The sequence below is a fragment of the Trachypithecus francoisi genome, unplaced genomic scaffold (genome assembly GCF_009764315.1).
Source record: "Trachypithecus francoisi isolate TF-2019V2 unplaced genomic scaffold, Tfra_2.0 Lachesis_group21, whole genome shotgun sequence".
Taxonomy (NCBI): Eukaryota; Metazoa; Chordata; class Mammalia; order Primates; family Cercopithecidae; genus Trachypithecus; species Trachypithecus francoisi.
In genome coordinates this window covers 47263801-47550512 of record NW_022681467.1, presented here as the reverse complement: position 1 = coordinate 47550512, position 286712 = coordinate 47263801, and the positions used below count along the sequence as shown (strand labels likewise).

The 286712-nt window shown below is 47.1% G+C and overlaps 2 protein-coding genes across 6 annotated transcripts; both read left to right on the top strand.

The window, feature by feature from the left end:
• The first annotated feature begins 69997 nt into the window (after nt 1-69997).
• Nucleotides 69998-89232, top strand: SALL4 (spalt like transcription factor 4). Its single transcript, XM_033186758.1, has 4 exons — nt 69998-70240; nt 81159-83489; nt 84390-84670; nt 86889-89232. Exons 1-4 carry the CDS (start codon nt 70111-70113, stop codon nt 87306-87308), a joined length of 3162 nt encoding a protein of 1053 aa, XP_033042649.1. The 5' UTR covers nt 69998-70110; the 3' UTR covers nt 87309-89232.
• An 18396-nt stretch (nt 89233-107628) lies between these two features.
• ATP9A (ATPase phospholipid transporting 9A (putative)) lies at nt 107629-282455 on the top strand. 5 transcript variants are annotated; one of them, XM_033186753.1, is made up of 28 exons: nt 107633-107790; nt 141891-142035; nt 146330-146443; nt 157576-157684; nt 174940-174998; nt 176242-176293; nt 178298-178392; nt 185765-185845; nt 187414-187489; nt 200571-200647; nt 202418-202578; nt 205478-205620; nt 206641-206753; nt 221299-221511; nt 239278-239439; nt 250135-250227; nt 251527-251610; nt 253851-254021; nt 257017-257115; nt 259791-259880; nt 260005-260149; nt 261254-261318; nt 264898-265053; nt 268956-269020; nt 270487-270595; nt 271494-271551; nt 274099-274302; nt 277879-282455. In XM_033186753.1, exons 1-28 carry the CDS (start codon nt 107723-107725, stop codon nt 278013-278015), a joined length of 3144 nt encoding a protein of 1047 aa, XP_033042644.1. In that variant the 5' UTR covers nt 107633-107722; the 3' UTR covers nt 278016-282455. The 5 variants fall into 5 exon arrangements, 4 of the variants coding, with proteins under 4 accessions (XP_033042644.1, XP_033042647.1, XP_033042648.1 ...); XM_033186756.1 differs by lacking the exon at nt 107633-107790 and adding an exon at nt 111434-111547 and having other exon boundaries at nt 277879-278365; XM_033186757.1 differs by lacking the exon at nt 107633-107790 and adding an exon at nt 124091-124146 and having other exon boundaries at nt 277879-278365.
• Nucleotides 282456-286712: the final 4257 nt, after the last annotated feature.

The following is a 286712-nucleotide window of genomic DNA, read 5'->3' as shown; positions in this document are numbered from 1 at the left end:
CACCCAGGCTGGAGTGCAGTGGCCGGATCTCAGCTCACTGCAAGCTCCGCCTCACGGGTTTACGCCATTCTTCTGCCTCACCCTCCCGAGTAGCTGGGACTACAGGCGCCCGCCACCTCGCCCGGCTAGTTTTTTGTATTTTTAGTAGAGACGGGGTTTCACCGTGTTAGCCAGGATGGTCTCGATCTCCTGACTTCGTGATCCGCCCGTCTCGGCCTCCCAAAGTGCTGGGATTACGGGGTTGAGCCACCGCGCCCGGCCGTTTGTTTGGTTGTTTTTGAGACAGAGTCTCGCTCTGTCACCCGGGCTGGAGTGCAGTGGCCGCATCTCAGCTCACTGCAAGCTCCGCCTCCCGGGTTTACGCCATTCTCCTGCCTCAGCCTCCCGAGTAGCTGGGACTACAGGCGCCCGCCACCTCGCCCGGCTAGTTTTTTGTATTTTTTAGTAGAGACGGGGTTTCACAGTGTTGCCAGGATGGTCTCGATCTCCTGACCTCGTGATCCGCCCATCTCGGCCTCCCAAAGTGCTGGGATTACAGGCTTGAGCCACCGTGCCCGGCCTGGACAGCATAGTTTTAAACTCATAAACAGAGATTTATAATAAAAGGTATTGTGAAGGCTGTACATATAATTTCCTTTTCAGATCTCAACAACATAAAGGAACCTTTATTTTTTATTTTTTTGCTTAGATTTACCTTTTTCAATTTTTTTATTTTTAATTATTATGGATATGTAATCGTTGTACATGTTTATGATAAAGGGAATTTTACCACCTATATCACAGCAGTGGCCCTGTATTCCTGAGATGTGTGCTGTTTGTATCAGAGTTACCAAATGAGGCAGAGTTAGGTATGTTCCAGGTCACTAGAGCCTTGTTTTACTCTTTTGTTTTTTTTGGACATGGTGGGGGTGGGGAACTGCTTTGTACCTGTGATAGTCCACAGCAAATTTGGATATTTAGGCCGGGCGCGGTGGCTCACGCCTGTGATCCCAGCACTTTGGGAGGCCGAGGTGGGCGGAGCATGAGGTCAGGAGATCCAGACCATCCTGGCTAACACGGTGAAACCCTGTCTCTACTAAAAATACAAAAAAAATTAGTCGGATTTGGTGGCGGGCGCCTGTAGTCCCAGCTACTCGGGAGGCTGAGGCAGGAGAATGGCATGAACTCAGGACGCGCAGCTTGCAGTTAGCCGAGATTGTGCCACTGCACTCCAGCCTGGGCGATAGAGCGAGACTCTGTCTCAAAAAAAAAACCAAAAAAGAAAGAAAGGAAAAGAAAATTTGGATATTTAGAATGAAGGAAATATCAGAAAGATTTTTGTAAAATAACTATAAAAATGTTAAATTGCAGAGCTAGTGAATTTTGTGTTAAAGATTGAAGAAAATATCCAACTTAAAAGGTATATCAAATTAAAAGGGAACAATTATATACCATCCTCTACTATCCCTGCCCTCCTTACCACCACCACTGCACAGGTGCATCCCCACCTCCACACAGAACACCACCCTTAAAAACTCTGAGAAAATTGTTACAGACCTTCTTCTATATACACACACACACACACACACACACACATAAAACAATGCATGTATGTGTGTGTTTATATATAATTTTTTAAAATAAAAATAAGATCAATGATGCATCCTGATGTATATCTTGCTTAATTTTTATATCATTTTTTTCTTTTTCTTTTTTTTTTTTTCTTTTTTTTTTTGACATGGAGTCTCACTCTGTCTCCCAGGCTGGAGTGCAGTGGCATGATCTCAGCTCACTGCAACCTCCGCCACCCAGGTTCAGGTGATTCTCCTGCCTCAGCCTCCCGAGTAGCTGGGATTACAGGCACCCACCACCATGCCCGGCTCATTTTTTTATTTTTAGTAGAGACAGGGTTTCACCATGTTAGCCAGGATGGTCTTGATCTCCTGACCTCATGATCTGCCCACCTCGGCCTCCCAAAGTGCTAGAATTATAGGCGTGAGCCACTGCGCCCTGCCAGTTTTTTCTTTCTTGAGACAGAGTCTCACTCTGTCATCCAAGCTGGAGTGCAGTGGCGTGATCTTGCCTCACTGCAACCTTGACTTTCCGGGTTCCAGCAATTCTCCTGCCTCAGCCTCCCAAGTAGCTGGGACTACAGGTGTGCACCACCACGCCCAGCTGATTTTTTTGTGTGCATGTTTTTAGTAGAGATGGGGTTTCACCATGTTGGCCAGTCTGGTCTCGAACTCCTGGCCCCAAGTGATTTCACCCACCCAGCGCCTCCTAAAGTTCTGAGACTACAGGCATGAGCCACTATGCCCAGCCATTTTATATTGATGTTATCAGCATATTCAATAGTTTTTATTGTAAAAATGTCAAGATCACACAGAACAAAGGAATACATCCCAGCCCTCCTTTTCCACTCCCCTTCTTAGAGAGAATCACGGTTTTGGATCTTTTTCTGTGCATTCGTTTCCATCTAAAAATACACAGCTTTATTTTTTGATAAATGCCCAATAAATATATAAAGTGATGATTAGGCCGGGCGTGGTGGCTCACGCCTATAATCCCAGCACTTTGGGAGGCCGAGGCGGGTGCATCACGAGGTCAGGAGATTGAGACCATCCTGGCTAACAAGGTGAAACCCCGTCTCTACTAAAAATACAAAAAATTAGCTGGATGTGGTGGAGGGTGCCTGTAGTCCCAGCTACCCAGGAGGCTGAGGCAGGAGAAGGGCATGAACCCGGGAGGTGGAGCTTGCAGTGAGCTGAGATCGTGCCACTGCACTCCAGTCTGGGAGACACAGGGAGACTCTGTCTCAAAAAAATAAAAAATAAAATAAAGTGATGATTAACCTTATCAATAATCGAGACAATGCAAATTAAAACCACCAGATTGCAAATATTAATAAATTTAAGGGCATCTAGTATTGATAAGGATATAGGACAAAAAGGAAACTCTTTTACACAGTTGGTGAAAAGTGTAGTTGGTACAACCATCTTAAAAAATAGCTTTGAAATATCAGACACGGCTGAAAACGCACATACCCTCTGACCAAACAATTTCACTCTTAGATAAATACCCTAAACATTTCTTGCATACATGTCCCAGGAGCCATGTACAACAATGCTCTTGGCAGCACTGTGAGTAACAGCAAAAATCTGGATACAACCTAAATGCCCCTTCCCGAGAAAATGGGTGAATAAATTATGTGATCATCATAGATTAGAATACGACTGTGAAAATTAATAGTGGTCCTGGATGAATCTCAGGAACATAATATTAAAGCAAAGCCCCTGAGTACAAAAGAATGCATGGTGTTTCCAAAAAAGTATGTGAGGACTAAAAGAATGATTGCTTAGTGATGTATACATGGGCAGGCATTCTATAAAGAAAAGTCAGCCAGGCGCGGTGGCTCACGCCTGTAATCCCAGCACTTTGGGAGGCTGAGGTGGGCAGATCATTTGAAGTCAGGAGCTCAAGGCCAGCCTGACCAACATGGTGAAACCCTGTCTCCACTAAAAATACAAAAAAATCGGCCGGGCGCGGTGGCTCAAGCCTGTAATCCCAGCACTTTGGGAGGCCGAGACGGGCGGATCACAAGGTCAGGAGATCGAGACCATCCTGGCTAACACGGTGAAACCCCATCTCTACTAAAAATACAAAAACTAGCCGGGCGAGGTGGCGGGCGCCTGTAGTCCCAGCTACTTAGGAGGCTGAGGCAGGAGAATGGCGTAAACCCGGGAGGTGGAGCTTGCAGTGAGCTGAGATCCGGCCACTGCACTCCAGCCTGGGAGACAGAGCCAGACTCTGTCTGAAAAAAAAAAAAAAAAAATTAGCCGGGAGCGATGGTGCATGCCTGTAATCCCAGCTACATGGAGGCTAAGGCAGGAGAATCGCTTGAACCTGGGAGGCAGAGGTTACAGTGAGCTGAGATCACACCACTGCCCTCCATCCTGGGTGATAGAGTGAGACTCTGTCAAAAAAAAAAAAAAAAAAAGGGAAGGGTGCTTGTAGAAACTGCCAAGAAAGGAAAAGAGGACAGGCCATGCAGGGCTCTGAAGACTAGAGTGGGTGCTCCAGATTTTATCCTAAAGGTTGGGAGTGAGGGTAGGGGGAGTTTGAGCAGAGGTTTGTGGGACTCTGAGGTTTTTTTTTTTTTTTTGAGACAGGGCCTTATTTTGTCATCCAGGCTGGAATGCAGTGGTATAATCATGGTTCACTGCAGCCTCAACTTCTTGGGCTCAAGCAATCCTCCCATCTCAGCCTCCCAAGTAGCTGGGACTACTGGTGTGTACCACCAAACCCAGCTAATTTTTGTATTTTTTATAGAGATGGAGTTTTGCTATGTTGCCCAGCCTAGTCTCAAATTCCTGGTCTCAAGTGATCCGTGCCCCCGCCTTAGCCTCCAAAAGTTCTGGAATTATAGGCATGCACCACCGCGCCTGGCCCCCAAATTACTTTTTTAAGGTATAATTTACATGCAGTGAGACTTACAGTTCCTTTGGTTTTGTTTTTTTTGTTTTGTTTTGTTTTTTGAGATGGAGTCTTGCTCTGTGGCCCAGGCTGCAGTGTGCAACCTCTGCCTCCCAGGTTCAAGCAATTCTCCTGCCTCAGACTCCCGAGTAGCTGGGACTACAGGCACATGCCACCATGCCCAGCTAATTTTTGTATTTTTTTCTTTTTTTTTTTTTTTAGTAAAGACAGGGTTTCATCATGTTGGCCAGGCTGCTCTTGAACTCCTGACCTCAGGTGATCCACCTACCTCAGTCTCTCAAAGTGCGGGATTACAGGCACGAGTCACCGTGCTCAGCCAAGACTTACAGCTCTTAAGTGAGTTCAGTGACTTTGGATACCTGTAATCACCATCCAAAACAAGACAAAAAAATCATATCCATCACTCCAGAAGGTTCCCTCACACTCCTTTTCAATCTAGTCAATCCCCTGACCATCCCACTAGCTAGGAGCCATATTCTGACATATCACCCTTGAATCATTTTTTCTAGAACCTCATATAAATGCATTCATAAAGTTTACCCAGCTTCTTTTGCTCAGAGGAATGTCTCTAAGATTTATTCATGTTGCTGCTTACGTCGGTAATTCATTTCTTGTATGCTGAGTAGTATTTCGTTGTATAAGCATACTATAATTTGTTCACCTATTCTCCTGTTGGCGTATGACGGCATTTCATCATTATGGGTACACGATGGAGGGAATCTGCACACCCAGGCTATATGGTATGGCCTGTTTTTCCTAGGCTACAAACACATAAAACATGTTACTGCCCTGAATAATGTGGGCAATTGTAACACAATGGTATTTGTGTATCTCAACATATCTTTTTATTTATTTATTTTTTGAGATGGAGTCTCACTCCTTCACCCAGGCTGGAGGGCAGTGGTGCGATCTCAGCTCACTGCAATCTCTGTCTTCCAGGTTCAAGCATTTCTCCTGCCTCAGCCTCCCGAGCAGCTGGGATTACAGGCGCACACCACCACACTCGGCTAATTTTTTTTGTTTGTTTTTAGTAGAGACGGGGTTTTACTATGTTGGCCAGGCTAGTCTTGAACTCCTGGCCTCAGGTGATTCACCCACCTCAGCCTCCCAAAATGCTGGAGCCACCGCGCCCAGCCCTTCTTTTGGTTTTGATTGAATTTCCCCAATGGCTAATGAGCTGAGCATCTTTTCATGCCGAGTTTTTGGTCTTTTTTGTTTGTTTGTTTGTTTGTTTGTCTTCTGGAAACAGGGTCTTGCTCTGTTGCCCAGGCTGGAGTGCAGTGGCACAATCATGGCTCACTGCAGCCTCCAACTCCTGGGCTCAAGCAATCCTCCCACCTCAGCCTTCCAAAGTGCTGGGATTGGCCGAGTGTGGTGGCTCTTGTCTGTAATCCCAGCACTTTGGGAGGCCGAGACAGGCAGATCACTTGAGGTCAGGAGTTCAAGACCAGCCTGGCCAACATGGTAAAACCTCGCCTCTACTAAACATACAAAAAAAAAAAAAAATTAGCCAGGCATGGTGACGAGCACCTACAGTTTCAGCTACTCAGGAGGCTGAGGCAGGAGAATCACTTGAACCTGGGAGGCGGAGGTTGCAGTGAGCCGAGATTTCACAACTGCACTCCAGCCTGGGCGACAGAACAAGACTCAGTCTCAAAACAACAGCAACAACAAGAAGTTCTGAGATTAGACATGAGCCACCACACCCAACCCGGAGTTTCGTTTTTTTCATAGATTTTACATGAGTTGTTGGCAGAGAGCAAACTAGAAGGATTCAAAAGGAGAACAGGGGATCTCGAGGCTAGCAGGGGAGGTGGGGAGCAGAGATTAGAATGGGGATATATTTTGAGATTATAGCTGATGAGATTCCTAACACATTGGCTATGGGTTGTGAGACAAAGAGAAGAATCAGAAGGTGCTCAGTTTTTGCCCTGAAACAGCTGGGGGACTCTGGCGAGAAGAGAAGCAGGTGTGGAGGGGACAGTCCACTTTACTCTGGCAAGATGAGATGTCTCTTAGGCACTGAAATGGTGATGTTGAGAAAATAAATAGGCAAGTCTGGAACTCAGAAGAGTGGTCATAGATGGGGCCTTCTACCTGTGGGATGGACAAGGTCTCCGGAGCAGTAGATATCTACCTTGGCTGGACTTTGGAATCACCTGGGGAGCTTTAAAATATTGATGCCCAGGTCCCAGCTACGGGGCTTCTGATGTAATTGATCTGTGGGTATGGCTCAGGCATCGGAACTGTTAGAAGTTTCCCAGCCAATGCTCAAGTACAACCAGGGTTGAGACCTTGTCGTGGGAGCCAGTGTAGATAAAGCAGAGAATTTTGAGGGAGCTCCAAGCACTCTCTGTGTTGTCTGCGGGTCTGCGGGAGCCAGTGTAGATAAAGGGGAGGATTTTGAGGGAGTCCCGGGAACTCTGTGTTGCCTGCGGGTCTGCTTTGCAGCATTGGCTGCATCTACTGTATCTATTCACTGCAGCTCAGCTTCCCAAGCAGCTCAGGTCAAGCTCATCAGTATCCATGGATTGGTGAATTCATTGACTCCAGAGAGCCGAGTCACCCAGTTGTTGAATCTCAAAGTTTGAACCGACATTTTTTTTTTTTTTGAGACGGAGTCTCGCTCTATAACCCAGGCTGGAGTGTAGCGGCCAGTCTTGGCTCACTGCAATCTCCGCCTCCCAGGTTCAAGTGATTCTCCTGCCTCAGTCTTCCAAGTAGCTGGGACCACAGGCATGTACCACCATGCCTGGCTAATTTTTGTATTTTTAGTAGAGACGCCATGTTGGCCAAGCTGGTCTTGAACTCCTGACCTCAAGTGATCTGCGTGCCATCGCCTCCCAAAGTGCTGGGATTACAGGTGAGAGCCACCGCGCCTGGCCTGAATTCATTTTAAAGGTCATTGAGCCTCTACGATAGCCCCACCAGGACCCACCAGGATGCCAATCTGGGGGACTCCCTGTGGCTCAGGTGAAAGAGCTGTGTGAGCACACGTCAGAGAAGAGCATTCCAGGTAGAGCCTGGGTGGAGAGCTGGAGACAAGAGAGACCATTTGAAGCAGGGCATCTGCTGGGGGTGCAGAGCAACTCAGAGGCCCCTCTGAATGTTCTTTTCTGGGATAAGCCCTACAGGGGATAGTTGTGCTATTCCTGGAGACATCATGGCCTTTCTTGGAAATGGAAGCCTTTTTGGCCTTTCCATTTCTATTCTGTGGGTTGGTTTCCTAGGGATATTGCTCCTGGCAAGAAGACCTGCTCATGGGCCTCCACCAAATCTGACCAGGACCTGTTCATAGAATCTTCCCCGACTCAGATCTGAGCCTAGAGCCCAGGCCAGTGCCTTCAGAAGTTGTTTACGTTGCTTTGAAAGAACGTAATGTTGGAAATGCTTAGAGAAAGACCATACCTTTCTCTCCAAATAAAATTTCTATAATTAGGCAAGGCGCAGTGGCTCACCTCTGTAATCCCAGCACTTTGGGAGGTCGAGGCGGGCGGATGACTTAAGGTCATAAGTTCAAGACCAGCCTGGCCAACATGGCGAAAGCCCATCTCTACTAAAAGCACAAGAATTAACCAGGCATGGTGATGGGTGCCTGTATTCCCAGCTACTTGGGAGTCAGGAGAATCACTTGAGCCCAGGAGGCCAAAGTTGCAGTAAGCCAAGATCACACCACTGCACTCTACCCTGGGTGACAGAGTGAGACTCCATCTGGGAAAAAAAAAATTAAATAAGTAGACTCTCATCATGGATCCATTGTACATACCCAAATTCAGCTACATACATGCATAAAGCAAAAAGAAAAATGGGCCAGATGCCATGGCTCACACCTGTAATCCCAGCACTTTGGGAGGCCGAGGTGGGCAGATCACAAGGTCAGGAGCTTGAGACCATCCTGGCCAACATGGTGAAATCCTGTCTCTACTAAAAATACAAAAAATTAGCCAGGCATGGTGGTGGGAGCCTGTAGTCCCAGCTACTCGGGAGGCTAAGGCAAGAGAATGGTGTGAACCCAAGAGGTGGAGCTTGCAGTGAGCAGAGATGGTGCCACTGCACTCCAGCCTGGGCGACAGAGCGAGACTGTGTCTCAAAAAAAAAAAAGAAAAAAGAAAAATGATGGTGGTGGAGATGATAAAACACACAATTTGGAGAACTTTTACCTTTTCGGAATGTATTTGGTAATGCAATTTGGTCCTCCCAATAACTCTATGGAAGTCATTTATTTTTTTCCCCCATTTCACTGAGGTTCAGAGGTTTTTTTCATTTCCGAGTCCAGGGTCTCAGACCCAGAAACAGTGAAGTTCAGAGACAGCCCCAGGTCTTCTGACACTTCTGCCCAGAGACCCACCTCCGTCTTGCCAGAAAACCAGACAGAGCGTTTGCAATTCAAGCAAAGCCTAGAGACTCTCAATGCACCAGCCTGTCCTTCCGCAGCCCGGGAGTCATGCTCCCAGCAAAAGAGGCAGTGGGAAAAGTGAGGGGCTCAGATATCCTCCCACTGGTTGGACCAAGGCCATAGGAGGGTATGAAAGAGTTTGCTGGTTCTCCCTCCATGGCCATCCCCACTTTTGTGTAGTAATAGACGTGGATACATGGCCAACCAGAACAAAGAGCGCACCTCCCCTGTGTGGCCTTGTGACTGAATCCTAGGCTATGGGAAGAGCATTCCAGTGATGCGAGAGGCCTCGGAGGCACATCCTTCTGGGGCGTGCCTTCCCTTCATTGTCTCCCCTTTCTGCTGGCTGGATGGGGATGTGGAGGAGAGGACCCTTGGACCATGGGGATGGGGGCAACATGCCAGGCATGGCAGCGCAATGGAGGTGGGTTCTACCAAAGGAGCTGCTATACCCACCCTGGACTGCTTCTATCTGGATGTTGGTACATAAGAAAGAAAGAAATCCATTTCATTTCTCATCTCAAAGAAAGAAATCCATTTCTTTCTTTCTTTCTCTTTTCTTTTTCTTTCTTTCTTTCTTTCTCTTTCTTTCTCTTTCTTTCTCCTTCCTTCCTTCCTTCCTTCCTTCTTTCTTTTCTTTCTTTTCTTTTCTTTCTTTTTGTGATGGAGTTTTGCTCTTGTTGCCCAGGCTGGGGTACAATGGTGTGATCTCAGCTCATTGCAACCACCGCCTCCTGGGTTCAATCGATTCTCTTACCTCAGCCTCCTGAGTAGCTGGGATTACAGGCATGAGCCACCATGTCCAGCTAATTTTGTATTTTTAGTAGAGACAGGGTTTCTCCATGTTGGTCAGGCTGGTCTCAAACTCCCAGCCTCAGGTGATCCGCCCACCTCAGCCTCCCAAAGTGCTGGGATTATAGGCATGAGCCACTGCGCCTGGCCAGGCCAAGATTTTTTAAATGGCAGCTCCCTGGAGGCTGAGGAAAAAGCGAGAGGGGAGCCACAGCTCATACCTAAAATGGTTCTCGCAAATGCACTGTGGCTAAAGGGAATCCTGAGTCACTTTCTCTGGTCTGTTCCTACAGCCCCCAACCCTGCTGCACCACCCTCAGAAGGGAAGGCTGGAATTCCTTTCTGGGAGGGCTTTCCTTTGCAAACCCTGTGAATCTAAGGAGCCCTGTTTTCTCTGTAAATAGAGCAAGTGTCCCCAGTGTGACCTAGCAATATCCTCCCAATGCACGTGGTGTCTGATGCAAAATGGAGGTGAAGGAGTTGGCAGAAAGAAGGGAAGAAAAGGTGGGAAGAAGCCTAGAGAAGAATATTTAGGTTTGAAGAGTGTGATTTACTGTCACCTTGAACCCAAATTTTCATTTTGTTTGTTTGTTTGGGGCATTTGCCAAATGTGTACTCTCACCCTGTAACTGACTGTGTGGATGAAGCCTTGGTCATCCACTGAGCTCTGAGCCATCGGGAGCCCTGGGAGGTGAGTGGGTCTCACATATCTTCTTAAATCACCAGGGCTAGACCAGAAACTAAACACTTCCCCAGGTTTCTCTCACTATTTCCTTCAGGATCAGATGCTCCCTACAGCCAGATACCTAATTCTGTCTTTCCGTCTAAACTGGGATCTCCATGAAGTCGGGATATGTCTTACCTGTTTTTATATTCTCAACAATGTGGCATAGAGTACCAGGCAAAGAAGGAATGAATGAGTGAGTGTGTAGATAAATGGACAGATGGATGGATGGATGGAAGGATGGATGGATGGATGGATGGATGGAGAGAAGGGTGGGTGCATGAATGGATGGATGGGTAAATGTATGGAAGGAGGGAAAGAAAAGGAAGGAAGAATGGACAGATAGGTGAATAAATGGATAGGCGGAAGGAAGAAAGGAAGGATGAAGGAATGGATGGATAAGTGGGTGGATGGATGGATAGATAGAGGCATGGTGAATAGGTGGATGGACAGAAGCATGCATGGATGATACACAATAAGAGTGAACAGTTTTGAGCTCTTATTATGTTCCAGGCAAGTTATACACATAATTTCATTTAATTTTCCCCATGACTTTCAACATATGCAAAGTAAGTTCCAGGAAGGTTAAATCATGTGCCTGAAATGGCACTAAAGTCAATTTGACTCTTGAGTGAGTGTGCTAAACTATTATACCCTAATGCTGAATAAATGAATGAATACAAGAAGAAATGATTTATCTGTATATAAATTTTTGTCCGAGGATATACAAAAGCTAGGCTGGGCGTGGTGGCTCATGCCTGTAATCCCAGCACTTTGGGAGGCCAAGGCAGGTGGATCACATAAAGTCAGGAGTTCAAAATCAGCCTGACCAACGTGGTGAAACCCCATCTCTACTAAAAATACAAAATTAGCAAGGCGTGGTGGTGCATGCCTGTAGTCCCAGCTACTTGGGAGGCTGAGGCAGGAGAATCACTTGAACTCAGGGGGTGGAGGTTGCAGTGAACTGAGATCACACCACTGCACTCCAGCCTAGGTGACAGCAAGAGTGTGTCTCCAAAAAAAAAAAAGTTAATTCTGCTCACTTCTCTCTAAAGTGACAGTACAATAACAGGCCAAGGTTTAAGAACAATCTGAATATTTAGATTTCTTGCCAGTTACAAGTGAATATTATGTGGTGAAGTGGTGCACTCACGGGGGAGGACACTTCCAGAAGGCTAATTCTGAGAAGATTCTGGGCTTTTCCCACTCACCCAGCCTGATAACTAATAGGAGCCAGGAAGAAGCCCCTGAATTTCTAAGTGCCGATTCCCGCTGTACCGGCACTCCAAACATCTGAAGGAAAAACAGTTTGTTAATTGCTGTCTAGACAGTTTATTGCGGCAATAAGATCAAAACCAAGAATCCTGAGGTTTGTGGTATGAATCATGCAGACTAAACAATTGTTTTATTGCATTTACAGAGAACTTGATTTATAACTGCACTGGGTAATAAAATTCCTTCATGGTTTATCCGAAATAATTTTGCTTCTTTTACACCACTCTGTGATAATCCCACCTCTTTGGGCTGTTAAAATGTGTTCTCTGTGACATCCAAACAGTTTCTTATCAGATATCTTGCTGTCATCAAGTAACATATGAGGGCCAGGGTTCAATCCATCCTGGCAGAGCCCTGGTGGAGGGTGGTGGCCTGGCTGGGGTGGCCTTTGTAACCCTGCTGTCATGGCTGCATCTGCTCAAACCAACAGGCGACTAAACGTTGGCAGCTCCTGGGCCGGGCAGCCTCTGTCTGCTTTGTTGGCAAAGGCCTGGTGTGATAGCTTCCTCTTTCCCTCATTCACCAGATTTTGGATGAATTGGACAAAGCTGACCAGTTCTTTGGTGCCTCTGAGACCCCAGGGCCAACATCCTTCTTGTGTGCAAACATACCTGTACCCTGACAACCTGTGGAATAGAGAAGGAAGGAACAGGCCCACATGCATACATCCATCACTTCCCTCCATCCCTGCAGCTGTCCAGGGGACACAAAACATCGGGAAAAGCTCAGGAAGTCTAAGCTCAGGCTTGCTTAAGGCCAAATGTCAGGAAGTCTCAGTTCTTCAGGCTCCAAGTCCAGTGCTCTTTGCATCAGAAGTGACTTAAGAGATAAGCATCAGATAAATCGTAGTATCTCTCCTAAAGGAGATCTGCCTGTTTTGCTCTTCCCTTTTTCACCCCTGCACTGGCTACAGCAAACTCCATGGTGAGGGGCAGCAAATTCCCAACCCCTGGAATCAAACATGAAATTTAAAAATTGACATGAAACCGGGCGCACTGGCTCACGCCTGTAACCCCAGCATTTTGGGAGGCCGAGGTCGGCAGATCACCTAAGGTTGGGAGTTCGAGACCAGCCTGACCAACATAAAGAAACCCTGTCTCTACTAAAAATACAAAATTAGCTGGGCATGGTAGCGTGTGCCTGTAATCCCAGTTACTCAGGAAGCTGAGGCAGGAAAATCGTTTGAACTCAGGAGGCAGAGCTTGCGGTGAGCCGAGATCACACCACTGCACTCCAGCCTGGGCAACAAAAGCGAAACTCCACCTCAAAAAAAAAAAAAAAAAATTGACACGAAATTCACATAACATAAAATTAACCATTTTAAAGCAACCAATTCAGGAGCATTTAGTATATTCACAGCATTGTGTTATCACCACCTCTGTCTAGCACCGAAACATTTTCATCACACCAAATGGAAACCCTGTAGCCAGTAGGCAGTTGCTCCCCAGTCCTACCCTAGCCCCCAGGCCCTGGCAACCACCAATCGGCATCTTGCTGTGGCCTTAGCTATTCTGGTTAATATGAACAGATTCAGATTCCTATTTCATATCAACAAAATCAAATGTGGCTTTTTGTGTCTGGCTTCTTTTACTTACCGTAATGTTTTCAAGGTTCATCCACATTGTAACATGCATCAGTGTCTCATTCCATTTTATGGCTAAATAATATTCTCTTGTACAACAGAACTTATACAGTACTTCATTTCATTTCCGCACTCACCAGTTGATGGACATTTGGGATATTTACACCTTTTGGCTATTGTGCATAGCGCTACTCTGAACACACATGTATGTGTATTTAAATGCCTGTTTTCTTTCTTGTTTTTTTTTTGAGACGGAGTCTTGCTCTGTTGCCCAGGCTGGAGTGCCGTAGCGTGATCTCCATCTCAGGTCACTATAACCACTGTTTCCTGGGTTCAAGTGATTCTCCTGCCTCAGCCTCCTGAGTAGCTGGGACTATAGGCACGTGCCACCAAGCCAGGCTAATTTTTATATTTTTAGTACAGATGGAGTTTCACTGTGTTGGCCAGGATGATCTCTGTCTTCTGACCTCGTGATCCACCCGCCTCTGCCTCCCAAGGTGCTGGGATTATAGGCGTGAGCCACCACACCTGGTGTTTTTTTTTATTTTGTTTTGTTTTTGAAATGGAGTCTCACTCTGTCGCACAGGCAAGAGTGCAGTGGAGCAATCTTGGCTCACCGCAACCTCCGCCTCCCAGGTTCAAGCTATTCTCCTGCCTCAGCCTCATGAGTAGCTGGGATTACAGGCGCATGCCACCATGCCTGGCTAATTTTTGTAGTTTTAGTAGAGATGGGGTTTCGCCATGTTGGCCAGGCTGGTCTTGAACTACTGACCTCAGGTGATCCACTCACCTTGGCCTCCCAAGTGCTGGGATTACAGGTGTGAGCCACTACGCCCGGCCTGGTTTTGTTTTTGTGTTTTGTTTTGTTTTGTTGATAATAACCATCCTAGTAGATGTGAAATGATGCCTCGTGATTTTGAAGTGCATTCTCTAGTGACTAATGATGCTGAGAATCTTGTCATGTGCTTTCTGGCCTTTTGTACATCTTCTTCGGAAGAAAATCTGTTCAAGTCCTTTGCCCATATTTTGACTGGGTTGTTTGCCTTGTTTTTGCTTTGCAAGAATTCCTTACAAAGTTTAGATCCCAGGCTGGGAGCGGTGGCTTACACCTGTAATCCCAGCACTTTGGGAGGCTGAAGCGGGTGGATCACCTGAGATCAGGAGTTCAAGACCAGTCTGACCAACATAGTGAAACATCATCTCTACTAAAAACACAAAAATTCGCCAGGCATGGTGGCTACAAAAAAAATTTAGATCCCAGACCCTTACCAGATTTATGATTGATTTGTGAATATTTTCTTCCATTCTGTGAGTTGTCTTTTTCCTGTCTTGATAATGTCCTTTGATGTACAAAACTTTTTAAATTTAATGAAGTCCCAGCTGGGTGTGGTGACTCACTCCTGTAATCCCAGCACCTTGGGAGGCCAAGGTGGGAGGATCCTTTGAGGTCAGGAGTTTGAGATCACCCTTGCCAACATCGTGAAACCAGGTGTGGTGGTGTGCACTTATATTCTCAGCTACTCGGGAGACTGAGGCCGGAGAATGGCTTGAACCTGGGGAACAGAGGTTGCAGTGAGCCAAGACAGCACCACTGTACTCCAGCCTGGGTGACAGAGTAAGACTCTGCCTCAAAAAAAAAAAAAAAGAAATTAATGAAGTCCAATTTATTTCCTTTTGTTGCTTGTGCTTATTTTGTTGCTCACGTTTTGTGTGTTCATATCTAAGAACCCATTACCAATTCCAAGTTCATGAAAATTTCCTCCTGTGTTTTCTCCTAAGAATGTTATGGCTTCAGCTCTTCTGTTTGGATTATTGATTCATTTCAAATTTTTTTTTTTTTGCATATGATGTGAGGGAAAAGTCCACTTTCATTCTTTTACTTATGGATTTCCAATCGTTGCAGCACAAATATTAAATTTGGTGAATACTCTTCCGGTCTGATTTTCTGGGACACTTCTGAGGCATATTTGAAGAACATTTCCTCTAGTGCTTTAGGATTCAAAATCTCATTCTTCCCCACTACTGCTCTGAGACCTTCGTGGGCCACTTCACCACTCAGAGCCTTTGTGGCCTTAGCTATAAAAAGGGAATTATACTGATAGCATATTCCTCCTAAGGTTTATTTAAGCACCCAATAAGAGTAGGTGCAAAGGCCGGGCGCGGTGGCTCACGCCTTTAATCCCAGCACTTTGGGAGGCCGAGGCGGGTGGATCACGAGGTCAGGAGATCGAGACCATCCTGGCTAACACGGTGAAACCCTGTCTCTACTAAAAAAATACAAAAAACTAGCCGGGCGAGGTGGCGGGCGCTTGTAGTCCCAGCTACTCAGGAGGCTGAGGCAGGAGAATGGCGTGAACCTGGGAGGCGGAGCTTGCCGTGAGCAGAGATCCGGCCACTGCACTCTAGCCTGGGCGACAGAGCGAGACTCTGTCTCAAAAAAAAAAGAGTAGGTGCAAAGCACTTGATGTCTAAGTTAGACAATGGTAGGTCATTATTACTTATCCTACCACTGTCATCAAGATGAGGCAACTCTGTTGAGGATGGCAAGAAACCATTCCCATTCTGGGATATGAAACTGATAATAGGAGCAGCAGTAACGTTACAATGTTCCCGACAGAACAGCAGCGTCTACGGTGAGGGTCTCCTGCTCCTGGACGTGTGCTACACCCAGTACACAAGCTGGCTTATTTAAATTCATTAACATAAGCCTCAGAGTGTGTTCGGGAGCCTTTGTTTGGGGAGCCATCAAAGTTACAGAGAACATCAGATGGGAATCTAAAATCAAGGCAGGCACAGTGGTTCATGTCTGTCATCCCAGCACTTTGGGAGCCAAGGTGGGTGGATCACTTCAGGTCAGGAGTTCAAGACCGGCCTGGTCAACATAGTGAAACCCCATCTCTACTAAAAATACAAAAAATTAGCTGAGTGTGGTGGCATGCACCTGTAATCCTAGTTACTCAGGAGGCTGAGGCAGGAGAATCACTTGAACCCAGGAGGCAAAGGTTTCAGTGAGCTGAGATTGTGCCACTGCACTTGGGTGACAGAGCAAAACTCTCTCAAAAAAAAAAAAAAGGTGAGAAGAGAGTTCAGCTAGATTAAGTCTCTTGAAGGCATTGAAAAAAAAAAAAAGGTGTGGGGGGACAGTGGAGCAGCATTGCATTCCAGGATAACACATTTATTGGATCTTCAGGTATCACTTTCCCTCCAAAGCCTTCCCTTTCACCACTGCAGTTGATCCATCCAGATCCTTGCAGACCCCACCCCTACTGGCTGCCTCATTCTCTCCAAAGCACTTATCCCTGTCTAATACAATGTAGAGTTTGTTCATTTGTTCACACCCACCCCACTTTCGGTAGAGTACAAATGGTTTGGCAACAGAGATTTTTTTACCACTCTGTACATAGCACCTATACATTTCCGGAGTTAATGTCATGTGTTACAGCTACTCTGGAAAACTGTCAGTTTGTTAAAAAAAAAAAAACTAAACATGCAACTAGCACACAACCCAGCAGTTGCGCTCCGGGGCACTTATCACAGAGAAAGAAAAACTGTGTTCATCTGGGAGCGGTGGCTCATGCCTGTAATCCAAGCACTTTGGGAGGCTGAGGCGGGCGGATCACCTGAGGTCAGGAATTCAAGACCAGCCTGGCCAACATGGTGAAACCCTGTCTCTACTAAAAATACAAAAATTAGCCAGGCATAGTGGCAGGTGCCTGTAATCCCAGCTACTCAGGAGGCTGAGGCAGGACAATCACTTGAACCCGGGAGGCAGAGGTTGCAGTGAGCCAAGATCAACCATTGCACTCCATCCTGGGTGACAGAATGAGACCCTGTCTCAAAAAAAAAAAAAAAATTCAGCCGGGCATGGTGGGGCACACCTATAGCCCCAGCTACTCAGGTGGCTGAGGTGGGAGGATTGATTGAACCCAGGAGGCAGAGGCTGCAGTGAGCCCAGATAGTGCCACTGTACTCCAGTCTGAGTGACAGAGTGAGACCCTATTTCAAAAATTAAGTAAATACAAGAAAAAGCTGATCTCAAAAGATTATTCACTATATGATTCCTTTTATGCCACATTCTTGAAATGACAAAGCTATAGAAATGTAGAACAGATCAGTGGTTGCCAGGGATGAAGGAGGGGTTAGGCCTGGAGGGAAGTGGGTGTGGCTGTAAAAGTATAACACGAGGAATCTTTATGGATAATGGAAATGTTCTGTATCTTGAATATGTCAATGTCAACATCCTGGTTATGATACTGTACTAAAGTTTTGTAAGAGGTTTCCATTAGGAGAACTGGGTGAAGTTTACACAGTAGCTATTATTTCTTAAAAGTACACATGAGGCTGGGCGGGTGCAGTGGCTCAGGCCTGTAAACCCAGCACTTTGGGAGGCTGAGGTGGGAGGATCATGAGGTCAGGAGATCGAGACCATCCTGGCTAACACGGTGAAACCCCCGACTCTACTAAAAATACAAAAAATTAGCTGGGTGTGGTGGCGGGAGCCTGTAGTCCCAGCTACTTGGGAGGCTGAGGCAGAAGAATAGCATGAACCCGGGAGGCAGAGGTTGCAGTGAGCTGAGGTCACACCATTGCACTCCAGCCTGGGCAACAGAGCGAGACTCTGTCTCAAAAAAAAAAAAAAAATATATATATATATATATACATGTAAATCTTCACTTATTTCAAAATAAAAAGTAAAAAAAGCCCACATACCTATATATGACATTGAAGTACATGAAACTATTGTGTTTATATGTCAAAAATGGTCTCATATTGGTACTTTCACATAGTTCAACTTAATATTTTTTCCTACTCAGTTGGTAGCATCCAAAACAGTTAAGTAGCTTGTGTTTTTCTTCTCTTTTCTTTTCTTTTTTCAAGATGAAGTTTCACTCTTCACTCTTATCTCCCAGGCTGGAGTGCAATGGCACGATCTTGGCTCATTGCAACCTCAGCCTTCCAGGTTCAAGCTGTTCTCCTGCCTCAGCCTCTTGAGTAGCTGGGATTACAGGCATGTGCCACCACACTGGGTTGTTTTTGTATTTTTAGTGGAGACGGGTTTTCACCATGTTGGTCAGGCTGGTCTCAAACTCCTGACCTCTCGGTGATCCGACCACCTCAGCCTCCCATGCTGGGATTACAGGCGTGAGCCACTGCACCCGGCCCCAGCTTGTGTTTTTTTTTTTTTTTTTTTTTTTTTTTTTTTGAAGCGGAGTCTCGCTCTGTCGCCGGACTGGAGTGCAGTGGCCGGATCTCAGCTCACTGCAAGCTCTGCCTCCCGGGTTTACGCCATTCTCCTGCCTCAGCCTCCCCAGTAGCTGGGACTACAGGCGCCCGCCACCTCGCCCGGCTAGTTTTTGTATTTTTAGTAGAGACGGGGTTTCACTGTGTTAGCCAGGATGGTCTCGATCTCCTGACCTCGTGATCCGCCCGTCTCGGCCTCCCAAAGTGCTGGGATTACAGCAGCTTGTGTTTTTAATTTCAGTCTATCTCTCACAGAATATCAATTCAAACACAGCTGCCTCCAGCTGCAGAAATACAATGCCGTATCCTAGATGACCAGAACTTGACAGCTTTGACAGCTTCCGCTAATGGACATTTGGGTTGTTTCTATTACTTCGCTTTTACACACAATGTTGCAATGTATTTCTTTATACATACATCATTTATCATATATTCCTGATTGTGGGTCTATAGGATACATTTCCAGCAGAATAATTTTTAGGTCAAAGAGTATGTACATCTCAGTAGGGCATGGTGGTTCATGCTTGTAATCCTAGCACTATGAGACGCCAAGGCAGGTGGATCCCTTGAGTGTTCAAGACCAGCCTGGCCAACATGGTGAAACCCCATCTCTACTAAAAATACAAAAAAAAAAATTAGCTGGGCATGGTGGCGGGCGTCTGTAGTCCCAGCTACTCTGGAGCCTGAGGCACGAGAATCACTTGAACCCAGGAGGTGAAGGCTGCAGTGAGCTGATTGTACCACTGCACTCCAGCCTGGGCGATAGAGCGAGACCCTGTCTCAAAAGAAAAAAAAAAAACAGTATGTACAATATCCATTTTAGTTTAAGTTTCCAAGTACTCCCAAGGAGACTAAAGCATTTTTAACTCCCACCCTCTTGGCAGTGCATGTCATAGCCTGGTTCCCCACACCCTGCTAAGATGACATTATCAAAAGGTTGGATATCTGTTGATCTGATAAGGAAAAAAAAGACATACTAATTATATTTGCATTTTTCTTATAATGCCTGAGGTCACGTGCCTGCTAGCTTCTTCTACAGTATTCATTTGCAATCTTCTAAAGGGGTTTTGTTTTATATTTCTTCCTATCATGTAGCTCAGTAAAGTATTTGCATACACTGGAAGATTAAGAAATACTCGGATTACTAGACACACCTGGACCCAGTCCCCACCTCTCAGCCATCTTCAGAGCCCCACCTTCACCTCCTCAGGCTACATTGGACAGAATGAAGTAGAGAAATCAGAAATGCGCTTTGAGATAAAGAGTGAATGAAACCAGACAACCAGTGGGATCACTTCCACTGCGAAACCGAGGGTGACTCTGCCTACACTTTCAGGGATATTACAGGGTGCTGGGGTACTAGATCCAAAGACCCAAGAGCTTTGCAAGAACCAAAGAAAAATATCACATTCTAGCTTACCAAAACAAATTTAAAAATAGAGGCTGGTGCAGTAGCTCATACGTGTAATCCCAACATGTTGGGAGGCCAAGGCAGGAGGATGGCTTGAGGCCAGGAGTTGGAGGCCAGCCTGCGCAACATGAAAAAACCCTGTCTCTACAAAAAATTGAAAAATTAGCTTGGTATGGTGGTGCATGCCTATAGTCCTAGTTACTTGGGAGGCAGAGGTGAGAAGTTGCCTGAGCCTGTGAGTTTGAGACTAAAGTGAACTATGATCATGTCACTGCACTCTAGCCTGTGTGACAGAGCAAGACCCTTCCTCTCTAAAAATTAAATAAAAATTTAAAAAGTGATAAAATATATAGAGAGAATTCACAAATGGCTACAAATTGTTGCATCATGCTAATTGGCATCTGTAACTGGTGGTTTTTAGAGGTCTTTAAATCACAAGAGCAAGCTGGGTGTGGTGGTTCACTCCTGTAATCCCAGCACTTTGGGAGGCCAAGGCGGGTGGATCACCTGAGATCAGGAGTTCAAGACCAGCCTGGCCAATATGGTGAAACCCCGTCTCTACTAAAAATACAAAAATTAAACCCCTTCTCTACTAAAAAAAAAATACAAAAAACTAGCTGGGCGAGGTGGTGGGCACTTGCAGCCCCAGCTACTTGGGAGGCTGAGGCAGGAGAATGGCGTAAACCCAGGAGGCGGAGCTTGCAGTGAGCCCAGATCGCACCACTGCACTCCAGCCTGGGCGACAGAGCAAGACTCTGTCTCAAAAAAAAAAAAAAAAATCACAAGAGCAAAATATTCTATCCGAGCAAAATTAGTAATTGCACGTTTCATTTCAGAACATTTCAAAAATTACACACATTTTTTTAACTGAATGTGGAATGTGGTGGTATTTTCCTGTATTAGGGGTCATATATAGTAAGGCCCACCACAGCAAGAAAAGCCTGTGTCAACCACATTCCTAGGTGCCATTAGAACTGCAGTGACCAGTTGTGGGCTGCAGGAGAACACACTTGACCTACAGTCCTCATCTGCCCACTTCCAGGTCCCCTGAAACCATAGCCCTGAGCTTCGCTGGAGTGTGGTGGCGTCAGTGGCATGATTTCAGCTCACTGCAACCTCTGTCTCCCAGGCTCCATTTCCTCCCCTGTAAAATAAAGAAATGATAGCAACCTGGACATAAAATTTCAGAAAGGATGGACAAAACAAAGTGTTCAGGATGGAACATCAGGCACAGTGGATGTCCAGGCGGTGGATAAGACTTGGGTCAGGTCTCCTGCGGTGTTTCTCAAAGCTTTGAAAGGCCCCCAGTGGCACCAGAATGGTCTCTCTAAGCAAAATCCCTGGAAGAAAGTGTACAAGCCTACATTTTTTTTTTTTTTTTTTTTTTTTTTTTTTTTGAGACGGAGTCTCGCTCTGTCGCCCAGGCTAGAGTGCTGTGGCCGGATCTCAGCTCACTGCAAGCTCCGCCTCCCGGGTTCACGCCATTCTCCTGCCTCAGCCTCCCAAGTAGCTGGGACTACAGGCGCCCGCCACATCGCCCGGCTAATTTTTTATATTTTTTAGTAGAGACGGGGTTTCACCGTGTTAGCCAGGATGGTCTCGATCTCCTGACCTCGTGATCCGCCCGTCTCGGCCTCCCAAAGTGCCGGGACTACAGGCTTGAGCCACCGCGCCCGGCCACAAGCCTACATTTTAAACAAGTGTGCCCAGGGCATATGAAAGTGCACTAAAATGTGTTTCTTTTTCTTTTTTGTTTTTTTTTTTTTTGAGACAGAGTTTCGCTCTTGTTGCCCAGGCTGGAGTGCAATGGCACAATCTCGGCTCATGGCAACCTCCGCCTCCCGGGTCAAGTGATTCTCCTGCCTCAGCCTCCCGGGTAGCTGGGATAACAGGCATGTGCCACCATGCCCGGGTAATTTTGTATTTCTCCATTTTGGTCAGGCTGTCTGGAACTGCCGACCTCAGGTGATCCGCCCGCCTCAGCCTCCCAAAGTGCTGGGATTACAGGTGTGAGCCACCGTGCCCAGCCTTAAAATGTGTTTCATAACAGCTTCAGTGAGATATACTTCACACTCAATTTACCTATTGCAAGTAACCAATTCAGTGGTCTTTAGTGCACACACAGTCATTGCAATGCTCACCATAATCTTTTTTTTTTTTTTTTTTCTTTGCGATGGAGTCTCACACACTCTGTCACTAAGGCTGGAGTGCAGTGGTGCTATCTCAGCTCACTGCATCCTCTGTCTCCTGGATTCAAGCGATTCTCCTGCCTCACCCTCCTGAGTAGCTGGGATTACAGGCGTGTACCACCATTCCTAGCTAATTTTGTATTTTTAGTAGAGATGAGGTTTCACCATGTCTGGAACTTCTGACCTCAAGTGATCCACTCACCTCAGCTTCCCAAAGTGCTAGGATTACAGGTGTGAGCCGCCACCGTGCCTGCTGGGGTCTCTCTGTCACCCAGGCTGGAGTGTGGTGGTGTCAGTGGTGTGATTTCAACTCACTGGAACCTCTGTCTCCCAGGCTGAAGCGATCCTCCCACCTCAGCCTCCCAAGTAGTTGAGATTACAGTCATGCACCACCACACCCAGCTAATTTTTGTATTTTTTTGTAGAGATGAGGTTTCACCATGTTGGCCAGGCTGGCCTCTAACTCCTGACCTCAGGTGATCCCTCCACCACAGTCTCCCAAAGTACTGGGATTTCAGGCATGAGCCACCGTGCACTGCCACCATAATGAATTTTAGAACGTTTTCATCACCCCAAAGAGGAAATCCCGGCCTAATTTTAGACATTTTATATAAATGGAATTATAAAATGTATGGCCTTTACTGTCTGCCTTTTTAAAAATCCTAATGTTTTCAAGGTTTACCCATGTTGTATGCAGCTCAAATAAGAATTTTTTTCTTTTTTTTTTTTTTGAGACGGAATGTCGCTCTGTCGCCCAGGCTGGAGTGCAATGGCACGATCTCAGCTCACTGCAACCTCCGCCTCCTGGGTTCAAGCGATTCTCCTGCCTCAGTCTCCCAAGTAACTGGGATTACAGGCATGTGCCATCATGCCCAGCTAATTTTGTAGTTTTAGTAGAGATGGGGTTTCACCATGTTGGTCAGGCTGGTCTCGAGTTCCTGACCTCAAGTGATCCACCTACCTTGGCCTCCCAAAGTGCTGGGATTACAGGCGTGAGCCACCGCTCGTGTCTCAAGTAAGAATTTTATTCTTTTTTCTATTTTGCTGAATATACTTTAAATTTTGAGACCACTGAATTGAGGGCTTTTTGTTTGTTTGTTTGTTTGTTTGGAGACAGGGTCTTACTCTGTCACCCAAGCTGGTGTGCAGTGGCATGATCTTATGATCTCGGCTTACTGCAGCCTTGACCTCCTGGGCTCTGGTGATCCTCCCACCTCAGCCTCCTGAGTTGCTAGGACTACAGGCCCATAGTCACCATGTCTGGCTAACTTTTATCATTTTTGTAGAGATGGGGTTTCAAACTTCTGGGCTCAAGCAATCCACCTACCTCAGCCTCCCAGAGTGCTAGATTACAGTTATGAGCCACACACTGGCCAGTATGAGGTTTTGAGGCACTATCAGAGTATTTTGTTGTTTGTGGTTTTGTTTTTTAAAGAAATCCAGAATTTGAATAGAGTAGCCCGCGTTTGCACAGCCCCCAAGACAGTCTCCTAAAGCCCGGAACATACATCTTTTTTTTTTTTTTTTGAGACCGTCTCACTCTGTTACCCAGGCTGGAGTACAGTGGTGCCATCTTGGCCCACTGCAACCTCCGCCTCCCGGGTTCAAGCGATTCTCATGCTTCAGCCTCCTGAGTAGATTGGGACTACAGGCTTGCGCCACCATACCCAGTAATTTTTGTATTTCTAATAGAGACGGGGTTTCACCATGTTGGCCAGGCTGGTCTGGATCTTCTGACCTCAAGTGATCTGCCCACTTTGGCCTCCCAAAATGCTGGGATTATAGGCAGGAGCCACTGTGCCCAGCCTATAAGTCTTTTTAATAACAGCTCCCCGGAGGGGACACAACCACAGCTACCACTGCTTTGTGCCACTTGCCTGTGTCTTTCCAAATTTATCTCATGGAACCCCCTCCATATGGGCAGTTACCATCCCTACCTGCCAGGAGGAGATGGAGGCCCGGAGAGGTTAAGTCACTTATCCAAGTTCACTGGAACAACCAGAAGTTGCTCTGACTCTAGAACCTACATTATTTAAGTGTATGAAGTCTACAACCTTTCACCTTTGTTGAAAAGTTTGATGGATTTAATATGCTGTAGGCATAAACATCTACATACACATACACATATGTATAGACATACATATGTAATACAATATAACAATATATGTCATATGTGATATAATATGGCAGAGTAACGTAACAAAATTTGAGGAGCTGTTTATTTCACCCAGTCACCTAAGGTAAACAAGGAGACATCTATTGCAACATTCATTACATTCATTGAAAAGTAATTATATAGCTGGGCGCGGTGGCTCAAGCCTGTAATCCCAGCACTTTGGGAGGCCGAGACGGGCGGATCACGAGGTCAGGAGATCGAGACCATCCTGGCTAATACGGTGAAACCCCGTTTCTACTAAAAAATACAAAAAACTAGCCGGGCGACGAGGCGGGCGCCTGTAGTCCCAGCTACTCGGGAGGCTGAGACAGGAGAATGGCGTGAACCCGGGAGGCGGAGCTTGCAGTGAGCTGAGAGCCGGCCACTGCACTCCAGCCTGGGCGGCAGAGCAAGACTCCGTCTCAAAAAAAAAAAAAAAAAAAAAAAAAAAGTAATTATATAAACTTACAAATCTAGGCCAGGTGCAGTGGGTTGCTTACACCTGCAATCCAAGCACTTTGGGAAGCCAAGGCGGGGGAGGATCACTTGAGGCCAGCAGTTTGAGAGCAGCCTGGGCAACATAGTAAGACCCCATCTCTACAAAATATTTTAAAATTAGCCAAGTGCGATGGTGCCTGTAGTCCTAGCTACTCAGGAGGCTGGAACGGGAGAATCACTTGAACCTGGGAAGTCAAGGCTGCAGTGAGCCATGGTTGTGCCGCTACACTCCAGCCTGGGCAACAAAATGAGACCCTATCTCCTAAATAAATAACAAATAATAAATATCCAAATCTCCTGGACAAGACGCAGAGACTTCTCTTGACCCAATAACAGATCCAGAAGAAAATGGCAGAAGTTTCCTGTTTTGAAAAGTGGGTGGGACTCCAAGTGATATGAAACTTTTCATGTATTCATGAATGCTAACTGGAAAGATAGTTGGGAACATTCCAGAAGGTTATTCCTTCTCTCTTTCTCTCTCTCTTTTTCTCTCTGTCTCTTCTCCCTCTCTCCTTGGGAGATCTTCGATAACCATCTTGGCCTTTGGAAACCTCTTTTATTAAGCCGTCCCATTGTATGCTAAGTTATGGTGACTGAGACTGATCCCTTCACAAAAGTCCTTTGTTTGGGGATTCTCTCAATAAACTGGGACTCAGTGAATTATGCTTCTTCTTGGAAGCCTTTCTTAGCTGATTGTATTTACCTAAGGAAGCATTATTTTCTGTCTTGTTTTATTTTCCTCCTTTTCCTCAAGCATAATTCCATAACGGGAAAGCATGAGAAAGACAAAGAAATTACCAACTAACAAGGAGTTTCTGGCTTCTAAGCTTTGAAAATGGTAGAGATTTTTTGTAACAAGCATGTATCACTTACAGAACTTTTTGAAAAATTGTATTTCTTTGGTACTGGGACCTTGTACCACAAAAAATGTTTCTCCCCCAGCCCTGGAGATGACATGAGATGTTCTAATCCTGACATATTTCCCCTTGTCTGCTGTTCCTAGTCACTTTCATTGTTATTTAGTTTTACTTCAATATTCAGGGATGGGAAGAAGGAAGAATAAATAACTCTTTCTTATTTGTTATTTTCATCCTAGAATAAGATCTTCATTATTGTAAAAATTAAAGGAAAAAAAAAGATAGTCGAGTGCTTTAAAAGCAAAATTAGTTTTTAGTTTTCGTTTTGGTGCTGTCTTTAAAGAGAACTGGTGGGAACTTTAAGAAAAAAACGCCGAGCCACATCAAATGAGAGCAGCAAAGGACGAAATGGCAATAAAGGAAGCATGGGTTGGGGGGGGGTGTCCTCTTAGGATAGAGAATGTCCCTCTCTTTCCTTGAAAGGCAGCCTTCTTTTCATGGGAAACCAAGCCCCTGTGTTACTGGACTCACAATGAGTTCCCCAGATGTAGTTCCCAGGAGTAAGGATTTTCAGAGAAATAAAGAATCCTAGAAGCTTCTGTTTGTTTGTTTTGTTCTTGTTTTAGTAAGATTTTGAATAGGTAATGCATCCAAGTGCTTCAAATAATCGCCAAGTTTAACAAATGGTGAAAAGTCTCTTAACCACTGTCCCACAGCCACCCATTTGTTCCCCTTGTCGTAGTCAACCACTACTCCTTTATGTTGTATAACATGATACTCAGAGCTACATTGTGCATATATAACCAAATGTAAATATGTATTCCACTGCCCGCTCCCTTTCTACACAATTGTTAACATACCATCCAGACGGCTCGGCACCTTTGTCCTCGCATGAACCATTTCTCTTGGCCATTGTTCCATCTTAACACATTTAGAGCTTGATCTCTTTTTTTTTTTTTTTTTTAACAAGAGTATCGCTCTGTCACACAGGCTGGAGTGCAGTGGCACGATCTCGGCTCACTGCAACCTCCATCTCCCAGGTTTAAGTGATTCTCCTGCCTCAATCTCCTGAGTAGCTGGGGTTACAGATGTGTGCCACCACGCCCGGCTAATTTTTGTGTTTTTAGTAGAGACGGGGTTTCACCATGTTGGCCAGGCTGGTCTCAAACTCCTGACCTCAGGTGATCCTCCCACCTTGGCATCTCAAAGTGTTGGGATTACAGGTGTCAGCCACCCTGCCTGGCTCTTTGATCTCTCTTTTCTATGACTACATAGTGTTACCCTGTGAATGTCCCTTATTCTATTTAACCAATTCCCAAATGATGGGCCTTTATTGTTTTTGAGACAGCCTTGCTCTGTCACCCAGGTTGTAGTGCTGTGGCACAATCTTGGCTCACTGCAACCTCCACTTCCCAGGTTCAAGCGATTCTCCTGCTTCAGCCTCCCAAGTAGCTGGGATTACAGGCATGCACTACCACACCTAGCTAATTTTTGTGTTTTTAGTAGAGACGGGGTTTCACCATGTTGGCCAGGCTGGTATCGAACTCCTGACCTCAAGTGATCTGCCTGCCTGGGCCTCCCAGAGTGCTGGGATTACAGGCATGAGCCACCATGCCTGGGCTATGATGGGCCTTTAAGTTGACTTCAATATTGGGCTATTACGAACAGTGCTCCTTTGAATTATCTTGGTTGCACATCATTTCTCACATGTGTGAGTAATTCTGAGGGCACCTCCCACCAGGAGGAATTGGTAGGTCAAAGAGAGGAGGGACTTGAGATGTCCACGTTATTTGTTTTTTTTTTTTTTTTTTTTTTTTTGAGGTAGAGTCTCGCTCTGTCGCCCAGGCTGGAGTGCAGTGGCCGGATCTCAGCTCACTGCAAGCTCCGCCTCCCGGGTTCACGCCATTCTCCTGCCTCAGCCTCCCGAGTAGCTGGAACTACAGGCGCCCGCCACCTCGCCCGGCTAGTTTTTGTATTTTTTTTTTTAGTAGAGACGAGGTTTCACCGTGTCAGCCAGGATGGTCTCGATCTCCTGACCCCATGATCCGCCCGTCTCGGCCTCCCAAAGTGCTGGGATTACAGGCTTGAGCCATCGCGCCCGGCCGATGTCCACGTTATTTGTAAGATTAGTTTTTTAGGTCCTCAGTTTTATACTATCTTAATATTTAAATTTAAATTACCCAAGTAATGTATTAAGAAGTTCTCTCTGGCCGGTCGTGGTGGCTCACACCTGTAATCCCAATGTTTTGGGAGGCCAAGGTGGGCGGACCATGAGGTCAGGAGATCGAGACCATCCTGGCTAACACGGTGAAACCCCATCTCTACTAAAAATTCAAAAAAAAATTATCTGGGCATGGTGGCGGGCACCTGTAGTCCCAGCTACTGAGGAGGCTGAGGCAGGAGAATGGCGGGAACCCGGGAGGCGGAGTTTGCAGTGAGCTGAGATCTGGCCACTGCACTCCAGCCTGGGCAACACAGCCAGACTGTCTTTTTTTTTTTTTTTTTTTTTTTTTTTTTTTTTTTTTTTTTTTTTTTTTTTTGAGACGGAGTCTCGCTCTGTCGCCCAGGCTGGAGTGCAGTGGCCGGATCTCAGCTCACTGCAAGCTCCGCCTCCCGGTTTACGCCATTCTCCCGCCTCAGCCTCCCGAGTAGCTGGGACTACAGGCGCCCACCACCTCGCCCGGCTAGTTTTTTGTAATTTTTAGTAGAGACGGGGTTTCACCGTGTTAGCCAGGATGGTCTCGATCTCCTGACCTCGTGATCCGCCCGTCTCGGCCTCCCAAAGTGCTGGGATTACAGGCTTGAGCCACCGCGCCCGGCCAGCCAGACTGTCTTAAAAAAAAAAAAAAGAAGTGCCGGGCGCGGTGGCTCAAGCCTGTAATCCCAGCACTTTGGGAGGCCGAGACGGGCGGATCACGAGGTCAGGAGATGGAGACCATCCTGGCTAACAAGGTGAAACCCCGTCTCTACTAAAAAATGCAAAAAAAACTAGCCGGGCGAGGTGGCGGCGCCTGTAGTCCCAGCTACTGAGGAGGCTGAGGCAGGAGAATGGCGGGAACCCGGGAGGCGGAGCTTGCAGTGAGCCGAGATCTGGCCACTGCACTCCAGCCTGGGCAACAGAGCGAGACTCCGTCTCAAAAAAAAAAAAAAGTTCTCTCTAAATCAATAAATCCAGGTTATCTGGTATATCTGGTAAAATGTAAAAGCCCCCTTTGAATTTCCCACTTACTACCCTTCACCACCACATTCTCCTTGAAATCCTTTCTCCTTCTCAAAATTAACCGCTGTGAGCAGTTGAATCCAGACCTTTCTATGCATTTATGTTTCTATTCATATACACATATCTATGTATGTCTAGGATAATAGATGTATTAGATACATAGATAATGTATTTATCTACATATATAACACACACAAGTGTTTCTGTGTGTGTAGAAATATAGGCTGGGTATGGTGGCTCACGCCTATAATCCCAGCCCTTTGGGAGGCTGAGGTAGAATGATTACTTGAGTACAGGAGTTTGAGACCAGCCTGGGTCATATAGTGAGACTTTGTGTCTGGAAGAAAGAAAAGAAAAGAAAGAAAGAAGAAAGGAAGGAAGGAAGGAAGGAAGGAAGGAAGAAAGAAAAGAAGGAAGGAAGGAAGGAAGGAAGGAAGGGGAAGGGAAAGGAAGGGAAGGGAAGGGGAGAGAGAGAGAGAAAGAGAGAAAGAGAGGAAGAGACAGGAAGTGAGAGAGAGAGAGAGATGAAAGAAAGAAAAGAAAGAAAGAAAGAGAGAAAGAAAGAAAGAAAGAAAGAGAAAGAAAGAAAAAGAAAGAAAGAAAGAGAAAGAAAGAAAGATTGATTAGAAAAAATAGCATGCACTATAGTCCCAGCTGCTCGGGAGGCTGAGGCTGGAGGATTGCATGAGCCCGGAAGGCTGCAGTGAACTGTGATCTCCAGCCTGGGTGACAGAGTAAGAACCTGTCTTTAAAAAAAAGAAAAGAAAAAGAACTGTCACAGCAGTGCTTGTCAAACTTCAACGTGCTGAAGAATCGACTGTTGATTTTGTTAAAATGATTCAGTGGGTCTTGAGTAGGATCTGAGATTCCCCATTTCTAACAAGCTGCATGGTGATGCCAATGCTGCTGAATTTGGGGTGATTTTCAGTTTTAGCTTTTGTCTCTGCTTTGTTTTGTTTTTACATAAATGAGATCATATCTGCTTCTTGTTCTGCAACTCACTTTTTTTCGGTATTGGTCATTCTGGAAAATAATATGAATGTGGCTTTGCAAACCTAAGGAGGCTGTGTGTGCCTGTAGAGCTATAAACTTTTTTTTTTTTTGAGACAGAGTCTCACTCTGTCCCCCAGGCTGGAGTGCAATGGCGTGATCTTAGCTCACTGCAACCTCTGCCTCCCTGGTTCTAGTGATTCTCCTGCCTCAACCTCCCAAGCAACCGGGATTACAGGCGCCCACCACCACGTCCAGCTAATTTTTGTATTTTTAGTAGAGATGGGGTTTCACCATGTTGGTTAGGCTGGTCTCAAACTCCTGACCTCAGGTGATCCACCCACCTCGGCCTCCCAAAGTTCTGGGATTACAAGCGTGAGCCACCGTGCCCGGCAAGCTATAAACTTTTATGAAGGAAAAATCACTTTAATCAATTTTCAACCTGGGAAGCTGAGACCTTCCTAAATTGATTAAATCAACTTTAGAGGACCAATGGTGGTATCTGAAGCAGTCTTTATTTACTAATGAAATTAAGCTTCAAGTGACATGAAAATTGTTTCTGCTCAGCTCATTATCCTACCCTGACACTGAGAGATAGTGTGTCTTTTGAGAATGTAACAGACATGAAGAGAGAAGAGATGAGATTCAAGTTTCTCGATATAATGAATTTCATTGGCCAAAAAAAGGAAAAGTTTCCTTTGGATTGATTTACAAAGGGCATTTCGTTTGTTTATAAATATACATTTTTTTGAGATGGAGTTTTGCTCTTGTCGTCCGGGCTGGAGAGCAATGGCACGATCTCGGCTCACTGCAACTTCTGCCTCCTGGGTTCAAGCAATTCTCCTGTCTCAATCTCCCAAGTAGCTGGGATTATAGGTGCAGGCCACCATGCCTGGGGAGTTTTTGTACTTTTTTTTTTTTTGAGATGACATCTAGCTCTTGTCCCCCAGACTGGAGTGCACTGGTGCAATCTCAGCTCACTGCAACCTCCCCCTCCCGGGTTCAAGCAATTCTCCTGCCTCAGCACCCCATCCCCCTGAGTAGCTGGGATTACAGGTGCCTGCCACCACGTCTGGCTAATATTTTAATTTTTTTGTATTTTTAGTAGAGACGGGGTTTCACCATGTTGGCCAGGCTGGCCTCGAGCTCCTGACCTCAGGTGATCCACCCACCTTCGCCTCCCAAAGTGCTGGGATTACAGGCATGAGCCACTACGCCCAGCCAATTTTTGTATTTTTAGTAGAAATGGGGTTTCATCATATTGGTCAGGCTGGTCTCGAACTCCTGACCTCAGGTGATCTGCCTGCCTTGGCCTCCCAAAGTGCTGGGATTACAGGTGTGAGCCACCATGGCCAGCTGTTACAAAGGGCATTTTAATTAGCATAGAGAAAAACAAATAGGAACACAAAGTTCTGTCTTCAATGTAGACACTTCAATGTTGTTTCTCACCTGTGCAAGGGAGGGAAGGATGGTTTGAATTTAGGAAGATCACCTGAGGATCTACTGTTGCTCTAGTTGCTTGAGCAGGAGGTCAGGGATCCCTCACTCCCCTCCTTATCCCTCATGCACTCTGTCACCAAATCTCCAAGTACATCATGAGTCCATTTGTTTACACCTCGCTACCACCCCACTATCCCCACCGTGCATCACCTGTAGACGGCCAGGAGCTTCCTCACTGGGCTTCCCATGCCCTCTCACCTCCCTCCAGTGAGTTATCCAACTGCAGCTGGCAGGGACTGGATAGAACCCAAACTGAGTCCCATGAATGCTCAGAGTAAGACCCCATGGATGTCCCCCATCACCTGCCTCAGACCCATCTCAAGGTCCTTCCCAGGTGGGCCTCCGGCTTCCTCTCCAGTGTCACTGCTGGACCCTCTGCCCAGAGGCTCTCGCTGCCCACTTTATCCTGTTGCCTCATCCTACAGGTTTCAGCACCAAGGTCTCTTCCTCAGAAAAGCCTTCCTGGACCATTCTCAACTCCTGGTGGTGGTGCCTGGCACTTTTTCTCCATATCCATTATCATAGTGTGCAAGGAGAGCTCTCTATGTACTTGGAGGTGATTATTTAACTGATGTCCACCTCCCTCCACTAGACTATGGGCTAAATGAAGATGGGTACCATGTCTGTTTTTGCTTATTGTTGCATTCCAGTGCCAACCACGGGACCTGGCATATAATAGGCAGTCCAGTAATAATCTTGTTATTTGAAGGAACACAGGAAAGAAGACCCAGGCCATATTGGCTGTTGTTACTGACACTGGAGCTGAAGGCCTTGGTGAGGATGCTCGGGGAGGAAGTGACAGATCAGAGCAGATTGGGTCGGGATGGCAGAAAGGATCAGAAAGCTAAGCTAGACCCGTTCTTTGCAGCTGGGCCAGAGGGTAGGACAGTGAGTAACGATAGCACCTCAGAGGTCACCTTGGGGATGACAGTCTTGTCAGGTCTTGGACTTGACAGGGAGAAGCAATGGCTAATACATCTCTATATTGATAATATAAATAAATAATTTTAGAAGCGTCTCCTTGCACAAACCAATGATGAAAGCAGGCCGTGAATGGAGACACGTGATCAATTCCACTGCATGTCCTGGAGTTTCCTCAAAATAAACCCTGAGGCTCCGTGACCAAATGTCGATGATGATAACAACGAGCGTTTTCCTTCCTAGGGTAGGGCATCTTTTGAAGAGCTCAGACCCTGGACCCCTGATCTGAATGAGCTCTATAGCCTTCAGCAAGTCATCAACACGTAACTGTGCCTCAGAGCTCAACCAACCTTAAGTAATGTGTGGAGTGCTAGAGTACACCCTTATAGGAGTCTCTCGGACCCACGCCATACCTGAATCTTGTCTTGGCCAGTTTTCTCTATGGGTGACCCCTCCCAGCTTTCAGACCTCAGTTTGGAAAGTGGTGAGAATCAGAGAATCACTGGTCCCACCTCATGGGGTATGACATAGCTTGCATTGGTCAATCTATCTATAGTCCCAGACACTGGGGAGCACTCAGAAAGGGGGGCATCCCATTGCCCAAGCTAGTCCTGAACAACAAAGGGCTACCTGGGGATGCAGAGTAAGAAGTTAACTGAAGCAAGACTGAGATCACTTAGTAACTCCAAGCTGAAGAGTAGGCAAAGACCTCTGTTTCTTTTTTTTTTTTTTTTTTTTGAGTCTCACTCTGTCGCCCAGGCTGGAGTGCAGTGGCTGGATCTCAGCTCACTGCAAGCTCCGCCTCCCGGGTTTACGCCATTCTCCTGCCTCAGCCTCCCGAGTAGCTGGGATTACAGGCGCCCGCCACCTCGCCCGGCTAGTTTTTTGTATTTTTTTTTTTTAGTAGAGACGGGGTTTCACCATGTTAGCCAGGATGGTCTCGATCTCCTGACCTCGTGATCCGCCCGTCTAGGCCTCCCAAAGTGCTAGGATTACAGGCTTGAGCCACCGCGCCCGGCCTCTTTTTTTTTTTTTTTTGAGACAGAGTTTCACTCTTGTCGCCCAGGCTGGAGTGTAGTGGCGTGATCCCAGCTCACTGCAACCTCCACTTCCTGGGTTCAAGTGATTCTCCTTCCTCAGCCTCCCAAGTAGCTGGGATTACAGGTGTGTGCCACCACGCCTGGCTATTTTTTGTATTTTTAGTAGAGACAGGGTTTCGCCATGTTGGTCAGGCTGGTCTCGAACTCCTGACCTCAGGTGATCCACCCGCCTCAGCCTTCCAAAGTGCTAGGATTACAGGCGTGAGCCACTGGGCCCGACCTGTTTCTTTTTTTTTTTTTTTTGAGACAGAGTCTCACTTTGTTGCCCAGGCTGGAGTACAGTGGCACAATCTCAACTCATTGCAGCCTCAACCTCCTCGGGCTCAGGTGATCCTCCCACCTCAGCCTCCCGAGTAGCTGGGACTACAGGCATGTACCACAATGCCTAGCTAATTTTTATATTTTTTGTAAAGCTGGGATTTCACCATATGGTCTCAAAACTCCTGGGCTCAAGCCATCCTCTTGCCTCAGCCTCTCATAGTGCTGGGATTACAGGCATGAGCCACTGTATGTGGCCAACCTCTGTTTCTTAACGCAGTCAATTCGGCACCAAAATATCCAGTTCTGAAATGTGGAGACTTGATCATTTGTCCAACTTCTTTTTGTGTTGTTCACTGCTGCAGCGTCAGTGCTTAGAACAGTGTCTGGTATGGAACAGGCACTAGGATGAGACCAGGGAGGCACTGCCGGCAGGAATGCAAAGGGAACCTCACACTAGGGGTTTTGCAGGTGTAGCAGCCACAGAGAGTGAGGCCTTCTGGCATTTTGTGCCTGAGGTGCCTGCCTTGCCTCTGGCTGGTCCTCAGAGTGGTCTGGTACATGGTGGGTATTCAGTACATAGTCATTGAATGAATGAATCCAGTTACATAGAAACAACCAGATTTTTCACTTAACCTTTTCTCCCAGATGTTTTGACCTCAGCTTTGAGCAGCCTCAGGCTAACTTGAAACAATTTCTCTGATTCTGAGAACCCCCCAGGAAATGTAGATATTGTAATCACCAAAACATCCATGATAAAGTTGCCATTCAACCTTTTTGGAGCACTGTGTCTCTGTCCTCTGAGGTTCCTGCAGGCATTTCACATGTGCCAGGGACTATGAAATAGGTCATGGCACGCAGGTGGGAGGAGAGAGAGAGAAAGAGAGAGAATGGAAGCACAGATTGGCTACTGTCAAGGAAGATAATTTCCATGTAGTTAGAAAAGGCTGTGGAATTGCCATCTTCATTACCATTTTAATCTCTACTCTCACTTGCTTGCTGGCTAATGTTGCCTTTGCATTCCTGAAAGCTTTTCACTTTTTTAATTTTTTAATTTTTTGAGACGGAGTTTTGCTCTCATTGCTTAGGCTGGAGTGCAACGGCATGATCTCGGCTCACTGCTACCTCCACATCCCGGATTCAAGCGATTCTCCTTCCTCAGCCTCCCGAATAGCTGGGATTACAGGCACGCGCCACCATGCCCAGCTAATTTTGTATTTTAGAAGAGACAGGATATCAGCATGTTGGTCAGGCTGGTCTCGAACTCCTAACCTCAGGTGATCCACCCACCTCGGCCCCTCAAAGTGATGGGATTACAGGCGTGAGCCACCGCACCTGGCCCAGTTTCATATTTTTTATTAAAAAAAAATATGGCCGGGCGCGGTGGCTCACGCCTGTAATCCCAGCACTTTGGGAGGCCGAGGCGGGCGGATCACAAGATCAGGAGATCGAGACCATCCTGGCTAACACGGTGAAACCCCGTCTCTACTAAAAAATACAAAAAACTAGCCGGGCGAGTGGCGGGCGCCTGTAGTCCCAGCTACTCGGGAGGCTGAGGCAGGAGAATGGCGTGAACCCGGGAGGTGGAGCTTGCAGTGAGCTGAGATCTGGCCACTGCACTCCAGCCTGGGCGACAGAGCGAGACTCCGTCTCAAAAAAAAAAAAAAAAAAAAAAAATATTTTGTAGGCCGGGCGCGGTGGCTCAAGCCTGTAATCCCAGCACTTTGGGAGGCCAAGATGGGCGGATCAGCAGGTCAGGAGATTGAGACCATCCTGGCGAACACGGTGAAACCCCGTCTCTACTAAAAACTATAAAAAACTAGCCGGGTGAGGTGGCGGGTGCCTGTAGTCCCAGCTACTCGGGAGGCTGAGGCAGGAGAATGGCGTAAACCCGGGAGACTGAGCTTGCAGTGAGCCGAGATCCGGCCACTGCACTCCAGCCTGGGCGACAGAGCGAGACTCCGTCTCAAAAAAAAAAAAAAAAAAAAAAAAAAAAAAAAAATTTGTATCACATTACAAATTTTTTTCATTTATATCCTATAAAAGGTTTTAAAAAACCATTCAGGCCGAGCGCGGTGGTGACTCATGCCTGTAATCCTAGCACTTTGGGAGGCTGTGGCAGGAGAATTGCTTGAACCTAGGAGGCAGAGGTTGTAGGGAGCTGAGATTGCACCATTGCACTCCAGCTGGGGCAACAAGAGTGAAACTCTGTCTCAAAAAAACAAAACAAACAAAACAAAAATAATAATTCAAATTTTGGAAAAGATAATACATTCATATGACCCAAAATCTAGAAAGAATGGGCACAGTGGAAAGCCTCCCCAACTCTTTTTTTTTTTTTTTTTGAGACGGAGTCTCGCTCTGTCACCCAGGCTGGAGTGCAGTGGCGCGATCTCGGCTCACTGCGAGCTCCACCTCCCGAGTTCACGCCATTCTCCTGCCTCAGCCTCCCCAGTAGCTGGGACTACAGGCGCCAGCCACTATGCCCGGCTAATTTTTTTGTATTTTTAGTAGAGACGGGGTTTCAACGTGTTAGCCAGGATGGTCTCAATCTCCTGACCTAGTGATCCGCCCGTCTCGGCCTCCCAAAGTGCTGAGATTACAGGCGTGAGCCACCGCGCCCGGCCTGGCCTCCCCCAACTCTTAATCCTCCCAAACCTGGCTCCTGGCAGCTGCAGATATGGATTCTTATCCACCTCTGATTTTTTGTGTGTGAGCCACCGTGCCTAACCTATCATCATCTATATGTGGTTCTGAGCTTTGGGGTTTATTTTGAGGGTACTCTGGGGCACAGAGTGGAACTGATCACCTGCCTCCATTCATGGTCTGCTTTCATCACTGGTTTGCACAAGGGGATGCTTTTACAATTATTTATTTATATTATCAACACATGAATGAGTTAGCAAATTCAAATGGTTCAGGCCGGGTGTGGTGGCTCACACCTGTAATCCTAGCACTTTGGGAGGCCAAGGTGGGCAGATCACCTGAGGTCAGGAGTTCGAGACCAGCCTGGCCAACATGGTGAAACCTCATCTCTACTAAAAAAGCAAAAATTAGCCAGGTGTGATGGTGCATGCCTGTAATCCTAGCTACTCAGGAGGCTGAGGCGGGAGAATTGCTTTAACCCGGGAGGCAGAGGTTGCAGTGAGCTGAGATTGTGCCATTGCACTCCACCTTGGGCGACGGAGCGAGACTCCGTCTCAAAAAATATAGATAGATAGATAGATCGATAGATCGATAGATAGATAGATAATACCAATGAACCTTTTCCTTCCTAGGATGGAGTATCTTTTCTAGAGCTCAGACCCTGAAACCCCACTCTAATGAGCTCTGTATCCTTCAGCAAGTCATCACACTTCTCTCTGCCTCCGTTTCCTCATCTGCAAGGTGGAGGCAATAGTGTTACCTTCCCCAAAGCGGTACCGGGAGGATGAAATGAGATCGAGATCGTGCACACGCAGCTGTTAGAACTATGCCTAGCCCGGATCGCGTGCTTCCCAAAGCTACCTTTTCCTGTTCTCCTTACCGTCTCTCAAGTATTTCAACATAGATCACTTCAGGAATCCAAAGCATTGAACACTAGGAGGAGAGGAAAAAAAGCTTAATTCCAGAGGTTGTTCAAGAATCTATCTACCCATGGGAGGGCTGCGTTTGGTGTTCCCTCTTTGTCTCCGCCTTCTTTAAATAATGAACTAAAGTCTCTGTTTCTGCAGGCTGCACAAGTTGCCTAAGGCCATCGGGCCAGGGCAAACCTGGGCCATTTATTCTCCCTCTTTCAGCCTGTTCCTGTGTTTATACTACCCTGTTTAGTTTAATGCACATCCCAAGATTACCCCTAATACACATCCTCAGAAATGTTTATGGAAATTCTTTATAAGCAAACGGCTTTATTTCCCTTGAGTAGCTGCAGATACAAAGCAGCGGTCACTTTTTTTATTGACAGACTTAAACACCTCGAGATACCCCCAGCCCCCACCCTGAGTAGATCTGTTACCCCAGCCCACCCACACATCCATCGTGGGATTCTGCAGTTATAAGCAGCCAAGACTTGGCCACTTTGGATCCATCCTAGAATCCCAGCCCCTGGCCATTGTTCCAAAGCAGGAATCTTTTTTGTTTTGTTTTATTTTTCTAGAGACAGAGTCTCATTCTGTTGCCCAGGTAGTGGCAGGATCAAAGCTCACTGCAGCTTCCAACTCCTGGGCTCAAGCAATGCTCCCACCTCACCTCGCTGGAACTACAGTCATGTACCGCCATGCCTGGCTAACTTTTTAAAACAATTTTTGTAGAGTCAGGTATGGTGGTTCACACCTATAATCCCAGCACTTTGGGAAGCCAAGGAGGAAGGATCACTTGAGGCCAGGAGTTCAAGACCAGCCCGAGTAACATGGTGAAACCTCATCACTACAAAAAAATCTGCCAGGTATGGTAGTGCACGCCTGTAGTCCCAGCTACTTGGGAGGCTGAGGTGAGGGATCACTTGAGCCTGGGGGGATTGAGGCTGCAGTGAGCTATGATAGTGACTGCACTCCAATGCAGGTGGCAGAGCAAGACCCTGTCTCCAAAAAAAAAAAAAAAAAAAAAAAAAAATTTGTTTAGAGATGGAGTCTTGGTATGTTGCCCAGGCTGGTCTCAAACAGCTGGGCTCAGATGATCATCCCACCTCAGCCTCCCAAAAAGCTGGGATCACAGTCATGACCAACTGTGCCCCAAAGCAGAAATCTTGACAACTCATAGACTTTTTGGTTCTTTCCTCTGCTGGTGGTTTTGTTTGGTAAGGGGCGGAAAAGAGAGAAGAGAACCACATATCATTTTGTGTTTGCTTCCCGTCCCCAACCTCGGCAAAGATTTACTAGATGCCTGTTAAGTACCAGGCACCATTCTAGGTGATGGGGATTTAGCAGTGAGCATGGGCGACCTCAGCTATCAGATCAATTACATTCTGATGGCAGAGGTGGACCATAAGCAAAACAAAGAAGTGCGTAAATATAACTGCTGAGGGTGATTAATGCTGTGAGAATGGTAATACAAAATAAGGCAATTAAGGGCTGGCCGGGTGCAGTGGCTCACACCTGTAATCCCAGCACTTTGGGAGGCCAAGGCAGGTAGATCATGAGGTCATGAGATCGAGATCATCCTGGCCAACATGGTGAAACCCCATGTCTACTAAAAATACAAAAATTGGCCGGGTGTGGTGGCATGCACTTATAGACTTATAGTCCCAGCTACTCAGGAGGCTGAGGCAGGAGAATCGCTTGAATCCAGGGGGTGGAGGTTGGAGTGAGCTGAGATCATGCCACTGCACTCCAGCCTGAGTGACAGAGCGAGAGTCCGTCTCAAAAAAAAAAAAAAAGAAAAAAGAAATAGGGAATCTTGGCCAGGCGTGGTGGCTCATGCCTGTAATGCCAGCACTTTAGGAGGCCGAGGTGAGCAGATTGCTTGAGGTCAGGAGTTCGAGACCAGACTGGACAACATGGCAAAAAAAAATGGTGGGCAAGGAAGACCTCCTTGAAGAGGTAACATTTGAGCAGAGACCTGAATGAAGTAAGGGAGAAAGTTCTTGGAAGGGTATTCCAAGCCCAGAGAACTGCAAGTGCACAGGCACTGAAGCTGGATCTGCTTGTTATATTGGAGGAAAAGCGGGAAGACGTAACTAAAATGTAGTGATCCAGGGGAGAATGGTAGGAAGTCACGTTGGAGAGGCAGGCAGAGACCAGATCATTAGGGCCTTGGAAGAGGGCCTTAGAAAAAAGACTTGTAGATTTTGTTCTAGTTTCGATGGAAAGCAATCCAGAGCCTTATGCAGGAAAAGACATGATGGGATCCATGTTTTGTTTTTGTTTGTTTCTTTGGAGTCTCGCTCTGTCGCCCAGGCTGGAGTTCAGTGGCATGATCTTGGCTCACTGCAACCTCAGCCTCCCAGGTTCCAGCGATTCTCCTGCCTCAGCCTCTCCAGTAGCTGGGACTATAGGTGCCCGCCACCACACCTGGATACTTTTTGTATTTTTAGTAGAGACGGGGTTTCACCATATTGGTCAGGCTGGTCTCGAACTCCTGACCTCAAGAGATCTGCCCTCCTCGGCTTCCCAAAGTGCTGGGATTACAGGCATGAGCCACTGCACCCGGCTGGGATCCATGTCTTTAAGGATCCCTTGGCTCCTGTACGGAGGATGATCTCTAGAGGGGGTGCAGTGAAAGTGGGAAAACAAGCTAAGAGGTTACTGCTTTGTTCAAGAGACTGTCCGAGAGGACAGTAGGGTCATCTCATCAGATCTAACTGATGAGATGAAGAGAAGCAATGGATTCAGAATATAGCGTGTCCTTGTAGGGGTATCCGGCAGGTTCACTGGTGGAGTGAAAGTGGCAATGATGAGAAGAGAAGGATCATGGACAGCTTGAGTAACTAGGCTGGTGAGGGTGCCATTTTCCAAGATGGGTAAGATTGGAAAACGAGCCAACTGGATGGGGAAATTTGAGATGCCTGAAGACACTTAATGGAGTTGTTATGTGAAAGTACACTTTAGGTTAATAATAGTGAAAGTTGGCCAGGGGCGGTGGCTCACGCCTGTAATCCCAGAACTTTGGGAGGCCAAGGCGGGCGGATCACAAGGTCAGGAGATTGAGACCATCCTGGCTAACACGGTGAAACCCCGTCTCTACTAAAATACAAAAAATTAGCTGGGTGTGGTGGCGGGCGCCTGTAGTCCTAGCTACTGGGGAGGCTGAGGCAGGAGAATGGTGTGAACCCAGGAGGTGGAGCTTTCAGCAAGCCGAGATTGCGCCACTGCACTCCAGCCTGGGCAACAGAGCGAGACTCAGTCTCAAAAATGAATAAATAAATAAATAAATAATTTGCCCAAGGTGACACAACCTGGACTGAAACTCAAGGATGTCGGCCTCTGCTACGCATTGAATTGTATCCGGCCAAAAAGGAGATATTGGAGCCAGCCTCTGCTATGCGTTGAATTGTATCTTGCCAAAAAGGAGGTGTTGGAGCTCTGAGACCCAGCACCTCAGAATGTGTTTCTACTTGGAAACAGGGTCTTTACTGAGAGCCTATTCCAACAGGACTGGTGACATGTGGGAGAAATGTGGGCACAGAGACAGACAGACATAGAGGGAAGATGACGGCAGAGTCACAGGGAGAAGACGGTCATCTACGAGCCAGGGAGAGAGGCCTGGCACAGATCCTTCCCTCACAGCACCCAGAGAGCCTTCAGACAACACATCTGTGCTGTGTAAGCCGTTCCATCTGTGGTGCTCTGTTACAGCAACCCCAGAAAACAAATAGAGATACTTAATTGCCACGCCATGCTCCTCCTATAGTACGATTTCTCATCAGATTGTCTATCTTCGCTGCTAAAACAGGTATTTCTGGATGGTAGAGATCATGTGTAGCTTGCATATTTAGTATGAGGTATGTAAAAGTCACCTCACAGATATTAAATTATTTGGCTACAGCTTTGAGCTTGGCCTCTCTCTTAAGGATTACCTTGCTATAGGGATAGGAAGCCATCGTGATATAAAGGCTTAAGTTTCTATAAGATTTTGATTTTTAATCTAACATGATATTAATAACTGTGCCCATCGGGCATGATGGCTCACACCTATAATCCCAGCACTTTGGGAGGCTGAGGTGGTGGATCACTTAAGGTCAGGAATTCAAGACTAGCCTGGCCAACATGGTGAAACCCTGAGTCTACCAAAAATACAGAAATTAGCCGGGCGTGGTGGTGCACGCCTGTAATCCCAGCTACTTGGGAGGCGAAGGCAGGAGAATTGCTTGAACTCAGGAGGCAGAGGTTGCAGTGAGCCAAGATCGCACCACTGCGCTCCAGCCTGGGCAACAGAGTGAGACTCTGTCTCAAAACAAAAAAACAAACAAACAAAATAATAACTGTGCCTATTCAAGATCCCCAAGATAATTAAAAGGCTCACTTGAGCACAATAACTGAGGAGTCTTTTGGTTTTTTGGTTTTTTGTTGTTAGTGGTGCCTTTTTTTTTTTTCCTGGAGATAGTCTCAGTGTGTCGCCCAGTCTAGAGTGCAGAGGCGCAATCTCGGCTCACTGGAATCTCCACCTCCCAGGTTCAAGTGATCCTCCTGCCTCGGCCTCTCAAAGTGCTGGGACTACAGGCACATGCCACCATGCCCGGCTAAGGAGGGTTTAATAAAAGGGGTATTTACCAAGATATAAACAAGGTATAGAGAAACCAGCAGGGTTGATGAAGCACCCCAGGGCTACCAACAACCAGAAGCCCTTCCCTCTCCAAGGCCTCCAAAGGCAGCAGGAGGGAGTGGATATCAGAAAATGGCAAGATCCATAGGAAAAAGGCCACCCCACAGGAGCTGTGGGTTTCAGTAGAGGGACACAGCCATTGCCAGACCATGGCCGGCCAGGGAGTCAATACCCCAGCCCCACCTCGGCCCTCCCATCTCCCACTCCTGCTCCTTATTGGCTGAACCCAGCAAGAAACCGGATGTCACAGAACCAGGAGATGTGGTCCCCACCGCTCAGCCTCTTGGGCACAGAGCAGGGAAGAGAAAATGGAGAGTGGATCCGGAGGGGCAAATGAAGTATTAATATTCTGAACACTCACTCTGTACACACAGAGTGAACACTGGCTTGCCGGCTGACCCCATTTCTTGAAAATCATCCTATCCCTGCAGGTTATTTATGTTGTTACCCTTTTGCAAGAACCACATAAAATATTTTACATGCTTTTAAAACTCATAAATGTAATGAAGCCAAGATGTTTCAGCAAATGTGCTCAATGGACAAATCCTTCCAAAGATCTGCTCTCAGCTGACGTCAGGACAAAAGGCACATCTCACGACCTGCACAGCATCTGACGTGAAAGCCAATAAATTCATCCCCCTGACCCACATGGCTTCCAGAATGTCCAAGCTGTCAGTGGATCTTAAAAATGTATCTATTCCTTCATTCACTTCCTGCGGTTCGTCTCTTGCAAGTATTTACTGCTCTTTAAAAACTGAACTCCACCAGCTGGAAATGCATTAGTGCAGAGAGATGGCTGCACTTTGTTCCAGCAGGAATTGGGCATGCAACTTCCAATCTGACTTTTCTGAGACATTAATAAAAACACATGCGCCCTGAAATTTGGGTTGATAATCTTTGGGGGCTCAGTGTAAAAATCAGTAAGAGTTTAGCACAAAACTTGGCATTCAAAAAGAGAAGCTGGACTGAAATTTGAACATGTATCATGTGTCAAGCATGGCTCTAGCCTTTTACCTGTGATAATCACATTAATCCTCCTAATAGATGTACAATGCAGGTGTTATTATCCCCATTTTACAGATGGGTAAGTGAGGCCCAAGGGAGCTGAACCAACATGACTGGTGCCAGAAAGATTGCAGAGGGGAGAGCTAGGAGTCAAATCCAGGCTGTGTAATTCCAGAGGGTACTCTTAACCTCTGTGCCTCTGTAAATGAACAATATTCTTGAGGCCAGGCATGGTGGCTCACACCTGTAATCACAGCACTTTGGGAGGCCAAGGTGGGCTGATCACCTAAGGTCAGGAGTTTGAGACCAGCCTGGCCAACACGACGAAACCCCATCTCTACCAAAAATACAAAAATTATCTGGGTATGGCGGTGCGGGCCTGTAATCCCAGCTACTGGGGAGGCTGAGACAGGAGAATCGCTTGAACCCAGGAGGCAGAGGTTACAGTGAGACGAGATCATGCTGCTACACTCCAGCCTGGGCAGTGAAGAATATTCTTGAAAAATATAGTTTAGGTCAACAGCATGTGTAGACAGATACGGGTTTTAGTACTTGATAAATGAGTATTGATGATCTCTCTCTCTCTCTCTCTTTCTTTCTTCCTTTCGACCACCCAGGCTGGAGTGCAGTGGCACAATCTTGGCTCACTGCAAACTCCGCCTCCCATGTTCAAGCGGCTCTCCTGCCTCAGCCTCCCGAATAGCTGGGACTACAAGCACCTGGCACCACACCTAATTTCTGTATTTTCAGGAAAGATGGGGTTTCACCATGTTGGCCAGGCTGGTCTCGCACTCCCAACCTCAAGGGATCTGCCTGCCTTGGCCTCCCAAAGTGCTGGGGTTACAGGCGTGAGCCACTGCGCCTGGCTGTTTTTCTTTTATTTACCCTCCCACCCTCGATATGTGATGATGGAATATCTTGAGCCTCAGTCATCAGGTCTACAGCTCGGGCTGAATTGAAGTTCTGATCCATGAGTACACCCAACACCCTAAGTTCTGAGTACCCACTGGGAGCCTGGCACTCTAGCAGGCACTGAAAATAAGGTGGATGTGGCCCCTGCTTGGATGGTGCCTGTAATCTGGAGCAAGAAAGAGGTCTTAGCCAATCTCACAAATAAACAATAGTAACTTCAATGGATGCTATTGGAGAAGTGTCCAGCTCTCCAAGGGTCCTGTGTGAGGGAACCTGACCTAGTCAGGGAGAAAGAAGAAACAAGACTGAAGACAGGTGCCTGAGCTAGGGATGAAGTTTGAGTCATTAACAAGATCAGGGAAGGGGCCAGGCTTGTTGGCTCATTCCCATAATCCCAGCAGTTTGGGAGGCTGAGGCAGGAGGACAGCTTCAGCCCAGGAGTTCGAGACTGGCCTATGCAAAAAAGCAAGACCCTATCTCTACAAAAAATAAAAAAAAAATCAGGCCAAGTGCAGTGGCTCACACCTGTAATCCCAGCACTTTGGGAGGCCGAGGCAGGCAGCTCACCTTAGGTAAGGATTTCAAGACCAGCATGTCCAACATGGTGAAACTGTCTCTACTAAAAATACAAAAATTAGCCAGGCATGGTGGCAGACACCTGTAATCTCAACAACTTAGAAGACGGAGGCAGAAGAATCATTTGAACCCGGCAGACAGAAGTTGCAGTGAGCTGAGATCGCTCCACTGCACTCCAGCCTGGGCATCAGAAGGAGAGTCAGTCTCAAAAAAAACAAAGAAAAAATCTGGCTGGGGGTGTGGTGGCAGATACCTGTAATCCCACGCATGTAATCTCCCATCTTTCAAACATCTTTCCCCTCCATTGAGGTCCCCTGTCCCTGGAAGCAGCACCCCAGAGTGCTTCCTGACTCTCATTCCTTCTCTCTAAATCCAACAGCCCTTTTCCCAGCCCTGACGTTGATCTCTCAGCAGCATCAAGATACTAAGGAGTGTGGACAAGTCCTGCTTTCCAGAGAGAGCCCTCAGTTAACCATCACTCACCTCTCTGGGCTACTGCCATTTCCCAGCACTTTGGGAGGCTAAAGCAGGTTGATTACTTGAGGTCAGGAGTTCGAGACCAGCCTGGCCAACGTGGTGAAACCCCATCTCTACTAAAATACAAAAATGAGCCATAGATGCTCACTTGAACCCAGCAGGTGGAGGTTGCAGTGAGTCGAGATCGTGCCACTGCACTCCAGCCTGAGTGACAGAGTGAGACTCTGTCTCAAAATAATAATAATAATAATAATCAGGGAAGGCACAGTATTTCAGGCAGGGAGAGTAGCAGGTGCAAAGGCCCTGTGGTAAAGGGGAGGGTCTGAATAGAAAGTAATAGGAGGATGCTGTTACCTATGTGGTAGTCAGGGAAGAGCTCTGAAAAAGGGACAGGAGAGCAGAGACCCAGATAAAGTGAGGGACTGAGCCACGTGGATCTCTACAGCAAAAAAAAAAAAAATCCTAGGGCGAGGGAAAAGTGAGGCAAAGGCAGAAGCCTGGTGGGAGGACTCATGGAAAAGTCACGGAGCCAGGGAGCCAGGGAGCCAGAGCAGAAGCGGGAAGAGGGCTGAGAAAGGAAGTGAAACGAGAAAAGCAGCAGGGGACCGGCCCAGCACAGAGGGTTTCCCGGACCTGGGAAGGCCTTGGGCTTCACTCCTTGTCCCCAGCTTCTCTCTTCCGGTTAAAGGATGTCCCTCCAAATGCAATGCCGCCTCCTAGCCCCACCTGCCACCTCAGAACCTTCCTTATTCCTGATCCCCCATGAATACGCAAGATTTCCTTTTGAATTACATCCTTCCCTTCAGCACTTACAATCTCTCCCATCTTTCTTTCTTTTTTTTTTTTTTGAGACAGAGTCTCGCTCTGTCGCCCAGGCTGGAGTGCAGTGGCCGGACCTCAGCTCACTGCAAGCTCCGCCTCCCGGGTTCACGCCATTCTCCTGCCTCAGCCTCCTGAGCAGCTGGGACTACAGGCGCCCACCACCACGCCTGGCTAGTTTTTTGTATTTTTAGTAGAGACGGGGTTTCACCGTGTTAGCCAGGATGGTCTCGATCTCCTGACCTCGTGATCCGCCCGTCTCGGCCTCCCAAAGTGCTGGGATTACAGGCTTGAGCCACCGCGCCCGGCCACCAATCTCTCCCATCTTTCAAACAAAAACAAAACCCTCCCTTGGCCACCATCCCTCTAGCAACTCTCTCCTCCCCGTCTCTCTCCTCCCTTAACAGCCTCCCTTAGCAAAAGGTGCAGGTCCACTTATTTCTCATTTCCCCTCCATTGATGTCCCCTGTCCCTGGAAGTGGCCCCACAGAGTGCTTCCTGACTCTCATTCCTTCTCTCTAAATCCAACAGCCCTTTTCCCAGCCCTGACGTTGATCTCTCAGCAGCATCAAGATACTAAGGAGTGTGGACAAGTCCTGCTTTCCAGAGAGAGCCCTCAGTTAACCATCACTCACCCCTCTGGGCTACTCCCATTTCTTAATGGCTCTTTCTCTGTTTTCATCCTATGACCACACTCCCCTGCGGCACCAAGGCAGACCCAAGGACATTGTCACTCCTTTTTTTTTTTTTTGAGATGGAATCTTACTCTGTCGCCCAGGCTGGAGTGCAGTGGCATGATCTCAGCTCACTGCAACCCCTGGCTCCCGGGTTCAAGCAATTCTCCTGCCTCAGCCTCCCGAGTAGCTGGGATTACAGACACCCACCACCACACCCAGCTAATTTTTGTATTTTTAGTAGAGACAGGGTTACACCATGTTGGCCAGGTTGGTCTCAAACTCCTAACCTCAGGTGATGCTCCCACCTTGGCCTCCCAAAGTGCTGGGATTACAGGCGTGAGCCATTGCGCCCGGCCAACATGGTCACTTCTTACTGAATACTCTCTCCCCAGGCATCTCCTCCTGCAGCCCCAACACCATCCATGAACCAGCATCTTCCCAAGCCCTGTCTCCACCCCAGACATCTCTTTTAAAGTCCAATGACCTTCTCAAGCAATCCCGGGGGATTTGCTTCTTTAGCAATAGTGGCTGCTGTGAGTGGAGCCCTGTTGTAAATGCTGGGATCCAGAAGTGAGAGAAACAGTTCAAACTCCCAGCTCCTGTAGTTGTAGAGGAAAAGAGAGACAAACAAACAGGGAAAGAATGGGACGTTGGGTATGGAACTTTCTTCTATGACAACAACAGAGCAGGAAAAGTGAGCTCCAGCGATGGAGGCGCCCGTCCACTGCGGGGTCACAGTGTCTGTGATCAAGGTGCTCCCTGGCTGCCGGGTTGCACTGTGGATCTCAGTACTTGCAGCACATAGTAGGTGTCCAGGAAATATCTGTTGGACAAGGATCAATCTTGTAGTATTATCAGGAGAAATATGAGATACAGTATCTATATAATGTCTTCCACTAAGAAGAAGGATGATACATGATGATTCAATCAAATAGATCTTTTTTTATAATAAATATTTTATATTAACATAATAAATACTTATTCAAACTTTTTTTTTTGAGATGGAGTTTTGCTCTTGTTGCCCAGGCTGGAGTGCAATGGTGCGATCTCAGCTCATCACAACCTCCACCCCCCGGGTTTAAGCAATTCTCCTGCCTCAGCCTCCCAAGTAGCTGGGATTACAGGCACCTGCCACCATGCCTGGCTGATTTTATATTTTTAGTAGACACGGGGTCTCTCCATATTGTTCAGACTGGTCTCGAACTCCCGACCTCAGGTGATTGGCCTGCCTCGGCCTCCCAAAGTGCTGGGATTACAGGCGCAAGCCACCACGCTTGGCCTATTTTTTTATTTTTAGTAGAGACAGGGTTTTGCCATGTTGGCCAGGCTGATCTCAAACTCCTGACCTCCAGTCATCCGCCTGCCTTGGCCTCCCAAAGTGCTGGAATTACAGGCGTGATATGCAAGCATTTTGTAAATATGATGATGATGATATTCATCATTGTTCCTATAATGCTGTTAGTTTCGTTTTCCCAAGTGGTAGCACACACATGACCTCATCGGATGCTTTGAATAGGTGTCTATGTTAGGTGAAGATAGCCTCTGAGGGAGGTTTTGCAGACTGGGTGGAGCAGTGTTGTTGGGCAATGTGGTCCAGGTGTGTAACAAGGCAGGCTGCCACTCCCTCTCCCCACTTGGTGATTACAAAGCAACATCTGCTGGTACCAAGACAGTCATAATCTCTCTCTCTCTCTCTCTCTGTTTTTTTGTTTGTTTGAGATGGAGTTTCACTCTGTTTCCCAGGCTGGAGTGCAGTGGCATGATCTTGGATCACTGCAACCTCCGCCTCCCAGGTTCAAGCAATTCTCCTGCCTCAGTCTCCCAAGTAGCTAGGACTATAGGCACCCACGACCACACCCAGATAATTTTTTGTATTTTTAGTAGAGACGGGGTTTCATTATGTTGGCCAGGCTGGTCTCAAACTCCTGACCTCAGTTGATCCGCCCACCTTGGCCTCCCAAAGTGCTGGGATTACAGGCGTGAGCCACCGCACCCAGCCTGTTTCTTTTTAAAAGACAGGATCTGGCTCTGTCACCCAGGCTGGAGCGCAGCAGTGAGATCATAGCCTTGAACTCCTGAACTCAATGGATCCTCCCACCTCAGATTCCTGAGAAGCTGGGACTACAAGCATGCACCACCATACCAGCTAATATTTAAAAACAAATTTTTTGTTTTTGAAATGGAGTCTCACTCTGCTACCCAGGCTGGAGTGCAGTGGCACAATCTCGGCTCACTGCAAGCTCCGCCTCCCAGATTCACACCATTCTCCTGCCTCAGCCTCCCAAGTAGCTGGGACTACAGGCACGCACTGCCATGCCTGGCTAATTTTTTGTATTTTTAGTAGAGACGGGGTTTCACCATGTTAGCCAGGATGGTCTCGATCTTCAGACCTCGTGATCCACCTGCCTCAGACTCCCAAAGTGCTGGGATTACAGGTGTGAGCCACTGCGCCTGGCCAGATTTATTTTGTAGGCTGGGCACGGTGGTAGAGACAAGGATTTCACTATATTGCCCAGGCTGGTCTTGAACTCCTGGCCTCCAGCAATCCTCCTGCCTGGGCCTCCCAAAGTGCTTACAGGTGTAAGCCACCACACCAGGCCCAAGAAGGCCATGATCTCTGAAGGAGGTCAAGTGTCACCTTCTCAGAGCAGCCTCCCTAACCATTGGGTCTAAAGTCTTCTCCCCAGGGTCAACTTCATGGGATCTGTGCTCAGAAGGGCCTCATGCTTGGCTAAACACTCTGCTGTCAGCATCTTGCATTTCTTAGTAAGTTTGAACAAGGAGTCCTTATTTTCATTTTGCACTGGGCCCAGCTAATTATATAGCAGGCCCTACCCCACCTTGCTAGGCTTCCCCCTCAACTAGAGAGGCAGGAACTGGAAGGACCAGATGGAAGGTGGTTTCACCCAAGCTTCTGGGGATCAACGGGGGTGAGGCAGGGAATGGCATCCTTGAGGACGGTCTCCAGGTTGCCTTCCATCTCGCCCTCTTCATTTTCTTCTCCACAAGCATCCAGGGCACTCTTTTCCAGGGTGAATCAGGTCACCTCCCTCCCCAGCTTAAAGCCCCCACCACTTAGAATGAAATTCCAACCACAGGCAGGGTCTACAAGGCCCCTGTAATCTAGTCCCACCCACCCCTAACCTCAACTTCTCCCACCTTTTTTTTCTTGGCTGTGCACCAAGGACAGTAGCTTCATTTTTGATGCCTGAAAACTCCTTCCTGCCTAAGGGCCCTTGGTGTTTTCTAGAACATCCTTCCTGCAGCTCTACAGGTCTCCGCTCCAAGGGGTCCCCCATGAGCATCTCATCTGGCCTCCGCCTGCAGTCTCCGCCTAACTCTATTATCTTGTTCCCTTACAACTCCTGTAACAATTCTGCATTTCTTATTTTATTATTATTGTTTTTTGAGATGGAGTCTAGCACTGTTGCCCAGGCTGGAGTGCAGTGGTGCGATTGCGGCTCACTGCAACCTCTGCCTCCCAGGTTCAAGTAATTCTCGTGCATCAGCCTCCCCGGTAGCTAAGATTACAGGTGTGTGTCACCACGCCTGGCTAATTTTCGTTTCTTTTCTTTCTCTTTTTTTTTTTTTTTTTTTTGAGACAGTCTTGCTCTGTCTCCCAGGCTGGAGCGCAGTGGCACGATCTTGGCTCACTGCAAGCTCCGCCTCCTGGGTTCACGCCATTCTCCTGCCTCAGCCTCCCGAGTAACTGGGACCGACTACAGGCGCCCACCACCATGCCTGGCTAATTTTTTGTATTTTCTTTTTTTTTAGTAGAGACAGGGTTTCACTGTATTACCCAGGATGGTCTTAATCTTCTGACCTCGTGATCCACCGGCCTTGGCCTCCCAAAGTGCTGGGATTACAGGCGTGAGCCACCACACCCGGCCAATTTTTGTATTTTTAGTAGAGTCAGGGTTTCACCAAGTTGGCCAGGCTGGTCTCGAACTCCTGACATCAGGTGATCTGCCTGCTTCAGCCTCCCAAAGCGCTACAGGCGTAAGCCACTGCACCCAGCCAATTTTTTTTATTATTTTATTTTCTTTTCTTTTTGGAGACATAGTCTTCCTCTGTCATCCATGCCGGAGTGCAATGGCACCATTTTGGCTCACTGCAACTCCTGCCTCTTGCGTTCAAGCGATTCTCCTGCCTCCCAGTAGCTGGGATTACAGGCACTCACCACATCTAATCACAGTCCCATCTAATTTTTTTGTATTACTAGTAGAGATTGGGTTTTGCCATGTTGGCCATAGCTGGTCTCGAAATCCTAACCTCAAGTGATCCACCTGTCTTGGCCTCCCAAAGTGCTGGGATTACAGGTGTGGGCCACCAAGCCCGACCTATTTTATTTGTGTATTTTTTGCTTGTTTATTGTCCACCTTTCCCCCTGGACTGTGAGCTCCATCAGGCAGGACGGAGCTTCCCTTGCTGAATCTCAGAGCTGGAGCCTCGAGGGCCCTGTGGGTAGCATGAAGACACAAATGGCCAACCGGCAGTCAGACAGGTTGATGCAAAACCTAGACCCAGCGCTGGAGGAGGCGATGCCCTGGGACGGCGTACAGCTTCTTCCTATCCCAATGTCTGCGTATGTGAAAAGGGAAGGATAAAATGACTCCTCAGAGTTGGAAGGACAATGACATAAGGGTCCCGGCACAGTGTTTCAGACGTAGTTGGAACCGGATAATTACTGGACTTGCCTGATTAACTCTTCTCAGAGGACCAGCTTCCCAGAATCTTCTCCCCAGTCCCCCAAATCCCACACTCATTTCTTTTATATTCCCTATACAAATATTCCAGAGGTATACAGGTCTTTGGGTGAAGCTGCGGAATTTTCCATCAGGGGTCAGATACTGAGGACAATGGTGTAATTACCCAGCTTCAGTGATCATTCCCAGGGTTTCTGTGGAGCTAGTCAACTCACCTCCAGCAACATTTCTGAAAATGAACTCACTGCTTCTGCTCCTCCTCCCCTGATAAGCTCTCTGCCTTGGTGAGAGATGTGGAGATCTCTAGCACCCTCACTCCCACCCACTTAACATCCTCCTCCGCTTCACCTACCCACTCATTCATTCACTCACTCATTCATTCAATAGCTAACCTTTGTTTTCTGTTATTTATTTATTTACTTATTTTGAGACGGAGTTTTGCTCTTTCGCCCAGGCTGGAGTGCAATGGCACGATCTCAGCTCACTGCAACCTCTGCCTCCTGGGTTCAAGCGATTCTCCTGCCTCAGCCTCCCGAGTAGCTGGGATTACAGACCTGTGCCACCACGCCTGGCTAATTTTTGTATTTTTAGTAGACAGGGTTTATGTCACGTTGGCCAGGCTGGTCTCAAACTCCTGACCTCAGGTGATCCACCCTCTTCAGCCTCCCAAACTGCTAGAATTATAGGTGTGAGCCACCGCGCCCAGCCAACATTTGTTTAATATCTTTTGCGTGACAGCCCAGGGCTGGAATCATAGCCAGGTTGTTTTGAAGTCCTATGAATTAGGTGTTGATGATAATATATCAACAATAACATCAGACATTCATTGAGCATTTCCTCCACCGAAAGATATGTGAATATAGTCTGGAGGTCAGCACACTCTTTCTGTAAAGGAACAGATAGAAATATTTCAGGGGCTGGGCACGGTGGCTCATGTCTGTAATCCCAACACTTGGGAAGGCCAAGGCAGGAGGATGGCTTGAGCCCAGGAGTTCAAGACCAGCTTGGGCAACATGGCAAGACATTGTCTCTACAGAAAAATTAGGCCAGGCTCGGCCGGGCGTGGTGGCTCACGCCTGTAATCCCAGCACTTTGGGAGGCCGAAGTGGGCGGATCACGAGGTCAGGAGATCGAGACCATCCTGGCTAACATGGTGAAACCCCATGTCTACTAAAAAATACAAAAAATTAGCCAGGCATGGTGGTGGTGCGTGCCTGTAGTCCCAGCTACTGGGGAGGCTGAGGCAGGAGAATGGCGTGAACCCGAGAGGTGGAGCTTGCAGTGAGCCAAGATTGCACCACTGCACTCCATCCTGGGCAACAGAGACAGACTCCGTCTCAAAAAAAAAAAAAAGAAAGAAAAAGAAAGGAAAAAAAAAAAGAAAATTAGGCGAGGCTCAGTGATTCACACCTGTAATCCTAGCACTTTGGGAGGCCAGGGTGGACAGATCACTTGAGGTCAGGAGTTTGAGAACAGCCTGGTCAACATGGCGAGACCCCATCTCTATTAAAACTACAAAAATTAGCCTGGCGTGGTGGTGTGCGCCTGTAATCCCAGCTACTTGGGTGGCTGAGGCAGGAGAATCAGGCTTGAACCTGGGAGGAGAAGGAGGTTCTAGTGAGCCGAGATGGCACCACTGCATTCCAGCCTGGGCAACAGAGTGACGCTCTGCCTCAACAAAATAAAAATAAAAAATAAAAAATTAGGCCAGGCATGGTAGCTCACACCTGTAATCCCAGCACTTTGGGTAGCCAAGGTGGGCGGATCACCTGAGGTCAGGAGTTTGCGACCAGCCTGGCCAACATGGTGAAACCCCATCTCTACTAAAAATACAAAAATTAGCTGGGCATGGTGGCAGGTGCCTGTAGTCCCAGCTACTCAGGAGGCTGAGGCAGGAGAATTGTTTGAACCTGGGAGGCAGAGGTTGCAGTGAGCCGAGATCGTGCCACTGCACTGCAGCCTGAGCAACAGAGACAGACTCCATCAAAAAAAAAAAATTAGCCAGGCGTGATGGTGGGTGCCTGTAGTCCCACTACATGGGTGGCTGAGGCAGGTGAGGCAGGAGAACCACTTATGCCCAGGAGGTTGAGACTGCAGAACCATGTTTATGCCACTGTACTCCAGCCTGAGTGATGGAGTGACACCCTGTTGAAAGAAAGAAAGAGGCCGGGCGCGGTGGCTCAAGCCTGTAATCCCAGCACTTTGGGAGGCTGAGACGGGCGGATCACAAGGTCAGGAGATCTGAGACCACCCTGGCTAATATGGTGAAACCCCGTCTCTACTAAAGAATACAAAAAACTAGCCGGGTGAGGAGGCGGGCGCCTGTAGTCCCAGCTACTTGGGAGGCGGAGGCAGGAGAATGGCGTAAACCTGGAAGGTGGAGCTTGCAGTGAGCTGAGATCCGGCCACCGCACTCCAGCCTGGGCGACAGAGCCAGACTCCGTCTCAAAAAAAAAAAAAAAAAAAAAAAGAGAGAGAGAAAGAAAGAAAGAAAGAAAGAAAGAAAGAGAAAGAGAGAAAGAGAGGAAGGGAGGAAGGGAGGAAGGAAGGAGGGAGGGAGGAAGGAAGGGAGGAAGGAGAGAGAGAGAAGAAAGGAAAGAAGAAAGGAAGGAAGGGAGGGAGGGAAGGAGGAAGGGAGGAAGGAGAGAGAGAAGGAAGGAAGGAGGAAGGAAGGAAGGGAGGAAGGAAGGAAGGGAGGGAGGGAGGAAGGGAGGGAGGAAGGGAGGAAGGAGAGAGAGAAGGAAGGAAGAGAGGAAGGAAGGAAGGGAGGAAGGAAGGAAGGGAGGAAGGAGAGAGAGAAGGAAGGAAGAGAGGAAGGAAGGAAGGGAGGAAGGAAGGGAGGAAGGAGAGAGAGAAGGAAGGAAGGAAGGACAGAGAGAAGGAAGGAAGGGAGGAAGGGAGGAAGGGGAGAAAGAGAGAGAAAGAAGGAAGGGAGGAAGGAAGGAGAGAGAAAAAAGGAAGGAAGGAAGGGAGGAAGGGAGAAAGGAGAGGGAAGGAAGGGAGGAAGGAAGGAGAGAGAAAAAAGGAAGGAAGGAAGGTAGGAAGAAAGGAGAGAGAGAGAAGGAAGGAAGGAGAGAGAGGGAAGGAAGGAAAGAAGGAAGGAAGGAAGGAAAAAGAGAAAGAAAGAAAAAGAAAAGAAGGAAAAGAAAGAAAGAAAAAAAGAAGAAAGAAAAAGAAAGAAAGGAAGAAAGGGAGAGAAAACAAAGACAGAAAAAGAAATGCATGACCAGCCACATGGATGCCACCACCCCACTGCATTTCCCTTCTTCATTCTTTCTCTTTCTCTCCTGGAAGACATTTACCCCTTTCTCTCTTCTAACACTCAGCATCCTCTTCCCTTCCTTACTCTTGTTTCTAATTTCACTAATGTAATAGACACAATAGATGCAATCAGTAGTGAACTCCCACACATTCCCAAGATAAATTAACCTACCTGCCTTGAACTGCACCCAACTATTATGCCTTCCCTGCTGTTGCAGCCAACGAACTGTTACCATGTCATAGGCCAGCACTCCATCTCTTTCTTTTATAAAGATTTTTAAACATTTTTTGAATAAAAAATAAAAGGCTCATGCCTGTAATCCCAGCACTTTGGGAGGCCGAGAGTTCAAGACCAGCCTGGCCAAACCCTGTCTGTACCAAAAAATACAAAAAAAATTTAGCCAGGCTTGGTGGCACATGCCTGTAATCCCAGCTACTCAGGAGGCTGAGGCAGGAGACTCACTTGCACTAGGGAGGTAGAGGTTGCAGTGAGCTGATATGCGCCATGGCACTCAAGCCTGGGCAATAGAGTAAGACTGTCTAAAAAATAAAATGAAATAAAATAAAGTAAAATAAAATGGGCTGGGCGCAGTGACTTATGCCTGTAATTCCAGCACTTTGGGAGGCCAAGGTGGACAAATCACTTGAGGTCAGGAGTTTGAGACCAGCCTGGCCAACGTGGTGAAACCCCATCTCTGCAAAAAATATAAAAATTAGCTGGGTGTGGTGGAGCACGACTATAATCCCGGTTACTCGGGAGGCTGAGGCAGAAGAATTGCTTGAACCCAGGAGGCGGAGGTTGCAGTGAGCCAAGATCGCGCCACTGCATTTCAACCTAGGTGACAGAGTGAGACTCTGTCTCAAAAAAATAATAATAAAATAAAATAAAATAAAATAAATTGAGACACAGTTACCTTATGTTGCCCAGGCTGGCCTCAAATTCCTGGGCTCAAGGGATCCCCCCGCCTTGGCCTCCCAAGTTGCTGTGACTACAGGCATGAGCAGCCACCATGCCCAGCTCTTTCCTACTTTCCTGAGATCATTACAGATGAACCAACTTATAATGGTTCAATTTAAGGTTTTTCAACTTTACAGTGGTACAAAGGCAATTAGTATATTCAGTAGAAACTGTACTTCAAGCACTCAAAACCATTTTGTTTTTCAGTTTCAGTACAGTATTCAATAAATTACATGAGATATTTAACATTTTATTATAAAATAAGCTTTGTGTTAGATAAGTTTGCCCAACTGTAGACTAATGTAAGTGTTCTGAGCATGTTGAAGGTACGCTAAACTGTAATGTTTGGTAGGTTAGGTGTATTCAATGCATTTTGTTTTTAAGACAGTCTCTCTCTGTCACTCAGGCTGGAGTGCAGCGGCATGATCTCAGCTCACAGCAACTTCTGCCTCCCAGATTCAAATGATTCTCGTCCCTCATTCTCCTGAGTAGTGGGGATCACAGGTGTGCGTTACCAAGCCTAATTTTTTTTTTTTTTTTTTTTGAGACGGTGTCTCGCTCTGTCGCCCAAGCTGGAGTGCAGTGGTGCTATCTCCGCTCACTGCAGGCTCCACCTGCTGGGTTCACGCCATTCTCCTGCCTCAGCTTCCCGAGTAGCTGGGACTACAGGTGCCCGCCACCATGCCCAGCTAATTTTTTTTTTTTTTGTATTTGTAGTAGAGATGGGGTTTTACCGTGTTAGCCAGGATGGTCTCAATCTCCTGGCCTGATCTTGACTCACTGCAACCTCCGCCTTCCAGGTTTAAACAATTCTCCTGCCTCAGCCTCCGGAGTAGCTGGGATTACAGGCGCCCACCACCACGCCCAGCTAATTTTTGTATTTTTAGTAGAGATGGGGTTTCACCATGTTAGCCAGGCTATTCTTGAACTCCTGACCTCATCATCCACCCGCCTTGGCCTCCCAAAGTGCTGGGATTACAGGCATGAGCCATTGAGCCCTGCCAAGCCTGACTAATTTTTGTATTTTTAGTAGACAGAGTTTCGCCATGTTGGCCTGGCTAGTCTCAAACTCCTGGCCTCAAGTGATCCACCTGCTTAGGCCTCTAAAGGCATTTTCAGTTTATTTTATTTTCAACTCACAGTGGTTTTATCCGGATGTAAACCCATCAGAAATCAAGGAGCATCTGTATTCTGTGATTGTTCCCTTTCTCTCCTGCATCATCAACATTTCCTCTTCCCTTGGATCCTTCCAATGTCATCCAGCACTTGCTAGGTTATCTCCCTCACACTCATATTCACCCCGATGCTCCCTACTCCCCACTCACCATGAAACGGTTTTAAAAGAGTTGACCCTAAAGAGTTCACCACCTCCTCTCATTCTTCCCCAACCCTCTCCAACCAGCTCTTGCCCTAGGTATCCCCAGGCATCTTCTTAATGACTGGTTGTCTCTATATTGCCAAACCCGACACTCAGTTCCAATGCTTGTCTGCCTTGCCACATCAGTATCATGGTCAGACAGTGGGTCGCTGCCTCCCTGTGAAGCACGCTCCTCTCTTGGCTTCCTGGACTGCTCCCTCTGTCATCCTGATTCACTGGCTGCTCTTTCTCTGCACCTATGCATGTTTCTCCTCAACTTCCCTCCTTTAAACCCAGCAGTTCCCCAGGCCTCATCCTTGCATTTTTCTCTTCCCTATCTCCATTCACTGCCTAGATGATCTCAGCCAGTTTCTCGGCTTCAAAAACCATCTCATACTGATGTCAACAGCCTGCTGGTCCCTGCCTCTCAACTTCAGACTGGTGTCTCCAACTGTTCATCTGACTTTTCCACTTGAAGGTCCAATTGGCAAATCAAACATAACAAGTTCCAAAGGACTTCTGAAGCCCCCCCTCTGCCAAATCTACGTCTCCCACCGCCTTCCCTATTTCTGTACCTGGTACCTACAACCGTTTGGATGCTCAGGCTGAGAATTTAGGAGTCATCCTTGACCCCTGTGTCTTAGAGCTGCATCCGATCAGTTTGCAAGTTCTATCAGCCACATGATCACAATAAATCCCCCTCGTCTCTCTTTATCTCTCTCACCCCTGCCACTTCCACCTTGGTCCAAGCTCCATTTTCTCACTCCTGAACTACTGCAGTAGGATCCTCACTGCTCTCCCCACATCCACCCTGTCCCCCACCTACTTGGGTCTATAACCTTCCTCAGAGTTCTCCTAAAACCTAGGAAAATCATGTCATTCTTCTGCTCAAAACACTCTTGACAGCCTTTCATGTCACTTAAAAAAAAAAACAAAAAAAAACAGCAAAGTCCTTTTTTTTGTTTGTTTTTTCTGAGACAGAGTCTCCCTCTGTCGCCCAGGCTGGAGTGCAGTGGTGCAATCTTGGCTCACTGCAACCTCTGCCTCCCAGGTTCAAGTGATTCTCCTGCCTCAACCTCCCGAGTAGCTGGGACTACAGGCACATGCCACCACGCCCAGTTAATTTTTTGTATTTTTAGTAGAGAAGGGGTTTCACCGTGTTAGCCAGGATGGCCTCAATCTCCTGACCTTGTGATCCACCTGCCTCGGACTCCCAAAGTGCTGGGATTATAGGTGTGAGCCACTGTGCCAAGCCCTAGCAAATTTCTAAAAAAAAAAAAGAAAAAACTGGGGTGGGGAGGGCTGTCCTATTGCTAATTGACTTGGCAGTCATATTAAGATGAAACCTATCTAAATATTTCAACTCTTATGTTTTTTTATTTTAAAGATCCGGGTCTCGCTATATTGCCCAGGCTGGGTCACTCTGGCGATTGACAGGCATCATCGTGGGATACTACAGCTTTGAACTCCTGGGCTCAAGTGATCCTCCCACCTCACCCTCCCCAGTAGCTGGTACTATAGGTATGTGCCACCATGCTTGGTTGCCTTTGACATTTTTGCTGCAGGAAAATTAAGAATTTATTTATTGGCCGGGCGCTGTGGCTCACATCTATAATCCCAGCACTTTGGGAGGACGAGGTGGGCAGATCACGAGGTCAGGAGTTCAGAACCAGCGTGGCCAACATAGTGAAACTCCATCTCTACTAAAAATACAAAAATTAGCCGGGTGTGGTGGCACATGCCTATAGTCCCGGCTACTTGGGAGGTGGAGGCGGGAGAATCGCTTGAACCTGGGAGGTGGAGGCTGCAGTGAACCAAGATCATGCCATTGCACTCCAGTCTGGGTGACACAGTGAGACTCCATCTCAAACAAAACAAAACAAACAACAAAAAAAGAATTTATGTATTATTATTATTATTTATTATTATTACTATTTTAAGATGGAGTCTCGCTCTGTCACCCAGGCCGGAGTACAGTGGCATGATCTCGGCTCACTGCAACCTCCACCTCCCGGGCTCAAGCAATTCTCATGCCTCAACCTCCTGAGTAGCTGGGCTTCATGCCCGCTTAATTTTTGTATTTTTAATAGAAACAGGGTTTCGCCATGTTGGCCAGGCTGGTCTCAAACTCCTGACCTCAGTTGATCCACCTGTCTCGGCCTCCCAAAGTGCTGGGATTACAGGCGTGAGCCACCATGCTCAGCCTGACAATTAAGAATTTATTAAGCATTCTACTACTAATCACTCCATTTGAGTATTTCTTAAACCTTAAAATTTTTGAGCAGTTATATGAATCTCTATTTGGTAAGTTGCCACTATGAGATGACATTTAAAATAAGTAGAAACGCGGCAGCTCACGCCTGTCATCCCAGCACTTTGGGGAGGCTAAGGCAGGCGGATCACCTGAGTTTGGGAATTCGAGACCAGCCTGGTCAACATGGTGAAAACCCATCTCTACTAAAAACACAAAAATTAGCTAGGCGTGGTGGCACACGCCTATAATCCCAGCTACTGGGAAGACTGAGGCAAGAGAATCACTTGAACCTGGGAGGCAGAGGTTGCAGTAAGCCAAGATCATGCCACTGCACTCCAGCCTGGGCAACAGAGCAAAATTCCATCTCAGAAAAATAAATAAATACATAAATAAATTTCATATTATGGATATTTTACCACAATAAAAAAAAAAAAAAAAAAGGAAAACAAAGTATCTAGAGCCATTATCTCTAAGGTCATATGTCCTCTGCCCCCATTACTCCTCATTCACTCCACCCCAGCCCCACTGGCCTTTTTCTGGTTCCTCAAACACGCCAAGCACGTTCCTGCCCCAAGGCCTTTGCATTGTCTGTTGCTTCTGTCTGGAATGCAATTCCCACAGATCTGTATGGCTCTCTCCCTCACCTCCTTCATGTCTCGACCCACTTGTCTCCTTTTCAGTGAAGCCTTTCCTGATCACTCTGCAAAAAAGCATCCACTGATGGCCTCCGTCCTTTTATCTTGCTTTGTCTTCAAAGCACTTGCTCCTAGATGCTGTTCATTAAAGGTATTTGCTTACGCAATGCAATTTGTTGATGCAATGGTGAATGAGATGAACATGGCCCTTCTGTCATGGAATGCTCATTCTGGAAAAGAGTATGTCTTAAATTATGTCTTCCGTGTTTCCATCCCATCCCAGCCATATTCTAGGCAGAGTCAATGTACCATAGACCACCATTGGCCCACAGGCTAACATTTTTGCAAAAGCCAACAATTTTGACATTAAATTTTAGACATTTTAGACTCAACTACTTAAGTTTTTTCATGTCTAAATTCCCAGCACTGAGTGAGTTCAAGGCCCTGTGCATAGCAGACAAAATAATTACTCCTTGAAGAAATGAATGATCAAATAAATGACCATGTAAATTAAATAACTCTGACTCCAAAACGAACATGTATGTTATGCATCTGCTTAATATTATGAGAAACCTTAAACATTCCTGCTGCATCCTGAAATAATTCATGTGATAATAGATGTTTCCTAAACACTAATTATATGCCAGGGGCTTTACACAAATCATTTCCGATTTTTGCAGCAAGGCCACAAGCAGCAATTACTCTTTGCATTGACTAGGGAAGAAATCAAGGCATAGAGAGGTTGAGACCCTGGCGGAAATTATCCAGCCCAGATGGACACTGCCAAAAAGCAAGATCTACATCTGGGTCTGTCTGCCGGTGCTTGTCCACTCTGCTGTCTAAGAAGTTAACTTGCGGCCAGGTGTGGTGGCTCATGCTTGTAATCCCAGCACTGTGGGAGGCCGAGGCAGGCGGATCACGAGGTCAGTAGATCGAGACAATCCTGGCTAACATGGTGAAACCCCGTCTCTACCAAAAATTGAAAAAATCAGCCGGGTGTGGTGGCATGCGCCTGCAGTCCCAGCTACTCAGGAGGGCGAGACAGGAGAATCATTTGAACCTAGGAGGCTGAGGTTGCAGTGAGCCGAGATCGCGCCACTGTACTCCAGCTTGGGCAAAAGAGCGAGACTCAGTCTAAAAAAAAAAAAAAAAGAAAAAAGAGAAATTAACTTGCAGATCATCTAGAGAGTGGAAAAAGTGAAATGACTCCTTCCTTATTCTCTGTGTTTAACCTTTGTTCTGTTTCCTAGAGGTTTATGCCTTCTGTTTTGGTTTTTCCCTTTATTCCTCTACATTTATCATCCTCCCTTAGTTTTCTTCTTCTTCCGCATTTGCTCTCTTCTCTTCTCATCTACCTACTTGGCTTTTCTCTCTTTCCCTCCATTTCTCTCTCTTTTGTTACCCACACCAGACTAGGGCCAAGTCATTTGTTTACTTGAGTGTCTGAGCTGAGAAAAGAAGTTTAAAATCTCTCCACACATTAAAACAAAGAAAAGAACATTTTATATTCCCTTTCATGGTCAAAAGATGATCCTTTCTTCCCCTTCACAGAATCCATTTAGGTGTTTATAGAGCAGTTATCTTAACAATGACTGTCCTTTGCTTTTCTCTGTGTTCCAATTAACATTCTTAATTGCCTCATTCTAAACGTCTCACTTTTTGTATGTTGCCCAGAGTTCTCTGACAAGTTTATTTTGAATTATAATTTATATTGCAAAGCCGGATAGATATTTATAACAGTCAACTTTCCATTGTGCCGCGCTTTTAGCTCTTTCAGCTTTGTTATAATAAAGTTTGCAGCGAATTTAAAGAAGTGCCTTCTCAGTAATATCTTTTAAACATAGAGTTTACAATAGGCACTTTTTAGAGGACTAGGGGGTTGGATTTGTGCCTAGTAGATAACAAAAAAAAAAAAAAAAAAAAAATTAAGGCAAGAGAAAACTTTTAAGAAAGGTTTGGACACCAATACAGAAATATTTAAGTAAAGAGTGAATCAGACTTATGTAAAAAGGAAATGAAAAGGAAAGCATTTCTAGTAGGAAAAAATAAAATGTTCAATCAATTGAACCTTTGACTTGTTTTTGAAAATCTATACATTTCTGCTGTCCAGTTACGCAATATGTGAGTGTCCCGATAAGCATGTTTATGAGATGGCCCATTTGGCTTGATCACTCATGTTACTGAGGCCCTGGTCTTGCACAAGAGCCCACAAAAGGAGTAAGATAGTATTTGAAAAAAGCTCTCAAAGGGCTGTGAATTTGTGAAATTCATTTCAACATTCACTTCAGAAAGACTCAAGATGGTAGGCCTTAAGGCAAGAAATCCAAAATTTGGGCACAGCTGTATGAGCACAGACATTCCGTGAAATGTTACTAAAGTACAGAAAGAGATCTCAAATGTACAACAGGGATGGGTCAAGTGAATTACACGTTCATCCACAGAGTGAAAAACTAACCAAAAAAACATTTACAAAGATTTGTTTCAATGCGGCGGGAGAATCTTATGATAGCCCATTCAGTGAAATAAACAGAATTCCAAAATGTTATCTTTCTCTAATCTGCAGGAGGAGAAGTAGATAGATCATCACATGAGGGAATATAAGACTGCAATTGTGCAATCTTTGAGGGAAAGGGTCAAAATGCTGAAGTTTGATTTAGTTGGGAAGGTTAAGAAGCCTCCCCTGCAGAAGATAAGAGGATTTGGTTGTGACTTAATACTTAAAGTTTTATTAGAAAGGACTTTACTATTTTTCTTTTAATGGTATTAGTTAGATGCTAATATGGCCTTGAAATCATGTTACTTGTAAATCTCATTTCTCATCTCCGGCACCATTGACATTTGGGGTCAGGTAATCCTTTGTTGTGGAGGTTATCCTGGGCATTGTAGGATCTTAAGCATGAGCCCCGGCCTCTACCTACTAGACAGTTGTGACCACTGGAAATGTCTCTAGACATTGCCAAATGTCCCCTGGTGGGGGAAAAGGCACCTTGTCTCCATTAAGAACGGCTTCTGTAGACTTAGAGAACCAACATTCTCGACCGTATGTGTGTACCTGAGATTGACCGGAAGACTGCATGCTTGGACTAGCATGAGTTTCAAGCGACTGAGGAGTGAAAAAAGCTAGTCGCACAAACTCTTTTATTCTTAATCCATTTAGTCTTTAACCAGCAAACTTACAGGAGAAAGTATCATTTCTGACTATTCACTCTTGCTTTAATAAGCTTGTTGGAAATTTTTTTTTCTTTTTGAAGACGGAGTTTCGCTCTTATCATACAGGCTGAAGTGCAATGGCACGATCTTGGCTCACTGCAACCTCTGCTTCCCGGGTTCAAGTGATTCTCCTGCCTCAGCCTCCCAAGTAGCTGGGATTATAGGTGCCCGCCACCATGCTGGCTATTTTTTTTTTTTTTTTTAAAGTAGAGACAGGGTTTCACCATGTTAGCCAGGCTGGTCTCGAACTACCGACCTCAGATGCTCTGCCCACCGCGGCCTCCCAAATTATTGGGATTACAGGCATGAGCCACCATGCCCAGCCAGAATTTTTTTGTTTCTTTGAGACAGAGTCTTGCTCTGTCCCAGGCTGGAGTGCAGTTGCATGATCTTGGCTCATTGCAACCTCCGCCTCCCGGGTTCAAACAATTCTCCTCCCTCAGCCTTCTGAGTAGCTGGGATTACAGGCACGCACCACCACGTCCAGCTAACTTTTGTATTTTTAGTAGAGACAGGGTTTCACCATGTTGGCCAGGCTGGTCTTGAACTTCTGACCTTGTGATCCGCTGGCCTTGGCCTCCCAAAGTGTTGGGATTACAGGCGTGAGCCACTGTGTGCGGCCTTTCTTTGTTTGTTTGTTTTTTGAGACAGACTCTCACTCTGTTGCCCAGGCTGGAGTGCAGTGGCATGAACAAGGCTCGCTGCAGCCTCAAACTCCTGAGCTCAAGCAATCCTTCCACCTCAGTCTCCTGAGTAACTGGAACTACAGGTACACACCACCATGCCTGGTTAATTTGTTTGTTTGTTTTGTTTTGTTTTTCTGAAACAGGGTCTTACTCTGTCACCCAGGCTGGAATGAAGTGGCACAATCACAGCTTACTGCAACTTCAAATTCTCCAGGCTCAGGTGATCTCCCACCTCAGCCTCCAGAGTAGGTGGGGCTATAGGTGCGTGCCACCATGCCTGGCTAATTTTGTTTTGTTTTGTTTTTTTGTAGAGATGGGGACTCCCTATGTTGTCCAGGCTGGTCTCAAACTCCTGGGCTGGGCTCAAGCAGTCCTCCGGTCTCAGCCTCCTAAAGTACTAGAATACAGGTGTGAGCCATGGCGCCTGGCCTGGAATATTTTTACCTTTTTTTTTTTTTTGAATACACAGTTGTAGGCTTCAATACATCAGCTGCAACTAAGAAGACTAATTGGAGCTAGAAATTGTTCAATACCAATTTGGAATTGATGAAATGGCAACAAGCAGAGAGATATTAAAACGGGGGAAATATCATCAGTTAAGTGGTGGTAATTGCAATTAGCCAACTTTGCAACCATAAATCGTCCCAACAGAAGGGCTCTGGGCCAGGACACTCAGAAAAGTGGACATTTGGTCCCATAATAAAGCAGTCCCATTGAACTACAAGCATGATTTTGGAGACAATTGCAGCTCAACTTCTACATCTCTAGAATGTGATCAAGCCTGCCATTTGGGGTAGGCAGATATCAAATGTGCTATGATACATAAAAGTCCATAGGCTCTAAGCGGTTGGTCCATGTTGAGATACTTCCCGAATCCAACCCTTACATTTCCCAAATTGAAGCAGCAGTGGTCACCAAGTCAGTCGACTGTGCTTCCTGGCATGAATAAATAGAGGTCCAAAGTGGCGATACTTTTGCAGTGGCAGATCATGATTTATGGGACTCAACCTTGCTACTTTAGTCATTTCAAGCTTGAGATGCTGGGAATCCCACACAGAAAAAAAACACACACACATAACTGTGGTCCTTTCAATGACAGGGATAGCCAAGTATCTAATTGTCTTCTTAAAAACCATTTCATGTAGGTATGCTTTACATATCATTAAACTCACTCACTCTGAGTGTACAGTTGAATTCTTTTTAGTAAATCCATGCAGTATGCAACCATCGTGATAATCTAGTTTGTAATTGCCTTTTTTTCTCTGCAATTGTGTTAATATACACTTAACATAAGATTTACTGTTTTACCCATCTTTAAGTATGCTGTTTTGAAATGTTAAGTACATTTACATTGTTGAGCAACCAATTTCCAGATCTGTCTCTTTTTTTTTTTCTCTTTCTTTCTTTCTTTCTTTCTTTTTTTTTTTTTTTGAGTCAGAGTCTCGCTTTGTCGCCCAGGCTGGAGTGCAGTGGCACCATCTCGGCTCACTGCAACCTCTGCCTCCTGGCTTCAAGCGATTCTCCTGCCTCAGCCTCCCAAGAAGCTGGGATTACAGGTGCCCACCACCACGTCCAGTTAATTTTTGTACTTTTAGTAGAGATGGGGTTTCACCATGTTGGCCAGGCTGGTCTCGAACTCCTGACCTCATGATTCGCCTGCCTCGGCCTCCCAAAGTGCTGGGATTACAAGCGTGAGCCACCGTGCCCAGTACATATCTCTTTTTTAAAAAAAAAATAAATTTTATTGTGTATATTTAAGGCATACTACATGACGTTATAGGATTTGTATAGATAGTAAAAAGATTACCATAGTGAAGCAAATGAACTTATCCATTTTGCATTGTTACCTGATTTTGTTTGTTTGTTTTTGTGGCAAAGCAGCTAAAATCTGAACATTTATCTAGATCCCTTTTCATCTTTCAAAACTGGAACTTCATGCCTATTAAGCAGTAACCGCCCCCCCTACCCCCCACTCTCCCTCCCTCCAGCCCCTGGCAATCACCATTCTACTTTTTGTCTCTATGAATTTGACTACTCCATTTGTCCTTCTGTGACTGGCTCATTTTACTTGGCATAATGTCTTTAGGATTCATCCATGTGGGCAGGACATGGTGGCTCACGCCTGTAATCCCAGCACTTTGGGAGGCCGTGGCAGGCGGATCACGAGATCAGGAGATGGAGACCATCCTGGCTAACACGGTGAAACCCCGTCTCTACTAAAAATACAAAAAATTAGCCGGGCGTGGTGGCGGGTGCCTGCAGTCCCGGCTACTTGGGAGGCTGAGGGAGGAGAATGGTGTGAACCTGGGAGGCGGAGCTTGCAGTGAGCTGAGACTGGCCACTGCGCTCCAGCCTGGGCGACAGAGCGAGACTCTGTCTCAAAAAATAATAATAATAAATAAGAACAAAAAATAACAAAAAAACCCACATGCATACAAAGATTCATCCGTGTTGTACCATGTGTCAGAATTTCCTTCCTTTTTAAGGCTGAGTAATATTCCATTGTACGGATAGACTGCATGTACTTGATTCATTCCTCTCTCCACGGACACTTGAGCTGTTTCCACTTTTTAGCTATTGTGAATAATTCTGCTGTGAACATGGGTATATAAATACTGCTTCGAGACCCTGCTTTCAATTCTTTTGGATATATACCCACATGTGGAATTGCTGGATCATATGGTAATCCTTGTTTACATTTGTTGAGGAACTGCCATATTGTTTTCTAGAATGGCTCTAGCATTTTACATTCCCACCTACTATATTGCCTTTAACACTTTGTTTCATATTCAGGCCTCTAAAGTTACTCAGCATGGATTGAGTCATTCGTTATTTATTTATTGTGACTTCTGTGTTCCATTACTGTGGCGAAGTGCTAAGGACACCGTGATGATGGCGTCTGCCCTCATGGAGGCTGCAGTGTGAGAAATAAGCAATAAACAGATATATGAGAAAGTCTGTCATTATATATTTTGAACTATGCTATAAAAAGAAAGACATGGTTTCTTGAAGGCTGAGAGCACTCATAAATGAGACCTACTTTGGAAGAGGGAAGATTGGTTTTAAGAAGGGAAATTTGAAGAGATTGCAGGCTTCTTAGGAGTGGGCCAGGTGAAGAGAGGCAAGCAGTGGAAAGGAAGAAGATTCCTTGTAGAAAAGAGCAAAGGTGGGGTTTTCAGGGAAAGAACTCCCTTATACTGAGACCTGTGCAAAGTTACTGAATCCATAATTTGACATGCATTCGCTAGTCCTCACTAGGAGCCGATGGGAGCTATGAGCTTCTGTTTTTCCACAAATGAAATAGAAATAGGCTGGGCACGGTGGCTTACGCCTGTAAATCCCAGCACTTTGGGAGGCTGAGGTGGGCAGATCACTTGAGATCAGGAGTTGGAGACAAGCCTGGTGAACATGGTGAAATCCGATCTCTACTAAAATTACAAAAATTAGCCGAGTGTAGTGGCATGCGCTTATAGTCCCAGCTACTCAGGAAGCTGAGGCAGGAGAATGGCTTGAACCCAGGCAGAGGTTGCAGTGAGCAGAGATCGTGCCACTGCACTCCAGGCTGGGCCACAGAGTGGTCTGTCTCAAAAAAAAAAAAAAAAAAAAGGAATTAAAAAAGGATATTAGTGAGGATAAAATGAGATTACACATCCCAAATCTCCTTATAAACAATAACACTGCTGAAAAATATACCAAGAAGTGTACTTTTTGAATATTCCTGCCTGGCAGAAACACTGAAAATGACTGGATTACATAAATTTTGACAATGACTGGATTATATAAACCCAATCACCTAACAAAGGGCATTACATTAAAAAGTTTAATATCATCCTTTACTCTGAACATTTTCTGTTCAAGCTCGGGTCCCACCCAGGTCCTTTGGTTTAAGAAATAACTGTTTTATTGTTTATCTTCATATGAGACAGAGTTTCACTCTGTTGCCCAGTTCGGAGTGCAGTACCGAGATCTTGGCTCACTGCAACCACCGCCTCCTGGGTTCAAGTGATTCTCCTGCCTCAGGCTCCCAAGTAGCTGAGATTACAGATGCGCAACACCACGACCGGTTAATTTTTGTATTTTTAGCAGAGATGGAGTTTTACCATGTTGGCCAGGGTAGTCTCGAACTCCTGACTCTGGTGACCCGCCAGTCTGGGCCTCCCAGAGTGCTGGGATTACAGACGTGAGACACTGTGCTTAACCTGAAACAACTTTTGATTAGGGACTTGCCTGTTGCTACAACCTCCATTCATCCCCTGCTTTGCTCTAGGACTTTATTTTCCACCAACTGGCTCCTGGCTGCAGTTCTTAAACTGGAGGTAGATTCAAAACATATACCGTGTCCTGCTTTTCTTGATATGACATTTGTGGAAGGTTTCCATTTGAGGGAAACTTCTTGACTTCATCTGTTGGAGTGATTTCCGAAAACCCAAGATTTTTCTAGGACACTTTAAATTTAACATGTTTACTGTACTCCGATTTTTCTTCTTTAGCTATCTTGTCTATATTCAGCTATAGTTGGAAGACAGGTATTAGGATGTGATAGAATTTTGGAGTCAGACTTAGAAACTGACCGCCGTTTTAGAAACTGACCACCAGCTCAGCCAGTTTCTAATTAAGTCACTTCATGTCTTTGAGCTTCAGTTTCAAAATGGAGAGGACAACAGAGCCGACCTCCACTGGAAGATAAAACTAGGTGGTGTGCATTTATTTAATGCAGTCTGTGGCATGTAAAACGGGCTCAATCAATTATTATTATTATTACTATCACTTGGAGAGTCAAGTGGCACAATTTTATCTCATTCTAAGGCTAACATATTACAACTATCATCTAGTAAAATAAATATAAACAACTATATAATAAATGAAATTTTCCTTAATCTAATAATATTTTTTGAGCCGTGAACCTACTGCACATTCGTTTAGATTTGTAAATTAGATCTCCTGCCACACTGCCTTACACAGAAAAGGTGTTGAGAATATCAGTAGATTAGTCAGCAAGGAAGGTGCTAATTGGCCTTTTTACTCAGTATCAGAATTCTAAACTGCTTCCATGTATTATTAAACCATATTCTTACCTTTCCAATCTGGCTGTTGGGTATAATTCTGTCTTACTTGCTTTAGATGTTATATATAAAATAAGGCAAGACTGTTTCAGAGACTCAAAAATGAAGGTTAATCTTCCTTCAATAAGTTTTTACTGATGGCCACGAATATAAAAAAGATGATCAAGCTGATTTATTTTCTGCCTTGGGTTGTCCAAATACCCAGGTGAACACATTGATGAGCCCAGCATTCCATTTTGCTTGTATTCCTGATGAGTTTACAAGCTGCGAACGTGATGAATAACTAATCAAGAGAATGCAATGCACAAATGTGGAGGGAGGGTTTATATCTGCACAGTCCCTTACAATGAAGTAAATGCCAAGCAAAGACGCATGCCCAGAGCAGTTATGGAAAGACCAATCAAAGACTTAGCAGGTTGATGATTTCATCATTCATTTAGCATTTATTGAGCATGTACATTGTGCAAAGCAGTTAGCCAAATTACATATACATGGATTTATGGTATAAATGTATATACATGTAATATATACACATACACAAGCCCAACTTTAAAAAATTCCAGGCATCATGTGTCAGAATGTTACAATCACTTTGAACGATACACCTTTTCTGTAATAATGTGTGTATTGTAAAAAAAAATTCCAATAGTGATTAGTAACAACCAGATACTGTGACCGTGCCCCATTGCCATTCCATGGGAGATGCAAGAGCATTGTCTCAGTAATAAAATATGATGTTATCAGGCATTTATGGCTCCTGGGGAAAAAAATGCAATTGATTGCTGTTTTGATATTATCTCTGACTATGCTTGCTTATAATTTGCCATGTCTAATATTTAGTAGCCATTTTGAAGTTAAAAAAAAAATCAAGGTTCGCATTGTAACCACAACTCAGCCTTTGTGAACAGGAATCCTGGAGGCTATTAATCAGCTTTTAAAAGAAGTAAGTCACGGTGGTGGTGGGGTAATCTGAAATTTTGGAAATTCCGAGCTCACTTTAAGAGTTGAGATGGGTGGGAGGGCTGAAAACACCACCATTCATCATTCTTCAGTTATCTCGAGACTCAACTTAAACATTTGTAATCAAAAAGATGGGAGGGGACACGGGTCACATCTCAGGTTTGGGGGAGTGTGTGTGCATGTAGATGTGAAAACTGAGCCAAAATATTCCAGTGTGAAGAGACCTCCCTTCTCGGCTGGTGGACATCAACCTTACAAAGTAATCTTTGGAGCATACTACCAAATACACCCGTTCCAAAACTTTTACTTACGCTCCTACTTTTTAATAAGTACGCATCTCCCCCCATTTTCTTCTCCTCTCCAAGGACTCAGATAGTTGGAGCGAGGATGGGTCCCCCTCTGATTTCGTCTCCGCCCCAGCCAATCTGAGCCCGGATGCTAATTAGCTGCGCTCCCCTGATGAACACGCCTTTGTCACAAGTAGGCCCGGACTACAAAGCCCAGAATGCCTCGCCCCTCCCTGATCAATGAGGGCTTATTTAAATGATCTCTGAGGTCTTGGACCCAGGCCAATCAGCTGTCAGGGCTCATGATAAATCGCAATGCATTATTGATAATAATAATTACTGGGACATGCGCGTTCCGGCCGAAGGGGGGTAAATTTCCCAACTCCAGGAATTTGTGGCGGAGAGGGCAAATAACTGCGGCTCTCCCGGCGCCCCGATGCTCGCACCATGTCGAGGCGCAAGCAGGCGAAACCCCAGCACATCAACTCGGAGGAGGACCAGGGCGAGCAGCAGCCGCAGCAGCCGACCCCGGAGTTTGCAGATGCGGCCCCAGCGGCGCCCGCGGAGGGGGAGCTGGGTGAGTGGGGCTGGGGCGCCCGCCCGGGGAGGGGAGCTTCCCGGACGTACGCGGGATCCTCGAGGGCGCGGGCTTCGGGGAGCGGGCGGCGTCCAGCGCAAATTCAGGAACCGAGATTTGGGGGCTCAGTGCCCGGGAGGAGAGGTCGCCTCTTCTCCCCACCACCCCGCCTTTTGCACGTTTCACACTTTTTTCTTCTCCCCTCTTGTGTAAGTTTCACCCCCAGCTTTCTCCCCTTATTGTAAAATTGACCCCCCACTCGCTCCTCCGTTCTCCTCGCTCCCGAAAAGTTCCCTTCTCCTTGTCCTCTGCCCCTCACTTAACTGGTTCCACTCCCCTCACTGGTGTTCCCCCCTCCCTTGTAACTTAGGTCCCCCTCCCTCGCGTCGCTCTCAAAAGAAAGAACCCTGGGGATCCTCACCCTCTCCACCAGCCCGTGGGGGCTTTTCTTGGAGGCTGGAGGAGGGGCGCACCCCTGGAAGACCCCCCGGAGGAGGACGATCTGTTGCACGCGCCCCTCCCGGGCCAAGTGGGGGGAGGGGGCGCGACCTCTCCCACCCTCAGGAGCTGGGGTGCGGGCCACCCGCGCTGCGCAGGGGTTGGAGGGAACGGAGAAGTGGGGGAGGAGGGCTCAATGTTTCCCTTCAAAATTTTTTTGTTTTTTGGTTTTCGCCTTTTCTGCCCGGGCTGCGCCGCCTGCCGATCTTCGCCCTAACCTTTCGGGGCCTGACCTCCAGCCATCTTTGATTTCCGACTTCCTAAAAATAACCGCGGCAAGCCCGAGGGTGCGAGCCCCCAGTGGCCGGGGTGGCGGACGCGCGGCAGCCCCGCTGGGGTGCACCGGCCTCCCGTTTTGCGTGGCTTTTCTGGAGCGCTCGGCTTTTCACATTTGCGCCCGGGCGTGAAAGGGGAGCGGTGGGGGGCCAGGGCAACTCCCGCGGCTGACCCGGCCCACGCTTCCGCGGCCAGCGTTTCCCGGATCGAGGGGAGTTCGGGACTCCAGCCGCGCCGGGAGCGGCGGGGCCAACCCTGTTCCCACTTCATCACTTCACCGCAGAGGTTTTAGGAGCGAGGCGGTTTCCCACTATCTCGTCTCCATCCCGGCCCGCCAAATTGTCGCCTGATAAGTTTTTAGCGTGCGCGTGGGGGGAGGGGGGATTTGTAGCCGCCTCTCCGGCCTTGTTCGTCGCTCCGCTCCCCGCCTGCTTTCTAATTTCCCTGCAGCAGACGGGTGTGCGCGGTAACCCCGGAGGACTCTCAGAGCCTATCTCTGATGCCCGGGGTTTCCCGAGAGGACGGTCGCCACTTTTTGGCTTCCGTACCCCCCACCCTTTTTGTCGGAGACTGAATGTAATACGTTTCCCAAGTTTATAATAGGTCAATAGAATCCCCCGTTTAACATTTTTCCAGGGCAAATTAAAAGGATCGACATGACGGAGGGGACGGCTGGGCGTTTTCGGGGCGCCGGGTGGTCAGCGCAACGCGCACCCTGGGTCCCAGGCGCCTGGAGGGACTCTCTTTGTGCCTTGGTTGGGGGCGGGGTGGGGTGGGGGTTGAGGGGAGCGTGAAGGCTTCGTGGCCTGGCCCACCTGGAACAAAAGGGTTAACCCTCAGCCCGCCTGCTTCCTTCGGAGAGGAGGGGCGAACTCCTGGCTCTGACCCCTCCCCTGGTCCTACGCTGACCTCCCCTTCCCCCTTCATTTTGGGTGGGCGCACACACGTGGGGCTTTTGGTGGTGTTTGGCACCTTTAGGGAGGGAAGCTTGTTACGGGAGGGCTTCTGAAATTAACGATGTTGGAGTTTGGAATCAGAGTCAACCTTAGCTGAGCTAAGACCTCAGGCCTGGCCGTGCGCTGCCACTGCGATTTGGGAGGGAGGGGAGTTGGCTATTGATCACCAGGGTTGTCGCGGACAGCCCACCCGGCCTGCGCGCGGGCGCCCCCTGGAGGCCCAGCTTGAAGCATAGCCCTTTGCTGGGAGGCGGGGTCCCTTCGCAGGTGCTGGCTCACACCTGGTGGATGGGACCGGTTGCGGGGGTGAATGGAGAGTGCTGGGCTGGGCTGGGCCAAGGATGGGCACCCCAGGGGATTCGTGTCGGTCGCCTGTGTGATCGCCGTCTGTGCCTGCTGTTCTTTGCCAAGTCTGGAATTCTTGGTAATAACTCCTGGCGGCTAGAATGTGTTTGCAGAGCCTCCAATTGCCTCTTTGGGACAGAAGGTTGTTTTCCCAAGCAGTGCGTTTGTAATGGCTGCGTTTAGGTTGTTTGCATTTGATCTGCCTAAAATTATATAGTTAGATATATCATTCAGATATATATATCTAACTTAGATGGATGTATATGCCTCACATGATTTTTTGGAATGCAGATTGAGCTGGTCTTATTTTGCAAAGCCATTCGAGAATACAGTTTTCGAGGGAGGAAAATGACGTCTGGCGATCAATTAACAGATCAAAAAATCTGCAGGTGGTCGCGGGGCTAACACTACATACAGGAAAAATTAGCATTTTCTCAAAAGAGTTTCAAATGCCCTTTGTGCTAAACTGGATTACAAACATCAACGATTAGGATTCCCAAGTTTCGAATTACTCCTATTTCCAATTACTCACCAAATGACCCAGGCTGGCTAGAAGGATTTTGAGGTTAGTTAACGTTTCAGGCCAGCTTTCTACGTTAGACTTCATCTGGGTTTCCCATAGGGAGAGAAGCTACAATTTGCCAAACAGCTTCTTTTGTTGAATACACATGTGCAGTGCACAAGCAAATGATACTTTGTCGTTGGTGCTGCTGGTGGTGAGTTTCCTCCTGGGCTGTGGGTTGGGGAATCATCTTGGGAGGCAGAAGGCAATTAGCATTTCCTTTTTTTAAAATGTGAAGTGTTACGTTGATGCTTAGGAAGTCAGGTTTTAGAATGGGATCCGCATTCCAGTGTGGCTGTGTGACTTTCAGCTGTGTAACCTTGAAGCTAGCTTGGTGTTTTTTTTTTTTTTTCTCTGAGTTTTTGGGTTCCTCCTCTATATAGTGGTGATAAAATGCCCTGTTTAGATAATTTCAACTATAGAAGGGCTACTATGAATTGGGAATGTGATCAGTACTAATTTTGTTCAAAATACCAAAATGTTTTTATTTGTGTTTATTGTGTCAAGATGGTGTTGAGCTGCCAGTTGAGGCAATGTAGCAGAAACGGCAGTGTGCTGCCTGCCAGACACCAGGCTGGGGACTTGGGTGCGCTATCTTTAATTCAAGAAATTAAAGACCAAAATTGATAGTCATATTTTTACTCATTTTAAATTGCAGCACCTGTTTGAAATGGCTTTGCCTGTGGTGTCTTGTCTTGCTTGATGTCCCATGGTGCCTTGTTCTACCTTGCCCCAGAGTTCAAGGAACTGATTTTTTTTTTTTTTTAATAGCCTTAGGCCAGTTGGTGATGTGATGAGATTTTCTTTTTGGCATCTTTGACAAGGGAGCCATGATTGGTGCTTGGCCGGTTGGGTTTGGTGGCTTCTCCTCTGCCATCTTAAATGTTGGGATGTGTCTTCACATGGTTTAGATGAAGAGGTCCCAGAAACAAAACAATGTTGGAGTTTGGTTGGCTTCTCTGGGTTGTACTACCCTGGAAAAATGAATGGCGAAAAGAGTTCCAGAAGTTCTCTCTTCCTCATCACCTTTAGCCTACAGTACTTTTGACTATTTTTTTTTTAATGTCTAAACATTTTTAAAAGCCACTAAATCCAGATAAGAACTGCATCGCCAATCACCGCAATCCCCCCTAATCCCCGCCCCAATGAATTGTATGTCTGTGTCAGGTTTTGTTCAGGGGGACTCTGGAGACAGGCGACAAACACCCCTGCCCTGATGGGGTTTACAAACTTGCCTGATCTCTAGTTGGGGCAGAGTGGGACACTTCCCTAACCTTGGAAGCAAAAAGGGGTCACATGCCTTAGTGCCTAGGGAACTTTCTTTGAGCCATTTACTCTTTTTTTCCTCTCCAGCAGAATCCCTGAGTTTTGGTTCAAGGCTGTTTGAAACTTTGCCTTTTTTAGATCTTAACTAGGTAGAAACTTAAAGTCTAATTTGCCTTCTATGACTTGAGTTGAAAGGCTTTTTGACTGCTAAAATTAAACTGCTAAAGAGGCACTTTTCTTTAAACTGGTTAAATACTTAAGAAGGCATATAATTTCCTTTTGTTTTTTGGTAAGCAATTATCCTGGGGGTGGGGGAGGGTAGAAGATGTTGTGTGCTTTAGATAATCTAGTCATTGTAGTTCTTTAAATGTAGGAATGAAAAAAAGATAAGCTTGAGTCATAATGCTTTTATCAAGATATATAGGTTTTACTTTTTAAGCATTTCGGTGTCTCCAGATTTTGATTGGTCACTAGTAGATGAACTTTCTTCCTATACAATAGTAAGAGTATTTTCTATCCATTTGGCAGTGATTGAATCTAAGACCCCTGCTGGGTTTACTGCATTCTTCCAACTTATTGGATAACTAGATGCTGCAAGATAACATTCCTAAAATTCGGGGTGGGGGTGGGGTGGAGAAACGGAAGAACTAGTTGCTGTGTAATCCCTCTGAACTTTGCTTTTTTTCCTTTGGGGTTAACTTAAGCATGTCCAGCAATTGTTCATAACAGAATCTTCTTACTCCTTGGCAAATACAGTTTCGGTATTTACCAGTGGCGGCCTGGATGTAGAAGCACTTTTTACTGCACAAGCAAACAGAGCTGCTCCTGTTTTAAGACTCAAGTGGGATGTTGCTGGTGGAGGCTACAGAAGAGGCGAGCTTGTGTATACAGCAAAGGCAAGCTGGTATTCAGGCTGTAAATCACTCTTGGGAACTGCTAGATCCTTCTAGGGGAGGGAGCTTAACCTTTTTTATGCCATAGATCCCTTCTCAGTGTAATGTATAAAATACATAGACGACCAAGGAAATAAATTACATTGAAATATAGTCATCAAAAATGAAAACATTTTTCACTTAGTAATATCAGCTACTTTATTAATACAATAAATAACAAGATCTAGTAGCCCATCAGATAACAAGAATTTCCAAGTCGTAACAACTTATAACACTATATGAAAATATCTGTGGTCTCCACTGATGACAAAGTCACAGGTTCTTTTTTTTTTTTTGAGATGGAGTCTCGCTCTGTCACCCAGGCTGGAGTGCAGTGGCCGGATCTCAGCTCACTGCAAGCTCCGCCTCCCGGGTTTACGCCATTCTCCTGCCTCAGCCTCCCGAATAGCTGGGGCTACAGGCGCCGCCACCTCGCCCGGCTAGTTTTTTATATTTTTTAGTAGAGACGGGGTTTCACCGTGTTAGCCAGGATGGTCTCGATCTCCTGACCTCGTGATCCGCCCGTCTTGGCCTTCCAAACTGCTGGGATTACAGGCTTGAGCCACCGTGCCCGGCCACAAGTTCTATTAATACCACTGTGGTATGTTCCTTATATTCATCATTGAACGAAATGTTGAATTTTAGTTCAGCTAAGTGAAAATTAGTATTTTTTTCTTATCTAATTTCATAGACCCCCTGTTTAAAAATGCCTCTGTTAAACAGAACATGTATATTTTCATGTGACATTTTCACGTGAAATACATATTTTCACATGTGATACATTTCAAGTGATGTTTTCACCAATGCTATGAAAACATTTTATTGATATTACAGTGGTTTGTGACCTTCCAAAGGACATAAATGTATATAATATGTTTGTGATATTAGAACTTTATAAGGGGGGAGCTATTAGGGAAAAATAACTTTAAAACCTCCATAGAGGGGCAAGATGAAAAAGTTTCTCCCATAGAGAGGAGAGACTCTGCTCTAGAAGAAACCATTATGAATTGGGCCACTCATTTTAGTGCCGTTGAATAGTATTTAAGTCGCCTCTGTCTTCTAACTAGCAAGCAGTGTGTCATCTTGAGCCACTTAGTTTTGAGCCTGTTTTCCACATCTGCAAAATAGAAACAAAGGAGCTTGTTTGATTATGTGGCTATGAAGATAAGTGACTGGGCTGGGCGTGGTGGCTCAGGCTTGTCATCCCAGCACTTTGGGAGTCCGAGGCGGGCGGATCACGAGGACAGCAGATCGAGACCATCCTGGCTAACCCGGTGAAACCCCGTCTCTACTAAAAATACAAAAAATTAGCCGGGCGAGGTGGCGGGCGCCTGTAGTCCCAGCTACGTGGGAGGCTGAGGCAGGAGAATGGCGTGAACCTGGGAGGCGGAGCTTGCAGTGAGCCGAGAACCGGCCACTGCACTCCAGCCTGGGCGACAGAGCGAGACTGCGTCTCAAAAAAGCGACTTAAGGCAAGGGTGTCTAATCTTTTGGCTTCTCTGGGCCACATTAGAAGAATTATTATCTTGGGCCACACATAAAAGACACGGACACTAATGATAGCTGATGAGCTTAAAACAAATTGTAAAACTATCTTATGTTTTAAGAAAGTTCATGAATTTGGCCGGGCGCGGTGGCTCAAGCCTGTAATCCCAGCACTTTGGGAGGCCGAGACGGGCGGATCACGAGGTCAGGAGATCGAGACTGTCCTGGCTAACACGGTGAAACCCCGTCTCTACTAAAAAATACAAAAAAAAAAAAAACAAAACTAGCTGGGCGAGGTGGCGGGCGCCTGTAGTCCCAGCTACTCGGGAGGCTGAGGCAGGAGAATGGTGTGAACCCGGGAGGCGGAGCTTGCAGTGAGCTGAGATCACGCCATTGCACTCCAGCCTGGGCGACAGAGCGAGACTCCGTCTCAAAAAAAAAAAAAGAAGAAGAAAGTTTATGAATTTGTGTTGGGTTGAATTCAAAGCTGGCCTGGACCTGGGCTGGACAAGCTTGCCTTAAGGTGTAAGAGTATGAAGTATGTTTTTGTTCTTGCTTGGAGAGGTTGGTGGTGGTTAGCTTTTGGCCTCTAAAAAGCAGAATGGAGTGGTTAATGTTTTTGCATGGGCTTTATTGAAGGTTTTCTTTTTTCTTTTTTTTTTTTTTTGAGAGACAGTCTTGCTCTGTTGCCCGGGCTGGAGTGCAGTGGCACAATCTTGGCTCACTGCAACCTCCGCCTCCTGGGTCCCATTTCAAGCAATTCTCCCAACTCAGCCTCCCGAGTAGCTGGGGTTACAGCAATGCGCACGCCATCACGCCTGGCTGACTTTTCTATTTTTAGTAGAGACAGGGTTTCACCACGTTGGCCAGGCTGGTCTCAAAAACTCCTGAACCCAAGTGATCCACCCACCTTGACTTCCAAAGTGCTGGGATTACAGGTGTGAGTCACTGTGCCCAGCCTTGGTCTCCTTTATTTCTGGAGGCTGTAAAGCGTTTGCTTTTTCTGCACCCTAATTTAGTTAACCAAAATCTTACTGACGACCAAGGTGCATCCATTTTTGTTGCTGTTTGTTAACATGAGAAATGCTGCAAGGAATATCCTTGAAGTACATCGAGGAAATTCCTAAAACAGGAATTGCTGGGTCAAAGGAAAATTGTACTAAAATGAAGATGTTGCCAGATGACTTGCTGAAAGAGCTGTATCTGTCTACACACTCCTACCAGTAATATGTATTTCCTTCCCTCAGAAGAGAAAATGTTTTAAAAAGTTTCAGTTAACATTCTTGACACATAATTGTCAAAATTGCTTTTCTAGAAAGATTGTGCCACCTAACACTCCCACTTAGTGCTGGTTTCCACTCTTGGGAAATCATACAGATAGATACTATTTATCTGAGAGTTGGTGGTTCCCAGATAAATAGTTGCCAGGGTTCTGGGAATTGACGAGCATTTTTATCTTGCTCATTGCAATGAGGCAGATTCGCAGTGGTATTGGGGCTTAAGGAGAGTTTGTGCTGGTATCTGCAACTGGAACTCTACCTGGAGGTAGCAGCATTGCACTGCATCCTAACACTTTCAGAGCAACTTCTGGAAGTCCTAGAACTAAGACAGGAATGGGTGGTCTACTCCCACCCCTTCCTAACCAAGGCAACCTCCCAGGCTCTCCTGTCCCACCTTAACATCTCTGAGAGGAAAGAGAGTTGCAGTAAGACAGAAGACACATGATCAGAGGGGTACAAATGAAGGGTTCCAATAGAGGGTGTGAGAACTGCATGTCTGGGGTTTAATACTGGCTCTGCCGTTTACTTGACATGTTACCTTGGGCAAGTTCATGTCCTCTGTGCCTCAGTTTCCCCTTCTGTCAAATAGGGTAATAGTTTCTGTTTCAGAGTTGTTAATATAATAACATACATTGTTTAGAATCATACCTGGCCACATACAAAGTAAGTGCTCAAAAGTTATCTGTCAATAACTTTTGTTATGTTGCACAAGTCACATTATTTCTCAGAGTCTCTGTTTTTCACATCTTTATTTTTTCATTGTTTATTTATTTATTTTTGAGATGAAGTTTCACTCTTGTTGCCCAGGTTGGAGTTCAACGGCGCAGTCTCAGCTCACTGCAACCTCCGCCTCCCGGGTTCAAGCGATTCTCCTGTCTCAGCCTCCTGAGTAGCTAGGATTACAGGCATTCGCCACCATGCTGGGCTAAGTTTGTATTTTTAGTAGAAATGGAGTTTCACCATGTTGATCAGGCTGATTTTGAACTCCTGGCCTCAGCTGATCGCCTGCCTCGGCCTCCCAAAGTACTGGGATCACAGGTGTGAGCCACTGCACCTGGCCTTTTTCTCATCTTTAAATGGAGCTGATATTTAATAGGATTGAATGATTACAGTGTGGGCATCTGTGGGTACAAAATCTGAATTATAGGAAGATAGTGGGGCTCATCTTTTCACCATTGGGCCCCCAACCCCTGCTTTGCACACAGTAGGAGGTCAGTATTGTGGAATGAGAGGCATTACATTGTTTTATTGTAAGGCATTGTTCTCCTCAGCCCTGGTTGAATCAGTAAATCAAGGCATCTAATCATCTAATCACCAGGTTGTCATCTCGTGATTATGCGTGCTCAGTAGGCATTCTTAGGGATGAACCCATTTGCCTACCAAGGCCAGGTTGGCCCTGGCCAGCTTTTTAACTCTGGCAGGCCAGACCTGCCCATGGCTCTTGTCTCTTCCCCTGACCCACCCCCAGCCTACACATACCTTGCAAGACTTCATATTGTGACCCAGTCTGAAATAAGTAAAGATTAAACCAGTTTGTTAAGGCCATGCTTCAAGATCAGTCCTTCCTGGAAACCCATTGGTGGACTGTGCTGTCAAAAGTCCATGGATTTGGCCGGATGCAGTGGCTCATGCTGTAATCCCAGCACTTTGGGAGGCTGAGGCAGACGGATCACTTGAACCCAGGAGTTCAAGACCACCCTGGCCAACATGGTGAAACCTCATCTCTACTAAAAATACAAAAATTAGCCAGGCGTGATGGCGGGCGCCTGTAATCCCAGCTTCCCAGGAGACTGAGTCATGAGAATAGCTTGAATCCAGGAGGCGGAGGTTACAGTGAGCCAAGATTGGGCCACTGCACTCCAGCCCTTCCTGGCATTTTCCTTGTGCATTTGTACTTTTTTTGTTTGTTTTGTTTTTAGACAGGGTCTCACTCTGTCACCCAGGCTAGAGTGGCTTGACTTCCCAGGCTCAAGTGATTCTCCTGCCTCAGCCTCCCTGAGTAGCTTGAACTATACATGGACACCGCCATGGTCAGCTGTTTTTATCTTCTTATTTTTTTGTAGAGACAGGGTCTCATTGTGTTGCTGGTTTCGAACTCCTGGCCTCCCAAAAGTGGCCTCAAAGTGCGGGGATGACTGGTGTGAGCCACTGCACCCAGCCACGTTTGTACATTTCTTTTTTTTTTTTTTTTTTCACCCAGGCTGGAGTGCGGTGGCCGGATCTCAGCTCACTGCAAGCTCCGCCTCCCGGGTTCACGCCATTCTCCTGCCTCAGCCTCCCGAGTAGCTGGGACTACAGGCGCCCGCCACCTCGCCCGGCTAGTTTTTTTTTTTGTATTTTTAGTAGAGACGGGATTTCACCGTGTTAGCCAGGATGGTCTCGATCTCCTGACCTCGTGATCCGCCCGTCTCGGCCTCCCAAAGTGCTGGGATTACAGGCTTGAGCCACCGCGCCTGGCCAGTACATTTCAAAGACAGGTTTTGTTTTAAGCGAAATGGTCATGTTGTACATATTGTTGCGCAACCCATTTCTTTCACTTAATTTCTATGGCATACAGAAATTCTGCATACTTCTTACGCTGTGGGTGGGTGGGCAAAAATTTACTTCTTTGCTGCTATGAATGTTTCTGACAAAACAAACAAAAAACCCTAGATCATTGTAGGCTTGTGTGAATGTCTTCTGTGGTTTAGATTCGTAGGCTCAGCTGCTGGGTCTGAGGCATGCCTGTCTTTGTCCTGTGGCCCCAAGCTCCATTGATATCTTGGTGATGGGGTATACCTGAGAGGACAGCGGGGAGGTGAGAACAATGAAGTAGTCTTCGCCAGGCGTCTTGTGTAAAGGACCCCAGCATCTGGCTAAAACGTAGTCCCAAGTTCGGAGTTGGAATGTGTAGGCTGGCACTAACCCTAAAGTAAATAAGCCCCAGTTACAAAAGAAATTCAGGGATCAGCGTGTTTTTTGTTTTTTGTTTTTTTTGAGACAGAGTCTCAAAAAAAGTCTGTTGCCCAGGCTGGAGTGCAATGGCGCCATCTCGGTTCACTGCAACCTCCGCCTCCTGAGTTCAAGCAATTCCTGTGCCTCAGCCTCCCGAGTAGCTGGGATTACAGGAGTCCACCACCATGACTGGCTGATTTTTCTGTTTTTAGTAGAGACAGGGTCTCACTGTGTTGACCAGGCTGGTCTCGAATTCCCAACCTCAGGTGATCTGCCCACCTTAGCCTCTCAAAGTGCTGTGATGATAGACGCGAGCCACCGTGCCCAGCTCCCCCCATATCTTTTACTTGGGCAGAGTCCTTAGCTTTTTCTGTCTTGTTATAGGTGCTCCAGTGAACCACCCGGGGAATGACGAGGTGGCAAGTGAGGACGAAGCCACAGTAAAGCGGCTTCGTCGGGAGGAGACACACGTCTGTGAGAAATGCTGTGCAGAGTTCTTCAGCGTCTCTGAGTTCCTGGAACATAAGAAAAATTGCACTAAAAATCCACCTGTCCTCATCATGAATGACAGCGAGGGGCCGGTGCCTTCAGAAGACTTCTCCAGAGCTGTACTGAGCCACCAGCCCGCCAGTCCCAGCAGTAAGGACGGTCACAGGGAGAATGGCGGCAGCTCAGAGGACATGAAGGAGAAGCCGGGCGCGGAGTCTGTGGTGTACCTAAAGACAGAGACAGCCCTGCCACCCACCCCCCAGGACATAAGCTATTTAGCCAAAGGCAAAGTGGCCAACACTAACGTGACCTTGCAGGCACTACGGGGCACCAAGGTGGCGGTGAATCAGCGGAGCGCGGATGCACTCCCTGCCCCCGTGCCTGGCGCCAACAGCATCCCATGGGTCCTCGAGCAGATCTTGTGTCTGCAGCAGCAGCAGCTACAGCAGATCCAGCTCACCGAGCAGATCCGCATCCAGGTGAACATGTGGGCCTCCCACGCCCTCCACTCGAGTGGGGCGGGGGCTGACACTCTGAAGACCTTGGGCAGCCACATGTCTCAGCAGGTTTCTGCAGCTGTGGCTTTGCTCAGCCAGAAAGCTGGAAGCCAAGGTCTGTCTCTGGATGCCTTGAAACAAGCCAAGCTACCTCATGCCAACATCCCTTCTGCCACCAGCTCCCTGTCCCCAGGGCTGGCGCCCTTCGCTCTGAAGCCGGATGGGACCCGGGTGCTCCCGAACGTCATGTCCCGCCTCCCGAGCGCTTTGCTTCCTCAGGCCCCGGGCTCGGTGCTCTTCCAGAGCCCTTTCTCCACTGTGACGCTAGACACATCCAAGAAAGGGAAGGGGAAACCCCCAAACATCTCCGCGGTGGATGTCAAACCCAAAGACGAGGCGGTCCTCTACAAGCACAAGTGTAAGTACTGTAGCAAGGTTTTTGGGACTGATAGCTCCTTGCAGATCCACCTCCGCTCCCACACTGGAGAGAGACCCTTCGTGTGCTCTGTCTGTGGTCATCGCTTCACCACCAAGGGCAACCTCAAGGTGCACTTTCACAGACATCCCCAGGTGAAGGCAAACCCCCAGCTGTTTGCCGAGTTCCAGGACAAAGTGGCGGCCGGCAATGGCATCCCCTGTGCACTCTCTGTACCTGACCCCATAGATGAATCGAGTCTTTCCTTAGACAGCAAACCTGTCCTTGTAACCACCTCTGTAGGGCTACCTCAGAATCTGTCTTCGGGGACTAATCCCAAGGACCTCACGGGTGGCCCCTTGCCCGGTGACCTGCAGCCTGGGCCTTCTCCAGAAAGTGAGGGTGGACCCACACTCCCTGGGGTGGGACCAAACCATAATTCCCCAAGGGCTGGTGGCTTCCAAGGGAGTGGGACCCCTGAGCCAGGGTCAGAGACTCTGAAATTGCAGCAGCTGGTGGAGAACATTGACAAGGCCACCACTGATCCCAACGAATGTCTCATTTGCCACCGAGTCTTAAGCTGCCAGAGCTCCCTCAAGATGCATTATCGCACCCACACCGGGGAGAGACCGTTCCAGTGTAAGATCTGTGGCCGAGCCTTTTCTACCAAAGGTAACCTGAAGACACACCTCGGGGTTCACCGAACCAACACGTCCATTAAGACGCAGCATTCATGCCCCATCTGCCAGAAGAAGTTCACCAACGCCGTGATGCTGCAGCAGCATATTCGGATGCACATGGGCGGTCAGATTCCCAATACGCCCCTGCCAGAGAATCCCTGTGACTTTCCGGGTTCTGAGCCAATGACGGTGGGTGAGAACGGCAGCACTGGCGCCATCTGCCGTGATGATGTCATCGAAAGCATCGATTTAGAGGAAGTCAGCTCCCAGGAGGCTCCCAGCAGCTCCTCGAAGGTCCCCACGCCTCTTCCCAGCATCCACTCGGCATCACCCACGCTCGGGTTTGCCATGATGGCTTCCTTAGATGCCCCAGGGAAAGTGGGTCCTGCCCCTTTTAACCTGCAGCGCCAGGGCAGCAGAGAAAATGGTTCCGTGGAGAGCGATGGCTTGACCAACGACTCGTCCTCGCTGATGGGAGACCAGGAGTATCAGAGCCGAAGCCCAGACATCCTGGAAACCACATCCTTCCAGGCACTCTCCCCAGCCAATAGTCAAGCCGAAAGCATCAAGTCAAAGTCTCCCGATGCTGGGAGCAAAGCAGAGAGCTCCGAGAACAGCCGCACTGAGATGGAAGGTGATAGAGCTTTGGATTTAACTTATGTCCATTTTGGGCTCAAGGTCATCAAAAAGGAACCTGGGTTGAACTTTACAAACGGAGAGTATGACCTGAAGCAGCCTTTCTATAGGGCAATTAGCTTTTCTGTGCTTCTGGGTAGAGGGCAATAGTAACTGCCTCTATCCTAGTAACGAACATGCTCTTTATTTATGGTGGTCAATGCAAAATGGGTATGGACAGCATACCTTTTTTGTTGGTTTTTATTTTTGTCTTTGAGCCCCTTGGGACATAGGGGTAGTCTTTCTGTTTTGTTATATTTTTTTTCTTTGTGTTTCTCCACACTGATTCTGTATACGGGTGTCTTAAGAGTATGTTTGAGGAAGTGGCCACTGCTTTTTGACCACTGAAGTAAGCCGTGGTTCCCTGACTCTGAGGCCCCACTGCCTGATGTAATATTCACAAATTAACCACTCTTGAAGCAGGGAAAGACGAACCCATTTTAAATGCACGTATCTACTGAGAGGTGACTGTTGATGTCATTGATGGTAAAATAAGGGAAAAGCTGTATCATAGAATCAAAGAAAGATGGTGTCTGGGCATATACTTTAAAGGTAGTTTCTTACGTAGAAATTTGAACTTAAATTAGATATGTGTTTATATGTTGCCCATACCTTAAAAAAAAAAACCCAAAGTGGTACCTTTTCCCAAGCATTCCAGGCTTTCTTCTTTGTGCAGATAAACAATTCAAAGGAAGGTGTTAATTTCTGTTAAGGTGCTTTCAAGGTGTTAATTTCTTACAAAGCCAGCTCCAGACTCTCAAACTAGCAGGCAGTTATCTTTAAAGATCTCTTTTGCTTTGAAGAGAAAGAATGAATGTTGGATGATAAAGGTCTGGCATTTTCCCCCTCTGTGTACTAGGTCGGAGCAGTGTCCCTTCCACGTTTATCCGAGCCCAGCCGACCTATGTCAAGGTTGAAGTTCCTGGCACGTTTGTGGGACCCTCAACACTGTCCCCAGGGATGACCCCTTTGTTAGCAGCCCAGCCACGCCGACAGGCCAAGCAACATGGCTGCACACGGTGTGGGAAGAACTTCTCGTCTGCTAGCGCTCTTCAGATCCACGAGCGGACTCACACTGGAGAGAAGCCTTTTGTGTGCAACATTTGTGGGCGAGCTTTTACCACCAAAGGCAACTTAAAGGTGGGTTTGTGTGGCTTTCAGCAGGATGGGGGCTGGGCCTCGAGTGGCTTCTCCTTACTGGCACCATCCGTGATGAGTTCTTCCATCCTTCCATTCCTCCTTTGGGAGGCCGAGGTGGGAGGATTGCTTGAGTCCAGGAGTTTGAGACCAGCCTGGGCAACATAGGGAGACAATGTCTTTACACACAAAACAAAAATTAGTTGGGTGTGGTGTTGCATGCTTGGGTCCCAGCTAACTGGGAGGCTGAGCGGGGAGGAGGTAACATAAGGAGACCCCGTCACTACAAAATAAAAATTAGCTGGGCACAGTGGCATGCGCCTGTAGGCCCAGCTACTTGGGAGGCTGAAGTGGGAGGATCGCTTGAACCTGGGATGTCGAGGGTGCTGTGAGCTGTGATCACACCACTGCACTCTAGCCTGGGCAAGAGAGTAAGACCCTGTCTCTTCCAGCACTTTGGGAGGTAGTGGTGGGAGGATCACTTGACCCCAGGAGTTGAAGACCAGCCTGGGCAACATAGCAAGATGCCATCTCTACAAAAATTAAATTCATATAAATAAAAATAAAGAAGCTGAAAAGGATTTCAGAACTTGAAAGCCAGGCAGGAAAAATAATTAAGGAAAGCAGCCAGATGCTAGTAAGGTCCCTTCTGTAGCAGAAGCCTTGCCTACCACCCTAGATTAAATAGCATCCTGTTTCCACCATGGCCTTCTGCAGCTTTCCCAGCCAGATACATTTTCCTCTGTAGCAATTATTAGACATTGATGTTCTATATATTTAGATGTCAACTGCATCAGAGTATGGTCTGTTTTGCTCTGTCACCCAGGCTGGACTGCAATGGCGCAGTCTCGGCTCATTGCAACCCTCTGCCTCCCGAGTTCAGGCAATTCTCCTGCCTCAGCCTCCCGAGTAGCTGGAATTACAGGCACCCGCCATCGTGCCCGGCTAATTTTTATATATTTTTAGTAGAGATGGGGTTTCACCATGTTGGCCAGGCTCGTCTCGAACTCCTGACCTCAGGTGATCTGCCCGCCTCGGCCTCCCTAAGTACTGGGATTACAGGCGTGAGCCACCGCACCCTGCCCACAAATTGTTTTTAACTGAAATTTTTACTTAAATAAGTATAGATTTTCACTGGACTTCTGAAAAGTAATACAGAGACGTCCTTGTATGCTTTGCCCAGTTTTCCCCATTGGTAGCACTTTGCAAAACTGTAGTATCACATTGTAGCAATAATTGGGATATTGACTTTGTTACAATCAGCATATTCAGATTTTCCCGTTTTACTTCTACTTAGGTGTGCATGTTGTGTACTCTAGTTTTATTACCTGTGTAGGTTTGTGCATTTTAAAAATGTGAACTCTAGGCTGGGTGTATAACCCCATCTTGGTTGCTCTGGGGAGGAATGTTCGTTAGGTGATATAAGAAATCTGATTTTCTAAATATAAAGTGCAGACAGTCCCTGACTTAAGATGGTTTGATTTACAATGGTACAAAAGTGAGATGCATTCAATAGAGATCAGACTTTAGGTACCCATACAACCATTTTGTTTCTAGTTTTCAGTACAGTATTCAATCACATGAGCTATGAGCTAATTTTTTTTTTTTTTGAGACGGAGTCTTGCTCTGTCACCCAGGCTGGAGCGCAGTGGCATGATCTTGGCTCACTGCAACCTTCGCCTCCTAGGTTCAAGCGATTCTCGTGCCTCAGCCTCCCGAGTAGCTGGAATTACAGGCATGTGCCACCATGCCCGGCTAATTTTTATATTTTTAATAGACAGGGCTTCACCATGTTGGCCAGGCTGGTCTTGAACTCCTGACCTCAAGTGATCTGCCCATCTTGGCATCCCAAAGTGCTGGGATTACAGGCGTGAGCCACTGTGCCCTGCCTACATGAGCTATTTCAATGCTTTATTATAGAACAGTCTTTGCATTAGATGATTTTGCCTGACTGTAAGCTAATGCAAATGTTCTGAGCGTGTTTGAGGTAGGCTAAACTGAGCTGTGATGTTTGGCTGGTTAGATGTATTAAATGCATTTTAGACTAAGAATATTTTCTACTTACAGTGAGTTTATCCGGGCATAACCCCACTGTAAGTCAAGGATCATCCATATGTTAAAACACTGGGTAGAATGAAATCCATATGCAGATTGATTCTTGGCTTGCTAGTGAGCTTCAAATCTCTATTTTGATAAAAACCTTTCTGTCCTGTTCCCGTAGGTTCACTACATGACACACGGGGCCAACAATAACTCAGCCCGCCGTGGAAGGAAGTTGGCCATTGAGAACACCATGGCTCTGTTAGGTACGGACAGAAAAAGAGTCTCAGAAATCTTTCCCAAGGAAATCCTGGCCCCTTCGGTGAACGTGGACCCTGTTGTGTGGAACCAGTATACCAGCATGCTCAATGGCGGTCTGGCCGTGAAGACCAATGAGATCTCTGTGATCCAGAGTGGAGGGGTTCCTACCCTCCCTGTTTCCTTGGGAGCCACCTCCGTTGTGAGTAACGCCACTGTCTCCAAGATGGATGGCTCCCAATCGAGTATCAGTGCCGATGTGGAAAAACCAAGTGCTACTGACGGCGTTCCCAAACACCAGTTTCCTCACTTCCTGGAAGAAAACAAGATTGCGGTCAGCTAAGCAAGGGAGAACTTGTGTGGAAGGAGCAATGCAGACACAGTGAAATCTCTAGAATCTGCTTTGTTTTGTAAGAACTCATCTCCTCCTGTTTTCTTTTTCTTACTGATATGCAAATGATGTTTACGATGGTTGTGACCACAACCTCAGGCAAGTCCTACAATCACAATTGTGGCTATGCTGCTTTGCAAAAAGTTGAAAAAATAAAAAAATTCATACCAAAACAAATACAGACTGTTTCTTTTTGAGATGGAGTCTCACTTTATCACCCAGGCTGGAGTGCAGTGTATTGATCTTGGCTCACTGCAACCTCCCCTTCCCGGGTTCAAGTGATTCTCCTGCCTTAGCCTCCCGAGTAGCTGGGATTATAGGCACATGCCACCACGCCTGGCTCATTTTTGTATTTTGAGTAGAGACGGGGTTTCACCATGTTGGTCAGGCTGGTCTCGAACTCCTGACCTTGTGATCCACCCGTCTTGGCCTCCCAAAGTGCTGGGGTTACAGGTGTGAGCCACCATGCCTGGCACTTTTTTTTTCTTTCAATTTTGGAAAGAAGCGGATCTTGCAAAGTAGCTTTGTTACTTGTAACAGACGTATACATAGAACCTTTGTGCAACCTAGAATGACTTTTTCCAAAGACTTACCTATTTCAAGGTAGAATCGTTGGAACTTACTGAACAACAGTGGAAAAGACAACTACACAGCCTAATTGAGGGGAGAGGGGTAGTGTATACTTATATGGTAACTGGACGCGGGTAAAAGGACAAGGTCTGTCATCTCTTTAGGGACCTGTTTTATATGCCCCAATCCTGTCCCCATCTTGTTTGTTTTTTTTTTGAATGTACTTAAAAAAGGAACAACAACAAACTAGGGTTGTAGAATTATAAAATTGCTTCAACCTTAGAACCGTAAGTAGGAGGCCCTCAAATGGACTTATGTTAGTCCTTAGGGAGTCAATGTGTGTGTTGCTGCTTATTTAAATAAAGTTCAGCCCCGAGAGTGCCAATGTTTTCCCCACACCTCTTAGATGCCTTCCTCTTCCCGAACCTCAGAAGAGGTGGGCACCTGAGCGGGGAATCTCAGGTGACTTAGTTTGCCAGTGCCTACTCTTATTGAAGAACTGGGTTTTCATGCTCGAGAAGAAACTCGTGGAAGGGCGTGTTTCCCATCACAGGTTCACATACTGATTGTTTTTGTTGAATTTCCTTGGTGCGACTTATGCCAAGTAATTATGAAGATTTTTTGTTTTGTTTGTTTTCTTGCTGAATATTTCATGAAGGCTACGAAGTTAGAACAGGCAAGTCCTGGGTGTGAAAGCTTTAATTTATCTACCTCATTTATTTTTTTTTTGTAGCCATAGTGTCTGTTTTCCTGTTTTAAGACCGCTAAAGTATTCCCAGGCCCTGTCTAAAACCTAAGAGTTGACGTATTGGTGGGAAGAGGTGAACGTTCAAGATGATTTTGTGATGCCTTTTTTTTGGTAGTTTCCTTTTGTATACATGATATTGAGCAAACGAAACATTGCTCTTGGTTTAACAAGAAGGGAGAAAGAAAGAAAAAAAACTAACTGCTGGGAGAAAAGTCTTTCCCCTCTATGTGGAAGGTCCTGATGGAAATATGCATCCAAGACGAATAGCCAAAGTGTTGTCTCTTCATCGTTGCACCTGACTTTAGGATCCCGCCCCCCCCCCACCTTTTTTTTTTTTTTGCCAAGTTGTGCCTTTCCTTCTGGAATTGTAAGTGAACACGAGAATAGTACCTGTTTACACTGTGAAGTGGATATTGTTACAGAAAACACACCGGTGGCTTTCTCACTGTTGAGCTAATAATGCCTTGTGAATGTATGATCCACGGAGAAACCCCTGTAGTTGTACCTGCTGATGCTGTCTGTCTGTTGGAAAATAAATTTTGAATGTTTTTTTTTTTCTCACCCAGGTGTATATGGGAGTTTTTCTGGTACTTTCTTTTCTATACCTGAGACTCTTTACTTGACAATCACTTCCAGCTGCCTTGTGACACTCTTGTTCCTACAGTCAAAAAGATGCAGATGTGGTTATGTCCATGCTTGCCTCACTTTTCTTTTCTTTTCTTTCTTTCTTTTTTTTTTTTGACAGTTTCCCTCTCGTTTCCGCTGGAGGGCAATGGCATGATCTTGGCCCACTGTAACCTCCGCCTCCCGGGTTCAAGTGATTCTCCTGCCTTGGCCTCCCAGTAGCTGGGATTGCAGGCATGCACCATCACGCCTGGCTAACTTTGTATTTTTAATAGAGACGGGGTTTCACTATGTTGGTCAGGCTGTTCTGAAACTCCCGACCTGAGGTGAACCCGCCCACCTTGGCCTCCCAAAGTGCTGAGATTACAGGCGTGAGCCACCGTACCCGGCCTGTTTTTTCTTTTTTTTTTTTTTTCTTTTTTTTTTTCTTTTTTTTATTTTTTTGAGACGGAGTCTTGCTCTTTCGCCCGGGCTGGAGTGCAGTGGCCGGATCTCAGCTCACTGCAAGCTCCGCCTCCCGGGTTTTACGCCATTCTCCTGCCTCAGCCTCCGGAGTAGCTGGGACTACAGGCGCCCGCCACCTCGCCCGGCTAGTTTTTTCTATTTTTAATAGAGACGGGGTTTCACCGTGTTAGCCAGGATGGTCTCGATCTCCTGACCTCGTGATCCGCCCGTCTCGGCCTCCCAAAGTGCTGGGATTACAGGCTTGAGCCACCGCGCCCGGCCTGTTTTTTCTTTTTTTAAGACGGGGTCTCACTCTTTCACCCAGGCTAGAGTGCAGTAGTATTACCTCAGCTTACTGCAGCCTTGACCTCCCAGGCTCAAGGGAGTGCAGTGGCTCGATCTTGGCTTACTGCATCCTCCGCCTCCCAGGTTCAAGCAATTATCCTGCCTCAGCCTCCTTACTTGGGATTACAGGTGCCTGCCACCACATCTGGCTAATTTTTATATTTTGAGTAGAGATGGGGTTTCAGCATGCTGGCCAGGCTGGTCTCGTACTCCTGGCCTCAAGTGATCCATCTGCCTCAGCTTTCCAAAGTGTTGTGATTGCAGGCACGAGCCACCTTGCCCAGCCTGTTTTCTCCCTTCTCACATACTTCAAACATCTTTCCAAGGTAAAACCCAATTCCTGTTAATCCTTTAACATACCTGCAATTACGTAACAATGATGTCTAGTCGTCTATTGACAATACTGCTGGTGTTTACCCATAGACTTCCCTGTCACTCAGGCTGCAGTATAGTGGCATGATCACAGCTGACTGTGGCCTTGAGCTCCTGGACTCAAGTGATCCTCCCACCTCAACCTGCACAGTAGCAGGCACACACCATCACTCCCAGCTCATTTTCTTTTGCAGAGATGGTCTCACCATGTTCCCCAGGCTGGCCTCAAGTGATCCACTGGCCTTGGTGTCTCAGAGTGCTGGGATTACAGGCATGAGCCACTGTGCCTGGCCTCGTGAGCTTTTTTATTTTGTTTTTGATTGCCTTTGGGGTATTTCTTTTCTTTTTTTTTTTTTTTTTTTTTTTTCAGACGGAGTCTGGCTCTGTCTCCCAGGCTGGAGTGCAGTGGCCGGATCTCAGCTCACTGCAAGCTCCACCTCCGGGTTTTACGCCATTCTCCTGCCTCAGCCTCCTAAGTAGCTGGGACTACAGGCGCCCGCCACCTCGCCGGCTAGTTTTTTCTATTTTTAATAGAGACGGGGTTTCACCGTGTTAGCCAGGATGGTCTCGATCTCCTGACCTCGTGATCCGCCCGTCTCGGCCTCCCAAAGTGCTGGGATTACAGGCTTGAGCCACCGCGCCCGGCCTGTTTTTTCTTTTTTTAAGACGGGGTCTCACTCTTTCACCCAGGCTAGAGTGCAGTAGTATTACCTCAGCTTACTGCAGCCTTGACCTCCCAGGCTCAAGGGAGTGCAGTGGCTCGATCTTGGCTTACTGCATCCTCCGCCTCCCAGGTTCAAGCAATTATCCTGCCTCAGCCTCCTTACTTGGGATTACAGGTGCCTGCCACCACATCTGGCTAATTTTTATATTTTGAGTAGAGATGGGGTTTCAGCATGCTGGCCAGGCTGGTCTCGTACTCCTGGCCTCAAGTGATCCATCTGCCTCAGCTTTCCAAAGTGTTGTGATTGCAGGCACGAGCCACCTTGCCCAGCCTGTTTTCTCCCTTCTCACATACTTCAAACATCTTTCCAAGGTAAAACCCAATTCCTGTTAATCCTTTAACATACCTGCAATTACGTAACAATGATGTCTAGTCGTCTATTGACAATACTGCTGGTGTTTACCCATAGACTTCCCTGTCACTCAGGCTGCAGTATAGTGGCATGATCACAGCTGACTGTGGCCTTGAGCTCCTGGACTCAAGTGATCCTCCCACCTCAACCTGCACAGTAGCAGGCACACACCATCACTCCCAGCTCATTTTCTTTTGCAGAGATGGTCTCACCATGTTCCCCAGGCTGGCCTCAAGTGATCCACTGGCCTTGGTGTCTCAGAGTGCTGGGATTACAGGCATGAGCCACTGTGCCTGGCCTCGTGAGCTTTTTTATTTTGTTTTTGATTGCCTTTGGGGTATTTCTTTTCTTTTTTTTTTTTTTTTTTTTTTTTCAGACGGAGTCTGGCTCTGTCTCCCAGGCTGGAGTGCAGTGGCCGGATCTCAGCTCACTGCAAGCTCCACCTCCCGGGTTTACGCCATTCTCCTGCCTCAGCCTCCTAAGTAGCTGGGACTACAGGCGCCCGCCACCTCGCCCGGCTAGTTTTTGTATTTTTAGTAGAGATGGGGTTTCACCGTGTTAGCCAGGATGGTCTCGATCTCCTGACCTTGTGATCCGCCCGTCTCGGCCTCCCAAAGTGCTGGGATTACAGGCTTGAGCCACTGCGCCCGGCCGGTATTTCTTTTCTTACACTTGAGTTCATTTCCAGGGTAAATTCCTGCTTGGGATATCTGGGGAAAAGATTATCACTGTTTTTGTGTGTGTTTGCTGTTTTCTGTAACACTGTGTGTGTGTGTGTGTGTGTGTGTGTGTGTGGGCGTGAGCGCGCACCATTCCTCTCGGCCTTAATCTTTGAAGTCAGTTCTAAAGGGTAGATTATACCCACATAGTGTGGTCATAACTTTGTTATGTCAGTTACTGACCACATGTACAACAATGGTCTCATAAGATTGTAATACTAATTTTTACTCTACCTTTTCTGTGTTAAAATACGTTTATAGATCAGGCACGGTGGCTCACGCCTGTAATCCTAGCACTTTGGGAGGCCAAGGTGAGCGAATTACCTGAGCTCAGGAGTTCGAGACCAGCCTGGGCAACATGGTAAAACCCCGTCTCTACTAAAATGCAAGAAAGTAGCCGACCGTGGTGGCGTGCGCCTGTAATCCCAACTACTCTCAGGAGACTGAGACAGGAGAATTGCTTGAACCCAGGAGGTGGAGGTTGCAGTGAACCAAGATCATGCCATTGTGCTCCAGCCTGGGCGACAGAGCGAGACTCTGTCTCAATACAAAAGAAAAAATAATTAAGTACCAATTAATTTTTTAACGTCCGCCTCCAGGTTCAAGTCATTCTCCTGCCTCAGCCTCCCGAATAGCTGGGATTGTAGGTGCATGCCACCACGCCCAGTTAATTTTTGTATTTTTAGTAGAGACAGAGTTTCACCGTGTTGGTCAGGATGTTCTCAAACTCCCAACCTCAGATGACCCACCCGCCTTGGCTGCCCAAAGTGCTGAGATTACAGGCATGAGCCACTGCACCAGGTCCAAGAAGACATCTTCCGTTTTGTTTTGTTTTGTTTTGTTTGAGAAGGAGTTTCGCTCTTACTGCTCAGACTGGAATGCAGTGGTGCAATCTCGGCTCATTGCAACCTCCTCCTCCCAGGTTCAAGTGATTCTCCTGCCTCAGCCTCCCAAGTAGCTGGGATTACAGGTGCCCGCCACCATGTCCGGCTAATTTTTGTAATTTTAGTAGAGACAGGGTTTCACCATGTTAGTCAGGCTGGTCTCGAACTCCTGACCTCAGGTGATCCACCCGCCTCAGCCTCCCAAAGTGCTGGGATTACGGGCGTGAGTCGCTGCGCCCAGCCGACATCTTCCTCATATAAAAATGCAGCTGGGCACGGTGGCACACACCTGTAATCCTGGCACTTTGGGAGGCTGAGGGGGGCAGGTCACCTGAGGTCGGGAGTTCAAGACGAGCCTGACCATCATGGAGAAACCCCATCTCTACTAAAAATACAAAATTAGCCGGGTGGTACATGCCTGTGAATCACTTGAACATGGGAGGCGGAGGTTATCGTGCCATTGCACTCCAGCCTGGGCAAAAAGAGCAAAACTCCGCCTCAAAGGAAAAAAAAAAAACAAGGTAAGGCAGTAAATGCTGATGTAGAAGCTACAGCAAGTTATCCAGAAGATCTAGCTATAATAATTGAGGTAGCTACACTAACCAACAGATTTTCAATGCAGACAAGACAGTCTTCTATTGGAAGAAGATGCCATCTAGGACTTTCATAGAAAGGAAAAAACACCTTGCTTCAAAGGACAAGGTGACTCTTGTTAGGGACTAATGCAGGTGGTGACCTTAAGCTGAGGCCATGCTCGTTTACCATTCTGAAGATCTTAGGGCCTTTAAGAATGATACTATTTCTACTCTGCATGTGCTCTGGAAATGGAATAACAAGGCCTGGATGATGACATAGCTCTTTTTGTTTTTGTTTTATTTTGAGACGGAGTCACCCAGGCTGGAGTGCAGTGGTGCGATCTTGGCTCACTGCAAACTGCCTCCCGGGTCCATGCCATTCTCCTGCCTCAGCCTCCTGAGTAGCTGGGACTACAGGTGCCTGCTACCACCCCTGGCTAATTTGTTTTTTTTAGTAGAGACAGGGTTTCACTGTGTCAGCCAGGATAGTCTCCTGATCTTGTGATCTGCCTGCCTCCGCCTCCCAAAGTGCTGGGATTATAGGCGTGAGCCACCACGCCCGGCCTTGTTTTTGTTTTGAGAGGGAGTCTTGCTCTGTCACTCAGGCTGGAGTGCAGTGGCACTAGCTCAGTTCGCTGCAGCCTCTGTCTCCTGGGTTAAAGTGATTCTCTTGCCTCAGCCTCCTGAGTAGCTGGGATTATAGGCACCCGCTGCCTTTCGTATTTTTAGTAGAGATGGGGTTTCACCATGTTGGCCAGGCTGCTCTCAAACTACCGACCTCAAGTGATCCACCCGCCTCGGCCTTCCAAAGTTCTGGGCTTAAAAGCGTGAGCCACCACACCCAGCTTAGCATATCGCATGATTTACTGAATATTTTAAGCCCACTGTTGAGACCTACTGCACAGGAAAAAAAAAAAATAGATTTTTTTCAAAAATCACTGCTGCTCATTAACAATGCATCTAATGCATCTCTCAAGTACTCTGATGGAAGTGTACAAGGAGATTAATACTGTTTTTCATGCCTGTTAACACAACATTCATTTTGTCATTGGGATCAAGGAGTGGTTTTGTTACTTGTAAGGGGTCTGGATCCAGACCCTAAGAGAGGATTCTTGGATCTTGCGCAAGAAAGAATTCAGGATGAGTCTGTAAAGTGAAAGCAAGTTTATCAGGAAAGTAAAGGAATAAAAGAATGGCTAGTCCATAGACAGAGCAGCCCTGAGGGCCGCTGGTTCCCTATTTTTATGGTTATTTCTAATGATATGCTAAACAAGGGGTGGATTATTCATGCCTCCCCTTTTTAGACCATTTAGTGTAACCTCCTGATGATGCCGCAGCATTTGTAAACTGTCATGGCACTGGTAGGAGTGTAGCAGTGAGGACAACCAGAGGTCACTCTTGTCACCACCTTGGTTTTGGTGGGTTTTAGCCGGCTTCTTTCCTGCAACCTGTTTTATCACCAAGGTCTTTATGAGCTATATCTCGTGCTGACGTCCTATCTCCTGTGACTAAGAATGCCTTAACCTCCTGGGAATGCAGCCTAGTAGGTCTCAGCCTTATTTTACCCAGCTTCTATTCAAGATGGAGTGGCTCTGGTTCAAATGCCTCTGAGAGTTTCAACTTCCAGGTCTTACTATTTAAGAAATACTACATTTTAGGCCGGGCGCGGTGGCTCACGCCTGTAATCCCAGAACTTTGGGAGGCTGAGGCGGGCGGATCACAAGGTCAGGAGATTGAGACCATCCTGGCTAACACGGTGAAACTCCGTCTCTACTAAAAATACAAAAAATGAGAGGGGCCTGGTGGCGGGCGCCTGTAGTCCAGCTACTTGGGAGGCTAAGGCAGAAGAATGGCATGAACCCGGGAGGTGGAGTTTGCAGTGAGCCGAGATCGCGCCACTGCACTCCAGCCTGGGCGACAGAGCAAGACTCCATCTCAAAAAAAAAAAATACTACATTTTGTAAGCTGCCATAGTTTGTGATTTCTCTGATGGGCCTGGACAAAGAAAAATGAAGGCCTCCTGGAAAGGATTCACCATTCTAGATATTGTTGATAACATTCATAATTCATGGGAGGAGGTCAAAATAGCAACATAAACAGGCGTTTGGAAGAAGTGGCTTCCAACCCTCACGGATGACTTTGGTGGGTTCAAGACTTCAGCGACAAAGCCAGGCGCACCATGGCTTACGCTTGTAATCCCAGCACTTTGGGAGGCCGAGGAGGATGGCCTGAGACAGGAGTTCAAGACCAACCCAGTCAACACAGTGAAATCCTGTCTTTACAAACAACAACAACAAAATTCAGTGGAGGAAGTAACTGCAGATGTGACAGAGATAGCAAGAGAGCTGGAATTACTAGTGAAGCTTGAAGATGTGACTGAATGGTGGCAATCTTAGGAGAAAACTTGAATGAATAAAGAACTGCTTCTTACAGATGAGCAAAGAAAGTGATTTTTGAGATTGAGACGGAGTCTCATTGTCACCCAGGCTGGAGTGCAGTGGCACGATCTCGGCTCACTGCAACCTCTGCCTCCCGTGGTGAAGTGATTCTTCTGCCTCAGCTTCCCAAGTAGCTGGGACTACAGGTGCCAGCGACCATGAATGGCTAATTTTTTTTTGTATTTTTAGTAGATGGGTTTCGTTGTGTTAGCCAGGATGGTCTCGATCTCCTGACCTCGTGATCTGCCCGCCTCGGCCTCCCAAAGTGCTGGGATTACAGGTGTGAGCCACCGCTCCCAGTCTGTTGTAGGTAAAATACTTTCTTTTCTTTCTTTTTTTTTTTTTTTTGAGACGGAGTCTTGCTCTGTCGCCCAGGCTGGAGTGCAGTGACCGGATCTCAGCTCACTGCCAGCTCCGCCTCCCGGGTTTACGCCATTCTCCTGCCTCAGCCTCCCGTGTAGCTGGGACTACAGGCGCCCGCCACCTCACCCGGCTAGTTTTTCTTCGTATTTTTAGTAGAGACGGGGTTTCACCACATTAGCCAGGATGGTCTCGATCTCCTGACCTCGTGATCCGCCCGTCTTGGCCTCCCAAAGTGCTGGGATTACAGGCTTGAGCCACTGCGCCCGGCCTGGTAAAATACTTTCAAACAGTATCACAAGTTACAGAGAAATTGCAGACAAAGAGTTAATCAATATAGCCAACATCATTGTTGTCTTATTATAAAGACATTGGCATAGCCATCCCAATCTTCAGCAACCACCACTCTGATTTTTTTTTCTCCCGAGATGGAGTCTCACTCTGTCGTCCAGGCTGGAGTACAGTGGCGTGATCTCGGCTTACTGCCACCTCTGCCTCCTGGGTTCAAGTAATTCTGCCGCAGCCTTCTGAATAGCTGGGATTACAGGTGCCTGCCACTACACCCAGCTAATTTTTTGTATTTTTAGTAGAGATGAGGTTTCACCATGATGGCCACGCTGGTCTCGAAGTCCTGACCTCATGATTTGCCTGCCTTGGCCTCCCAAAGTGCTGGGATTATAGGCGTGAGCCACTGCGGCCAGCCTGTATTTTGTTTTTTAGATACAATGCCATTACACACTTTTTTTTTTTTTTTGAGACGGAGTCTTGCTCTGTCGCCCAGGTTGGAGTACAGTGGCCGGATCTCAGCTCACTGCAAGCTCCGCCTCCCGGGTTTACACCATTCTCCTGCCTCAGCCTCCCAAGTAGCTGGGACTACAGGCGCCCGCCACCTCGCCCGTCTAGTTTTTTGTATTTTTTAGTAGAGACGGGGTTTCACCGTGTTAGCCAGGATGGTCTCGATCTCCTGACCTCGTGATCCGCCCGTCTCGGCCTCCCAAAGTGCTGGGATTACAGGCTTGAGCCACCGCGCCCGGTGCCATTACACACTTAACAGGATATAGTGTAAACGTAGCTTTTATATGCACTGGGAAACCAAAGTCATGTGACTTGTTTTATTGCAATATTTGCTTTATTGTTGTGGTCTGTGTTGATCTAAAAGGAAGAGGCTAAGGCACAAAATACAATTTAGAGTTTACTTGAGCCAAAGTGAGAACAGCTGCTTGGAAGACTCAGACCCAAGTAACCCTGGATATGACCTCTGTATGGCTTTTGTTACAAACAGGTTGGTTGATTGATTGATTGATCACTGCACTCTAGCCTGGGTGACAGAGCAAGACCCTGTCGCCCAGGCTGGAGTGAAGTGATGTGAACATGGCTCGCTGCAGCCTCAACCTCCCAGGCTCAAGCAATCTGCCCACCTCAGCCTCCTGAGTAGCTGAGACTACAGGCATGTACCACCATGCCCAGCTAAGTTTTGTATTTTTTGTAGAGACAAGATCTCACTATCTTGCCCAAGCAGGTCTTGAACTCACAGGCTCAAGTGATCCTCTCATCTTGGCCTCCCAAAGTGCTGAGATTACAGGCATGAGCTACTGAGTCTGGCCTATTTATTTATTTGACAGGGTTTCACTCTGTCACCCAGCTTGGAGTGCAGTGGCACAATCATGGCTCACTATAGCCTCAGCCTCCTGGGCTCAACCAATCCTCCCACCTCAACTTCCCAAGTAGCTGGCATTACAGGCGCGTGCCACCATGGCCCAGCTAATTCGTTTATTTTTTGTACAGATGGGTCAAGAAATCCTACTTCCTCGGCCTCCTAAAGTGCTGGGATTACAGGCTCAAGCCACTGGACCAGGCCATAAGCAGGTTTTTAAAGGGGAAAAAAAGCAGACAGGGAGTGAGCTGATACTTGTTCATCAGAAATTCTCATTGGTTTACAGAAAAAACATTGATTAATAATTGACTATACTTTGTTAACTTATGCGGTGTGAGTTATAGTGTCTGGTGCAGCGTTATTAGGTTAATTTCAAGCTACTTGTGGCAATAACGAGTGGTTTCAGGAGATGAATACATAGCTCAAAAGAGGGAGTAGAAGTGATTGCTGCTTCATTTTAGTGTCTCTCTGGGCTTGATAATTTAAAAACACTTGCATTCCTGAGATAAGAGTTGTTTTCTTTTTTCATCTGGAGCCAAACCCACAATATCTCTCAGGTATGCTTGTATAAAATGAACACATGTCAAAGAATTATTAACAAATTTACAGTTGATTCAGAGGAGAATTTAAAATGAGCTCCTAAATTGCTGGCAATTAGGAACGTTGAAAAGAACTTACAAACAGATGCAAAACATGATCAGTATCCACAGGCAATAACTGCATTCCACTGGACAAAATACATTTGCATTTCTATGGACAAGAATCATTTGCATAATTATCAGTTTTCTACAATTTATAGAGTTGTAAAATAGCTCAAGGACGATGAAAGACACAGGGAGCCTGGAAGGGTATGCTAAGGCAGGCTATCAAGCCGTCTTTTTGATGCTTTCAACTTTTTTTTTTTTTGAGACAGAGTTTTGCTCTTGTTGCTCAGGCTGGAGTGCAATGGCCTGATCTTGGCTCACCACAACCTCTGCCTCCTGGGTTCAAGCAATTCTCCTGCCTCAGCCTCTCCAGTAGCTGGGATTACAGGCATGCGCCTCCACGCTCGGCTAATTTTGTATTTTTAGTAGAGACGGGGATTCACCATATTGGTCAGGCTGGTCTCGAAATCCCGACCTCAAGTGGTCCGCCCCCCCCCCCTTAGCCTCCCAAAGTGCCAGGATTACAAGTGTGGGCCACCGTGCCTGGCTGATGCTTTCAAAGTTTTTAACAACCTTCACTAGGATGTCATCTCCTTGAAACGGGCTGTGTCTGACTGTACCCTCTATGTATAGACCATTGTAGGTGTTTAGTGAAGACGACTTGACGGAATGATTGGACATCTGTTGGTTTTCTCTCCCCCTAACCTTCTTAGTGTCCTTTTTGGAGGTAAAAACAATATTTTTGGGTGTAGTGGCTCACGCCTCTGATCTCAGCACTTTGGGAGGCTGACACAAGAGGCTCATTTGAGCTCAGGAGTTTGAGACCAGGCTGGGCAACATGGCAAAACCCAGTCTCTACAAAAAAATTCAGAAATTAGCTGCATGACTGTAGTTCCAGCTTCTTTTTTTTTTTTTGAGACGGAGTCTTGCTCTGTCACCCAGGCTGGAGTTCAGTGACCAGATCTCGGCTCACTGCAAGCTCCGCCTCCCAGGTTTACGCCATTCTCCTGCCTCAGCCTCCCGAGTAGCTGGGACTACAGGCGCCCGCCACCTCACCTGGCTAGTTTTTTGTATTGTTTTTTTTAGTAGAGACGGGGTTTCACCGGGTTAGCCAGGATGGTCTCGATCTCCTGACCTCGTGATCCGCCCGTGTCGGCCTCCCAAAGTGCTGGGATTACAGGCTTGAGCCACCGTGCCCGGCCAGTTCCAGCTTCTTGAGGGGACTCAGGTGGGAGGATAGTTTGAGCCTGGGTGGCCAAGGCTGCAGCGAGCCATGATTGCGCTATTGTACTCCAGCCTGGGCGGGACAGAGCAAGTCTCTATCTCAAAAACACAGACACAGCCCAGAATATTATTAAATTTTAGCTAGATATTGTTGTTTATGGAAAGTTCTCAACCTAAGACATTCCTTTTCTTTCCAAAAAAACCAAAAAACAAAGGGTTGGGAAAGGATTGGATTGGTAAGTGTTACAGAGGGACACAGTTGGGCGTAGTGGCTCACACCAGGCTTGTAATGTCAGCACTTTGGGAGGCCAAAGTGAGAAGCTAACTTGAGGCCAGAAGTTCAAGAGCAGCCTGGCCAACATGGTGAAACCCCATCTCTACTAAAAATACAAAAATTTGCTGGGGTGGAGGCACACACCTGTTATCCCAGCTACTTGCGGGGCTGAGACAGGAGAATCACTTGAACCCGGGAAGCTGAGATGGCGCCACTGCACTCCAGCCAAGTGACAGAGCGAGATTCCGTCTCAAAAAAAAAAAAAAAAGAGTGAGAGAGAGAGACACACACACACAGTCTTATTAGAGATTTTAAAATGATTTAACATCACATTCTAGCCCAGTGGTTCTTAACCAGGGACAATTTTGTCCCCCCAGGAGACATTTCACAACATCTGAAAACATTTGTGGTTGTCATAGCTGGCGTGAGGCAGCTACTGGCATTTAGTTGGTAGCAACCAAGAATGCTGCTACATTTCCTATAATGCGTAGCACAGGCCCCATGATAAATATTCAGCCCAAATGTCAATAGTGCCAAAGTAGGGAAACTGCTTTGGGGGATACCTAGAATGTTTATTCAGAGAGAATTCATGGAGAGAGAATTGTAGGCACTAAAAGGATTTTATTTTATTTCTCACTCCCAGCCTGAGTTTACCCAAAGCATATTTATTATTTATTCCCATTTTCCCTGCCTCCTCCATCTCTCATCACTGCCCTTACCCTTGACTTCTTGCCCACTTACCACCAAATACTCCTTCTTTACAGGAGGTCCAAAGTAGCAGTGGGGCAGGGCACAGTGGCTCATGCCACTCTGGGAGGCTGAGGTGCGTGGATTACCTGAGGCCAGGAGCTTGAGACCAGCCTGACTAACACGGCGAAAACCCATCTCGACTAAAAATACAAAAATTAGCTGGGTGTAGTGGCGTGCACCTGTAATCCCAGCTACTCGGGGGCTGAAGCCGGAGAATTGCTTGAACCCGGGAGTTGGAGATTGTAGTGAGCTGAGATCATGCCACTGCACTTCAGCCTGGGCGACAGAGTGAGACTCCGTCTACAAACAAACAAATAATAAAGCAGGAGTGGGCTTGGAGGTCTATGAACATAAGGCTTCATGGTGGGCCACAATGAGAGTTTCAAGGTATATTCCGGCTCCAGCCTGCAATCCATCAGGCATGTGACATAGAGGCATGTGACATGACCTCTGTGGGCCACAGTCTCTGATTTCTGGAAAGTAGAAGTCAGACTAGATTGGCTTTTCCCTCCAGGACCTTTCCACTCCACGTACCTAGGACTCAGGGGTGTGCTGTACCCAGGGCCTATCGGATGGAGAGGATTGTCAAGGGGCTTTCCTGAGGAAGCAGAACCATGAGGCGACTACTTCTGGGCAGAAGGTAGTGCTGTGTCAGGAAGAGGGGTGCTGTGTCCCCAGAAAGGGGCCTCAGATTAACCTCTCACATGTCATCACTGCCCCCAGCCTTGCCCCTCTCCCAGACCCTGGCACCGCTCTGGTGATTTTGGGTGTCTTGCTCGTCCCAAGCAGGCATCTGATTCTCTCTCAAGATGAGACTTACGCCTGCAAGTGCCTCTCTTTCTGAGGGACCACCTTGCTGAAAAGGAGTTTTGGCCTGGTGCGGTGCTCACACCTGTAATCCCAGGACACTAGGAGGTCAAGGCAAGAGGATGGCTTGAGCCCAGGAGTTCAAGGCCAGCCTGGGCAACATAATGAGACCTTGTCTCTCCAAAAAAATAAAATAAATTAGCTTGGCATGCAGTGCACACCTGTGGTCCCAGCTACAACAGAGCAAGACTCTGTCTCTTAAAATAAAAATGGCGGCCGGGCGCGCTGGCTCAAGCCTGTAATCCCAGCACTTTGGGAGGCTGAGGCAGGTGGATCACCTGAGGTCAGGAGTTTGAGACCAGCCTGGCCAACATGGTGAAAGCTCTTCTCTACAAAAAATACAAAAATGAGGCGGTTGTGGTGGCGTGCGCCTGTAGTCTCAGCTACTCAGGAGGCTGAGCCGGGAGAATCGCTTGAACCTGGGAGGCGGATGTTGCAGTGAGCTGAGATCACGCCACTGCACTGCACTCCAGCTTGGGCAGCAGAGTGAGACTCCGTCTTAAAAACAAAAAGGAGTTTTTTAAAAAAATGTATTTAAATGTATTTTCTCCTCTGATTATGAAAGTATACTAAAGAAAATTTGGAAAGTAAAGGTCTGGCGCAGTGGCTCACGCCTGTAATCCCAGCACTTTGGGAGGCCGAGGCGGGCGGATCACGAGGTCAGGAGATCGAGACCATCCTGGCTAACACAGTGAAACCCCATCTCTACTAAAAACACAAAAAATTAGCCAAGCGTGATGGCGGGTGCCTGTAATCCCAGCTACTCGGGAGGCTGAGGCAGGAGAATGGCGTGAACCCGGGAGGCGGAGCTTGCAGTGAGCCAAGATCGCGCCACTGCACTCCAGCCTGGGCGACAGAGCGAGATTCCATCTCAAAACAAACAAACAAAAAAGAAAATTTGGAAAGTAAAAAGGCAAAAACACCCACCTACAATTTCCCCCTCCCTTTCCATATGAGAATGTTAGTACTTTTGAAGGTTAATAATGGGCTCTTTGATCTTTTAAAAACTTATTTAAAGAAAAAATTATTGGCCGGGCGCGGTGGCTCAAGCCTGTAATCCCAGCACTTTGGGAGGCCGAGACGGGCGGATCACGAGGTCAGGAGATCGAGACCATCCTGGCTAACACGGTGAAACCCCGTCTCTACTAAAAAAATACAAAAAACTAGCCGGGCGCGGTGGCGGCCGCCTGTAGTCCCAGCTACTCCGGAGGCTGAGGCAGGAGAATGGCGTGAACCCGGGAGGCGGAGCTTGCAGTGAGCTGAGATCCGGCCACTGCACTCCAGCCTGGGCGACAGAGCGAGACTCCGTCTCAAAAAAAAAAAAAAAAAAAGACAAAATTATTGAAAAGCAACACGTTTCACTAGAGAAAAAGTATTGAGTGTTGACAAAAAACAAAAAAAGGATGAAATATTTAAGATCCACCTGGATGTACCGCAAAATGTAATAAGGGAAACCGTCCCCAGGACTGGGGACATGGATATAGGATGGGGATATATTAAACTTTCTGTGCTAATTGCTTACGTTTTCTATAAATGGAAAACTACTAAAACAAAAAAAAACTTTCAATTAAATTGTATTTTAAAAACCCACCTGGAATCTTTTTTTCAGAGACAATCATTGATAATGCTCTTGTGTTCATTCTTGAATTAGGGAAAACTATGAATATTCATATCACAGAAGCAGGACTTTCAATAGCTAATCTTTTCTCTTTTTTTTGAAACGGAGTCTCTCACTGTTGCCCGGGCTGGAGTGCATGATCTCGGCTCACTGCAACCTCCACCTCTCGGGTTCAAGTGATTCTCCTGCCTCAACCTCCTGAGTAGGTGAGATTACCGTGCCTGCCACCATGCCTGGCTAATTTTTTTGTATTTTTAGTAGAGACAGGGTTTCACTGTGTTGGCCAGGCTGGTCTTGAACTCTAGACCTTGTGATCTGCCTGCCTTGGCCTCCCAAACTGCTGGGATTACAGGCATGAGCCACTGTGCCCGGCGAGTAGCTAACCTTTGATGAGCATTTACCATGTGACAGACATCGTATAAAGTTATTTTTTACGTGTTTTCATGATTGCACTTAATCATTCCAAAAACCCTGCAACAATGACTCTCAGAGAGTGCTTCCTCTGTGTGCAGGCACCCTTCTAATTGTTTTATGTATATGATTAACTCATTTAATCCTTTCAATAACCTTATGAGGCCGGTACTATCAGCATGCCCATTTTACAGATGAGGAAACTGAGTCCCAGCAGAGTCTGTCACCAGCCTCAAGTTCCACAGCTGGAAGGTAGCGGAAGTGATGCCGGATCCCAGAGGAGGGAGCCACTATGGTTGTTCCATGATTTAGAAAATAGGGCAGTCTGGCTGGGTGCAGTGGCTCATGCCTGTAGCCCCAGCACTTTGGGAGGCTGAGGAGGGCAGATGGCTTGAATCCAGAAGTTTGAGACCAGCCTGGGCAACATGGCAAAACCCTGTCTCTACTAAAAATACAAAAATTAGCCAGGCATGGTGGTAGGTGCTTGTAGTTTCAGCTTCTCAGGAGTCTGAGGGAAGAAGATTGATTGAGCCTGGAAGGTCAATGCTGCAGTGAGCTGGTGATCACATCACTGCCCTCCAGCCTGGGTGACAGAGTGAGGCATTGTCTCAAAAGAGAAAAGAAAGAAAATAAGGCATTCTGATGAGGATGGCCAAGGTGAGCTCTGCAAGGGAGTTTAAAATTACTTGGAATCAGGATTAGTTGGTGCCTGGAGGTGTCACGGTAACTGTGGTTCCATTGGTTACAGGAGGCCATTTTTTCCTGCTTTCTGAAGCATGAAAGACCAGGCCTGGGAGCCTAGCCTAGTTCCTTGCTAACCATGTGGCTTTCTGTAGGTCACTCTGAGCTTCTAGGTCCTCACCTGTAAAATGGGTCCGGTTATTTAGTCTGAACCGGCACGACTGTTGGGAGTGTTAAATGTGGAACTACATGCATGTCGCAGGGGCTTGATAAAAACAATAGCTCACATTCATTGAATTGCAACAGTGTAGGGGACCCTGGGTTAAAGTTTTATGTTCCCCATCTCCTTGGTGTTCTTTTTTCGAGACAGAGTCTCCAGCTCTGTTGCCCAGACTGGACACCATCTCGGCTCACTGCAACCTCCACCTCCCAGGTTCAAGCCATTCTCCTGCCTCAGCCTCACGAGTACCTGGGATTACAGGCGCGCAGCCACCACACCTGGGTAATTCTTTTGTATTTTTGTTTTTTTAGTAGAGACAGGGTTTCATTATGTTGACCAGGCTGGTCTCGAATGCCTGACTTCAAGTGATCCGCCCACCTCAGCCTCCCAAAATGTCAGGATTACAGGTGCGAGCCGCTGCGCCCAGACTCCTTGGTCTTCTCTTGTACCCTGTGTAGCAGTGGGGTTGAGAAGAGGGTGTGGAGTTTGAAAGGGGGATGTCCAGCAAAGCAGATGGGAGAAGGTGGGACCCACACTGAGGCCATAATTGGCATGTCAGGGTGTTTACACTTCTTCCACGTAAGAAGCCTTTACTGAGTGCCAACTTGTGCCATGCTATGTATGAAGCATCATTTTAGATGTAGAAGGGACAGGAGGAAGCAAGGCACACCAGCCCTGTTGGCTGGAGAATGCTATTTCCTCTCCAAAAGTGCAATGCAGCAATTACTAATGACATGTTTCTTTTCTTGAGGAACTTCTCTGGGGCACGAGATAAGTCACACTTCTTGGTTTGAGATCCACCTCAGACACTGGGATATTTGGTGGCTCCATCCTGTATGGCATCCACTTACTGGCAGTTAGCACTAAGTTAAAAAACAAAAACAAAAACAACAAAAAAAGAAAAGGGCCAAGCGCAGTGACCCGTGGGAGCAGGGAAAGGCTTCTGGTGAGAGTTGGAAAGGTGGACTGGGCCAGATGCTCTTCCTTCGTCCCAATTAAATCTTTTTTTTTTTTTTTTTTTTGAGACGGAGTCTTGCTCTGCCACCCAGGCTGGAGTGCAGTGGCCGGATCTCAGCTCACTGCAAGCTCCGCCTCCGGGTTTACGCCATTCTCCTGCCTCAGCCTCCCGAGTAGCTGGGACTACAGGCGCCCGCCACCTCGCCCGGCTAGTTTTTTGTATTTTTAAGTAGAGACAGGGTTTCACCGTATTAGCCAGGATGGTCTCGATCTCCTGACCTCGTGATCCGCCCGTCTCGGCCTCCCAAAGTGCTGGGATTACAGGCTTGAGCCACCGCGCCCGGCCCCAATTAAATCTTTACAGCATTTAGCAAATGCCAGGGAAGAGCCCAGCACTTTGGGAGGCCCAGGTGGACAGATCATATGAGGACAGGAGTTCAAGACCAGTCTGGCCAACATGGTGAAACCCCATCTCCACTAAAAATACAAAAATTAGCCGGGCGTGGTGATGGCACATCTATAATCCCAGCTACTTGGGTGGCTGAGGCAGGAGAATTGCTTGAACCTGGGAGGCGGAGGTGGCAGTGAGCTGAGATTTCGCCACTGCACTCCAGCCTGGGTGACAGAGGGAGATTCTGTTTCAAAAAGAAAAAGAAAAGAAATGGCGTCCAACATGATTTGTCATCAGATGTAACTATGTAAAAGTCAGCTTTAGATGGTATTACATTTTCAGGCTCTTTAGTTACATAGTGATTTTTAAACTCCCCCACTTTGTTTCTTCCCACTGTTTTTTTTTTTTTTTTTTCCTGCTCTCATAACTTTATCAGGCCTTTGAAAAGTTCATGGGTCCTAGACACTGTGGGAGTGTGGAAGTGAGTGTGGATGTGGTCTGCGGTGAAGGAGATAGGTGTGTGTGTGAGACCGTGAATTACAGTGACAGGTAATGCAGGGTGACTGTCTGAGGCCTGAGAGGGGCCCATGTGCAAGTCCAAGAAAGTGGCTGGTGTGAGAATGAGGGTGTTCAGATTACTGAAGGGTGTTTGGATGAAAGAGGCAGTTGCGTGTGTGTGTGATGGTGAGTTCCCAGAATCCAGATAGAGAATGAGGGTGAGGATGGTGAAGGTCAGAGGGTGAAGGAGTCTGAAAAGCTGAGGGTCCCTGTGTGACTGTGATTTCTGCGGGCACATGGGTGTGAGGTTTGAGAAACTGGGTGCATGGATGATGGTGACCAACAGGAGGGTGAGCGTGTTATGTGTGTGGATGACTCACATGTGATTGTGAATGCTGGATGTTTTCGGCAGTGAGCAGTGGCAGGTGTGTGTGTGTAGGGCCTGGGCATGAATGTGCACGTTGGTGCAAGAGTGAGTGAGAATGACTGACTGATGGGGTGAGCGTGGCCGGGTGTGCGTGTGATTGTGCATGTCTGATGTTGGTGTGGATGAGTGTGACAGCGCGCGTGTGTAGGGCTGGGATGTGATGGTGAATGTGGGATTTTGCGGGGGGTGTGGCGGCAGGGCGCGCGCACGGCGGGCGTGGGCGGGGGGCGCGTGGCCGGGTGGGCGCGCGTGGGGGGCGCGCGGCGCGGGCCGGGGGCGGGGACACTGCGGCGGCCGCGGCGGCGCGGACACAGCCCGGCCGCCCCCGTGGCAGGCGCGGCGCGGAGCGAGCGGGCGCAGCGCGGAGCTCGGGCCCATGGTGCGCCCGTGTCCGTCGGTCGGGCCGCGCGGGCGGCTCCGCGCGTGGCCCGGCGCTCGCGAGCTCGCCCCCTCGCTGCGGGCCCGGCCCGCCCGCTGCCGCCGCCTCCTCCCCCGGGGCGGCGCGGCGCCGGCGGGCGGCGGCGCGGAGGCCGGACCGGGCGGCGGCCCAGGCGGCTCGGGGGGCGCGGCGGCCAAGGCGGGCGGCGCCGCCGACATGACGGACAACATCCCGCTGCAGCCGGTGCGCCAGAAGAAGCGGATGGACAGCAGGCCCCGCGCCGGGTGAGTGGGCCCGGCTCGGGTTCTCCTTTGTCCGCGCCTCCCGGAGCCGGCGCTCGGGCCAGCCTGGCCGGGCCTGACAGGTTGGCCGCGCGCCCTGCCGGGCGCCATGAGCCCGGGGCAGGGCCGGGGAGGCGGCGAGGGGTTCCCTGCGCTCCAGCCCCGGGCGGCCTCTAGCCTGATGCCGGCCCTTTGGGGTTCGAGCGCCCGGTTGCCTGGCCTCCCTGCCCACCTTCCTTTAGAAACCCCGAGAAGCCGGGCCCGCCCCAGCGCTGTTTACACACTCGCGGAATTCGGATCAGCCATGCCTTCTCACCGTTTCATTGTTCCGTAATTAATATCTGTCGTTGAGGTAACGATTTGGTCAATGTCACACCGAGCTCTGTGCTTGGAGCCTTACTTGGGAGCCCAGATATGCTCAGCTTTTAGGGGGGCACGGCCTACGCCGCGGGGTACCCCATCAGCGCCCCTGGGTCCCAACCCCAGGAGGCTGCGCCGAGACCACCTGCTCTCCGATGGCCCCTTCCCCCTTCGCCCCGGGGTGGGCCCGAACCAGCAGCCGCAGGAGGGTGGGGGGGGGCTCCAACTGGCCGCTTGGTGACACTACCCCTTGTGTTCTCCCCCCACAATTTAGGGGAAGGAATCCCACGGCTGGGACAGGGGCTGCCGCCTGCTGTGTCTTTCCCCGCAGCAGGAGACCTCGAGGGCGGCCTAGACGCGGAACATGCGAGGGTTTTCCCGCATTTGGGGAGAGGGGACTGGTTGGTATTTTGCGCCTCGCCGTCTTCCTGTTCGGAGGATGGCAGCGTGACATGTTGAGGTCTGCGGGGCTCTCGCATTGCCTGCCATAGACTTACCTGGGCGTGAGGGGCGGGGGTGGGAAGAACAGAGGTGGGCGCTGGTGCAAATGCAGATTCCCCGGCCCCCGCCTAGACCCGCCAATCAGAGTTCTGGCGGGCGGGGCCTGGAGATGTGCATTTCCACGGGCGGTGCAGGTGAGGCTGGAGCCCGCGGGAGGCTGAACGCGGTGTTGGGCGGGGCCTGCGGCCGCTCTGCTCCGCCCTTGCTCGGGTGTCCGATCCTCCCTGGGCACTTCCCGGTGGCGGCCGCTTATTGCAGCGTCAGTTGCTCGGAACAGTAGACGCAGCGGGTGGGGTGAACCCTAAAGGTGGCTTCACCAGGTGTCAGTGGAATTAAAAAAAAAAAGAATGGTGGTGGCGGCCATTTTGTGGGGTCTTTGTACCTGGCTTCCTGAATCCTCCGATGAAGAGGCCTCACTGATATTACCCAGAGGAGGAAATTGGAGCTTACGGAGGTTAAGGGCTGTAGGGAAGACTCTGCAAAATGGAGATTGAACTCCGGATTGTCTGACCCAAAGATAGTTCCCTCACTCTTCCCTTCTCTGTTTTGCGTTCATTGTTATTATTATTGAGACGGAGTCTCGCTCTGTTGCCCAGGCTGGAGTGCTGTGGCGAGCTCTTGGCTCACTGCAACCTCTGCCTCCCGACTTCAAGCAGTTATCTGCCTCAGCTGGGATTACAGGCGCCAGATACCACGCCCAGCTAATTTTTGTATTTTTAGTAGAGACGGGGGTTTCACCATCTTGGCCAGGCTCGTCTTGAACTCCTGACCTCGTGATCCACCCACCTCGGCCTCCCAAAGTGCTGGAATTATAGATGTGAGTCACCGCGGCCGACTATTTTATTATTATTTTTAAACAAGGGAGTGGTAGGGGATGGCCTTGCTGTGCTCCTCAGGCTGGTCTCAAACTCTTGGCCTCAAAGAATCCTTCCGCCTCAACCTCCTGGAAGTAGTCTCCTGGGTTGACTTTTGTTTTTGTTTTTGTTTTTTTGGAGACAGAGTTTCGCTCTTGTTGCCCAGGCTGGAGTGCAGCGGTGTGAACAGCCTCTCCCTCTCAGGTTCAAGCGATTCTCCTGTCTCAGCCTCCCAAGTAGCTGGGACTATAGGCACCTGCCACCATGCCCGGCTAATTTTGTCTTTTTAGTAGAAACGGGGTTTCGCCATGTTGGGCAGGCTGGTCTTGAACCCCCAACCTCAGGTGATCCCTCAGCCTCGGCCTCCCAAAGTACTGGGACTAGAGGCAAGACACCGTACCCACTCTCCTTGGTTTTAATGATGACAGTTGGCTTGAACACTGCCTGGTACATCGTACCAGGTGCAGATAATTTTATTTAAAAGTAAGCTTTCTGGTTTATGTTGGAATGGAGCATCACAGCCCCTTTCAAACGTGCCAGCTTTGGAACTAATCTTTCTCTCTTTCTTTCTTTCTTTTTTTTTTGAGACGGAGTTTCACTCTCGTTGCCTGGAGTGCAGTGGTTTGGTCTTCGTTCACTGCAACCTCTGCCTCCTGGGTTCAAGCGATTCTCCTGCCTCAGCTTCCCAAGTAGCTGGGATTACAGGCGCCCACTATCACGCCTGGCTAATTTTTGTATTTTTAGTAGAGACAGCTGTTTCACCATGTTGGCCAGGCTGGTCTTGAACTCCTGACGTCAGGTGATCCACCTGCCTTGGCCTCCCAAAGTGCTGGCATTACAGGTGTGAGCGGCCGCGCTTGGCTTGTAACTAATCTATTTCTGTTTTTTTTGAGACGAAGTTTCGCTCTTGTTGCCCAGGCTGGAGTACAACGGTGCGATCGTGGTTCACTGCAACCTCCACCTTTCGGATTCAAGCGATTCTCCTGCCTCAGCCTCCTGAGTAGCTGGGATTACAGGCATGCGCCACCATGCCCGGCTAATTTTGTATTTTAAGTAGAGATGGGGTTTCTCCATGTTGGTCAGGCTGGTCTCCAACTCTTGACCTCAGGTGATCCGCCCGCCTTGGCCTCCCAAAGTGCTGGGATTACAGATGTGAGCCACTGTGCCTGGCCAATCTATTTCTTAAACAGTGACATGGATCTGGATTCAAATCATATATCAGGGTTGCTGTGCATTTGCATAAATGCTTTTGTATATAATCTGCATCTTCAGGAGTGGCAACATCAAGGTGGGAATCCTGAAGTTTAGAAACACTTGAGAAACGCAGAGAGATGGAGGAGCTTCCTGAAATAGAACTGGGGGCTGAGGGATGGCAGCCTGAGGGCTAAAGTGAGTGGGTGGTTAAAGGAAGAAGAAAGTGGTATGTAATGGGTCAGGCTTTCTGCTGGACACTTGAGATAAATAGGGCTGTTTTCATCCTTAGAACAACCGTGTGAGTTTTTAGAGTTAATTCTGCCATTTTATTGACAGGGAAACAAAGATTCACTGATGTTAATGTGTTCGTGGTCTTGGAGGTTGTGAGAGGAGGCAGTTTTGAACCAGATCCACCCATTTCACCTGATGAAATAAAACTGTGGAATGGTTGGAGGATTTGTGGTTCAAAAAACGAAAAACAAGATGCCATATGTCGTAGGGGACAGAATGCAATTATTTCTGGGGTCACTCAGCATATGTTGCGAACACTTGCAGCTTGTTTTTGGAGGAATCCCCCGGCTTCAAAGTTCTTTTTTCTCTTGAGAAAGTTACCACATCCTGATATTGAGAAAACTTTTGAAATGGTGTAGTTAGGAAACAAAGCATTTCACCTCCATTGCTGGAAACCATTTTATGACATCACGTCCTTTGCTTGTGGCTGCCTGGAGCTCCTCTCTTGGTGAAATGGCAGGGATTGTTTGTTAGGAGCCAGAACTCCGGAATCCATTGAGGAGCTGGGTTCACACCCAGGCTCTGCTGCTTACTAGCTGTGTGATCTTGGGAAAAGAACTGTAACTCTCTGAGCCTCAGTTGTTTCATCTGTAAAATGGGAATAACAATAATTATATATCTCAGAGAGTTGTTTAGTCCATGTAAAGTTGTTTAGTCCATGTACAGTTTAGGAGAATAAGTGCTCAGTATGCCTTAGGATCACTGGATGTTTGCATGAGGTTTGCTGTTGGGATCTGCAGTGTGCTTCTTTGAGAGGAGGGGCCTTTTATGAGAAATTTAGAAATATTATGAATTTCACTGCTTTTTCCTGATGAAATTCAGGTAAATGAGTAACTATATAGAGCATTCCGTCCAGGTATGTCGAGGCCCTGGTGTGGTGATGTGGCAAGGATGGGAGCTGAGGTACCAGGTGGCCCAAGACTTTGCCTCGTTGTAACCATCTATGTGTTGTGGCCACATCGGATAGGGATGCTTTGATGCTTGATATATTTGGATTTGGGGGACTAGGAAGTTTTGAATATGAATCAGATTGAGAAAGAAGAACTGAATAGGTACATTGTCTACCACAATTTTTTAAACAGCTTTATTGAGGTATAATTTATACAGCATACATCTATTGAAAGTGTACAAACCATTGATTTCAGAAAAATAATCGTATAGAATTATGCAACCATCACTCCGGCGCAGGTTTTGAACGTTTCCATCACCTCTGAAAGTCTCCTTCAGCCCATCCACAGTTCATCCCTGCCCTTTCCCCAGTCCCAGGCAACCCGTGATCCACTTTCTGATTCCATAGATTTGCCCTTTCTGGAAATTGTCTGTCAATGGAATCATACCACATGTTGCCGTTTGTGTCTGGCTGCTTTAATTTACCATGAAGTTTTTGAGGTTTCTTTTTCTTGTGTAATAGAATTCCAGTTGGGCTCAGTGGCTCACACCTGTAATCCCAGTGCTTTGGGAGGATGAGGCAGGAGGATTGCTTGAGCCCCGGAGTTCAAGAGCAGCCTGGGCAACATAGTGAAACCCTGTCTCTACAAAAAATAGACAATAATAATAAAAAAAAGCCAGGCATGGTGGCTTGAGCCTGTGGTCCCAGCTACTTGGGAGGCTGAGTTGGGGGAGTGCTTCAGCCCAGGAGATCTAGGTGATAGTAAGCCCTGATAGTACTGCTGCACTCCAGCCTGGGCAACACGGTGAGACCCTGTCTCAAAAAAAACCCAAAAAACAAAAAAAACCAAGAAACCCATGTGTGGATATATCACCTTAAATTCTTTTTTTTTTTAAAAGTTAGGGTCTCACTCTTGTTGCCTAGGCTGGAGTGCAGTGGCATGATCTCAGCTCACTGCAACCTCCACCTCCCGGGTTCAAGCGATTCTCATGCATCAGCCTCCCGAGTAGCTGGGATTACAGGTGCTCACCGCCACACCCAGCTAATTTTTTTATTTTTGGTAGAGATGGGGGTTCACCATATTGGCCAAGCTGGCCTCGAACTCCTTATCCGCCCGCCTTGGCCTCCCAAAACGCTGAGATTACAGGCGTGAGCCACTGACCCTGGCCCAGCCCAGTGTTAACACAGGGTCCTTAAAAGGGAAAGACAGGCGGGAGAGTGAGTGTCAGCATAAGAGAAAGATTGGGAGAGGCTGCACTGCTGGCTTGAAGAGGGAAGAAAGGGCCATGAGCCAAGGAATGCAGGGAACTCTAGAAGTTGGAAAAGGTAAGGAAACGGATTCTCCATTGGAGCCTCCAGAAGGAACACAGCCCTGCTGACACCTTCCTTGATTTTAGTCCCATGAGGCCCGTTTTGGACTTCAGACCTAACTGTAGGGTAAGACTTGCGTTGTTTTAAGCCACTCAAGTTGTGGTAATTTGTTACAGCAATGATGAGAAGCTGTCACACACGGATGTGTGCTGCAGACCCTGGGAACAGATTCTCGTGCTCCTCTTTCCATCCTGCGGAGGGGACTGGAGTCTAGACAGGAAGCCCCCTGCCTAGGTGGAGGCATCAGAGGCATTTCAGAGGTCCTACATTTTGCCTGAGAGCATAGAGCTTACATCAGCATATTTATGTGACTCATTATCTGACGGTGGAGGAAAAAGATGAATATTTATTTAGGGCCTGCAGTGTTTTGGCTCTGAACTGATGTTTCCTCTTTCATGCTGCACAATGGCCCTTTGATGTTGGTATTTTTTTTTTATTCTTGCTTTACTGATAAGGAAACAAAAATGCCCTTTCTCTTTGATGTGATGGAGGTGTGGTGTTAGGTAGGATTCTCATTATTCTCAGGACTTACATTCTTGTTTTTTGTTTGTTTGTTTGTTTATTTTTGAGAGGGAGTCTGTGCTCTGTTGCCCAAGCTAGAGTGCAGTGGCGCGATCTCGGCTCATTGCAAGCTCCGCCTCCTGGGTTCACGCCGTTCTCCTGCCTCAGCCTCCCGAGTAGCTGGGACTACAGGCGCCCACCACCACGCCCGGCTAATTTTTTATATTTTTAGTAGAAACGGGGTTTTACTGTGTTAGCCAGGATGGTCTCGATCTCCTGACTTTGTGATCCGCCTGTCTTGGCCTCCCAAAGTGCTGGGATTACAGGCGTGAGCCACTGCACCTGGCCGTGTGTGTACATTTTAACATCCTTTCTTTGATGTGTTGGAAGGAGTATTAGGTATGAAACATATAGGGGTATGTTTTGAGGGAGGGAATTGTGCTGGTGGGTGAAACCTAGAGACACCCCCCTCCTCGGCCACCGACCCTCCCCTCTCTGGCCTGGAGTAGAGAGTTGCACCAACAGCTCTTTGCCCCCCTGGGATGAGAACAGTGCAGCAAGCCTTGGCAGCAGCCCATGGGGCTGTGCTGTCTGTCCTTTGCCAGCGCCCAGCTGCACTTGTGCCATCCCCTTCAGTTACAGAGGTCCTCCCTTGCTCTGCCTTGTGCTGACCAAAACTAGACTAGCTGCTCCCTGCCCTTGTGGAGACCAGAAGATGCGTCATTGCACACCCACAGAGGGACTCTGAAGGAAGGAGTGTGAACATGGGCGCTGTGCCTGTCAGGCTTCCCTGCGGAAGGGCTCTTTCTTTTCTTTTTTGAGACAGAGTCTCTTCTGTTGCCTAGGCTGGAGTGCAGTGGTATGATCTCAGCTCTCTGCAACCTCTGCCTCCCGAGTTTAAGCAATTCTCCTGCCTCAGCCTCTTGAGTAGCTGGGATTACAGGTGTACGCCGCCATGCCCGGCTAATTTTTGCATTTTTAGTAGAGACGGGGTTTCACCATGTTGGTCAGGCTGGTCTCAACACTTGACCTCGTGATCCGCCTGCCTTGGCCGTCCAAAGTGCTGGGATTACAAGCATAAGCCACTGCACCCTGCCCAAAAGGGCTCTTTCTACCTACTGCTGTCCAGCTGGCTGGTGAGAGGAGGTCCCTGTATTCTAGTCCCCAAGGAGTTGGGGGCACCCTTTGACCTTGACCTCTGCCTTGCATGCAACAAGTTGGAAAAAGGAGGCCAGGCTTTGAACCAGCCATCTTTGGACTTTTGGCCCTTCTCAGAACAGAATGTTCTTTTAGTGTCTACTCAGATGGAAATGTTGAAAGTTGGTGATAAGGGCTGGCCGTATTTTATGACTGCCTTTGAAGGGGGATGGGATGTGTCTTCAGGGTCACTCATGAAGGTGGTGACTTTGGCTTAATTTGGAAAGAAAAAGACTGGTTGTAACATTTTTTTTTTTTTTTTTGTGAGACGGAGTCTCGCTCTGCCGCCCAGGCTGGAGTGCAGTGGCCGGATCTCAGCTCACTGCAAGCTCCGCCTCCCGGGTTCACGCCATTCTCCTGCCTCAGCCTCCGAGTAGCTGGGACTACAGGCGCCCACCACGTCGCCCGGCTAGTTTTTTGTATTTTTAGTAGAGACGGGGTTTCACCATGTTAGCCAGTATGGTCTCGATCTCCTGACCTCGTGATCCGCCCGTCTCGGCCTCCCAAAGTGCTGGGATTACAGGCTTGAGCCACCGCGCCCGGCCGGTTGTAACATTTTTATTGATGACATTTAGAATGATTCTGATTTTAATAACTAGTATCTGTTTTCTCTAATTTGTGTGAGTTTGAAAGATTAATGTATGTATGAAAGATTAGCAGTTATTTTTATGAGCCCTTCTGTTTGTACCAAATGATACTGGCTTTCTTGTTGTAGTCATGGCAGGAAGTTTCCTTTTAGAATTTGAAGAAAAGGCAGTCAATTTAAAGAAAACCATGAAGTCTGTAAATGTTCCTGAGATTTGTAGATATCCCAAGTCATGCCTGACGTTTAGGAATGAGTGGCCCATGCTGAAATGGCACCGTCTAAACACATAATGTTACTGCTACAGGGGGAAAGAAATAGGAGGGTTGGTTGTGCTTATACATTTAAAACCTTTTTTTTTTTTTTTTTTTTTGAGATGTTGTCTCACTCTGTTGCTCAGGCTGGAGTCCAGTGGTGTGATCTCACTGTAACCTCAGCCTCCTGGGTTCAAGCAGTCCTACCACCGCAGCCTCCCCAGTAGCTGGGATTACAAACATGCACCACCATGCCTGTCTAATTTTTGTATTTTTTATAGAGATAGGGTTTCTCCATGTTGCTCAGGCTGTTTTCAAACTCTTCAGCTAAAGCAATCCGCCAACCTCGGCCTATCAAAGTGCTGGAACTACAGGTGCCAGCCACTGTGCCTGGCGCTGCTTTTATTTTTGTCTAAACAGAATTTGCAGAAACTCTGGGGGAAGACAGTTGGAAGAGGCCCCGTGGGAGCAGGGAAAGGCTTCTGGTGAGAGTTGGAAAGGTGGACTGGGCCGGATGCTCTTCCTTCGTCCCAATTAAATCTCTGTGGCATTTAGCAAATGCCAGGGAAGAGCCTGTTGGCAGCGATCCCCAAGGAAGAATCAGTTTGTAGTGTCAGCAGTGCCCTGCTCCTAACATGAGCCTGGCAGGATCTCCCACATGCCGTGGACAGTTTGCAGTGACGAGATGAAGTCAGGCTTGGGGCTGGACTTGGTGGCTCATGCTTGCAATCCCAGCACTTTGGGAGGCCAAGGTGGGTGGCTCACTTAAGGTCAGGAGTTCAAGATCAACCTGGGCAACATGGTGAAACCCTGTCTCTACTAAAAATACACCGCGCCTGGCCGATATTTTGGGTTTGATGATTCCCGGTTATGGGGGCTGTCGTGGGCGTTGTAGGATGTTTAGCAGCATCTCTGGCCTCTGCCCACTAGATGCCAGTACTATCCCCTCCCCGCCTTGTGACAATCAGGAATGTCTCCAGACATTGCCAAGTGTCCTCTGCATGGTGAATGGCCCTCAGAGCCACTGGACTAAGGAAACTGATACTCACTCAGTGGCCATATTCTTTATTGTCCTTTTAAGGTGTCTCATCCTGTCTTTAAAAAAAAAAAAAAAAAAAACAAAACTCAAGACATCTGTTGGATGAGAAATCATACAGTCTGGACTATTGTTCTTGCTGTGAGGTCAGCTTTCTGATTTAGCAATTAAGGAAGCTTTGTGCTGTTAGAACATTTGGGAAATGTTGCAGATGTGGATCCCCCATCCCTCCCCAAATCCACATGTTTGAAGCTGGAACCCCCAGCACCTCAGAATGTGACTGAATTTGGAGACAGGGCCTTTAAAGAGGTGATCAATTTAAAATGAAGCTGTTAGGCCGGGCGCGGTGGCTCACACCTGTAATCCCAGCACTTTGGGAGGCCGAGGTGGGTGGATCATGAGGTCAGGAGGTTGAGACCATCTTGGCTAACATGGTGAAACCCCATCTCTACTAAAAATACAAAAAATTAGCTGGGCGAGGTGGCGGGCGCCTGTAGTCCCAGCTACTCAGGAGGCTGAGGCAGGAGAATGGTGTGAACCCGGGAGGTGGAGCTTGCAGTGAGCCAAGATCGCACCACTACACTCCAGCCTGGATGACAGAGCGAGACTCCATCTCAAAAATAAAATAAAATAAAATAAAAAATAAAATGAAACTATTAGGATGGACCCTTTTCCATTCTGCCCGATGACCTTATAGGAGGAGATTAAGACAGACAGAAAGGCTGGGCATGGTGACTCACACCTGTAATCCCAGCACTTTGGGAGGCTGAGGCAGGCGGATCACTTGAGGTCAGGAGTTTGAGACCAGCCTGGCCAAACATGGTGAAACCCCATCTCTACTAAAATTACAAAAATTAGCCGGGTGTCATGACGCATACCTGCAATCCCAGCTGCTAGGAAGGCCGAGGCAGGAAAATTGCTTTAACTCAGGATGTGGAGGTTGCAGTGAACCAAGATCACACCCCTGCACTCCAGCCCGGGTGACAGAGTGAGACTGCATCTCAAGAAAGAAAGAAAGAAAGAGAGAGAGAGAGAGAGGGGAGAGGGGAGAGGGGAGAGGGGAGAGGGGAGAGGGGAGAGGGGAGAGAGAGAAAGAAAGAAAGAAAGAAAAGAAAGAAAGAAAGAAAGAAGAAAGAAAGAAAGAAAGAAGGAAAAAAAAAAAGACAGAGACACCAGAGAAAAGATTGTGTGAGGACACGGGGATGGTGGCTATCTACAAGCCAAGGAGAGAGGCTTTAGGAGAAACCAACCCTGCTGACACCTTGTTCTTGGACTTCTGGCCTCCAGGACTGTGAAAAAATAAGTTTCTGTTGTTTAAGCCATTCAGTCTATGATATTTTATTATGGCAGCCCAAGGAAACTAATGTAGGAAGCATCTCATTTATTGCCGTCTTGGCATGTGTGGTATCTCTTAGTGTTATTAAGCTTTCATTTGAAATTAATGTCACGAATAGTACAGCTATGAACATTCTTGAACACATCATTCAGTATGTCTTGTGTGGCTTTGCTGTGCCCTAGGGTATACATTTGTGTTTAGCTTTAGAAGAAAATGATAATTTTCCAAAGCAATTGTACTAATTTATACTTCTACCAAGCTGATCAGTTGTTCCATGTCCTCACCAACACTGTATTGTCCATCACCTTTTGTTTCAGCCATTCTGATGTGAGCATAATGGTATTACAAGAATTTTTTTTTTTTTTTTAAATTGAGATGGAGTCTTGCTCTTTCACCTACAGGCTGGAGTGCAGAGGCGCGATCTTGGGTCACTGCAACCTCCACCTCCTGGGTTCAAGCGATTCTCCTGCCTTAGCCTCCTGAGTAGCTGGGATTACAGGTCTGCGGCACCACGCTGGCTAATTTTTGTATTTTTAGTGGAGACGGGGTTTTACCATGTTTGTCAGGCTGGTCTCGAACTCCTGACCTTGTGATCCGCCCGCCTTGGCCTTCCAAAGTGCTGGGATTACAGGCGTGAGCCACCACGCCCAGCCAATAAATTTATTTATTTTTTATTTTTTGAGACGAAGTCTCACTCTTTTGCCCAGGATGGAGTGCAGTGGTGCAATCTCGGCTCACTGCAGCCTCCGGCTCCTGGGTTCAAGGGATTCTCCTGCCTCAGCCTCCTGAGTAGTTGAGGTTACAGGTGTGTGCCACCATATCCGGCTAATTTTTGTATTTTTTTTTTTAGTAGAGACGGGGTTTCACCATGTTGGACAGGCTGGTCCTCAAACTCCTGATCTCACATGATCTACCTTGGCCTCCCAAAGTGCTGGGATTACAGGCATGGGCCACCATGCCTGGCCTATTTATTTATTTATTGAGATAGTGTCTCACTCTGTTGCCCAGGATGGAATGCAGTGGTGTGATCTCAGCTCACTGCAACCTCTGCCTTCTGGGTTCAAGCAGTTCTTATGCCTCAGCCTTCCAACTAGTTGGGATTATGGGCGTGCACCACCATGCCCAGTGATTTTTTTTTGTATTTTTAGTAGAGATGGGGTTTAGCCATGTTGGCCAGGTTGGTCTCAAACCCCTGACCTCAGGTGATTCGCCTGCTTTTGGCCTCCCAAAGTGCTGGGAATACGGGTGTGTGCCACCATGCCCAACCTAAGAAATTTCTTCTTCTTTTTTTTTTTTTGAGATGGAATTTTGCACTTGTTGCCTGGGCTGGAGTGCATTGGTGCAATCTGGGCTCACTGTGGCCTATGTCTCCTGGGTTCAAGTGATTCTCATGCCTCAGCCGCCGCGTATCTAAGATTACAGGCATGCACCACTAGGCCCGGCTAATTTTTTATATTTTTAGTAGAGACAGGGTTTCTCCATGTTGGTCAGGCTGGTCTTGAACTCCCGACCTCAGGTGATCCACCTGCCTTGGCTTCTGAAAGTGCTGGGATTACAGGCATGAGCCACCACGCCCAGCCTTGGCTTCCTTTTCTTTATCTGAGATTGAGTTTTAGACATATAGGTTAGTCACGGGAACACTGAGCTTAAATTGTCACATCAGGGTGGTCTGTCCTCCTGTGGGTCTCCAGGCTCCAGGGCCTGGCCAGGCACACTCTTCTTGAGTAGTTTATGTTATAAGAGGAATGGTGAAAAAGTCTAATCTTTGTTTTCCTTTAATTGAAAAATGAGTACATATCCATGTAAGAAAAATGAGAGAACAGGCCGGGCGTGGTGGCTTGTGCCTGTAACCCAGCGCTTTGGGAGGCTGAGGTGGGTGGATCACCTGAGGTCAGGAGTTCGGTTCTAGCCTGTCCAACATGGTGAAAACTTGTCTCTACCATAAAAAAAATACAAAAATTGGCTGGGCATCGTGGCACGTGCCTGTAATCCCAGCTACTTGGGAGGTTGAGTCAGGAGAATTCCTTGAACCCGGGAGACAGAGGTTGTAGTGAGTTGAGATTGCACCACTGCACTCTAGCCTGGGTGACAGAGTGAGATTCAGTCTCATTAAAAAAAAAAAAAAAAAAAAAAAAGAAAAATGAGAGAACAGAGAAAACTGATAAAGGAAATGCTGGTGTGTTATTTTTCCTTCAAAGACAATCACAATGAACACAAACATTTTAGCAGATGATGTTTTCTTCCTGTTTGTGCGTGTACCTTGTTTTATGAGTAGGAACCATGTCGCATATGGGTTTTTGTTTTGTTTTGTTTTGAGACGGAGTCTTGATCTGTCATTGCCCAGGCTGGAGTGCAGTGGTGCGATCTGAGTTCACTGCAAGCTCCGCCTCCTGAGTTCACGCCATTCTCTTGCCTCAGCCTCCCGAGTAGCTGGGACTACAGGCGCCCACCACCACACCCGGCTAATATTTTGTATTTTTAGTAGGAATGGAGTTTCACCGTGTTAGCCAGGATGGTCTCGATCTCCTTACCTTGTGATCCATCCACCTTGGCCTCCCAAAGTGCTGGGATTACAGGCGTGAGCCACCGCGCCCGGCTTTTTTTTTTTTTTTTTTTTTTTTGAGTCAGGGCCTCACTCCATTTCTCAGGCCGGAGTGGAGGTGCACAATCTCTGCTCACTGTAACGTCTGCCTCCTGGCCTTAAGTGATTCTGATTCTCTCACCTTCGTTTCCCAAACAGCTGGGACCATAGGCGTGCACCACCACAGTTGGCTAACTTTTAGATATTTTAGAGAGACGAGGTCTCATTATATTGCCGAGTGTGGCACACAGGTTTTTATGTTTTACTTTTTCCACTTAGCGTTTTACTATAAAGCATTTTTTACATTACAGTGTACTTAACAAATGACATTTTATTTTATTTTATTTTATTTTTTGAGATGGAGTCTCACTCTGTTGCCCAGGCTGGATTGCAATGGCATGATTTTGGCTCACTGCAACCTCCACCTTTCAAGTTCAGGTGATTCTCCTGCCTCCGCCTCCCAAGTAGCTAGGACTACAGGCATATACCACCACGCCCAGCTAATTTTTGTATTTTTAATAGAGATGGGGTTTTGCCATATGCAAATGACATTTTGAATGACAGCATATTTCTTTGAATAGACATCTCTAATTTACTTAACCAGTGCTTTATATTCTCACAAGTTGATTTGTATTTTATTTTCACTTTATAAGAAATGTTTTCTTTTTCTTGTATTTTTTTTTTTTTTTAGTAGAGACGGGGTTTCACCGTGTTAGCCAGGATAGTCTCGATCTCTTGACCTCGTGATCCACCCGTCTCGGCCTCCCAAAGTGCTGGGATTACAGGCTTGAGCCACCACGCCTGGCCGTTTTCTTTTTCTTTTCTTTCTTTTTTTTTGAGACAGAGTCTGGCTCTTGTTGCCCAGGCTGGAGTGTGATGATGCTATCTTGGCTCACTGCAACTTCTGCTTCCCAGGTTCGAGTGATTGTCCTGCCTCAGCCTCCCAAGTAGCTGGGATTACAGGCGTGTGCCACCACACCCAGTGTTTTTGTATTTTTAGTAGAGATAGGATTTGACCATGTTGGCCAGGCTGGCCTCGAACTCCTAGCCTCAGGTGATCCACTCACCTCAGCCTCCCAAACTGCTGGGATTAAAGGCATGAGCCACTGTACCCCGCCACAAGTAATGTTTTCATTCTGAATCCTGGCCCTCCAAAAGCAAACAAAGAGAAAGTAGAGAGAGGCACTGACTCCTGCCCTGGGCCTGAGAAGTCACCTGTCTGGGATGGATAAGCCTGGCCAGCAAAGAAGCACTCAAAAATTCAGTTTTGTGTGTGATACCACAGAAAACCAGTGTTTAAGAATCTTGGCCTTGTTTTTGGGTGTTTCAGAGAATTGCCGGCTGTTTGAAAGGGCATCCAGATCTCTACACGGTCATAGAAGAGTTAACAGAGGTTTATAGTATGAAGACTAAAAAAAGCTACTGTTGATTCCATCCGTTCATTCACTCCATAAACATTTCCTGAGCACTTACTCTATTTCTGGCAGTTTTAATATTAGGGATATAGCGGTCAACACATGCAACAGAAATCCCTGATAGCCTGGGCCTTCCATTCTAGTGACACACAGTAGATTTTCTTGTAAGAATTTTGTTAAACTCCATTGGTTTATTGGGTGCCACCATCACTGTCTTAGGTATTTTAAGTGGATTGTCTTAATGGCATTGTCCAATACTGGGTACTGTCATTGTTCTATTTTCCAGGAAACAGAGGCTTAGCAGGGTTAATTAACTAGCCCAGGGTCCCACAGCTCGTAAACTGCTGTCTCTTGTCTCCCAGGTCACAGCTCAGCTGTCTCTTTGGGACATCTTTCCAGACCATTCACTCTGTAGGAGTCACCTACTGCCGAGTGGCATATTTTTGTTTGGGGTTTTTTTTTTTTTTTTTGCTTTTTTTTTTTTTTTTTTTTGTTCCTACCTTGCCCACTACAAAATGTAGGCTCTGCTAGAGCAGTGCCCTCGTTTGACTAGTGAGAGTCCCAGTGCTTAGCACAAAGGCTGGCACATAGTAGGTGCTCAGTAAATACTGGCTGCTTGATTAAATGAGCGAGTGAATAATAGGAGCAACAGGGCATGGTGGCTCACACCTGTATCCCAGCACTTCGAAAGGCAGAGGTGGGAGAATCTCTTGAGCCCAGGAGTTTGAGACCAGCCTGGGCAAAATAGGGAGACTCCATCTTTACCAAGAAAATAAAAAATCAGCTGGGCATGATAGTGCATGCCCGTGGTCTCAGCTACTTGGGAGGCTGAAGTAGGAGGATCCTTTGAGCCCAGGGGTTTGAGATTTACAGTGAGCCATGATTGTGCCACTGCACTCCAGCCTGGGATGGAGTGTGACCCTGTCTCCAAAAAAAAAAAAACCCCAAAAAAACCCCCAAAACAGAAACATTAAAAAATCTCAAGAGCTTTCCATTCCTAATTCATTGGGGGGTATAAGTGGTGGTAGGACCCACAGTGGGCTTCAGTGAGGGTACATGTTGAGCACTGGAGCCAGAAGGAGGATAAACAATGGAATCCTCATCTGCACAGAAAAAGGGAATCCTTCCTTCCTGTTACCCCTCCCTCCTTCCTTCCCTTCTTTATCCGCATGACCCATGGCTGCAAGGAAGGAGCCATGTCCAGCCTCCTGCCTCTTGTTGGATGTGGAGCTCGTAGACCCCATTGTGTGTCTCATGGAAGTTCCCACAGCAGTGGCAGCCACCATAGCAGGGTTGGAGGGAGGAGACAGGCAGGCTTGGCAGTGCGAGTAGGGACCCTTGGTGTGTCCCTGCTGGGTTCCTGCCATTTGGATTCCTCCCTAGTTTGCCATCTAGACAATTCAGAGGTGGCTCTCAGATTCTACAGCTTGGTGAGATTGCCAGACTCTGGCTAAGAGGGCTGGCTCCGGGGTCAGCCTGCTGGCTCTGCCCCTTACGGGCTGCAAGACCCTGTAAGGTGCAGTGTCCTCATCTACAAGAGGGCGAGGATAAAAGCCTCTGACTGTAGGACGGTTGGGAGGAGCAAGGAAGTCATTCGCCTTGAGGGCTTTGCCACAGCGCTTGGCACACACTCGGCACTTACTCATGTTTTCGCTTATTGTTTTGGTGTCTAGGAAATTGCCTTCCACTGGATTCTGTTCTGTTTTCTGGAATCTTGTGGGTCGTGCTTTGTGGGGTTGCCAGCCAGGCCCTGTGGCCTAGGCCTGTGTTAGAACCTGTGACCGAGTGTCTTGGGTAAACACAAATGCGTGAGGTGAGGGAGGAGTGCTGGGCACTGGGGCATGTGAAAGGGGAATGAGTCATCAGCCCGCGCTTAGTGACAGAGCATCTTTGTGTGCCAGGCCTGGGGGAGGTAAATGGGATCTGGTCTCTGACCTACAAACTCATGGCAAGATCCGAGGCAGCAGACAGAGCTGTGTGCTGTTTGGGCAGCAGGGTGAGTTTTATTATTTTATTATTATTTTTATTTATTTTTGAGACGGAGTCTTGCTCTGTCACCCAGGCTGGAGTGCAAGTGACGCAATCTCGGCTCACTGCAACCTCCACCTTCCGGATTCAAGCGATTCTTCCGCCTCAGCCTCCCAAGTAGCTGGGATTACAGGTGCCCACCACTATGCCCAGCTAATTTTATTGGATTTTTTTTTTTTAAAGTAGAGACAGGGTTTCACCATGTTACCCAGGCTGGTCTCAAACTCCTGAGCTGAGGCCATCTGCCTATCTCCCAAAGTACTGGGATTTCAGGGTGAGTCACTGCGCCTGGCCTATTTTATTTTTAAATTAGAAAAAAATGTACTGAGTCAGAGTCACATGGTTTAATACTTAACAGGTATAGAGGTGTAGCCATTGCAAAGTCAGTTTCCCTCCCACTCTCTCTAGTCAGCTACCCTGTGCCATTCCCCAGGCAGTGAGTCTTACCATGTTCTTCTGTATTGTTCTAGACATTTTTAAGCATTTATAAAAAAAACCCACCATGCATCTTTGTATAGATAGACATAGATTTTTCTTTTTTTTCTTTTTTTTTTTTTTTTTTTGAGACGGAGTCTTGCTCTTTCGCCCGGGCTGGAGTGCAGTGGCCGGATCTCAGCTCACTGCAAGCTCCGCCTCCCGGTTTTATGCCATTCTCCTGCCTCAGCCTCCGGAGTAGCTGGGACTACAGGCGCCCGCCACCTCGCCCGGCTAGTTTTTTGTATTTTTAATAGAGACGGGGTTTCACCGTGTTAGCCAGGATGGTCTCGATCTCCTGACCTCGTGATCCGCCCGTCTCGGCCTCCCAAAGTGCTGGGATTACAGGCTTGAGCCACCGCGCCCGGCGTGATTTTTCTTTTTTATTCTATTATTAATATGCCCTACACAGTACATGTATTTTTCACTTAACTGTACATTCTGGATGGCGGTGGCTCACGCCTGTAATCCCAGCACTTTGGGAGACCAAGGTAGGCAGATCACCTGGGGTCAGGAGTTTGAGACCAGCCTGGTCAACATGGTGAAACTGTCTCTACTACAGATACCAAACTTAGCCAGGCATGGTGGTGGGCGCCTGTAATCCCAGCTACTCGGGAGGCGAAGGAGGCAGAAGAATCACTTGGACCTGGGAGGTGCAGTTTGCAGTGAGCCAAGATCATACCACTGCACTCTAGCCTGGGCGACTGAGTGAGACTCTGTCCCAAAAAAAAAAAAAAAAAAAAATTCTGAGTTCATTCCGTGTCAGTATATAACAACCTTCTTCACTACCTTTTTGAAATTATTTATTTATTTTCTTATTTGAGATGTGGGGGCTATTTTGCCCAGGTTGTTTCAAACTCCTGGGTTCAAGTGATTCTCCTGCCTCAGCGTCCCAGATAGCTGGGACTACAGGCACACACCATTGCACCTGGCCTTTGATCATTATTTTAATGCCTCGTAGTATTACATTGAATAGTACCGTAGTTTGTTTAGCCAATCTACCACTGATGGTCATTTAGATTATTTCTCTATTTTATTTGTTTGTCTGTCTGTCTATCTACCTACCTACCTAGTTATCTATTTAGCTATCTAGAGAGGCGCTGTCACCCAGGCTGGTCTTGAACTCCTGGCCTCAAGTGAACTGGGGCCTGCAAAGTGCTGGGATTATAGGCGTTTGCCACTGAGCTTGGTCAGTTATATTTATTTTTTCTAATGGTTTATTATTACTAGGAATGTCACACAGGTCTTTGTGCCCATGTTAGACTGTATGGAATATGTGGAAGGGGAATGGCTGAAGTGAATGCACATTTGTAATTTTGATAGCATTGTCAAAATGTCCTCCCGGAGGTTATGCTGACTTAGATCCTTGCTGGCAGTGACAGCGCCTGTTTGTCCATCCTTGCCTTTATTAAGATTTTTGACTTTGGTCGTAAAAAAATGATATCTTGGTATGGTTTTAGTTTTGTATAATATTTAAAAATTGGATCAGTTGCCAACATTTTGTAACTGAATATTTACTCTTCAGAATGTCTTTGTCTTGAAGAATCAGCTGGTCTAGGCTTGTGTAGGAACTGGACTGGAGGTGTGCCCCATCCCACTGGACCTTGTGTTTATTTTCATTCATTATTTTTTCTCCTCCTCCTCCTCCTCCCTCCTCCCTCCTCTCTTCTTTCTTTCCTCCTCCACCTCCTTCTTTCTTCTTTTCTTCTCTTCTATTTTTTAGAAACAAATAGAGATGGGATCCCACTATGTAGCCCAAGCTGGTTTCACACTTCTAGCCATAAGTGATCTTCCTGCCTCAGCCTTTCAAAGTGCTGGGATTATAGGCATGAGCCACTGCACCTAGCCTATGTATTTTTTATGTGGCTTGCTGCGCCCTGTAGGTTTGAGTTTGCCAGTCCTGGTCTAGAGAGAAACAGACCCGTAAAGTCTAAGAGAGCCCAGAACTGCTTCCTCCTCTCTTTGCGAAGAGCACAGAGTTGGGTTTGAAAGGATAGATAGAAGATAAAGGGACAGGCTTGCAGGAGGATGTCTGGTGTGAATGGGTCTTACAGACATGTTGGGTAGTTTGATAGAAATGGAACGGTGGGGCCGGGCGCGGTGGCTCAAGCCTGTAATCCCAGCACTTTGGGAGGCCGAGACGGGCGGATCACAAGGTCAGGAGATCGAGACCATCCTGGCTAACATGGTGAAACCCCGTCTCTACTAAAAATACAAAAAACTAGCCGGGCGAGATGGCGGAGCCTGTAGTCCCAGCTACTCGGGAGGCTGAGGCAGGAGAATGGCGTAAACCCGGGAGGCGGAGCTTGCAGTGAGCTGAGATCTGGCCACTGCACTCCAGTCCCGGCGACAGAGCGAGACTCCGCCTCAAAAAAAAAAAAAAAAAAAAAAAAAAAAAGAAATGGAACGGTGGGGGAAGATGAGCGCATAGGGTTCTGGGGCATGCCTGCCTTGGCTGCAGGAGAGTGGCTTGGTAATGGGACAGCAGAGATGAAAAGGTGAGAAGATGAGAGCCTCGGACTTGAGTCTGATAGCTGTAGGATCATTGTGGGACTGTCGCCTTTCCCTGTTTCTCCAGCCCTGAGTCTTTCCCTGTGAATATTCTGCTGCTCAGCAGGCCTGACTCCTCTTATAGAAGTATGACTCGCATGTCGTCGCACTCCCACACTTTCCTTTCCTGTGTTAATGTGCCAAGGATAATAGCCTCCAGCTCCATCCGTGTACTGCAAAAGACACAATCTTGTTCTTTTTTTATGGCTGTGTAGTATTCCATATGCGTATGTACCACGTTTTCTTTATCCCGTCTGTCATTGATGGGCATTGAGGTGGATTCCACATCTTTGCTTTGTGAATAGTGCTGTAGGGAACATTTGTGTGCAGGTATCTTTATGGTAGAATGATTTATATTCCTTCGGATGTTGAAATAAACTTTAAATGTCACATTTTGGGTACTCAGCAGCCGCATGTGACTGGTGGCTACTGTGTTGGATGGTGCAGTATAGAGTGGTTCCATCATCACAGAAACCTAGTGGGCAGTGCTGCTGCAGAGCAGGGCTCTCCACCTCGGGACCATTGACATTTGGGACCAGATTACCCTCTTTGGTGGGGATCTCCTGGACATTTTAGAATGTTTAGCAGCATCCCTGGCCTCTACCCACTACGTGTCAGTAGTACCCCACTCCCCTGCAGTTGTGACAATCAGACACATCCCTAGACATTGCCAAGTGTCTGCAGGGGGCAAAATCACCCCACCCTGCTACTGAGAACCACTGCTGTTGACTAATTCATACTGCTTTTCTTTTTCTTTTTCTTTTTTTTGAGACAGAGTTTCAATCTGTCACCCAGGCTGGAATGCAGTGGCAGAATATTGGCTCACTACAACTTCCTTCTCCGGGGTTCAAGCGATTCTTCTGCCTCAGTCTCCCCAGTAGCTGGGACTACAGGCACCTGCCACCATGCCCAGCTAATATATATATATATTTAGACAGAGTCTCGCTCTTGTCACCCAGGCTGGAGTGTGGGGGCACGATCTCGGCTCACTGCAGCCTCTGCCTCTCGGGTTCAAGCAATTCTCCTGCCTCAGCTTCTGAGTAGCTGGGACTACATCCACACCTAGCTAATTTTTGTATTTTTAGTAGAGATGGTGGGGTTTCACCATGTTGGCCAGAATGGTCTTGATCTTCTGACCTCTTCATCCACCTGCCTCAGCCTCCCAAAGTGCTGGGATTACAGGAGTGAGCCACCGCACCTGGCCTATGCCCAGCTAATTTTTGTATTTTTAGTAGAGACAAGGTTTTGTCATGTTGGCTAGGCTGGTCTCGAACTCCTGACCTCAAGTGATTCTCCTGCCTTGGCCTCCCAAAGTACTGGGATTACAGGCATGAGCCACCATATCTGGCTACTTTTAATTTTTCTTTGTGTTCTTTTTGGATCTGCCCAACGTCAATGCTGAGACTGTTCTTTCCTGGACCTTGTAACTTCCTGGAAGGTTCGTGTGTCATACAGAGAATTCAGCAAATATTTGCGCAGTGCTTACTGATTATAGGGGAACTCCTAGCAGAGATGATGGTTTCTGCGGAGGCCAACTCCTTTCCAACTCCTTGTTATATTAGTTACCTTTTTCAGAAACATTGTTCCCTTGGCTCTGCTCCTCTAATATTTGCTTTTCCCTTGCATTTCAGCCAGATTGTATGAAACCATTGCGCATCTGGTTAGCAGACTATCTGCTGTTAAAACCTTTATTTGTCTTAGAGTCAAATCCTAAGAAAATCCATTTCGGTTTTCCTTTATATAAATGGTCTAGGCTGGGCGTGGTAGCTCATGGCTGTAATCCACTTTGGGAGGCCCAGGCGGGTAGATCACCTGAGGTCAGGAGTTTGAAACCAGCCTGGCCAACATGGTGAAACCCCCTCTCTACTGAAAATACAAACATTAGCTGGCCGTGGTGGTGCAGGCCTGTAGTCCCACTCCTCAGGAAGCTGAGGTGGGAGGATCGCTTGAGCCTGGGAGGCGGAGGTTATATTGAACCGAGATTGGGCCACTGCATTCCAGCCTGGGTGACAGAGTGAGACCTTGTCTCAAAAAAAAAAAAAAAAATAAAATATGAATGAATGAATGAATGAATGAATAAATAAATAAATAAATAAATGGTCTGAGCAGGAAACAGTGTAAACTAAGTTATTTCTAAACTTACATTTTAACCTAGTTGAATGGCTGTTGTTATCAATGGGTGAGAAAGTTATTTCATATTTTCCTTTTTTATCTGGAAAAATAGCTTAAGAGAAAGAATTTTTTTTTTTTTTTTTTGAGATGGAGTCTTACTCTGTCACCCAGACTGGAGTACAGTACCAGAATCTCGGCTCACTGCAACCTCCACCTCCTGGGTTCAAGCGATTCTCCTGTTTCAGTTTTCTGAGTAGCAGAGACTACAGGTATTTGCCACCACACCCGGCTAATTTTTGTATTTTTAGTAGAGACAGGGTTTCACCATGTTGGCCAGGATGGTCTCGATCTCTTGACCTCATGATCCACTGGCCTCAGCTTCCCAAAGTGCTGGGATTACAGACGTGAGCCACCACGTGGGCCCAGCCTAATTTCTTACTCTTAAAGGATTCGGTCTTGTAGCCCATCTCCCCAGCCTGTCTGGAATGTGGGATGGAAGTTTATTTGTCATGGCAGTGTCAGACGGTCCAGTTTCAGTTTGGTGTTAAGGAACAACAGCAGCACCCACAACACCAAGGTGACAGCTGCCACAACACAGCTTCGGGCCACTGCTCCTCTGGAACCCTGAGGTGCCAGGGAGCTGAAGTCCATCCATGCAACACACGGGGTGTGGCTGCAGCTTCCCCAGGAAGAGAGAGCTGCATGTATAAATCCACTTCTCAGTAGGGAGGCTGGCTGTCACCTCTCTTGTTTGGACAGATGTGGGAGAATTTGGTCACTTGTAGTAAATTTGCCACGAAGCTCAAGGTTTCTGCTGCGGGACAATAGTTCTAAAATGTTGGGCAGGCATGGTTCTGGGTGCTGCAGTGATAAATTTAAGGAATTCATGGGCAGGAACTGAATTGCATTGAGACATTTAGCAAGATGCTTATTTATTTTTCAATTTCCCTTCAATATTTACAGCCCTGTCAGGGCCCACTTTTTAACACCAAACACTTGCTAACTTCTCAGCTATAAAGAAAGGAGGGACCAGGTGTGGTGGCTCATGCCTGTAATCCCAGCACTTTGGTAGGCCGAGGTGGGTGGATCACCTTAGGTCAGGTGTTCGAGACCATCCTGGCCAACATGGTGAAACCCCGTTGCTACTAAAAATACAAAACTTAGCCGGGCGTGGTGGTGCACATCTGTAATCCCAGCTGCTTGGGTGGCTAAGGCACAAGAATTGCTTGAGCCCAGGAGGTGGAGGTTGCAGTGAGCTGAGATTGCGCCACTGTACTCCAGCCTGGGTGACAGAGCCAGACTGTCTCAAAAAAAAAAAAAAGAGAAAAAGAAGGGAGGAGCAGCAGCAGGGCAGGCTTTGGGCTCAGAGGCACTGCCAGCTGCAGCAGCCAGCCGGAGTGGAGTAACACACTTTGCTTTTCATTGTGCTGGTTTTGTTATTTATCTTCTATTTATGGCAAGTGATACTGGTTTCTAGTTATAGTAATGGCATGAGGTTATCTTTTTTTTTTTTTTTGAGACAGTGTCTTGCTCTGTTCCCTAGACTGGAGTACAGCGGCATGATCCGGACTCACTGCAGCCTCAACTTCCTGGACTCAAACGATCCTCCGATCCTCCGTCCTTAAATCCCCACCTAGCTGAGACTATAGGCATGTGCCACCACGCCTGGCTAATTATTTTTGAATTTTAGTAGAGATGAGGTCTCACCATGTTGCTCGGGCTGGTCTCCAACTCCTGAACTCAAGTGATCTTCCCGCCTCAGCCTCTCAAAGTGTTGGGATGACAGGTGTGAGCTATCCCTGGCCAGAGGCTATCATTTAAAATACATTTATGTAAATGGGGTGAATCCATTTTAAACAAATAGTTTATATATATAAACCTAGAGCAGGAGTTCTCAACTGGGCACTAGTGGCGTTTTGGGCTGGATACTTCTCTGTTGTGGCGGTTGTCTGTGCATTGTAAGGTGTCTCACAGCACCCCTGGCCGTCTCCATTCACTAGATGAGAGTAGCATCTTGGAGTTGTGACAACTAACAGTGTCTCCAGATATTGCAGGATACCCACCCTGGAGGTGCAAAATCGCCTCCAGTTGAGAACCACTGATGTAAGGTGATCAAATTTAGACAAAATCGTATAGTTAGAAGCTAGAGGTATTTGGAGATCATAGAAATCCCATGTGTGTATGAAAATGGGTGAAGTTTGGGAAACTGTTCAGGCAAGCTTCCCTCCATTGTGAGGGCCACTTACTTTTTTTTTTTTTCTTTTTTAGACGGAGTTTTGCTCTTGTTGTCCAGGCTGGAGTGCAATGGTGTGATCTTGGCTCACTGCAACCTCAGCCTCCCAGGTTCAAGCTCTTCTCCTGCGTCAGCCTCCCGAGTAGCTGGGATTACAGGCATGCGCCACCACGCCCGGCTAATTTTGTATTTTTAGTAGAGGTGGGGTTTCACTGTGTTGGTCAGATGGTCTCGATCTCCTGACCTCGTGATCCGCCTGCCTTGGCCTCCCAAAGTGGCGTGAGCCGCCATGCCTGGCCTGTGAGATCCACTTACTAATGTTCATGTGTGCGTCCTTTGCCACTGACATCAGTTCAGGAGTAAGGTGGAAGGAGGTGTCTTGAAAGAGATGCTCTCCAGCAGTGTTGCCCAGTAGAACTCTCAGCCATGATGGAATGTTCTGTGTCTGCACAGTCTAGTCTGTAGTTAGTGGTCACATGTAGCTATGGAGCACTCAATGTGGCCAGGGAAAAGAAAGACTTGAATTATTTTAATTAATTGAAACTTAAAATAGCCACATGTGGTAGAAGCCGCCAAGGTGGACAACACAACTGTAAAGAAGTCAGAGTAGTGAGGACAGGATGATGAAATGCAAGCTTTAAGGTGTAGACTGCACTCTTTAAACATTAGAATTGGGGCCAGGTATTGTGGCTCATGTCTGTAATCCCAGCACTTTGAGAAGCTGAGGTGGGAGGATTGCTCAAGCCCAGGAGTTGGAAACTAGCCTGGGTAACACAGTGAGACTGTCTCTACTAAAAAAAAAAAAAATTATCCAGGCATGGTGGCACGCACCTGTAGTCCCAGCCACGTGGGAGGCTGAGGCAAGAAGATCACTTGAGCCTGGGGAGGAGGAGGCTGCACTGAGCCATGATGGTGCCACTGCACTCCTGCCTGGGCGACAGAGTGAGACCTTGTCTCAAAAAACAAAAACAACAACACAAAACCCATTAGAATTGAAAACATATAAAACCAACAGGAATGTGTCTTTACACATGGCCCAGCCGTGTGGCAGAGAGAAATCTTTTTATTTATTTTTTTGAGATAGAGTTTTGCTCTTGTCGCCCAGGCTGAAGTGCAATGGTGCAATCTTGGCTCACTGCAACCTCCACCTTCTGGGTTTAAGCGATTCTTCTGCCTCAGTCTCCAGGGTAGCTGGGATTACAGGTGCCCACCACCACGCCTGGCTAATTTTTTTTTTTGAGATGGAGTCTCACTCTTGTTGCCCATGCTGGAGTACAATGGCACGATCTCAGCTCACCACAACCTCTGTCTCCTGGATTCAAGCAATTCTCCTGCCTCAGCCTTACAAGTAGCTTTGAATTACAGGCATGTGCCACCACCCATCTAATTTTGTATTTTTAGTAGAGACAGGATTTCTTCATGTTGATTAGGCTGATCTTGAACTCCCGACCTCAGGTGATCCACCCACTTTGGCTTCCCAAAGTGCTGGGATTACAGGCGTGAGCCACCATGCCCAGCCTAATTTTTTGTATTTTTTATAGCGATGGGGTTTCACTATGTTGGTCAGGCTGGTCTTGAACTCCTGACCTCAGGTGATCCACCCACCTTGGCCTCCCAAAGTGCTGGGAATACAAGCATGAACCACCGCGCCTGGCCTGCCAGACAGGAATCTTAAAAGATTTTAGGTAGCGGCTGACAGACTCCCAACTAAAATTGGTTTGAGTTGGCTGGGGCATGGTGACTCATACCTGTAACCCCAGCACTTTGGGAGGCTGAGGCGGGCAGATCCCTTAAGTCCAATGAGTTCGAGACCAGCCTGGGCTATATAGGGAGACCACTGACTCTGCAAAAAATTATAGAGTTAGCCAGGTGTGGTGGTGCATGCCTATAATCCCAGCTATTCCAGAGGCTGAGGTGGGAGGATTGCTTGAGTCCAGGAGGTAGAGGCTCCAGAGAGCTATGATCTCGCCACTGCACTGCAGCCTGGGTGACAGAGTGAGACCCTGTCTCTAAATAAATAAATAACAATGAAACAAAGTAAACTGGCTTGAGCAAAGTAAAATACAACAAAAGCCATTTTATTGACTCTGAGATGGAAAGTCCGGGGATGGGTGAATCTTTGCACTCTCTCAGTTATCGGGAACTTCTTACCTCTGCTGTCCTCCTTGGGGGCTTCATTTTCAGGCCGACTAGTCCCTAAATGGGAACAGGGCGTCTGTCCCCTGCCCAGGCGTGTTTTCTGCTACCATAGCAACCCCAGGGAGAAGAGCACGTCTTTCCAAGTATTTCTAGCAAAATCCCAGCCGGGGGTTTCACTGTCCCTTCTCAAGCCATCATGTCCAGAACATCCAGGGCTCTCCCTGGCTAAGCCTGGAGTCTGCACTCATCATGCCTGAAATTCAGAGATGGGGTTGGGCTCAGCTAAACCCCGTGGAAAGAAGATGGAGGAAACTGACTTTTAAAACCATGATTAAAGAGTAAGTGTAGGTGAGGTCAGGAGATCGAGACCATCCTGGCTAACAAGGTGAAACCCCATCTCTCCTGAAAAATAGAAAAAATTAGCCGGACGTGGTGGTGGGTGCCTGTTGTCCCAGCTACTAGGGAGGCTGAGGGAGGAGGAGGCGGAGCTTGCAGTGAGCCGAGACCATGCTGCCTGCACTCTAGTCTGGGAGACAGAGTAAGACTCCATCTCAAAAAGAAAAAAAAGAGTAAGTGTAGGATAGAAGAGAACTCTGTGTGGTAGCCTAGGACTGAGGGAGTAGACCTAAGAAAGGACGTACTTGGAAGGGGCCCTTCTCTGGGGCCAGGGTTCAGATCTGGTTGGGGACATTGAGGTCCAGGCTGTTGGATGGCAAGAAAGTTGGCGGGCTTGCAGGGCCAGAGCTGGTCTGCACCCATGGGGAAAGGGGGAAGCAGCCTTCCAAGTTGCTTAGACTCACCAGATGGGGCTGGTGAGTTATAGCTGGTGGTTCACACGTGTCCCTCCAGAGTGTTGCTCTGTCACCCAGGGTGGAGTACAGTGGTGCGATCTCAGCTCACTGCAACCTCTGCCTCCCAGGTTCAAGTGATTCTCTTGTCTCAGCCTCCCGAATAGGTGGGACTCAGGCCTACAGGCACCTGCCACCACGCCTGGTTAATTTTTGTAGTTTTAGTGGAGGCGGGGTTTCTCCATGTTGGCCAGGCTGGTCTCGACCTCCTGACCTCAAGTGATCCGCCCACGTTGGCCTCCCAAAGTGCTGGGATTACAGGCGTGAGCCACTGCGCCCAGCCTCCCTCCAGCATTCTCTACTGAGAAAGCTTAACACTGGAGCTCTGAAAAGGAGAGAGGCATACACTTTGTTATTTATTTATTTGTTATATTATTATTATTATTTTTTGAGACGGAGGCTCGCTCTGTCGCCCAGGCTGGTGTGCAGTGGCCCGATCTCCACTCACTGCAAGCTCCGCCTCCTGGGTTCATGCCATTCTCCTGCCTCAGCCTCCTGAGTAGCTGGGAATACAGGTGCCCACCTCCACGCCCAGCTAATTTTTTGTATTTTTAGTAGAGACGGGGTTTCACCATGTTAGCCCGGATGGTCTCGATCTCCTGACCTTGTGATCCACCCACCTCGGCCTCTCAAAGTGCTGGGATTACAGGCGTGAGCCATTGCACCCGGCCTGTTTTTTATTTATTTTTATTTTATTTTATTTTTTTGAGACAGAGTCTTGCTCTGTTGCCCAGACTGTAGTGCAGTGGTGTGATCTCTGCTCACTGCAACCTCTGCTTCCCTGGTCCAAAAGAGTCTTCTGCCTCAGCCTCCCTAGTAGCTGGGATTGCAGGTGTGTCATGTGCCACCATGTCCGGCTAACTTTTGTATTTTTAGTTGAGACAGGGTTTCACCACATTGGCAAGGCTGGTGGTGAACTCCTGACCTCAGGTGATCTGCTCACCTCGGCCTCCCAAAGTACTGGGATTACAGGCGTGAGTCACTGCGTCCGGCCGAGAGGCATACACTTTCAATGGGGCTTGTGCTGTCCTACAAGTAGGAGAGAGAGAACTGGAACTGAAGCTGGAGCTGCAGTCTGGGCCTTGGTTTGATCCTTGGCCTTTGGCCAGCACAGCCTAAGACCCTTAGTAGTGTGGGCACGAGCACGCTTCCCAAGTTGGGAGTGGGCAGTGTAGGCAAGTCGATGAATTCTGCTGCCGACACCCTTTGAGATCTTGGGCTCAACCTCTTTCGACTTTGCAAGGGTCTTGATCGCCTCAGCGTGTGCACTCATGGCCGTGGTGGTGTTGGCCTGCATCTTTTTCATGTCCTTCTTGTACTTCTTGGCAAAGTGCATGTTCATCAACTTGGGGTTCACCCACTTAAGGAAGTCGTATCGGCTGGGCGCGGTGGCTCACCCCTGTAATCCCAGCACTTTGGGAGGTCGAGGCGGTGGATCACGAGGTCACAATACCGAGAACCATCCTGGCTAACATGGTGAAACCCCATCTCTACTAAAAAATACAAAAAAATTAGCCAGGCGCGGTGGCGGGTACCTGTAGTCCCAGCTACTTGGGAGGCTGAGGCAGGAGAATGGCGTGAACCCGGGAGGTGGAACTTGCAGTGAGCCAAGATCGTGCCACTGCACTCCACCCTGGGCAACAGAGCGAGACTTCGTCTCAAAAAAACAAAAAACAAAAAAACAGCAAAAAAAAAAAAAAAAGAAAAAAAGAAAGTCATATCTTTGTGACTGGGATTTCTTTTTTTTTGTTTGTTTTTTTAAAATTTCTTCTAAAAAAAAAAAAAAGACGGGATGCATGTGGACTGAGATTTCTTGATGCCATTTCTGTTCCATTTTCCGAACTGGTTGTGTGTAGTTGTATGTGGACTTGGGCATGTCTGCACCGGAACCCGCAGCTCCCGAAGTGCCTGGAACTAGAAGAGGACTTTATTCTTTTTTTTTTTTTTTTTTTTTTTTGAGGCGGAGTCTCGCTCTGTGGCCCGGACTGGAGTGCAGTGGCCGGATCTCAGCTCACTGCAAGCTCTGCCTCCTGGGTTTACGCCATTCTCCTGCCTCAGCCTCCTGAGTAGCTGGGACTATAGGCACCCGCCACCTCGCCCGGCTAGTTTTTTTTGTATTTTTAGTAGAGACGGGGTTTCACCGTGTTAGCCAGGATGGTCTCGATCTCCTGACCTCGTGATCCGCCCATCTCGGCCTCCCAAAGTGCTGGGATTACAGGCTTGAGCCACCGCGCCTGGCCGAGGACTTTATTCTTTAGAGGGGTATTGGGAATTTCATTTATGGCTTATCCCTGTTTATTTAACCAGTCTTCCTTTGATGAACCAGTGTTATGGTCTGAATGTATCCTTTCCCCGTAAATGTGATAGTTGTATAAAGTGGGGCATTCAGGAGGTGATTGGGTCATGAAGGCAGAATCCTCATGAATTCCGTTATAAAAGAGGCAGGAGGGGCTGAGTGCGGTGGCTCACACCTGTAATCTCAACACTTTGGAAGATGAGGTGGGCAGATCACTTGAGCCCAGGAATTTGAGACTAGACTGGGCTACGTGGTGAAATCCCGTCTCTCCAAAAAAATACAAAAATTAGCCAGGTGTGATTGTGCATGCCCGTAGTCCCAGCTACTTGGGAGGCTGAGAGGTGGGAGGATTGGTTGAGCTTGGAAGGTTGAGATCATGCCACTATACTCCATCCTGGGCAACAGAGAGAGACCCTATCTCAAGAAGAAAAAAAAAGAAAAAAAAGGCATGAGGGACCAGGCACAGTGGTACAACTTGTAATCCCAGCACTTTGGGAGGCAAAGGTGGGAGGAGAGCTTGAGGCCGGGTGTTTGAGACTACCCTGGACACCATAGTGAGATCCTGACTCTACAAAATATTAAAAAATTAGCCAGGCATGATGGCACATGCCTTTAGTCCCATATACTTGGGAGGCTAATGTAAGAGGATTGCTTGAGCCCAGGAGTTTGAGGCTGCAGTGAGCTGTGATTGTACCGCTGTACTCCAGCCTGGGTAAGAGTGATTTTTTTAATTAAAAAAAAAATAAATTAATAATAAAAAAAAAAATAAAAGGCCGGGTGCGGTGGCTCATGCCTGTAATCCCAGCACTTTGGGAGGCCGAGGCAGGCGGATCATGAGGTCAGGAGTTAAAGACTAGCCTGACCAACATGGTAAAACCCTGTCTCTACTTAAAAATACAAAAATTAGCCGAGCGTGGTGGCGCACGCCTATAGTCTCATCTCAGAAGGCTAAGGCAGGAGAATCGCTTGAATCCAGTAGGCAGAGGTTGCAGTGAGCAGAGATCTCGCACTCCAGCCTGAGCGACAGAGTTAGACTCCGTCTGGGAAAAAAAAAAAAGGCATGAGGAATGGGCCTCACCAGGTACTGAATCTGCTGGTGTCTCCATCTGGGACTTTGCAACCTCCAAAACTAGGAGCAGTACATTTCCGTTGTTTGTAAATTACATAGTCTAAGGTATTTTGTTATAGTAGCAGGAAGGGACTGAAACAAATGGTTAGATTTGTTTCCAGTCTCTTGCTCCCACAGTGGAGTGAGTGACCTGTACTTTGTGCATATGTACAAAGATGATAGGCTAAGCAATTAATAAATAGCATATCTGGATAGCTTGATGTATGAAAACTTCTGCTAAAACAAAACAGAACAAAAATTTTGTATAAACAGTCAACCTGACAGTTTGTGATTCTCTTAAATTCATTTTTCATCTTTCAGTGGAACCATGCAACTATGAAAACAGTCATTACTGGATTATTATAAGAGAGGGAGAGAAATCCTGGCTTAAAACATCCAGTAAGGTTTCTGCAAATACAATGATGTGTTTTCTGACAAATGAATCTTCCCTCCCTCCTTTCTTTCCCTTTTACTCTCATCCCTTTCCTCTCCCCCTCTCTCTTAGCTTCCTTCATTCATTCAAAATGTATTCAGTGAGTGTCCACTGATGGCCAGCATGGACGATTTGCACTTGGGAACAGGAGTGGGGAGAGTGTTTGAACTCCTTGAGGCTTCTGTGTGTGTCTCTGGCTTTTGGACAACTTAGAAAGGGGCTAACAAGAATGAGTTACTAGAAGTGAAATGTCTTAGCAGAGCCACACACTTCACCGTGAATGCCGGTTTAATGGAATGAGGATGCTATTTTTAAGAAAGAGCATTGTGTTTCATCATGGAAATTTTGAGCATCTGAGCAGGCAGCCTGCTGGCCCGCTCATCTTTAAGGTCCTGATGCACAGAGACCGTGTTTGCTCAGCTTTGTACCCCAGCACCCACCAGGACCTGCCCTGTTGTGGGAAGAAGGGAAGAAGGAAGGTCTGGGTAGACGAGTAATATGTGAGTTGTTGGTCACCTCAGCTGGCAACATCCCAGGGGGCTGGCGGGGCTGGCAGGGCTGGGACCTTGTCTCAGCCTTTGAGTGCTGGGGCAGTGAGATGAGCAGTCCAGCGAGGGACGTTTTTGTTGCAGTTTTTCGGGAGCTGGCACTTCTCAGAATGCCTTATTTAATAAAGCTGTTCCGAAGGACAAGCTGCCCTTTTTGGGGTCCTCAGAGTAGCTTTGTTTTGCAAGAGCAGCCCAGATTCCTCAGTGTTCCTTTGCCTTGTGGGAGGGTGATGTGGGAGTGGGGTGCCGATGTTGGCACCAGTGTGCTGCCCTCTTGGGAAAACCAGGTTGGGGGCGCCCTTGGGGTCATTCTGCCAACAGCTGGTGGGCTGGCTTCTCTCCAGGTTATATCGAGCTCTGAGACATCATCTTTGTGCCTTGCTCCTCTAATGTGTTGCTGAAAAGGAAAGCTGGGGGTGGAGAGGAGATTCCCCCGCTTCCCCTTTTTCCTTTATATAGCCATCTTGGTGGGACCAGCAGCTGTGACAGCATGGGTTGGGGAAAAGACACTAGGCTTTGAAATAAGGCTGACACAGTTCAAGGCCAGACCCAGCTGTTCCTTACGTCTCTGCAGACTTGAGTGCTTTCACTGTTGCAAGCTGCCCCCTTTTTTTTGTTTTTTTTGGAGACGGAGTCTCCCTCTGTCACCCAGGCTGGAGGGCAGTGGCATGACCTCGGCTCACTGCAACCTCCGCCTCCCGGGTTCAAGTGATTCTCCTGCCTCAGCCTCCTGGGTAGCTGGAATTAAGGCATGTACTATCACATCTGGCTAATTTTTGTATTTCTAGTTGACACGGGGTTTCACCATGTTGGCCAGGCTGGTCTCAAACTCCTGACCTCAGGTAATCTGCCTGCCTCGGCCTCCCAAAGTGCTGGGATTACAGACGTGAGCCACCTCGCTCGGCCCAAGCTTCTCTCTTATCTATGAAGCATAGATGTAATACTACTACTTATTGTGATTTATTTATTTATTTATTTGTTTATTTATTTATTTATTTTTGAGACTGAGTCTTGCTCTCTCCCAGGCTGGAGTGCAGTGGCGCGATCTTGGCTCACTGCAAGCTCTGCCTCCCAGGTTCACGCCATTCTCCTGCCTCAGCCTCCTGAGTAGCTGGGACTACAGGCGCCCGCCACCACGCCTGGCTAATTTTTTTTTTTGTATTTTTAGTAGAGACGGGGTTTCACTGTGTTAGCCAGGATGGTCTCGATCTCCTGACCTCGTGATCTGCCTGCCTCAGCCTCCCAAAGTGCTGAGATTACAGGTGTGAGCCACCGCACCTGACCCGATATATTTATTTTCTTAAATCCTTTTATTCTAAAATAAAGCCTACCTTTAAAAAAAATAATTTTTTTTTTTTTTGAGATGGAATCTTGCTCTGTCACCCAGGCTAGAGTGTAGTGGTGATATCTTGGCTCACTGTAACCTCCACCTACTGGGTTCAAGTGATTCTCCTGCCTCAGCCTCCTGAGTAGCTGGGATTACAGGCGCCCGCCACCATGCCCGCCTAATTTTTGTATTTTTGGTAGAGACGGGGTTTCACCATCTTGGTCAGGCTGATCTCAAACTCCTGACCTTGTGATCCGCCCGCCTCAGCCTCCCAAAGTGCTGGGATTACATGTGTGAGCCACTGTGCCTGGTTAAAAAATTTAATTTTTAACAGAGATGAGAGTCTTACTTTGTTGCCCAGGCTGGTGTCAGTCTCCTGGACCCAAATGGTCCTCCCACCTTGGCCTCCCAAAATGTTGGGATTACAGGCATGAACCACCATGGCTGGCCAAATCCTACTTTTTGGAACACAGTCTTGTGCCACATACTAACGTATCAGCCAACCACAGACTACATTTTTTTTTTTTTTTGAGACGGAGTCTCACTCTGTCGCCCAGGCTGGAGTGTGGTAGCGTGATCTCGGCTCACGGCAAGCTCTGCCTCTTGGGTTCACGCCATTCTCCTGCCTCAGATTCCCAAGTAGCTGGGACTACAGGTGCCCGCCACCACGCCTGGCTAATTTTTTGTATTTTTAGTAGAGACGGGGTTTCACCACGTTAGCCAGGATGGTCTCGATCTCCTGACCTTGTGATCCACCCGCCTCAGCCTCCCAAAGTGCTGGGATTACAGGCATGAGCCACCATGCCCGGCCCACAGAACACATGTATAACCGTGTCCCCATTAGTTTAGAATACTGTATTTTTACTGTGTTTAGATATGTTCAGCAACACAAGTACTTACCATTGTGCTACGACTGCCTGCCTTATTCAGTACAGTCTCATGCCGTACAGGTTAGTAGCTGAGGAGTAATAGGCTGTACCATTCAGCCTAGTGCGTAGCAGGTGATAGCATTCAGGTTGTGTAAGTCACTCTAGAATGTTCCCACAGTGCCGAAACGGCCTAATGCATTTCTTAGAACATATCCCTGTTGCTTAAAACTGCATGACTGTAAATAATTTGGGATTGGGGACAAAGTATCTTTTTATTTATTTATTTATTTTTTGAGACAAAGTCTCACTCTGTCGCCAGGCTAGAGTGCAGTGGTGCGATCTCAGCTCACTGCGACCTCTGCCTCTAGGTCTCAAGCGATTATCCTCCCTCAGCCTTCTGCGTAGCTGGGATTACAGGCATGCGCCACAACGCCCGACTAATTTTTGTATTTTTGGTAGAGATGGGATTTCACCATGTTGTTGGCCAGGATGGTGTTGATCTCTTGACCTCATGATTTGCCCGCCTTGGCCTCCCAAAGTGCTGGGATTACAGGCGTGAGCCACTGCGCCTGGCCAGGACAAAGCATCTTTTATTTGGACCACAGCTTCTGCTTCTCTTTTCTTGTTTCACTGAAAGATGAAGCCTTAGATATGACTGTGGTCCCGAGCCAGAGAAGATGCTATAGAGAAAAGCATTCTGAGAAGAGTGGGCAGACATGAGCACAGCCTCGATGTGTGGGCGTGGCCTTGATGCGTGGGTCTGTCTTTCCCACAGGTGCTGCGAGTGGCTGAGATGCTGCGGTGGAGGGGAGGCCAGGCCCCGCACTGTCTGGCTGGGGCACCCCGAGAAGAGGGACCAGAGGTATCCTCGAAATGTCATCAACAATCAGAAGTACAATTTCTTCACCTTTCTTCCTGGGGTATGTGCAGACAGGGACCGTGTTCTTTTCTTATTTCCATCACAAATACATGCGTTAAAACAGATGTGATGTGATGTGACGTGACGTGACGTGACGTGACGTGATGTGATATTATGTTATGTTATATTATGTTATGTTATTTTTTAGAGTCTCATTCTGTCGCCCAGGCTGGAGTGCAGTGGCACAATCTTGGCTCACTGCAACCTCTGCCTCCTGAGTTCAAGCGATTTTCCTGCCTCAGCCTCCTGAGTAGCTGGGATTACAGGCGTGTGCCACCATGCCCAGCTAATGTTTGTATTTTTAGTAGAGATAGGGTTTCACCATGTTGGCCAGGCTGGTCTTGAACTCCTGACATCAGGTGATCCACCCACTTCAGCCTCCCAAAAGGCTGAGATTACAGGTGTGAGCCACCCTGCCTGCCGGTACAGTCTTAAAAGACTGAGTTCCCTGTGGCAGATGTCAGTGACTTTTCTGTGCCACCTTAGCCCCTGGTTGTTCATCTTCCCTGGGCTCACCACTGGGTAGTGGCAGGGTTGGAGGTGGGGTGGGTGGAGAGGGCATCTGCCTCTCTCTTCAAGGCTGTGTGACTCCACCTGCTCAGTTAGAGTAACTTGACATGTATTGGGTGTGCTGAGCCTAAGAGTGAAAAAGGCATTCTGGGGACCTCGCATTATGACCAAAACAGCAGAAAAGAATGTCAGCAGTGCTTAAATTTCCCCCATCATGACACATGTAGTCAGTATTGGCAAGTTGGGAGATAATAGCTTAGAGGAGACAAAAATAAAGATGCATTTTAATCTTACCATCTATAGGCCGGGTGCGGTGGCTCAGCCTGTAATCCCAGCACTTTGGGACGCTGAGGTGGGTGGATCACAAGGTCAGGAGTTTGAGACCAGCCTGGCCAAGATGGTGAAACCCCATCTCTACTAAAAATAAAAAATCAGCCGGGCGTGGTGGCACGCGCCTGTAGTCCCAGCTACTCAGGAACCTGAGGCAGGAGAACTGGGAGGTGGAGGTTGCAGTGAGCCGAGATTGTGTCACTGTACTCCAGCCTGGGTGACAAAGTGAGACTCCATCTCAAAAATAATAATAATAATAACAATAAATAAAAAATCTTACCATCTATAGAGAGAATTTTCATTAATGTTTTTGCTAATGATAAATGTTTCTGGTGGCATAACACTTCCACATTAGCTTACACAAATCCATGGACATGTGCTCAGCAAACCTTCCCCCTAACATGCACACAAATTCAATATCTATTTTTATCCAGCACAGCCTCCAAACACACATCAGTTGACTTTGAGAAGCAGCAGTAGCACTCAGCTCCAATGCAGAAAGGAACATAATGGCAGTGTTAGATATTGAGTGATAGTACAGAGGCACAAATCTATTTAGTTGGAATTTTTTTTTTAGAGACCTGATCTCACTGTCTTTTCTGGGCTGGAGTGCAGTGGCATGATCAGAGCTATTGCAGCCTCAGACTCCTGGGCTCAAGCCATGCTCCTCTCTCAGCCTCCCAAACAGCAGTTTGAATTTTTTTTTTTTTTTTGAGATGGAGTCTTGCTCTGTCCCCCAGGCTTGAGCGCAGTGACGCCATCTTGGCTCACTGCAGCCTCCACCTCACGGGTTCAAGCGGTTCTCCTGCCTCAGCCTCCCAAGTAGCTGGGATCACAGACACCCACCACCACACCCGGCTGATTTTTTGTATTTTTAATAGAGATGGGGTTTCACCATGTTGGCCAGGCTGGTCTCGAACTCCTGACCTCAGGTGATCCACCCACCTTGGCCTCCCAAAGTGCTAGGATTATAGGTGCGAGCCAACGTGCCCAGCCGTGAGTTTTTTTTTAAGGGTGATTTTGACTATATTCATTGCCAGTTTCCTCAGCTCCCCCCCAACTCTCAGTACCTTAAGCGAGGAATAGGTTTATTCTCATTCATGGAAAGTCTGATGCAGACTGGGCCACATTCCTCCATCTCTTGGCTATGCCACCGGGAATATGTGGCCACCAAAGTCACCAGGTTGGCACAAGAGGCACCAATGGCTCTTAGCTGCCTTAGCCTCAGAGAGACGCAGTACTTCATTACCTGCTGGCCCAAACTAGTCACGTGGTTTCAGTCTGACTCTCAGTTGCATGCCAATGGTCAGAACCACACTGCTCCCCAGGGGAGGATTCGACTGTGTTATTTTATGGAATAGAGGTCATATTGTGGACATACCCTTTTTTTTTTTTTTTTGAGACAGAGTTTCCCTCTGTCGCCCAGCCTGGAGTACAATGGCACGATCTCGGCTCACTGCAACCTCCACCTCCTGGGTTCAAGTGATTCTCCTGCCTCAGCCTCCTGAGTTGCTGGGATTGCAGGCGTGTGCTACCATGCCCGGCTAATTTTTGTATTTTTTAGTAGAGACGGGGTTTCACGGTGTTGGCTGGGCTGGTCTTGAACTCCTGACCTCGTGATCTACCCGCCTCGGCTTCCCAAAGTGCTGGGATTACAGGCGTGAGCCACTGTGCATGGCCATGTAACTTTTTAAAAATAATTTTTTATTTTATTTTTTGAGATGGAGTTTCACTTTTTATTTTTTGAGATGGGGGACTCAACTGTCACCCAGGTGTGAGTGCAGTGACGTGATCTCGGCTCTCTCTTTGCCTCCTGGGCTCAACTGATCTTCCCGTTTCAGCCTCCTCAGTGGCTGAGACTACAGGTGCATGCCACCACTCTTGACCAATATTTGTATTTTTTGTAGCGATGGGATTTCACCATGTTGCCATGGCTGGTCTTGAACTCCTGAGCTCAAGCAGTCTGCCCACCTCAGTGGCTGACGCCTGTAATCCCAGCACTTTGGGAGGCTGAGGCGGGCAGATCATGAGGTCAGGAGATTGAGACCATCTTCGCTAACATGGTGAAACCCTGTCTCTACTAAAAATACAAAAAATTAGCCAGGCATGGTGGCTGGCGCCTGTAGTCCCAGCTACTTGGTTGGCTGAGGAGGAGAATGGCATGAACCCGGGAGGCGGAGCTTGCAGTGAGCGGAGATTGCACCACTGAACTCCAGCCCGGGCGACAGAGCAAGACTCTGTCTCAAAAAAAACCCAAACAAAACAAAACAAAAACACAGTCTGGATGCAGGACTCAGGTCTATAATCCCAACACTTTGGGAGGCTGAAGTGGGAGGATCGCTTGAGCCCAGGAGTTCAGACCAGCCTGGGCAACATGCATCGTGGTGCATGCTTGTGGTTTCAGCTACTTGGGAGGCTGTGACAGGAGGATTGCCTGAGCCCAGGAGTTCGAGGCTTCAGTGAGCTACGATCACTCCACTGGATGCCAGCCTGGGTGACAGAGTGAGACCTGGTCTCAAAAAACAAAACCAAACCCTAAAACACACTTAACATAGTTGATGCCCCGTGTGCCCCTCCATGTTAGATTTTACCCCTTCCCCAGGAAGTAACTGCTCTTCTGAGTTTGGTGTTTACAATTTCCATGTATATCATTATTTACGCTTTCTTTTACAAAAGATACTTTTATTATCCATGTGTGTTTTTCTAAACAACATATGGAAGTGTTTAAGCTCTATGTGAAAAGTATCGTGTAAATTGTATCCTTATTCAGGAATTTTTTTTTCTTTTTTTGAGACGGAGTCTTGCTCTGTTCCCCAGGCTGGAGTGCAGTGGCGCGATCTTGGCTCACTGCAAGCTCCGCCTCCTGGGATCACGCCATTCTCCTGCCTCAGCTTCCTGAGTAGCTGGGGCTGCAGGCGCCTGCCATGGCACCTGGCTAATTTTTTTTTTTTTTTGTATTTTTAGTAGAGACGAGGTTTCACCGTGGTCTCGATCTCCTGACCTTGTGATCCGCCCGCCTTGGCCTCCCAAAGTGCTGGGATTACAGGTGTGAGCCACCACGCCTGGCCTTTTTTTTTTGAGACAGAGTTTCACTCTTGTTGCCCAGGCTGGAGTGCAGTGGCATGATCTTGGCTCACCACAACCTCCGCCTCCTGGGTTCAAGCAATTCTCCTGCCTCAGCCTCCTGAGTAGCTGGGATTATAGGTGCCCACCCCCACGACTGGCTAATTTTTGTATTTTTAGTAGGGACAGGGTTTCACTGTGTTGGTCAGGCTGGTCTCGAACTCCTGACCTCAGGTGATCCGCCTGCCTCGGCCTCCCAAAGTTCTGGGATTATAGGTGTGAGCCGCCACGCCCAGCTGCAGGAATGTTTTTAGATATGAGTTTCCCACAGTGTTCCCGATTTCATCAGACAAGTCCTGAGTGTCTTTCTCTGTTGTCTCCCTTCATTCCAGGTGCTGTTCAACCAGTTCAAATACTTTTTCAACCTCTATTTCTTACTTCTTGCCTGCTCTCAGTTTGTTCCCGAAATGAGACTTGGCGCACTCTATACCTACTGGGTTCCCCTGGTAAGTTAATCGGCATTGTTTGTTCAGTAACCTTAGAGGCTTGGAAACAGAAAGTTCTTTGTTTCTCACGGAGGTATCTGGAATGGGATGGTGGCCTTGTAAGGGAGAGATGCCCTCAGGCCAACACATTGGGAGTCTCTGAGACTTTAATGTTGAGGCTCCATTTCATATACCACCTGGATCAAACTATAGCAAAGCCTGTGCCATTCATTCATTCGTTTAGCTGTTTGGTCTTGCATTATCTCAACAAGGATTTATGGCATGCTTATTGTATATGGCACAAGTCTAGACTCTGGGAACACAGTGGCAAATGAGAAAGACAGATCCCCTGTCCTCATGGATTATATCACAGTTTGAGCATCCCAAATCCAAAATCCCAAATGCTCTAAAATCTGGCCAGGTGCAGGGGCTCATGCCTGTAGTCCCAGCACTTTGGGAGGCTGAGGCGGGCGGATTGCCTGAGGCCAGGAGTTCGAGACCAGCCTGGGCAACATGGTGAAACCCATCTCTACTAAAAATATAAAAAATTAGCGGGGTGTGGTGGCACACACCTGTAGTCCCAGCTACTTGGGAGGCTGAGGCAGGAGAATCGCTTGAATCCGGGAGGCAGAGGTTGCAGTAAGTTGACATCATGCCACTGCACTCCAGCCTGAGTGATGGAGAGAGACCTGTCTCAAAACAAAAACAAAAACAAACAAAAAATTCCAAATAAATAAAAATAGTGCTCCAAAATCTAAAACTTGTTGAGCACTAACATGGGACTCACAGGAAATGCTCACTGGAGCATTGTGGATTTTAGATTTTTGGATTTGATATGCTCAACTGGTAAGGATGGCACGGATGTTCCCGTCTGAAAACATCTGCAATCTCAAACACTTCAGCTCCCAAACATTCTGCATCAGGGATGCTCACCTTGTGTTTGGATTGTTCTCTGAGATCACATTTTCTTTTTATCCAATGTAGAGTATTTGAGTGGGAGGGGTTGGAAAAGTAGCAGAATCTGTGCTTTTGTGCATATGATGTGTGGCAGAACCGAGTAGCCCCTCTATTCCTTCCCTCGCCTCCTTTTCTTTCTCCCTTGCTTTGGCAGATGGTGGTAGCGTACCTGCTGTGTGCCAGGCCCTGTGCTGGGTTCTGGGGGTGCAGCAATGAACAGAGTAGACAAATACTTCTGCCCTGTAGTGCTGATGTTCAGAGAGCGTAGACAATAAACCAATAAACGGAATTGTTACAAATTGTGAAAAGTGCTCTGAAGGTAACAGAATAAGGTCATAGGACAGATGGGGTATCCCAGGTACATTCAGTATTTTTTGCATGAATGAAGGTGAAGGGTAGGAGATGTGAAGGGGCAGCTTTAGCCTGTGTGGCTGTGAAAGGCCTCCTGAAAAGTGATGGGAAGGAGGGGGCAGCAATGCAAAGGCCCTGCAGCAGACATGTGCTTAGAGCATTTGAGAAACAGAAAGAGGTCCAATGTAACGGAGCTGTGGATAGGGCAGAATGGATACCCTTTTTTCTCCAAACTGAGATATTATGAAATGCAGTTGCTGTTTATATTCTCAACGCGTGGGACCTGGGCGAACACTTGGATTCTCTGTTCATAAATCTCATTAACATTTTTATTTTTATTTATTTATTTATTTTTGAGATGGAGTTTCGCTCTTGTTGCCTAGGCTGGAGTGCAATGGTGCAATCTCAGCTCACCACAACCTCTGCCTCCAGGGTTCAAGCAATTGTCCTGCCTCAGCCTCCTGAGTAGCTAGGATTACAGGCGCCTACCACTATGCCCAGCTAATTTTTGTAGAGACGGGGTTTTACTCTGTTGGCCAGGCTGGTCTCAAACTACTGACCTCAGGCTATCCACCCACCTTGGCCACCGAAAGTGCTGGGATTACAGGTGTGAGACACTGCGCTTGGCTCTATTTTTATTTTTAATTAAAGAATTTGCTTTTAGGCTGGGTGCGGTGGCTCACACCTGTAATTCCAGCATTTTGGGAGGCCGAGACGGGTGGATCACAAGGTCAAGAGATCGAGACATCTCTTGGCCAACATGACGAAACCCTGTGCACTGCACTCCAGCCTGGTCAATGGAACGAGACTCCGTCTCAAAAAAGAAAAAAAAAAAAGAATTTGCTTTTAGAGACAGGGTCTCATTTTGTCTTGCCCAGGCTGTAGTGCAGAGTACAATCATAGCTCACTGCAGCCTTGAATTCCTGTGCTAAAGGAATCCTCCTGCCTTAGCCCTCTGTGTGGCTGGGAGTACAGGTGCGTGCCACTATACATGGATAATTTTTTTAATTCATTTTTTTCCCCATAGGTTATTGGGGTACATACAGGTGGTATGTTGTTACATGAATAAGTTCTTTAGTGGTGATTTGTGAGATTTTGGTGCACTCATTACCCGAGCAGTATACACTGCATCCTGTTTGTGGTGTTTTATCCCTTGTCCCCCTCCCACTCCTTCCCCCAAGTCCCCAAAATCCATTGCATCATTCTTATGCCTTTGTGTCCTCATAGCTTAGCTCCCACATAATAGCTCCCACATATTAGTGAGAACATATGATGTTTGGTTTTCCATTCCTGAGTTACTTCACTTGGAATAATAGTCTCCAGTCTCATCCAGGTCACTGCAAAGGCCGTTAATTCATTTCTTTTTGTGGCTGAGTAGTAGTCCATTGAATATATATACCACAGTTTCTTTATCCATTCGTCAATTGATGGGCATTTGGGTTGGTTCCATGATTTTGCAATTGTGAATTGTGCCGCTATAAACATGCGTGTACAAGTATCTTTTTCATATAATGACTACTTTTCCTCTGGGTAGAACCCGGTAGTGGGATTGCTGGGTCAAATGGTAGTTCTACTTTTAGTTCTTTAAGGAATCTCCACAATGTTTTCCATAGTGGTTGTATTTACATTCCCACCAGCAGTGTAGAAGTGTTCCCTGTTCACTGCATCCACACCAACATCTACTGTTTTTTGATTTTTAGATTATGGCCATTCTTGCAGGAGGGAGGTGGTATTGCATTGTGGTTTTGATTTGCATTTCCCTGATCATTAATGATGTTGAACATTTTTCATATGTTTGTTGACCATTTGTATATCTTTTGAAAATTGTCTATGCATGTCCTTAGTTCACTCCTTGATGGGATTGTTTTTTTCTTACTGATTTGTTTGAGTTAATTGTAGATTCTGGATATTAGTCCTTTGTCAGATGTGAAGATTTTCTCCCACTCTGTGGGTTATCTGTTTACCCTGCTGACTGTTCCTCTTACCATGTAAAAGCTCTTTAGTTAAGTCCCAACTATTTATCTTCGTTTTTATTACATTTGCTTTTGGGTTCTTGGTCATGAAATCCTTGCCTAAGCCAATGTCTAGAAGGGTTTTTCCAATGTTATCTTCCAGAATTTTTATAGTTTCAGGACTTAGATTTTAAGTCCTTAATCCATCTTGAGTTGATTTTTTGTATAAGATGAGAGATAAGGATCCAGTTTCATTCTCTTACATGTGGCTAGCCGGTTGTCCCAGCACCATTTGTAGAAAAGGGTGTCCTTTTCCCCACTTTATATTTTTGTTTGTTTTGTTGAAGAGCAGTCAGCTGTAAGTATTTGGGTTTATTTTTGGGTTCTCTATTCTGTTCCATTGGTCTGTGTGCCTATTTTTATACCAGTACCATGCTGTTTTGGTGACTATGGCCTTATTGTATAGTTTGAAATCAGGTAGTGTAATGCCTCCAGACTTGTTCTTTTTGCTTAGTCTTGCTTTCACTATGCAGGCTCTTTTTTGGTTCCGTGTGAGTTTTAGAATTGTTTTTTCTTTCTTCTTCTTCTTCTTTTTTTTTTTTTTGAGACCAAGTCTCGCTCTGTCATCCAGACTGGAGTGCAGTGGTGTGATCTTGGCTCACTGCAAGCTCCGCCTCCTGGGTTCACGCCATTCTCCTGCCTCAGCCTCCTGAGTAGCTGGGACTACAGGTGCTGCCACCACGCCTGGCTAATTTTTTTGTATTTTTAGTAGAGACGGGGTTTCACCTGTGTTAGCCAGGATGGTCTCGATCTCCTGACCTTGTGATCCGCCCACCCTGGCCTCTCAAAGTGCTGGGATTACAGGCGTGAGCCTCTGTGCCCAGCCCAAGAATTGTTTTTTCCTATTTCTGTGAAGAATGATGCTCTTGGCTAATTTTTAAGTTTTATGTAGAGACGGGATCTCATTACGTTGCACAGACTCATCTCCAACTCCTGGGCTCAGGAATCCACCTACCTTGGCCTTCCAAGGTGCTAGGATTACAGATGTGAGCTGACACACCCAACTTACTAAATTTTTTGGACTAAGAGAAAGTTGTAAACATAAAAAAGATTTAGGCTTTCCTTAAAGAAACAAAAACAGTAAACCTTTTTGATGTTGGCAGCAGGTGTGGGATGATAAAGATTTGGTGTAGAGGCGCTTGTGGAGCGGAGGAAGCCAGATGCTCAGGGACCAGGGAGTAGGTGTGCATATGCCGTACGTGCCATGTTATCAGACAAGCGATGCCAGCAGCTCTTGCCCTGAGAAGAGGAAGGGAGGTCATTTTTTCCACACAAACAATGCAGGTGCTTCTGGAATGACAAGAATAGTTCTTTCCTGCTCTGACGCATTTTGGGGTGAAGTAGCATCCTGAGAACTAGCGAGGCCCTTCATCCAAGGATCCTTTCCCTTCTGATAACAGACATTCCTGCCTGTGTCAGGTGGCATGCTTAACCAAGTGCCAGGTGGTGCCTGTGCCTTTGGCCTCCCAAAGTGTTGGGATTACAGGTGTGAGCGCTCGACTCAAGCCACATCTATTGAATTATCTCTTAAAAGCCAGATCCTGCCATCCTCTCTGCCACCCACTCCTCCAAAGCTGCTCCTGTTCACTGTTCTTTTTTCAAATGGAAAAAGGTCGCATGATATTGGAGAAATATTTAAAGCACCAAAAACCAAAAATGAAAACAAAAACAAAAAACAAAAAACCGCACACACATAGGGTGATGAAAATAACCTGTGTAGCTACTACCCTAAAATACCCCATTTATGATTCTGGTGTGTTTCCTTCCAGTGCCTTCTTGGCTTACGCATGTATTTTATGTACACTATAACATACCTTACATTAAACCGTATGTATTTTGCAGATGCATGTTTTATAGATTTGGGATCCCAAGGTGTCCTCGAAGGCAGCGATGTATCTCCCCGTCTCCCTGCCTTTTATATCTCAAGCGTGATGTGCAGTCTGGTCTCTGCCCCCTCCTGTTATCCATTGCCCAGGCTGCAGTACAGTAGAATCCCACATTGAGCAGTTCCTGGGGATACAGACATGAGCAGCCCTACAGCCTCATTTACACTATAATTGGCATCCATGTTGGCAGGAGACCTTAGCCATGTTTGGAATACATTTTTCCTTTTCTTTTCCTTTTTTTCTTTTCCTTTCTTTTCCTTCCTTTCTTCCTTTTTTTCTCTCTTTCTTTCTTTATTTTTTTTGAGACAGAGTCTGGCTCTGTCGCCCAGGCTGGAGTGCAGTGGCCAGATCTCAGCTCACTACAAGCTCCGCCTCCCGGGTTTACGCCATTCTCCTGCCTCAGCCTCCTGAGTAGCTGGGACTACAGGCGCCCGCCACCTCGTCCGGCTAGTTTTTTGTATTTTTTAGTAGAGATGGGGTTTCACCGTGTTAGCCAGGATGGTCTCGATCTCCTGACCTCGTGATCCGCCCGTCTCGGCCTCCCAAAGTGCTGGGATTACAGGCTTGAGCCACCGCGCCCGGCCCTCTCTTTCTTTCTTTCTCGCAATGGCGTGATCTTGGCTCACTGCAGCCTCCACCTCCCGGGTTCAAGTGATTCTCCTGCCTCAGCTCCCCAAGTAGCTGGGATTACAGGCATGTGCCACCATGCCCGGCTAAGTTCTTTATTTTTAGTGGATACGGGGTTTCACCATGTTTACCAGGCCGATCTCGAACTCCTGACCTCGTGATCTGCCTGCCTCAGCCTCCCAAAGTGCTGGGATTAAGGGAATGAACCACCACACCCGGCAGTTATTGTTTTTTAAAAATTTATTTCCGGCTGGGTGCGGTGGCTCACACCTGTAATCCCAGCACTTTGGGAGGCTGAGGCGGGCGGATCATGAGGTCAGGAGATTGAGACCATCCTGGCTAACATGATAAAACCCCATCTCTACTGAAAATACAAAAAACAATTAGCCGGGCATGGTGGCAGCAGCCTGTAGTCCCAGCTGCTCGAGAGGGTGAGGCAGAAGAATGGTGTAAACCCGGGAGGCGGAGCTTGCAGTGAGCAGAGATCGCGCCACTGCACTCCAGCCTGAGCGACGAGAGACTCTGTTTCAAAAAAAAAAAAAAAAATATTTCCACTGAGGCCTTCTCTGCCCCTACTCCCACCTCTGCTGTCTCCTAATTGACTGGCCTGTTTTCCCTTTGACTGTAGCTTAAGATAGAAGCCAGGCAGGTTCATAACTTGATTCTAGGTTTTGGCAGTTGGTCTCCACATTGTAGGCCCTTTTGTAGTCAGCTTTTCCTGTGATGGCTAAGTTGGGGGATATTTGTCTTGTATTTCTGCCTCTCTTTCTAAGAACTACAGAAGAAAGGGTTTGGGGTGAAAAACAAATTAGCATCTACTTCTAGGTGAACATAGCTGATTTCCTTAATAGATTTTTATGTAGAGTGAATTTTCAGTTCTGGCTAGAACACATTTTGAAATGTCTTCTAACCACTCTGAAAGTTGCCTCATTTCAAACCCAGCTCTTAAGTCCAGTGGTTCTGAATGAGGGCTGCGGAGCCAAGTGGTTGGGTTTAGCTCTTTTTTTTTTTTGAGACAGTCTTGCTCTGTCGCCCAGGCTGGAGTGCAGTGGTGAGATCTCAGCTCACTGTAACTTCCTCCTTTTAGGTTCAAGCGATTCTCCTGCCTCAGCCTTGCGAGGAGCTGGGATTACAGGTGCTCACCACACCTGGCTAATTTTTGTATTTTTAATAGAGATGGGGGTTTCACCACGTTGGCCAGGCTGATCTTGAACTCCTGACCTCAGGTGATCCACCCACCTCGGCCTCCCAAAGTGCTGGGATTACAGGTGTAGCCACCATGGCTGACCGTGTTTAGTTCTTAATTGCACTCTGTGAAGTCATGTAATTTGAACTAAGCCTACTTTTCTGAGCCTCAGTTTTGTCATCTGTAAAAAGGAACCATCCTTTCTACTGCTTTGGTTTGTTGGGAGGTTTAAATGAATTACTGCAAGTAAAATGCTTCATGTGGCTGTATACAATTCTCAGGAAACATTCTCATTTTAATTTTTAAATTCTGCTACTAATGATGTGTCTTTCATTGTTTGATTAAGTTTTAGCTTTTTAATTGTTTTTCCCCTAAGACAGAGTCTCATTCTGTCGCCCATGCTGGAGTTCTGTGGCTCGAGCTCGGCTCACTGCAACCTCCGCCTCCTGGGCTCAGTCAGTCCTCCTGCCTCAACCTCCCAAGTAGCTGGGACCACAGCATGGGCCACCATGCCTGGCTAATTTTTTTGTATTTTTAGTAGAGACAGAGTTTCACCACGTTAGCCAGGATGGTCTTGATCTTCTGACCTTGTGATCTACCCGCCTCGGCCTCCCAAAGTGCTGGGATTACAGGCGTGAGCCACTGTGCCTGGTCAATAATTTTTTTCTTGTACTAATATGTTAGGGGAGAAGTAACTCAGGAGAGCAGAAATAATCTATAACATTATATGATGACCAAATAAATGTAGGGTATTTTTGTTATTGAGATATAATCTAAATGCCGTAAAATACACAGATCTTCAGTTTTCAATTCATTGAGTTTTGACATTTGTCAGCCCCCACATAAATACCACCTCAATCGAGATATGGAACATTTCCATCACCCCAGGAAGTTCCCCAGTGCCACCCCACCTGCCCCCACTACCCCAGCCAGGCAACTGCTTTCCTGATTTCTATCTCCCATAGATTAGCTTTGCTTGAGTCAATTTATTTTTGATGTACAACTTTACAAAAGAGGCTCGCACTTTCAGAGTTGCTTGTCTATGAGTTGTCACTGCCTGTGATTCTTCACCAGCTCAGACAGCTGTCTCCTTCAACCGTCCCCCTTCCCCCACCCACGAAAGCTTCTTTCTAAGTATCTGTGAATGGATATTAAGGACCTCCTAAATTGGATGGTTGGAATTTATTCCTGGACTAAATTTGCATCTCTTTGTAAAGCAATTTCTAATCTAAGGCATGGCATGGCCCCTAGGATTACTGAGAACTGTGTGTATATGTGTGGGGGGAGACATGATAATTTAGGAGGTGGTGTTTATTTGCAGCAGGGAGGTTAGTGAGCAGCTCCTGTCCTTGTATGAGCACACACTTTCCATGAACATCAATGGGATTTAGCCAGGCCCACGCAGAGAGAAATAGAAACTAGAACATTCGAAAAAACAAACAACAACAAAAACTTGGGTTTTGGCACAGAACAACCAAATAGCAGCATGGTGGAGGGGACCGCTCTGCACGCCGGGTCTGTGTTCCTCGTAGAACAGGTTTTCTCTCACTCACTATGTGGTCTGGTTATGCTTTGATTCTGAAATGTACCAGTTTCTTTTGGCTGCAGTGTGTACTTTACATCTGATTGGAAACAGGAGTAATCCTTTGATTGTAAAGATGTATGGGTGTTGGGAGGAGTTTCACAAAGCAGCACATCTCTGGATAGATTTACATAAGAGATTTAAAGTCCTTTGAATCGAAGTTAATATATTTCACAGCGTAAACAGTATGAAAGTGAAATTCTCCAAGAACCACAACTGCTAACCCTTGGGTGGTTATGCTGACTGTATTTAAAAAATAACTGTCAGGGCAAGCTTTAAAAGGGATGGGGGAGGAGTGACAAGGAAAATGAATGACTGTAAGCACATAAGTAAAATGAATGACTGATTTTGGCTTTATCGATTACAAGAGGAAATAAATCTAGATTGGAAGTGGATTCTGCTATGGGTGACTCCCTCCATCCAACCAGATTTTATGAGTTGGGGTTCCCAACTCAGGGGAAGGTTATGGAAGTTTTAAATTTTTATTAGTTTCTACTTATGCAATTAATGCTTTAGTATAGTTTCCTTATAAAAACTTAAAACAGCTGGGTACGGTGGCCGATGCCTGTAATCCCAGCATTTTGGGGGACTGAGGTGGGTGAATTGTGTGACCTCAGGAATTCAAGATCAGCCTGGGCAACATGGCAAAAACCCATCTCTGCTGGGCATAGTGGCTCACACCTGTAATCCCAGTACTTTGGGAGACCCAGGCGGGTGGATCACCTGAGGTCGGGAGACCAGCCTGGCCAACATGGTGAAACCCCGTCTCTAGTAAAAATACAAAAATTAGCCAGGCATGGTGGTGGGTACCTGTAATACCAGCTACTGGGGAGACTGAGGCAAGAGAATCGCTTGAGCCCGGTAGGCAGACGTTGCAGTGAGCCGAGATGGCACCACTGTGCTCCATCCTGGGCAACAGAGTGAGACTCTGTAACAACAACAACAAACCATCTCTACCAAAAATACAAAAATAAGCCAGGCATGGTGGCACACGCCTGTGGTCCCAGCTACTCCGGAGGCTGAGGCAGGAGGATCTCTTGAGCCCGGGAGGTGGAGATTGCAGTGAGCCAGGGTCATACTACTGCACTCCAGCCTGGGTGACAGAGCGAGACCCTATCTCAAAATAAACAAAAAACCCTGTAATCCGAGCACTTTGGGAGGCCGAGGTGGGCGGATCACAAGGTCAAGAGATCGAGACCATCCTGGCTAATATGGTGAAACTCCGTGTCTACTAAAAATACAAAAATTAGCTGGGTGTGGTGTTGTGCGCTTGTAGTCCCAGCTACTCGAGAGGCTGAGGCAGGAGAATCACTTGAACCCGGGAGGCGGAGGATGCTGTGAGCCGAGATGGAGCCACTGCACTCCAGCCTAGTGAGAGAACGAGACTCCAACAAACAAAACAAAAAACTTAAAACATTAGAGATCGACTGAAGCTCCTTTCAGTCCCTCCCTATCTTGATCCTAGTCTCCTTCCCGGCAGAGAAATCTAACCTGTAGTTAAGGAAATTGGAGCCGGGCGCGGTGGCTCACGCCTGTAATCCTAGCACTTTGGGAGGCCGAGACGGGTGGATCACGAGGTCAGGAGATCGAGACCATCCTGACTAACACGGTGAAACCCTGTCTCTACTAAAAATACAAAAATTAGCCAGGCGCGGTGGCGGGCACCTGTAGTCCCAGCTACATGGGAGGCTGAGGCAGGAGAATGGTGTGAACCTGGGAGGCGGAGCTTGCAGTGAGTGGAAATCGCGCCACTGCACTCCAGCCTAGGCGACAGAGCAAGACTCCGTCTCAAAAAAAAAAAAAAAAAAAAAAAGGAAATTGGAAAACATTTAAGTGTGTAAAATCTTTGTTCCTGTTTATATGGATGGGGTTGCAGTGTATGTCCTGAAAGATTGTTTTTTTCTGCTGGGCTCTGTGAATGCAATGGATGTATCTTATTCTTTTTAACTGTTGCCTGGTGGTCCCTCCTAAGGGCTCCATCCACCTAAGTTTCTCTAGATACAGTGGCAGTAAAGATTAAGATTTCCTACGTTTCAGTTCCCATTTATCACTTAGCAGCTTTATCTCTTTGGGCAAGATTACTCAGCCTCTCTGTGCCTCAGTTTCCTCATCTGCATGGGGAGCTCAGTTATAGGAGCATATCTCAGGGTTGTTGTGAGGATGAAGTGCACTTACAATAGTGCGCAGCACATGGTGGGTGAGAGACAGGGTTAATGGTCACCATCGCTTGCTTGTGGAGGGACAGTTTGAGTGTTCCTGTGTGTGTCACCCTCACCCTGAGGTGGTGAATATGGACGTCCTTGTGCGTGTGTGGCAGCGAGTGTTTCTCTAAGGTAGTGTTTCTCCAGGGTGTGTGTGGAAGTGCGTGTTCCCTAAGACAGATTCAGAGAGGGGGCTTGCAGCGGCGTGTACATTTGGAATAACTCACAGGTCCTGCCCCGCTGCCCTCCCAAGTGGCCTCTCGCCTTTTCTGCCCTGGCACCAGGAGGGGACGGTTGGCTGCACCAGTTCTCACCGCTTGTAGCAAGGCTCACTGTCGTCTCTCTCTGCAGGGCTTCGTCCTGGCCGTCACTGTCATCCGTGAGGCGGTGGAGGAGATCCGATGTTACGTGCGGGACAAGGAAGTCAACTCCCAGGTCTACAGCCGGCTCACAGCACGAGGTCAGCCTTCTGGCTCCTGGGCCACGGGGTTGCAGCTCAATCACAGGCTGCTGACAGTCAGGGGAGAAGAGTTCAAGGCCCGGGCGCGGGTGTGGGAATGCCACGTGGCGGAACAGTCACTTGGTTACTTCAGCACCAGGGAGGCCTCCATCTGCCCTGGATGACAGGTTGACGGGATCCCACCAGGCCCCGGTGGCGTCCACAGGCCTCTTGGTGTTGGTCTTGTCAAATAACTGGTGTGTCATCAACCTGGAATTACATTCTGTGCAGGGTCATCCCAGCTGGCTAATCCCTTTCCCTTTCTGCTTCCTGGCTGAAGGAGGGCGCCCCTACTGTTCACATGGGAGTCTGCAAACCGTTTTCAAAGATACTCTTTCTGCAGTGATTACTTTAACATCAAACTGTTGCTACTTTAGTTTTTACAAAGGCAACACATTTAGGTAAATACTGCATCCATGAAGATTTCTTTGAAGGCATTTTGTAAATCCTGGAAATTGAGGGCTGGAGAGTATGGAGTCTGATCCAAAAATAAATGACCAGGTTTTTTATGTCAGAGTTATATGTTTTGGGCTCAAAAACAAAAAACTGAAATTTTTGCCCAGTACAGTGGCTCACGCCTGTAATCCCGCACTTTGGGAGGCTGAGGCGGGTGGATCACCTGAGGTCAGGAGTTCAAGACTAACTTGGCCAACATGGTGGAAACCCTGTCTCTACTACACATGCAAAAATTAGCCGGACATGGTGGCATTCATCTATAATCCCAGCTACTCCAGAGGCTGAGGCAGGAGAATCACTTGAACCTGGGAGGCAGAGGTTGCAGTGAGCCAAGATCACGCCATTGCACTCCAGCCTGGGTGACAAGAGGGAAACTCCATCTCAAAAAAAAAAAAAAAAAAATTGAAATTGAAATTTTAATAACATTTCCCAGGGATATGAAAATCCTTTCATCATTGACCCCCTCTTGCAAGATATGTGCATTTTAAATGCTGGAACTTAAAAACTCACTTACACGGTGGAAGAGCCACAAAACAACCCACCCAGTGTTGACTTCTGTTTCTAATTACAATAGGTTTACTGTAAGGTTGCATTCAGAAATGAGAGAATGTTACCTAAAGTTTACTAATCTGGCTAAGGAATGTCTATTCGATTGTCCCGTAAGATTACTGATCCCATTCAAGGATTAATGCTATTTAAAGAGGTGGAGGGGAATAAAGGCTATGCGTTGCCTTCAGGAAATTGAGAATTTGGAAAGAGATAAGATGGTTAGATGCCAAGGGACTTAGCACCTGAGCCAGGGTCTGAACTGCTGTTGACTGCTTTATGTTTGCAAGGAAGCAGTCAATCCACGGTTTCTTCGGGATTTTCAGTAGAATTTTCCTTTTGGGAAAAATGTCAGAGGTGTATGTTGTGGGCTAAAAAAAATGCAAATTTTAATTACATTTCCCAAGGGTATGAAAATATTTTGTTCTAGTGTATTTGAATACACTGTCACGGTTGGTGGTCTTAAAAATGTGCAGGTCTCTGGGAGAAGGGGGAATTTTGAATTGGTAAAGAAATGCTTTATTCATGCTAAACTACTGTATTTAGAACATGTTGCTACCAAAAGAAGAAGAATCAGTGTAATCTTTGCAGAGGCAGGTGGCTTGGGCTTTCCGCGTGAGTAGTCAGAAGACCCTTCTCGAGGGCTTTTTTTGTGTGTGGTTCGTGTATATTAAATCCTCCCTTAATAACATATTCTTACTATAACATTTAAAACGCTTGGCAACCAACAAAAGCCCCATCAGAGAGAGTGCGGTGGATCTCTTCAGCGCTCAAGAGAAGGGGCCTTCGGATTCCATTCATTCATCCATCCAGGATTCGACCCTCCTTTGGTTCTTTTCATATTGCAATTGCTTTTCCCGTGAATTATTTTTCTGCCCTCTGCTGCACACGCCTTCCCAGCCCTTGCTTTAACTTCACTCAGCTCTTGAAAAGGTCCTAAGGAGAACTGGCAGATGGCTCTAGCATTAAAACCTTGTCTTCCTTTGTGGGTCTCCCTTTGTGGCCTGTGGTGTCCATTGTCATGCCAATGCCACTGTAGGGAAAACAGAGCACAGTTCTGAATATTAACCCAGACCCTGGCGCTGCAATTTGTTGTGAAAGCCCAACAAAACACTGAAGAAACTGTCAGCTTGGAAAGTGATCGAGGCAAGTTTAGTTATTTGATACGCTTTGAGGGGAGGGCCAGGGTAGCAAACCTAAGCTGGGAGATTGCAGGGAAGAGGGAGAAAAAGAACCCTTTTTTGACTTTCCTGTCAAATTCCTTCATAATATTTCCTTGAGCAAAACTTAACCATCTTCACTTAGTAAGTTCCCAAGCAAAGTGAAATAAGTATGTATATGTATATTCATGATGGACTGTTTTCTTTCTATCACATGAAGTCTTCTTTTTTTTTTTTAAGACAGAGTTTCGCTCTTGTTGCCTAAGCTGGAGTGCAGTGGCACGATATTGGCTCACTGCAACCTCCGCCTCCCGGCTTTAAGCGATTCTCCTGCCTCAGCCTCCTCAGTAGCTGGGATTACAGGCGCCTGCCACTGCACCCGCCTAATTTTTTTGGATTTTTAGTAGAGACGGGGTTTCACCATGTTGGCCAGGCTAGTCTCGAACTCCTGACCTCAGGTGATCCACCTACCTCAGCCTCCCAAAGTACTGGGATTACAGGCATAAGCCACCACGCCCGGCCTCACATGAAACCTTAAAATGCACTTTTCAACAGTATTTTGCGGGATGAAAATGTCCAGGAGTCAGAATGGCTTGATCACTAGACTATAGGCCATGGTATTTACCTACTTGCTACATCCTTTTTTAATTTTTTTTTTTTTTTTTTTTGAGGCGGAGTCTTGCTCTGTCGCCCAGGCTGGAGCGCAGTGGCCGGAACTCAGCTCACTGCAAGCTCTGCCTCCCGGGTTCACGCCATTCTCCTGCCTCAGCCTCCTCAGTAGCTGGGATTACAGGCGCCTGCCACTGCACCCGCCTAATTTTTTTGGATTTTTAGTAGAGACGGGGTTTCACCGTGTTAGCCAGGATGGTCTCGATCTCCTGACCTCGTGATCCTTCCGTCTCGGCCTCCCAAAGTGCTGGGATTACAGGCTTGAGCCACCGCGCCCGGCCGACTTGCTACATCCTTTTGTGATGAATAGTAATAGCAGTACTTGTATCACTATAGTTAAATTTTAAAATTTGTTTTCGCAATAATTCCTAACTAGCAAAAAATTTGCAAGAATTGTATGGAGAATTCCAGTATGCCCTTAACCCAGATTCATGAAATGTGACATTTCTGATTTGTTTTTTTCTAAGACCACCAGAGCGGGCACAAAAGAACCAGCGAGTAGGCAAGGGTAGGAGCAAAACTGCAAATTTATTTTTGGTCACCTAAGGTGTGGGGGGAGAGGTCTGTCCACCTTCGGCAAAGGAGGCCAAGAGAGCCACCCTATGGAGCTCTCGGACGTTGTTCCTGATACAGTCCCGACTGGGAGCTGGGAAGTCCGCGTGGGGCGCTGGCCGAGAGCGGCTTTTCTAGGAGTGGGAGGGCAATAGGCGGGGAACGGGCGTGTGTGGGGGGGCGTTCCGCAGATGCGACCAGGTAAATTTTGGTCTCTTCGGATTGACGTCACCTGGCGTATGCCCGGTTGGTCTGCACCTTCCCGGGCTCCGGCTGCATTTTCGCGCGCGCGGGAAAAGTTGGTGATGAAGAACCCGAAAGTGCGCCATCTTACCTCCGTTCATCCAAACAATTTCACCATGTTGTTTATTTATTTATTTAGAGACAGGTTCTCACTGTGTCACCCAGGTTGGAGTGCAGTGGTGGGATTTGGACTCACTGCAACCTCTGCCTTCCAGGTTCAAGCAGTCTTCTCACTTCAGCCTCTAAGTAGTTGGGACTACAGGTGCACACTACCATGCCCTTCTAAATTTCTATTTTTTACTCGTAGGGATGGGCTTTCCATGTTGCCCAGGATGCACAGTTGCGTTTTTTCTTCCCTCTAAACCTCCTCATGCGGGCTGGAGTGCAGTGGCGCCATCTCGGCTCACTGCAACCTCTGCTTCCCGGGTTGAAGTGATTCTCCTGCCTCAGCCTCCCGAGTAGCTGGGATTACACGTGTGCACCACCATGCCCTGCTAATTTTTGTATTTTTAGTAGAGGCAGGGTTTCACCATGTTAGCCAGGCTGGTCTTGAACTCCTGACCTCAGGTAGTCTGCCCACTTCAGCCTCCCAAAGTGTCGGGATTACAGGTGTGAGCCACTGCACCCGGCCACAGTTGCTTTTTAATACTTTCTTTCCCCTCATGTCCATATACATATAGGTGTATCTGGGGTCGTTGGAGACAAGTTGTAGACATCATTCCCTTTTGTGCCTAAATACTTAAGTGCTTAATTCCTTAAAGGACGTTTCTCTTATATAACATAGTTGTGTACAATTACCAAAATCAAAAAAATTGAACATTAGTATATTGCTATGCATTTACAATCCTTTTCAAATTTTTGCCATTTGTCCCTAAAATGTTTTGTGATAGCATTTTTTTCTTAGTTCAGGAATAGACTGGGTTCATCAGTTATATTTAGTTGTCCTCTCTCCTTGGTCTCCTCTAACCTGGCAGAGTTCCTTGGTTTTCTTTGTCTTTCATGATTTTGACATTTTGAAGAGGACAGGCTGGTTTCAAGCCAGTTACTTTGTATCCTGTCCCTCCATTTGTATTTGTTGGATGTGGCCTCAAAACTAGATTTATTTTTTATTTATTTGTTTGTTTATTTATTGAGATGGAGTCTTGATCTGCCGCCCAGGCTAGAGTGCAATAGCGTGATCTCAGCTCACTGCAACCTCCACCTCCTGGATTCAAGCAGTTCTCCTTGCCTCAGCCACCCAAGTAGCTGGGATTACGGGTGTGTGCCACCATGCCTGGCTGATTTTTGTATTTTTAATAGAGACGAGGTTTCGCCATATTGGCCAGACTGGTCAAGTGACCCACCTACTCGGCCTCCCAAAGGTCTGGGATTACAGGTGTGAGCCACCATGCCTGGCCAGTAACTTTATTTTAAACAGCTGAATTAAAATCCCCATTAATAGGAACTCATTATTGGGAGAAAAAATGGATGACAGGTTTTTTTTTTTATTGCTGTTGCTTTGTTTTAGTTGTTTTCAACATTTTAGATCATCTTATTTCAGTCAAGGTTTATCTTTTTTTTTTTTTTTTTAATTGTAGAGATGGGGTTTCGCCATGTTGCCCAGGCTGGTTTCGAACTCTTGAGCTCAAGTGATCCACCCGCCTCACCCTCCCAAAGTGCTGGGATTACAGATGTGAGCCACTGTGCCCAGTCAAGGTGTATGTCGAATAACATCAATTGGATTAATTTTCAATGCAACTACCATGGCTTAATAAGATGTATTTGAAGTACTTTGATAATCAAATTAGCTATCCACATGGAAATGACCTTTTAGTCATTATTTTAGGAAATAATTGGTTGGGCACAGTGGCTCATGCCTGTAATCCCAGCACTTTAGGAGGCTGGGGTAGGAGGATTGCTTGAGGTCAGGAGTTGAACACTGCAGTGAGCCATGATCACATTGCTGTACTCTAGACTGGGGGACAGAGCCAGACTCCATCTCTAAAATACACACTACACACACACACACACACACACACACACACACACACACACACGAGACTTCACCATGTACCAAGTCTATGCTAGGTTTCTGCATCACAGAGATGACCATGAGAGCCCTGGGTCCCAGGAAGTCATAATCCAGTGAGGTATTCAGGCCTGTAAACAGATAATTACAACAAGTGGCATGAGTGTGGTGGTCCTCTTAAGGAATGTCCCCTTTCTGGCCACTGCATTCTGGGTTCTGAGCATCGTTCCCGGGAGTTGAAAGTAGTGGTTCCAAGCTTGCTCTGCCAGGGTTCGGGAGTCCTGCTTCCACCTGGGTGGATCCTTTAAGTTCTCAGTAAATGAATCTAAATCAGGGAACATAATGGCACCTACCTTAGAGGGTTGCTGTAAGTGAAGCTCCTGCATGGGAAGAGCTCAGCATTGTGCCTTGGGACTTGGCATGGTGGAGAGAGGCCAGTGTGGATGGTATTGCAGCAGGCGTTTCTTAAGTGTCAGTGGGTAGATTAATGGAGGTATGAGCCAGGGGTGATGGAGTCCATCAGAGAATCTGGTGATGTCTTTCCAGAAGAGGTGACCTTCATCTTGAGTCTTAGAGGAGGGAAGAGAGCAGGACTGGTTACATGATTTGTGGGACCCAATGCACGTGAACATGTAGGACCCTTATTCGGAAATTATTAAGCATCTCAAGTTGGCAACAGCAGGGCATTAAAGCAAGTACGGGACCCTCCTGAACATGGAACTCAGGCCAGGACCCAGATGGCATGCCATGGTAAAGAGTTCTCCAAAAAGAGCATCGAGTCGAATGCAAGGCTGCAGCCTGTGACAGCTGGGGTGGCAGGCTACAGAACGCAGGTTCCAACACCAGCTTGCTGTTCCCAATTAGGCTGTGTTTCCTGAGCCTCTCCCTCCTGGGAGAACAGAAGAAAAGACCACACAGGCCAGTAATAACCTGAGGCGCTGGAGGGGTTGACTCTTTGTTTCAAGAATTCATATACAGTACAGGCATGCTGTAGGAAAAAGGTGGCACTGAGCTGTTTGAAAAACTGCTGTTCAAATTAGGAAGCAGGAGAAAAAATGAAGAAAGGCTACCTGCCATCAGCTAGCCAGGTGCTAGATAAGGTTTAATCTGTAGTTTCTTGTTCTTTATTTTTGAGATGGGGTCTCACTCTGTTACCCAGGCTGGCGTGCACTGGCACAGTCACAGTTCACTGCAGTCTCTAATGCCCAGGCTTAAGTGATTCACTCACGTCAGCCTCCCAAGTAACTGGGACCATAGTTGCAGGTCACTACACTTGGCTAACTTTTTTTTTTTTTTTGAGACGGAGTCTCACTCTGTCACCCAAGCTGGAGTGCACTGGCCAGATCTCAGCTCACTGCAAGCTCCGCCTCCCGGGTTCACGCCATTCTCCTGCCTCAGCCTCCCGAGTAGCTGGGACTACAGGCGCCCGCCACCTCGCCCGGCTAGTTTTTTGTATTTTTTAGTAGAGACGGGGTTTCACCGTGTTAGCCAGGATGGTCTCGATCTCCTGACCTTGTGATCCGCCCGCCTCGGCCTCCCAAAGTGCTGGGATTACAGGCTTGAGCCACCGCGCCCGGCCTGGCTAACTTTTTAATTATTTGTAGAGATGAAGTTGCCCAGGCTGGTCTCAAATGATCCTCCTGCCTTGGCTTCCCAAAGTGTAGGGATTACAGGCATGAGCCACCATGCCCAGCCTAGTCTGTAGTCTTCTAGATAGCCCTGTGAAGGTAGCTTTTATGAGTATGGATGTAGGGAAGGAAAAAATTTCTTTCTCTCACTCATTGCTAGGTTCATGGCTAAGGCCCCTATAACAAAAGAGAGGAAAAGCATCCTGTCTGGGATGATGAGCTAGCAAAGGGCAGAGCTGGGATGTGAACGCAGGCTTGTTTGCATGTAAAACCTTAGCCTTTAAATCAAGGTACCTACTATGTGCCAGAAGCTGAGCTCAGCACTTTTGCATATAATATCTCAACAGTTGCTATAGTGTTCAGCCTTAATACATGTGCTACAGAGGTGCTTTTATTTATTTTTTTGTTTTTTTTATTTTTTATTTTTTTTGAGACGGAGTCTCGCTCTGTCTCCCGGGCTGGAGTGCACTGGCCAGATCTCAGCTCACTGCAAGCTCTGCTTCCCGGGTTTTACGCCATTCTCCTGCCTCAGTCTCCTGAGTAGCTGGGAGGTGCTTTTAAGATTTGAGTCATTTAAAAACACATCTCTGAGTCCAAAGAAACATGTCAATCTAGCTCTTCATTGTCAGATGGACAAACTGGTGAAAACCACATGGGGTAGTGCTTTTGGATAAACAAGCATCCTTTTCCTCCTACTTAAAATTCACATTTACTTTTTTTATTTTTTATTTTTCTGAGACGGAGTCTTGCTCTGCCGCCCAGGCTGGAGTGCAGTGGCCGGTTCTCAGCTCACTGCAAGCTCCGCCTCTCGGGTTTACGTCATTCTCCTGCCTCAGCCTCCCGAGTAGCTGGGACTACAGGCGCCCGCCTCGTTGCCCGGCTAGTTTTTTGCATTTTTTAGTAGAGACGGGGTTTCACCGTATTAGCCAGGATGGTCTCGATCTCCTGACCTCGTGATCCGCCCGTCTCGGCCTCCCAAAGTGCTGGGATTACAGGCTTGAGCCACCGCGCCCGGCCAAAATTCACATTTAAACATCAGAGACTTAAGAGCATTTCTTAGACCTTTATGAATTTTTATGGTTTTAATTATAGAGCTGTCTTCCTAAATTAATAGCATTCAGTGGCACTGGAAATAAAGCCAGAAAGGAGAGGATCTTGGAGATGTAGCAGATCCAGCAAAACTTAGTTTTGTTACTCAGGAGAATTGGGTTGGATTGGAAAAAAATAATTAGTGAAGGAATTATTTCTCTTTGTACTTGCCTTCCCCAAACCAAAAGTTTAATGGGGGTGGGGGGTTGCCTTGAATATCACAGGTGGTGAGGGAAATGGGATTTGCATTTTCACAAGATGAATTCCATGGGTGTTCATACCAGGAATGCTTTCCCAGACTAACTTCTGATCAAGGGCTAAATGAAGCAGGCAGACAATTAGCCTTGAAAGAAGTGCAAACAGAGGCATACTTAACACAATTGCTGATGCTTCTTTCCTGCTGGGGACATCTGGGCAGGCTGACCATAAGTCATAAGCCAAAGGTCTATGCTCTTTTGCTTATCTTCAGCTTTCTCCTACATATGTGGTATAAAAAATCGACCTGATATCTTTCCTTTTTCAGTTCTTTCTAGATAGTTCAGCGATGCCCTCTGCTCACTCTTTCTCATTTACAGAATCACTTGTAACCTCAAGGATCTCACATCCATTTGAGGATATATTTTTTCAGTGTAGCACAAAACCCATGTACCATTATCTAGGATTGCAATTAATGTGACTTAAATTTCAAGACCTAAGAATGCACGTTTTTCTTTTTTGGAGTTGTATGTCATTGGGGTTAATCAGAAGGTATAATAATGTAGGAAAGGTACATTAATTAAGGGGGAGTTGTTTAGCTAATAATTAACTAAATTGAAACTCTATATTCCTAAACACAAGTACTACTTATGTTTCAAAGTATAAACTCTGTCCAGACATGGGAGAACATTAAGATATGCATTACGATTTTTTTTAAAGAAGAGAATTGTATTGATAGACTTTTCAATGTTACTGCAGCAAAGCTGCTGCAAAGATCCTTCACTAAGGACCTCAAAGACAATTCAGTTAACAAAGAACTCCATTCCCAAATTTCCCTTGTCTAAGAGAGCATCAGCAGCTATGAGTGAGTCTTATTTATAACAGATTTTGGCGAATACTTTTTCATACTGCCTGGTGCAGATATAAAGTGTTTTTTTTTTTTGAGATGGAGTTTCGCTCTTGTTGCCCAGGCCAGAGTGTAATGGTGCGATCTCAGCTGACTGCAACCTCCGCCTCCCAGGTTCAAGCGATTTTCCTGCCTCAGCCTCCCGAATAGCTGGGATTACAGGCATGCGCCACCATGCCCGGCTAATTTTGTATTTTTAGTAGAGACAATGTTTCTGCACGTCAGTCAGGCTGGTCTCTAACTCCCGACCACAGGTGATCCACCTGCCTCAGCCTCCCAAAGTGCTGGGATTTACAGGCCTGAGCCACTGTACCCAGCTCATATATAAAGTTATTTAAGATCCACAAAGTTCAGATTTTCCTTTCAAAGAACTCAATTTCATTTTATTACAAGTAATTGGTGAACTGATCTATTGTTTAATTTAAAAAAAAAAACAAACACCAAAAACTCAAACTTGCAAATTGCACTGTTATTCCCAAAAGGTATTTCCCCCCTGTAAGGGTGTTTGTCTGCTTCATCATTTCTGGGCACCATAAACCGGCAAGAGCATTTACATATTTTAAAAGCCACTATTGGGTATAAACTTGTTACATTTAAACTGCAGCCTTTTTATTTTTTTTTTTAAGTTCCCACTATTTAAATAAAAGCCACCAGGAAGTGGTGGTGATTATTTATAATAATCCTTTCAACTCTTTGCCTGTTTTCAAATAACAGTCTTTTCTTTGGCTTTGGGGAAGGCAGACAACTCTATTTGAATATGAAAATTTCAACTTTAAACCTCTGAACTCTGCTGGGTCTGCAGAGGCGTTTTAATGTCAACCCCAGGAAATGTACACATGAAGCAGAATTTACAACTCATCACTGTCACAGTTAGATTAGAGTGTGAGTTAAAGAGTAATACATTAACCAGGGTTAGTGCATGGAGATTGTTGTTAGAGATCTACAAAAGCAATCAATGTCCTGCATGAACAATGAAAAATACAAGTATAGTTGGAGGTGTTCAGGGTCAAAAAATAGGCCCACACATACTAGTGCCCTGGAATTTATTTTAAAAAAAATTTTTGGTAGGCTGTTCTGCAGTTTGACTGAATTGTCATTTGCTTGTTTCGACTCAAGGGAAACATCTGGTTTCTCCCTGCAGTGTAGACAAACTGCTCTTATTCTGAGGCTGTCATCCATGAAAGGCATGGTTGGGGCTCAGTAGGTTTTGCTTATGAAAGGCTTGGGGTCCATCGCTACAGAAATAAACAGCTCTAATAATTGGAAGTTTGTTCCCCGTTATAAACTCTGATTGAGAGACGACTTGGGTGAAGTGGCGAAAGCTGAAAGGGATAGATTTATTAGAAGACTTTTAATGATTTAGGATGTGGCAGGCAGAGAATTTTCTGCTTAACTTTTGCAAAAATCTCTTACCTTTTGTAGAATTTCTGCGAATGCATTTAAAAATCTTAGAGCCTCAATTTTGGAGATGGGGTGTTACAGGAAAAGTTCAGAGTTCTGTGGCCTCGGTTCTTAGGACAGGGCCAGGTTTTCCTGCGCACTTTATAAAGAAGGTATTCTTGGGAGTTTTTACTAGCCTTCTGGACCAGCTACATAATTTGTGGGACCCAGTGAAAAGTGAAAATGGTGCGGTGGGTGGGGGGGGGGGGCTTGTTCAAAAATTATTAAGATCAGATGGTTAGATCTTGAGTTTAAAAAAAAAAAAAACTGACAAAGAATTTTAAGACATTAATGGTGAAGCATCGTCCAAGCTGGGAGCCCTGTGTATTGGTCCTTGTTCCATCTTAGGAGTCTCTGGGGAAGATGAGACCAAAACAGAACAATGACAAAAAACCAAGGAGCGCTTGGGAAGTGTGCCTGCCGGAGGCGCGTTGGGAGGGCGTTTTCTTCCCTGCCAGATCAACTGTAGGGAGAGTTCCTGCCCTTTTTTGAGATTGGTAATAATTGCTATCAATGTGCTGTTTTTTCTTTCTCCTGTTACTTTCTTAGGAAGATAGGAGCCTTTCTGTCAGTTTGCTTCTGTGTATCCTGTTCTTCCCCTTTTTTGCAACAATGTAGAAGACTCAGAACGGTGGTTGATGTGAGGTTAGAAATCATGTGTTTTGAGCCCTTTCTACACCCTTACCAATTTTTTCATTCTGGGAGTCAGTTCTAACCACTGAATGCCCAGTGATTCCTCACTTCTAGCTTTGGTCTCTCTTTTCTCTTCCTCTTTCTCCCTATCAACTTGAGAGCTCCTTAGAGAGGGACGTTTTAGTCAAATACTGACAGCCAAGCCTAGGGCCTGGCTGGTGGAAAACTCCCAGTAAATACGGGAATGTAAATAACAGTATCTGCTTTATTAAATCTCTTTTCTTGGTGCTTTTTCTCCTTTTCATTCTGGTTTTGTATTTTCTCTCATTACATGCACACACACGCACACGCACACACATACCATGCCCAGCATGAAGGCCCAAACTATATAGATATTTAATTTAACTTTTTTTTTTTTTTTTTGGAGATGGAGTCTTGCACTGTCGCCCGGAGTACAGTGGCACTGGAGTACAGTGGCACGATCTTGGCTCACTGCAACCTCCTCCACCTTCCAGGTTCAAGTGATTCTCCTGCCTCAGCCTCACAAGTAGCTGGGATTACAGGTGCCTGCCACCACGCCCGGTTAATTTTTTGTATTTTTGGTAGAGACTTGGTTTCACTATGTTGGCCAGCTGATCTCGAACGCCTGACCTCATGATCCACCTGCCTCGGCCTCCCAAAGTGCTGGGATTACAGGCGTGAGCCACTGTGCCCGGCCTAATTAACTTTTTGGAAAAATAGAGACAGGGTTTTGCCATGCTGCCCAGGCTGGTCTCCAACTCCTGGGCTCAAGCAATCCACCCACCTCAGCCTTCCAAAGTGCTAGGATTGGGAGCTACGGTGCCCAGGCAAACTACATATTTTTGATCACCAAAAGAAAAGGCAACATGGGGCAAGAAGTCCCAATTGACAGCACTCTGCAGTGGCTCAACAGAAGGGGAGAGTCTGGGAATCTGTGTTTGTTCAAGCTGCAGATCCGAGGCTCATCCCCCCAAAACACTGAAATGCTAATGAATGACCGTGGCTAAAAAACCCAAGTGACCTCACGATGGTGTGGTTCCTGCTTCCTCCCTTAGAGGAGGAGCAAGAGCCCTGTTGGCTGACGGACAGTCGGGTACAGTAGGTGTGTTTGCGTGAAGGATTGGCCTGCTGGGGTTACTCAGAAACTGCTCTGCAAACACAGAGGATTAAAGGGGTTTTTGTTGAGGCAGAACAGATGGACAGAGAGAGGCAGAGTTCAAATGAATGGATCATAAATCAGGACTCACTTGCAGAAGGGAAAAATCTGGGTCTGGTCACTAAAAAATGGGAGCTAATTTTAATTATTATTATTTTTTCTTATTAGGAAAGCAACCTTATGCTTAATGGAAAAACAATTCATGTGAAAAATTTGGAAAATAAATGTGCCAGAGAAAGCCCTGCTGATTCTTTCAGGAGAATCTCCCTGATTTTGTCCTCTGTCCTGCTAACATACACACATGTACATAGGTGATTGTTATTTAATAAGAATGAAAATGTATGCTCTTTCAGATTTTAAGAGGGAACCTGTGACTACAGCTTGAAGATCTGAACCCAGGTGTGATCATTTGGGCCAGGCCAGCAACATCCATTTTAGTAATAAAACCAAAGACAATGTGTCCATTTATGTTTGGGAAAGTTGGGGCAAGCTCAAGTGAAGGAAAAGTTCATTGGCGCTGAGGGCCGCATTGAATTTACGGTCTTCCTTCAAGTAATACCTTCCTGAGCTCCCAGAAAAATGATGTGTCTGTGTCTGCTTTTCCTTTTGCCCCCTAGTGGAGCAAGAAGATTGGTTCAGGCCATGAAATTGTACTGCCAGTGAGACCCTCTCTTTACCCATTTTCCTCTTTCTTTCTCTCTCTTTTTTCTTTTTTGAGACGGAGTTTTGCTCTTGTTGCCCAGGTTGGAGTGCAGTGGTGCAAACTGGACTCACTGCAGCCTCCACCTTCTGGGTTCAAGCAATGCTCCTGCCTCAGCCCTCCCGAGTAGCTGGGATTATAGGCGTGCGCTACCACATCCGGCTAATTTTGTATTTAGTAGAGATGGGGTTTCTCCATGTTGGTCAGGCTGATCTCAAACTCCTGACCTCTGGTGATCCGCCCACCTCGGCCTCCCAGAGTGTTGGGATTACAGGCGTGAGCCACTGTGCCCGGCCCTCTCTCTCTCTCTCTTTTTTTTTTTTTTGAGGCAGGGTCTTGTTCTTTTGCCCAGGCTGCAGTGCAGTGGCACAATCTCAGCTCACAGCAGCCTTGGTTGCCTGAGCTCAAGCATTCCTCCTACCTCAGTCTCCCAAGTAGCTGGGACTACAGGCGCACATCACCACACCTGGCTAATTTTTTGTGTTTGTTGTAGGGATAGGGTCTTGCCATGTTGCCCAGGCTGGTCTTGAACTAATAGGCTCAAGCGATCCACCTGTCTCAGCCTCCCAAAGTGCTGAGATTATAGGTGTGAGTCACTGCGTCTGGCCCATTTCTAGTCATCGAATTGGATGTTTTCCAGTCTCTCTGTAAATATATTGACCAAAGCCCAAGACATAATGAAATGAGGCCAGTGGGTCTCTCTCTAGCAGGCCAGGGCTCCAGTCATTGGATTGAGTTTAGCATCACATTTTATGAAAATGAGGTACCATTAGATGCTAGATGCTCACTTAGGGTGAGATACTCACACTAGGAGAGTCCAGAAGTCTTACCAGCAATCGAGGGTTGGTCCAGCTCACTATCGTTAGTTGAGTGCTTTCTAGAAGTCAGTAGTGTTGACTGGGCACGGTGGCTCATGCCTGTAATCCCAGCACTTTGGGAGGCTGAGGTGGGTGAATCACAAGGTCAGGACTTTGAGAACAGCCTGGCCAATATGGTGAAGCCCCGTCTCCACTAAAACTTACAAAAATTAGCCAGACGTGGTGGTGGGCTCCTGTAGTCGCAGCTACTCAGGAGGCTGAAGGCAGAAGAATCGCTTGAACTTGGGAGGTGGAGGTTGCAGTAAGCCGAGATCATGCCACTGCACTCCAGCCTGGGTGACAGAGCGAGACTCCGTCTAAGAAAAAAAAAAAAAAAAGAAGTCAGTAATGTTTGTATCAGACCTTTTGATGCCAATTCTACTAATTGTTTAATGACAAGATTTAATGACATATAAAAATTAGTTAAAATCAAATCTTATGGAACCGATTAAAGAGAGTTGTTTCAATAGGAAAACACTGGAATCCTCTGAAAAATCTCCATGGTTGTGAAATCCTTAAAAAACGAATGATATTAAATTATGTTAAAATGTAAAATATGTGAGACACTAAAAATCTAGAGTTGTGCACTTGGATTATTTCATGTCTTTAAGCTTTTTTTTTTTTTTTTTTGAGATGGAGTTTTGTCTGGAATGCAAGGGTGAGATCTTGGCTCACTGCAACCTCCACCTCCGGGTTCAAGCGATTCTCCTGCCTCAGTAGCTGAGATTACACGTGCCTGCCACCATGCCTGGCTAATTTTTGTATTTTTAGTAGAGACAGGATTTCACCATGTTGGCCAGGCTGATCTCGAACTTCTGACCTCAGGTGATCCACCTGCCTTGGCCTCCCAGAGTGCTGGGATTACAGGTGTGAGCCACTGTGGTGCCCAGGCTATAATTACTTTTTATCTCTCTCTTAGCTGAACATTTGTAAGTTACATGGGCTTGTTACAAGATATCAGTATCATAAAGATTTTGGGGTGTTGCTCCCTGTATGTGAATTTAACCTATCACCAGAATAAATTCTCTCTTCCTCTCTGGACTCACTCACAGCATGCAGGGCCACCTGGCCCCAACTGGCCCCTTCCACCTTCATCTCTTGCTGTTCTCTGCTTTCCTGATGCTTCGTGTCTTACTGAAAGAGTTCTAGCCTTTGGCTGCGTGCATGCTGTTAGCTATTCACCTGTCCCACTTTCTCACATCTCAGGGTGCCTTTCGTCTGTTATTGGAAACACAGTGTCCTTCGTCTAATTCTGGACTCACTCTCCCACAGAGAGTTTGTTGACAGCCATCCCTCTGATTCTCTAAACCCTTTCATCCATTATTTGTTTATTGCCTCCTCCCCTCCACTGGAATTGGGTCTCGTGTATCCCCAGCCCTTAGAACCCCTGCCATACAGCAGATGTTGAGTAAATGCTGCCTGGGTGTTGAGTGAATAATCAAGTGCCTTCTGTGTACTGGGCGCTGCTCTAGGTACTTATTAGGAGGTGAAATTTCCCTCCTTCCCGCTCTCTCAGTACACGGGGTACACTGCCAGCGTTTCGCAGGCTGTTTTGCACTAACAGCATCTGTCTGGCTGTCTTGCCTGCCAGATTTTTGGTTTGACAACCAAAGACTGTGGGCCCAGTTCAGCTCTGCGTTTGGTTTTATATGGCCCGAGAGCTGAGGATGTTTCTTATGTTTTAAAACGTAAAATATACATGTACAAAAGACTATGAGCCTTTTTAGGGGGATCATTAGTTGGGAGGGTTGAAGACATGGCTCTTGGCCACAGGACCTAAACTATTGACTCTCTGGTTCTTTGCAGAATAACTGTGTCAGCTCCTCTCCTAGGCTGGGCGCTCTCTGAGAATATGGGGACTGTTTTCATCCTTGGTTCCCCAAGACACAGCCCTCAGTCGTGTTTTTTTTTTATTTTTATTTTTATTTTTTGAGACGGGGTCTCACTGTTGCCCAGGCCGGAGTGACATGATCACAGCTCACTGCAGCCTCTATTTCCTGGGCACAAGCGATCCTCCCACACCTCAGCCTCCCGAATAGCCGGGACTACAGGCATGTACCACCACATCCAGCTAATTTTTATATTTTTGGTAGAGACAGGGTTTTGACATGTGGCCAGGCTGGTTTTGAACTCCTGGGCTCAAGCCATCTGCCTGCTTCGGCCTTCCAAAGTCCTGGTATTACCGATGTGAGCCACTGTGCCTGGCCCAGCCATGTTTTTCGGGTTGGACGGAACTCACTGCTTTTCTTCTGTACTCTGGAGTCAGATGCAGGTGTGAATCCCAGCACTGGCCTGTTCTAACTCTGAGACTTTGGGGGAAGGGGGACATCCTGAGTCTCCTTTCCTCATCTGAAAGCTGGGGATGGAACTACCTTCTTCTGAGGGCTGTTGTGAAGATTAAGTGAAACATCAAAGTCTATACAGTGCTGAGCACAGAATTAGCATTTAATGTTAGCTTTTATTGCTTAAACATCCAGCAAAATTATACAGTCTGATCATAATCCTATAAATCAAAGCATGTAGCAATTATCAATTAAAAAGTAAATCAGTCCTTTGGAATTAATTAACTTCTTTCTTTTTGGTGGTGTTGAAAATTAAGACTTTCCCCCCAGTACTTTGCATCGAAGTCACTGTTAAGTGGTGCTGAAAATTAAGACTTTTTTCCCCCAGTACTTTCCATCTAAGTCACTCTTAAGGCAAATAAATGATCTTTCATGAAGGGCTCAAGCTATTCCAGTGCTCTGTGAAGTGGGCATTTATTTCTGCAGCGGCCTCTGCAGCGGTTGAGCCCTTTCCTGGAGAGGCAGGAGATAATGGTGCTGGAGTCGGTGGCAGCCGTGGGTGGGAGCGTGTACTTCTGGGTGTGCTGTGTGTTTGCAGGCTGGGCACTCTGTAAAGACATGTTGAATTGAAATGAATTAAGATGGTGATGTATCTTGAACCTGTTGCGTTGCAGGCACAGTGAAGGTGAAGAGTTCTAACATCCAAGTTGGAGACCTTATCATCGTTGAAAAGGTGAGCAGGATCTGGAAGCTTGTGTGTGAATACCACTTCATGGGTCCTAACGTGTCATTTGTGTATCTGGTAGACAAAGTGAATGATGCATTTTGGGATTCTATCCAAAAACTTTGCCTCAGGAGAAAAATCTCCTGTGAGACACACACACACACGCAAATATTTTTTCAAGGTTTGTATGTGTTGGTTAAGCCAGAAATCCTGCTTACAAACATAAGTACAAGTTTTGATTTCCTGTTTGATGTGCTTATTATTTTGGGATAAAAAAATCATAAAATCTTTCCTAGAAGTCTGATTACTATATAGACACTTAAAATATTTATGAAATTTACCTGTTGAGCCACTTTAGCTTGCATTTCCTGACTTAACCGTTGTGCTTGTTTTTTATTTTATGGGGAGCAGGGGTTAAGTGTAACCTGAGAACAGTAAAAAGACCAAAAATACATTTTAAAAAATAGCTGTGTCAGTGTGTTTGTTACTTTAGCAAACACTCATATCTTTTTCTAGTGTGTATTTGGAAGGTATTGGATTTTGGGGGGTGGCTCTGGAGAGGCTTGGAATAATATTTGATTAGAAAAGGGTTGTGTCTTAACTTGTTTCTGTAGAAATTGAGCTATGCTCTTTTAAAAGGATTAAATCCAAGAACTCAAAGCTGCTTGGAGGTAAAGTGAAACTCTTTTGGGTGGTAGCTCAGAAGAACCACACAAACCTCTCTATGTGATCACATACTTTTCTGTTCATAATTAAATGGGGGCTGCTGGCTCCCCCCGCTTCCCCCAGTGTTTTTGAGAATGGCTTTTGTTGCTTCTTACTACTTTCCTTCCTTATTAAAGTCCACTAAAAGCCAAACATCAAGCTGGGAAGTTGGTAGAAGCAGAAAGCATGAGCGGAGGGTCTGTCTTGAGTCTCAGCAGACAGCCTGGAAGAGAGCCAGCTGGGGAGGCAGACTTCCGGGATTTTGGGAGGTAATGGTTGATTTCGCCAGAAGACTAGAAGCTCTCTTTCTAAGATAAGATTTTGATAGGGGATTAGTAAAGTAGCAGCAGTGTGCAAGATTTTTCAGATTCAAAATAAATCCCCAAATCTGTCTTTGACAAAGGCAGAAACTTAAAAGAGGCTGTGAGTTTCAGTACCCCCCGCCCCAAACCCAAGGAGGGGTCGGGGTAGGGGCGGAAACCCTCCCTCCCCCCACCCGGCACATGGTCAGTCATTCACAGTAACAGTCTTTCTTTTCATAACACAGAACCAGCGGGTCCCTGCCGACATGATCTTCCTGAGGACATCAGAAAAAAACGGTAAACATCTGAGATCAATTTGGAAAATAACCATTAACCTTTCAGTGGTAATTTGGTAAAATAATCATTTGAAAATGTCACAAAGTAGATTATCATTTTGGAGCCATGGAGGCAAATCAAAAGCATCTTTTTCAATAGACCATTCTTTTTAAACAGTGTTGTTGCTGTTTAAAAGTCAATAGATTTTGGTCATTAAAAAATACAGTTTGTGGAACACCGGCTGACTCACAGCTGGTAAAGTCACGCATACAGTGGCCTTGGGTTTCCTCTCCGGGCTGTGTTAAGTTCAGCCTCAGGAGTTGGGACGAGGAAGTGTCTCTAACATGTAGAAGTAAACAGAAATCCTCTCTCTTCTAAGCTGATACCAGCAGATGTGTCATGAGTGGGGGCAGTATAGAAACTGGGGAGAGGGGGGTGTCTTTTCTGCCCTTTGTTCATGAGTCGGGGACCTTGCCCATAGCACTTATTGATTTATTTATTGTAGCCTGAGTTTGCGGGCTGGGAATCTCTGAAGTCTCCTACAAGGCCTTTAACTCCTTGCAGTTGTTGCCTAGGGTGGCAGCTGCCATTGCCTGCCCACCCTATCAGTCTACTGAAATTGCCTTAATTTTTTTTTTTTTTCTTGAGACCGGGTCTTGCTCTGTCACCCAGGCTGGAATGCAGTGCTATGATCTCAGCTTACTGCAACCTCTGCCTCCTGGGTTCAAGCTATTCTCCTGCCTCAGCCTCCGTGCACCACCATGCCTGGCTAATTTTTATATTTTTAGTAGGGATGGAGTTTCACCATGTTGGCCAGGCTGGTCTCGAACTCCTGACCTCAAGTGATCCATCGGCCTCCCAAAGTGCTGGAATTACAGGTGTGAGCCACCACGACTGGCCGAAATGGCCTTGGTTTTAATTTTTGTTATTTAAGCTGTTCTGAGGAAATAAGGCTGTTTTTCTCTTATCTGGCATGATTGGAGGTTTCTGAACACGTGAAAAATTTACATTCGTATTCCTTTGAGGATGCTGCAATGTATTTCATTATGAATGGAATTAAAGTACAAGTAAAATTGTATACTGATATGTAATTAGGACAGGAGGTAAAAGGCACTAGATTAAAACAGTCTTTGAAAAACTACGGCTTTGTAGTTTTTTTTTTTTTTTGTAGGACACAAAATTCGTTCTTGTGTCCTATTTAGTGAAAACAGAGCATTATGGAGTTATCAGGGCCCCTGACATGCTCTTTTTTTCTTAAAAAATAAAAGAAAAAACCAAAATTATGTGTGTTCTACGTTAATAGTTCTCAAAGACTGAACTGCAGTGTCGTGAATGGGGTATGTTCTGTATCTGATGGAGTGTACAGCTGACTACTTACATGGATCTGTATGTCAGATGGAAAGATACACCTCTGAAATGTGCCAGCCCGTAATGACCTCGTGCTTGCCTGGATCGATCGGTGCTGTTCTGAGCTCTGTGCACGAATCACCTCTTTGTCACAACATCTCTGCAGGGTCAGGACTGTCCCTATCTCCACTTTTACGGACGAGGAAACTGAGGCTCAGAGAGAATAGGCAACTATCAGGGCACAAAGCTAGTATGTGGCAGAGCCTGGACCTGCACTCAGGTGGTTTGGGTCCTGAGAAGGTGCTGGCGATGCCTGGCCAGACAGCTAGGAATGCTGGTCGTCCTGTGCTGGTCCCCGTTCTATCTCTCCACTGAATCTCTACAGCAAGATTGCGGGGTCTACGTTTCTCCACATTTTACAGACACTGGAGCTTAACAAGGCCAAGAAACTAGCCTGGGATCTCACTGAGAGAGAGTGGTGGAGTGAGGATTTGAACTCTGAGCTTTCTGATCCCAGAGCTTATTATGGAAGAAGTGGGAGTTAGGATATGTATTTTCCCTTGTGGTCGCTGGCCATTGGTTGGCTGTTTTTACAAGGACCAGAGCAGATGCTGCCCAGAGCTGCCGAGGGAAGGGTGCTTGAGGTGCAGGTGACAGCACCCGACTTCCTTCCCACAGGGTCATGCTTCTTGCGGACGGATCAGCTGGATGGGGAGACGGACTGGAAGCTGCGGCTTCCCGTGGCCTGCACGCAGAGGCTCCCCACGGCCGCCGTGAGTAGCTTTCCCTGCAGAAGCCCATGCTGGCAACCTGTCTTAGCAGGGTTCTCAAACTCAGATACCTCGGGGGCCAGGAATGGGATGGCAGCTGTGAAGGGGGCTGGTGGGGGAGCATGGGGTCCTGGCGAGCCCCTGGGACTAGTTGGCTTCCCTGATGTGGCCAGGCCAAAAGCAGACCCTGAGCGTAGGCAGTGAGCTCTCCCGTGGGAGGCTGAAAACCGTAAGGAGCCTTGCCAAGGTGCCTCACCAAAATTTAAAGGGTAAGCCAGAGCATGTCACTGCTCTGCTCAAAACCTACAAAGGTAGGCCAGGCTCGGCGGCATGCACCTGTAGTCCCAGCTCCTCAAGAGGCTGAGTCAGGAGGATTGCTTAAGCCCATGGGTTCGATGCTCCAGTGAGCTGTCATTGTCCCTGGGAATAGCAACTGCACTCCAGCCTGGGCAGCATAGTGAGACCTGTGTCTAATAAAATTAATAATCATAACATAAAATAAACAACCCTCCAAAGATTTCTCATCTTACTGAGAATCAGTTCTGCGGTGCTTGCTGTCATCTTCAGCTCCTTCCCATTTGTCTCTCTGCTGAGGCTCTGACCTCAGTGCCTGGCCTTCTCTCCTCTGCCTGCCAGCCTGTCGGGTCTGTCATTCCGTCCCTGGATGTTTACTGTTGCCATTTCCTCCACCGGGAGCCCTCTGATCTCTGGCGAGTCTGCCTGGCAGGTCATCTCCACACTCCACTGAGCTTTTGCTCACGAGTCTCCTTATCGGAGAAGCTCTTTCTGCCCTCCTCTCCCTGCATCCCCACTTCGCTCACTTCCAGGCAGCGTCTCTGCGGGTGGGCTCTGCCTGTTGTATTCTCTGCCGTATCCCCAGTGTGCATGACGGGGTGCAGGCCCTGGCTGAAAGGATGGCCGTAGTAGTTGGTCAAGTGTAACTTAAATGTTCGGTGACTGGCATGCCCCACCGTGGTCTGGAAGGATGAAGTGGAACACGGAAGCTTCCCCTGTACTCACGTCACATGGATCGAAGCCACTCCTTACTGTGTCTCCTGAGGGAGGAGGATAGGTCCACGTCTTGGGACTGACATAATAAGAAATGTAGCCACCCTATGAATGATTTTTCATGGCTAATACAAAGTGAAATAGCACCATTATTACTGTTAATTTTAAACCAGGAATTTTATTTTATTGTTTATTTATGAGACGGACTCTTACTCTGTTGCCCAGGGTGGAGTACAGTGGCATGATCTCGGCTCAGTGCAACTTCCACCTCTTGGGTTCAAGCAATTTTCCTGCCTCAGCCTCCCGAGTAGCTGGGATTACAGGCGCCCGCCACCACGCCCGGCTAATATTTGTATTTTTAGTAGAGACAGGGTTTCGCGGTGTTGGCCAGGATGGTCTCAAACTCCTGGCCTCAGTTGATCCACCTGCCTCAGCCTCCCAAAGTGCTGTGGTTACTGGCATGAGCCACGGTGCCCGGCCTAAACCAGGAATGTTAGAACAGTGAGTTTCTAACTACTGGCTAGGAGCCCCTGGGGATTTGTGGCAGCCACCGTCATGCCTGTGAGGTGTAGCTAACCTGACAGAATTCTGATCCTCAAAACGATTTAAAAGATCTGTTCTAGAGACAGGTTAGCGGGGCATGGAAGTGAAGGTGCCGCAGATTCCGCAGCATGGGATTGCGTTACTTGGTGCGTGCTTTAGAAGCATGACACAGTTTAATAAACGCTCGCTTTGCCTCTCGTTGGGTCCAGGCTTGGGCTGGATTTCACAGAAAGATGAGATCCTATCTTCTTTGTTGTCAAGGAACTCTCGGCCTTAGTGTGATTATTGGGGGGTGGTCTCTGTGAGGAGCAGCATTTTAACACAATTTTAGATAATGAGATTTATATGAGCTGGGCGCAGTGGCTCACGCCTGTAATCCCAGCATTTTGGGAGGCCGAGGCAGGCAGATCACTTGAGACCATCCTGGGCAATGTGGTGAAACCCTATCTCTACAAAAAATACAAAAAGTAACCAGGCCTGGTAGCGCACACCTATCATCCCAGCTACTCGGGATGCTGAGGTGGGAGGATGGCTTGAGCCTGGGAGGCGGAGGTTGCAGTGAGCCGAGATTGTGCCCCTGCACTCCAGGCTGGGCGACAGAGTGAGACCCTGTCTCAAAAAAACAAAAAAAGATTTATATGAAACGATGACCTGATTAATACATGAGTATATTCTTGTTAAGAATAGTTCAACTGTATGGAAAGCTGTGGAAGAAAAAGTGAGAAGCCCTGCTCACAGCCTTTACCTCAGATCTACCTTCTTCCCAGAGGGAATCAAGGGTCATGTGAAGTCAATAGTGGTCTTTCCAGATGTTTCTCAATGCACTTACTTATAAATATACAAATGCAGACTTGTTTGTGGTATGTGGTTTCACATAAATGGCATAAGACTGTATTCGTTGTTCTGCAGTTTTTTTCACCCTCCACTTTTTTTTTTTTTTTTTTGATGGAGTCTTGCTCTGTCACCCAGGCTGGAGTGCAGTGGCACGATCTCGGTTCACTGCAAGCTCTGCATCCCGGGTTCACGCCATTCTCCTGCCTCAGCCTCCCGAGTAACTGGGACTACAGGTGCCCACCACCCCACCTAGCTAATTTTTTGTATTTTTAGTAGAGACAGGGTTTCACCGTGTTAGCGAAGATGGCGTCAATCTCCTGACCTCGTGATCCACCTGCCTCGGCTTCCCAAAGTGCTTGGATTACAGGTGTGAGCCACCGCACCTGGCCATTTTTTTTTTTGGAGACAGAATCTTATTCTGTTGCCCAGGCTGGAGTGCAGTGGCACCATCTCAGCTCACTGCAACCTCTGCCTCCCGGGTTCAAGTGATTATCCTGCCTCAGCCTCCGAGTAGCTGGGACTACAGTCGTGAGCCACCACGCCTGGCTAATTTCTGTATTAATGGGGTTTCACCTGTTGGCCAGGCTGGTCTCAAACTCCTGACCTCAGGTGATCCGCCTGCCTTAGCCTCCCACAGTGCTGGGATTACAGGCATGAGCCACCACGCCTGGCCCTACTCTGCGTTTAATGTGTCTCTGAGCCTTATGAATACACAGAGGCGGTATGCATATAGTGCCTCCTAGTTAGTTAGCAAGAGTGCAGGCTCTGCCTGAAGGGGTGGTGGCTGGTAGCCTCTACCATCTCTTGACCCTTGTTGCCAAGTGGCGTTGTTGGCCAAGTTTGCCTATCTGATTGTTTTTGAAAGAGCATCCAGAAATCCAGATTTTCATGTGAAATCACTCAAATTTTAAATGTTGATAGTTCATTTCATTAAAAATTTAGAGAAGGCTGGGCGTGGTGGCTCACACCTGTAATCCCAGCACTTTGGGAAGCCAAGGCGGGTGGATCACGAGGTCAGGAGATCGAGACCATCCTGGCCAACATGGTGAAACCCTGTCTCTACTAAAATACAAAAAATTATCCAGGCTTGGTGGTGTGTGCCTGTAGTCCTAGCTATTTGGGAGGCCGAGGCAGGGAAATAGTTTGAATCTGGGAGGCGGAGGTTGCAGTGAGCTGAGATCGCGCCACTGCACTCCAGTCTGGTAACAGAGCAAGACTCTGTCTCAAAAACAAACAACATTTAGAGTATACTTTTTTTTTTTTTTAAATGGAGATGGAATTTCAATCTTGTTCCCCAGGCTGGAGTGCAATGGTGTGATCTCAGCTCATTGCAGCCTCCACCTCCTGGGTTCAAGCAATTCTCCTGCCTCAGCTTCCTGAGTAGCTGAAATTACAGGTGTGTGCCACCATGCCCAGCTAATTTTTTTTTTTTTTTAGTAGAAATAGGGTTTTACCAGGTTGGTCAGCCTTGTCTTGAACTCCTGACCTCAAGTGATCCGCCTGCCTCAGCCTCCCAAAGTGCTGGGATTACAGGTGTGAGCTACTATGTCCCACCTTGGAGTGTAGTTTCATTCTTTTTTTGCATCTGCATAATATTCCAAGACATGTGGCTATCACAATATATCCATTTCCCACTTTTTAGTATTTCTGGACATTTTTTGGTATATCTATCACTTTATAATTGGGTGTCTTGGTTATCAAGTAAGATTTATCTAGTAAGGCAATCCCTGCTTCCTTTTTTTCTGGCAGTGATTCCTACTACCCTTTAAAAGGTCAGGTAAAGACAGGGTACAAAGAGACTTGTAAATGACTGGGGTGGGGACATGCCACAACAGGCTGCTGGCAAGAGCTGCAAAGTTTAGACAAGACACCTGCTTCTAGCTCAGCTGGCTCCTTCATGGCTGGGCTGCCTTCTCCTGCAGGAGTAATGGGCCTACCTGGGCCACGTCGTCAGGATTGGCAGTACGGTTTGAAATAATTTTGTTAAAATGAAGAGGAAGTAAGAAGAATCTGGAAAAGGAAGAGAGGAGAAGAAACAGATCCAATAACCAGGTGCTGGTACAGAGCTGGCTGCGGTGACCGCAGCCGTGGCCTCAGGATGCCCTGATTAAGCACAGGTCCTGTGGTCACTGTTGCCCATCCAAGGTCAGCTGTGTCCCTCTGTGCAGCAGCTTGGAAGCTGGGCCCCACAGTGTCTGTGTACTGCTCCCCTAAAATGTAGTGGTGGTGTGGCTGTTTCACAGGTCAGAGGCAGAACAGAGGGGTCATTGATTTCTCCAAATTCATACAACTGGTATGTGGGGACTGGGGTTTGCTCCTGGCTCTCTTTGTGCAAAGCCTCATCTTTGACCAGCAGGCAGTTGGCCGAGTATGAAAACTCAGGAGCCCCCGGTAGCAGATGACCTTCCTATTAAGAAGAAAAGTAGGCCAGACGCGGTGGCTCAGGCCTGTAATCCCAGCACTTTGGGAGGCTGAGGCGGGTGGATCACGAGGTCAAGAGATCGAGACTGTCTCTATTAAAAAAAAAAAAAAAAAAAATTGGCCGGCGCGGTGGCTCCAGCCTGTAATCCCAGCACTTTGGGAGGCCGAGACGGGCGGATCACGAGGTCAGGAGATCGAGACCATCCTGGCTAACACGGTGAAACCCATCTCTACTAAAAATACAAAAAACTAGCCGGGCGAGGTGGCGGGCGCCTGTAGTCCCAGCTACTTGGGAAGCTGAGGCAGGAGAATGGCATGAACCCGGGAGGCGGAGCTTGCAGTGAGCTGAGATCTGGCCACTGCACTCCAGCCCGGGCGACAGAGCGAGACTCCGTCTCAAAAAAAAAAAAAAAAAAAAAAAAATTAGTTGGGTGTGGTAGCATGCGCCTGTAGTCACAGCTACTCGGGAGGCTGAGGCAGGAGAATGACTTGAACCTGGGAGGCAGAGGTTGCAGTGAGACGAGATTGCACCATTGCACTCCAACCTGGCAACAGAACAAGACTCCATCTCAAAAAAAAAAAAAAAAAGAAGAAGAAAAGCAACTGAGAAAAAAACAACTCTATAATATAACCTCCTGTCCTCATGCCATATGTATGTGTGAGCTGGTGTATATATGACATAATCATCCATTGTTAGCTTGGCCTTTAACTTGTTGCATGATCTGGGCCACACCCTGCCATTTCCTCTTGGGACCCGCCTGTGCCAGTGCAGGGTATCATTCCGTCCTGTCCCCGCTCGATGGGGCTTTCTGCTTCTGAACTTACTTCCATTCCACACTGCGCTTTGGCCTGTCCCTTCCTCCTCCTGGGCTTCACCCCTGCCCCCTCTGTCGCCTTTCCTGTTGTCCAGTCCCCGTCTACTTCCTTTCTTCTTTGTTCTGGAAGTGACTGCTGCTCCCCCTGCTTGTACCTGTCTTATGCCACTTCACATATGCTGCTTTGAAATGTAGTTTTTGCCCAGATCTTTCACTTTTGGGCTTTCTTATCACCTAAGGTTGACTTCTTGTTTGCTTTTAAAAAAATTGCGCTAAAAGACACATAACATAAAATCTACCATCGTAATCATTTTTAAGTGCACAGTTCAGTGGCATGAAGTACACTGACCTTGTCCTGCAGGCATCAGCCATGTTCATCTTTGGAACTTTTTTCATCTTTCAAAACTAGAACTCTCGACTCATTAAGCAGTAACTTCATTCCCGCCTTGGCCCAACCCCTGGCGAGCATCTTTCTGTTTTCTGTCTCTATGAATTAAACTACTCTAAGTTCCTCCTATAAGTGGAATCACTTAGTTTTTGTCTTTTTGTGACTGGTGTATTTCACTGAGCATAATGTCTTCTTCTAGGTTCATCCGTATCGTAGCCTGTGTCAGAACTTCTTTTTTAAGGCTAAGTAATATTCCATTACATGGACAGACCACACTTTGTTTATCCATTCATCCACTGATGCTTGTTTGACTTGCTTCCACTTCTTGGCTGTTGTGAATAATTCTGCTACGTACATGGGTGGACAGATGATCACGTCATGTTCCTGCTTTCAGTTCTTTTGGGTGTATACCCGGAGGTGGAATTACTGGATTATTTGGTAGTTTTCTGATTAATTTTTTGAGGAAGTGCCGTGCTGTTTCCATAGCTGTTGCAACATCTGACGTTCCCAGCAACAGTGCACAGGGCCTCCAGATTCTCCACCTCTTCATCATACTTGTTTTTGTTTTTGTTTTGATAGCAGCCATCCTTATGGGTGGGAGGCATTCTTACTGGCTTTTTTAGTTCTTCCCAGAGGTTTATACAGAGTAGATGCCCAGTAATCATTTGTTGAATGAGTATTTTCTTTCTTTCTTTCTTTTTTTTTTTTTTGAGATGGAGTCTCACTCTGTCATCTAGGCTGGAGTGCAGTGGCGTGATTTCAGCTTACTGCAACCTCCGCCTCCCGAGTTCAAGCGATTCTCCTGCCTCAGCCTCCCGAGTAGGTGCAATTACAGGCACGCGCCACCACGCCTGGCTAACTTTTTTGTATTTTTAGTAGAGACAGGATTTCAACATGTTGGCCATGCTGGTTTTGAACTCCTGGCCTCAAGTGATCCACCCACTTCATCCTCCCAAAGTGCTGGGATTACAGGCGTTAGCCACCACACCTAGCTTGAATGAGTATTTTCAATGGTACAGACAAGTCTTGCAAGCCAGAATTTAGCAGAGGAGGATCTGCCACTTTCCAGGGTATTCATAGGTGTGTAGCATCACCCCATTAAGTCTAGAAAGTGCTGGGTAAATATAGAGAAACAAGGGTCTTCACTGTATAGTCTCTGAGGGTGTCTTGAGATACTGTATGCAGCGACTCCTAAACTTACTTAACAGAGGACTTTCCTCTTATTTCCACCTTCCCTGTAATTTTAAGGGCCTGTTTGCTGTGTGTGGGAAATATAGTTGCTTTTGAAAAATAGTGGATGCCTCCTGAAGTCTTAAATTGTGAAGTGATTTTGTTTTGACTCCCGAATGTGACTTCTGTTGAACAGGACCTTCTTCAGATTCGATCGTATGTATATGCGGAAGAGCCAAATATTGACATTCACAACTTCGTGGGAACTTTTACCCGAGTAAGTGAGCTTACTTCACGCAGGATCCTGTCACCGGGAGTGTGTAAGGGATGAAGACTAAGAAGTACTGATAGTTCTTTGTCAGAAAGTAGTTTTATGCCGAGTGGGGACGTAAAGAAGGCACCACCTTGAAAGCCAACGTATTGTTTTTCAGTAAGGTCAACACAACTGGAATTTTCTTCCGGCCTTGGAACGGCTTGAATGACCCAACAACTTAGAGCCAAGCTTTGCTGTAATTCACATGAACGCTGACGTCTGAAAGCAGTTTTTCTTTCTCTGTCCTTCAGATGGATCTATGTCCTCTGTTTTTTTTTTGGGGGGGACAGAGTCTCGCTCTGTCACCCAGGCTGGAGTGCAATGGTGCGATCTCGGCTCACTGCAAGCCGCGTGTCCCAGGTTCACGCCATTCTCCTGCCTCAGCCTCCCAAGTAGCTAGGACTACAGGCACTTGCCACCGTACCCGGCTAGTTTTTTGTATTTTTAGTAGAGACAGGTTTTCACTCTTAGCCAGGATGGTCTCGATCTCCTGACCTCGTGATCTGCTCGCCTCGGCCTCCCAAAGTGCTGGGATTACAGGCATGAGCCACTGTACTTGGCCTTTTTTTTTTTTTTTGAGGCAGTCTCCTTCTGTCGCCCAGGCTAGAGTGCAGTGGCATGATCTCAGCTCATTGGAACCTCTGCCTCCCGAGTTCAAGCGATTCTCCTGCCTCAGCCTCCTGAGTAGCTGGGATTACAGGCACCCGCCATCATGCCTGGCTAATTTTTGTATTTTTATAGAGATGGGGTTTCACCATGTTGGCCAGGCTGGTCTCGAATTCCTGACCTCAGGTGATCCACCCACCTTGGCCTCCCAAAGTGTTGGGATTACAGGCGTGAGCCACCACACCCAACTGTTGTCCTCTTTTATTCATACAAATCCTATCTGCTGTTTTCATAATTTTTAAGCCACTTCCAGACCTTTCAGAAGAGAAATTAAATTTGGATTTGATTTGTTTTAGGAGGCCCGGCGTGGTGGCTCACACCTGTAATCCCAGCACTTTGGGAGGCTGAGGTGGGCGGATCCCCTGAGGTCAGGAGAATGGCTTGAACCTGGGAGGTGGAGGTTGCAGTGGGCCAAGATCGCACCACTGCCCTCCAGCCTGGGCAGCAGAGTGAGACTCTGTCTCAAAAAAAAAAAAAAAAATTATTTTAGGAATGTGGGTCAACAGATTTCTAGAACCCACATTATGTTGTCCACGTTCTCTTTCTGTAAGCCACAAAGTTGCCCTGCAAACAGCCTGATTGGTTTGCTTTTACGTTTTGATTCTTACCTTGTAAAACATTTTTCAGTGCTAAGAGGCCTGCGCTTCTTAAATCACAGGCCAACTTTTTCACGTATTTCTGTGGGAGATGAAAACCCCAAGGGCAGTGGTGGAAGAGCTCGGCCCTCCCCTCATGGTGGAGCTGTCGGCTTCCTAACCGGGCCCCCAGTTTCCTCGGGGATATCGCGAGCGGACCAGGCTAGAAGCAGCCTGTGGATTCCGGGGAAGCCGTGCGGGGTGAACGTGTGTCCGTGTGGTCTTTTCCAGGAAGACAGCGACCCCCCGATCAGCGAGAGCCTGAGCATAGAGAACACGCTGTGGGCTGGCACCGTGGTCGCATCAGGTAAGACGCCATTTCGAGGAATGTGGTAGCAATTTGAAAAGGAAAGAAAATCCTTTCGTAATTAGAATAATCGTCTGTCAGTTGGAAAAATGAGTGCTCGTTCAAATGGCATTTTCCACTTGTTCCGACACCTCCAGGGAATTAAACTGACATCTAATTGCAGCTCGGACACTTAGAGACGCCTGGGGGAGAAGCTGGCGTGGCCTGTGGACCTTTTTGCAGCGTCCACACTGGGAATAGCTGTCATTGCCTCTTCCGATTGACATTCTAATCTGTCCCAGAGCTGGAGGCAGCCTGGATGTTCTGGCTGGAGGTTGTGTTTGTAGGGTATGTTGCGCCGGGACTGCTGGCGCTGGGGCCCTAGGAAAGGGCGCAGGCCTGATGAGCTGTGCAGGGTATGTCGCGCTGGGCCTGCCGGCGCTGGGGCCCTAGGAAAGGGCGTGGGCCTGATGAGCTGCAGCTTCTGTGTTTAAACACCAAGAGGAAGTGGACATTGGTGCCTTTCTTTTTCTTTTTCTCTTTTTTTGCGACAAGGTCTTACTCTGTCGCCTAGGCTGGAGCACAGTGGCACAATCTTGGCTCACTGTAACCTCTGCCCTCCCGGGTTCAAGCAATTCTTGTGTCTCAGTCTCCAGCTGGAATTATAGGCCTGTACCAGCACGCTGGCTAATTTTTGTATTTTTAGTAGAGATGGGATTTCACCATGTTGGCCTGGCTCGTCTCAAACTTCTGACCTCAAGTGATCCACCCACCTCAGCCTCCCTAAGTGCTGGGATTACAGACGTGAGCCACTGGGCCGGCCCATTGGTGTCTCTCAGTGCTGGGATGCTACTGATCCTGACTGCATGGGCTGAATATGACCCCTGATAGCAGTGGGTAACATCAGCAGCATGCAGCCCGTGTGTCAGGCCCTGTGCTGGGTGCTGATATGTGTTTCACACTGCACGTAACCCTCCTCAAGGCACCCTGAGGGTAGATACTATTTATTCATATTATGCCCATTCTGCAGATGACGGAACTGAGGCTGAGTGAGGTTAAGTAACTTGCTCCGAGGTCACACAGCAGGTAAAAGGCAGAGTTGGAACTTGAACCTAGGCACTGTGCTCCAGAAACAGAACTTACTGTGTCGCCATCATTTTCTTACATTTTGTGATATCATTATCTTAATAGTATAATTAGTATTATAATTCTACTGCTGGTGACTTTCTGTCTTTACTATTAGAGGAATCAATTTTTTCCATTCTTCAAACATAGTATTCTCCACTCCCCACCATCAAGCCATTTTCCTCTGCTGGTTGCTTCTCTCTTTCATTCATTCATTTGTTCATTTTTTTTTTTTCTTTTGAGACAGGGTCTTATTCTGTCACCCAGGCTGGAGTGCAGGGGTGCAATCATGGCTCGCTGCAGCCTCTAACTCCTGGGCTCAGGCAGTCCTCCTGCCTCAGTCTCCCAAAGAGCTGGGACTACAAGTGCATGCCGCCATGCCCAGCTAATTTTTAAGTACTTTTTTAGACATGGGGATCTCACTCTTGCCCAGGCTGGTCTCAAACTCTCGGACTCAAGTGATCCTTCTGCTTCAGCCAAAATGCTGGGATCGTAGGTGTAAACCACCTTGCCTGTTCCTTCTTTGTCGCTCTTTAGTCCAGTAGACACTCGATTAGGATCCTGTGTGGCAAGGAGAGGGAATGAAGCAGCACAAACTATCCCCAGAGTACCATATGTCACCATCCACATGTGCACTACTTCATACAAATAGGCAGAGATGCACTCTCCCTTGAGGTTTTTTTGTCACATTTTATTTCCACTGCCTGCCTTTGTTTTCATCATACTTTGGAACATCTCTCAGGCCCCCTGATGACTAAAGAGCGAGACATTCTGCACAGTCATGCCTGGGCCACGCCTGGGCGCAGCCACCCAGGGCACGCAGCATGCAGACGTTCACATCCCGCCCCTCCTCACCACTTTCCACCCACGTCACCTGAACCAATTTTTTCCCGCTTTCAAGTCATTTATTAACAAATAATTAATTATTTTTTATTCTTTGATAATTTGACTGAAAAATAAGTATCTCATTCAGTTTGAATTTCCTAGATTACCTGGCAGGTGTTCATCTTTGCATCTGTCTGTTTTGTTTCTTTTTAAGTTACTAGTTGGCTTTAAAAAAAAAAAAAAAAAAAAAAAAGAGTCTCTCTGTCTCTGCCACTCAGGCTGGAGTGCAGTGGCACCCATGTTGGTTCACTGCAACCTCCGCCTCCCGGGTTCAAGTGATTCTTCTGCCTCAGCCTCTCCAGTAGCTGGGATTACAGGTGTGTGCAACCACCCCCAGCTAATTTTTGTATTTTTAGTAAAGGTGGGATTTCACCATGTTGGCCAGGCTGGTCTCGAACTCCTGACCTCAGGTGATCTGCCCGCCTCAGCCTCCCAAAATGCTGGGTTTACAGGCATGAGCCACCGCGCCCAGCCTACTGTTTTAATTTTGATTTAATTGCAAATACAGTTGAATGTCTTTCTACCTGTCAGCTAATTCTTAATATTCTGGTCTATCTACTTTCCTTTGAGGTTCTTTTTCTCATTACTTTGTTAGAATGTCTTATAGAGGAAAGAATCTCAAACTTACACTTGTTGTGGATTATAAATATTTTTTCAGTTTTTTGTTTGTCTTTTGTTTTTGTTTGTGGTGGGCTTTATTTTCTTTTACCATATGGAAATTTTAAATTTTTATATTGCCTACATTTTTTCATTTCCTTTCCTGTCCTGCCCAGTCCTTTCCTGTTCTGTCCTGTCCTTTCCTCCTCCTCCTTTCCCAGGCTGGAGTATAGTGTGATCTCGGCTCACTGCAACCTCCACCTTCCCGGGTTCAAGTGATTCTCCTGCCTCAGCCTCCCAAGTAGCTGGGATTACAGGGGCCTGCCACCACACCCGGCTAATTGCTTTTGTATTTTTAGTACAGATGAGATTTCACCATGTTTCTCAGGCTGGTCTCCAACTCCTGACCTCATGATCCACCTGCCTCGGTCTCTTAAAGTGCTGAGATTACAGGCATGTGCCTATCTTTTCATAGAAACAGGATTGCTGTTGGAAGGGCATATGCATTTTATGTTTTGATTCAACCAGCAAACTTGCCTCTTCTCCTGATAATCTTTTTTTTTTTTTTTTTTGGATGGAGTCTCGCACTGTCGCCAGGCTAGAGTGCAGTGCAGTGGTGTGATCTCGGCTCACTGCAACCTCCGCCTCCCGGTTACATGCCGTTCTCCAGACTCTGCCTCCTGGCACCTGATAGTCTTTTTTTTTTTTTTTTTTTTTTTTTTTTTGAGGCGGAGTCTAGCTCTGTCGCCCGGACTGGAGTGCAGTGGCCAGATCTCAGCTCACTGCAAGCTCCGCCTCCCGGGTTTCCGCCATTCTCCTGCCTCAGCCTCCCGAGTAGCTGGGACTACAGGCGCCCGCCACCTCGCCCGGCTAGTTTTTGTATTTTTAGTAGAGACGGGGTTTCACCGTATTAGCCAGGATGGTCTCGATCTTCTGACCTCGTGATCCGCCCGTCTCGGCCTCCCAAAGTGCTGGGATTACAGGCTTGAGCCACCGCGCCCGGCCAGATAGTCTTAACTTATATGTGTACCTAGCCAGCAGTGTGTTTGTCTGACTTTTTAATTTTTGCCCATGTGATAGATACTGGACATATGTTAACATATTGATTTGCCTTTAGAAAAATTATTTGTACAAACATCTTCCTTTATGTTTACTATTTATTTGTATTTTCTTAAATATATGTGTGAATGGCCAGTTTGTGTCCTGTGTCCATTTTTTCTGCTTATGGCTTTTAAAAAATAATTTGTAAGAATTGTTTATGTCATAAGAATATTGATCTTTTATTTGTTGCCTTAATTGCAATGACTGTTTCACTTGATCTCGTTAGTATTTTGGAACTAAAGTTTGCAGTTTTTATCTAGTCAGACCTGTTGATCTTTTTTTCTTTTCAAGACAGGGTCTTGATCTATCACCCAGGTTGTAGTGCAGTGACATGATCAGGGCTCACTGCAGCCTCGACCTCCCGGGTTCAAATGATTCTCCCACCTCAGCCTCCTGAATAGCTGGGACTGTAGGCACACCTCACCACACCTGGCTAACTTTTTGTATGTTTTGTAGAGACGGAGTTTTGCCATGTTGCCCAGGCTGGGGTCTTTTGTTTATGGTTTCTGTTTTTTGTGCCATGCTAAGAAAATTTTCTCTGCTCTAAAATTATAAAAATATCCACTGACTTTTTTGGAGTGTTTGTATAGTCTTGTATTAAAATACTTGGTTTAAGGAATAGAGTTAGGAGAACTAACTGGCAAGGGAATACTACCTCAGGTCAGACTCCAGGCTCCAGACCTTTAGGCCCAGTGTGCGTATCTGACCCTGTGTGAACAAGCAGCCTTACGGGGAATGAGAGTGTAAAATGAGGCTGGGCGCAGGAGCTCACACCTGTTATCCTAGCACTTTGGGAGACCAAGGCAGGAGGATTGCTTGAGTTCAGGAGTTTGAGACCAGCCTAGGCAATATGATGAAAACCCATCTCTACAAAAAATAAAACATGGCCGGGCATGGTGGCTCATGCGTATCATCCCAGCACTTTGGGAGGCTGAGGCGGGCGGATCACAATGTCAGGAGATCGAGACCATCCTGGCTAACACAGTGAACCCCGTCCCTACTAAAAATACAAAAAATTATCCGGCCTGGTGGTGGGCACCTGTAGTCCCAGCTATTTGGGAGGCTGAGGCAGGAGAATGGTGTGAACCCAGGAGACGGAGCTTGCAGTGAACCGAGATCATGCTACTGCACTCCAGCCTGGGTGACAGAGAGAGACTCTGTCTTAAAAAAAAATAAATTGGCCAGGCGCGGTGGCTCAAGCCTGTAATCCCAGCGCTTTGGGAGGCCGAGACGGGCGGATCACGAGGTCAGGAGATCAAGACCATCCTGGCTAACACGGTGAAACCCCGTCTCTACTAAAAATACAAAAACTAGCCGGGCGAGGTGGCGGGCGCCTGTAGTCCCAGCTACTCCGGAGGCTGAGGCAGGAGAATGGCGAAAACCCGGGAGGCGGAGCTTGCAGTGAGCTGAGATCTGGCCACTGCACTCCAGTCCGGGCGACAGAGCGAGACTCCACCTCAAAAAAAAAAAAAAAAAAAAAAATTAAAAAAACAAAACAAAACATTATCCAGGTGTTGTGTTGTATGACTTTGGTCCTAGCTATATAGGAGGCTGAGGTGGGAGGATTGCTTGAGCTTGGAGGTCAAGGCTGCAGTGAGCTGTGATCACTAGTGTACTCCAGTTTGGGTGACAGAGCAAGACCCTATTTATTATTATTATTATTATTATTTATTATTATTCTTCTTTTCTGAGATGGAGTCTTGCTCAGTCGCCCAGGCTGGAGTGCAGTGGTGTGATTTTGGCTCACTGCAAGCTCTGCCTCCCAGGTTCATGCCATTCTTCTGCCTCAGCCTCCGAAGTAGCTGGGACTACAGGCGCCCGCCACCAGGCTGGCTAATTTTTTTGTATTTTTAGTAGGGACGGGGTTCACTGTGTTAGCCAGGGTGGTCTCGATCTCCTGACCTCATGATCCACCCACCTCAGCCTCCCAAAGTTCTAGGATTACAGGTGTGAGCCACTACGCCTGGCTAATTTTTTGTATTTTTAGTAAAGATGAGGTTTTACCATGTTGGTCAGGCTGGTCTTGAATGCAGTGACTCAGGCCTGTAATCCCAGCACTTTGGGAGGCCAATGCGGGTGGATCACCTGAGGTCAGGAGTTCAAGACCAGCTTGGCCAACGTAGTAAAATTCCGTCTCTACTAAAAATACAAAAAGTTAGCTGGGTGTGGTGGCATGTGCCTGTAATCTCAGCTACTAGGAGGCTGAGGTAGGAGAATCACCTAAACCTGGGAGGCAGAGGTTGCACCTTTTTTTTCTGCGACGGAGTCTTGCTCAGTCGCCCAGGCTGGAGTGCAGTGGTGTGATTGTGGCTCACTGCAAGCTCCGCCTCCCAGGTTCATGCTATTCTCTGGCCTCAGCCTCCCGAGTAGCTGGGACTACAGGCGCATCATTGTACCTCAAGCCTGGGCCACAGAGGGGAAGCTCTGTCTCAAAAAAAAAAGAAAAAGAAAGGATACAATGAAAAGCAACACCCTTTAGAGTAGAGGATGTCTGTGTCAAATGCTTGTGTCTTTGGGTGGAATAGAGAGGTGTTAAAGGTGATGAGAACAAGATGAAGGTAAAGTTGTCATGTCCTGTTTCATCTGGCGTGGGCGGGGCTGGAAATTCATGACTGCCTGTCATGTGCCTGTCTCCTTACTAGACAGCCACATGAATAGGATGTACTTCATTTTTTGTGGACAGTTCACCATTTCTTCTTTTCTAAACCTTTTGTGGAAGGATAGTACATATACAGCAAATCCTAAACGTAGTGCTTAGTGGATTTTTTTTTTTCTTTCCAACTTTTATTTTAGGTTTGGGGGTACACGTGCAGGTTTGTCACACGGGCAAATTGCATGTTGCGGAGGTTTGGTGTACAGATGATATTGTCACCCAGGCAGTAAGCATAGTACCCAGTAGGTAGTGTTCTCTGATCCTCACCCTCCTTCCACCCTGTGCTTGATGGATTTTAACACAGTTAGCATTTGTGTGGCTAGCACCCAGATCAAGGAGCAGGGTGTTAGCACTTCCCAGCCCCGAGGAAGCTCCCCTCCACTCCCTTCTGGCTCCCCCACACCCGCCCAAGGGTAACCACCACCTTGGCTACTGAAAATGTTAACATTTCAGTAATAAATGCATTTTCTTTTCTTTTTTTTTTTTTTTTTTTGAGACGGAGTCTCACTCTGTCGCCCAAGCTGGAGTGCACTGGCCGGATCTCAGCTCACTGCAAGCTCCACCTCCCGGGTTCACGCCATTCTCCTGCCTCAGCCTCCCGAGTAGCTGGGACTACAGGCGCCCGCCACCTCGCCCGGCTAGTTTTTTGTATTTTTTAGTAGAGACGGGGTTTCACCGTGTTAGCCAGGATGGTCTCGATCTCCTAACCTCGTGATTCACCTGTCTTGGCCTCCCAAAGTGCTGGGATTACAGGCTTGAGCCACCGCCCCTGGCCATAAATGCATTTTCATATGCCTGTTTGTTTTTCCTTCTGGTGATTTTCTTCTTCCTTCCTCCTTTTCATGCAGCAAGAGCACACCTGTTCTGTGCTGAGATCCATTGCCGGTCCCAGTACGGTGGTAGTGCCTTAAGAGACAAATGCCTATGCCCACAACATGGGATTTATGGTTTATTGGAAGTTTAGGATGGAGGCCAGACATGGTGGCTCACGCCTGTAATCTCAGCACTTTGGGAGACTGAGGCGGGTGGATCACTTGAGGTTAGGAGTTCAAGACCAGGCTGCCCAACATGGTGAAACCCCATCTCTACTAAAAATACAAAAATTAGCCAGGCATAGTAGCACGCACCTGTAGTCCCAGCTACTTGGGAGGCTGAGGCAGGAGACTTGCTTAAACCTGGGAGGTGGAGCTTGCAGTGAGCCTAAATTGTACCACTGCACTCCAGCCTAGGCAACAGAGTGAGACTCCTTAAAAAAAAAAAAAAGAAATTTAGGATGGGCTATAGAAGAAATGGGAGAGAGTTTTTTGTATTTCCTCTGAAACCAGTAAAAGGGAAAATAGTTGAGCTGAAAATGCAGAGAAACCTGACGTGGAAGGAGCAATGTTGGAAAGGCTTGTCAGTCTTAATCTCAGAGATGAGTAGTACTAATTAAGTCTTCATTATCAGTTACTTTTAATCGGAGAACTGTTTTGCTGCCATTCTCTTGATTTGGTCTCATAACATTACACGAGGACATTTAATGGGATGAGGCACTGAGCCTCAGGCTAAGCAGCTTGCTCAAGGTCACATGCCTTGGAGAGGTCATCTCCTGGGAGGAGGAGAGTGGAAGGCAAACTGGCATCTTGAAGAGGAAAGATGTTTCAGACAGTTCATGGGAGATGCCTTGTGGAGTTAAAGATCCCTTGTCTGAATTCCTCTCTGTATGCTCGGTTATTTTAGGGGGTGAGCAGGGGAGAGAGAGCACAGCAGTGATCTGATGGCATTGCCTGCCCTGCCCCTTAGTGGGTGTATGATTTGGAGTCAGTATGAGCGTCTGGGCATTGACTGCTTCCTTAATTGGCCTCAGTTTCCCCTGCATCTCACTGAGTAGACATCTAATTGCCCTCTGATTCTAATGTAAACATAAGCCATTGCCTTCTAGTTCTCAACACAAGGAACAGCCAGCAAGAGTCATCTTAATTATGTGAGATTTCACTTCTGTGTTCACTATAGAATGTAACTCCTGCCTCTCGGTTACAGGTAACAGATAACAGGTCTGCTGTTATCTGTTGGAAGTTTAAAAAAAAAGAAAAAAGCTTGCCAAGCAGTGCTGAGATCCAGCTGCATCAGCTGGCATCAGTTTGTAGAAGATGTGGTTGCCATGGTAGCCAATGCAGGGCTGCAAGGCTGAGGCAGCACAAGAGTGATGGATAAGGGAAGGGATGGAGGAGGACCAGGGGCTTGGCCGAGAAGGTGGCCTGAATGTTACAGAGCCCAGGTTGAGGAACAGCCACCTCTTAGAAGATGAGAAGAACTGGTGCTCTAGCCCAGTTCTCAGGCTTTTAGTGGAGAGGGACCGGTTTGTTGGGTTTTCCTCCTAATGTGTAGAAGATTGATTTGTGGTCCTGCCTCTGTGCATGAGTAATATGCAGCCACACTATGTGCACCTTGCCACAACAGGTTTTTTTTTTTTTTTTTTTTTTTTGAGACAGAGTCTCACTCTGTCACTCAGGCTGGAGTGCAGTGGTGCGATCTCGGCTCACTGCAGCCTCCACCTCCAGGGTTCAAGCTATTCTTCTGCGTCGGCCTCCCCAGTAGCTGGGGTTACAGGTGCCCATCACCACGCCTGCATAAGTTTTATATTTTTAGTGGAGACGGGATTTCACCATGTTGGCCAGGCTGGTCTCGAACTCCTGACCTCAAGTGATCCACCTGCCTCAGCCTCCCAAAGTGCTGGGAATATAAGTGTGAGCCACCGCGCCCGGCCCACAACAGTTTGATAGTGCCTCCATGGTCTGTACCCCATTTGATGAGACGACTCCTCTGATCACATGTCCGAATATTGCAGCAGTATTTAATTGCTATAAAAATTTCCAGCCAGGCGCGGTGGCTCACGCCTGTAATCCCAGCACTTTGGGAGGCCGAGGCGGGCGGATCACGAGGTCAGGAGATGGAGACCAGCCTGGCCAACACGGTGAAGCCCCATCTCTACTAAAAATACAAAAAATTAGCTGGGCGTGGTGGCGGGTGCCTGTAGTCCCAGCTACTCGGGAGGCTGAGGCAGGAGAATGACATGAACCCGGGAGGCCGAGCTTGCAGTGAGCCGAAATCATGCCATCGCACTCCAGCCTGGGCGACAGAGTGAGACTCCATCTCAAGAAAAAAAAACCACACATTTCCAAATGCTGATTCTCGGGTTCAGCATTTATTTTGTTGTGGATGAGGAACAAAGGGGTCACAGAATAGCCCTGACCCCAAGGCAGCACCACGCTGTTCCAGAGAGTCAGTTAGAATTCCGTGAAATGCCTGACCGTGACCTCTTGGCCTTTTGGAGAAACCAGATGGACACTGGCTGGGAGAATGGAAAGGACTGCGTGGCCTACGGGCTGCAGAGGGTGGGAGTGAAGAGAACCTGGAGAGCAAGGAGAGACTGCAGAGGTGACAGCAGGGGAAGGAGGGGACCAGAGGCCTAGGGGTGGATACTTTCGGGTCAACAGTTACAAATTGGGCAGGGGATTTAAAGGAGTGGATAGTGGTGGATGGGGACCATGGTGAGCTCAGAGCACGTGCCTAAGAAGTGGTTGTTCTTCAACACTCACCGGGTGTAGCATGAGGAACATGGATTCAGTGTCATCAGATCTTCCACTCTTCCAGGAAAAGCCAGAGATCTCTTTTGTAAGATTTTTTTTTTCTTTTTGTTTTCCTAGACAGAGTCTCAGTCCGTCACCCAGGCTGGAGTGCAGTGGCGTGATCTTGGCTCACTGCAACCTCCGCCTCCCGGGTTCAAGCAGTTCTCCTGCCTCAGCCTCCCAAGTAGCTGGGATTACAGGCATGTGCCACCAAGCCGGGCTGAGTTTTATATTTTTAGTAGAGATGGGGTTTTGCCACCTTGGCCAGGCTGGTCTCAACCTGAGATCTCCTGACCTCAGGTGATCCACCTGCCTCGGCCTCCCAAAGTGCTGGGATTACAGGTGGGAGCCACTGTGCCTGGCCTCTTTTTTTTTTTTTTTTTTAATAGGCAAACTCCTGAATTTAAAAGTGGCCAGTTATTCAGAACCTTGAAAGCACCGTGCAGACCAAGCCAATGCGCATCCGTTGTGTGCATCCTCTCCAGGTGGTGGCCTCACTGAGGACGAGGCTGGGATTTGGATCTTGTGGAGGCAGAGCCTGTGTCCTGAGCACAAGAAGGCATGGGATGGGAAAGGCCATTTTCAGCAGCATTTGATGGCATCAAGGTTGGCCAGGCCAGGTGTGGGAGACACTCCCTTTGGGGTCCCCCTTGTTACTGGGGCCCTCTCTAACCCTGACCTCTGGGGACTGAGGCTGAGCTGCATCTGCTTAGGAGTGGATGCAGCGGTTGTGTGGTCATCCCAAGCTCAGCGCGGGCTCGACTCCCACTGTCCAGCCATCTGCTGTGGTGACAGGGGCCTGAAGGGAGGGGCTGCCTGTGTTCACAGGAGCCTGCCATCTGCCGAGAAGCCACCGCAAGCTCTCCCTGGCCTGCCATCTGCTGGGAGCCTCCCTGGAAGGGAACTGCATTGTCCTGGAGAACATTGTTTGCCTGGCTGAGTGTGTTAGACCCTGGAAGGACTTCAGCACCTCCTCCCAGGGCTCTTTGTCCAAGACGTGGTCCCAGCGCTGCATTTGGGGGTGGGCTCTTCACCGCAGATGTGCTTCAGCCTTTTTGGATTTTTGTATCTCCCGACAGTGGCATTCCTGAGGGTGAAGGGGAGAGAGCACAGAGAAGGAGGTGTCTTCTCTTTCCAGCAGAGACCAAATTGCTTGTATTCCTGGGATCTTCCCTGAGAGCTTGGCAGGGCTGGCTCCTTCGTGTTCCAAGTTTCGGCTCAGATGACGTGAAGGGAGACAGTACAAACTGCCTGTCCCTCCGCCTCCTGCCCCCGCCCCGCCACCCGGTCCTGCCTGTTCCTCCGCTTGACTTGACTTTCAGCCTAGCACCGCTCACTCCCTGTGATGCAGTATTTCTTGGTTTCCTTCTTTATTCTCTATCTTTCCCACTGTGTTGATTTTCTTGGCACACACTGAGAAGGGGAGAGAAGTAAAATTTTGACAGATACTGCCACATTTCTCTCTAAAATAGATCACACCAGTGTGCACGTCGGCCAGCAGTGTGTATGATAGGATTTGCTTTCCCCGCTGTTGGCTAACCCTGGTCGTTCTGTTTTTTGAATTTTTGCCAGTCTCATTGGGATAAAAATGGTTTATTTTGCATTTTTTGATTATTTACTAGATTGAGCATTTTCCTCTTGTTCACTGGCCATGTTTATTTCTTCAGTAAATTGTTGACTTTCGAAGGATTGATGCCGTTTCTTGTTGTGCCTGGGGGCTAGAAGGGGTGGGGAGTTCTTAGAAAAGAATGATCCTTGGGACAGGCGTCCCCCAAATGGGTAAGTTAGGCTGAAAGGGATCAGGCTGAGCAGGAAGAATATGCTCTAAAGAGAAACATCTCTTTCCAAGTTTCCATAGTAGTTGATGAAGGTAGGAATATTCTAGACACCTCTGGAAGCCTCTATGACCGGGGGCACAAAGGACAAGCCCCCCCTTTCCCCAGTTTCCTTCCGTTAGAAGCCGCTGGGTCCTGTAGACCAGCATTCACCAGTACAAGTTTTGTGGTAAGGAGAAGGCTCTGAGTCTTCAGTGTTCCATGAGGTAGCTCCTAGCTCATGTGGCCATGAAATGGGGCTAGGGAGGGTGGGCGCTGTATTTAATTTAACTGAATTTAAACTTAAAGGGTTTTCAGTGGTTAGTGGCTGTTCTGTTGGTCAGTGTAGCCACAGATCATTGGTTTGGCCCTTGGTTTGGCTCTAATGTAAAACCTGTGATGTTCTTATAGTGTGGCTGTTGGGTTTTGAACATGGTCTCTAGGTCAGGCGACGTGGCTCATGCCTGTAATCCAAGCACTTTGGGAGGCCAAGGTGGGAGAATCACTTGAACCCAGGAATTCAAGACCAGCCTGGGCAACATAGTGAGACCTCATTTGTACAAAAAAAACAAAAATTAGCCGGGCATGGTGGCATTGCCTGTGGTCCCAGCTACTCGGGAGGCTGAGGTGGGACGATCACTTGAGCCCAGGATGTTGAAGCTGCAGTGAGCCATTAATGTGATTGTGCCACTGCACTCTAGCCTCGGCAACAGAGTAAAACCCTCTTTCAAAAAAAAGAGACTGGGCGTGGTGGCTCACGCCTGTAATCCCAGCACTTTGGGAGGCCAAGGCAGATGGATCAGTTGAAGTCAGGAGTTCAAGACCAGCCTGGCCAACATGGTGAAACCCTGTCTCTACTAAAAATACAAAAATTAGCTGGGTGTGGTGGCAGGTGCCTGTAATCCCAGCTACTCAGGAGGCTGAGGCAGGAGAATTGCTTGAACCCAGGAGGTAGAGGTTGCGGTGAGCCGAGATTGCACCATTGCACTGTAGCCTGGGAGACAAGAGTAAAACTCCGTCTCAAAAAATAATAATAATAATAATAATAAAACCAAAAATTAGCCAGACATGGTGGTGCATGCCTGTAATCCCAGTTATTCAGGAGACTAAGGCAGGAGAATCGCTTGAACCTGGGAGGCTTTCAGTGAGCCCATGTTTCGCCACTGCACTCCAGACTCCAGCCTGGGCAACAGAGCAAGACTCGGTCTCAAAAAAAAAAAGAAAAAAAAGAAACCAGTCTCTCAAAAGGATCAGACTCTTCTATCTGCAAGCCTGCCTGTCTGTATTAATACTACTTTTCTTTTTTTTTTCCATTTTAGGTACTGTTGTGGGTGTTGTTCTTTACACTGGCAGAGAACTCCGGAGTGTCATGAATACCTCAAATCCCCGAAGCAAGGTGTGTACGAGGTCATGGGGTGCATTGACCAGCCGTGGGCTGGTTGGTTCTGGTGGGTGAGTGGCGAGATATTAAAATAGGAACACCTGAGAGTGATATTTATACAGACATTATCTTTTTATGCCTATGCGTGTGTGTGTGTATACACATAATACATATACATACACATATATAATACAATACATAAACATGTAGTCACATATGTGTGGATATATGACATTTTTTGTGCCTTTTTTTTTTTTTTTTTGAGACAGGGTCTCACTTTGTTGCCCTTGCAGGAATACAGTGGCTCCATTTTGGCTCACTGTAACCTCTGCTTCCTGGGCTCAAGCGATCCTGCCACCTCCGCCTCCTAAGTAGCTGGGACTACAGGCATGTACAACCACGCCTGACTAATTTTTGTATTTACAGTAGAGATGAGATTTCACAATGTTGGGCAGGCTGGTCTCAAGCACCGGACCTCAAGTGATCCTCCCGCCTCGGCCTCCCAAAGTGCTGGGATTACAGGCGTGAGCCATGGCACCCAGCATTTTTTGTGCTTTTAGGTTAAACTACAGAGCATGTGCCGTTTGCATGTCTTGTGTTTCAGCCTTCACATGCACCTCATTTCATCCTCATAACAGCCCTGTGAGTGCAGTGCTTCCTTTATCTGTGAGAAACGGCTTCAGGAAGCACCATGCCCTGTCCAGGCTACACAGTGAGGACCAGGCAGGCCTGTGTGATTCAAACCGTGACCCGCCGTCCCAGCTTACCCCTCCTCCAATTTTTAAGAGTTAGAACATTACAGAATAACGTCTTTTGTCAATAGCAGAAAGGAATGCTGTGTCTCCTAAATTTCCGTCATGGTCACTCCACCGTTAGACGTGACAGCCATCATTACGACGGTAAAATCGTTTGTTTAATGTTTTAGCCTTATCCTGGGGCATATTTCTGTGAAGTTATGGATATGATTTGCTACTTTTAAAAAGACTATACATGAAAATAAGTGTGTTATTATTAAAATAATAATGTCCAGGGCCAGGCGCGGTGGCTCACACCTGTAATCCCAGCACTTTGGGAGGCCGAGCCAGGTGGATCACCTGAGGCCAGGAGTTGAGACCAGCCTGGCCAACATGGTAAAACCCTGTCTCTACTGAAAATACAAAAATTAGCCAGGTGGGGTGGCAGGCGCCATAATCCCAGCTAATCGGGAGGCTGAGGCAGGAGAATCGCCTGAACCCAGGAGGTGTGAGACGAGATTGCACCCTTGCACTTCAGCCTGGGTGACAAAGCGAGACTCTGTCTCTAAATAAATAAATTAATAAATAAATATTAAAATAATAAAGTCCATTAATGCACCATCTAAAAATTAGGTTTCCACCACTGGCGTGTGCTCCAGACTTTCAGGCACTACCGAGTTGGTGTTGGGTAGGGTGCTCCGAGTTTAGGATCTAAGTCATTTTACAAGACCAAGGCACTATGCAGGGTGGTAGAGGCTGTGCAGTGCCCAACCAACCAGCACAGCAGTAACTCGCTGAGATATTTCCAACTGTAAATCTTCGTTAGTTGTAAACATGTTTTTGAATTTTCAGAATTCTTTGAGTTCCCTTGGATGCCTGTTATGAACTCCAGCCCATGGAAGCACAGTGTTCTTAGACCAAAGATAGGAGGATTGATGGGTCCCACTGTCCTCCCTGGGGTAGAGGTGTTTGTGGGGGAGGGACTGGCTCTCTGGCAGGCTGTGAGTTGCTCCAGCTAATCTCAAGCCCTGGTTTGTGCTTCGTCCCACAGATCGGCCTGTTCGACTTGGAAGTGAACTGCCTCACCAAGATCCTCTTCGGTGCCCTGGTGGTGGTCTCGCTGGTCATGGTTGCCCTTCAGCACTTTGCAGGTCGTTGGTACCTGCAGATCATCCGCTTCCTCCTCTTGTTTTCCAACATCATCCCCATTAGGTAAGCAGGCGACAAGCTTGAGTTTGGCTGCCGTGACGTCGTCTTCTCTTTACTCTTTCAAAGATGATAATTCTGTGGCTTTTATTATTATTATTATTATTTGAGATGGAGTTTTGCTCTTATCGCCCAGGTTGGAGGGCAGTGGCATGATCTCAGCTCACTGCAACCTCCACCTCCCAGGTTCAAGTGATTCTCCTGTCTCAGCCTCCCAAGTAGCTGGGATTCCAGGCATGCATCACCACACCTGGCTAATTTTTGTATTTTTAGTAGAGATGGGTTTTCACCATGTTGGCCAGCTGGTCTTGAACTCCTGACCTCAGGTGATCTGCCTGACTGAGCCTCCCAAAGTGCTGGGATTGTAGGTGTGAGCCACCGCACCCGTCGGCTTTTAAAAGGAGCAGATCTCTTTGTAGAGTGAGAAGCAAAAGCAGTCAGAGTCAGGAGTGTGGACCACACTGAGGCTCTGGCACTGGAAGATCACATTCCTCCACAAGTCATCCTTTCTTGAATTGGAGATCTTTCCTTGCCTTGAGCAGTCTATACTAGGGATGTCATTTAGAACTCCTGTCATCAGCCAGCTCTGCAAGGTTGATAGTGGCTGTTGGGACTGCTGTGTTGAGAAGGATTCTGAGCCTGCATATGGGCTCAAAGGGAAATAGTGTTGTGATTGACAGCAGTATCTGCTGTAGATGTGCAATGAAAGCTTGGTGGCACATACCAATCATTTGCCTACCTGATTTGGAGGTTGAATAAATGGTTATTTATTTATTTATTTTATTTTTGAGATGAAGTCTTGCTTTGTTGCCCAGGCCGGAGTGCAGTGGTGCGATCTCAGCTCACTGCAGCCTCCACCTCCTGGGTTCAAGCAATTCTCCTGCCTCAGCCTCCCGAGTAGCTGAAATTACAGGCTCCTGCCACCATGCCTGGCTATTTTTTATATTTTCAGTAGAGATGGTGTTTCACCATGTGGGCCAGGCTAGTCTAGAACTCCTGACCTCAAGTGATCCACCCGCCTCAGCTTCCCAAAGTGCTAGGGTTACAGGCATGAGCTACTGTGCCTGACCTGGTTTTTTAAAGTGATATAAATAATAGATTTTCATAGTAGAAAAAAATGAAGACCTGTATTAGCAAAAGAATAAAACACCTCTGCTCTCACTACCAAGTGATAATCATTGTTAATACTTTGGGATATACTTTTTTCTAGAGTGCTTTTGACTTTAGAAAAAGGAGATTTTGGTCTACCAAAATCTGCTTTTACAAAAAAACTGGAGCAGAGTGTGTTTTGAATAACATTTCTCATCACTTGCATGTGTGGCATGTCATTTTTTAGAGCTTCTGTGGGTTAGCAATCTGCTTTTCCCCATGTTGTTCTATTTCTACTTTTCCCCCATAATAATCAGTAAATATTAAACTACATATCTTTTTCCCTGAAACTTTCAGTGCTTATACTCTCTTTTATACTTGATATATTATCTTATATTTTGTCTTGCTATTTTGCATATTTAGATCATCTTGGTGAGAATTTGTCTTTTTCTGGGGACAGAGATTGTGGTTTTGTGTAAAACAGTGTGACAAAGACAGGGGGATTGTGCCCAAGTCAGTGTGCTCTGGATGGTGGATTCAGAGGATAAATACATTCACATTAGTGACTTGACTGCGAGCCAAACAAGTATTCATGGTGTGATCTAAGTGACAGAGTAGCCTTCAAAGTTCTGTCTGTAACGTGAGTAAAAATTGGTGAATCGACTCTTCATATGGCCCAGGGCTAGCCAGTAAAATGGCAAGCAATTTGATTAGTTTATAAGATGATCAATTAATTTGAAGACTTCTGTTTACTTGGTGCAATAAAATTAAATTTCAAAATGAATATAATACATACAATGAAATAGTCTTCAGCCTTCAAAAGGAAGGAAATTCTAATGCACCTTACAGTGTGAGTGAACCTTGAGAATGTTATGCTAAGCAACATAAACCAGACAAATAAACCCCCCAAAAAGCCAGAGAAAGTGTATGATTCAACTTACATGCAGTATCTAAGTTAGTTAAGTTCTGGCCAGGTGTGGTGGCTCACGTCTGTAATCCCAGCACCTTGGGAGGCCAAGACAGGTGGATCGCTTGAGCCCAGGAGTTTGAGACCAGCCTGGGCAACATGGTGTAACCGCATCTCTACTAAAAATACAAAAAATTAGCCAGGCATGGTGGCACATGCCTGTAATTCCATCTACTCTGAAGGCTGAGGCTTGAGAATCGCTTGAACCTGGGAGGCAAAGGTTGTGGTGAGCTGAAATAGCACCACTGCACTCCAGCCTGAACAACAGAGTGAGACTTCATCTCACACACACACAAAAAAAATGTAGTCAAATTCGTAGAAACATAAGTAGAGTGCTGGTTGCCAGGGGCTGCCGGGGCTAGGGTTGTGTGGGGAATGGGGCGTTACTGTTGACTGGGTGTGGAATTTCAGTTTGGGAAGATGATAGAGTTATGGAGGTAGATGATGCTGATGGCTGATAACAATGTGAATTCAGTTCAGTACTGTAGAATGGTAAATTTTCTGTTATGTATATTTTACCACAATTAAAAAAATGAATATAGCATCAAAAATACATTAGCTTAAGGGATCAGTAATTTTTCTAAAAGGTGAGATGGAAACCACTACCCTTTCTGTATTTTAAGTGACTTCGGTCCATAACATGAGCTTCGGGGCGATAATGGATTTGTTCTATGTGTGACTTGATGGTGGTTCTGGATCTCGCTGAGTCTGCGTTCACCTCCGGCAGTGTACCTCTGCAGGGAGTGAGTCCGGATGCGATGGCACTGTGTTTAGAGTCCATGTTTTTATAAAGATACAAGGAGCCTTACATCTGTCCTGTTAACCTGTTTGCCCTGGTTTTGTGACTAGTTTGCGCGTGAACCTGGACATGGGCAAGATCGTGTACAGCTGGGTGATTCGAAGGGACTCGAAAATCCCCGGGACTGTGGTTCGCTCCAGCACGATTCCCGAGCAGCTGGGCAGGATTTCGTACTTACTCACTGACAAGACAGGTGAGCCGCTTTCTGGGACCTGCACAGGATTCCCGGTGAGAGGGGATGCCTGAGGGCTTTGGCTGAGACTCTTGGGCTCTCTCTGGACATATGAGAATGCGTGTTGCTGCTATTTTATTCTCCTCATCTTTTGATGAAGATTCTTTGGTGATGAAGATGATGATAACGGCAGCAAACCCTTACTGAGGGTGAATTATGTGCAGAGGACAGTTCTGGGGAGTTTCAGGGCGGTCACTCCTTCAGTCCCCACCTGAACCTTCTGAGTTAGGTAGTGTTTCTCTCCCCCTTCTGCAGATGAGGAAATGTGGCCCAGAGAGGGTGAGTGACTTGTCACGGGCGCATAGTAGCTGGAGTAAGCTTTAACTCAGGCAGGCCTGATCTCTGACCACACCCTGATACTGCTACACAGCCTAGCGCCTGTCAAGGCATTAGGCTATCATAGTGGTAAAGAGCAAGGATTGGGAGTGGGAAGATCTGGTTTAAGCCTCATCTCTACCACTTAATGTCCATGGGGTAGAAGGGAAGCTAATGCAAAGATCCTGGGCAGCTCACCAAATCAGAGAAAAGTGAGGTTTCTGGAAGGAGAGCAACCAGGAAAGTTCTGGACAAGTCAGCATTAGGACCCTCCAGGTGGTCTCTGTAGGGCTCTGCTATTGGGGATGTATCTTTCTACTCAAGGGTCAGCATCTTTCAAGGTAGAATCTGATTGCTGTAGTGTGTCATTTGTCACCCTCCTGGCCAACGGAATGGGCCAGGCCCCTGATTGACAGTCCTCTTGGACCACCTTAGGGAATGGGCGTGTTGTGGTTAATTTCCCCTGGGAAACCTAGGAAGCTGTTTTCAAACGGGGAATGGGATTCTAGGCAGGCAAAATGCTGCAGGCGTCTACCCCAGCAGGGACAGTCCTGACCGCAGTGTGTGACATACAGCAAACTCTCCAAAGACGGCAGCTGTCATTACTATTAATAATAACAAACATCCTGAGAGACAGGCCGGCCACTCATTTGTCTCGTGTTTTAGGCACTCTTACCCAGAACGAGATGGTTTTCAAACGGCTCCATCTCGGAACAGTAGCCTACGGCCTCGACTCAATGGACGAAGTGCAAAGCCACATCTTCAGCATTTACACCCAGGTAAAGCCTTCCGTTTCAACACCCAAAACAATTCCTTGACATTTTTTTAACAGCTGTATTGAGATATAATTCACAATACTGTACAATTCACCCATTTCAAGAGTACAATTCATTGTTTTTCTTTAAAGTATATTCAGAGTTGAGCAGCTGTCACTGCAATCGATTTTATGTTCACCCCAAAAAGAAACCCTCTACCCATCAGCAGTCACTCCCCAATACCTCCCTTCTATACCCATGACACCCACACTTCCTTTACACTTTGAATAAAATTGCATTTGGGGTCCTTCCGCATCTTCCTCATCTTCTGGGCTAATCTGCTCCACTGAAGTGCTAATGGACATTAGGAAAAACCTGTGAGAAAAGTATATGCCCAATAGATAGAACCAGAAGGAACCTGCTGGTTGATTATACTTCACGTTTACGCCATGTTGATGTTTTCCCTTTCCCTGGCTATGAGCCAGAACACCAATAACAAATGGTCTGCTTGTGAAATAATCAGGACGTTATTACCTTTGCTTTCTCATCTACATTCAACTCAACAATCATGAGGAAGCAATTAGTTTATCAGAGATGACTTGCAGCTTATCTGTTCCTGCCTTTATTTTTCCTACCAAGTTTTCCAAAACCAGTCGTTTTTCAGAGAAAGCACTACTGGCACATATCCTCCTATTCCTAAAATGTTAGACCGGTGGGTCCCCATCTTGGCGGTGTGTCAGAATTGCTGGTGGTGTTTCAAAACAAAACAGAACAAAAACAAGAGACATTTATTTGGGCTTGATACCCTGGAGATTCTTACTCATTAAGACTTAGGGCAGGGCGTGGCTTAGGGTTTTAAAAGTAAGACAGACACACCCCTTGCTAATTCTGAGGCACATCCAAGGCTGAGCCAGACCACATTAGACCAGCTGCATGTTGCAGCGCTTTTTTGGAGATAACAAGAGAATAAGGAGGTCATATTTTGCTTAAATTCATTGAAATAGAGACCTTTTCCATAGTCAGAAGAACCAGTAAGAAATATGAATGAATTATCTCTGTGTACAGGTTAAAGGCAGAATCCCTGAATACTTCTTGATACAGTCATAATTGACATTTAATTTTCTGGAACATTTGTCAGTGGGCTGGATTTCCAGGCTGTCTCCTGAAAATGGCAGAGCAGGGGACAGTGTGACAGTGGGAGTAGATGTTAAGTTAGAAGAGCTGACTTGACACAGTTCGTGTCATCATCTACAACCAGCAACAAAGACCTTATTGCTGTTCCAGGCTCCATGGGGAGGTGTCGTGGCTGGTGTCCAAATGGATCCATGGACCTTTTTCAAAGCTGTACTTTAGCACTGTTAAGAAATGACGAGGAGCTTCCCTGGACAGGGAGGATGAGCCGCACAGCCCCCGTTTCCTTTCTGTCTCTCTGACCGTCTTCCTCTGTGTGGTGATTTGGGGTTGGTGTCTCTGGGGCTCAGTGCTGGAGCCTGCTGTGTTGCTTCCCAGATGGCCCCTCACCCTGCTTCCATCGCTCCGTGGATGCTGATGGCTCTGTCTCCATCTCCATCTCTAGGCCTGACCTGGAGCTTTGGATTATAACATAGCTGAATGTTTGGCATCGCTGCACATGGCTCATAAGGATGCTATACCTGGGACCCCTCCTGACTTTCTTCCCTCATCCCCTAAACCTGTTCTCTCCCAGGGCTCCTTGTCTCAGTGCATGCCACACCCTCCTTCCCAGTACCCCCGTCACCCCAGCTGAGAGCCACTGCCCCTTCTCCAGTACCTGCTTCCACCCGATCACTAGATCACCCCTTCGGCCTTTCGTTTTTTTTCCTTCTCCCTTTCTTCCCCTCCCCTCCCTCCCCTCCCACATCCCCTTCTCTCCCCTCCTCTTCCCCTCCCTTGCTTCTTTTGTAACAGGGTCTCACCCTGTCCCTAGGCTGGAGTGCAGTGGTGCAGTCACAACTCACTACAGCCTCGAACTTCTGGGCTCAAGCGATCCTCCCACCTCAGCCTCCCAGGTAGCTGGGACTACAAGTGTGCACTGGGTATGCACCACCACTCCTGGCTAATTGGGTTTCTTTTTTATAGAGACGAGGTTTCTCACTGTATTGCCCAGGCTGGACTTGAACTCCTGGGCTCAGGTGATCCTCTCACCTCCCAAAGGTTCTCAAAGTGTTGGCATTACAGGCATGAGCCACTGTGCCCAGCCACCTTTGGCCTTTTGTCTTCATCCCTTCTCACTCACTCAGCAAGGTGACACCCTCCCTCGCCTGTCTGCCATGACCCCCTGCACAGTAGCTGCCCGGCTTTCCTTCTTGCTCTCCTCTCAGGAGCGTGGGAGCCTCTTGGTACCATCAACTCCGTGGCGGGGTCTGAGACTTCCAATGGGATCTAGCCTTGGTCTTCATCCCCTCCCCTTTCCCGCAGTTCAGCCTTCCAGGTAGGGTGAGCTGCCTCATTTCTGTGTCTTAAATTAGACCCTTCCCTCGGAGCCACCAACCCCGAATGCCCACCAGGCTCCTTCCTGGGGGGCTCATTGATTGGATTGTCACTACCTAACACATGCATATCAGCACCCAGCTAGATGTCTGTATTGCTCCCAGCCCCCTCTCAGCTGTGCTGAATTTTGATGATTATATTAGACAGCTTCATAGGTGGCGGTGTGTACATCCGGTGGGAGTTACACCCATGCCATGTTGCTGGTATTTTTAAGAGCTCCTGGTGTTTATGGAAGCCATCCCATCTCAGGATATTTGTGTATTTTAGCTTTTATGGTTCATTTTTGGCTTGGCACAGATAACACTCTGTAAAGTGTTGAAACTTAGAAAACCACACTTCTTACCATGAACCCCACCTCATACTCTTTCCTTAGGGGAAGCTCGTAAATCAGTTTGCCCATCCCGGCCTTGAGTCTCAGATAGCTGTGTGTTGTGGGGTTAGGTCTTTGCGAGGCTAGGGTGAGCTCAGAATTCCAGTACAGACCTACCCAAGTGAGGCTGTGTGCATCCTTCTCTCGTGATGTCTAAAAATCCTGTCATAAGCAGAGGGACACGTGTGTGATGGGACATATGGAAGCTTTTGCATGCTTTTTTAAAACCAGTTTTATTGAGGGATGATTTACATACCTGAAAGTTCAGCCATGTTGAATACACAGTGTGGTGACTTTTAGTAAATTTACAGCTGTGGAACCATCCCAGCTATCTAACCTTAGGATATGCCCACCACCCCGCACCCATTGCAGTCACTCCTCCCACCTTTAGAGCTTCGTAAGGGGTTCTTATACCAGTGGTTCTTTCTTCTTTTTCTTTCTTCTTTTTTTTCTTTTTTGAAATAAAGTCTCACTCTGTTGCCCAGGCTGAGGTGCAGTGGTGTGATCTCAGCTGACTACAACCTCCACCTCCCGGGTTCAAGCAGTTCTCTGCCTCAGCCTTCCTTCCTAGTAGCTAGGATTACAGGCACCTGCCACCATACCCGGCTGATTTTTGTATTTTTAGTAGAGACGGGGTTTCACCATGCTGGCCTGGCTGGTCTCAAACTCCTGACCTCGGTGATCCATCCGCGTTGGTTTCCCAAAGTGCTGGGATTACAGACGTGAGTCACCATGCCCGACCCAGTGTTTCTTAAAGTATGGCCTTTGGAACCCCTGGGCCAGATCATTTGGGCCGAGTCAGGAGCACAAGGAGTTGTGCCCAGACCTGCAGTTTTAACAGGTGAACCAGGTGTTTCTAGAGTACGGTAGCATTGGAGAACAGCTGCTTTGAAAGTGAGGTTCACCTCTGTTCAGAGCATGGGTATCTAGACCTGTGGACTCCAAGGCAGAGCTTGCAAGATGACCCACCGGGGTACAGGAAGCGCCTCTTTACATTTCAATTTCATCTCTAAAATTAATGCAAAATTAAAATCTTACTAAGAGTATTGAGGTTGACCCAGGGGCCCTCACTCCATATATCAGACAGGTACTTGTCAGGTCCGGTCCTTGAGGTGTCCTGAGGAAGGGGCTGGAATTCTGCAGTTGTTTATTTTTCCAGTGTTGAAATGTAGGCCGCAGTTTATGAGCGTCCAGGTGACTTGTTCTAAGGATGTGATTGAACTAAACTGGCCTCATAAAGAGAGCAGGTGGTTTTAAAAGATTCCTGCAGGAAAGCTTCAGATTATTAATACAAGGCCAAGTAAACAGTAAGAAAATGGCCCACACATTAGGAGAGAAAACCATAACCAGCTAAGGACTTGTGATTTTTCCCCTGGATTATTCATTTACTGGTACTTTTTTTTTTGAGACGGAGTCTCACTCTGTCGCCCCAGGCTGGAGTGTAGTGGTGCTGTCTTGGCTCACTGCAAACTCCGCCTCCCGGGTTCAAGAGACTCTCCTGCCTCAGCCTCCCAAGTAGCTGGGATTGTAGGCATGTGTCAACACACCCGGCTAATTTTTTTTTTGTATTTTTGGTAGACATGGGGTTTCACTCTGTTGGCCAGGCTGGCCTCGAACTCCTGATCTCAGATGATCTGCCTGACTCTGCCTTCCAAAGTGCTGGGATTACAGGCTTGAACCACCATGCCTGACCATTTACTAGTACTTTTAGTAGAAAATGGAGATACAATTTAAAAACCATAAAATTTGCTCTTTTAAGCATGTGATTCTGTAGTTTTTATTTTTATTTTTTATTTTATTTTTTATTTATTTATTTTTTTTGAGACGGAGTCTCGCTCTGTCTCCCAGGCTGGAGTGCAGTGGCGTGATCTCGGCTCACTGCAAGCTCCGCCTCCCGGGTTCACGTCATTCTCCTGCTTCAGCCTCCGGAGCAGCTGGGACTACAGGCGCCCGCCACCACGTCCGGCTAATTTTTTGTATTTTTAGTAGAGACGGGGTTTCACAGTCTTAGCCAGGATGGTCTCAATCTCCTGACCTCATGATCCACCCGCCTCGGCCTCCCAAAGTGCTGGGATTACAGGCGTGAGCCACGGCGCCCGGTGATTCTGTAGTTTTTAATATGTTCACAACAGTGTACAAACATTGGTACTGTCTAATTTTAGAACATTTTTGTCACCCCTAAAAAGAAAGCTCACATCCCTTGAGCTCCCAACCCCCCTGCTCAATCTCCCCAAGCTCATGGCAGCAGCCAGTCTACTTTCTGTCTCTGGATCTGCCTATTCTGAACATTGCCTGTAAATAGAATCAAACAATATGTGACCTTTTGTGTCTGGCCCGTCTTCCGTTTAGCAGAGTATTTGCAAGGTTCTTCCTGGTTGTAGCAGGTGTATGTACTTTATTCCTTTTTGTAGCTGAATAACAGGTATGACGATTTGAAATTTAAGTTTAGACTGGGCGTGGTGGCTCACGCCTGTAATCCTGGCACTTTTGGGAGGCCAAGGAAGGCAGATCACAAGGTCAGGAGTTCGAGACCAGCCTGACCAACATGGTGAAACCCCGTCTCTACTAAAAATACGAAAAAAATTAGCCAGGCGTGGTGGCGGGCGCTTGTAATCCCAGCTACACAGGACGCTGAGGCAGGAGAATAGCTTGAACCCGGGAAGCGGAGGTTGAAGTGAGCCGAGATTGTGCCACTGCACTCCAACCTGGGTGACAGAGCGAGACTCCTCTCAAAAGAAAAAAAAAAAAGAAATTTAAGTTTAAATCTATAATTCTCAGTGCTCCTTACCCTGAGTATATGTTATTTTGAGATACTAGCTAATTGTGTGAGAAATGCTGTTTTTCATTTTGCTTTCTTACTTATTTTTATTTTTATTTTTTTGAGACAGAGTCTTACTCTCTTACTTAGGCTACGCTGCAATGGTGCCATCACAGCTCACCGTAGCCTTGCCCTCCCAGGCTCAGGTGATCCTCTCACCTCAGCCTCCCAAGTAGCTGGGACCACAGACATGCATCACCATACCTGGCTTATTTTTGTATTTTTTGTAGAGAAGGGGTGTTACCATTTGCCCAGGCTGGTCTCGAACTCCTGGGCTCTAGCAGTTAGCCCACTTCAGCCTCCCAAAGTGCTGGGATTACAGGCATGAGCCACTGCAGCCAGTCCTGTTTTTCATTTTTATCATAGGATTTTAGAATTTCCTTTCTTGTTTTGTAATGTTCAGTAGTACAAGACAGTATTTATACAAAGATCAATATATATAGATGGAAGGTACTTGAAAAACTTTTCCCGCCAGGCGCGGTGGCTCACGCCTGTAATCCCAGCACTTTGGGAGGCCGAGGTGGGCAGATCACCTGAGATCGGGAGTTCAAGACCAGCCTGAGCCAACATGGAGAAACCCCGTCTCTACTAAAAATACAAAATTAGCCGGGCGTGGTGGTGCATGCCTGTAATCCCAGCTACTCAGGAGGCTGAGGCAGGAGAATCGCTTGAACCCAGGAGGTGGAGGTTGCAGTGAGCCGAGATCGTGCCATTGTACTCCAGCCTGGGCAACAAGAGTGAAACTCCATCTCAAAAAAAAAAAAAAAGGAAAAGAAAAAATTTTCCTAATATGTTATATGATCAAAATATTTGAAGACAACTAGTCTGTATTACCTAGAGTTTGTGGTAGTTTATTTTACTCTTCCCAGCAAGTGGAAATATCTTGAATTCTTGTTAATAGATGTGTCTGAGGAAAACATGAAGGACTTCAGGAAATGGGAGCTTTGTGGTGCCCTGCTCCAGAGACACGTGGCCAGCACATCTGCCTGTTTCTGTAGCCTGCTTTGTACACGTAAATTCATATTTTAAATCATAATTGGGGTCAGGCTCAGTGGCCCATACCTGTAATCACAGCACTTTGGGAGGCCAAGGTGGTTAGGAGTTCAAGACCATCCTGGCTAACACGGCAAAACCCTGTCTCTACTAAAAATAGAAAAATTAGGCCAGGCACGGTGGCTCACGCCTGCAATCCCAGCACTTTAGGAGGCCGAGGCGGGTGGATCACAGAGTCAGGAGATCGAGCCCATCCTGGCTAACATGGTGAAACCCTGTCTCTACTAAAAAAAATACAAAAACTTAGCCGGGCGTGGTGGTACGCGTCTGCAGTCGCAGCTACATGGGAGGCGGAGGCAGGAGAATCGCTTGAACCGGGAGGTGGAGGTTGCAGTGATCAGAGCTTGTGCCACTGTACTCCAGCCTGGGTGACAGAGCGAGACTCTGTCTCAAACAAACAAACAACCAAACAAAATTTGGCTGGGCGTGGTGGTGAGTGCCTGTAATCCCAGCTACTCCGGAGGCTGAGGCAAGAGACTTGCTTGAACCCAAGAGGTAGAGGTTGTAGTGAGCTGAGATCGTGCCATTGCACTCAGCCTGGGTGACAGAGCAAGACTGTCTCAAACAAACTGTAATTGGGATTATTTCACATACTTTGGTCTGTGAACTGTCATTTTTCATTTACTGAGTTTTTTTTTTTTTATGAGCATGTGAGTTTGTGATTTATTTTTCTGCACACAACATATGTGCACAGGATGCACTCAGTTCATCAGTACTGACTGCCAGAGAGCGTTCTTTCTTTCCGCATCCACAGAAAACAGATACAAAGTTCGGTTTATGTTCTCTCTTTTTTTTTTTTTTGAGACGGAGTCTTGCTTTGTCTCCCGGTCTGGAGTGCAGTGGCGTGATCTCCACCCACTGCCAGCTCCACCTCCCGGGTTCATGCCATTCTTCTGCCTCCGCCTCCCAAGTAGCTGGGACTACAGGTGCCTGCCACCACGCCCAGCTAATTTTTTGTATTTTTAGTAGAGACGAGGTTTCACCATGTTAGTCAGGATGGTCTCGATCTCCTGACCTTGTGGTACGCCTGCCACGGCCTCCCAAAGTGCTGGGATTACAGACGTGAGCCACTGAGTTTATATTCTCTTGAGGAAGAATTTTTTTTTTTTGGTCAGTGTGGTTTTCTCTGGGACATGGAGCTTATTTCATTTTTTACTCATTCAAAAAACTTTTCATAAAAAAAGTATGAAAGTTGTTTTGCAGAAGAAATAAATCATAGAGCCTAGCACAAAGACAAAACATTGAATTCGCCTGTATTCACATCATTTAGCAGTAACCAGTATTAACACTTGGGTGGACAAAACGCCAAATACTCTGCCTTTGTGTGTCTGGATAGATGTGTTCTTTAGTTCTCCCTGTGTGTGTGTTTTCTTTTCAATGAGAACCCATCATATTCCTTTCTTTTTAAACTAGAGTTGACCACCAGAATTGCCTGTAAAGTTTAAAAAATATAAATATAAATATATGCCTGGGCTCTACTGCATTCTTTGGGTCTGGATCTTAAGTATGCATATTTTTAATAATCTTTTTTTTTGAGACGGAGTTTTTGATCTTGTTGCCCAGGCTGGAGTGCAGTGGTGTGATCTTGGCTCTCTGCAACCTCTGCCTCGTGGGTTCAAGCAATTCTCCTGCCTCAGCTTCCTGAGTAGCTGGGATTACAGATGCCTGCCACCACGCCAGCTAATTTTTGTATTTTTAGTAGAGATGGGGTTTCACCATGTTGGCCAGGCTGATCTCGAACTCCTGACCTCAGGTAATCCGCCCGCCTCAGCCTCCCAAAGTGCTGGGATTACAGGCGTGAGCCACTGTGCCTGGCGTGTATATTTTGAAAAATCTTTATTGGTTATTCCTGGTTAAGAACCACTGCCAGAATAACACTATTTAATTTCCTTCTTTTCACTCTTGTCAAGGTTTTTAATGGTTTCATAACACAGTCCAGACTAGAGTAAGACAAGTGAGGAACTCACATAGCAAATTCAACCGGGTACCAAAATAAATAAATAAATAAATAAAGCAAATCACATTTTGGTGAATTTTTTTTTTTTTTTTTTTTTGAGACAGAGTCTTGCTCTGTTAACCAGGCTGGAGTACAGTGGCGCGATCTCAGCTCACTGCAACCTCTGCCTCCCAGGTTGAAGTAATTATCCTGCCTCAGCCTCCCAAGTAGCTGGGATTACAGGCGTCTGCCACCATGCCTGGCTGATTTTTGTGTTTTTAGTAGAGACGGGGTTTCACTCTGTTGGCCATCTGGTCTCGAGCTCCTGATCTCAGGTGATCCACTCGTCTTTCCCCAAAGTGCTGGGATTACAGGTGTGAGCCACCGCACCTGGCGCAGTGCAGTATTATAAAAACTCAAGTGCAAAAAATTTATGAAGAACGAAATACTGAAATTTTAAATGAAGGCAAGATCCAACCTTGCGCTAGCGCAGTTCAGCTACACTAACTCGCCCTGGTCCTAGCCCTGGATTTACAGTTTCAGTGGCTATCAGGCTTCTCATTATTGATGTATTGGGGCTGGATTATTCTTTGTCATGGAAGGCTGTCCTGTGCCTCGCAGGAGGTTTGGCAGCATGCTACAGATTCCTATAGCACCCCTGTCCCTTCACAGTTGTGACAACCAACTATGTGTCCAGACATGACCAAACGAGAGGCAAAATCATCCAAGTTGAGAATGATGGTGGTATATGGGTACGTTGAAATTTATTGTCTTTGTCTTGCATGATGATGTCTGCTCTACAGCAGTAAACATTGGATTTACTCAGTCACTTAATCAGCCTGTAACTCAGCTGATTCATTTGGAGGTAGTAGCTCTGAGCCTGTCTTTGTGATGGTGGCCCTTTGAGGTGAATAAGTCATCAGCTCTGAGCTTTTTTGAGGTGGCAGGTTAGGGTTATGACAGAAATTCCTTATCTTTTTTTTTTTTTTTTTTTTGAGACGGAGTCTCACTCTGTCGCCCAGGCTGGAGTGCAGTGGCCGGATCTCAGCTCACTGCAAGCTCCGCCTCCCGGGTTTACGCCATTCTCCTGCCTCAGCCTCCCGAGTAGCTGGGACTACGGGCGCCCGCCACCACGCCCGGCTAGTTTTTTGTATTTTTTTAGTAGAGACGGGGTTTCACCGTGTTAGCCAGGATGGTCTCGATTTCCTGACCTCGTGATCCGCCCGTCTCGGCCTCCCAAAGTGCTGGGATGACAGGCTTGAGCCACCGCGCCCGGCCAGAAATTCCTTATCTTTAATAGTGTATTTCTGGCTGGGCACAGTGGCTCACACCTGTCATCCCAGCACTTTGGGAGGCCGAGACAGGAGGTTGGCTTGAGCCTAGAAGTTAGAAAACAGCCTGGGCAATAGAGGAGACCTTATCTCTACCAAAAAAAGAAAAAAAGCTGGGCATGGTGGTGCACACCTGTGGTCCCCGGTATTCAGGAGGCTGAGGTAGGAGGATTACTTGAACTCAGAGGGTTGAGGCTGCAGTGAGCTGTGATCATGCCATTTCACTCCAGCCTGGGCAACAGAGTGAGACCCTGTCTCAAAAAAAAAAAAAAAAAAATGTGTTTCAATCAACTGCAGCCCATTCCTAATATCCATTAATAGTGTGAATGCCCATATGTGGTGAGGTTTTCACTGCATTTGGAAAGAAAATTGGCATTCTGGTGACTCAATGCTTAATTTTTGTATTAATCTTTTCTGTAATACAGGCTGGAGTTCTTGTCGGGAAATGGCCCTAGCTGTGGATTACTAATGGGAACAGGAAGCCTATTTTCCCTGCCTTGGTGTCTCATTTATTGGCTGGGATGCTATAAATGACTTGGGGGCTTTATAGGATCCGAGACACCCACCCAGCGGCCCAAGTCAGGGCCCTTTGTATTTGGAGATCTTAATTCCTCTCCCAGTAGTGACCTATGCTTGTTCTGAAGTCACTTCTGACCTTGTGTGGAGCTGTTCTGCCCTCCCTCCCTCCATAAGGGGACCAGTGGTTTTTCCCCAGGGCAAAAAGAGTCATAACCTGCCTCTGTGGATGCCACATCTGTTTTTGTTTTCCCCTGGTATTTTCTAAGTAAGAAGAAATGTGTGTAGGTTAAAGGGCCTATGGGGAGGAGGTTAGAGATAAACACTGTACAATGTGAAACTCTTCCATATGGGGAATGTGAGGATGTTTGAAGACTGGACCTAAGACAGGCATCATCCAAACACAGCCCCTGGTCAGTTTCAGTGCCTTAAGGATGTATGTGCATGACCATTTGGTGTGCACATAAGACTTTATTTGACAATTAAAAGAAGCAGTTTCAGCACCAATGACTATTTCCTCTCCTTCCTGGAACATTTTAGTAGGAAAGGTGGGAAAGTATTAATTTAAGAGAGAAATAAAGATATGTGGGTGGAGGCATTGAACCTGTGCCTGTGATGTTGGTCAGGCTATCATAGTTGTCTTCCAGTTCATTCATTGTCAGATGGTCCCCTGAGCCGCAAGTGAGGCCTTTGTGAACATCTGACCGTCTGTGGTTCTCTTTTTGCCTTGCTTGGGAGTTCTTTCACCTGGAACACAAAATCCCGTGGCTCTGTGTTATCCCATGTTTGAAATATTAGTGGAAGCATTTGTCTTTTGTAGACATGAAATCAGATTGCTTTACAAAATCCAGAAGTTCATGAAGGATGCCCTCGGTACAGCTTTTCATTTAAACCCATGGTTACTGAAACTTGCCAAAAACAGTAATTACCTTGTCAAAGGTCTTGTTATTGCACCTAATGTTAAATAACGATTTGGTCCAGGTGCTGAGGAATGCGGACAGAAATGAAGACACATGTTCGTGGCTAGAACGTAAATTACAGAATTGAAAAAAAAAAAGTTCTCGATTTAGTCTCTCCAATAGAGAACCTTTCTGTAAATCTTTTCTTTATAATTTTAGAGTTAAATTCTTTATAATTAAAAGCACTCGGCAAATAACGATTCATTTAAACCGGAGTTCTGATTCATTACTCTAATTATTGTTACCATGCAGTGCCCTTTGGCCTGGAAGTGAAACTCGTGTGCTCCTGACACCAGAGGTTAACAGAGCAGGAAGCCAGAGCACTGTGTCCCCGCAGTGACCAGAATAATTTAGTAATTGTCTAATTACCTGTGGAGTCTAATGCTACTACTAAAAATAGTATTAAAAAATTAAATGAAAGTCGTTTTCTTGTTTCTTGTAACCCATCTGTTCTCTATTTTGGGCAATCGGGTGTCATGGGTGTAAAGTGCGACTCATTTTAAAGGATCAGATCACTTCTCTCCCGTTGGATGAATATGTTTTTAATAGAATGTAGAATCTGGTAACTCCATACACATTTCTAGCCTCCATGATTCAGTTAGCTGTGGATTCAATAAGACTGTTGTAGGTGACTCTTTGTCTAAATCTGTGATTTAAAATCTGAAACTGATGTTGATTTCATAGTTGTTTCTTCTTGAAAATGAAAAAAAAATTCATGTCAATTAAGGCCCCCCCACCACCACCTTGGGAATATTAAGTTATTAATTTAATTGTTCAGCAAATATCTGTTGCATACCAGACACTGCCCTGGGTGCTAGAATACAGTGATGAGTAACTCACTCAGGTGAGCCTTCTGTTTCTGTGGTCTAGTGAGAGGGAACCGTCAGGTAAATAGGCCAATTCAGACAATGAAGAGAGTAACACACGGTGTTGCTGAAACGTGACTTGCAGTGGGAAGGCAAGCGGAATGCCATGAACCAGGGGTCCCAGGGAGAGCCTCTTTGAGGAGGTAAAGTTGAATTGAGGCCTGAATGATGAGACTGAGCAATCCAGCCCTGCGGTGAGCTGGGGGATAGGGTTCCAGGCAGAGGGCACGGCAAGTGCAGAGGCCTTCAGGCAGGAAGAAGCTTGGCAGTGCCCAAAGAACAGAAAGGCCAGCATGGCTGGAGTGGAGGGAACAGGAGGAAGATGGCATGAGGGACAGCTGGAGACGCAGGCAGGTGCTGATCAGATGCGAGGGCATTTGACTTGTGTTGAACAATGAGCCGTAGATTGTTAAGTGCCTTTCCTCCCCCTCTCCCACAGTGGTCTTAATTTTCATTATACTCTAAAGCAGTAGAACCCTTGCCTAGGTAGGGGCCAGGCACGGTAGCTCACACCTGTCATCCAGGCACTGTGGGAGGCTGAGGTGGGCGGATCGCTTGAGGTCAGGAGTTTGAGACCAGCCTAGCCAACATGGTGAAACCCCATCTCTACTGAAAATACAAGAGTTAGCAGGGCTTGGTGGCGGGCACCTGTAATGTCAGCTACTTGGGAGGCTGAGGCAGGAGAATCACTTGAACCCAGGAGGGGGAGATTGCAGTGAGCTGAGATCACGCCACTGCACTTCAGCCTGGGTGACAGAGTGAGACTCATGTCTCAAAAAAAAAAAAAAAAAGGAAGCATAGGTGGCACCTGATGTGTGGCACAGGAATGGAGCTGCAGACGGCATTTCCCATCCTGCTGCAGTTGGTGGTGCTGAGTGGGTTTCTCAGGATTCCTGGGGCTCAGTGTGGAGCATGGATTGAAAACCACCTCTAGTTCACTCCTCTCATTGACAGGAAACGCTCAGAGAACAGGCATCGCTTGCTGCAGGTCTCCTAGCTGCTTACCACCCATCCAAGAATAAGGCTCAGCTTTGGTTTCCCTTCAGTGCTCTTTTTACTGTGTTGCTCAAAGCCATTTTTCCAGGACTTAACCCATTCCTGGCCCTTCAGAGGCTGAGCTGTGTTGCCAGTTGTAAAGGAAGGGATGGAGAAGGCCAGTGTGTGCCATGGAGCTGCCTCTCAGGCAAGAGCCAGGGTCTAAAGTCAGCCTGCAAGGCAACACTTGAGCACAGTTACCATTACTCCTGAAAGTCTAGCTTCACTGGAGGGCCAGGTGCCATTTTGCAGTGAGTCCCATCCAGCCAAGGTTTCCTCCGGCTGTTCCTGACGCCTTGCTGGGCTGCCCTGGGTTGCTTGTTGTTGATGGTTGTTACTTGCATAGGGTACCCGATGAGGTTGTTGCCTTCTGTTGTAAACCAAGAAGATTGTGAGCTTAAACAGTGGTTCTAAGCCAAGGATGAATTTGGCCTCCAGTGGACATTTGGTGACATCTCTTGTCACAACTAGGGGAGTGCTGCTGGCATCCAGCGCATCTGGTGGCTGGAGGACAGGGATGCTGCTGAACACCCTATAATGTCCCGCAACATAGGAGTATCCCAGTGGGGAAGCCCTGCTCTGAACTACCGGGATCCCTTTCAGTGCAGTGGGGTCCTCATTCTGTCAAAAGCCCCTGACACCAGAGATCGAGACCCTCCTGGCTAACACAGTGAAACCTCGTCTCTACTAAAAATACAAAAAATTAGCCAGGCGTGGTGGCAGGTGCCTGTATTCCCAGCTACTCGGGAGGCTGAGCAGGAGAATGGCGTGAACCCGGGAGGTGGAGCTTGCAGTGAGCCGAGATTGTGCCACTGCACTCCAGCCTGGGTGACAGAGCGAGACTGTCTCAAAAAGAAAAAAATAAAAATAAATAAAAAGCCCCTGATACCACCCCAGGGAAGATAGATTCACTCAGTCTGCAGGTAGAATCATTTTCATTCATTAAATTGTAATTTTTCCCTTTGTTTATTTTTAATTTTTTTTTTTTTTGGCCAAGCATAAATGACAAACCCTGAAAATTGCATGTCATTTATTTGCAGTATCATCGTAGATATACCTAAGAGTTCTGTGTGTTGTAACAGTAGAAGAAAAGCAAGAGCTGCACGGCTGTTCTTCCACACTCTCCACATCATTCCTGCCTCTGGTCATCTTCTTTATTCATTTCTCCTTTCTGTAGCAATCCCAGGACCCACCCGCTCAGAAGGGCCCGACGCTCACCACCAAGGTCCGACGGACCATGAGTAGCCGCGTGCACGAAGCCGTGAAGGCCATCGCGCTCTGCCACAACGTGACTCCTGTGTACGAGTCCAATGGTGTGACCGACCAGGCTGAGGCTGAGAAGCAGTACGAAGACTCCTGCCGCGTGTACCAGGCATCCAGCCCCGATGAGGTAAACCTGGGCAGGTGTGGCAAGGCCTGGGGAGGCCCTGCTTGTTTTCTCTGTGCTGGAATTAGGCGTTTTCTAAGGAAGCCATGTGTCAGGGCAGATAGGAGTCAGGATGGTGCAGGGCTGCTGGGAGACACATTTTCAAATACAAGAAAGAACTGCTCTTCCTCTAAAAAGAATAGCCTTGGACTTGAGGTATAACCTAAATTAGGAAAGTTAGAGATTTTGTTTTGTAACTCAAAAGGCCAGCATAACGGGGGCACAAGGTCCCATTTAAACCACATTCTTTAAAAAAGATGTAAATAATTAAGATCTTAATTAAGATAAACACATTCCTTACAATCTACCCATTTAAAGTATGACTTTTTAATTTTATTTTTTCTTCCCCGAGATACAGTTTCACTCTGTTGCCCAGACTGGAGTGCAGTGGCATGATCTCAGCCCACTGCAACCTCCGCCTCCGGGGTTCGAGCGATTCTCCTGTCTCAGCCTCCTGAGTAGCTGGGATTACAGGCACCCACCACCTCACCCAGCTAATTTTTTGTATTTTTAATTGGTGGGGTTTCATCATGTTGGCCAGGCTGGTCTCGAACTCCTGACCTCAGTTGATCCACCCGCCTTGGCCTCCCAAAGTGTTGGGGATTACAGGCGTGAGCCACTGCGTTGGTCAGTATGTCTTCTTAGTATAGTTAGTATATTTGGGGCTTTTTTTAAACAACCATCATCACAATCAAATTAGGATATTTTTATCACCGCAAAGGAAATTCTATACCCACTTTCCTGCTGTACCCCCTTCTCTTCCTCGTTCCTCCAGCCCTAAAGCACCCACTAATCTACTTTCTACCTCTATAGATTTGCCTATGACAGACACTCCAAACAACTGGAACCATACAATAGGTGGCCTTTTGTGATCGGCCTCTTTTACTTAGTGTAATGTTTTCAAGATTCATCCGTTCATGCTTTCAAGCATTCATGAATTCAAGCATTCATGCATCAATGCTTCATTCCTTTTTATAACTGAATAATAATCTGTTTATGGATATATTACATTTTATGTATCCGTTCGTCAATGAATGCATATTTGGGTTTTTTTTTGTCTGTTATAGATAATGCTGCTATGAACAATTGTGTACAAGTATTTGAGTGGGTGTAGATTTCTGTTTCTCTTGGGTATATACCTAGGAGTGGGTTGGCAGCATCGTATGGTGACTCTATAGTTAACCTTTTGAGGAACTGTCTATCTGTTTTCCAAAAGTGGCTGCACTGTTTTATGTATCTACCAGCAACGTATGACAGTTTCCATTTCTCCACATCTTGGTCAATACTTGTTACTGTCAGTTCTTTGGATTCTGGACGTCCTAGTCAGTGTGGAGTGGTATCTCATTGTGGTTTTGATTTGTGTTTTCCCGATGGCTCCTAATGTTGAACATCTTTTCGTGTACTTATTGGCCATTTGTAGATCTTCTTTGGAAAAATGTCTATCCATATCCTTTACCCGTTTTTACTTGGTCTGTTTGTCTTTTTGTTGAGGTGTCGTTTGTTTGTTTGTTTGTTTGTTTGTTTGTTTTTGTTTTGCTCTGTCACCCAGGCTAGAGTGCAGTGGCATGATCTTCCTGGCTCCGTCTCCCAGCGTGCTGGGATTTTAGGCATGAGCCACAGCACCTGGCCACCTTTCAATATCTTTTAATTTACTTTTTAAAATGTGAATTTTCCTATAGATATAGTTTGTATCCTCCTTTTTTCGCTTACTATTTTATCATTTCTGTTTGCCAACCATCTTGAATGTTATTAAAAACATTCTTTAAGAATTGCTACCTGTGCATGTGCCCATTATATCTTAACCACTCTCACAGTTGGAACTTCTCATATTGTAGGAACTTAGGTTATTTCTAATTTTTAGCAATGATATTTGTAAGTATTTTGCAATGAACATCCTTACACCTTATAATTCTAGAAGTGGCGTGATTGGGTTTATGAATTCAGGAGATACTTTTGAGTAGACTAGCACTGCGAGGACAGTGCTGAACAAGACAGCAGCCCCAGGCCCCTAGGGAGGAGGCTTGTGTGACACAGTATATAGCGTGTGACTCACTCCTGGGATCCAGCGCCACACTTGGGCAGTTACTTAGGCTTGCTGTGCCTCCAGATCTGTGCCATGGAACCCCCACAGTGGGGCTGTTGTGAGGCCCCGAGTAGGCAGTCATATATTTTGTGGGTCAAATTGAATGAGTATTTTTTTTTTTTTTTTTTGAGGCGGAGTCTCGCTCTGTCACCTAGGCTGGAGTGCAGTGGCTGGATCTCAGCTCACTGCAAGCTCCACCTCCCGGGTTTACGCCATTCTCCTGCCTCAGCCTCCCAAGTAGCTGGGACTACAGGCGCCTGCCACCTCGCCCAGCTAGTTTTTTTGTATTTTTTTTAGTAGAGATGGGGTTTCACCGTGTCAGCCAGGATGGTCTCGATCTCCTGACCTCGTGATCCGCCCATCTCGGCCTCCCAAAGTGCTGGGATTACAGGCTTGAGCCACTGCGCCCGACTGAGTACTTTTTTTTTTAGAGATGGGGTCTCACTATGTTGCCCTGGCTGGAGTAGTGCAGCGGCTCTTGACAGGTGCGATCATGGCTCACTGCAGCCTTGAACTCCTGGGTACGAGCCATCCTCCCACCTCAGCCTCCTGAGTAGTCAGGACTACAGGCATGTGCCACCATGTCCAGCTTTAAATGGGTGTAAGGCTCATGGCAACTATGGCCAGAGTGCTTCCCAGAATTTTTTTTTTTTTAACCATTTAACTCTTCTACCAACATCGGGAGGAATCCCCATTATTTTTTAAATTCATTTCAGGACGAATGGGGCTCCTAAAGTTCTGGACTAATTTACAAGTATCGGTGAGCCTGTGGTTCCCGACAGTTGGGGGATGGCACAATGAAAATCTTTTCCAAAGTTCACAAATGAAAGAACGCTAGAGTGTCACCTTCCCTGTCCTGGTGCTGCTTTCTCCCTTTTTTAGGTGGTGGGATTTGTCACCTGGGAGACTCCTCCTTCCAGTCTGCAGGGTGTTTGTGGAACAGCTCAAGCTATAAAACCCAGTTCATCTGTGACCGTTGACATTTGAACCAGGCTTTTTAGGAGTGAAAAATGTTGCACCCCCTGGCCAGCTTCTGAGATGGGAATTGTGTGCAGAAAGACAGAGGGGGAGGGAGGGTCGGTTTGGGTGATCGTCGTGATCTACTTGGACATGTGCCATAGTAAGTGACCAGGTTTGTCATCATTTCTTTCTGTGGCTTGGCGGGTTTAGTCTGTTTTTCCCTTTGGGAATGATACTGTGGGATAGCGATGTCAGAGAGGGCCATATTTTTGGTAGCTGTGGACTGGGAACCCGTAACCTGTGCGTATTTGATGGAATTCAAATTTATTTTATTTTATTTGAGCTCCTGACCTCAAGTGATCCTTTGGCCTCCCAGAGTGCTAGGAATACAGGCATGAGCCACCCTGCAAAGCCTTTTTTGTTTTTCTTGCTCTGTCGCCCAGGCTGGTGTGCAGTGGTGTGATCTTGGCTCACTGCAGCCTCCACCTTCTGGGTTCAAACGATTCTCGTACCTCAGCTTCCCAAGTAGCTGGGATTACAGACGTGCGCCACCATTCCTGGCTAATTTTTGTATTTTTAGTAGAGACAGGGTTTTCACCGTGTTGACCAGGCTGGTCTCAAACTCCTGACCTTAAGCGATCTGCCTGTCTTGGCCTCCTAAAGTCCTGGGATTACAGGCGTAACCACCGTGCCCGGCGGAATTCAAATTTGAGCAAGCTCCAGATGCTGACAATCTGAGAAGCAAGTCCTGCCTGAGGCCCCTGATGCTCAGGTCGGCATCTCTGAAGGCTTTAATGCCTGTCGCCCACTCCTCTGCTCCCACTGGACTTGGATGTATTTGTTTTAGGGCTGTGCAAAGATTTTTCCGTGAGGGTAAATCTGTCATGGAATGCTTTGTGCTTCTCGGCCCCTTTTTATCATGGTACTTGATCTCTTCTGTGGATGAATTGCACTTGAATTCAGATTTGTCCTGTTTTTCTAAGATTCTGAATCATGATTGAGATTAAAAAAAGAACTACTTTTCCTTTGGTCTTTGGTGTCTTCAGAGGCCAGTGTTACCTTTTTGCTGTGTGTGTGTGTGTGTGTGTGTGTGTGTGTGTGTTTAATTAATTTATTTATTTGATACAGAGACTTGCTCTGTCGCCAAGTCTGGACTGCAGTGGTGCGATCTCGGCTCACTGCAAGCTCCACCTCCCAGGTTCACGCCATTCTCTGCCTCAGCCTCCCCAGTAGCTGGGATTACAGGCGCCCGCCACCACGCCTGGCTAATTTTTTTGTATTTTTAGTAGAGACAGGGTTTCACTGTTTTAGCCAGGATGGTCTCGATCTCCTGACCTCGTGATCCGCCTGCCTTGGCCTCCCAAAGTGCTGGGATTACAGGTGTGAGCCTTTGCGCCCGGCCTTGCTGTGTGTGTGTGTGTTTTGTTGTTTTTTTAACAACTTTTATTATTTTGTATTCCATAGTTATTTTATGTCTATAGTAGAACACTTGAATGCATTATCAGAAAAGTAAAAAGTAACCCATAATCTTACTAAAGGTATAGTCATTGTTAATGTCTTCCTGATCAGCCTTCTGAACTACTTCAGAGGCCGCCTACTGCCAAATAGGCTTATCTAAATGCCTCATGAGGCTCAAAGGAGGCTAAATCTAGTTCAAGTGAAATCTTTCAGAAAGTTGTACTGTTTCCAAGTCCCTGTAGGATTCCACATAGACTTGACTGGCTCTAGAATTGTGCCTTTGAAATTCAATATCAATAAAACATTGCTAGTCTAGGCAAGGTCAGTTTATGGAAGACGTATAGAAACCAGTATGCATTTTACTTGGGAGCTGCTGGAGTAATTTCTACCAGTTGGCGTAGGATTCATTTCCTGTAACAGAAAGCAGGATTTCCTAAATTGGTTTCCTGTGTACATTCCAGTTTGGGGACCTTGAAGTGTCTTTATTCAGCTATTGATTACAGCCTGGGGGCGCTGGGCCCTCCCTGCCACCGTACAGTAACTCACCAGGGAAATGAAATAGATACAGTCAGACCCGGAGGAGCGCTGCTCAGACGCTGGAGCCAGCAGGCCTCGGCCCTGACAACATCCCACCATTTCCAGGATGTTCCACAGCATTGAGAGTAGGGGGTGGGGGATGGGGGGTGGTGGAGAGTGGGAATGGGGGCCGTGGTGATAATGCAACTTTCCAAGCCTTTGTTTCTTGATGTGAGCCAGGAGGTGCTGTCCTGCAAGCAGCTAGGATCAGCTCTGTCCATGGGTCATTCACTTGTCTTTTCCATGAAATTCTTTCATATTAAAAAAATTTTTTTTTGGCCAGGTGATTTTGAGACAGAGTCTCACTCTGTCATCCAGGCTGGAGTGCAGTGGTGTGATCTTGGCTCACTACAATCTCCACCTCCCGGGTTCAAACCATTCTCCTGCCTCAGCCTCCTGAGTAGCTGGGACTACAGGCACCCGCCACCATGCCTGACTAATTTTTGTATTTTTAGTAGAGACAGGGTTTCACCATGTTGGCCAGGCTGGTCTCAAACTCCTAACCTCAGATGATCCACCCACCTCGGCCTCCCAAAGTGCTAGGATTATAAGTGTCAGCCACCACGCCTGGCCAAAAAAGCTTTTAAAATCACAAGTACTAATGTCCTCACTACAGAAAAGGGAGGAATTATAGAATCAAAAGGAAGATAAAAAATAACTTGTGATTTTTACCACCTGGCTTTAACTACTACTGTTTATGTTCTGGTATAGATTTTCTCAGACTTCTTCTAAATATATGCATATTTAAATATATATATTATTTTATGTGTATTATATAATATATAAGACATGCACATTTATATAATATGTAAATATTTACATATTATATAACTATATGTTATGTAAACAAATATATATTATGCAAACTGTATATTATACAAATATATATTATGTAAATAAATATAATTTAAATAAATATTGACATAATATATAAAATAATATTTACTTTGTGTGTGTGTGTGTGTGTGTATATATATATGTATATAGAGAGAGAGGACCCATACAGAGTCATGCTGTAGTACATATAATTGAACAGGAAGGAGGGTGAATTAAGTAACTTCCTTTAGAAAGTCACATGGCTTTCTGAGATTGCACCACTGCACTTGAGCCTGGGCAACAGAGCGAGACTGTCTCAGAAAAATTAATTAAAAGAAAGTCATATGACTTTCACATTTCTGTAGGACTTATGCTTGTGTGCAGGTATATGTGTGTGTGTGTGTATGTGTGATGTATTTGCCATGTACCGTGTGAGTATGTGTGTGCACATGGATGCACATGTGTGTGTATGAATGAAAGCTGCTTGCCGTATTTCACCCTGCCTTGAATAGCTGAATAATTCCAGAGCAATGCATCAGCAGTTCGAGGTCACATGCAGAGTGTCTGCATGGCTAGCACATGCTCGTGGCACAGAGTGAGAAGCCCGTCTCGCTCCTTCCCTGACTTCCATTCTCCCAGGCTCCTTCCTCTGAGGCACCCACTGTTATTAATATCTGAGTATCCTTGCAGAGGTAATTATTTGCATGTATTAGAATGACCCACACCCTTCATTTAAAAAAAATATATATATATATATATATATTTTTTAGAGACAGATTCTCGCTCTGTCACCCAGGCTGGAGTGCAGTGGCTGGATCTCAGCTCACTGCAAGCTCCGCCTCCCGGGTTTACGCCATTCTCCTGCCTCAGCCTCCCAAGTAGCTGGGACTACAGGCGCCCGCCACCTCGCCCGGCTCGTTTTTGTATTTTTAGTAGAGATGGGGTTTCACCGTGTTAGCCAGGATGGTGTCGATCTCCTGACCTCGTGATCCGCCCGCCTCGGCCTCCCAAAGTGCTGGGATTACAGGCTTGAGCCACCGCGCCCGGCCTCATAGCCCTTCTTATGGGAAAAGATGCTCGTTTCCCAAAGTGCTGGGAGTACAGGCATGAGCCACTACGCCCAGCCTATTAAAATATTTTTTAAAATTTAAAAGCACAACTATAAATTATAGATGCAGCTTTGCACTTTGCTTTTAGTAGCTCAGTTTGTACAAGTGTGTCAGGATGTGGAATATCATTGCACTGTGACCCCAGCAGAGGCTGAGTTTTACTGAAACATCTGCTGTGGGTTCCTGTAGCCTCCCAATGGCATAAATGCATGTCTGTATTTCGAAACCCTGTCCATTCACTTTCAAGAAAGGTGAGGGCATCACATTGGCCTTCCCTGTTTCTGCAGTGCAATTGCTGGCCATGTTTAACTTGTAACTTTCAATTCAATCAGCTGTGTGATTTTTTTTTTTTTTTTTTTGAGACAGATTCTCGCTCTGCTGTCCAGGCTGGAGTGCAGTGGTGCGATTTTGGCTCACTTCAACCTCTGCCTCCTAGGTTCAAGCGATTCTCCTGCCTCACCTCCCAAGCAGCTGGGACTACAGGTGCCCGCCACCACGCCTGGCTAATTTTGTATTTTTAGTAGAGATGGGGTTTCACCATGTTGGCCAGGCTGGTCTCGAACTCCTGACCTCAAGTGATCTGCCCACCTTGGCCTCCCATAGTGCTGGGATTCCAGGCATGAGCTACCGCATCCAGCCTAGCTGTGCGATTTTAAGCAAATCATTGCTGCACCTCTGCCTCCTCAAAGGTAAAGAGAGGCGAGGGCCACCGACCTCACAGGTCCTTGCTAAAGATGAGGTAGTAACGGTGATAACAGTGGTACTGGCAGCAGTGAGAAATGACCACCTAGTAGTACCTGCTCTGTGCCAGGCCCTGGGCTATGAGCCCCTCTTATGATAGAGTCACAACGATTGTGCCTATTTTGCAGACAAAGTGTCAGTTGGCTAAGGAAAGTACTCACGGTCACATAGCTGGCAAGATTAAAACCAGACAGCCTACGCCTAGAGTCTGGACTTGCAACCCTCCATACCACTTTCCTCCCCAGGGGATGATGGCTTGAAAGTCTTTGTAAGCTCCTGAAGTGCTGCAGAGGGTGAAGATGGCTGTGTTTGGGAGACTCAGGGCTGATGTCGGATGAAGTTCCAGAGTCTCTGGCTATTTTTAACCACTCTAGTCCCCTTGGGCACCCTGTTTGGAGATAATGTTGAGACACTGTGCGTCTCCCCAGCGCGGTGGAATTTTTTGTTGTTGTTTTTTTGGTCCCTTCCCTCATTTCTCATCTGGGGAAGCTTCCAAGTTTGGTGAAAATAAGCCTTTTTCTACCAGACCCTGACAGCCTACCTTCTGAGTATCTTGCCTTTACTGCCCACCTCATTAGGATTCATCCCTTAGAAAGGAAAATTAAAATGAGCATGTTTCACTTAACAACTCCCAGTTCCATCCATGTTGCTGCAGGTGACAGAATTTCTTTCTTTTTTAGTGTGTTTTACTTATTTTTCTGAGATAGGACCTTGCTGTATTGCCCAGGCTGGAATATAGTGGTGCAATCTTGGCTCACTGAAGCCTTGACCTCCCGGTCTCAAGCAGTCCTCCCGCCTCAGCCTCCCAAGTAGCTGGGATGAGAGGCGCACGCCACCAGACCTGGATAATTTTTGTATTTTATTGTAGCAGTGGGGGTCTTGCTATGTTGCCCAGGCCAATCTCAAACTCCAGAACTCAAGCAGTTGTCCTGCCTCAGCCTCCCAGAGTGCTGGGATTATAGGCATAAGCACTGCACTGGGCCAATAAGAGGATTTTTAATGACTATACAATATTATTCTGCCTACGTACACCACAGATTGTTTGTTCTGTCTCCCAAGCTTACCATTTAGGAGGTTTCCCACTTTTGGCTATCATAAATCATGCCACGATGTGTTGCCTTCCATGTTCTCTCTGCACATCTGTGACCATGTGTGTAAAAGGTCCTAGTTGTCTCCTTTTGCGTCGTCTTAACCTTGTTGCTGAATGTGAGTGTAAAATCTGCCAGGGAGCTCAAGTACGTGGCGCCGGAGAGGGCAGGCAATCTCACGGTCCTTCTGCAGCTATGAGGTTGGTTGGTTTGTTTTTTTATGAACACATTCTTGGTGAACCATAAGATGTGTGCAGTTCCCCTCAATGCCTGGGCATAGTCTGAGCCTTACCCTCAGGTCCAGACAATGACAGCATTCAGATGTGTACCCGAATGAGCTCGGAGTGTGAAGCAGAAAGATTTAGGAGGGTGCTGGAGTTTTACCACCACATTGCCATGACCTTGGACCCAAGGGGTAAGGTCAATGGACAGAGGTCAGGAACTGTAGGGGACCTCCTCCATCCGTGTTATTGATTAACCACCGAAGGATTGTGGTTGTTCAGAGGAAGACAGTGGGGGCTGTTTGAGCAGGGCTGGACAGTGTTTTACAGACACTGTAGGAAACTGTCAGATGTGCCTCCCTTGGTGTTAGCTTATCCATGGACCATCGAGGCAAAAGCTCTGTACCGTGTGGTATTAGTGTTGGCTCACAGTGGAGTTAATAAATAGTCATTACTTTTTTTTCTTTTCCTTTTTCTTTTTTGAGGCAGAGTCTCGCTCTGTCACCCAGGCTGGAGTGCAGTGGCACAATCTTGGCTCGCTGCAACCTCCGCCTCCTGGGTTCCAGTGATTCTCCTGCCTCAGCCTCCAGGGTAGCTGGGACTACAGGCACACGCCACGATGCCCGGATAATTTTGTATTTTTTTAGTTTCTTTATTTGTTTGTTTTGAGGTGAAGTCTCACTCTGTTGCCCAGGCTGGAGTGCAGTGCCACAATCTCAGCTCACTGCAACCTCCACCTCCCGGGTTTAAGTGATTCTCCTGTCTCAGCCTCCCGAGTAGCTGGGATTACAGGCGTGTGCCACCATGCCCGGTTACTTTTTTGTATTTTTAGTAGAGACGGGGTTTCACCATGTTGGACAGGCTGGTCTTGAACTCCTGACCTCAAGTGATCCACCCTCCTTGGCCCCACAAAGTGCTGGGATTACAGGCGTGAGCCACTGTGCCTGGCCCATAAATAGTCATTTCTTAATGATCACATTTTAGGAAGATGATGCTATTCTTTCTTCTTAAGTATTTATTTTTATCAGAGTCAAGTGATAGGAAGTTCAATTTCAAGTACAAGACATTTGGATCAAGAAGTGACTGTTTATGACAGAGTCTTGCTCTGTTGCTCAGGCTGGAATGCAGTAGTATGATCTCAGCTCACTGCAACCTCCGCCTCCCTGGTTCAGGCAATTCCACTGCCTCAGCCTCCCGAGTAGCTGGGATTCCAGGCACCCACCAGCACGCCCAGCTAATGTTTTGTACTTTTTTTTAGTAGAGATGGATTTTCACTATGTTGGCCAGGCTCGTCTTGAACTCCAGACCTCAGGTGATCCACCCACCTCAGCCTCCCAAGGTGTTGGGATTCCAGGCGTGAGCCACTGCGTCCAGCAGGAAGTGGCCTTTTACGCAACTGTCTCTTCTGCGGATTCCTAGCAGCCTGTCTTTTGTTTGTTTCATGCTGTGTTAAAAAAAAATTGAAGCAGTATTTAAAAATCACTTGATTTTATATGAAAATTAGCTTTTCTCAAGAAAGAAATAGTGGGAAATAGTGGGCCCAACTTCTACCCGATAATGGTTGGCCAGGCTGGGCAGCTGCTACCTCAGTTTTCTTCTGACCCCCACATGGCTCTGCTCTGCTCCTCTCCAAACCCCTGTCGTCATTTGAATCTGCAACCACCGTTGGTGCATTTGAATGTATTTTCTTATTGAGTGAAGAAAACCGTGTGTCTTTGGATAGCTTTATAATTTTGAAAGGCTGGATTAGGGCTGACCGGTGACTCTTTGTGAGCCTGAGTATTTATCTTACTGAATGCCACCAAATAACCCCTTTTATCAGATGTCGCATTCCCGCCTCGTATTATATGTGCTCTGATGATTGGTGTGTATCCTGCTTTTGACAAGAATTCAAGGCTACTGAGCGTGATCTGGATTATTTCCCAAGCACAGCATCCCAGGTACAAAGAGAAAACTTTAAAAACTTGTCACAGGTGGTTTATTGCTGACCAAGAAATGATGAAAAAGGCCTTTCACGGATGGTTTCTGGCATGAGTTCCTCAGATGGGCATTTGAGGAAGGGAAAGGTGTGGGCTCGGCTCCTTTGGTTTCTTTTCACCCAAAGCAGGAAACACAACAGACTCCTGAGACAAGATCCCCTCCCCGCCCTTTCTACCTTTCAAGCATTTTATCCAGTTTGCGTCTAATTTATCTGTTCATTCATCCACCTTAACGAGCTTGTGTTTTTCTGCTGCTGGCCTGACCTGCAGTTATTGAGACCCTAACTCAGGCTCTTAACAGCAGTGAGACCCACGCCCCTGAAATCCTCTGTCTTGTATGATAAGGAGTGATTTATTTGAACAGAAGCCCGGAACTGCCAGAATGTTAAGTAACCTCATAGTATATCACTTTATTTTGGGAGGGAATGCAGTTAGCTCAGCTCACTCCCCAGATGTTTGGCCCACAATTGAGAGGTGTTGGTGAGTACCCCACTTCTAAACTGGTCTTCCCTGAGTAGGGCTCTGGGGGATGTTATGTGTCCTGTTAGCAAGTAGCTTTAAATGAACACTGACTTAAGCTAAAGTGGAGGAGAGTGGAAGGGGAGAGGGAAGACTTCCTGCAGGGCTCAGATCCTGTTGGAATCAGCTCCCAAAGAGACTGAGAACGTTCTTGTTTTGTTTTGTTTTTGAGACAGGGTCTTTCTCTGTCGCTCAGGATGGAATGCAGTGGTGCAATCTCTGCTCTCTGCAACTTCCGCCTCCCAGGTTCAAGCGATTCTCCTGCCTCAGCCTCCTGAGTAGCTGGGATTACAAGCACCCGCCATCATGCCTGCCTAATTTTTGTATTTTTATAGAGATGGGGTTTCACCGTGTTGACCAGACTGGTCTTGAACTCCTGACCTCAGGTGATCCTCCTGCCTCGGCCTCCCAAAGTGCTGGGATTACAGACATGAGCTACTGCACCTGGCTGGTATGATTTTATATATGCGAATCATTACTGGTTTGTTAATTTTAAACTTTGGAAGACAATTGTTAGCCGACAAAACAGGGCTGTATTGAAAGTTAGAGCATCTTAGTCTGTTTGGCCTGCTACAACAAAATGCCATCAACTGGGTATCTTGTAAACAACAGAATTTATTTCTCCTAGTCCTGGAGGCTGGGAAGTCCTGTATCAGCATACTGGCAGATTTGGTGTCTAGTGAGGGCCTGTTTCCTGGCTGATAAAAGGCCCTCTTTTCACTCCGTCTCTCATGGCAGAAGGAGCGAGGGAGCTCTCTGGGGTTTGTTTTATAAAGGTACTCATCCACTCATGAGGAACCCCACCCCCATGACTTAATCACCTCCCAAAGGCCCCATCTCCAACTGCTAGCACATTGGGGATTAGGTTTCAACATATGAATTTTACGAGACATAAACATTGTCTATAGCACAGCCATTAAATTAAACAAATAACTAAGTGAATGAGTTTTCAAAGACTTAGGCAGACCAGTAGCCAAAAACTAAAACTAAAAAAACACACACAAAAAAACAGAAAAACCCACTACTTGTTTGGTCCTTTCTTTGACAGTTAGAGGTCAGTATGACAGTTTCTTCCATTGGTCAAAGCTCAAAGCTAGTTAGTGCTGGCTGACTCATTAGGCTTGAACTTAAATAAGGTAGAGTCTTGAAAAATAATTTCTTACAAGTGTAAATTTAGTTAATAGAAGCAACAGAAACTGAATTTGGTATCTGAGCATAGTAGACTAAGGATGCATAAAGATAACATTTTCAGAGCTGGAGCAGAAATGAGAAATCGTCGTCTACTTCAAGATTTTTATTTTGCGGAGGCCTGTGGGGGCTGGGGGCAGAGCAGGGACTGGAACCCCAGTTTTGAGCTCCAGCTTGATCTCTTCTTCAGGGTATAGCAGGTCAGCCAAGATGACATCCAGGGGTTCCAGAGAAAGAAAGGACTGGGGATGGACATCTGCATACCTTTGCCTTGTGGCTTCTGCAGACCTGTCTCTTGGTAAAAGGAACGGGAACTCCAGAGGAGCCCCAGGTGTTTTTTTTTTTTTTTTGAGACAGAGTCTCACTCTGTCACCCAGGCTAGAGTGCAGTGGCATGGTGTCAGCTTACTGTAGCCTCTGCCTCCCAGGCTCGATCAATCTTCCCATCTCAGCCTCTCCAGTAGCTGGGACTATAGGTGCGTGCCACCATGCTTGGCTAATTTTTTAATTTTTTGTAGAGACGAGGTCTTCTTCCCAGGCTGGTCTTGAACTCCTGGGCTCAAATGATCTTCCCACCTCAGCCTGCCAAAGTGCTGGGATTATAGGTGTGAGCAATTGCGCCCAGCAGGAATCCTGATTAAACAGACATACAGGAAGCAGCTGGGCTGCTACAGGATTCCCTGAAAATGGACTCTTTACCTTCCACCATCCTCAGTGAAAAAGCAATTACCATGAACTATTTAAGGCATGCAGAAAGTTAGACTTACCTACCACTAGGCTTAAAGATAACCAAACATAGAACCGGGCGCGGTGGCTCAACGCCTGTAATCTCAGCACTTTTGGGAGGCTGAGGTGGGTGAATCACCTGACGTCAGGAGTTTGAGACCAGCCTGGCCAACATAGTGAAACCCCGTCTCTACTAAAAAAAATACAAAAAATTAGCTGGGTGTGGTGGCAGGCGCCTGTAATCCCAGTTACTAGGGAGGCTGAGGAAGGAGAATCACTTGAACCCGGGAGGCAGAGGTTGCAGTGAGCCGAGGTCACGCCATTGCACTCCAGCCTGGCGACAAGAGTGAAACTCCATCTCAAAAAAAAAAAAAAAAAAAAAAAAACCAAACACTTCCAGTGGAGGTGATGCCTCCCGAGTGCCCCTCTCCCTATCACCTACCCACCTACCCGCAGCCCCTGTCAACTGCCTCCTAAAAGCTGCCTCCCCTTCTCCTTCTAAAGATTAAGCTTTATGAGAGGAAAGTGGGAGGGCCTTCCTTTGCTTTCTTGGTTTTTTGTAGACACTGTACCTTTGGACTTGGTTGGGAATAAAGTGACAGCTTGTTTGGCAGTGAAATTGGAAGCCCTCCTGTATTCCTTTCCTGTTATTGCTGTACCAGATTATTGTGCATCTGTTTTTTGTTTTGTTTGTTTTGTTTTGTTTTCGTGATGGAGTCTCACTGTGTCGCCCAGGCTGGAGTGCAGTGGTGCGATCTCGGCTCATTGCAACCATCACCTCCGGGGTTCAAGCAATTCTCCTGTGTCAGCTTCCCAGGTAGCTGGGATTACAGGTGCCACCACATCCACCTAATCTGTGTACTTTTAATAGAGGTGGGATTTCACCATGCTGGCCAGATTGGTCTCGAACTCCTGACCTCAAATGATCCACCTACTTCAACCTCCCAAAGTGCTGTGATTACAGCCGTGAGCCACCACACTGGCCAGCATCTGTTTTAAAATGAAACAAATAGATTTTCTTACAGTTCTATAGATCAGGGGTGGACATGGGATGAGGGTCTCACCGAGACAGGATCAAGATCACTTGATGACCATTGCTGCGTTGCTGCTGAGGCTCTAGGGGCGAATCTGTTGCTTTGCCTTTTCTAGCCCCTTGATGCTGCCCACATTCTTTGTATATGGCCCCTTCCTTCATTCTCAAAGTCTGCATCATCATGTCTCTCTGACCCTTCTTCTGTTCGTGAGTCTCTCTCTGGTCATAACCAGGAGCAGTTCCCTTTTGAGGACTCATGTGACTTATCAGGTCTACCTGGATGGTCTGGGATAAGCTCCACCTATTAAGATCCTTACATTGGATCCCATCTGCAAAGTTCCTTTTGCCATGTGAGGTCACATTCTCAGATTCCGGGGATTAGGACGTGGGCCTCTTTGGGAGCCATTATTCTGTCTGCCACACCTCCTGTCAACTTTCTAATGGGTAACAGTGGGTTGGGGTGGCCCCCCACTGAAGACGTACTGATGTGCACGCACCCTGACTTAGGCCCCTGTGATTCAAGAAGGGGCATCTGATGAACTGGGATGGTACTACTGTCCCTTGCGCCTCTTACTGAGGTCAGCTAGACCTAGGAGCAGATCCTGTCCCAGCCTGTCACAGCTGCCAGCCAAGAGCAGCTTACCAGGCCTCTGCTGTCCCGGAGTAAGCGTGATGAACCTGTCATCCAGCTCAGCAGGCACATACAGGCCCTTCATACTGTTCACGCCTCCCCGTGCCCATCAGGGCCACCCTCCTGTGGCAGCAGGGGTGAAGGGCAAGCAGGGGCGGGGTCTCCGGCTCCTCCCTGCCTCTCCTCTTTCCCCATATTTTCTTCCCTTTCCCACTCTATTTCATTTTAATTCCTGGAGACCCTAGGCTAGATCCGTCCGCAGACATGCTTTCTTCATGAGCTTTTAGAACATGAGAATTCATTGCTTACATTTATTTTATTATTATTATTATTATTTTTTTTTTTTTTTTTTTTTTTTTTTTTGAGACGGAGTCTTGCTCTGTCGCCCGGGCTGGAGTGCAGTGGCCGGATCTCAGCTCACTGCAAGCTCCGCCTCCCGAGTTCCCGCCATTCTCCTGCCTCAGCCTCCGGAGTAGCTGGGACTACAGGCGCCCGCCACCTCGCCCGGCTAGTTTTTTGTATTTTTTTTTTTTTTTAGTAGAGACGGGGTTTCACCGTATTAGCCAGGATGGTCTCGATCTCCTGACCTCGTGATCCGCCCGTCTCGGCCTCCCAAAGTGCTGGGATTACAGGCTTGAGCCACCGCGCCCGGCCTATTTTATTATTACTTTTTTGAGACAGGGTCTTACTCTTACACCATTATGGCTCACTGTAGCCTCCACCTCCCAGGATCATGACCCTCCCACCTCAACCTCTTGAGTAACTGGAACGACAGGCATGCACTGCCGCACCCTAATAATGATTTTTTTTTTGAGATACAGTCTCACTCTGTTGCCCAGGCTGGAGTGCGGTGGTGTGATCTCTACTCACTGCAACGTCTACCTTCCAGGTTCAAGAGATTCTTCTCCCTCAGCCTCCTGAGTAGCTGGGATTACAGGCACATGCCATCACCCCCGGCCAATTGTTGTATTTTTAGTAGAGACTAGATTTCACCATGTTGGTGAGGCTGGTCTTGAACTCCTGACCTCAGGTGATCTGCCTGCCTCAGCTTCCCAAAGTTCTGGGATTACAGGCATGAGCCACCACCCTAATAATTAAAAAAAAATTTTTTTTGGACATGGGGTCTGCCTGTGTTACCTAGGCTTGTCTCAAACTCCTGGGCTCAAGTGATCCTCCTGTGTCAGCCTCCCCAAGTGCTGGGATTAAAAGTGTGAGTCTTAGCACCTGGCCAGTTGCGTACAGTTAGGCTGTCTCAGGGAGAAGTCTAGATTTCTGTTTTTCTTGAGAAACTGGAAGCTCCATCCACCCTGGCCCTTGTCCCTGCAGGGCAGTAACCGTCACCTGTGTGTATAGTGGCAGCAGCCCCTTTGGCTGGGGCTGGCTCCTGCTTGCCACAGCCCCCACTCAGCCCTCTTCGCTATTTGCATCACCAGTCTGGCCCCTGTCTTGGAGTTTGCAACCCTCATGCCTTTGACCTTAAGCTGAGCACGTCTGACTGAGGCCGTGAGAAGGTTCTGACTTGACACCTGCTTGATGCCTCCTAAAGGGAAGAGTGTGTGCTGTGGAACTTTGCACCAGGAGGATCTAGGTGCCAGCCTGGCCTAGCTTTGCCACATGCCAGCGCTATCACCTGGGGCAACTTCATTAACTGCTCTGAACCTCGGTTTCCTCTTCTGTGTGACCTGTGTTCTCCACCTCAGCACTGTTGACATTTGGGGCCAGATCATTCTCTGGTGAGGTTTGTCCTGTGCATTACGGGATGTTTTGTAGCGTCTCTGGCCTCTGCCCACTGGATACCAGCATTACCTCAGATGTCGCCGCAGGTCCCCTGGGGGACAGAATCGCCCAGTTGAGAACCACTGAAGACGCTCCCCCAGTGCAGTGCATGAGACTGAAAGGAGAGTCTGAAGGTGAAGGGCTGTGTCAGTCAGCATTCTCTTCCTTTTTTGTTGTTTAACTTGTTGCAGAGTCTTCCAGGAGTGATCCATAATTGTGCCAATCACTCTTTTTTTCAGGGGGAGGGGGGACGGGGACAGAGTCTCACTATGTCAACCAGGCTGGAGTGCGATGGTGTGATCTCAGCTCACTGCATCTCTGCCTCTTGGGTTCAAGCGATTCTCCTGCCTCAGCCTCCTGAATAGCTGGGATTTACAGGCACATGCCACCACGCTTGGCTAATTTTTGTATTTTTAGTAGAGACAGGGTTTCACCATATTGGCCAGGCTGGTCTGGAGCTCCTGACCTCAGGTGATCCACCCACCTCAGCCTCCCAAAGTGCTGGGATTCCAGGCCTGAGCCACCGTGCCCGGTCGCAATCACTCTCAATCCTGTGCTGTCTGTTTCCGCCATGCCTCTGGTATGTAGCCTGCTTTGAACCTAGAAAAGATGAATTGTGCCTTATGGAGGGGCAGCTTTCAGTGTGAGAGCCCTCACAGACCCAGAGGAACAGACACTGTCATGGGCTAGCACTTGGCGTCCCCAAGGCCAGTGACTACTGTGATTCGCCTGTCTCTGAGCCCCCTTCCGCCTTTGTGTTCACGGCACAGCCTGTGCACCCGGATTCTCGGCTGTGCATCTGACCTTCAACCCTGTGTTATGTTTAGGTGGCCCTGGTACAGTGGACCGAAAGTGTGGGCTTAACCCTGGTGGGCCGAGACCAGTCTTCCATGCAGCTAAGGACCCCTGGCGACCAGATCCTGAACTTCACCATCCTGCAGATCTTCCCTTTCACCTACGAAAGCAAACGTATGGGCATCATCGTGCGGGTGAGTCATTTTTATTCATGGCTTAAAGTGGTTAAGAACCCCAGGTGTGCTGCCTGTGTCCTTGTGGGTTGACATTCTTTCCAACCCTCTTTGCTGTGGTATCTGTCACCCTGACTAACCAGGGAGTATCATTCCCTAAGCAGAAAGGAAATTAGTTCATTGGTTGGACTCTGATCAGCTTTTGGTGTCCCTGGCTCCGGAGTGAAAGTTAAAGAGAACATCCATTGGGGATTTCTTGGTAGTACATCTCTTGTTCTCTTTTGTTTAATATTAAATATGGATTTTTTTTATTGAGGTGAAATTCACATAATATCATTTTAAAGTGAAAAATTCAGTGGCATTTTGTCCATTCACAGTGTTGCTCAGCCACCACTTCCCTCATGTTTCAAAACATTTTCATCACTCCAAAAGAATACCTTGTGGCTGGGCGCGTGAAAAAATTTTGCCAGTCTGAACAGTCTGATTTGATTTGATACGTTGTTTTTCTATTTGCTCTTTTAAAATTTTTTAATTTTTAAATTCTTTTTTTTTTTTTTTTGAGACGGAGTCTCGCTCTGTCGCCCAGGCTGGAGTGCAGTGGCTGGATCTCAGCTCACTGCAAGCTCCACCTCCCGGGTTTACGCCATTCTCCTGCCTCAGCCTCCCCAGTAGCTGGGACTACAGGCGCCCGCCACCTCGCCCAGCTAATTTTTTGTATTTTTTAGTAGAGACGGGGTTTCACCGGGTTAGCCAGGATGGTCTCGATCTCCTGACCTCGTGATCCGCCCGTGTCGGCCTCCCAAAGTGCTGGGATTACAGGCTTGAGCCACCGCGCCCGGCTTAAATTCTTATTAAAAGAATTTATTCATAAGAATCCTCCCACCTTAGCCTCCCGAGTAGCTAGGACTACAGGCTTGCAAAACCATGGCTGACTAATTTTTTAATAGATAACAGGGTTTCACTGTGTTGCTCAGGCTGGTCTCAAACTCCTAGCCTCAAGTGATTCTCCTGCCTGGGACTCCCAAAGTGCTGGAATTACAGGTGTGAGCCACTGTGCCCATCCCTCTATTTTCTCTCTTTACCCATGGAGACCACACTTTCCATCCTGGGCAGCATGGAAAATCTGGTATTCGTATGCCACTTGGTCTGGTTGTTCTGAAGCCCGCATGATCATCTGATTTTTCCAAGGGAGCTTTAAAAATACAAATTACTTGGTTCAATCCCACACCTATTTTGAAATGGGGTGGTTCTTCACATTATTTAGCTTGGTTGGAGAAAACTGCTTCAAATCTTAAGAATCTTTGGAATAAAGCTCTTTCATCTTTTCTGGACTTTTTTCTTTTCTTTTTTTTCTTAACAAATGGGAATCTTCTCCACCCTAATCTACCTGTTTCATGCCTCATGGAGGAAAGAATGTATGTATTCATATATATATATATGAATATGATGAAATGCTACTCTGCCATAAAAAGGAATGCATTAGTGGCATTCGCAGCAAACTGGATGGGATGGGGGACTATTATCTAAGTGAAGTAACTCAGGAGTGGAAAGCCAGATGTCGTATGTTCTCACTTATAAGAGGGAGCTAAGTTATGAGGATGCAGAGGCATAAGAATAATACAATGGACTTGGGGAGTCAAGGGGGCTGAAAGAGTGGGAGGAGGGTGAGCGATAAAAAACTACAAGTTGGGTTCAGTGTATGCTGCTCAGGTGATGGGTGCATGAAAATCTCACATATCACCATTTAAAAACTTATATAACCAAACACCACGTGTTCCCCAAAAACCTGTGGAAATAAAAGAAAAATCGAGTGCATTAGGAGAGGTAGAAATTGGTAACGTAGATTGTTGGGCACGTGGCCCTGCCCCCTGCCTGCTGGTGGAGTATTTTCAACTGAGGCTTGGCTCGTCAACTTCTCCTTCAGCCTCACAGGTTCCTTGACTTCCGACCACCTCTTACAGCATCTCCTTCTTCTTCCATAGCATTCGTCACACTGAAATTCTTGATTTCCTGCGGATTTGCTTGTCACCACCTGTCTTTTCTCCCTGCGGGTGAGAACAGGGGCCAGAATCCTTTTGGTCCTCCCATGTCTCCTGTGCCTAGCTTTCCTGCCTGGCACACGGTAGACTCACAGTCAGTGCCGAAGTAAGCAGGATTCAGCAGTGATTGCCAGTTGTCTTTTTTTTTTTTTTTTTTTAATGTTAGGAAAGTTATCAAATAAGATACTTAAAATAAAAAACTCAAATCTTTTTCTCGCCTTCCTAGCTTTTCACCACTCTTCTCCTTGATCATTTACTATGTAGCTTTAGTGCCATGGGCACCTCTGGGGTAGTAGTAGAAATGGTAATAGCCACTAGCAGCAGTAATAGTAAGAAGAATGACAGGAATGACAGGTAACTATTTTTTGAGACACAGTTTCACTCTGTCACCCAGGCTGGAGTACAGCGGTACCATCTCAGCTCACTGCAACCTCCGCCTCCCAGGTTCAAGCAATTCTCTTGCCTCAGCCTCCCGAGTAGCTGGGATACAGGCATACGCCACCATGCCTGGCTAATTTTTTGTATTATTAGTAGAGACGAGGTTTTGCCATGTTGGCAAGGCTTGTCTGGAACTCCTGACCTCAAGCGATCCGTCCACCTTGGCCTCCCATAGTGTTGGGATTACCCTGCCCAGGTAACATTTAAATGGGGCTTATTGTGTGCCAGAGGCTGTTCTAAGTGATTTGCATAAAGTAACTCATTTAATATGTAACCATGTGAGGTAGGTACCATTAGGACTGATGTTTGGCAGAGGAGAAAATTGAAGTGGAAGGAGGCTCAGAAACTGTCCCAGTTCACACAGCTGGAATTGAGGGGGCTGGGAAACCTGTCCCAGTTCACACAGCTGGAATTGGGGGGCTGGGAAACCTGTCCCAGTTCACACAGCTGGAATTGGGGGGCTGGGAAACCTGTCCCAGTTCATACCGCTGGAATTGGGGGGGCTGGAACTCACTCCAGGCTGCCTGGCTTCCAGCTCCCAGCTCTCTACCCCAGGACTTAGAGGTTAGGGCTGGGGTGTGACGAGAGGGACATTGAAAAGTTCACAAAGGACCCACAGTAATGTTAGGGTAGGATATTAACTATGTGTTGCTTCATAACAGATTACCCCACATTTAGTGGCTTAAAACAGCAATATGATAATCCCCACTTGCCTGCAGGTTCAGTTACCCATGGTCAACTATAGTCTAAAAATATGAAATGGAAAGTTCCAGAAATAAACAATTCATAAGTTTTAAGTTGTGTGCCATTGTGAGTAGTGTGATGAATTTCATGCCATCCTACTCCATCCTCCTGGTCATGAATCATCTCTGTCTAGTGTACTCACACCATCTACCTGCCTGCTTGCTAGACACTCAGGAACCCTCAGATTGGCTGTTATGGTAGTGCAGTGCTTGTGTTCAAGCAAGCCTTATTTACTTTTATTACAGCATATTATAATTGTTCTATTTTGTTATAAGTTATTGTCAATTTCTTACTGTGCCTAATTCATAAATTAAACTTTATCATAAGTATGTATGTGTAGGAAAAAACATAATGTATATGGGGTCAGTATTATTTATGGTCTTAGACATCCACTGGGGTCTTTCTTACAGGGAAATGCATTCCCTTACTCCAGAAAATGTATTTCCCTGGAATAAGGAAGTTCCTCCCCTCCCCTCCTCTCTCCCCTCTCCCATCCCCTCCTCTCTCCCCTCTCCCATCCCCTCCTCTATCCCCTCCCCTCTCCTCCCCTCCCCTCCCCTCCCCTCCCCTCCCCTCGTTCTCTGTTCTTCTCCCCTCCTCTCCCCTCCCCTCCCCTCCCCTCGTTCTCTGTTCTTCTCCCCTCCCCTCCCCTCGTTCTCTGTTCTTCTCCCCTCTCCTCCCCTCCCCTCCCCTCGTTCTCTGTTCTTCTCCCCTCCCCTCCCCTCCCCTCCCCTCCCTCCTTCCCTCCCTTCCTTCCTTCCTTGCTTCCTTCCTCCTCCCCTCCGTTTCTTTCCTTCTTTTCTCTCTTCTCTCTTCTCTTCTCTTTTTTTCTTTCTTTCTGTGGCATAATCACGGCTCATTGCAGCCTCGACCTCCCAGGCTCAAGCAACCTTCCTGCCTCAGCCTCCCAAGTAGCTGGGACTACAGGTGCACACCACCATACTCTGCTAATTCTTATCATTTTGGTGAAGATGGGGTCTCACCATATTGCCCAGGCTGATCTCAAATGATCCTCCCGTCTCAGCCTCCCAAAGTGCTGGAATTACAGGCATGAGCCACCACACCTAAGTGGGGGCTCTATTTTCTATTTGCTAACTGATAGTTTCTGTGGCCAGGACAGTTTCTGTGGCAGGCTTGGCTAGGTCCTCTGGCTCAGGGTCTCTCACAGCTTGGGCTTAAGGGATCTAAGATTCTATGGTGGTAGGATCCACATGCAGACGTCAGTGTTGTTGGCAGAGTTCGGCTCTGGGTGGGTTGTTGGACTAAGGGCCTTAGTTCTTTTCCTGGCTGTTGGCCAGAGGCCACCCTCAGTGCTTTCCCACGTGGGCCTCCCTGTAGTCAGCTCCTCATCAGCTACCTCATCAGAGTGAACAGGTAAGAGTGAATAAGATGGCAGTCACAGTCGTCTATCACCCACTCTCAGAGGTGACCTCCCCTCACGTCAGCCTCATGCTGTTATCAGAAGCAAGTCACTGGGTCCAGCCCCATTCCAGGGGGGTGGCTGACGCACGGCATGAGTACCAAGAGGTGTGGGTCATTGTGAGCCACTTTCAAGGCTTTTGGAGGAGATGGAGGTGGCACTGAGCTCTTGTGTTGAGGAACGAGAGACGCACACCATGAATGTGATTGAAACGGCACACATTAGGGTGTTTTTTGTTTGTTTTTGAGACGGAGTTTCGTTTTTGTTGCCCAGACTGGATTGCAATGGCATGATCTCAGCTCTCTGCAACCTCTGCTTCCTGGATTCAAGCAATTCTCCTGCCCCAGCCTCCCGAGTAGCTGGAATACAGGCATGTGCCACCATGCCTGGCTAATTTTGTGTTTTTAGTAGAGATGGAGTTTCTCCATGTTGGCCAGGCTGGTCTCAAACTCTCGACCTCAGGTGATCCACCCGCCTCAGCCTCCCAAAGTGCTGGGATTACAGGAATGAGCCACCATGTTTGCCCTACGTTAGGGGATTTTTATGTCCAGAGGCCAATAGGTTCTTTCAGACTCTGTAGGACCTGTGTCCTTGGCAACTCTTGGGTGGAGAGGGAGCTTTCTCTCCCACACAGCTGCTGCTTTTCCCACTGGTCCACACCTGGCTGGATCCCTGGCTTCTAAACTGTATCTTGAGTGTGCATCTGATGTCAAGAACATCTGTGGTCTGGAAGCAGCAGCATAAATCCTGTGGGTGGGGTGTTTCCTGGGGAATGAGTGTCATTATCTCCTATGGAATTACTTTAATTTTGTTCCAGCCTGAATTTTTTCAAGACCTAGGGCCGTGGGCTCTGCTAAGGTCATTTGAGGGTTGACTCATCATTGAACAGTCCCTAATATCAGCCGTTCTAGAATAAGTGAATGGCATAGGCCGCTCTTCATCTAGTTATGAAGGACGTGTTACATTTTTTGGAGATGTGGCTCGTGTGTCTTCCAGCAGGAAGACCAGGGACTCTGTGCTTCAGAGTCTGCGATGCTGTCAGATGGGCAAATCTATTTTCGTTTTAACCTGGCATGCCCCCCCTTCCCAGGTTATTAAAAAACATGCACAGTTAAGGCATTTAGAACAAAAAATTACAGGTAAAGCGGGGGATCAAAACTGCCCGCTTGCCTGCCCTTCCTTCCTTCCTTCCTTCCTTCCTTCCTTCCTTCCTTCCTTCCTTCCATCCTCTTTCTGTCTCTCCCTCTCCCGCTCTCCCTTTTCTTTTTTCCTTTCCTTTCCTTCCCCTTCCCCTTTTTCTTTTCTTTTCTTTCTCTCTCTCTCTTTCCCTCCCTCCCTCCCTTCCTTCCTTCCTCCTTCCTTCCTTCCTTCCTTCCTTCCTCCCTTCTCTCTCTCTGTTTCTTTCTTTCGCCTCCCTCCCTTTTTTTCTTTTCTCTTCTTTTCTTTCTTTCTCAAGACAGAGTCTCACTCTGTTACCTAGGCTGGAGTGCAGTGGTGTGAACATGACTCACTGCAGCCTTGACCTCCTGGACTCAAGGGATCCTCCTGCCTCTGCCTCTTAAGTAGCTGGGACTGCAGGTATGCACTGCCATGCCCAGCTCATTTTTAATTTTTTTTGTAGAGCCAAAATCTCTCTATGTTGCACAGACTGGTCTCAAACTTCTGGCCTCAAGCAGTCCTCCCGCTTCAACTTCCCTAAGTACTGGGATTACAGGCATGAGCCACCGTGCCTGACTAATTCATCTACATTTTCACCCCCCAAAAGACCTTTTACCTTTTCCTTTCAGTCTCTTTTCTAAGCATATCCGAGTGTAAATATCCACACACATTTTGATAAAATTGGCACTGAGCTATGCCATAGAAGGCTTCCTAAACTTCCTCCCTCATTGAACTATGATGATGAGAATTTTCTCATATTATTAAAATCTGATTTTAATGATTTTTAATGCACATGCAGTGTTCTGTTGAAAGAATATGCCACTATTTTATTCATTAACTTATTTGGGTGCTTAGGCTATGTCTCATTTCAGTTGTTTTTTTTTTTTTTTGAGACCGAGTCTCACTGTGTCATCCAGGTTGGAGTGCAGTGGTGCAATCTTGGCTCACTGCAACCTCTGCCTCCTGGGTTCAAGTGATTCTCCTGCCTCAGCCTCCTGAGTAGGTGGGATTACAGTTGTGAGCCACCACCCCTGGCTAATTTTTGCATTTTTTAGTAGAGATGGGGTTTCACCATGTTGGGCAGGCTGGTCTTGAACTCCTGACCTCAGGTAGATCCACCAGCCTCGGCCTTCCAAAGTGCTGGAATTGCAGGTGTGAGCCACTGCACTAGCCTGTTTCTCGGTTTTGACTACTAAAAATAGTGCTGTGAATGTTCATCTTGGTGAGGTTATCTTTAATGAAATAAGTATTATTTTGCTATTTTTTGTCATTTTCTGACCTGTCTCTTTATCTTTGGTTGGGTGGGTGGAACTGGGCCTCTGGGGCTTTTGGACTAGTTCTCCCCTTGGCACAAACCTCACCACACTCCTCTAATGTGGTGATTCTCATCCTGGGGGCATTCGAGAGTGTCTGGCAGCATTTGTGGTTGTCACAACCAGAGGCTGGGAGTGCTGCTGGCATCTCATAGGTGGAGAACAGGGATGCCGCTCAGCATCCTGCAGTGCACAGGACAGCCCCCACCATGAGGAAGGGCCTGGGAAACCCTGTTGTGATGTGTTCATATAACCTGAATGCTGTATGCAAATGACTGTCCAAGTACCTGATGTGAGGAAGTTTTAGTTCAGTTATAAAACTTCTCCTAGGCTTGGCATGGTGGCTCTTGCCTGTAATACTTTGGGAGGCCAAGGCAGGAGGATCACTTGGGCCCAGGAGTTTCCGTCCAGCCTGAGCATCATTGCAAAAAGCAAAACAATTAGCTGGGCATGGTGGTACATGCCTGTAGTCCCAGCTGCTAGGAAAGTTGAGGTCAGGAGGTCCAGGTTGAGGTCACTTGAGTCTAGGAGGTTGAGGTGGTAGTGAGCCATGATTGTGCCGTTGCACTCTAGCCTGGGCAAGACAGCAAGACCCTGTCTCAAAAAAATAAAGAAAAAAATAAGAATAGGAAAAAAAAAGAAAACTTCTCTCCACTTGGTTTAGTGACTGTGGACAGCCCCAATTTGGGTCTCCCCGGTCTCTTTTTAAAACACATGTGAGCACATGCACAGTGCAACATGGCACCTTCTTGCACCCACAAAACAAGGCCATTTCCTTGTGTGAATCTTTGTCTCTTAAGAAATCAGGCAAGGTTGGAGAAGGACTCGTGTGCTGTCTTTTTGCAGGAAGGTTGTGTCCCTGTTTTGTTTTCATGGCGTACAAGATGTTCCGATGCCTTCTCCCCCTTCCCACGTGGAGCCATGGGTTTGGATCGTGGCTGTAGATCATCATAGCACTGTCACTGCTGGACTAAAAGAGGCCTTTGAGCAGGTGCCAGATGCCGACCACAGTGGGAAAAGATGAGGCCCCCAAACAATGCCACACAGCCGGCTGATCTGTGTAAATTTATGGTGTAATCTTGCCATAATATGGGAACGAAGTAAACTTGTGATGAACTCCGTGGGAGGAAGTGACTCATGGGAGGAGATCGTCGATGTGGTATTTATATTGGACAGAACTTCTGAACTCGCTCGAGCCCTTTTCATAGTGAGGAAGCCGGGCTGGGAGCATCATTTCCTACAGCCATGTTGTTGAGCACCCTTTGGTTGTGGGGGGGAAGGAAAAAATAAAACCTCTGATGCTTTAATGTGCAGACCCCACAGCTCTCTTTGGCCTGCGTCAAGAGCAGGCATAGCTGCAGTCTATCGAAGATAAAGTGTGCAGTTGAACACTTTTCAACGCGGGTGCCTGTCTTGGCCTGGGGGTGCTTTTATGAGTCAGCATGTTGTTCTAAAAGATTGTCGGTGATTAAGGGGCATTTGAAAGTTATTTTAAAAGAGGAAACTCTACCACTAATCTGATTTTGGGTATTTCTGTTCCATGAAAGGGCTGTATAGGCAAAGTGGCCCCCGAAGGAGCCCGAAACCAAAGAACAAGGCCGACAAATCCAGTTTGTTGTTAAAGGTTGTTTTATTGGGGAAACTTACAGATAGAAACGTGGGTTTTGGGGGAGCTGAACAGACAGAAGTGTAGTTTTGGGTGGCAGCAAAACAGATGGATCTCCACACTGTTCCTCCCTAGACCCAGGGCTTATACCACAGGGAAAGGGGCCGCGTGCCCCAGCAGGACAATGACAGGCACCTTCCAGGAGAGGCGAGAAGGCTGTATGTGTCATCACCTGTAATTTGTGTGATAACGTCAAGGTTGATATACTCTTACGTGAAGGATGGTGAATTAAGTAGGAATTGGGGGTGTTCACGGGATTTGGCTAATCAGAAGCCAGCATGGCACATTTGCATCTGAGATGCAGTCACTTTTTTTTTTGAGGTGGAGCTTCGCTCTTGTTGCCCAGGTTGGAGTGCAATGGTGCAATCTCAGCTCACTGCAACCTCCACCTCCCAGGTTTAAGTGATTCTCCAGCCTTGCCTCCTGAGTAGCTGGGATTACAGGCATGCACCACCACGCCCAGCTAATTTTGTATTTTTAGTAGAGACAGCGTCTCACCATGTTGGCTAGACTGGTCTCGAACTCCTGACCTCAGGTGATCCACCCACCTGAGCCTCCCAAAGTGCTGAGATTACAGGTGTGAGCCACCACACCCGGCTTGAGATGCAGTCACTTTTGTCTCCATGGTTCCATATTCAGTGAAGACTTTATGGGCATTTATTCTGGGCTTCCTGGAGTAGCAAAATTTAGGCACAAGGTATTGATGGCCATGCTGAATTTTCTTGCCTGTCTTTGCTGCCTCCCACCTCCCAGCGATGCAAATCACTGGGGGGAAATGGGGGAAGGATCTGTGGCTGCGCCATCATTCCTCAAAGCCAGGACTTCTCAGTCTCAGCACTGTTGACTTTTAGGGCTGGAGGAATTCCTGGTGGTGGTTGGGGGCGTCCTGTGTGATGTAGGAGGGTGAGCAGCACCCCGACCTCCACCCGTCAGATGCTAGTAGGACATTGCCAGTGTTGACACCTAGAGTGTCTCCAGACATTGCCACATGTCTTCTGGAGGGCCACATTGCCCTGTTGAGAGTACTGGGCTGAGCCTTGCTCTCTATGTACAGTATGGCTGGGGGACTTGGGAAGTCACTCTCATCCCAGCAGCAGTTATACCACTGAGGGGCCCTTTTTGTGCATCAGTCTCTGTGCTACATGCTTGATTTCTGTTTTCCAGATGAGAAAACTGAGGTTTAGGGAAGAGGAGTCGCTTGTCCAGCTGCACACAACTAGGAACTGGTACTTGGCCCAAGCATTTGATGCCTGTGCCATGGTGCTACCCACTACCCAGAAAATCTGGTCAGGGTGAACTGAAACTCTGGGTAATTGGATCTCTAGGCAGGTCCTCAGACGTAGGGATCTGGAATTATTCTTAGCTGAGACAGCCAGTTTGCCCCCAGGAGACATTTGCTAAAGTCTAGAGACATTCTGGTTGTCACCATGGCAGGTATGACTGGCGTCTAGTGCGTAGGGGCCAGGGCTGCTGCTCAACATTGTACAGTGCACAGGAGGGGCCCTGCAGAGCAAAGACTTATCCTGCCCCAAATGTATACAGTGACGAGGCTGAGACTCCCTGTTCTAGTCCTTATCTTCCCTATTCTTTTGGTGGACCACAGTTTGATGATATCTGCAGTCCCAAGTGTAAATCTAAAATCATAGCATGTGAATTTATTCCAGTTGAAATAGTAATAACTTTCAAAACAAAGGTCTTAAATCCATTTGATCTTGCTTTCGTCATTGAATAATCTTCCAAATGCTTCGAGTTTTCCTTTTATTTTCTGTAACCTTTGCCCCTAAATAAGGCCCCTTCTTGCTTTTCATCTTCAGCCAAGTGAAAAAACATTGATGTCCGTTAAGAGCACTCTATATACCGTCTGTCATGGGAAGCAGGTTTGCAGCCAAAAGAGGGTGTTCCTTTCAGTTTCTCATTCCTTCCGGCCTCCCTCTCTAGGATGAATCAACTGGAGAAATTACGTTTTACATGAAGGGAGCAGATGTGGTCATGGCTGGCATTGTGCAGTATAACGACTGGTTGGAGGAAGAGGTAAGTGTGATGCAGTTAAAACAGACCTTGGAAGCACGTTCTGCAGAGGCAGACCCTTGCATGGTAAGGTGGGTCTCTGTATTTGTTATTGGTGGCTGTGTAACAAACCACCCTGAAATGTAGCTGTTTAAAGCAGCACCCAATTGATATATAATGGTTTCTGTTGGTCAGGGATCCTGGTGTGGCTGAACTGCATCCTCTGCTTCAGGGCCTCCCACTGGCTGTAATTCAGATGTTGGCTGGGGCTGTGGTCTCATCTCAAGACTTGACTGGGGTGGGATCCACTTGTGAGCAAGCGCAGTGGTTGTGGGCTGCATTCAGCTCCTTTTGGACTGTTGAACTAAGGGTCTCAGGTTCTTGCCGACTGTTGGCCAGAGGCTGCCGTCTATTCCTTGCAGGTGGGCCTCTCCCATAGGGCCACTCACAGACTGGCAACTGGCTTCATCAAACAGAGCAGGTGAGGGAACAAGAGAGGGCAAACAAGATGGAAGTCACTGTCTTTACTCACCTGATCTCAGATGTGACATCCCCTCACTCTCGCCTATCCTGTTAGGGACAAGTCACTAGGGCCAGCACATACTCAAAGGGTGGGCAGTTATAACAGAATGTGAGTTCCAGGAGGGGGGGTCTGTGGGGGCCACATCAGGGGCTGCCCAACCTGGTTTGTGACATGGACAGTTGACCAGCAGCAGGAGGGAAACAGTGCTCAGGCTTTTCAGGCAATTTTGGCCCACCTCTTAGCTCTAGGTGGGGAATTGACATTTTGCATTAGATTCTCAGCTTGAGGGTTGCAAACTCAAACGTCTACAGGGGCCTGGCAGTTAATGCAAATGAACAAACAGGTTGTGATTTTGAGCAGAGTTGCACTTTGCGTGTAAAACGTGCTGAAGTGTTCTTCACTTGACATCTCCGCGTCCTGGGAACACGCGGAGGCCACCGCTCCTCAGCCATCATTGATTGTGGTGATTTGGGCAAATGCACCGGGTTTTGTCAGATGCTCAGTTTTTCCACCCATTCAGCAATCCAGATTAGTGTGTGAGACCATAGAATGTTGACTTTGGAAACATATATGTGCTAGTCAAAGACAATCTGTATGTGGGCCGTGTTTGGCCTACCGGCTGCCTCTCTGCAACCTCCCCTATAGAAGGTTTGCTCCAGGGAGGATTGCTGTAGGGGAAATAACTTTCTGATTTGCCATTTTCCCTGTCCCTGTGGTGGTCCCTCACTGCAACCTCCTCCTCCCAGTGAAGTCGGGAGCTCTTGGCACCACTCCCACTCTGACCATGGTCTATTTTTCAGTGTGGCAACATGGCCCGAGAAGGGCTGCGGGTGCTTGTGGTGGCAAAGAAGTCTCTCGCAGAGGAGCAGTATCAGGACTTCGAAGTAAGTTGTTTTGGAACCTTTCCATTGCCTTTGCAGCCCTGCCTGCCTCCCAGTCACTCCTTCCACCATCCCTCATTCTGTGCGAGCCATTCTGATGTCGTTGCTGGGCACACCGGGTTCACTGTTGTTGCAGGGCCTTTGTACTTGCTGTTCTGTCTGCCTGGAACTCTCTTCACCCACAGAGCCCCATGGCCCATTCCCTCGCTTCTTTTGGGTCACGGTTCAAAAGCCATGTCCTCCAAGAAGTCTTCCTGGACCACCTGTATAAGGTTCCTTCTCACTTTCCATCCATCACAGCATTTCACTTTCTTCATTGCACTTGTCACTATCATTGTGTGCTACCATTTGGGGCCAAAAAATATGTCTAGGAGTTGAATCTAGAGAGGCCAGAAAAATATAAACTTGACCCTGTTCATATATATATGTATATATTTAGCATTGATCTTATCCATCTCCTTTCCAGAATAAAATATTTTTGAGGGCAGGGACTTTACAAGTTTGGTGTGTTCTTCTTCTTCTTCTTCTTTTTTTTTTGAGACAGAGTTTCGCTCTTGTCGCCCAGGCTGGAGTGCAGTGGTGTAATCTTGGCTCACTGCAACTTCCACCTCCCAGGTTCAAGGGATCCTTCTGCCTCAGCCTCCCAAGTAGCTGGGATTACAGGTGCCCACCACCATGCGCAGCTGATTTTTGTATTTTTATTACAGACAGGGTTTCACCATGTTGGCCAGGCTGTTCTCGAACTCCTGACCTCAGGTGATCTACCCGCCTGGGCCTCCCAAAGTGCAGGGATTATAGGTGTGAGGCACTGCGCCTGACCTGGTTTATTCTTGTATCCTTGATAGTTAAAGACAGTCCTTGGCACATGGTATGCCTTCAGGAAAATGTGGCATAAATCATTCTCTTGGAGCCCTAGTTTCTTTTCTCTTTTTTTTGCACATTTATTTTGAGACGGGGGTCTTGCCGTGCCACTCAGGCTGATCTCAAACTCCTGGCCTCAAGCCATCCTCCTGCCCCACCCAACCTCCTTGTAGCTGGGATTACAAGTGTGAGCTACCGCACCTGGTTCGGCTCCCTAATTTCTTTTTCTTTCTTTCCTTTTTTTTTTTTGTTTTTGAGACAGAGTTTTACTCTTGTTGCCCAGACTGTAGTGCCAATGGCACAATCTCGGCTCACTGCAACCTCTGCCTCCCAGGTTCAAGCGATTCTCCTCCCTCAACCCCCCAAGTAGCTGGGATTACAGGCATGTGCTACCGCGCCTGGCTAATTTTTGTATTTTTAGTAGAAACAGGGTTTTGCCATGTTGGCCAGGCTGGTCTCAAACTCCTGACCTCAGGTGATCTGCCCACCTCGGCCTTCCAGAGTGCTGGGATTACAAGCGTGAGCCACCACACCCGACCTCCCTAATTTCTTTAAGCTGTAAAAATGTTGGGGTTGAACCAGATTATTGACTTGTTTATTGTCATCCCATCCCATAGATTGTGTGTTCCCTGAGGGGAAGGTCCTTGTCTTGTTCACTGCGTGTCTCTGGTGCCTGGCCTAAAGGCAGCGTGCAGGAATGCAAGGGAGGGAGGCGGGATATGCTTCCTGGGGCCCTGCCCTGCTCCACACGGAGAAACTACCTGGATCTCTCTAATGAATTTGAGTTCTTTGTAAGCCATTATTTAACAAGCATTCTAGCGCTGATAAATGCTACCTGCCTTTTAATTTTAAAAGCATGTGCTTTGGGCAGGCCCATTAGGAGATGACTGGTTTTCCTCCAGGTTTTTGCTAACATGATAAAGACAAGAAGCGGAAGTTTGGGTTGATGGTCTTCAGAAACTCGACTTGGTCTTTAGAAAACCTGGTGACTCACAGTTTGGTTTACAAAGTGCATGTTGTGTGTGGGAGAACTTACTGTTGTTTTGAGATCTTGGCTGTGCCCGTCCCTGAGACAATCCAGTGAGGTTGGTGCTGTTATTGCCATTTCGTGGCCACGGCTCAGAGAGGTTAAGTGACTTGCTGGAAGTCTCCCAGCAGGTGAGTGTAGCGTGTAGGGTGGGACTCAGGTCTGTGCAGTGTCTACATGGAGGACTTGTGAGGAAGCTGGAAGCCTGTGTCACCCCTGTGGGGTGCAGCTCACCTGCTGGGGTCCCCACCTTGTGTGGCGGGGATCAGGCATGGCCCTTGTACTCTTGGCACTGGCCAGTCAGCCTGGCCTCTCCTCGCCCTAAGCAGTGACTGCATCTGCCGATGTGTCCCAGGCCCGCTACGTCCAGGCCAAGCTGAGTGTGCACGACCGCTCCCTCAAAGTGGCCACGGTGATCGAAAGCCTGGAGATGGAGATGGAACTGCTGTGTCTGACGGGCGTGGAGGACCAGCTGCAGGCAGACGTGCGGCCCACGCTGGAGACCCTGAGGAACGCTGGCATCAAGGTAGGGTGGGCTGGCCTCAGGGAAGGGCACTCCGGAGCGATGCCGGCTTTCCCTCAGCAGTGCAGGGAGATCAGAGAGGGAAAGGGTGGGAGGAGCAGCAGAGGAGACCAGGAGTGCCTTATCTGCAATGGGCCACAGCCACTGTTTCTGCCCCTACAACCCTGATTTTTTTTTTTTTTTTTTTTTGAGACAGAGTCTTGCTCTGTCGCCCAGGCTGGAGTGCAGTGGCACGATCTTGGTTAACTGCAACCTCCGCCTCCTGGATTCAAGCAATTCTTGTGCCTCAGCCTCCCTAGTAGCTGGGATTACAGGTGCGTACCACCACGCCCGGCTAATTTTTATATTTTTGTAGATAGAGGGTTTCACCATGTTGGCCAGGGTAGTCTTGAACTCCTGACCTCTGGTCATCTGTCCATCTCGGCCTCCGAAGTGCTAGGATTACAGGTGTGAGCCACTGTGCCTGGCCCTGCATCCCTGATTTTGGAAGGCGTCTTGTGTAGTGTTTGCCTTTACTGTACCAATGATTCTCCTGATTCCACTGGACTCCCTGGTGCTCAGGGCCGAGCAGCGTCCAGTGTGCACGGCTGCTCATTAAATTCCAGTTGAGTGGCAGCATGCCAGTCTGTCTGCTGTGTGGCCGAGTGAGTGAGTGACCACCCAGCAGTGACCGTCAATGCCGTCACACTGTCGTATTAGCATTTTGCACTCTACCGTTTGGGGCCGAAAAAAAAAAAAATACTAGAGTTGAATCTGGAGAGGCCAGCAGAGGGCGCGTGAGGACTTGGTCCTCAGTGGACCAAGGGAGGTGTAAACAAACAAACTCCTTGGCCTGGAGCTCCTGGAAACGTGTCCCTGCCACTGGCCTCCACTCAAAAGTGGCTCTCTGCTGCATCCTGGGGCCTGTCCTTTCAGTAGGGCCTTGGGAGGAGGACAGGTTAGACGCCCGGCAACATTCGGGCCCACTGGGGACTCCCACCCCTGCGTGGCCTGTTTCCTTGTAAACACGATTCTGTCACGTGCATTCGGCTCACAGGCCTGGTTCGTCATAAGGAAATCACCAACGGGATCTTGCTTCCGGAAGTCTGGCCCATTTCTCCTCCATTGTGGGGTCTACAGTTGGGCCTTGGCCATTCCTAAGACTTCTGGAGTTTCCATTTTCTGCTTCCATCTTTGTCTTGGAGTTTTTCTCCTTCTCAAAACTGTGTTATCCCAAGACGAGATATTTTATTCACAGGGTGTACATACATGTGACTTATCTTTCTAGTTTCCTGTTAGATGAGAAGGGGAGGGGAGTGCCTGGGATGGGGCAGGTTGCTTGGTAATTAAAGTCTAAGGTACGACCTTGCACAGGAAATTTGCTTTTTTCTTTTTCTTTTTTTTTTCCTTTTGAGATAGAGTTTCGCTCTGTCTCCCAGGTTGGAGTGTGGTGGTGTGATCTCGGCTCACTGCAACTTCCACCTCCGAGGTTCAAGAGATTCTCCTGCCTCAGCCTCTCAAGTAGCTGGGATTATGGATATGTGCCACCATGCCTGGATAATTTTGTATATTTAGTAGAGATGTGGTTTCACCATGTTGGTCAGGCTGGTCTCGAACTCCTGACCTTAGGTGATTCACCCGCCTTGGCCTCCCAAAGTGCTGGGATTACAGGCGTGAGCCACCGTGCCCAGCCAGCTGCACAGGATATTTTCTACCTCAGCCCCTTGTATGGATGTAGAAACCGAGGCTGAGTGAGGCATCTCTGTTCCCCAGGTTCTCACATTGGGAAGCAGCAGAGCTGGGACTGGAGCTGGGGTCTCGGGCCCTTTCTGTACCACCTTCCCATCATCCCAGCATGGGACATTAGTCACGTCATGCACCTGATCATTCTTTTCATGCCTTTCTGGAACTTGAGCTTCCTAATTCCTTCCCCAGTGTTTGTTCTCTTACATCAAACCCTGAGAACTATGACTAGACGAGGCTCACCAAAAAGAATATTGTTTTTAGGACAGGCGGGATGTTGAGGGAAAACAGACCTAGCCAGGGGAGAGGGCCCAAGAGGCTCAGCCCTGAGAAGTGCCCGGTGCCTTCCCTCTGCCTGTCTCACTGCCTGGGTTCCCATCCTACCTCTCCCTTTACTTCTGTGACCCTTGGCAAATAACTGAAGCTCTTAGTGCTTCCACTTCCAGCCTCCAGAAGCCGTCATGAAGGTAACAGGGAGCTCAGCGTGGGTGCTGGGCGCGTAGTGGACGCTCGGGAGACATTTGTCGTGATCTTCTTTCCTATACTTTCCCTGCTATCCAGATTTTCTTTGACTGGTAGCCCCAAGACTGCTCCCAGCTGGGAGCAAGGAGAACAAAAGGGTGAATGAGGTAAAATCACAGAGCAGGAAGCACATTCCATGAGGACTCTGAAGACCCGGATTCTGGGCCTGGTTAGGACAAGAGGTAGCTGTGTGGTTTGGGGCAAGTCATCTACCCTCTCTGAACCCACAGCAGAGAAATGCAGTGTGAGCTAATATATGATGTGGGAGAACCGGACTCATTTACGGTCAGCGTTTTATAAGCTGAGTTAAACCCCAGAAGGGTCTGTCTTGCTCGTCCAGCTACATAGAAAATCCACAGCATCAAAAGTGAGTGTTTCCTTAGGACACAGAAGTGTCCCCTCACCCATGCAGCCTTTCCCTACTTTTAGGATATTTATCACTGTAAGAAAAATCCTCAGAAGGGGAATTATGTGGTCCAAGGACTGAACTTCATAGTACCTCCTGTAGTGTGTGGCCAAATGGCCCTTTCTAGAAGCATCTGCCAGTTTTTGCTGCTACCAGCAGTGGTTGCTTGGAGTCCCAGAGCCCTTCAGCCAGGGCGCTTGCTGTGTTGTGTTGGGGACAGCACGAGTCGGCAGGAGGTAAACGGAGCATACCAAGTTCAGCTCCATGTTCTTGGAAACTCATCTGTTGCAGATGACAGGCTGGCCTCAAAAACTAACAGACAGGACCTCTGTCATGCCATGATTTCAGGTTTGGATGCTGACAGGGGACAAGCTGGAGACAGCCACATGCACAGCGAAGAATGCGCATCTGGTGACCAGAAACCAAGACATCCACGTTTTTCGGCTGGTAAAGTGTCCTCTGTGTTAGGGCCATGTGGGGGTGATGTTCGATTTGTCCTATAACCTCGAGTGGGCCCCTTAAGAAGGGAGGGGCAGCACGTGAGTCACCTAGGGTGGGGAGCGTCAACCACGGGTGCCTTGGGTGGGATGATTAATGACCCAGGTGCCAGCTGGAGAGTTCCTTCCAGGAGTGGTTTAGGAGCACCTTCTTCTAGTCCTGTGCTAATACCGTGCTCTTAACCTTTTAGGGGGTCGTGGTCCCTTCGAGAAGCTGGTGAAAGTCAGGCACTCCCCCTGAAAGATGCAGATCCACTCATACACATGAAATTATGCATGGGATTCCTGGGATTTCACTGAACCCCTGAAAGTCAAGTCCTTGGATAAGAAAGAAATTCCAGGCCACAGATACCGGTCTCTCTGCCCTCCTGAGGGGGGAAGCATTTAGGACCATTGAGGAGCCTTTTGAAGGAGGTGCATTGGATGGGCAAATGAGAAATCGCCTGCCCTTGTGGCAGGCATTGACCGAGACAGTGCACACGTCAGGAACTGCTTCCAGTGAGGACTGTTCTAGGCTTTATTGCATTGGGGAGGTGGGGCGACTGGGTCCTCTTTGGGGCAGGATATAGTAATCCCACTGAAATCAGAGCCACGATGGCAAACAACTGGAGGGTCTCTAGATCTTTGGGGGTCTCCCCCTCACCCCTGCCTTTGGTCCATAGCACACAGAAGCTTAAAAATATCCAGGGATTTTTGGAATACCATAGTGTTATGTAGAGGCAGGTGTAGTCAGTTCTCATCATTCACAAATTCTTTGTGAATTCTCCTCCTCCCAAAATTTATCTGTGACCTCCAAATCAGTACTCTTGATGCTTTCACGGTTATATGTAGAGTGGCTTAAATCTGTTTTTTTTTTTTTTTGGAGATGGGGCCTTGCTCTTATTGCCCAGGCTGGAGTGCAGTGGTGCAATCTCGGCTCACTGCAACCCCCGCCTCCCGGGTTCAAGCAATTCTCCTGCCTCAGCCTCCCAAGTAGCTGGGATTACAGGCACCTGCCACCACACCTGGCTAATTTTTGTCTTTTTTAGTAGAGACGGGGTTTTACCATGCTGGCCAGGCTCATCTCGAACTCCAGACCTCAGGTGATCCTCCCACCTTGGCCTCCCAAAGTGCTGGGATTACAGATGTGAGCCACCGCACTCGGCCTAGAGTGGCTTAAAATTTGAGCTGCCTGAGACGCACATTCCCACCTGAGGTTGAACAAGGCCATGCACTGCTTCCTTTTTTCAGCCTCATGGTGAACAGGTGTCCTTTTTGCAGTCCATTTAAGTGTTGGGTTTTTCGCATTTCTGTGCTTTACGTTGGCAGTTTGTCGTTTACAATGGCCCCAGCACAGCGCTGCTTTGCTGGCTCGTGTTCTTAAGTGCAGGAAGGCTGTTGATGTGACTTATGGAGAAAATGCATGTGCTAGATGAGCTTCCTTCAGGCATGAGTTACAGCACTGGTGACTGTAAGTTCAATATTAATGAATCAAGGTGTCTTTAAATAGAAACACACATAAAAAAAGGTTATACATTTATGAAGATATTGTGACCAGGGGCAAAAACCTAACCCTGTATTTCCCCTAGAGGGGATGGTTTAGTATTTGCTATTTCAGTGTTCACAGTGACTTTAGAAAACGTAGCTACTATGAATAATGAGAATTGACTGTCTGTTCTAGAATTGAGGGATTGCAAACTAATGACCTATGTGCTAGCCACCTGTGTTTCTCAACAGCAGGTATTTTGTTTTATTGGAGCGTAGACAGATCCACTCATTGGCGTATGGTGCACGACTGCTTTTGGATTATAACGGCAGAGCTGAGTGGTTGTGATGGAGACCGTGTGGGCCTCAATGCCCACAATAGTTAACATCTGGTCCTTTACAGAAAAGTGGCCCGGCTGGCCCCTGCTAGGTGCCTGGCTCTGCATACCTGTACTGTAGCATACTAGCCATGTACCTTTAGTCAGGCTAGCAAATGTCACCATGCTTCAGTTTCCTTAGGTGCAAAATAGAGTTGTCTTCTTTTGGCACCTCATAGAGCTGTGGACTGCGCACTCCACAGAGTGTGTTGTCCAATACCTGGCTTATAGTGAAAGTACAGGCTTTTTTTTTTTTTTTTTTAAAGATGAGTCTTGCTGTGTTGCCCAGGCTGCCAGTGCAGTGACACGATCTCAGCTCACCGCAGCCTCTGCCTCCTGGGTTCAAGTGATTCTCCTGCCTCAGCCTCCCAAGTAGCTGGAATTACAGGCACCCGCCACCACGCCTGGCTAATTTTCTATTTTTAGTGGAGAGTAGGTTTCACCATGTTGGCAAGGCTGGTCTCAAACTCCTGACTTCAAGTGATCCGCTTGCCTCAGCCTCCCAAAGTGCTGGGGTTATAGGCATGAGCCACTGCGTGCGGCCAGTACAGGCGTTTTTAGTCCTGGGGGAAATTGTAGGTGGAGGTTGGCACGTGGGCTCTCTTGATTCCTACAGAGTAATAACCAGTAGGATTCCATTTGTTGCTGCCTCTGGTGGCAGGGGAGGGGAGGGACCCTTGGCTGGGGTGGCCGTTGTCTTCATGCTGGCTCCAGGAAGCCACTGTTTATTGTTTTATCATCTCCGGAGAGCAATGCCTCCTTCTCCATCTCTGTTCTCTTCCAGGTGACCAACCGCGGGGAGGCTCACCTTGAGTTGAACGCCTTCCGCAGGAAGCATGATTGCGCCCTGGTCATCTCGGGAGACTCCCTGGAGGTGAGCTTGGGGACCCCTGAGAGCCAGTCCTCCCAGCAGCCTGGGGCTTATCCGGCTTCGGCAGAGGCACTGCAGGCTGGGCAGCGACCTCCACCAATGCACCACCTCTCCCTCCACCCTGCAGGTTTGCCTCAAGTACTATGAGTACGAGTTCATGGAGCTGGCCTGCCAGTGCCCGGCCGTAGTCTGCTGCCGCTGTGCCCCCACCCAGAAGGCCCAGATTGTGCGCCTGCTTCAGGAGCGCACGGGCAAGCTCACCTGTGCAGTAGGTAGGCGCGGCTCAGGCTGTGCCGCTGGCCCTGGCCTGCCTGTGCGCCAGGCTCCCTTTCCCTAAGGATGTTTGGACACTGTTGCTCGTTCTTCACATTCCCCAGCCCCTTTGTTCAGGTCATGCTTTTCTTCCGCCTCGCAGACTTTGGCTCTTTTTGTTATTATTTTTAATATTTCCCCTGGAGAGCAGACAAGCATGTGCCAGGCCTCTACTCCTTTGCCAGTGGCTCAGGAGTGCAGCCTTCCAGTGGGTGGAGACCACACACTGTGGGGTTGGATCTGGGTTCAAATCTTTCCACTGGCTTTTCCCAGTGGGTGCCCCAGATGGCTTCTTTCACCCGTCTGAGCCTCCGTTTGCTCGTGGTAGAATGGGAATAATAATTGTGGCTTCCTCAAATGGTGTCACGAGGACTCAAAGGGGTCACCTTTTTTTTTTTGGAGACGGAGTCATGCTCTGTCACCTAGCTGGAGTGCAGTGACACAATCTCAGCTGGTTGCAACCTCCACCTCCTGGGTTCAAGTGATTCTCCTGCCCCAGCCTCCTAAGTAGCTGGGACTACAGGCATGCACCACCACGTGTGGCTGATTTTTGTATTTTTAGTAGAGACGGGGTTTCTCCATGTTGGCCAGGCTGGTCTCGAACTCCTGACCTCAGGTGATCTCCCCACCTTGGCCTCCCAAAGTACTGAGATTACAGTCATGGGCCACTGTGCCCAGCCTAAAAAGGATCGCCTTTAAAATGTGCTTGCCACGCTGCGTGGAAAGTGTCCAGTAAGAGCACTGCGAGTTGCCGCTGATGGTAATCCTGGGGTATCCCGGCCTCTGAGGAGGACAAGTGGTCATTCCTGTCCCATGTGGACACAGTCCCGCTGCCACTGCTCAATGCCGGGACCCTCTGCGAGTCGCTGGGCTCTCTGACATTCAGCCACTCTGCCTGTGAAACAGGATCTTGGTAGTGCAAGGGGTTGGAGAGATGGAATGGACGGGGCAGGCCAGGCACTCAGCGAGCGCTCCGTGACAGACGAGACTGCAGTAAAGACAAGCATGCGTTCTTGTTTAAGGTAAGAATGAAACGTCTTTTCTCTCTGGTCTGTGGCTCGCAGGGGACGGAGGCAATGACGTCAGCATGATTCAGGAATCTGACTGCGGCGTGGGAGTGGAGGGAAAGGTGAGAGTGTTTGCCTCTGCTGGGCTCCACTTGCTGGAGTTTCTTGGTTCTTTTTCCCTCAAAGACAGAGCTTTAAGGCTTCTGGAAATTCCAGATAAAGAATGATAAAACATAAGGAACCATGTGTCACAATTACCTCATGTCACTGGGAACATAGAGGTCTGTGTTGCTACATCTTACAGACAGATGAATGTTGGCTTTTTGTTTGCCCAGACCTAAATTTAAAAAAAAAGCAAAAGTGTTTCTAGGCCAGGCGTGGTGGCTCACGCCTGTAATCCCAGCACTTTGGGAGGCTGAGGCGAGTGGATCACTTGAGGTCAGGAGTTTGAGGCCAGCCTGGCCAACATGGAGAAACTGTGTCTCTACTGAAAATACAAAAATTAGCTGGGCATGGTTGTGGGTGCCTGTAATCACAGCTACTTGGGAGGCTGAGGTAGGAGAATCGCTTGACCCCGGGAGGCAGGGGTTGCAGTGAGCCGAGATGGTGCCATTTTACTCCAGCCTGGGCAACAGAGTGAGACTCCATCTCAAAAAAAAAAAAAAAAAAAGAAGCAAAAAGAAGCATTTCTCTATATCCTTAGGGTATGGTAAGTGTAATTCAGACTTCCCTGGGACAGTCAGCATTGTCAGTAAAAGCCTTAGTTATCCTGCTCTGTGCTGATCTCTTGGGCGCACAATGGAAGAATATCGCTTGCTTCACTTCTCACCAAAAGGCCTTGGCAGCTACAATTTTTAAAAGCTGGTGTGTTATGAAATATTATTTCTTTTTCTCCTTGCCAATTGTGCGCTTGCCTCTTATAGTTTACTCGGCCCTAATTCATGACCTCTAAATGACAAGAGGCAAGAAGATGGGTCACCAAGTTTGTTAGGACTGTGTGTGAAGGGCCGGAAGTGGTGGCTCATGCCTGTAATCCCAGCAGTTTGGGAAGCTGAGGCAGGAGGATCACTTGAGCTCAGGAGTTCGAGACCAGCCTGGGCAACATGGTGAAACCCTGTCTCTACTAAAAATACAAAAATTAGCCGGACATGGTGGCAGGTACCTCTAATCCCAGCTACTCAGGAGGCTGAGGCAGGAGAATCACTTGAACCCGGAAAGTGGAGGTTGCAGTGAACCGAGATTGAGCCACTGCATTCTTGCCTGGGTGAAAGAACAAAACTCCATCTCAAAAAAAAGGAAAAGAGGTATGTGCAAAGTATCGGAGTGCCAAGGCCCAGAGGGAGCAGGAGAGATGCTCCCCTGTCCATACTGTTGACTTTGGCTGACCCTTAGGGCTTTTTCTTCCCCACACTTTCCCACCCTTTCTGGTTCTCTGGTTCTCTGGTTCTCAGCAAGATGACGATGATTCGAAGTTGCGGAGTGAAATGATTTTTGAATGAGATATATCAGAAGTCTGTATAGATTTCCTGAATACAGTTTTTAAGAAGCATGTTTGAGTTTAATGGAATTCTCTACCAGTTCTTATAAAACTTAAAGCATTTTCCCTTCTATTAAAAATTATATTCTGATTCCTTTGTTTCTTGGGATATAAAAGTAATACTGCTCACTATAAAAAATGAAAAGAATCTAGGCCAGGCTTGGTGGCTCACACCTGTAATCCCAGCACATTGGGGGGCCAAGGTGGGCATATCACCTGAGGTCAGGAGTTCAAGACCAGCCTGGCCAACACGGTGAGACCCCATCTCTACTAAAAATACAAAAATTAGCCAGGCATGGTAGTGGGTTCTTGTAATTCTAGCTACTCAGGAGACTGAGGCAGGAGAATTGCTTGAACCCGTAAGGCAGAGGTTGCAGTGAGGGAGATTGTGCCACTGCACTCTGGGTGACAGAGTGAGACTCTGTCTCAAAAAAATATATAACATAAAAAATCTAGAAGTAAAACACATCTTTTAGGTAACTGCATCAAATGAGTAACACTGGTTTTTCTCCCAACATTTTTTCTGTGTGTATATTACTGGTTATGAGTGTGTATATATTTGCTATCTATACATATATCTTACACATGTATATATATATAATTTTCATGTGTATTTTTTAAAGTGAAAACACAGTACATTTTGTTATGCAGCTTGCTTAAATCTGTTACATCATGGATTTGTTCCTACATGAGAGCATACAGAGCCATCACTTCTTACTCTGACTCTACCTTTTTATTTTGAAAAATGTCAAAAGTTGAAATAGAACAATGGAAAAGTTGAAATAGAACAGTGAGCATCCATCTACCCTTCACTTTGGCCAATTGTTATTACTATTTGCCACATTCTCTTTCTTTGAATCAGTAGAAAGTAAATTGCATGTAATGTTACCCCTAAATATTTCAGCTGGATCTCTTTAGAACAAGGAGGTTCTCCCACACAAAGAAAGTAACATCATAACCCCCCTTGCCCCGTGTAACATTGATATAATGGACTATATCATATTCATGCTCAAATTCCCCCATCTGTCCTCTAAGTGTCTTCACAACTTAAATAATAAAAGCTCCAGGAAGGATTGCAAATCCCATTTATTAGCAGGTCCTCGTGTTTCTGATCTTCTTTGTTGTAGAACACTTTTCTCTCTTTTTTTTTGGTTGGAGGGTGTTTTGTTTTTCTTGTCAGTGGTATTTTTGAAGCATTCAGGACAGTTGTAGAGTGTCTCATGGCACGCGTTCCTTGAGCCCGTCAGGTTGATTTGGTTTCGATTCTGCTTTGGCACGAGCACTGCGCAAGGGGAATTCGTGTTCTTCCTGTTACATCACATCCAGAGGCTCTCATCTCCTTCTGTCCCTTTAATGTTGGCTGTCACCGCCTTTTAAAAATGAGAGAATTTGACCAGGTGCAGCTGCTCATGCCTGGAATCCCAGCACTTTGAGAGGCTGAGGCGAGCAGATGGCTTGAGCTCAGGAGTTTGAGACCAACCTCGGCAACATGGAGAAAACCCATCTCTACGAAAAATAACAAAATTAGTCAGGTGTGGTGGTGCGTGTCTGTGCTCCCAGCTGCTCGGGAGGCTGAGGTGGGAGGATGGCTTGAACCTGGGAGGCAGAAGTTGCAGTAAGCCGAGATCACACCACTGCACTCCAGCCTGGGTGACAGAGTGGGACCCAGTCTCAAGAAAAAATAAAAATTAAAAAATACAAAATGGGAGAATTCCATTATGTGGTTGCACTGCAAGTTATTCCCACTTCTGTGAGTGTGCAGAGCTGTATATTCAGGAATATCCTGTCTAACATTGTTAGTAGCTCCGGGTTTTCGCCTCATGTTTAATTAGCTCTTAAGGGAACTAAATGTTTTAAAATATCTATCTTTAAATGATTCTTTGTTACTTATGGGGTGGGCTGAACTCCCAAGGCCTAATATTAGATCCACTTGACCTCCAAATGATAACTATATCGATTCAGAATGGTTTTTATTTAAATAAATTCCCCCTTTAAAATTAAATTTAGACTTCGACCACCAACTGCGTTTAGCTTGAAACCAAAGAATTTCTTTCTTGAAGTTCTTCAGAGATCTCCTTACAATGTCTTGCTTTTTCAATTAAAGAAAATGTGTTTGCCCTGACCTCTTGTGCTTCTGACGGCGCCTAATTTTATTGGATTTTAGGAAGGAAAACAGGCTTCGTTGGCTGCAGACTTCTCCATCACTCAATTTAAGCATCTTGGCCGGTTGCTTATGGTGCACGGCCGGAACAGCTACAAGCGGTCAGCCGCCCTCAGCCAGTTCGTGATTCACAGGAGCCTCTGTATCAGCACCATGCAGGTGAGTGGAGCGCTGGCTCCTCTGCACATGTACATGTGGCTGTACCATGTAGGTAAGTGGACAGCTGGTCCCTCTGCACAGGTGCATATGGCTATGTGATTATCATGGAAAAAGCCTGGGAATTAGACTATGCTTTGGAGCTGTCACCCCCACCTCGCCAGTTTAAATCCTCCACCTGGCTACATTCCAGCTGATAGACCTTGAGCCAGTCCGTGAACTTCTTGGTGCTCAAGATTCCTCCCCCGTTAAGCGGTGCTGGTCATTCCTGCCATGTGGTGTGGATGTGTGTGTTAGCAGTGGTGACATCCAGTACCTGGCATGGGGCAAGTGGAGTGTACATGAGTTATTTTAATTGTGGGTAGATTGTTATAATTTGTTTGCTGGAGTGAAAGACGCAGAGTTAAATGCTGAATGACTATTCAGCCCCCAGTTTTTCACCTTTTGCAGAGGTAAGGGCCATCAGAGAACAACCACTAAAGAAGAAGAACTTACTTTGCTTGTGTGCTTCCTGTGCCCTAGGCATCAGGCTAAGTGTTCGCAATGCAGTGTCTCACATAAGCCTCACAATAGCCTGAGCCCATTTTATGGATGGGGAGGCTGAGGCTGAGTATGGATGATAAATTTGAAGTGTCCCACAGGGATTCAGTCAGCTCAGGCAGGTGGACCTCAAAGCCTGCAGTCACAATCTGAGTATCCTTCTTGATACACTTGTCATGGAGGGCCTGGGACTGTGTCCACTTGCAGGGGTCAGCATGACACCTGGCGCTGAGGTTGCCTCGGCATCACAGTTCTGTCTCCCGGCAGAGCCCAGTGGGAGAACTGAGTTTGGTTATTATGATCACGAATACCCTTGGAAGTTAACATCTTGCTCCCCTCTTGCTTTTTCATAAAAGGATTCTAGAGTATATATTTTCCCACCTTCTGTCTCACAGACTCCTTCAACATATGTCATCATAGGACAGGCACAGTGGCTCATGCCTGTAATCCCAGCACTTTGGGAGGCCGAGGTGGGCGGATCACTTCAGGCCAGGAGTTTGAGACCAGCCTGGTCAACATGGTGAAACGCTGTCTCTACTAAAAATACAAAAATTAGCTGGATGTGGTGGCACGCTCCTATAATTCCAGCTACTTGGGAGGCTAAGGCACGAGAATCACTTGAACCTGGGAAGTGGAGGTTGCAATGAGCTGAGATCACGCCACTGCACTCCAGCCTGGGCAACAGAGTGAGACTCCATCTCAAAACCAACAACAAAATTTGCCATCAGTCTGTAGCAATTAAGTGTGGAGTAGAAAGGAGGCTAAAGGAGGGAAAGAAAATATTTTTGGTGTTGCAGAGCTGTTGATTGATCTTCCTTTTTGGGCACTGAGGTGAAAATGCTCCCAGTTGAGTGGTGAGAATGTAGGCGCAGTAGATCCTGGAACTCACGTCTCCTTCTGGCCATACCGCTAGGGATCTGTGAGACCTTGAGCAAATAACTTTACCACTCTAGGCCTCAGTCTTCCCACCTGGAAAATGGGGACGATGAGACCCTCCTTGCCTTCGGACAGGGCCACTGTGAAAAACAGAGAGGTTTTTAAGACATCAGTGCTAAGGCATCCTTACCGTGATTAGTAGACGTGAAACAAGGTAATCTGTAAACATCAGGTGATATTTTAATTTGCTTAATTATACTTGAAAGGCAGTCTGCCTTTCAAGCACCAGGTAGGGCTGCTTTGGGTATGTGAGAATTCACCATCCACTGGCTACACCCCAGTTTTTTGGGGGTGATTTTATGTTTTAAATATCTATTGCATTTGTGAGTAGGGGAGCCTTAAAGTGACTTTCATCAAAATGATCTAAACCCAAACAGCTGCTGTGGTTCACCAGACCACATGTGTACTTTTATGTTAACTCGCCAATTAAACAGGATAATGCTGTGGTTTTAATCATTGGGAGATTAATCAGCCCATCCTTGGACACATACACAAAAGCTGGCCGGGATGAGCTGACTTCTTCAAAAACTGGATGTTACCGTTAACACTGATGTAGAAAAAGAATTCCAGGATGAGGCATTGTTCTTTATGCTAAAGAAAATGCCTTTGGCCGGGCGCGGTGGCTCAAGCCTGTAATCCCAGCACTTTGGGAGGCCGAGACGGGCGGATCACGAGGTCAGGAGATCGAGACCATCCTGGCTAACACGGCGAAACCCCGTCTCTACTAAAAAATACAAAAAAACCTAGCCGGGCGAGGTGGTGGGCGCCTGTAGTCCCAGCTACTCGGGTGGCTGAGGCAGGAGAATGGCGTGAACCCGGGAGGTGGAGCTTGCAGTGAGCTGAGATCCAGCCACTGCACTCCAGCCCGGGCGACAGAGCGAGACTCCGTCTCAAAAAAAAAAAAAAGAAAGAAAATGCCTTTAACCCCTGTCCACCGTGCTGAAAATGGCCAAGAGCAAGTCCCAGTTAGAATTACACCAGGACATGGGTCTGCCAGAGAACACAGTGTTTTTATTTTTCCCAAAGTGCTGTCATCGAGATGAAGACTGTGTGGTTTAGGATGACCCTTTTAGAGGAGGGGGTTCCTGATACTGGTTTGGAAAATAAACACCAGATTCTTGATATTTTTACAACCGTCCTTCCTATGCAGCGGCCCAGCCTGGGTGAAAAGTCACCGGAAAAGTGGCTTTTCCAGCACAGCCAGGGCGAACCGGGGCTTCTCGTGACCATAGCGCTCAGGAGCACCTGCGCTCTGAGCTCTGTGCCGAGAAAGCACGTGTTTCTCACATGCTTTCTCTCTGTGTCCATTGAAGGTGCTCTGGGGAGCTAGCCCTGGTCTGATGCTATTTCTAATTACTAGGATATCTCTGCCTCGCTTTCTTCTAATTTCTAAAAGCTTTCAGGCAGCGTTTGTCTCTGGCCTTCCTTCAGCTTTATACGAATAGGTAGCAGCTTAGAGACCATGCTTCCTCTGTTAGCCCATAGAGGTCCAGAGACGGAGCTAACAGAGCTTCAAGCCTGATTCTGGAAGAGTACAAGAACATGAAGGAATATAGTCAGGGGTTCCTTGAGCTGTGCTCTGTGCGACCTTCCATGGCCTGGTCCCATCTTCCCCACAGGTCCTCCCCAGCCTATTCATCATTACCAGCAGCTAATATTTTCCAAAGCAGGAAGCAGACATTTCCATGAGGGTTTGTAAATATCTTCATTGCTTCTGTCTAATTGCAAAAATAATCTGTCACCATGTGCTCTTTTCAAAAATTTCCCCAAATACTGAAACATGTAATATAAGAAGTGAAGCCTTCTCTGCCATCCCAGCCCCCGCAGACACTGCAGAGGCTGTTTTTCCGTATGCGTTTCCGTGTCTCCGGCAGCTTGGTTAGCAGCGTGTGTGCCTGCAGAGGTGGGGATTCCGAGCTGTTTAGAAGTGTGCGCTCTGGGGCCACAGCTGGGCTTGAGTCCTACAGTTCACCTGCTCAGCCTCCCCTTCTGTAAAGCGTGGGTGATAGTAGGACTGGATCCTGTGGCTGCTCTGGAGATCAGCTGTGCTCACGTGCAAAGAATTCCTGGGTCCTGGGACTTAATAAATGTTCACAATGGGCTGAGTAGACCCTGGAGCTGTAATACATCACCCTACCCGGCAGTGATTCCTGGATTTGCTGCTTAGAAGCTGTGTGGGCTTGAGCAAGCCACGTACCCTCTCTGTGCCTCACTTTCTGCTTTGCATAATGAGGATGACGAGAATCGTACCTACTTCATAGGGTTGTTGTTGATGTTGTGAGAATGAAATGAGCAAATCCATGTAAAGTACCTTATAGCAGTGTCGGCGAGGGTGAGCGCTATGTAAGTATCAGGTGTTATTTTTATTCTGTAAAGGTAAGGGATTTTGTCATGACTTTTGGTGACGTCCTCCTTTCTCCTTGGCACAGGCTGTCTTTTCCTCCGTGTTTTACTTTGCCTCCGTCCCTCTCTATCAAGGATTCCTCATCATTGGGTAAGGAAATCCTGCCAAGGAATTAATTGTTTACAAAACCTTCTTGAAATGCCACAGCAGAGAGAAGAAACATGGTGGGAAAATTCTTGGGTTCCTAAGCCACATTGGTTCCCAGCCCCAGCAAATGTAGGCCCAGCACCATGCTTTAGAATCTCCTTGAATTAACAAGGTTTTGAGCTGTTGAGCCCTTAACCAGATGAAGGAAGTGGAGTTGGAGATGTATGTGGTGTGTTGCGCTTTGCCATTTATAACTGGTCTTGAAAAAATACTCCAGGGTTATCAGTTGATTGAGGAGAGCAAGGCGGAAGGTTTGCAGACTTGGTGATTTCACTGGGGTCTTAATAAAAAGGGAAGGGGGATATGAAAAATGCCCTCCTGGCCTGAACCGAGCCCAGTAGAAGTCCCGTCCGTGGAGCTCCAAGGAGGGCCTTAGTCCATTGCCTCAGGGACGTGCAAGTAGCAGAGCTTAACTGCTATGCCACAGTGACAGAGATGGTGTCACTTAAGCCTTTGCAGCCCGCAAACCCACTCCCATTACTGACCTGAAACTTCTGGCTGATCCTTCTGACCTTTTCAGAGAATGTGCTCAGTCGCTGAATCACCCAGGTAGGTGGAGTTTGGTTACTGAGTGTCCTAGATACAGATACATGCAGCTGAGGCCCCTCCTGGTTAGGAGGAGACGGAGGGCGCGGGAAGCCCAGCTGTGCTCTGGAGAGTCTCACAGAGTCCGCTCTCCATCCTACTGTGTTGGCCGATGAGTTCAGCCTGAGAGGAGGCACTGGAATTCTGCCTGCTTCTAACTGGAAAAGTGGCCTGTCTTTTGTCGGGTTCTGGAAGAGTACGAGAACGTGACAGAATATAGTCAGGGGTTCCTTGAGCTGTGCTCTGTGCGACCTTCCATGGCCTGGTCCCATCTTCCCCATGGGTCCTCATTTCCTCTTCTGTCGCCCTCAGCCCCAGCCCCACTGGCCTTCTGGCAGTTCTTCAGACATGGCAGCCACTCCCACCTCAGTGCCTTTGCACTGGTGGTTCCTTCTCCCTGGAAAGCTCATCCTCCTGGGACTGGCTTGGCTGGCCCTCACCTCTTGTGGGTGTGCACTCAAATGTTCTGTTCCTCAGCCTCTAAAATTGTACCATCACCCCCCTACACACAGACACACACATACACATCTGATTTCCTCTACCCCATTATATTTTTCTCTTTAGCACTTATCTCTAACACACGTAGAGTTTACCTAATTTATTTGTTTATTGACTCACTGACCAGGATGAAAGCTCTTGAGGGCAGACATTTTTGTCCATTTTTCCTCTTAGGTTTCTGGTGCTTACAGCCAGCTCTGGAGCATAATAGACAAGCAGTAAATAGTTGTTAGAGGCATGGATGGGACTTGGGCGCCGGAGGCTGGCATAGCACATAGCTCTGATTGTGTCGGCCAGGTCTTACCAATGGCGATTTTCTCTCCCAGGTACTCCACAATTTACACCATGTTTCCTGTGTTTTCTCTGGTCCTGGACAAAGATGTCAAGTCGGAAGTTGCCATGCTGTATCCTGAGCTCTACAAGGATCTTCTCAAGGTTCTGTTAGCTTCTCAGTCCCTCCTTCTTCCCTTCCTCCTTTCCTTTTCTCTTCCTTCCTTCCCTCCCTGCTTTTTTTCTTTTAATTTATTTCACACAGACCCTCCATTTCTGATTTGAATACACTTGAACTGGTAGCTTTCTTACTTTTGGGGGGAAGGTGTGGGAGTTTACATTTTTTTTTAAAGCGGTAATATATGCACTATTATAAAGAACGTGAAAGAGTACAGTAATAGGTAAACTGAAAACAAGCCAACTCACGACTTCGAAAAAGCCCCTGACAGTTCTGCTTTGCAGCTGCAACTTACGTTTGCTCCCAGAGATGTTCTTGTGTACGCTTCCAAAACGTGTGTGTGATGGTGTGTGCGTAGGCATATGTATAATTTTATTTGTCTTCAAGGGTTTTTTACCCAAGGGAAGATTTATTTCCATTTAATGTTAATTCTTTTTTTTTGAGACTAAGTCTGTCACACAGACTGGAGTGTACTGGCTCAGTCTCAGCTCACTGCAACCTCCACTTCCTGGGTTCAAGCGATTCTCCTGCTTCAGCCCCCTGAGTTGCTGGGATTACGGGCATGCACTACCATGCCTAATTTTTGTATTTTTAGTAAAGAGGGCGTTTCACCATGTTGGCCAGGCTGGTCTCGAACTCCTGACCTCAAGTGATCCACTTGCGTCAGCCTTCCAAAGTGCTGGGATTACAGATGTGAGCCACTGCGCCTGGCCAATTCTTTTTTTAAAGAACTAATTCCTCCAATGTGTTCAGATGTGTGTGAGCCACTTTTTTGATGAAGACAGATGGGTTGCCTTATCTAGTTAGCGGGAGAATAACGTGAACACTGATGCTGCGTGAGCCCCCTACGAAACCGGCTCTAACCTTTCTCTGTCTCTTGTTTAGGGACGGCCATTGTCCTACAAGACATTCTTAATATGGGTTTTGATTAGCATCTATCAAGGTAAGGATGAGTGGAGACACCTGTTTGTCTTGTGCTCTGGCACTGACTCAAGGGTGTCCCCTTCTTGCCTGTAGAAGAAGAAGAGAAGAAACTGGAATCCAAAATAGCGGGAAGGAGGGTGGCAGTGTGACCCAGGGGAGACACTGATCACCCTGTATAAGGACTTGAACATCAGATATGCGCAGTGGTGCTGTCTGAGAAATGAGGTAGCGAAGCCATAGGAAGACGGCGGACAGTAGTCAAAGCCTGTGGGGCTGCTCCACCCGCAAGGCAAAAGGTGGTTGCTTTCTGGAATGTTCTGAAACCTTTTCTGAGAGTCAGATCAAGTCGTAGTTTTGGAAAAACATGTTTACTTCAGTGGCCTCCAGAGGGAGTCTCCCAGGCTATAGAGGCTTTGTAAGATGACCTATTGGGATATAAGAAGAAAATAGCAAAACTTCTGTTTGTATTTATTTTTTCTAACTCGTTTACATTTACATATATATAAAATATATATTTATTTATTTATATATTTTTGAGACACAGGGCAAAGCCACTGTGCCCAGAATCCTCTTTTTTTGGTATTTCTATTTTTATGTGTGTTTTGTAATACACATAATAGATTTTATATACTTACAAAATAGGTAATATATAGAAACAGAGTGAGACCCTGGGCGACGGAGGGTCTCACTCTGTTGCCCAGGCTGGAATGCAGTGGAGCAATCACGGCTCACTGTAGCCTCGACCTCCCCAGACTCAGGTGATCCCCCCACCTCAGCCTTCTGAGTCTGGGACCACAGGTATGCACCACCACCAAATCAGTTGCCAAATCAGTTCATTTCTTCCGAATTGACTGTGAGCCAAGAGTCCCTGCAGGTCCAGCAAGATGACCTCATGCTGTGCTGTGGACCCCATCGGGTGCTGACACGGCTTTAATTCCTATCTAGAAACCTGTTTCTAGTTCAGCATCATAGACTACAGGTGTGCACCACCACACCCGGCTAATGGTTGTATTTTTTGTAGAGACGTGAGGTCTCACCATGTTGCGCAGGCTGAACTCAAACTCCTGGCCTCAAGCAGTTCTCTTGCCTCAACCTCACGAAGTGTTGGGATTACAGGCATGAGCCACTGTGTCCGGAATCCTCATTCTTTTTTATTATTTCCATTTTTATGTATGTTTTGTAGTGCATATATTTGTGAAATGGTCCTAATATTTCTATATATCTGGACAGGTACATATATATAACTTACAAATAAACATGTACATTTGGGGTTTATTATTATTATTATTATTATTGAGAAAGTTTTGCTCTTTTGTCCAGGCTGGAGTGTAGTGGCATGATTTCAGCTCATTGCAACCTCTGCCTTACGGTTTCAAGCAATTCTCCTGCCTCAGCCTCCCGAATAGCTGGTATTACAGGTGCCCACCACCGCACCCACCTAATTTTTGTATTTTCAGTAGAGATGGGGTTTCACCATATTGGCCAGGCTGGTCTCGAACTCCGGACCTTGTAATCCACCCGCCTCGGCCTCCCAAAGTGTTGGGATTACAGGCGTGAGCCACTGCGCCTGGCCATGGTTTATTTTTTTAAAAAATAAATTTACTGTTCATGTCACCTATTGGAGTTTATTCTTTTTTTTTTTTTGAAACAGAGTCTTGCTCTGTCACCCAGGCTGGAGTGCAGTGGCATGATCTTGGCTCACTGCAACTTCCACCTCCGAGATTCAAGCAGTTCTCATGCCTCAGCCTCTTGAGTAGCTGGGACTACAGGCATGCACTTCCACACCCAGCTAATTTTTGTATTTTTAGTAGAGACAGGGTTTCGCCATGGTGGCCAGTCTAGTCTTGAACTCCTGGCCTCAAGTGATCCGCCTGCCTCAGCCTCCCAAAGTTCTGATTACAGGTGTGAGTCACCACATCATTTTATTTGTTTGTTTATTTATTTATTTATTTATTTTTTGAGACAAGGTCTCACTCTGTCACCCAGGCTGGAGTGCAGTGGTACAATCTCAGCTCACTGTAACCTCCATCTCCCAGGCTCAAGTGATCCTCCCACCTCAGCCTCCTAAGTAGCTGGGACTACAGGTGCATGCCACCACACCTGGCTAATTTTTGTATTTTTTGTAAAGATGGGGTTTCACCATGTTGCCCAAGCTGGTCTCGAACTCCTGAGCTCAAGCAATCGGCCCACCTTGGCCTCCCAAAGTGTGGGGATTCCAGGCGTGAGCTACTGCAGCTGGCCGTGGCTCCCTCATTTTAAATATTATATTTAACTTTCTCTTTCTTTCATCAACTCTAGACAGTTATTCTCTCCCTCCCTGCCTTACTTCCTTTTTTCTCCCCTGTTCTCACTTTGTAGTTATAGATTATTTATCCTACAAAGTCAAAGAGGAAAAATCAGAAAACTATAGGTTCAGACCTGAATAATGCACCAGTCATTAACCTCATGTAACAAGTGATACCTTTCATGTCTAAATGAAAAACGCAGAAAGGAACCAGGTGTGAGCGAGCAGGGCGCGGCTTTTGCAGGGAGGGGCGAGGGGAACACCCTTCTCTGGCGTTTGCAGGGAGCACCATCATGTACGGCGCGCTGCTGCTGTTTGAGTCGGAGTTCGTGCACATCGTGGCCATCTCCTTCACCTCGCTGATCCTCACCGAGCTGCTCATGGTGGCGCTGACCATCCAGACCTGGCACTGGCTCATGACAGTGGCTGAGCTGCTCAGCCTGGCCTGCTACATCGCCTCCCTGGTGTTCTTACACGAGTTTATCGGTAAGACCCCTGAATGCTTAAGCCCCGTCCATCACTCCCAGTGAATCTGGCCCAGAGGTCTCACTGCCGTATGAGGGAAGGGGGCTCCCAGCGCTCGGCCTGGGCTCTTCCTCCAGCAGTCCTTCCCGCTCAGCTGTCCGCGTTTTCTTACAGGTGTTCCCTAGGGACAGGTGTAGTTGTGCTTCGGGGTGTGAAATTGAGGACAGAGGGCGTGATTGCAGTAGTTTTTCTTTTTCTTTTTTTTGAGTCGGAGTCTTGCTCTGTCGCCTTTTTTTGGCCACAAAACCTTTTTGTTCTCCTGAAATCTGAATCTGAAGTCCAATCTATGAAACTGATAAAAGGGGACTTGTGATGGCAAAGTGGTAGTGCTGGGAGGTGCCCAGCCCCAGAACCTTGCCTGTGCAACCCTGCCTTGCTGCTGTGTCCTGATAGAGCTCCTTAGGGACTCCAGGGATCTCAGAATAAAATCTGCTGCTCCGCACAGCAAACCAAGTGCTGAAGGTACTCGCCAAGTCCGTAGACGTGGGAGTCCCTGCTGTGTGCCAGGATTATGGTGGCAGATGAGGTGGACGGGCTCGCCAGGGAGCTGCCGTTCTCGTTGGGAACACATGCTAAACACACATCAGTGAGTCTGTGAGCACAGGAGTATCAGATGTGATCAAAGTTACCAAAAGAAAAACGGGGTGAGGTGCTAGACACCCAGGCAGACCCCAAATAAAAAATGTTTTGGAGGCCGGGCACGGTGGCTCACACCTGTAATCCCAGCACTTTGGGAGGCTGAGGCAGGCAGATCACGAGGTCAGGAGTTCGAGACTGGTCTGGCCAACAATGGCGAAACCCCATCTCTACTAAAAATACAAAAATCAGCCAGGCGTGGTGGCACACACGTGTAGTCCCAGCTACTTGGTTGGCTGAGGCCGGAGAATCACCTGAACGCAGGAGGCGAAGGTTGCAGTGAGCTGAGATCGCACCACTGCACTCCAGCCTGGGTGACAGAGTAAGACTCTGTTTCTAAATAAATAAATAAAGTTATGGGAATGTAGAGATGGGGGAGTGTCGGCCCTTCCTAAGGTGGGGTGGCGGCAGATTGCTCTGACCTCAGTAGTGATTCCAGGTACTCTTGGGCTTGTCCAGTGTCAGCCACTGTCTCTAGATGGACAAGCCTGGCTTCATCACCCTTCCATGCTGACCTCATTTGCTTTGCCATATCAGTTAATTTCTTCCTAATTGATTGAGCCACAAGTCCCTGCAGGGCCTTACAGGGCCTTACAGCTCATCGCTGTAAGAGAGAGCGAGGAATATCAAGCTGGCGGCACTGTGTACTCTTAGCCATGGTACCTTCCCTTACAGTCCATAGAAGGAGAGGGCCAATGCCAGGAGGCTGTGGGTTTGTAACCCAGATGACCCCATGCTGTGCTACGGACCCCATCGGGTGCTGACACAGGCTTTAATGCCTGTCTAGAAACCTGTTTCTAGTTCAGCGTCATAAACTTGGAACACGGGCACAGTTCAGATGACCCAGCATTTTCTGTGTTGTGCTGTGGATAGATTCTGAACTCTAATCTTGGTTTCCCCTGCACAGGGCAAACTCAAGCCGCCATGGCTTTGGAACCTCAGGGCCAGGAGTCATCCTGAAAGTCTAGCTGGTGCAGCAGACAGGCCTCTTTACACCTCTTTCCTCTTCAGTAGAAGCATTTAAGTTTCTGTCTGTGTTATTTAAACAAAAAACCCTCAGAGTGATACTGTTTCTCCTTTATGAACTGAGGGAGCAGGGCCGCGAAACTGCGTCTCTGCTGAAGAAGCTCATGTGTGTTCAAGATTGCAGATAGACTCCCTCTGGGGGGAACTTTCAGTTATGACAACCCTCTCATGCCCCATCCTCCGTGGGAAGCCTGCAGGGGCCAGCAGTGGCCCATCCCTTGATCCTTTGCCCCAGGCCTTCTCAGTGGGGCTGATGTGGTCCCCACCACCTGGGGAACAAACGTTGGTCTTTGGTGGGGTGTGAACAAACCATAATCCTTTACATATAAAGGAGATGTATCTCTAATATTACAAACAGATACACAGTTTACCTGTGACATTAACATTTCATGGAGCTGTTTGATTAGGGAAGAAAAGAAGTCTAAAAAGCTTCCTTAAGGGGCAATAATGAGAAAAAGGCAGAGAAACTCAACCTTACCCTGGAAGCATCTTTGATCACGGCTCTTCTGACAGCTTCCAAAGCTCCTGAAGGTTTTAGTAAAGGTAAAAGAACCATCCCCTGAAAAGTAAAGGTTTCACAGCGGCGGCACCAGTTTCTAGAAAGGATTTGTGAGCATTTACTGCAGCTCCAAGAACTAAAGGAGCATCGCTGTAAAAAGTGGAGTTTTAAAGCAGTTTCACCCTTGTCACTAGTCTAGACAGCGTTTTGTGAGACCTACTGTGTGTGCTCAAAGGCTTGGGCCTGAGGTGGTCACAGAGATGTGGCCCCTGCTCAGGAATCTCAACTTGTTTTTGATAGGGACACACCACAGAGCCAGGTCAGAGGTGAAGGAAAACCACAGGGTGGGTTGAGCCTTGGGCCTGGCACTTAGTAGGTGCTGCCTCAGTACCAGCTGCATTTCAGCATCCTGTGCTCAAAAAGTGGGGAAGGGGCTTACTGTGGCTTCTGCTATATTGAAAGCCACAAGCTGTCACTCCTCTCTTAAGAAAACTTCATAACCAGGTTCAGCATCCTGCAGCAGGAAAGGCAGTACCCCTGCGCGCCCACCCCACACCTTCCATCAGAGTCCCTGAGGGTCAGCCTAAGCCTGTGTCTGACGAGGGGGTCTGAGCCCACTTTGCACCATGACCCAGATTTATCCCGTGGCTTTCTGCGACCATCACTAGAAGCAGAGGTGCATTTGAATATCACTTTCCACTTGCCAGTGGCCAGCGCTTAGAAAGAAAGACTCTCCAACTGTTAGACAATACCAAATCAAAAGCATCTCTGCGTTTTCTTCCCCTGTCATTTTCTTCCTTCTTTTTTTTCTCTTTTTTTTTTTTTTTTTGAGACAGTGTCTTACTCTGTTGCCCAGGGTGGAGTGCGGTGGTGCAATCTTGGCTTGCTGTCATCTCGAGCTCCCCGGGCTCAGATGATCCTCCTGAGTAGCTGGGACTATAGGCGTGCACCACCATGCCTGGCTAATTTTTGTATTTTTTGTAGAGACAGGGTTTTGCTGTGTTGCCCAGGCTGGTCTCAAACTCCTGGGTTCAAGTCTTCTGCCCGCCTTGGCCTCCCAAAGTGCTGGGATTAAGGCATGAGCCACTGCATCTAGTGGCCCCCATAGTTTTCTTCTCCTGGGTGTTGAAAGTAGCATTTCACTATCAGGAAGCTACAGAAGAGAGAGCGAGGAATATCAAGCTGGCGGCACTGTGTACTCTTAGCCATGGTACCTTCCCTTACAGTCCATAGAAGGAGAGGGCCAATGCCAGGAGGCTGTGGGTTTGTAACGGGAGATGACTTTCCCTTTGATAGCTGTGACACCTGTTTCTGGACCACACGGGCCTTCCGGAATATTCCTGCCTGCTCACTGCTGTCTTCCCGTTTGCTTGCAGATGTGTACTTCATCACCACCTTGTCATTCTTGTGGAAAGTCTCCGTCATCACTCTGGTCAGCTGCCTCCCTCTCTATGTCCTCAAGTACCTGCGAAGACGGTTCTCTCCCCCCAGCTACTCAAAGCTCACGTCGTAGGCCGTGTGCTCGCTGGAGGGGGCCCTGGTCTCGGCGCTTCCCTGATGGACAGAGCTCAAGTTCCATTTATATTAACCGCCACCTGTGGGTTTTGCAGTAATTGCTAACACGTGCAGTTTTAATGGGAAGAGGCTCTGTGCCTAAACGGAGCTCTAACGCTGCATCAGCGGGAGGGAGGGTCCTGAAAGAGACCCATCTGGGCCTGTCTGAACCCCTCGTTCTTCATGTCTGAGTGAATGTGACTGTGTTAAAGCTGGTGGCTCGGCTGGGAGGTTTATGTGGGTCACTGTGCGAGCTTCCTTATGACTTGAATTTTGTCGTCACGTGATAAAAGCTTCTGTGTAGCTGAAGGTTGTAGAAGGCTTGTGTTTTGTTTTTTTTTTTCAACAGTCCTAATGTGTATGTATTCTTTATGTCTTTCTTGCTCTTACAAAGAGGTGTCAGAAAAATAGAAAGCTCTTGGTGTCAGTTTGGGAGGAAAAGACAGTGACATTTGGTAAAAAGTTATCCACACAATCATCTCCATTCGGAAATGCTAAGTATCTTCTCCAGCCAGCCCTGCTTACCCAAGTTACACTGGATTCCTGGGATCGTAACGAATAAATGAGAGGAGAGGGAGAGTGTCCTAAATCCAATCTGTTATCCTTGATCTGATTCAGCAACCATAGTGTGTGAGTTGACTTCACCTGCCACCTCGTAAAAGAATTTCAGAGGTGTGATCCCGCTTTATGGGGACCTGGTAACAATTACAAAGCCAGTGGCTGTCTGAGAACGACCTCAGACGTTTTCAGCAGAGTTGTTTTAGCAGGAAACGTGCCACTGAATGGCCCCTAAATGTGTCAACAGTATGATAAGAGACTCAACTAATTCTTTAGACAACATGGCAGATGTGACTCAGATCCTCCAAGACCAAAGCGGAAAGGTCAGGGGGCTGGGACTCTTCTCTTCCATAGAAGCCTGTTTCCTGTTAGGAGGCACAACGGAGGATGACCCCACGAAGGCAGAGGCATCTTGCTGGGCTGCCATTCATTGGTGGCAGCTTTCAGAACAAGGAACCCCTGGTGGGAGGACGCCCAGGCTGCAGCTTTGGGATCTGGGATCTGTTCCACTGTCGGCAGATTTCAAGGGGAACTCGCTGAAAGGCAGCCAGTGGTAAAGATTTCTCCCCTACCAGGATGGACTACATGCGTGCATGTTTCTTATAAAGCTGTGGTTTGTTTCAGAGGAGGAAGGGAGTTTGCAGTCGCTGGACGTGGTAGAGCAAGGCATTCTTGGGTTTTCAAGTCACTTCTTGCAGAAGCCACATATGCATGCCATAAGGGTTAAGTTGGTGGATCTTCAAGAGCCAAGTGTGGTTGAAATCTTGGATTTGCGTTTACTTCTTGATGAGTACATATCCTTCAAACCCTCCGCCTGACGCTACTTCTGTGTGCTTCAGACATGTACATTACAGCCTGGTTTCTGACGCCTACTAACTCCTGCTCCTGGAGAGCTGGAGACATGAGGATCAAATAGTCCCTTGCCTTTGGAGCACTCTTGATAAGCTTTTGTATTTTGTGTTATCCTTTTAAAACGTTCTAGAATGACTTTGTGTGTTACGTTGCAGGTACTGATAAATTGGCTGTTGACACCACATCTATTTTGTCTTATGATTCTGCAGTTTTGCAGTATTTTCCCCTATCTGATTCAGCCATTTCTGCCAGAGGGAAAAGGTCGGCAGAAAAGATGTATTGAATGAATAGTTAAGGATAGGATCTTTGTCCAAAAATTTCAGAAAGATTGAGCAAATCTGACGTCTTCATTGAGTGAGTTTCTGTTTTCAAAGGTGGAGGAGAAAGTTGTGTTGGAAGTTTTTAAGCCTCTGTTTTCTTGGAAGTCAGTCTGTAATGCTGGGGAGTCTTAAGATAGTCCCGTTTAGAGTCAGCAGACCCTGAACCTGGCTCTGTAGTGCTGGGAAGTCTGAAGATAGTTCTGTCAACGCTTTGGAAACTCCGTAGCTGGCTTTGCTCGGAGATTCGGGATGGTGGATCCTGCAGGCAGGGCATGTGGGAGCCTCATCAGGAGGTTTTAGAGGTTTCCAGCAGAAGCAGAATACAGATGGTCTCCCTGACCTTTTCCTTATATTCTCAATTTTGATTGAGGTGCGCAAGTTGACTGTTAAACCCAACACATAAGATACTGGTTGACATCTTCAAGGGAGAATGCTTCCAGGAGGGGCTGAAGAAGCCATAGCTGGAAATGGAAGGTACTCGTCAGTGTTCTCCACAAGCCTTTTTACTCTGTTGTCTCAGCCGCACTGGGGCGGAGGCAGTCAAGGGTGAGAAGGACCAGAACTCAAGTGCAAACTACCACGTGGTTGGCCCATCCCATCCGCGGGCAGGTGGCTGACGTCATTCACTGGACGGTCCCTGAGCATCTAGGAATGCCCACACCATGCTTCTCAAACGCTGGAGACGCAAAGGCAGGAGGATTCAGTCCGGTGAGAGTACACGATCTTTACCTGCACAAATCAGACTGTAAGCCCAGCAGAGAACCCCAGGGGTGCTTGGGCACTTCTCGGAGGTTATCTTAGTTGTGGTGGGGAAGACAAAGAAATAAGCAAACAAGAAACTAGAGTTACTGTACAAGAAACTCTCCTGAGTTTGTAAACCTTAAGCATAAGGATTCAGTTGACCTTTTTCTTGGTTCATCAATCTGGAAAGAACTTACATAAAGCACCATTGACACTCTCACCTGGGAGCTCCGTGGGCCTTAAGTCTTTGACAGCCAATTTAATTTGAGGTCAGAGGGCCTTGAGGTACACAGCACTGTTTGAACATTTTTCCTGAAAGCAAAACTCACAGCTCCCTGCGCCCTCTGACAACACTAGCTATTTCTGCCAGAGTAAGAACTTCTATTATTTTTTTTTTTTATTGTTCATAGGTCTTTTGGTGATGGTTGTGTGACGGGGCAGCAGGATCTATTTGGTTTCTTTTTTTTCCACCTCCTTCCTTTTTGTCTCTTTTTTTTTTTCCTCTAAGAAAATCACCAGACTAGTTTTTCCATCTTGAGTAATTTCTTGTATGGGACAGTTTTGATCCTCATTTTGAAAGCATGCCTGTGCACATGTGTGTTGCCTGTGGTGCCAGGTGAGACAGGTGGCACTAACTCCAGCTGCTTGGAAGGCATCCCAGGGAGCATCTTAAAGTTGAGCAGACCTCCTGTTTCCAGCCCCTGGGGCCAATAGGCCACGTGCTGGAACTAGCATTGTAAAATTTCCATCCTAGTTCCGCTCCCCTGGAGTGAAACCCTTTTTTTTTTTTTTTTTTTTGTGACAGTAAACCTTAAAAACCATTGTCTCTTTATGAACATTTCCTCAGTTTCTTCTCTGCTGAAAATGTAAGCCATGCTACTTTTTAATGTATTTTGAATTATGTGCTCATTGGAAATCGATATGCTAATGCCTCCCCCAACCCCCACCAGACTTTTCTTCTTATACTTTGTCTTGTTTTTACTGGGGTGGGCTGGGCATGCTTGCGTGCCTTTAGGGCAGCATTTTAAATCTTTGCCAAAATTGCAAATGGGACGTGTACATTCTTCTGCTCCATCCTACTTAAACACCTATCAGCTATTTTTATCTTTAACCTTTTCTGTATGTTTGAAGTGTGTGGGGTGTGTGTGCGTGTGTGTGTGTGTGAAAGAGACAGCGAGAGAATATCATGTAAAGGTTTTTGAAGAATTGTTTGGTTTTCATTGCATTAAAATTCTATCACTCCCAGCTTTGTTTTCGTTTAAAAAATTATACAAAGAGCTTTGTAAATACAACAGATTTTATTTCTCCCCCCTTTTTTAATGTACAGCTTTTTTTGCTGTTTATATATACTTAAAATATTCCCATGAGTTATGTCCAGTTCTTCTTGGAAAAAAATATATTATGTTTTTGAATGGAACTGCAAAGCATCCTGCAGCGCGTGAGCAACCCTCCACCTGGAGCTCTGACGCATCTTCTCAGGCCGAAGTGGCATTACCCGTGAATCTGTCTTCTCCACCACAGCATGGTTTGAGGCATAGTCTGTTAACATAGCTGGGTCCTGTCAGTGACTATTGTGTTTGTGGGGTCAGGTGGGGGGCATGGTATTTGCAAAAAACCAAATTATGGCTAATTTATTATTTTGTTGCAGTGGGGTTAACTGTAAACTCATGTAAGAGTCCGTGATTTCCTCATTAGTTGATCTCTGTCTCTGTAATCCTCATTGCAAAGTTTCACCAGGACAGCATTTTTTGATTAGAGGGGAGCTCTGGCACAGTATGCTTTAATTTAGCAGGAACTTCCAGATGATTTAAATTCTCGATGCTGTGATGACACACATACGATCTTTCGTGTTTCTGAGAGACTCTACTTTCATTGTTTGCCAGCGTGGCTCGTTGCTGTTGCCCAATAAAGCTTGTGTACGTTCTGCCTTGGGGGATTATTTTAATTTGTACAGAAACATGAATTCTGGTGTCAAAATGAGGACTTTTTATTATAATGCTCCTATTTTCTCTTTATTTCATGGTACATGAAATGTAAAGAAAACTCTTTCCAGTTCAAAAAATTATTTTGATTTTGGCAAAAAAAACCACACAAATCAATGCATGTTATTTATTATTCTGCACTATTGTCTATCCCAGACATGTCAGAATTTCAAAAGGTGATAGATATAAATGGAAAATAAGATGAAAACCATAAGCTTCATATTGTATTTCTATACACGGTCCTTGATGACTCTGGAATCTTTTTTTTTTTTTTTTTAATCAAGGGATGGAACATTTAGAAACAGTTAAGTTTTAGGCAAAAAAAAAAAAAAAAAAATTTAAGGCTGGGTGCAGTGGCTCACACCTGTAATCCCAGCTTTGGGAGACCAAGGCAGGAGGATTGCTTGAGCCCGGAGTTTGAGACCAGCCTGGATAACATGGCGAAACTCATGTACAAAAAAATACAAGAAAACGAGTTGGGTGTACTGACTTCATTCAGCCTCTGGTCCCAGCGACTTGGGAAGCTGAGGTGGAACAATCATCTGAGCCTCGGAGGTTGAAGCTGCAGTGAGTCGTGACTGTGCCACTGCACTCCTGCCTGGGCGACAGAGCAAGACTCCGGCTCATAAAAAAAAAAAAAAAAAAAAGCTGTTGTGTAGGAAGTAGTTGAAATCCAGTGATTTCAATCGGCTGATTTTTGTCCCTTGGGGCACAGGTGGCAGTATGAAGACTTTTTCAGTTGTAGCTTGGGGAAGAGGAGTGCTACAGGCAAGGGATGCTGCTGCACACCCTATGATTCACTGGTGGTCCCCACAACAGAGCCCAAAGTGTCAAAAGTGCCAACATTGAGAAACCCTTTTTTTTTTTTTTTTTTTTGAGATGGAGTCTTACTCTGTTACCCAGGCTGGAGTGCAGTGGTGCGATCTCGGCTCACTGCAACTTCCGCCTCCCAGGTTCAGGCCATTCTCCTGCCTCAGCCTTTTGAGTAGCTGGGACTACAGGCGCCCGCCACCACGCCCGGTTAATTTTTGTATCTTTAGCAGAGACGAGATTTCACCATATTGGCCAGGCTAGTCCTGAACTCCTGGTCTCAGGTGATCCACCCGCCTTGGCCTCCCAAAGTGCTGGGATTACAGGCGTGAGCCCCCGTGCCCAGCCAGAGAAACCCTAATTTAATCGGCACGTGTCAGCTGTACCATTTGTATTTGTAAAAGGGCCCGGAGGTATAAGCTGGTATGTCTCAGGAAGCAAGTTATACCTCCGACTACTATACCAAATACTAGACCAAATGGTGTAATTACCATCGGTCTCTGCAGTGGGAGCTGCTGGTTCCCTCTTTTTGGTTCTCAGTGGAAAGGGCCATCCTCAGTAAATGGATTAGAAAGATAATTGTAACTTAGTTGTGTTTTCTCATGACAGCGGCAAAAGGAAGGTATGTGCTGTGAAAGGTAGGGACCGACCATGCTTTTTCTTAAACGTGTGCTAGCCCTACACGACTTTAGGCCTCTGCATTTGCCTGCGGTGAAATTCCGTCCGTGTGCGGACGGACACTCCTCCGCCGGAGCCGCTAGGGGGAACTTGAGGACTGAAAGACATTGCTGTTTCCTGTTTTCCACAACCAGCCGGACCCCACGTGCCCAACTGCCCAGAGTTTCAAGACGGTGCTTTCATAGCTTCAGAATTTATTTCATGGCCAGAGGCCCCGTGAAAAACAGACATTTCTTTTCATGTTGTTGACCAGAATATTTTGCTGGACTTAGTTTAAAAAAAAAAAAAAAGGAGGGGGGAGGGTGTGAGAGATGAATATTTATTTGCTCTTGGATATTTGCATTTTTGAATAACTGGCAAGTAGGAATCTTTGCCAATTCACTGTTCAGGCTACTAAGGTTTTGAGACGAAATGTACCAACACCCCAGGTACTTTTAGTGTTTTTGTTATGAAACTTTTCAGGGTGACATGAAGCCCTGCGGTATTTGTGAGGAGGTCTATAAATGATGGATTTGCTCACCTCAAAATAGAACTGTAGTCGCTCCAAATTTTCCAGAAGTGGGAGCACAGTGACAGAATTCATTCAGGACTTGCTAATTTCCTACTTTAAATGGGTTACATAACAGAACGGGTACCGCCTTCGCGCCTCTCAAAACTACCCATGAAGTGATGGTGAAATGTATCATTAAAAGCTAGAAATAGCTCTGCTAAACTCTGGGAAAAAGATGAATTTTTTTTCTGATATGCCTCTCCCCACCCCCCTTTTTTCACCCAAACATTGCATAATGTTAAAAAAGTCAAATCTTTCCGTGGGATTTAATTTCATTTTCCATGTGGCTGTGGTCGGAGGGGTAACTCAAGCACTTTGGGGGCTGGTGGATTTTTGGAGGATCACGCATTCCCAGATCAGTTTGCATCCAAAGCCTTAGCGGAGAAATCCACCCAATCCTGGGGTTTTTCCTCATTCTTCCTGCCCCCCTTTTGTGGATGAGTTATCTACAACATGGCATCTTTTCAGAAAGCCTGCCTTCTTGCAGGAATGCCCAAACAAAGCCACCCTCCACTTTCCATGTTGAGGTTTTGATTTTGAAATGGATTCCCCCTAAAATTTGGGGTAACTGAGTCACACGTGAAGTCATCAGCCCCACAACCTATGCTTGATACCAAGCCAGGGCTCATTTCTTAGAATTCAGCCAGCAGGTTCTGTTTGCTCATATTAAGAACTTGGTGTTCTAAGCCTGTGCTGTTTGTTTTCAAGAGATTTAAAAGAAATACTTTTTTTTTTCTTTGATCAGGTCAGGTCCAGATAAGCCCAAGACGATTTTTTATTTCCTTTGAGAAAGAGTGCAGAGTCCAGAAGAAATGGGAAAAAGTGTCGGGGGATGGGTAGATGTGTGGAATATGCTGACATTTTTATTCCTTCATTGATCAAATATTTACTGAGCACTTCCTATGTGTTAGGCATATAGGGGCTGGAGTGTGGCAGAGAACAAGACAAGCATAGTGTCTGCCCTCATAGTGATTACACTCCGTGTGTGTGTGTGTGTGTGTGTGTGTGAAAGACAATAAACAGATAAAGACTAACATCAGGTGGAGAGAAAGTTTCCTAAGATAAAGCAGCCTGAGGGTTAGGCAGAGGATGACAACCAGGTAAGAATAAAAGTGGGGAAAGTGCTGGGAGTTCAGAGACAGGCTCACTGGATCAGAGGGCTGCAGGATGAGAAGGAGGGTGCTGTGCACCTCTGGACCCTGTAAGAGCAGAAGCTGGTAGTGAAGCCCCCCACCCATCCACATGGGCACCAGCCACACCCTCCCCCTCAATTCTCTCATGCCTTGTGGTTTATGTATGTATTTTTTATAACAAGGAAATTCTACTTTCTATTAATGGATTTGTTTTAATGTAAAAAAAGTTTTTAATGATTGGCCAATTCAATTGCTTATATTCTCCCACATCCCCAAGTAAATGGATTCTTTTTTTTTTTTTTTTTTTTCTGAGGTGGAGTCTTGCTCTGTCGCCCAGGCTGGAGTGCAGTGGCACGATCTTGGCTCACTGTAACCTCTGCCTCCCAGGTTCAAGCAATTCTGCCTCAACCTCCCGAGTGGCTGGGATTACAGGCACCTGCCACCACGCTTGGCTAATTTTGGTATTTTTAGTAGAGGCAGGGTTTCACCATGTTGGCCAGGCTGGTCTCAAACTCCTGACCTCAAGTGTTCTGCCCGCCTTGGCCTCCGAAAATGCTGGAATTACAGGCATGAGCCACCGTGCCCGGCCAGTAAATGGATTCTTGAGGAGTCCTTTTGCTTTCTCCTTGGGCTGTATGTACCCTGCCCCACGAGGGGTATGTTCTCTAGTCAGGGATGCCCAGGCCAGCCCAGCATACTGGAGGGAGGTTCATTTCCAACTCTGAACAATGGCTGGGGCCACAGGACCCTGGGCAAGTTTGCGAAGTCAGAGCGTCATTCAGAGAGATCTGGGGAAGTGACATTCTGGTCACAGTGTGTGCAAAGGCCCTGGGGTAGGAAAGGCTGGGCATGTTGGAGGGGCACAGGACTGGAGTGCTGAGACCGAGGGGGGTGGGGCATGGAGGAGATGAGGTCAGGGAGATTGGGAGGGCCTGTAGACCTTGGCATTCAGACTAAGGAGTCCGATGCAGAACGAGCAAGCGTTATTGAAGTTAGCCCTCTACACTGAACCACGTCCGAGGGCTCCTTTCA

Coding starts and splice junctions, on each gene's coding strand:
- SALL4 (XM_033186758.1), top strand. CDS start 70,111: ATGTCGAGGCGCAAGCAGGCGAAACCCCAGCACATCAACTCGGAGGAG. Junction 83,490..84,389: donor CAGCCGCACTGAGATGGAAG/GTGATAGAGCTT, acceptor TCTGTGTACTAG/GTCGGAGCAGTGTCCCTTCC. Junction 84,671..86,888: donor CCACCAAAGGCAACTTAAAG/GTGGGTTTGTGT, acceptor CTGTTCCCGTAG/GTTCACTACATGACACACGG.
- ATP9A (XM_033186753.1), top strand. CDS start 107,723: ATGACGGACAACATCCCGCTGCAGCCGGTGCGCCAGAAGAAGCGGATG. Junction 176,294..178,297: donor GAGGACATCAGAAAAAAACG/GTAAACATCTGA, acceptor TCCTTCCCACAG/GGTCATGCTTCTTGCGGACG. Junction 200,648..202,417: donor CCTCAAATCCCCGAAGCAAG/GTGTGTACGAGG, acceptor TTCGTCCCACAG/ATCGGCCTGTTCGACTTGGA.